The sequence below is a fragment of the Numenius arquata genome, chromosome 1 (genome assembly GCF_964106895.1).
Source record: "Numenius arquata chromosome 1, bNumArq3.hap1.1, whole genome shotgun sequence".
In the NCBI taxonomy this organism is placed as follows: Eukaryota; Metazoa; Chordata; class Aves; order Charadriiformes; family Scolopacidae; genus Numenius; species Numenius arquata.
In genome coordinates, this window is record NC_133576.1 from 44249284 (window position 1) to 44473595 (window position 224312).

The 224312-nt window shown below is 43.9% G+C and overlaps 5 protein-coding genes across 9 annotated transcripts; 3 read left to right on the plus strand and 2 right to left on the minus strand.

Annotated features, from left to right (window-relative positions):
* Positions 1-28261: 28261 nt before the first annotated feature.
* On the minus strand, positions 28262-46581 carry TMPRSS3 (transmembrane serine protease 3). Its single transcript, XM_074152695.1, has 13 exons — positions 46564-46581; positions 45319-45463; positions 43203-43313; positions 42196-42312; positions 40415-40538; positions 39338-39463; positions 38568-38611; positions 37647-37812; positions 35992-36161; positions 34258-34353; positions 32966-33108; positions 31308-31460; positions 28262-28282 (listed from the first exon to the last, which is right to left on the minus strand). The coding sequence occupies exons 1-13, from the start codon at positions 46579-46581 to the stop codon at positions 28262-28264; spliced, it is 1434 nt and encodes a 477-aa protein (XP_074008796.1).
* Positions 46582-48661: 2080 nt separating this feature from the next.
* On the plus strand, positions 48662-72525 carry UBASH3A (ubiquitin associated and SH3 domain containing A). Of its 2 annotated transcripts, none has more exons than XM_074149043.1 (14): positions 48662-48774; positions 52229-52282; positions 54154-54340; positions 56990-57188; positions 57876-58045; positions 58962-59170; positions 60023-60149; positions 62116-62224; positions 63489-63611; positions 64405-64497; positions 65568-65712; positions 69888-69994; positions 70510-70616; positions 71501-72525. In XM_074149043.1, exons 1-14 carry the CDS (start codon positions 48662-48664, stop codon positions 71636-71638), a joined length of 1881 nt encoding a protein of 626 aa, XP_074005144.1. In that variant the 3' UTR covers positions 71639-72525. The 2 variants fall into 2 exon arrangements, with proteins under 2 accessions (XP_074005144.1, XP_074005154.1); XM_074149053.1 differs by having other exon boundaries at positions 62125-62224; positions 69888-70000; positions 71501-71638.
* A 10215-nt stretch (positions 72526-82740) lies between these two features.
* RSPH1 (radial spoke head component 1) lies at positions 82741-90427 on the minus strand. The gene is made up of 9 exons (XM_074155229.1): positions 90353-90427; positions 89672-89785; positions 89446-89551; positions 88174-88264; positions 87803-87938; positions 87425-87496; positions 85428-85638; positions 84743-84886; positions 82741-82912 (listed from the first exon to the last, which is right to left on the minus strand). Exons 1-9 carry the CDS (start codon positions 90407-90409, stop codon positions 82863-82865), a joined length of 981 nt encoding a protein of 326 aa, XP_074011330.1. The 5' UTR covers positions 90410-90427; the 3' UTR covers positions 82741-82862.
* Positions 90428-105622: 15195 nt separating this feature from the next.
* On the plus strand, positions 105623-134906 carry SLC37A1 (solute carrier family 37 member 1). The gene is made up of 19 exons (XM_074168153.1): positions 105623-105678; positions 107356-107437; positions 108250-108376; positions 110253-110331; positions 111219-111354; positions 112862-112938; positions 114731-114897; positions 115636-115673; positions 118946-118984; positions 120995-121078; positions 124127-124258; positions 125855-125945; positions 127447-127509; positions 128034-128119; positions 128761-128809; positions 130237-130310; positions 131803-131881; positions 132448-132545; positions 134850-134906. Exons 1-19 carry the CDS (start codon positions 105623-105625, stop codon positions 134904-134906), a joined length of 1614 nt encoding a protein of 537 aa, XP_074024254.1.
* Positions 134907-155041: 20135 nt separating this feature from the next.
* PDE9A (phosphodiesterase 9A) lies at positions 155042-207869 on the plus strand. 4 transcript variants are annotated; one of them, XM_074161002.1, is made up of 18 exons: positions 155042-155110; positions 167447-167517; positions 171448-171525; positions 171866-171909; positions 179297-179351; positions 180183-180253; positions 185401-185485; positions 190169-190250; positions 192603-192677; positions 195799-195885; positions 199020-199124; positions 200284-200366; positions 201243-201399; positions 202582-202695; positions 203362-203466; positions 204902-205030; positions 205213-205308; positions 206928-207869. In XM_074161002.1, exons 1-18 carry the CDS (start codon positions 155042-155044, stop codon positions 206976-206978), a joined length of 1557 nt encoding a protein of 518 aa, XP_074017103.1. In that variant the 3' UTR covers positions 206979-207869. The 4 variants fall into 4 exon arrangements, with proteins under 4 accessions (XP_074017103.1, XP_074017113.1, XP_074017122.1 ...); XM_074161012.1 differs by lacking the exon at positions 171448-171525; XM_074161021.1 differs by lacking the exons at positions 167447-167517; positions 171448-171525; positions 179297-179351.
* Positions 207870-224312: the final 16443 nt, after the last annotated feature.

The window sequence follows — 224312 nt, forward strand, 5'->3', positions numbered from 1 at the left end:
TAAAGCAAAAAGAAAGGAAGGAAGGAAGGAGGCTGTGTTACTTTATGCTCTGTTTACCTGGCAGCAGAATTCATAAGTAAAAGGCAAACCACCAAAGTGTGGTCTGTAAGCGAACATCACAGCCACGACAACCTTCTCCACACCCATTTCAGGCGACAGGTTCACCCAGATCCTTACTGTGCCTGTTAGGCAAAGCTAAATACCAAGGGGTGAGGAATTGCTGCTGCACCCGGGGGGTCAGAGGGGGCAAAATGTGCCCCTAGAAGTGCCTGACCGACAGCGACCCAGCTTTACTTCTCCTAGATCCAGCAATGGGGTCAAGAGCCAAATGTCTTTCATAATGGTACCACAGACACTGGTCTCGGACCAGGGTGTATTCATGACCTGACCCAATACTAACCCCAGAGCAGCCTGGCTGATGCGGGGAGAGGAAAACCCAGCCTCCTCTGCGTGCCAACTTGAGTTACAGAAAGGAGGTAGAGCATTTCGGAGGAGATCACGGCTCATCCAAGCAATTTAAAGTGAAATCACAGGTAAAGAAATTATACCACCCAGCCTGAATAATTCAGTTTTCCACTCCTGAAACTGTTCTGCTCAGAAAAGCAATTCTATGAAAATGGCATTGTAAGCTGCTGCCATTAGTTTTTCAAGATTTTCATGAAATGCAAACAGTGTTCAATGCAAATTTTTTTTTTCCTCTGGCAATTCTGAGCCCTGTTGACAAATCTTGATTCATATCATATTCTTTTATTGAGTAATGTTGCCTTTGCACCCTCCGTTCCTTTCATTACACCTGCTGAGATTGCCCTGAAGTTCTCCTAAGAAGAAGTTGTACAACCAGCCCAGCAAATGTAGCTTACATTCAGCATTCATGTAAAATATACACCCGGTCCTTGGGAGATCAGCACTTACCCTCTCTGAGAAAACAAAGGCAAAAAATGGCAGCAGGATTTTAGAAGCTTTAGAAGGAAGAACCTAATGGAGAAAAGGACTTCCCCCGGGATATTTTGGTGATTTCATCGAATGAAGACTGGGAGCAAAAATGGTAGAGAAAACAAGAACCTCAAAGTGGAATTATGCTGGGAAAGAGGAAGGATGTAGCAATTATCAAAACAGGCTAGAGAAAGACCAAAAAACCTCGAAGTTACGGCATGCCTGTGGTCTTCTGTACAGACAGCTATACTGTTTGTACAAACAACTACAGAGGCACTCATCTGCTCAGGACTTTGACATGAAGCTCTGAAGTCCTCCTCAGCCACATAGAAAACCCACTTATTTAAGGGCTGAGGATCTCCTGCTCTACTGGTGAACAAGACCACAAATGGTAGTGAAATGTTTTTAAATAATCAACATGGGTTATCTGGTAACTAGAAGCCTGAAGGAAGAGGAATTATATTGTGTGAAGAGCATGAGACAAAAGACCGATGGGTAAGCAAGGTTTTACTTTTCATTTTACTACCAGTGGTATTCCAATAGAGGCTAATGCCCACTTCATTGCCCTAAGAAGAAAAGCAGAGCTACTTCCCGGTTGTATACGTTTCTGCATAATCAAACACTAGGTAGAACGGTGTTTCTGGCAGAGATATTACCTCTCTTTGCTTTAGGAGCAAAGCACCAGGGAACACCGGTGACTGAAGCGTTGAAGCAGCATCCAGCTTTCCTGCAGTCCGCTGGTGAGATTCCCGGGTAGCCGCAGTTCCTCCGCTCCCTGGGGGCCATTTTACACTGGCATCTCGCTGTTCAGGGCAGAAGTAGAAAGTTACCGGCTGTCAGTTCGCACACTTGTTAGCGGAGGTGCATTTATCAGATGTCCCCTGGGAACAAGGATCTTTCCCTAGACTGTCCATCTTTGCAAGTGTACCTTTTCTGTCACTTGCCGAGACCAGAAATTGTGCGGTGTAAAAGTGGCTTTTAAACTCTCACTGATTTCAGTAAAGGTTGGACTCCACCCTTTGAGAATCTGTGGTCTCACTTGCAGCCAAGCCAGCCCAGCACAGTGGGGTCTGCGGACTTCAAAGAGACCACATCAAACGGTAAAAACCCTTAACTTCAAATGTCAGGCTAGTAAAGGGTCATTGCTTTGCCCATCTCATGTGAAGAAAGAAAGAGTTAAGGGTCCAGTGGATATTCAAACTGGTATATATAAAGATATAAGAAGATATATAAAGATATAAAATCTTTTCATTCTCATCAGGTGACTGTAAAAAACATAGGATTACATGTAAATAGTTGCGGCTATACTTTCAAAATTTTAAGTCTACTGCACAGTCATCCGCAACCAAGAAATTCTGGAGATGTCCCTAGATGCCTGTCGTTGATTTGCTTGCTTTCCACTCCCTAAGTTGTCTAAATGACTTGTCTTTCATTAAGGAGGCAGATAGACTCCTTTAAAATTGTATTCATGTGGCAAAGTAGCATAAAATAAATTTCAGAAGACTATTTAGACAAAGCTAGCTCCTGTTCGAGTCCTGGTCCTGTTCCGGTGAGCTCCTGGGCTTCTCTGTCCCTCTGCCTTTGCAGCAGATTCCTGGTAATTCCACCAACACAAGACCTACAGTCCTTTTTTATTTTGCCATAGATTTCTCTGAAAAAAATAAACAGCAGCCTCCAGCTTTGCTAATAGTGCCAGAGTGAGACTTTTGCTCTCTGACAGGTAAACTGGAGACGTGCTCTTGCCACAGTTACAGGCAGTAGGATCAGGCCCACGTACATACCTGTGAAGGCAACAGTACTTACTTGGTAGTGTCTTTCCCTCTGCCACGGTGCTGAGGGCTACGACGAGGATGGCAGAGAGCGCACAGATCACTTTGAGATCCATTGCTCTTGGAAGGTGGGTGGAGGAGGGGTGCCGCTCTCCCTGGGGAGCAGCTCATTTTATACCCTCCTCGTGTTTGCCTGGCAAGTTCTGATAACATTGTTCCATCCGATGCTTCACCCAGAGGTTGGGTTTTCTTTTGTTTAATTAGGAAATGTTGACATGCATATTTTGATATCCCTGAGATAAATTCCTAGGCTCCCGTGAGCTTTTGATCACGTATCTATTACGTACCTATAGATACCTATCTATTACGTGATCCCATAATCTATTAAATGGAGGCTGCTGCATGCCTCTGGCAGCCCCAGCTGATTTCATTGCCATTAGAGTATTCCAGACCTCTGGGCAGCTTTAAATGGTTGCCAGTACTGAAAAATATGTACATATATTTCCTATCCACATGCATCTTTTCTGCCTCAATTTTTCCCCAGCCTTAATGTTTTGGTTATGCTTACTCTAAAACGGGTAAGGCAGGGGCCTGGAGGTGTGACGCCTCCAAGCTCCAGGAGACCACAGTACAAACTGTGCACCTGAAGAAATGCATGAACACAGAAAAGGAAAGGTGTGACAGCGAAATAGCGAGCCCGGCTGAGGCCACTGGTTGTTTCCACACGAGGCAATTTGTACCAGTTTGAAACGGGAAAAGAAGGTAAGATTAGGAAAATAACCCAAAACCCCAAGAGGCACAACGGCATAAAGAGACTCAAGAGAGGAAAGGAGAGTTTATATATGGTCTCAGCCTGACCTACAGGCACTGTACGGGTCCAGGGTTCAGACCCAAGTGGCCCAGCCAATATTTTGGAATTGCTGTCCTGTGCAAGGAGGAAGGTCAGGCATCGGGAGCAGAACCCCTCCCAGCCTGTGGGTCCTGCCCCAGAGTGGCTGTGACAGGGGCTTCCCCCATCCCCTCTGCCTGGTCCCCAGAGCAGCATATTGCTTTGCAACCTGTCCAACACCAAGGACACATAATTTGCCACAACCAAACTTCTGAAGCACCACATTTGACCTCTTAATTTCCTGATGGCTTTTCTCCTGGTTTCAAAGGTGGCCTCTAAGGCAGCCTTTGAGCTGTTTCAGGTTAACAGGCCTTTAGAGTTAGACTGCCTGTTCATGCTTTCATCTCCTTTTTGGACATTTTTCTACCATTTACTTTAATATTTCTTAATGTCTAGCTATTTCCCAATGCTTGAACACAAGCAGAGCAGTGCCAGGGAGTGGGATACAAGCAGTGGGATGGTGGGACCATGTCTGCACCCTCCCCAGAGGAGGCACCCACAGAGTGGGTCCCTGTGGTGCTCTGCCGCATACCTTCTCCCATGGGAAAACCACTAGGGGATTTTTTCCTCTTCATCATCAAAAAAGGGATTCAATGCTTTATCTTTGACAGAATTGTGCCTTCATTCCTTTGATTATTATACAAGTTTGGTTTCTGCCTCTTTCCTTGACAAAGTTCAAAGTGAGACCTGTAAACTTCTATAGCTGTGTTTTGAAGGTAATTTATTTGTTGAAAAGTATTTTGAATCCCGTGGGAGGGATTTTGGTCTACAAGGGAAAAAATAGAGCTCATTTTCCTGCTGTTTAATTTATTTAATACTTTATGTACTTCATTTAAGTCCATCCCTATTTAATATATTGATGGCACTGAAAGTCAAGATTTGTAAACCAGACATTTGGTGTATCCTTCATTTCACAAGATACCAAGCTGCAGGCAGAAGAGGACTGTGTTCCAGCAGTTCATATGACGCCTTTTACATCCATCACTGGAAGAAAAAGTCAAATTTAAAACTTAAAAATCTAGTTTTCTCCTTATGTGCAATGTCAACAGTGTTCCCAAAGGCCCATCTTGATGCCTGGTCCAGCGAAGTAATTTTTCCATCAGTTTTCTTCTCAAGGTGTAGCGGCCAAGGTTGGCTGAAACGTTGCCCGTGCATGAGAGGAAAGCAGTCTTCCCAAGGTGGGGACCACGCTGCTTTCAGACCTCCATGGAGTTCTCAATAGGTTATCGGCCCATCACATGAGTCAGGTGAAACTGCTGATAACGTTCCTTCCTCCTGCTTCTTACTGGACATTAATCAAGTCCTTATCTGTTGGCTGTCACCTCCTGGGTCCAATCCCAACTGCATGCGCAAAGGCAAATCTACCGCTGAGTTTTTGCTGCGGAAAGACCATTCGATTGGCATCTTAAAACAAACACACTGAAAGAAGTAAGCTTCTTGTTTTCTGCCAGCAGATTACTTTAAGATATTTAATATATTTATATAACAAAGCCTTGAAAATTATCTGGGGTTTCCCTGTAAATGTGTTTCTTTCTCTGAGGCTGGCACCTACATGGACCTTTTGGTAGCTCACCATAGGGTGCCCTGGCTCTGTGAGTGCCCCTGGCCAGAAGGGGCTTGGAGGGCTCATCCTCCCTCAAGACCCTCCTCCCATGCTTCGGGGCTTTTAGCTGAACTGCGGTGCTCTCCTTTCCTTTCCAGCAAGGAAATGGAAAAATCACCATGGCTGGTATGGACCTTCTTGCTGCAGGTCAGCAACAGGCTGCGACTTTTTATTCTGATATTGTAGAATTTTTAAAGGATGTGGGTATTTTATTTTATTTTCTTTGCTTAAAACCGAAGAACCAGCAACCAACAGTACAAAAGGTCTTTGTCCTAAAAGGAATTTGTTTTTGTGGTAACTGTTAGTATGAGTGCTGGCCTGAGAAATCTGTCATTGGGCCAACACCACTGCATGTGAGCCCACAAAATAAATCCCAGGGTTTGAATGCACCCTAAAATAAATATAAATTAAAGAGATATTTATTAAAATAAATAAAAATAAAGGAGAAAAAAATCAGAGACAAGGGAGGGGGGAGTCTTCAGCTCCTTCCAGCTGTGTGAGGGGTGGTCAGCAGGAAGAGAGCTCAGGATCAGGCATAGTCTGGCACCACCACTTAGGTGAACCCCACTATCACGCTACTCATTCACTTTAATACTGTTTTTTATTAGAGTTTTCCTAGAAACCATAGTAATGAGTAGCACTCTCTTCCCTTATCATCTGGCTTACTGTTTGCCTTGCTTCATGACAGCCACTGGTGCCATCCTATATCTGCCTTCCTCCATCCCTTTTTGGAGGTACACAGGGGGTGGTTTGGGGAACAGGCAGCACAGGTGCCTGCTCTCCCCCATGGTATGGCCTGTAAGACCACAATTTTTAAAGTGTGTGTTTTTCAGGGTGTACTTCACCGTGGGGCCCACAGGACCGTGTTGTGGAGTTGCTCTACCATGACGAGTTACGTGGGTGGTTTGTGCAGGGTGATGGGGGGGCACCAGCACAAGCCCCCTGTATGTGTGTGTGCGCACACAGGGTACCCACACAGCGGGCAGCTGCTGCATCTGTGGGCAGGGTCTGGTCTCCTGAGGTGGGGACATTCTTCACAGTGTGCACCTCTGGACGAGAGGCTGTTGCTGGAATTAGGGACATGGGTCTCTTCCAGTTACTGTCCTGTGGACTCCTATGTTTTCAATAGATACGTTCCCACGTGGCACTTGTCCTTGCAAGGTACAGCACAGCAATGAATTTCCTTGCTCCTGTTAAAACCTAGAGAAAATTAAACAGAGATAAATAAAGTGGGGGGCTGGGTTTGGAGCTGCAGGTTTCTGCAGGGATCCTGGGCTAACGGCAGAAATCATTCCAGTCCTCCCCAATCCCTGGTGTAAATTAGAATTACCTGGAGGCTGAAAAATTTGTAATAGAATCTTTAAGTGATATTGCAGTCAATTCCTACTGTTCCTTCCTGTTCTGAGCCTGTACTCATTTATTCCTGTGCCGAACACATCTGGGAATGGGAATTTCCAGAGGGCAGCAAACTTGTTGGGATTGTGCAGGAGTGTGTGTTTGAACAGAAGCAAAAATACCATGAAGATGTTCCCAGTAAGATTTGCAGCTTGGCACCCATAACAAGCATCATGGTCTCAGATTTCTATTTGGCTTCCCTAGCAAAGCTTGTTCTCTAGCCCATGCAGGAAATCCCTGTGTTTTTGAAGCTTAAAGGTCAATATTTTGAGAGTGTGTGGGAGGTGTATAACCATGTTGGTTTTAGATATAGGCTTGTTGTAAAACACACTCAAAAATTTTGTTTCCCACAAAGCAGGCAGGAGTTGTGTTGCAGCTTGGAGGTGTCTGTGCAGAGTGATACGACCTGTCACCCTTGTTGGGCACAAACTGGGACTGGCTTTCCCGTTTTCTTTCAGGGTTGTCCCCATTTCAGAAGCAATCTGCCAAGCCGTGCTCCACAAGGAAGCCTAAAAATACCACGTCTGGAGAAACACAGCCGGACATAACTACAGAGCATGAGACTAAAGCTTGAAAGCGTGCATGTTGTTAAACACACCTTGAAATATGGGATAGGTGAGATTTTGGAAAAAAATAAACACTCATTTATAGATGTAAGCCCCGTGGGTACAGCCAAAGGTTTTACAGAAACCTCTTGCATAAAAACATCAGACGTCAGAGCAGGGGCAGACAGGTGTCCCTAGGAAAATCAGGGGAGGCATTTAGAGGATTTAGAGAGGAACTCTGTGACCCTCACCTACCTGCAGCACGCAACATCCCACTGCACTTGTCTCCCCAAGCTGTTAAACTCATCCTCAGTGGGACCAAAATCTGAACAGGTCTGGAGAAGGAACTATAGAAAGAAAAGGAAGCTTTGAGCTGTAAAGAAGAAAAAAACAAACATAAAAAAAAAAAAAAAAGGAAGAAAGTGGTAGGGTGAAGAGGCACTATACAGTCTCTGACTACCTGTTGTGTAAGGTGTGTTGATCCATGAACTGGGAGCAGTGGGAAAAACCCTGGTATTTCTGGTGTAAATGAGGGAGAGGGCTGTTAGCCTCCCTCCTATTTTAACTAGATAAGTTAGCACACAAAAGCCCTCAAATCAGGATGTTATCTGCCTAATAATACTGTGGGCTCAAAAAATAAATAAAGAAAACCATACATGTTCATTCTGAGAATTGACAGTTCAAAGTAACCATTGAGATCCACCACTCTGATAAACATACCTACCTGAGATGCAATAACGCAGGTGTCAAAACCAATTTTAACCTGACATGTACAGACTCCTTCAGGAGAATTTTGTAAAAGAATATGTCATTTCTACAAACCATAGACAGTGCTGGAGGAGGGCTTTTGTCACACTTCTGTGGCCAACATCCTTGCACAAAATGAAATGAAAAAAATAATTACCTGAAGTTAATCAAATACGTAACTCAGCACTGAGTCAGACCTAAAGACTGGAATTTCAGCATCCAATGTACTGCAAAAAGTTTTGGTTGCAACTGCAAAAGTCAGTGCCGATTTAGAAATACAGATCCAAGCCTATTAATTTTTCCTAATGCTTCTGGGTTCTCCAAACAGCATGTGATACCTGTATTGCCAGAATTTGCTTTTTCTTTTATTTTTTTGTGAGCACCAAAGCAACACCAGAAAATGCTTATTGTTCCTGAGATGAGGTGGGGACCAGCCTGTGGAGAAAAGGACACACTGGTTGTTACCTGAAAGGCAGGGAAAGATGCATTTCTTTTCTAGACCTCATCAGTTTTGCAGTGACAGAGAGGGGAAGAAACTCTTAAGCTGGGCCTGGGAAATGTGGAAGATTTAGTTCAAGATGTGGCCATTGAAAGGTCTCTTTATGATAGTGATTGTGCTGCATTCCAGTTTACCATGCCCCTAGCAATAAAAAAAGCCCAAATCCTAATCTATTACCTTCTAAAAAGGGAAACATACAAACCGAGGAGATTTATTAAATGGAACTTAAAGAAAGAGTAAAATGAGTGAAATGTTCACGAACCGCAGGGTGCTATTTAAAGACACAATATAAGAGAGACAGAGCAAATATTTACCATCAAACAAAAAATATGAAAAGGATGTCCTCAGGCACACATGCAGATCCAGAATAATTAAATGGAGGAGCAAAGGAAGCTGCTAGAAGAAAAAAGAATCTTTTTTTCAAAGCCAGAGAAAGAAAAGAGAAAAAAAAAGTTAAAAAAAAAAAGTAAAATCATAAAGAGGTAAACAAGTATCTTCTTTTAAGATAGGAGACAAAGGTCGGCTATCACCAGGGAGAGAAGAAGATTTTTGTTGTTCAACATATTCATAGGTGATCGGGAAAGGTTGGTGAATAATTAGGCGATGAATATGCTGATGATTCAGAATTATTTTTCATATTTTTCAAAAGTGCAGGTAGCTGAGGAGTTGCAGAAATATCTTCCAAGACGAAGTGACTTGGTGATGAATGGCAAATGAAAGGCAGAGTGGGTAAGTGCACAGTAAAGTGCATGGAGGAAGAGTAACCTAATTATATAAACACAAAGATGGGCTGCAAATTAGCTATTGTCACTCAGACATCTTTGCATCTCTGCGGACTGAATATTCAAAGTGTTAAAAAGGCAAATTGAGTTTTAGTAGTTATTAAGGAAGGGACTGAGTACAAAGAGGCAAACATAATTTTGATACCACGGCGAACCCTGCTGCTCCCATGCCTGCATCGCTTTGTGATGTTCTGGTTGCTCCAAGTTAAGAAGGAGAAAGTGTAATTAGAAAAGCCCTCATGGGAGCAATTAGCTATGAAAAAGGATTTTGAAGAGTGTCTTAGAAACTAAGTTGTCACAGGATCAAAGGGGAAATTTTTCTGGGATAAATAATGGGGTAACAAGCAGAGGGTGGGAGCTAGTGGATGGTGTTCACTGTGGGAAGAGGCCACGAGGAGGGTCCTGCAGAAAGCTATGCTGGGACCTTTGCAACTTAACAAACTCAGAAACCATCTGGAAGAGGAGGTGAGAGGGTAAAATTTTTTTGACAACACAATATTTCTGTGGTGGGAAAGATATGAGCCAATTGCTCAGATGGATTGTGCAAAATTGAATGACTGTAGAATAAGATGGCAGGTGATGCTTAATGTCCATAAATATGAAGTGATGCACACCTGGGAAAGGAGCAAAGGAGCATTTTATTTTTCAAATAAAATGATGGGCCCTGAGCTGATTATGACCACTCGGTTAGGTGCAAGTGCAAAGGAAGTATGACGTGAGCATATGGAGGATAGCAGTTTTATGAAAACACCAGCTCAGTGCTTAGCAACCATGAGAAAAGCAAATTTCAGATTAACAATTATTGGAGAAGGGACAGAAAGTCACACAGATTCACACTGTTATGCCATCTTATAAACCTGCAGTACTGCCACCTTTTTCATGCCGTGTTCTCAATCTCCAGCCTGTAAAATGTCCCATGACAGGGATGACAGTGTGGAACAGCATCCACTCTAGGAATGACTATGTAACAAGGTCTACACAGGTCACAGGAGGCAGAGCTCATTGTCTCGTTTAATATAAAAATCTGGCTACCTGAGTGGCAGGTTTGAAGCAGGTGAAGGAAGACGGTTCTTCACCAAGCACATGGGCATGATGCAGTTCATCCTTGGAGCTCCCTTTTGCAGGACATTGTGGATGCTAAAAGTTCACATGGGTCTGAAAAGCAATTAGATGAACTCAGGAGAGAACACATTTGGGTCTATTAAATCCCCAAACTAGACATCTATCTCAAGAAATGTCTAAGCTGCAAAACACTGGAGGCTGGAAGAGTGTTCTGGGAGTGTATCGCTGCCTGTATGACTACTCTTGCTGCTCTTGAGGATGGGACACTGGCTGGCTGGACTTCAGCTAACGTTACTCATCATCTCCCAGAATACAACAACCAGAAGGCATTCAGTGAAATGATGAGGCAGGGATTGTAAATGAGAAGTATATGGGGTTAGACGTGGTGCTTAGGGACATGATTTAGTGGTGGTTTTGGTAGTGCTAGGTTGATGCTTGGACTCGATCTTAAAGGTCCCTTCCAACCTAGATGATTCTATGATTCTATGACTATATTCTCTGTAGTCCTTGAAGTTTTCCTGTAAGCACCTGTCATGCATGGCATGGAGAACTGGGCTAGGTATAGATTTAGTTTAATCTGTCTGTTCCTATGGTTTTATCATTACGTCTTTTGATTTTCATCTTTCTTTTAAGCAGCATCATTTCAAACTCTCCTGAACTGATGAGTTTAATCATGTGGTGAAAGTTTTGAGCTCAAACCCAAGATAGTTTAGTTTCTTTTTAATACTGAATCTGGTAAAAATGTTCCAGTTTGGAGAATGGAAAATGCTGTGATGGGTGGTGTTTCACAGATGCTCTGAAACTCTCCAAAACCCAAAGCAAACCCACTATGGAATGGTTGTGATTACCAAAAGAAAGACCCAAATGTAGCACTGCTCATGAAGATGGGAGGGTTTCTGGGTCGACTCCTTCCCATGGTGACTGGTGGGAGGGAGGGATGCTTGTAGGTGCAGGGAAATGTATTGCCTGTGGTGCAGCCAGCAAGGGGTATGAGCAGGCCAACACCTCTCACCTGTGCCCGGGACAGGGGATGGGGAGGCACTGAGGACCAGCCAGCAGCTCCAAACACTGACGTGCTGAGGACAATGGCATGCAGCAGCTGATAAATATTGCTTGTATTTTATCATTTTAGCATAATTCATTTATTAATGTCAGAGCACTTGGTATCATAAACAGGGGAATACAAGGGTTAGCAGTCATTAATCCCTGCAAGCTGAAGGTAAATGTTCCCCTTTTGTTTTTTTGAAGAGCAGATTGTAAACTCTGGGTTTCACCTTATATGTCAAGGACTGAATATTGTTCAGGACAGATGAGAAAAAAAAATCCATAGTTCTCATTTGCTACTATGAGAATAGCGAGTGGTCAAAACTTTGAAAACCAGGCAATGCAGGCAAAGGGCCGTAAGGTTACTTCTGGCACAAACAGCTAAAGAGATAAATACAAATGATAAATCCTTGAAATAGGAGAAGCCAGAAATCTAGGAAATAATAAGTGATCCTAAGACATCATGTGGGAGGAAAAGGTCATTTCAGAGAAGTTTTGCCCTAGCCATTTCAAAAGCAGGTAGCAAAAAGATACTGTCTAAACTGCTGTCTCCAAATAATGGTGAGGACTGGAGAGCACTGGGAGGGAAGTACAGTGTGGCAGGGTCTGTAAAAAAATTAGAGGGCAGACAGTGACCCGGACTGGCTGAGTTGAGCTGCTAGCAAAAATTACCTACCATTGTGGCAGAGTGGAGTCAAGACAATTGTTGCTTTTAGCAAGTTTCAGTTATTGCATTTTTCATTGATGACTGTGAGCGGAGGAAATACTGGCCAGGAAGTGTTTCTTCTGTGCCAATTAGATGTGGTTAAAAATAGAGGGAGAAATATTAAGCTCTAATGTTAGCAAGAGTATATGAGCATTAATGGGAGAGCTACTTCAGGGGAAAACCATCTCTCTGTATATATAGTTAAATTCTTCAAAGCAGTTAACAAAATAATGAAAGAAAAACGTAGAAAGTAGAAAGAAAAAGGTAGATGTTTCAAAAGAAAAAAGAAGGCTAGCTATAAAATTCCTTCGAAACCTTCCTATTAAGGATTTTTAATAGAATGAGCGTATGAAGTGAACTGTGAAGTTTTGGCAAGAATCAGAAAAGGAAAAAAAATATTTTCCTCTTCTCAAAACTCTAAAATCTCAGTAAGAACATTTTTCTTTACTGTGCTTTTTATAATATGTTACTGCAGGTGAGAGCATTGCAGAAGCTGCAAAGGTCTTTAGCTCAGGTCTAGACAAGCATGTTGGCGGTCTCCAGCTGGGATGAAGGATGCCACGGCAGATGAAAAGACACCTGAGGCTGCCCTTGCTGTGCCCTGCTTACCCAGTGTAACCCAACAAAAGCTGATGCAACATGCTGGACTATAGCTGAGGTGCAAGAACTAGATCAAATGTACTCAGCAGGATTAAAATATTGCTCCCTAGAGTTGGCTGGGATTTTTTTTTTTGACATAAAGTTTTGTCAGGTTGAGTAGATTGAAATAGAAACTTGATGCCTGCAAGGATTGCATTGGCAAAACACCGCTGTGACAGTTCTTCCCGATCTGAAGGTGTTTTGGGATGGAACAGACAGCAAGCAAGCAAGCTCTCTGTCAGCTCATCAAAAAGCCATTTGCAACAGTTTGTGGAAGCAAAAATCCATCCAGGCTTTTAAAAAAGCCAAAAATATTACAGTTGGTTCATGAACTCCTGAGTCTGGAATACCCAGGAACTGGGAGTATACTAGATATGAATGCTTGCCTTCTTGTGTCCATGGCGGCTAGTGTCTAGGGCCAAAGGCTGCACAGCTTTGCTCTTTCACACTTGCCGAGGAGGTGGCACCAGCTCAGTCTATTTCATATAAGGCCCTATCTCAGACCCAAGAGGCAAAGTGAGAGGTAAAGCCAGAAAAAACCCTAAATAGTGATAATAGTGAGAATAGTGAGAACATATGGCCTTTTGGGTGCAATAGAAAAGCAATTAAATTTTGATGATAAAAGATACTGTTCACATTTTATGTGTATGTCACATGGACAATACAGTAGCCCAGGAAGGCTCTCACATTGGATCACTGGATTAAATCTCTCATTTGTAGCACAATAAAGTAAATTGTCAAACACATTTCTGTCCACAGTAACAAGACACCAATTGATTCATGCCCATGAGTACAGGGAGGAAAATGTTAATATTGCAGTAAATCAAGCAGCTTCTATCTCTATCATATTTTTTCAGAAGTGAGACCTGAATTGTCAATGTCTCTCTGCTAATGGAAAAATGCTAAAACCTAATTAAAAAGTCTCTATTCAATGGGCTGGGGAGAATTCATAGCAGTGAAACTGTCTGTGTAAGACAAATATGCTATTGATAGTCCTGTGGGAACTAATGATGAAGGGACTACAAATAAGAATAGAGAGAGAAAAAGGAAATGGGCAGCACACTGGGCGCAGTTTCAGGCAGCTGGATGCTGGTGTGTGGGAAGGCCGAGGAAGGGAGGAGGCTTGGGATATGCTGGTGTCAGCGCTAAAAAATGCCACTGTGGGAGAATTGGTACCACAAAAAAGACATTGAGGTGCTGGAGCGGGTCCAGAGAAGGGCAACGAAGCTGGTGAGGGGTCTGGAGAATAAGTCTTATGAGGAGTGGCTGAGGGAGCTGGGGTTGCTCAGCCTGGAGAAAAGGAGGCTGAGGGGAGACCTTGTCGCTGTCTACAACTACCTGAAAGGAGGGTGTAGAGGGGTGGGAGTTGGTCTCTTCTCCCACAGGTGATAGGACAAGAGGAAATGGCCCCACGTTGCACCAGGGAAGGTTCAGATTGGATATCAGAAAAAATTTTTACACTGAAAGTGTTATTAAGCATTGGAATGGGCTGCCCAGGGAAGTGGTTGAGGCACCATCCCTGGAGGTATTCAAAAGATGGTTGACATAGAGCTTAGTGACATGGTTTTGTGGTGGATTTTTATCAGAGTTAAGTTTATGGTTGGACTAGATGATCTTAAAGGTCCCTTCCAACCTAGACGATTCTATGATTCTATGGCATCCTGTGGGCTTTTACCTGTTCTCAAGGAACAGGCTGCATCTGTGGTTTTGGTTAACCAAAACCACCCCACTGGGCATCACTGTCTGGTAACACCCCAGTTCCCCCCTGAAAGGTGAAGACAAATACTGAAACACAGCACCGGACCATCCTGGACATTCTGCTACCTCCAGTGACATTTGGCCACCCCTGCAGTCACCAACAGGTAGCTGTTTCCTGGTGACTCATCACAGCCTGGCTCAGCTCTAGCTCTGTAGGAAGCTTTTGGGGAGTTCAGGCGCTGCTGCTTCCCTGGGGCTACCTCAGGCTAGAGGGATGCTGGGAGTGACCAGCACCCTGGGTTGAAGGAGGACCTTGTAGGTGGTGTGCACAAGTTCCTGGGGTCAGCTATGTGCACAGCCCTGGCACAGTCCCCCAAGGCTGCAGCACTTTACAGCTGAGGGCATTGCAATGGCAGTAGCCATTGCTGATGGGAGGGTCAGCAAGGTTTAATTACATATAAACTGGAAGAGGTGTTTCTGGTTGCTGGAACCCACTGTTACTCCCTTCTACAAATGCTGTTTCTGGGGTTTACTCTTGGGCTGGTTGGACTTTGTTTGGAGAGGTTCAAAACCTCTTTATTCATATCCTCGATAACAAAAGAGAGCTTTAGAAATGTGGAGAACGTGAGGCCCCTATAAGAAAGGGCATGATTTCTCAACAAGAAGCCAGGCACCCTTACCTTCCTGCCAAATGTTCTTCTTATTAGGCAATAGGATCAGCCACTTTCACCTAATGCGCATTTAATTGTTTGCATTAAGGAGGGCCACCTGCAAGGGGAGAAACTGAGAGGGGAACTATGTGAGTCGGAACGAAGCCTCAGAAGTTGGGAGCCCCTGCCAGGTGCCCTCACCTGAAGTTTTCGGTGTTGGGGTTTTTCCTCTCATTCTCTCCTCCAACCTGGACTGGATGTAAATTCCTGTATCAGTCCCTTTGCCCTTTTAAAATACTTTTCTTTAGTGAAACTACATTAGTAGTAAGAAAAAGCTCTGCCAATAATGTAATTCAAATTATTTTTTGCCACCTATACAGCCCCTAGTATTTGTGTTGGGATCGATTCAGAATAACTGTTATTTAGTAAATGCTTTGTTTGCCATTCCTAACTGTAGCTTTATGCAAACTTTGATTAGATCATTCCCTGCCCAGTTATGGGAGCCAACACGCTGGTCAGAAATTCTCAGTCAGAGGCTTGCTTCCCATGCTGTAACTAAGCTTGGTCATTGTAGCTGCATAATGTAACAAAATTATTGCTACTTTAAAGACTAATATGGTAGTTTCTTTGGTATCACATTAGTCACAGAGATTTTTTTATGTTCAAAACAAGCAATTCCTATTGTTGGCCCTTGGGAAATGCAGATGTGGAGATGGTGTGAAGCAGAGACCCTGATGAGATAAATGTTAAAATGCTCCTGAAAAAATAGCTTCCAAACAGACTTCACGCAGGAGATGCCACCAGGCATCTGGGAGGTCTTGCAGAGGGTAACCTCAGCAAAGAGTCTTGATCCTTTTCTGAAAGAGCCTGTCTGGCCACAGAGGGAGCCGGGAAGGTGAGCTTCACTGGCTTTAGGTGGCCCCAGGGTCAGGGCTTCAGCTCAGCACAAATGTCTGGTTCCCATTCGCGTTAGGTGGGTCATCCTATTGCCAACAGGATTTTCTGCTGTTGGCCTGACCTCATTCAATTCATCTTTTAACAGAAAGAAGGGAAACGTTTACATGTGTTCCTGAAGAGACCAATTCTTGTGCTACGGTTGTAGCAAAATGGGTGGATGAGGACAAACTGCTTTACATGCCCCACCTGCCATCTTTATGTTCCTCTATGGTATAGAAATGTGAGTTATCTATCTATAGGACCGATGGGGAGAAAACAAACCCTTAAATATTGTTTATTTCTCTCTCCTTTGTTTTCTTCCTTTCTCTTCTTAGTTGGTATAATCAAAGCGGCTCTGGGCATATAGAACTCTTCAAACCAGATGTGCTTTAAAGCCTATGCTTTGTTACATTAACATTTGGGCCATTCTGGTCTTGAACTCGTTAATCTTCCATGACACAGTTGGAAGGAGGATAAGATTTAGGAGAAGGAAATAATTTTCTCTTGGTATCCTTTTACCTTTATCAACATTTTAAAATAAAAAATATACATGCCATAGTGAATACTTGTTTTAACAGCTTCCTGGTTGCACTACAGGTTACCCCTCTGACTACATGTCACTTGAAGGTCAGCGTGGCCCAGCAATGGCTTCATAGGGTTTGATGGGACTATGCATTGCCACCAGGGAAAACAGTCCAGCCCAGGCTTATGTTAACGTTGCTGGCTTGTTCCTGCTTGGGCTGGTGGCTTTTAATCTGATGTATCCTGGAACTAGTGTCCAGGGAAACACGTCAGCAGCCCCAGACTGAGATAGCCAGTCACCTTTTCTCCTGCATTCACAAACCAGGAGGAGGTGGGGGAGCGCATCCAGCCAAGCACACCTCTGCCTGAGCTGCCCCACAGCGCTACAGCTTGCTGCAAGAGAAAGAGATCAACTGTTTCTAGTTAGTCCGTGTACTTAATGGCCTCAAGATATAATTATTTCCCTTTGGCTTGGTCCAGTGCATAGATAACCCCCAGTTCCTCCTAGCACTTGTTCTTGGTCTCCAGTTGTGGTTTCTTGGAGGAGGAGATCTCTGTTATCGGCACACAGTGGCGTTTGCCTCCTGGGTATTCCCAAGTGCCTCCTCCCACGCCACAACTGTGGTAGATTAGGTACTGAGGCTGCACCACACCACAGGCTGGACCTGGAGAAGGTTGCAAGTCACAGGGCCCTGGTTTCAGTAGAGGGGAGGGGAAGGAGCAGTCTCTTCTTGGCCCTCCGTTCACATCAGGGCCACACCTGCCCTTACTGTTGTGCACATTGGCAGGTAGCCAGCCATATGTCTATATACCACAAAACTGCTTTCCTTCAGCCTGTGGAGGTGTGCTATCAACCAGAGAACAACAGAGCCGCAGGTGGTGTGATGTTTCATTGTGCCTGGGGCGCATTCTGCAAGGTCCAGCATAGCACAGGTCTGGAAAAAAGCCACGGCCACAAAAGCATCATTATAAACTGAGGAGAACCAGCAGTGCTTCTGGTAGATATTGACTATCTGGAGACAGGTCTGAAGCACCAGGGCAGATGTGAGATGGTTGTGTCAAAGCAGCACATCTGTTGTAAGCATTGCAATGACTCTGTGATGCCTAGAAACCCATGGCTTTCCCTTACTTTTGGGTGCACACCACATCAGTTACAGTATGTCTAAAGCAAAGAATAAGGTAAACAACATGTATATATATCTATACGCCACACAAACATATGCACACGTATATATACATGCATTTATATAAAAATATACAAAAGCATAGAGATGCAAAAATATTTTTTCCTAACTAATCAATGCAGCCACTCCAGCATTTGGTATTTAATCTGCCCAGTGAAATAGCAAACATAACTGTGAACTCAGGGGTGTATTGCCTTCTACTATAAATAGGCCTAACAGGGGTCAATCCTTTAAGCAAAGTGCTACTTAGTGAAGTAGGTCATGGTCTTGGCCTGCTGTCAGAAGCGGAATATGCTAATCTTCACAATTTAATAGTTTCTCTCTCTTCACATTAGTCCCTAGCACCTATCTGTTCATATGGCCCTAACGATGTTGTGCAGACTGATGTGCCTCTAAATGTCGCCCTGAGGAGCCCCCGAGGGGGCGACACTGCTCTGCTGCCCTGTGGAAACAGCCTGCTGACAGCGGTGGCAAGTTGTTAATATCAAGCATTAAAAGCTGGTTAGGTGTAAACATGAAGCAAGGTATGACTTAGCTGTAACGTGAGAGCGATGCCACTGAAAATGTGGGCAATGTGCCAGGCACAGTCTGTGTGAAAAGTGAAGGGGACTCACGTGCACTAGCGACGGATGGGCTTGGTCAATGGGGTGCCTTCAGCCCCCTTGGAGGCAAAGCCAAGCCTTTTCCCCTCCCTCCGCTGGAAGAGCTCTGCAGCAGCCCCCTTGCTGAGGATGCCCCAGGGACCAGAGGTTGAGCTGGAGCCACCTGTGTGGTCCAGACATCTGAGTCATGACAGCTTGTCACACTCTGCCTGGGCACTAACAACATCAGCAGGAATCCTTCTCACAGATTTTGTAGAGTACTGCCCATACACATCGTACTGTAACCACCTGAGACACCCTCTGACTGACTCGATGGCTCTCCTCTGCCAGGGGAGATGAAAACACCTGCATAAAGAACATTTCTGAGCTCTGTACAGCAAGGATTATACAGGATGATGCCATAGAAACTTATTAAATAAATCTTACTTATATTATTAATACTAGATTAACTAAACATTTAGAAAATCTCCTTTACATCTGAATATTGGCTTATTTTTGGAGTTCATTTAACTTGGAGAATGAAAATTGGTTAGACCTTCTGTAAAGTAATCCTGTAGGGATGTTCCCAATGACACTTTATTTTTCCCGGTGTCACATACATAACAGAGTGAGGGACACCCATAGACAATCTGAAAGCAGCTCCACTATCTTCACTCCCCGAGTCTCGGCTAGTAGAATGGGACTTCTCCTTTTGAGCTGCTGAATGGCTTAAACCCAAAATTAAATCTGTTTTTCACCAACTCGAGAAAGAAAAAAAAAAAAGCTGCAGTAATTCCTGATCAGATTCAGAAAAATATTAGTTTTGAGCTGCTGCACTGCTAGGAAAGCAGACCTGCCTGCGACTGTGCTACCATGGCTAAGAGAAACACAAATTACTGGTCTCCTGATCTCTCCTCTCCCCCCTTCTGACAAGAACAACATGGAAAGTGCCTTCGTTCGCTGTGCCTCCCATGTCTTCCATGATCCCATAGGAAATTATGTTTTACCTCTGCACATAGCTTTACAACTTCAAGGATAATATTCACTTAATGCTTAGTATTTCTTGATAATGAAGCAAGCCCTCTATGAAAGATGTTATTTAGCAGCACCCCTAAATAGTGCAGGCTCATTTCAGACTGCTTGATTTTACAACCAAGTGCTGGGTGCTGATCTGCAAACTCCTGCACTTGCTCTCTGGGGTGCTGCTGAGCCCCACAGCCAGCGAGATGCTGAGGAGCCAGAGCAACATCTTCTGCATGGCTGTCCTCCATCTAAAAACTTCAGGCCAGATGTGCGTCTGCAGAAAAAAGTCACTTTTGAGGCTTTTATTTAATATCAGTTGTGTTTGTTGAAACACTCACATTTACGTTTGACTGAGGAGGAGCTTTTTGATTGTTTTATTTTTTTTTTTTAGTCACTCTTGATTGGCAAGAGTCTTTGATGTGGCAAATATGCCACATTGTTGGCATATTTGGTGTCCTATAAACAGGCAGGTGGCTGATCCCAGGTAAAGGTTGGCAAAGATAACGCAGTTCAGTGTCAGGTCTGTGTGGTAGGGAGGTTCGACCATTGAATTGGTCATTCTCACCAGTTCTAGCCGGGCTCTGTTTTATCACTGTGTGTTTGCTCTGCCAGTTGCTGAATAAGTTATCTTCAACACGGTGAATCACCAAGTCAATGCTTTTATGTGTGTGTACAGCAATATTTTTTATTTACTTCTTAAAATATGCAAGTGATGGGGAGCCTTCAAATAATGCTCAGTCCAGGGACAAAATGAGCAGAGGCTGCAAGTGCTGGGAAAAAAAGCAAGAAATGGGGTTTCTTCTTTAGTGAGGCACATAAGCACAGAGCCAAATGTGAACAGATTTGCAGAGGGGCTTGTTATTACCCCTCCTTTCTTTTAACAGTGCCTGGTAGATATGTACTCCCAGATAAATGGCGAGGGAGCAGTCATGCCGCCCCTCCACTCCTGGCTCTTATCACCTAGCTGTATAGCACACATGGGTTGTCGGTAGCACTGTGGAAAATTGGGATTATGGATCAGGTGGAGCTGCATTTCTTTCCTTCACGCTGCAAAAACATCATCAGCAAAATAATCTGGAAGAAGTCAGGTTCCCACATGTGTCTGTAATTTCTGTTGCTTCCCAGGAACTTCAACAGAGCCTGAAGAAAAGGCCTTTAAAATATTATGCTCGCTGCAGTTGCAGGTGTTACCCATAGGGACGGATAACGGCTCAGTGAATATCACAGAGTATGGTCAGTGTGGCAAAAGGGGTGACACTGCTGCTTGCTGCGCAGCAAAGGTTGAGGAGTTATGCCAGGCAGGCACAAGCTGGGTGCAGGCAGCCCTGGGGTACAGGCAGCCCTGGGTGCAGCCAGCCCTGGGGTACAGGCAACCCTGTGTACAGGCAGCTCTGGGGTGTAGGCAGCCCTCAGGTGCAGGCAGCCCTTGGGTACAGACAGTCCTGGGGTGCAGACAGCCCTTGCAGAGCTTCAGGAACCCTTCTAGGGGGGAAACCAACCATGCGGGCTGGGGGTTCTCCCCTGGCTCCGGGTGGGCACTGGCCTTCTCCCAGGACAGCCCCGGGTCTGTCCCTGCTCTGTTGTATTCTCCACTCTTCAGTGTGTGTGTGTGTGATTTATGCAATTTTAGCGGGTGACAGATCCCTCATGACACGCAGGTCTCCCTAAGGATGGGTCTCACCGTGTTGTCCCTGGTGCCTTCCGAAGGGATGCTGGCAGCACTCAGAGGGTGTCTGGGAAGAGCAATTGCCGCTCCCCCCTTCAGCTTACCCACATGTCAGGCAGGGACGAGCATCTTCAAGTCCCATGGGAGTTGGTGGTCAGCATTTGTTAGCCAACCTACTGCCACTTGAAGGGGAATTAATTCATCAACTGGAGCAGCATTCCAGTCCCAGTCTGTTAGAGACCAGTGGGTGATCTGCACAGAAAAAAAATTCTTTATAAATATGAACACATCTCCATGTGTACAGATGAATGATCAGGAAAAGGAAACTAGCATAAATAAAGACGCATCTCTAATTGTAAATAAAAATCTTTTTGGCTGCATGGTGCGAGATTGTCCCTAGTTTTGTTTAAAATGACTCCGCGGCCTTCAGATTCAGAAAGGTGGGAAACGCTGATCCCAGTGTAGCACACGTGCACTGTGTCTGACATGGCTGCCAGAGATAAAGACCTTGTATTTGGCAACATGTAAACTGGGATGCTCCCAGTTTGCTCTTCCTGCTGCTGTCTGAGTCCCTCTGACAGAGGCAGGGGCTCCACCACGGAGGTCTTTGCAGCCGCCCGAGGCAGTGAGATGTGCTCTGCCTCTGCAGCCACTGACCTGGGCTTGATTTTCTCTGTGGAGTCCAATCTCTGCCAAACACACCCTTTGGTGGCTCTCCTGGGCTGCGGAGCTTGGGGGGGGAGCGGCAAGGTCCTGGAGGAATGCTGAAAATGAACCACAACCATAAAGCTCTTTAACTTTTCCAAGGCTTTTTTTCGTTTGTTTGTGTTGTTGGCGTGGTGGCTTATGCTCATTTTCAAGCCTATCTGCCCTTTTGAGGGTTCATTCGTTACTCCTCTTCATCCAAGAAGACAAACACCTTGAAGGCTTGATTCTCTGAGGCTGAAGGACAAGGTGGCCAGCAGGGCTGTGGTTGCCCAAGGAAGGAGTCGTGCATGGTGCCTGGGCATCACGGCCACTGAGGGGGGGATGCATGTGACACCTCTCCCTGCAGCAGAGGACTGGGCACTCCTGTGTGCGGCACCATCAGGAAAAGCAGGAGGATACCCAGGGACTGACTGGGGATGCGGAGGCAGCATGGCCAGATGCCTTGCCCCAGGGGGATGAGGAGTTGAGGAGGAGGAGAGGCTTTTACCTTTGGGAGGGAATGAAGTCTTGAAGCTATCCCATACCTTGGGGATACATGTAGGATTTTGCCCTCTTTTTGCAAGCAGGCGGTACGTCTGCCCTCCTCCTACCTGGCTCCTGAGCCTGCTGGACATATTAAATAAACTTGAGAGCGAAACTGGAGGAGAAACTATTGAAACACTCTTACCAACTTCTGACAAGTTTTGGGCAAATTTGCAGCTGGGAGGAGGAAAGAGATCTGAACCACTGTGCCCACTGAAGGGAAAGCAGGAAGGTTTTGGGCTTTGCTTTGGCATCAGTGGATCAGCTGCTGGGCTGAGCAGCTGCTGGCTGGTGATTGTCCTGCCTCCTGCCCAGGGATGCCATGGGATGGGGACACGTGGGGCAGCCAGTGGCACTAGGGGAGGGAATATAGGTATTTAGGGACATACAGGGGGTAGAGAAAGGAAAAGGCTTGTGAGGCAAGAAAGAGGTCTTGAGAGGTGGAGAGGATCTAGGAGTATTGCAGAGGAGGCACTATAAAAAGCAGGGATTATTGTGGTGTGGGTGGATGTGGGGATGCAGAGCCACTGAGGGGCAGGGACGCAGAGACTGACTGCAGCTCCCGCTGTCACGGCCATGCCTTACTCCTCCCACAGGGAGGAGGAGGTGAAGGAAACCATAAACAGCAGGTCATCTTCCCCTTCACTCTTGCTGCAGCCACAGTGCAATGAAGTGATTTGCTTCTGGAGAAGCTTAGTTTCCATTTTCCTACTGGCTTAAAGGGTTTCTTAAAATTAAGCTATCTAATGGGTATCTGCACATGGCTGTAAGCGTCTAGCACTGGGTACCTGTACAGAAATATTTTTATGTGACAGTTACATTTTTGCCTTGAGGCCTGTAAGTTGTGATACCATTCTAGTCCTAGTAAAAGTGCTAGTAGAAGGGAAGGTTGCTAAATCTCTAAATAAGCTTTTTTCTTTCTACCATTGTAGAGAAAAGGTTCTTTTTCACTCTTATTGCCCAATTATAGCTTCAGCCTCAGACGGGAATAGCCTAGCCAGGTAGTTGGAGATGTGCATAATATACTGATCAACAGAACTCTCTGACTCAAACACAGCTCTGAGGTGACATCTTACTGCTATTCCATTGTAATTCTTTAATATTTTAAAAAAATAAAATATATCACTTTTAAATATATAAAAGCATGAGAAAGCCCAAGGCTGTGATTTCCAGTGCATCCCATAGCATGAGGAGCCAGCAGCACGAACACACAGCACAGCTACACAGCATGGGGAGCTGGGGCCAGCACCCACCAGAGGAGACCTGGGGAGGCTTATGGATGCTCTGACCACGCTCCTGGGTGCCTGAGATTCCCCTTCTCTGCTGGGAGAGCTGCATCTCCTTAGTAAGCTCTCCTCAAATAGGCAAGAGTTCAATGGGGACCCTAACTGTTCGCATTACCCACTTCTGGTGGCTGAGGCATGAACTGTTTGGTACTTATTTATTTTTTTTAAACAGAGGATGTAGGCAAAAATTTGATGTATGCTGCCATCTGCTGTGAGCTTAATATTATCATAAGCATTTGAAATTTGTTCCTGATAGAGGTGATGCTGCTGAGGGTAAGGGTGCCCAAATAAATGATACATGGCAGTTACACTAGTTGTATAAAAAGGATCCACTTGACCTTCTATGCAAAACATACTTCAAAAAGCGGGAAATCTGTAGGAAGGAATTACTGGTAATTTTATTTTTAAATGCAAATTATTTCCCCTCAGTTCTTTGTGCTGCAGTGCTTCAAGACAGTAATTTTTGACTCTTGCCTTCTCATTTTTCACTGCCTCACTGCCCGCCCTCCCTCTCTCACTTGAAAGCTTCAGGTGGATCATATTTATTTTAAGGCCACACCTCAGAGAAGAAAGCCTCATTCCCACTATTGCCACTGGGAGTCACCTATATTTAATTCAGTAAGAATTAAGCAAATCCTTTCTCAGGAAAACCACAGGCAGTCACCAAGCCACTGGTGTCCCACCAGCCTGCCCTGCACCAGGCTCAGCAGGGGACAATCCTTGAAAAATGGGTGCACAGGGTAGCATCCCACTTGCTGCAGCTAATTTCCATTTATTTAGTCCTCTGCTAAAGGATTAAAGCAGTTGCCTTGACCTTGTCTTCTAAGGATGCATTTTTCATCCAAGCTTGTTTTCAGCAGGCGGCCGTACCCAGCCCTGGCTATGGGGACACGTAGATGTGTGCTGGCATCCTCAGAGCAGAGGTCTAACGTGGGTGCCCGAGGCGAGGCTGGGCTACTCCCTCAGCTGCCAGTCGTGTGCCTGCATTTACCTTGCATAAACTCACTCCAGCATCAGGAGACAGGGGATCATTAATTTTTTTCCTCGCCCGTTGCACTTGGCACATTCATATTGCTCAAACTGGCACCTACCAAGGTGCTCTTCGGGAAAACAAATCAGTTACGGAGTCAATTTTCTTTAAATCAGAAAAATTGGTCTGACTGTTTTGTGCCATCCGCAAGGCTGCATTTTTACTTCTCCCCTACTAAATCCTGATGCAAACTGTTCAAAATCCTACCTGTCTAACGGGTGTCAATGCTGGGGACGCAACCTGCTGTCCTCTAGTGGGACAGGAGCTCCACCAGCAAGAAAACGTGTGACAAAAGCAGCAAAACAAACTCGGAAACCTCTGCTCATGTAAAATACATAAAACCAGAGATTAAAGGCAATGATCGAGTGTGCTCTTTCAGTTCAGATAAGAAACACTTCCTTGTACCTTCCCTAAAGTTAAACAGCTGAAGTAAGCTCCTTTCTTACTGTGCTTTATGTAATTGCAGCCTCCTGCTGCTCACAAGTGTGATACTGCTTCTCACAGGGCTATTTGTTGAAGAAAAGAAGTTTGAGCTGCACATCTTAAAATGGTACTACACTCGCAGAGATACCGGAGGTAGGTTTGTTACCACAACAGCAAGATTTACAGTGCAGCACTCAGAATATAAGATTTCAACCTGCTTTGTTTGGATGTTGAAGACTCTAAAAAAATTGGATGAGGCAGATCTATTTCTTTTTAAGTTTAACGTGCAGCTCTTGGATTCACATTTACAGACTTATATGAATTTTGCCAGTGAAAGAGCCGCCATGAGCAGAGCTCTGCAGCATCCCCGCCTCTGCGCAGTGATTGCTTCCTGGTGCAGGATGTGTTAGCATGTCAAAAGCATGTCACCTCTCAGAAAACACCTTGGCTTTCTCAGACACCAAACCTATGCATTTGTTTTTATGCTTATCTCTGTATCTTTACAGAAATTGCTTTTTTATTTATACATCTCAGGTGAAATAAAGTAATTTTGGATTGGCCAAAAGAGAGTTTACATGTGTGATGTTTTTTCTGGGAAAACTGCATATTGAATAAAAGTCACATTTGGTTTGTCCAAACTTGTCAGCTTTGTCTCAGTTTGTGGGTTAAATATCATGATGACAGGAACATGCAAAGGAATGACGAATGGCAAAGGATTTTTTTTTTCATATGCTGGACATTTCTTGTGAAGTTATATATTAGATTCATTTTCTGGGAGTCTATTACATGTTGATGCAAATTTGCTCCATAGGCTGTACATACAAGGAGGTTGTATTTCTAAGGGATACTATGGCTGTAACATAATCCTATGTTAAAGCAACCATTTTAACCAGTGATCTGAGTTCACAAGCTAGAAGCTGTTTCATCAGCCTCTTTAATAATGGAGCAGATATACGCTCCTCTAATATAAAGGTCTTAAATACTTCCAGGATGTTTACCTTGAAACTCCTGATCAGGATTAGTTAAACTGGAGCTGCCTTCAGTCCCACCTGGTTTGGCCTCTGTACATGCACATGCTACATAGCTAATTATTACCTTCATTGAATAGAGAAGAAAATCCAAGGTAAAAGAAAGACTTGGTAACCTGTCATATAACCTCTTTGAAAAGTCACTTTACTGTCTACCAGTTCATTCCAGCTGTAATGATCACTACCAGTAGAGACCAGCTCATCAATCCTACCTCTCTGAATAAAACACAATGCTCATCTCTATACAAAACCCTTCCTGCAGCAAATGTCCTAAAACCTCATGTATCTTCACCTGGGCTAACACAAAGAAATATGCTAATGTTGAGATTATATTTATTTTTAAACCTCTGGCATGCATGTTGATGGCGTAAGTTGGAGGAGGAACATCCAGTTAAGATCTAATGTGGCTCTATTATATTCTGCCTACACCTAAGATACCACAGCAAGGGGCATAACAGAAATCAGAAAACGGATTTGCAGCTCAGTGAGCCCAGGCTACATTTACCCATAAGTGACTGTCATTGATCTGGGGTCAATGTGGCTTTTTGTCAGGAAGAGTTCACTAGCTTTCTACATTTTACATTGGATTTCTCCTTAATATAACGACAGACCACAATGGATACTTATTGTACAGTCTTTTTATGGAAATAGAAGAAGTTCAAAATGAATTTTCATGGGTGCTTTCAGAGATATGAAATAACAACTCTGTGAGCTCAGAGAGCAGTGCCCTCCTCTCCAGACTGATAATACTAAAACACAAGTCATGTTGGGGCTGTGAAAATGTTATGATAACAGTGAACATTGAAACTCTTTTGAAAATGTCTTAGTCACACAAGGTTTCAACAAACTTCTGTCATGGTTCTGTCAAGTTGAAATTTCTCATTTAATTCCAGTTTTTGTGCCAGCTTTGCAATAATACTTCCTTCTTCTTTGTAGCAACATGCTGTTTCTGGAAGTGTTGTTTCCATTGCACTGCAGTTTCTTCAGCCAGGGTGAAAGCTATTGATGCAGTGTCCTCTGAGATGAAAGTTTGTTTCCGTACAACAATGTTGGAGGCTGACGGTTCATGCAGGTTTGCTGTTGTCTCTTGATTATGACCTGACATGTTGCAGTGAGAATGTAGTTCCAATTCCACCGGTGCTTTCTTGCAGTAGTGGTGGATGACAGTGGTGATGCAGGTATTGATTTAGAAGCATAGAGATGCCATCCAAAACCACATTTCAAGTAGATCAGCAGCACTTGATCAGATGATAAGATCAATTTTGGCTGATATTGAAAAGCTCTGGCAATATTATCCGTTATTCAGCCTACCTAGTCACTAGCAATCAATTCTAGAATTGATAGTTTTCATCCCAGGATTTTTACAAAGGGCAAGTGGAAAATGACCAGGCATTTTCCAACCTAAGAACACGAGGCTACTAAATTTAAACAGCTTGTAAGACAGGAAACCACAGCAGCACTTCAGATATTTTGTCCCTTGCCTGGCTGGCATGAGTTCATCCGCACCACTGGTGTAACTAATAGGTACAAAGAGTGCGGGATCTATATTGTCCTGTCCACAGAGAAAGGGAGGGAAAACAGGGAAGGCACCTGAGCGCAAGTGCCTTGGTGAACTGTACTACGTGATGTGAGCTTGGGAGCATTCAATGGCTATTGCGCTGCGTGGTGCATTGTAAATAGAGCAATGGGTTTGGCTCTCCAGCCTATTGAAAGGCAGTGAAGAAGACCCTCTTCCCTTTAAGACTGTTCAGTAATCTCAGAATTTTTCAGTAAAGTTACAATCTGTGTGTTGCTCATTTCAGAGGTATTTGCCACAAGAAAAAAACCCTAAGAATTCCATTTTTAGTGACTTTGCTCACAGCCACTCCAATGAGAGTTGAACTTACTTGCCAAGTGCTTGCCAAAATTGCCAACTGCTTGCTTCCTGCTTGCTTTATGGCTTCAAAGAAAGCTGCTGCCACCTGTGCAACAGAGCATGGACCTTATATATAAATAATTTTGGGAAAAAAAATTTTTGTAGTCTGGTTCTTGGAAGGTAAGTACTAAACTAACAGCTAGCAATCTGAAGTTGCTCTAGTCTTTCACTTTTGGTGCTTGCAAAACTTTATTACGATAGCATCGTGGATTATAAATCTTAGCACTTTTTCTACATGTGAAATTTGTAGCTGATAATTATTATCATATACATGCCTGTCATCCAGCTGCCTCCTCCATCCAAAAGAGGCTGAATGTGCAACAGTTTTCATTAAGTGAAGTTACCGGTACCAAAAAGAAATGGTAAAAAGTAGTCTGTGAAGGTACAAAGCAGATGTCCAGAAGAGTGTGGTGGGTCCTTCTGTGAGGCTGGAGTGTGACGTGGGTTTTTAGAAGCCCAGTGCACTGCCACTTTCCTCAGGTCTGCAATTCTTCTCTCTGTGAAGAAAAACCAGTTATGCATCTATTCAAACACTCATGTTGCCACCTATTGAATTCTGAAAAGGAATGGTATTTTTTTTCCCAGCTGTGCTAGAGTCACCAAAGAAACCGTGAGGCTGTTGGAGCCAGTCCTGCCAGCTGAAGTTCTTCAGAAAAACACACCACCTCAACAAAAGAGGTGGGGTCCAATTCCCATCGTGTGCACTGTGAACCTGAGCAAACACCATAACCTTCTCTCACCACTTTATTTCACTAGTTCTCAGCCTTGCATAAGCTGAGACAGGAACATAAGGCTCATGAAGATATATGCTTACGGGGGATGGAAGAATATATCAGTAACAGTGGTAGATACTGCATGCATGGGACACGTGCATACAGAGAGCTAGGTAGGCTTTGAAGGGGGTTGTTTTGTTTCCTCTTAGTTGTTCCATTTTGGTTTCTTTTTTTTTGGTTTCTTTTTTTTTTTTTGCTGGGGTGAGAACCTTTCATGTCTATTCAGATTTAATAATTGAAGCATAATATTTCTCAGATGGTAATGTATATAGGTCACTGGTACTCCCCATAGTGCTCTAAATTCTTTGCTTCCTTCCTAGTGAGAGAACTGTCCAAAAAGGGGACAGCAGAAATTCTGTTCACAGAGTTGGAGAAACATCTTGCTAAATGACATCAACTACTTTTCACCACTTAGTTCTATAAATAAAAAACTTTTCTTTGCAGTCACAGAACAGAGCCTTTAGCAAAATGTTTGCATCCTCCTGAAAATCTGAGAGACAGGAGTGCTTTATTCAGATTTCAAAACTGGAAATGGAAGATCAAAAAACACAAAAGCCTTCTCTTTGATCATGCTTTGCATTAGATGACTGCCCATGATGGGTGAGCTGTTACAAAGCTAATTTCCAGAAAGCAAGCTTTTAAGAGCATGCTGATAGCCAAATTCCTTATCTTGCAATTTTGCATCTCTTAGATCAAAATGAATCTCTTTCCTAACTCCCTTGCTAAGCCTTAGCTACAAGAGTTAATTTTGTTTGAAAAAAGCAAAGAAACTTCTGGAGAGACCAAATGAACCCCAGTCCACTGTGAGCTACAGCAAGTAAGAGCAGATCAGGACCATTATGCCACAACACAGATCTGACAGGTGCAAGCCATTCCCTTGGTCCCATTTTCAAAGGAACACCAGTTCTACTTTCCTTTGGTTTGTTTCAGAGTCCATTTAAAAAGTGTCCATGTTACCTAAACACGAGGAAGAATTTCTTTACTTTGAGGATGGCAGAGCACTGGAACAGGCTGCCCAGGGAGGTGGTGGATTCTCCTTCTCTGGAGACATTCAAAACCTGCCTGGACATGTTCCTGTGCAACCTGCTCTAGGTGGACCTGCTTTGGCAGGGGGGTTGGACTAGATGATCTCCAAAGGTCCCTTCCAACCCCATGTGATTCTGTGATTCTATATTGCAGTTGAAAATCCTTTCTAAGGGGACAAATTGAAGAATGAATGTTTACATCTGAAGGATACCCCTGTGAAAAATTTAACTATATATTAGCATTTAGCTGTACTTTTTCCTCCTTGATCACTTCTTTATAATGGAGATCTGTGCTTTCAATATATATGAACTCTCATATGAAATGTCCGGGCTTCTATATCTGCAAATGAATCACAATGATATATATATTTGGGGGGAAGAAAAAAAAGTAGTATTAGAGGTCTTAAAGATATAGAACTGGAATCCTGTCTTCTTTAGCTTTGTTGAGTGAGAGACAGGCATATGATAGCATAAAGCTTCCTGTGTAATATACATTGTGTAAACAGCACGTGTCATACAGAATACAGATGGGGGCTGAAGTGAAATTGCACACATAACCTTATTTGGGGCATTTCCTTGTCTGTGCATGCTTGATATTGGCACTTTGGTTTGAGGAGGAAGTCTCACGTATTTCATGAATGAGATGGGGACAGGAGTGGTTTCATCAGGTGCCATCACAGTGGCACAAGCAGCTGTTAGGGCTGGGGCTGTATTGCTGGTGCTGCAATAGCATCATTGCTATTCATTCGTTTGTTCAAGCAAACTGGGTGCTGGAATAACAGCACTGACACCACTGTCTGTGAAGACCTGGCTAGAGCAGGGTGGGACGTACACTTTGGTGCTTAGGGTGCTTCATGCTTTGCCATGAAGCTAAAAAAAATTGCAATTAAGAACCTGTGAGCTATGTGTCTAGGCTCCTATCAGGGCAGTCCAGGATGGCTCACTTGCCTTGCACATGCACCATTTAGTGCCACTTGAGGTGTCTTAATGCACTTTGCCTGACCTCCCCTAGTTGGTCCAGAAGGCCTCAGAACTTCTGTAGATCCTCTATCATATCTACCTGAGCTGTTGTAGGGTACCTGAGACATCCCCATGGGAATGGTGGATACAACCCAGGGCTAGCTGCAGGTTCTTGCCCTTCTGCAGGGACACCTGTGAGCCGGGCAGGACTGCCTGGGGTCTCTAAAATGGCTCTAGATGACCCTGCTTAGGCAACACATCCCTGTCTGGGAGTCCACCTGGAGCACAAGGACTCTCCCTGCTTAGCTGACTGAACCCAGCATCTCTCTGGCAGCGCTGGAGGGGTGCTGATGGCAAAGGACCTGGCCTCCAGAGAGTGGCCCACCCTTGGGGCAGGTGAAGGCAGCTGCAGCATCCCCCCACTTCCTTGCCTCTTCTCTCCTCTCCTTCCTCCCTCCATCCCCAATTTCTTTGTCCTTGCTCAGCTTCCACTCCCTAGGCTTTTTTGTAGCAGCCTCACGGCTTCAGGTAAAGTCCCCTAACATCAATTCCCTTGCCCTCCATCTCCTTACTCAGCCCTCTCATACCTCCCTGCTCCCTGATCTGCACCCCCAGCCCCCCTCCCAGTCACTCCCACGCTCCCCTCCCCTCTCTACCCCTACCATGGCCTTACAACACAGCTGTGACAAATATGAGCTAAACCCTGTGTGACACAGGCAGAGCAAAGTGACAACCGGAGGTGGAGAGACAGGGCAAGACCAGACCTCCATCTGTTCGTGTATCCAGTCCAGGAAGGAGGTGGTTCGGCTGTAGACACCCGGCTTGTTCTTTTCTGCACAGCCCACGCCGAAGCTGGTGGTCCCCACCAACTTCCAGATACTCATATCTTCGCATGCTAAAGGGCCCCCACTATCTCCCTGGAGATCAAAGAATTAAAACAAACATCAGTGCCGCAGAAAAGGAGGGGAACACCTATCTGAAGGGGTTAGGAGGAGAAGCACAGTCCAGTAATTAAGCATCTCCTATTTCTGTCCTATACTGGGTCCTGGGAAAAGCATAAGAAGTCGGAGACTTCTTAGAGACATGTATTAGATCATATTTTTCTTTCCCCAGTTGGGAGTACCATACAACAGAAGCAATATTGAAGCTTGCTGTTAAACAACATTTAGGTGCTGGGAAGCATGCCTATCCTGCAGGCGTCACTAATCTGCAGTCTCCATGCCATGGGCTTGGTCTCTCACAGCTGCTTCTCTCAGAAAGCTTCAGGCTATTGAGCTGAGCTGAGCTCAAGGTTGCAACCACAACCTTGTACCCTACCTCCTTCCCTGCCTGCTCCTGCCTGCAGTCTCACACACTGCTTTTCTGGCCCTTCCCAGACACTTTGCTAAGCTGATTCAACTCATCAGACTCACATCTAAGTATTGAAAAGTTTCAATTTATTTTACTGGGGCAATTTCCTGCCCTATGAGCCTCAAAACCAGCACAATATCAGGAAGAAAAAAAGGGGGGGGGGAATTTGGAATGAGCCTCTCCCTTTGGCAAGTAGGGCTCATTTTGTCACGTGGAGCCACATGCTGAGTGGGATGCCTCTGGGCAGCTCTCCCAGGCACAGTGACGTGTTGGCGCTGGGTACCTTGCTGGGGGGGCTGTGCAAGCAGGTGCTTAAATGAAGATCTCTGCACCAAATGCCTTTGTTTTGTCTTGTCCCCTGTGTAATTGGGACTGAGCAAACCTGGAAACAAGTTCCTCCCCAGCCCTTGCCCTTCATCCACGACTAGCTAGGTGAGTCCCCATTAGTGTGTACGGGGATGAGACGTGGCACAAGGTGGGCACTGTCATGACTGACAATGATTTTGAATCATCACTGCCCTGTGATATGAAGAATCCTCTGACCCATCACTGCTGTGAGCCTCTCGCCCCCAGAGTCATTACCAATCCTCTCAGTTATTCAAACACCTCTCCCTTTCTTCCTTTCCCCTGCCTCACTTGACTTTTTCCAAAATCCAAATCCAAAAGCTTCTGCTTCTCCCTTGATATATGGTTTGGCTGCTTTTCACCATGGGGTTTCTACACCTTGCAGTCTCCGGAGCTGCTCACAGTGCAGTGAAGCTCAGTGTTGGTGCAGAGGCCACAGAGGGGGCCAAGAAAGGATGACACCATGCTGTAGCACATGCAAGAAATTAAAAGAAGTCTTAAGTAAACTTGGCTTCTGAAGTAGGTCCACAGAAGAAATATAAGAAGGGAATTGTAGCACGTGAATGAGCACACACGCAGTGATTGATATTCATGGTAAACAGAGTAAATGGCACAAAACGAGATGTTTGCCCAGGAAAAGCCTGGGAGTGCCTTCTGATAACTTATCGCTCATGTTTTTCCATTGCTGCTGTTAATGAGCACAGTTGCAGTTTGGAAACTTCCATACCTGGCAGGTGTCTACCCCTCCCTTTAGGAACCCGGCACAAAGCATTGAAGGAGTTATGATCCCACCATAGACTTCCCTGTGATTGCAAATTGCATTAGATATCAGAGGAACACCTGCGTAATTCATGGTGTCTGATGTATCACCTGTTAAAAAAAAAAAAAAAAAAAAAGAAAGAAAAACCTCCCTATCCTTGAAACTAATCTGTAATTATAAACAGAAAATATTTTAGTATATGAAGAACTGGCAAACAAGAGTGAAAGGAATATGCTTAAAATGACAACATAGAAGTAAGGCAACTAGATGTCTCATCGCTTAGAGAATCCAGTAACGAACAACTCTATAGAGCTGTGGATTATCACAGTATGTCATATAAAGCTGTACATTATATGTTTCTACTTCAAACTAGACAATCAATGACTAATGAACTTAAGAGCTAGTTGGACACTGTCTTCAATACTAGCACTAAAATTTGTTTCAAATTTATCCCCTGCTCTGTTATTCAACAAATCATCTGCAAATATCTCATTTATTTTATAAATATTTATTTTATTTTGTTCAGAGTCTGAATGAATCATTTCTACAAATGGGAGTATTTTCACACTGACTATTGCCAATTTATAACTGACTTTTTGCGTGGTAAATCTTGCTTTCATTTTTTATTTCTACCTTTCACTATTATCTGTAGGTCAGGTAACATACTGTTCTTGTTCTCTGAACAACGGGAACACGTGAAATGAAACAAATGAATAATGATAAAAAACAATGACCTGAGAATTCAAACATTTTCACATGAAAGTGATTCAGTATGTATTATTGACTAACATGATGTGAGTCATGGTAAAAGAAAGTAATTCCTTTTTCTTTGTGACATTATTCACAGATGCAATTTCTACATCATCCAACCTGCCTGAAAATGCATACATGCTTTCTCTGAAAAAAAAATGAATGGTTGATTCTTGCATTCATGTTGTGTTTTCTATGCTTGAAGTTATAAAGGACACAGCCTATTTGACAGGCTAAGTACAACGCTCTGGATGGTGTTCCTGTCTACATGTAATTTTCAACCTTTTCACAGAGTATAACCATCCATTCTTTGTGATAAGGGGTTGTACAGCCCTTTTGCCTCCTATGACCCCATGCAGTCCAGTGTGAGCAAAAAATTTAGGAATATGTCTTCTTTTTCCAGATATTCCAGAAAATTTAATGACGGACAGTGCTCCAACCAAATTCTGTATTTACTGTATGTGAAATGTATTTATGCAGTGTAATCAATAGCAGACAATTTAAAATACCTCCTTCCACAGTTGCTCCCCATCCCGATACCCAGCACATTTTCCCTTCTGGGAACTGTTCACCAAAATTAGGCAGACAAATTGGCTCTATGTGACCTGTTTAAACAAAAAAAAAAAAAAAAAAAAAAAAGAAGACAGAGAGAGAAAGAAGAGCGAATTCTTTTTAAAATTTAGTAACAATTTGTATGCCTCAATAAAACTTGCAGGAAACTTGTTATGACCACTACCCACTCCCCCCATAAATAGCCAAGCATCTCTGCAGGTCTTTTGTCTTATGGCCAAGGTTTGAATCAGTACCTACACCAGACCTAATTAGTTTCAAGTATGAAGCAACAAAAGGAGGTGTTGGCATGTCAATAAATCGAGGGATGAGCAAACAAGAACCAAACCACGTACGCAGCTGCTGGGCAGATCAGAGACCCCACGGCACCCTGCTCAGACAGAGAAACGGCCTTGGCTAACCGCAGCAGGACTGCATGGTGCCTCCCAACAGGTTCTGTCCAGCAGCACATGCAAAGAGCCATGCATGTACATCTCTGCCCTCTTCTGAAAGGGCAACAAGATGTCTGGGGTGCTCTTCACCCCCCACCCACTGGCTCATAGAGTTTCAGCACCTCTCTGTTCAGGGGCACGGAACGCCGTGCAATATAATCAGTGTTTGATGCTTTTGGGGACAAGCTGCAGCCTGTCAAGATGAGCTGGCACTGAGCAAAGGGAGGGAAAATATGAGGTATTACTGGACAATTCCTAGTGGTTCAGCTCTCCACAGCTCAAAGCATCAGGCCTCCAGAGTGGAGCCTCCAAGATCCCTCAGGCTGCCCCCAGCCCCTCCTCAGGACATAGTGGGTATCTGGTTCAGGTGCAGAGCCATTACTGTTCTTGACAGCCTCTCAAAGTTATTCCTGAGCAAAAGAAAACACCACTAGCTGAGAAATAAAACAGAACAAAATCAAGCTTCATTTTCATTCAAAGTGGAAGTTTAAAGTATTTCAAGAGAATTGATTTAGGAACTGACAATCTAGATGCGTCAGAGAGCACCAACTCCCCTTTGCAGAGAGCTCACAGTGATTAGGAAGTATTGGCAGGTGATCATTTAAATTCATACAATATTATTATACATTATTTCACTTCACTAACTGTGTCAGCTGTAGGTAGCATCCTGCTGGGAAAATAAAAGAAGTTTTAATTTAAAAGCATCATTATATTTGAATTGCCTTTCCTTCTCTTTGAAATTTAAGCTTGATTTTCAGCTTTGGACACTGTTGGATCTCCCTATACTCACAGAAAGGATGTGATAAAAATCTCTGTGACCTCCAAGTAAAATGAGGTGGGGCATTTATTTTAGACAGGAAAAATATTTAGAAAGAATAAAGTTAATGTTTGCCTATTATTAAATGCCTTTGGTAAGCCGATACCAGAATGGAGTGGGAACACTTTGCAGAGCCCTGTGACCCCCTGGATATTGAGTACAGAGGAGTTCCTGATACTGAGGCCGGGGTGGGTTTCTGCCGGTATAGACCGAACAGGGATTGCTGCCTTGCCATGAGAGCAGCAGGCTAGCTACATCTATGCTGCACATCTCTCATCACTTTTAGAGGCAGTGGGGATCCACTGGACTCTCCTGGGCCAGGTGTAGGGCACCAACAGAAATTTCCCTGTCTGTACTAGGAAAGACCCTTCTTGCTTTTTGCTAGAAACGTAGAAAGTCAAGTGAAAGCTAACAGAAAGAATTACCATTGAGAGTAAGCGGTGCTGACAGTTTCATCAATGCTATATCATTTCCCATTGTCTTGGGTTTATAATTTCGATGATATATAATTTTTTCCACTGAATATGGGTGAACCTGGGTGTCTTGCTGAGTCACAAAACCAACCTGCACACTCCATGAGCTTGGCAAGTACAGGCTGAAACAAAGAGGTAGGAGAGAATGAAAAATCTTCAAGAAAACTCTCAGCTTTTCTAATTGTCTCCTGAGCTTACGAACAACCTAAAACCCCACAGGCAAATAGCTGCAGTCTGCTGCACCTGCTTGCCTATCTATTAATATTGGCTATGTTTTGCATCTAATTTCAAAAAAATACAGAAAGGATGACTAATCTTAGCAACACACTGGGTCACTCGCTTATTATCTGTGCAGCTTTCTACAAACATATGAGAACTTTGCACTGGTCTACCTTGAAAAAACTGTCTGTCCTCCTACATGACCTCACAGCAGTCAATGCTGCTGCCTGGCAAGCCTGTGCTCAGCCACTGGGCTACTCAGGCGTTTTCAAGGGAGAGGCTTTCCTTCTGGAAGGTGCTTCTGCCTCCAGTACATGAGCAGCCACATCTTTCAGCCTCCAGCACGTGAGCAACTCCTCTTCTCTTGGCTTCACCCCACCAGGCTAGTGGTGGGTTAGCAGCGGTGCTGGGAAAAGGCTCCAGGGATGTGAGTTGTGTTAACAGCTCGCATCCCCATCAGCCTTTGAACACACCACAACCAGACGGGTTGTGCAGAACTAAAGTCCTAAAACGCTTAATTCCTAACTATTTTTATGGCAACACTGGGCTCTAAATAGGATCTAGGAGGGGGATTTGTCTGTCCAGTGTCTTCTTTCCACTGGGTATAAAAGCATCCCACAGGACTTGTTCAGAAGCAGGCATCCATGCTGTGGGCACCTAAAAGTGGTCAGATAAATCCCATTTTAGCTGTATAAATGTCTCTGTGAGAGAGTAAGAAGAGCTCTCCTGCACTATTGGCAACAAAACAGACTGCAAAACCAGACAACTCATTATAAATGAGAGAAGGCTATGTTTATAGTTACACAAAGAAGGGGAGTTTAAATAACTGTTTAGCATCTATTTACAATCCAAAGGCTACTTGAAACAGCGTAAAAAGGAGCACTGAGTATGTTGTAAAGGGCACTAAGCACAGTACAACTCACTGCCACTGATTCATCCTGTCAACTTGAAAAGGTTGGTGTGATTTATTTTGGAGCTCCAAAGTACCAGAGCAGCTGAGTTCAGATTCCTCCTGAGCTGCTAACCCACATGCAGTGTACATAAATTGCAGATCAGGATACCTAAAATCTAGCACTTAAATGTTGTTTTAAGCTGATTTCCCAGGAAGAGAGGACTGCCCAGGATATCTGAAATCTGGGGCCACTGATTTGGACCACTTCGTGGAGAGACTTTTTTTCAATAAAGACTTACACCGGTGCGAGAAGAGAGAGAGATGGTTTAAATGTTACGGAGCAAGCCAGTGAAATAAGGTTAATCCAATATCTCCCGCAGTTTATTTTTAAGAGATTGCATTAAGAGGTGTATTAGCCCTACCCTGCAGTAACCCTCCCCACACACCTGAATCTGCTGCAAGTGGCATCAGTGAGCGAGACAACGTAGGGACTTACTCGTAGACACAGTGGGCAGCTGTGATGATCCAGCGCGGGGTGATGACAGACCCTCCACACAGGTGGTGCCCATGGAACTGCAGGCTGACCTGCCAGGGCCACTGCCGGGGGGAGGATGCATTGCCCCCGACGATCCGTGGCCCATAGCTGGCCCGGGTCCCGCACACTACCGGAAAGCAAAGATTAAGGTCCCTGGGGGAAACGCAGTCATGTATTTGGTCACCTTCATCCCCTCTGCTCCCAGTCTTCCTGAAGCCAGGTGGTCTCTGCAGAAGGACTGTCCCCATCCCCATGGCCCACATCTCCGGCTGTGGCTGCCACCAGAGGTTTTTCCTCCTCCCTCTCATCCCGGCAGCCGGTATGGGGGCTGTGGGGCTCACATCTCCTCCCCTGAAGTCATAGTGCTCAGCTGAGATGTAAAACCCGCTGCTCTGCCCTCCTAAAATGTACAGGGTCCCAGGGGCTCACACAGGTAGGCTGAAGGATCTCCTCTCCTCTGGTGATTATTTTTCTGTTGCTTTTTGACTTTTCATATCCTGATGTGAAAACTAACTGACATGGAGTAGTGTGGGATGAAAGTTCAAATGTCAAGATAGAATTTCCCTTTCCCCACCGAGATGGCAAAGAGTTGGAATTATAGTATCAGTCCACAGACTCAACTCACAGTCCTTAAATGTCTGCTTCCTCCTGTGATTCTCACCAAAATGCTCCTGCTACCTGATGTTCCCAATCTGCCCTCCCAGCCTACTCTCTCCTCCTGAAATTCTTTTATATTTTATCTAAGAAATACAATCTTTCTTTGGGGTGATAAATTGATGGTATGGTATGCCCTCGAGTACACACAATTCTTCTCAACTCTTGCCCCGCAGCAGCAGACGAAGGACAATTTCTGATTTTATTTTCACTTTTCCTGATTCTTACCCAAACATTTTAAGATGATCACATTGCCAGAAGTGCATTCCTCTCTAAGATAAAAAGACAGTGCAGTATTAGTTCCAATTTAGGAATATTGTGGGGTTTTTTTTCAAAAGCAACTCATATATCGAGACACAAAGTCACGTACTCATCCTGTCTACTTAAGGCATTTAGTGGAAATATCTAAGTTAGGAGCATTTAGCTGAAATACTTAAGTTAATAGCTTAAACAGCATCGGGAGCCTGCAGACCATATGCTACCCCTCTAAAGAGTGATTCGCTCTTCCGGGAGGGGAGGCTCATCAGCAATTTTCAACATGTGATCTATGGTCTCCTTGGATCCATAGCTTGCTTCTCAGTGAAAGGTAACTAAGAAAAACAAGCAATTGTTAGGAGGAAGAAATGGACCATAAAGGGCTCATAAGCCCCACTGGGAAATATCTAGGGATCTGTAAACTGAAATAAACTGCTCAACAACAGGAAAAGATAAGTGCCTAATGTCTATCCATTTGCAAAATAAAAAAGGGATCATGGGACAAATTGGCTTTTCAAATAGCTCATTTTAAAGCCTTTGTAGATTTTAATGGGCCTTGGATCAGGCTCTTCATTCCTATTCCAGCAAGACTGCTACTGAACCTTGGTCTATGATGCATAACAACACCAACCACTTATGAAGCACTACATGCCTGAAAAAAATAGGCAACAATCTCAAGATATTAGTAATTCTCCTTCTATTGATTGCTCTCTTTCTGTCAGGATTAACAAACTGAGGCATACCTGAGGTTTGTTGCATTGTGCAGGGATGTCGCTTGATCCCCTGATAACCAGTGGCTGAGGGATACGAAATGTCTTTGAAACTGTTTTTCGACTGCAGCCACAGGCAGGTAACCTGAACTCACGTAACTGCAAATAAACCATAAACACAGCTTCCTCAGACAGCATTTCAGTAATCCGTTTAAATAATTCAGTGGTTCTTCTAATGAAACCCCAATGTAACAACCACAATAATCAGATTCTGACACTTGATAAAGTAATCCTATCCTCCCCAAAAAACACTTCTTATAACATGTGCATATTTTTACCATAATTGTGTGGAAGTCACACATTTCCTGAAGCACTAACAAGCTCATTGTCTCCTTTTTCTAAAGTTACGTTTAGCAGCAAGGAGGATGAACAATTTTTTCCTGTCTTTTGTGTTGAACAATTAAGACTTATTTTATCCTAAAGGAAACAAGAATTTATTCAAAGAATCTTTATACTGCTAACTATAATATGCAGAAATCAGAATTAATCTATCGTAAGAAATAACAGAGCATCACTGCAAGTCACAGCTTCAAACTCTTTCTCAAGTGTTTGAAAGTTTGTGAAAGCATTGGTGCTTTTCCAGGAATGAGATCAATCCAGTAAGAACCACCTCACCAAGTTCTTCTCTAATTGTGAGGTGGACCTTAATTCCTAACAGTTGTAATGGCCTGAATTGCATATGCAGTTTTCCTACCGAGGAGGTAAAAGAAATGGAAAATACTCGTATGGTTTTAGTGTGTTTCTGACAGGCTGTAAGCTACTAGACACACAAGTAGGATTCAGGCACCTGCATCCCATAAGGAAGATTTAACCAAACCATTGTATTTAACCATCATCCAGGATTTAGAGCAGTAATAAATGGTATTTGCAGTGCACAAGTATTCAGGACTGTTTCCCGCATCACCCCAAACCTCCTCAACCATGTCATTCGATAGTTAAGTCCTTTTTTCTTTTAAAGCACAGATGAATACAAGGTTTCATTAGAATGATTTAAATCTTCACAGTTTGTTCAAAATGCCAAATAAAGTTTCTTCCATCTTGTGTTCATACCTTGAGAAACCCAGGTGTTTGCAGGTAGTATTTCCATACTCTGCTTTCCAGTCATCAGAGCAGACTGTTCGCCAGGATCCAGAAGTGAACACTTGCAGCACTGCTTTCTTGCCACTCAACCTGACTTTGAGAGTCAGAGGAGAAAAAGCCTGAGTGATGTGTGAAGAAGAACCACTGGGTACACAACATGTACACAACTGTGTCTATGCACCACTGTGGCACTCACTTTTCTTGGCTCCCTGAGCTTTTATGTAGAATTTTTCTATGTTTTTTCTTCCCCCCTTAAGGAAGGGAACCAAGGTACGCTGAACTAGAATAGCCAGGAGAAAAAAGCCTATCCTCATGGGAATGGATATGGGATGGTGCTCTAGTGCAGATGGAGAAGGCTGCCTTGCCCTCCAGTGAGCCTCAGCAAGTCTTGCTGATTGCAGTGAGTTGGAGATGAAGATGGTTGGCACTGAGGAAATCTATGATCAAGATAAGTGATGAAAGGTGGTTGGAACTTCCCGCGCTGAGGTGGATGCACTTCCTCCCAGCCACCCCTGGTCTCCCATGGAGTTTCCTGCCCTCTTTTCTCTGCTGACATGGGGCTGGCACGCCTAGGCTGGTGGGTGGGTAAGGGCTGGGGAGAGGAGAGATGCCAGGTTGGGAGCTCGGCTCCCAGGGACTCCCTCCCGATGCCAGCCTGGCTCTGCTCAGCTCAGCCCTTCCCCACAGGCAGCTCTTCATGCCAGCCTGGCTGCAGGGCTGAGCCACCCCGGGGGAGCTAACAGCGCTGCAAGCTGTGCTGAGCTGCCTCTGGCTGAGAGACCAACGGGTAAGTCCTGCAGGAGGCCCAGATACAGAGCCATCACCCACGGTCCCTTCATACTGCATGTCGCCACGTCCTCCTGACCCCTGCACTCTGCACCATGGCCGCTGCCAGGGCACAGAGCCCTGGCTGAACAGAAGGCACCTGGAACTGGGAGAGGGCACATCTACGTGGTCTTCCCAGGGAGAAGGGAGGCCACACACACGGTCACTGCCAGACGGGGGTTTCCCTGGGGAAACACGCCAAAGGTTGAAAGCATTGCACAGGGTTAGCTGGGGTCAAAAGCTCACGGTTCTTTTCACTCTCATTTCACAGGGGGAAAGCTGTGCTGCCTCCTTACCCAGGAGTCAGAATTACAAGCCCACTGATCTAAAAATCAGTTCCTCTCTTTACTAATACTAGAGCCCTTTCCCTCCAGAGGCAGAAAGTACCACAGTCACCTTCCATAGCAGAGGGCAGGGAGGGATGATTTCAAATGGCCCGGTGATGCCTGACACCACTACAGAGAGAGACTCAGATAAGGGGGCATACATTTCACACCTGAAGCAACAAATTCCACAGTACACAATGCACAAACGCCAGAGCTGATCTTCAAAACTGGCACAGTGCAACTGTGTGCCAGCGAATACAGAGAGTTCTGTATGTATATACCATAACACCATGATGGCATACCCTGCAGGCAGAGGAAATGCTACCAGTGAAAAAGATCAAGACTTTTAATGGAGAAACATGCCCAATATGGCAGTAAAAGTACTCAGCAAACATTAGATTTATCTTAGGAGCCATTTGATTTATCACACATTGTAAATCAATACCTCAGAGAGATTGTTGCTCTGAAGTCGTGATTTAGATAATCCATCAGTCTCTATCTTTCTTGTCTCACCCAAACTCTCTACAACATGCATTTCTTGATAATGTGCCAGATGCCACAGGAGGAGGTAGGAGGGATTTATAATCAAATTTAAATTACCACATCCGTACTCATCCTCCCCTTCTTTACAGTTGAAGACACCATTGCACCTGGCTGATTTCTGGATACACTTAAAGGATGATCGGCAGCGAAACTTCCCAATGCAGTTGTATTGAACTAACAAGAATGAAAGAAAACACGGTGATGAAAACACACTTGGATATTAATTTAACACTTCTGACTTCCATTATCTGGCTGGATTTCTGTCTTGCTAAGAAAAAGACAACTCCTGTACTCTAGGAACTTTTGAAACACAACCTGGAAGTTGCTACATGGTGCTGCTAAACTCATCCATTAGTAACGACTTGTAGGATGCGTCGGCCTTGCTCCCTGCACTGGCTCCTTCCCAGCTCCCTCAACCCAGTTTATGTTTCACTCCACAGTGAGTTTCTGCCTGGTTCTTCAGCCCCTCAGCAGCAAGGCAAGGAGATGCTCACGAAATACAGCCAGTGCACTCTCTTCCTGAGGGGATGCCTCAGCCTCCTGCAAGTTTATCTATCTCTGTTGCAGGTGTGAAGGCACTGCTCTAGCACCAATATATTTGGCACCCAGACCTGGGCAGATCACACTTTCCAGTTGCAACTAAACTCATTCTGCATTTTCTCCTCCTTTGTAAAGATTGGTCGTGATAGGGGAAAGTTCTTTGAAAACAGACTTAGAGAAGTGAATTACAGGACAAAAATATGGTGTGTGCTACTTGAAGTCTCCCCCAGCTTCTAAACTCTTAGCTCACCATCCGAGAGGAATCAGGAAAGTTTGATCTGAGAAAGATTTCTTGGTGCTGCAGGTTCCCACTGTTGTAAATATTACACCAATCTTCTCATGAGTGCCAAATCTATTTTATCCTTACATGTAAATAAAATTTAAAGCTATCGCATCAACAAGATTTTTTACTTCAGCAAACAAGCCACAGTAGCAGTTTAATTCCATTCTAAGTAAAAGGCTCATGAAAAATTAAGCATTTGAATGGTTAAGCGAGAACTTAATGAATAACTAATTGTACTCACCACCCAGGCCAATGGCAACTGCTAGGATTACTGCAAGGAATAAACCACAGATATATGGAAAGTATTTTAGGGAGACAAAAGCATGGCACATCGAAGGTGGTTCGATATCTCCTAAAAACAAAACAGAAAGAACAGCTTCTGTGAAGTTAAATCAGCTTGAGTTTGCAATGAAAAAGGTTTATCTATCTTTAAACTAGATGGCAGTAGTAACCCCTGCATACACTTCGTGAGATGACTGGGCTCGAGGGATTCTGTTTCCCCAGCTCAGAGGCTCAGAAGGCTCCAAGCATTTTGGGGATGGCCAGTGCTCTCAGATACTCCTCCAGCATTTGCCTCTCGAGGGGTCTGAATTGTGCCCCTACAGAGCGCCTGTCCTGTCCTCAATGCAATTGATAATATGTGCTCTAAATTTTTATTTTCATGGGCTACATCACACTGAGAGGTTTGGAAGTATATAAGCACCTCTTCTGAAAAGGTGAGACCCCAAAGAAAAATTAAATTCAAATCTGTTTTGTCTGTGTAATCAAATGTGTGTGCAGGGTACAGGCATACTCCCTGAAGACTTCAGAAGGCTGAAGAGGACTAATATATTATTTCAGTAGAAGTAGCAAAGAACGCTCTAGTTTGAGTTTCCTCCTTACAACCGTGCCTGACTGTGTTGCCTCCTGACTCTTGTTGATACCAAGCCCATGGTCCCAGTGCTCCCTCCAGCTGTAGCCCCAGCTGGATGCTGCTCTGAGCACTGTGTCTGGAACAACAGACACAGAAATCCTGGGATGAAGCTGGAGGCCACATAGCTCCGCCTCGTGCACTGGAGAGCTAAATCCCATGCGTGATGCATTCCTATACAGTTGGGGTAACAGAGACATGGAAACAAGTAAGAGGAGCCTAAAGTTTTGAACAGGAGCAGGGATATTGGAATGAAGACAGGACTAGCTAGCAAATAGATGTTCAAGGCAAGAAGGAGGAAAGTTACTGGTCCTTTTGGACTTGGAAGCAAGGTTAACTGAAAATGATAGAAAGCTAAATTTGCAAAACACCCAAGACCCTTGAAGTAGAAGATAGCTTGAAAAATGTGGGAAAAAGGGATCTAGCCAAAGTTTTGCTATAAAGACAAGGACTGAACTGAGCAATGGCTCAAGGCTGAGTTTTGAGTTATCAAAGAAAAAAAAAAAGCATCTAAAGTTAAAATATGCATCAGTAGTAACTGTTGAATACATTTTATGAGCTGGACCTTGTCCTTCTCACCAACAACCTCCATAGCTGACCTCAATCTGGAAGAAAACAATAGATTCCACTGAAAATAATGAATGGTTCACTTGTGTGAAATGTATTCTGGTATACTAAGAGCAAACTATGGGAAAATAGCATACACAGCTCGGTCATGGGTACACACAGGAACTGGCAGAACCTTGTCTTAAATTTTAATTCATGCAGCTCTTCACACCCTCAGTCTTCAAGCTTTGAATTTGAGATTGGCAGGAAGTTACAATCAGCCAAGGATGAGGAGTATCTCCCAGTGCTTATAGACTCATAAGCAAACCCCAGCCTGCACAGATCCTTTCAGCAGCAGCTGAGTAAATGGTTTTGGCAATGGAGTTGGTGTCTGGTATGCTAAAAATCTTACACAGCTCTAGTAGCTAATGGACTAGAAAATTAAATTACTCTAGGTTCATCCTTGCTGCTCAGCTTGTCTCTGTTGAAGTTAATGTGTACTTTTGCCATGAAACTTATGGGAAGTAGCAGACATGCATGCAATTCCTCTAAGGCTGCTGTATTGTATATGCAGTTTTTTAATGGACCAGTTTCCAGGTTGATAAAATTTCAAATAAGCCATTCAAAAATGTGTCTGAAAAGCGTGGGCAAATATATGCTATGTGGCTGAAGTATGTGAATAATCTGGCTGTGAAAAATGCTTTCATACACAAATTGATACAAGATGTCATCACCTGTTAATACGGTGGCAAACCTCATGGCCGGGGGAGTGAGGTTGTGTTTCTTCTTTCTCTAAGAGATTGCTTTCTCTGACTGAGTGGGCAAGCATAGTTTTGCAAGGTTAAAGACCTACATTAGCCATTTAGGTTACAAAGGTCAAAAAGCTGTGCAGTATCCCTACCAGATCCATCTGCACTGGGGTCCACTTTTGCTTGTGGTATAAAGAAAAATCTTTTGAAGGAAAACTGAACTTCTGACACTGGTGGTTCATCTTCTGTAATAGAGATGATTTCAAGACTTCCAGTAGTGGGATTTGTCTCTTGTACCTGGCCCAACAAAGGGGAAAAAAAAGAACATAATGATTAAACAAATTGTTTCTATAAAAAAAGCAACCTGACATCCTTCTCATGACATGAAGAGACATGTAGTTTTGCTTAATACTTCAGGTTTTCTTCCATTTTTTTAAAACTCAATACAGGTACTCTGTGAATCCACAGGGACACTTTCAAGAATGCTGTGTTTACCCAAAAGAGACCACCTTGTAAAATGTTGTCTACTTCACATTTGTGAGATGAGCTCTTATAATTAATTAGCCAGCAAACTACTGAAGTTAAATTTTGTTCAAGTTTGTCTAAGCACCATAGCTACTTTAATGACTCACACTAGACGTGTGAATTCATCCCTGCTCTTTAATTGCAACTGGAAACAAGAGAAAGACATAAAGTAAGAAAGACATAAAGAGAAAGACATAAAAAGTATATGACACCTGCACAGCACCTGACAGGATCCTCGTGCACAGGCCCACTGAATTTTAATCCAGAAAACCTTTGATCAGTTTCTATACAATGAGAAACAAGGAAAATGGGATACACTAGAATTCAGGGTAAAGAATTTTGAAATGCTAATTTCTGAGTCCGGTTCTACACGCTGTCACTGTCAAAAGGAATCAGATTTTTGAACTCACACTGGTGTGAAATAGGTCCAGGTTTGTTAAAGACAGTGGAGCTGGTAAGCTGTAAAAGCAGCGTAGGTGTTTGCAGAGTCAGACCCAGAAAATGCTTACAATGACACATTTTTGGCAAAGAATATGTGTTTTGTCTGCGAAGTTCTACCTTTAAGTCACCTGGAATATATTTTCACCTTTCAGCAAACAACTGCAATAAGGTTCCTATCCTTTCATTTGATAAAATTTCATATACATTTCAATGGACATAAATTAAATTTTATATAGAATCTGCTAGCTTTAAGGCAGAGAAAAGGACAGCTTGCTGTGCCTTATTTTTAAATATTAAACAAAAAGGCTTCTAACTGGTGAGTAAGTTGTCCATCGGAAACAAAACAGCATTGTGAATTATACTACACAAAAGCTAAGCACTGATGCGTCGGTTATTTAGAGGATACCACACGCTCCCAAAGCTTCACTCACCTCTTCCTGAGAAGTCATAGTTAAAAGCAAAACTGTTTTCTTTCTTCATTATCGAAAGAAACCAAAAGGAAATTCTGAGGTTGCTCTGGAAATGTTTCCACTGAGCCGCCCGCGGCTGCCCATTCAGTCATCTGTTGCGTACAGCATTATGGCAGCAGCCTGTGTAATTCAAGCTGGTGAGGGGTATCGGGTAGCCCCGGATGGCATGGCTACAGAAAGGGGAAGATGAAAATTCAGCAGGCTTTTTTTTAATTAGCCTAAGAGAGTCTGGTAATATTGTAGTATTTGCAAACCTTTCTGTAACCCCTCGGCAAAGGAGCACCACGAAGGCCCAGGCTCCCGCTTGCTCATCTTTTACCAGAACTCGTGCAGGGGAGAAGAGGAGTCTGCCTCTCGCTGTAGGCGGCAGAAGGTTGAAGCCCCAGGTGCTTTGTGTCTCTTCGGCTCACAGAGGCTCGCCTTGGTCTTCCTTCGCTTGGTTTACCCTTTGGTGTGTGCTTGCAGGGAAGAGCACACTTAAAGAGGGTTTTTGAAAAAAGACTCATGCTTCAGTTATGGATAACTCTTCTAGTTAAATATTGCACAGTATTTTGGAAGTACTTTGCAAGCAGTATCACGTATTTCTGAAGTACCAACTCATTTGTACTCTGAGATTTAGAAAATGAGAATGTCTGCTCCTCTTCATAAAATGCTCTAGAGTAGCAATAATTTGGTTTGGCTTTTATTACTAAGAAGAAACATGACAGTGGGGAGGGTGGAGGGAAGAAGGAGGAGACATGAAGCAAAAAGCCATGGCAGTGTAAGTGGAACAAGGCTCCTGAGAGGACAGGGGAGAAAAAATTTTGTCCATGACAAAATCTATCTCCCTGGAATGTGGCTGCAATGAGGGAAGCTGTTTAGTCCCATTGCTGTGCACAGTGGAAACTGGCACTTCCAAAGGACAGGATGCCTTGCCACATTCCTGTTAACTGTTCACATCTAGGCCATGGCATCAAGAGTCCTTCCTCATCTCTTATGCCATGTTTTCAGCAACCTTCCTTGGAAATGGGAAATGAAGGACATTAAAAGAAAAAAAAAAAAAAAGAGAAAGTAAATGAGGATGTATAAAGAAATCTGCACTTCTTGAGTTGCTCACAGTGCTCTGATGCTCTCCCCACCAGGCTGCAGCAATAGATGATGGGAGAGGCAGCCAAAACAGGCTAGATGATCAAAGGGTAACTTCAGCCAAGGGGGAGAAAGTGAGGGCTCATCTCAGGACACCAGCAGCTCAGGTGACCCTTTCAGTTGATGGAGTGACACATCCTGTCCTCCCCAGGGAGCTTTGTTACCTTCAATGAGGACAGCCCAGGCCAGGGAAAGCTGATTCCAACCATTTCACCTGCTCTGGCCATGCTGGAAACCCTGGGGACCAGCCAGCGCAGCTCTGTAAAGGCTCCTGTGATGGGACTGACACCACCAGGATAGACAGGCTTCTGTCTGCTGCCACCATGAGCTGCTCCAAACCCATCCTCAGGGCATGATGTCTAGATGGGACATTGAGTTTGACCTTGCACAGCTGGCTGACTCATTGCCTCTGGCTGAGAAGACCAAAGCAGGAGCCGTGTACAATAGGGACTGGAGGACACAAAAATTGAGCCCAAAAGGAAAGAATTCAGCCTACAAACTAACTTCTTACATGCTGCAGGGCCTCACCTCCCCCCGCTGCAGTAGCAACTCAGGTGAATTTCTTGGCTTTCAGAAGACAATTTAAAATGAAGAGCTAAAGTGACCCAGCCTTAGACCCTTCAGCAGGTCCATGCACTATGTGGTGTTTACCTTTGGACTGCTAGTCTTGTTCTGCTGGGGCAGATGGGAAAAGCCTGCAGATAGCTTTTGATTCTTTAGCCACCTAAAACAAAAATTCAGAGATGCAGATGCTAAGAAAACAGGATGTCAGCTTTTGTCAGAAAAGATCGCAAGAGGTTTGAGGTTTTCTTTTTTTTATTTTAGCTGCTTCTTTTTCTCTCTCTCTCATTTTCTTCCTCCCTCCCTCTCACCCTCCTCCCACCTCCCAATTTCTGTCAGCACTCAGTGCACGGCCAGGGGAAAAGCGGAGGAGATGGCGGTGGCTGAGACACAGCTGTACGCAAAGGTGTCCAACAAGCGCAGGAGCAAAAGCACCTCTGCACTCCTCGAGTCTCTCCTCGCCAAAGGATTCCCGGCTCATATCGCGTGAGTAATGTGTTTGGCTGCCTTTGCACAGTAAGAGGTATTTAAGATATAAGAGGTTTTTATCATAAGATCTTGAAAGCAGGTAGCTGGGTTTTTTTTCATCAAGAGAGAGAGTGTGCTGCTTTCTGGGGGGGGATGTTCCTGTGCGGGAATCAGACCTGTCTTGCTTTTAATTTCTTGTAGAACAGTGTGTACTGCTCATATTGCAAAAACAAGTTGCTCTGCATCCATTTTTATAATTACTGTGTATATCTGAAGACACGTGCCCTTCCATGTCTTCAGGTTGAGAGGTTTCACAACAAGTTAAGAAGTTGATGTCCAAAGTTTTCTCTTGGGATATATTCTCTTTCATTTTTTTCTGCGTATCGCTGTTATTATAAGGGAGTTAAATGTGGATGTAAGCTCTATCCTGAGGTTGTTTTGGGGACTGACAAAGATCTCTTACAGGATTTTGTCACTAGAAGCAGTTTTAAAAGAATAAGCTTTCCTTAACAAGATACCACATAAGTCTGTCGCTTTTTCTTCCTGTCTTGAATCAGGATCTTGTTCCAAAAGAATACCCTAGCCTCAAAATATAATAGTGAAGAATCAGACACTATTCTTGGCAACCCCAATGGATGAGAGATTAAGTGGTCGCAGCATTTCCAACCAAGTTAATAAAAAAGAAACATTGGGATCACTCCTCCCCCAAACATTGCCCTAGTCGGACAGGGAAGTTTTGAGGAGGATTTTCCAACTTCTGAACAGCAAGTATGGGCGCCTCAGTTCAAACTGTTCAAAAACTAAATCTTTTTATATAAATGTCAAAGAACTCCTCATTAAAAAAATTTTAAAAGGAGACAATATCTTTCCATTTTGACTCTTCATTGAAAACTAAGCAAGTCAAAAAAGGTTCCACAAGTAAGTGCTGTGTTGCTTTTCTAGGAACACCTGTGTTCAGTGGAACAACTTTCAGACACAATGGGCACAGCTTACAAGGAAACTGTGGATCTCTTGTTCCCAGTTATACCCAGTGGAATTTTAGTAGTGCAGCTGAAAACCTGGCTCATCATTTCTCTAATAATACTCTAAGTTTGGTCACCCCAAAATAATGGCTAGTTTCTGAATTTTTTATCCTGTATGTGATGTTTTTCAAATTGTCTTTGAACCACTTTCTGCTGTTACTGAGATGGTTTTCTCCTTCCCAGGTCAAAATCAAGAAGCAATGGCAGAAGTACTATGTGAATTGACATAAAATGACGAAATATCCAAAAGCACTTTATTTTTTAATTTTTGAATTTTTTTTGCTTGTATTGACTTTAAGACCTTCAAAATTTCAATTGTGCTTTCATAAAACCTTTTGGCTGTGTCTGTAATTCCTGTATTGAACTGTAAATGGAAGTACTGAGAAGTTGTTCTTTTGAGACGTCCTGGCCTGAGAAAAACAAGGCTGGGTGGAAACACTACAAAATCTTTCACAATGTAGAAACAGCACACCAAAACAACATTTCCCCAGACAACAAAAACAAAATATGTGAGGATCAAGCCTAGCATTGATCAACAAAATGGGCCTCCCCTGGTTCTTAGACAGAAGTGAACTATATCAGCAGTTTTCTGCTTTAGCGAAGAGCCAGTTTATTCTCGCTGTAATGACACTATTTTTAATACAGATTTTCAACGGTTTATTCCTACTCTTTATCTCAGAGAATTTGGTATATACAGAATTTATTCCATGTATTATCTTTCAATCTTTACTGTTCATCTTGTAAGCATAGCATGTCTAGTCACAGCCTAATGCTCTCCGGACGCTAAGGGCTCTACGAACCCTGACGGAAAGCATCCCACAGCCAACATATATGCTGAGACAAAAGGTGGGAAGAGGCACAGAGAGGAGCACAAGGGAGCAAGGAGGTAGTACTGAGCAGCATGACAGTCCATGCTCTCAGGTCTTGCTTGTTTTATTACATTTATGGTTATACAGGCCCTATGGTAAAGAAAAGCTGAAGTGAAGCTCCATTTGGCTTCAGGGCTGTTTGCACAGAGCTTCTTTCTGACTGGGAGGAGTAGCAGGGCATGAAGTGGTAAAACACTCACTTGGAGGTGTAACTAGTGGTTGACAAAGTCCAGCATCGTTGGCTGAGCAGTGGCAGGTACTGACATTTCAATAGGATACGGCACAAAGGGTTGCATGGGGAGAATGGCAAAAACACAGGTTGTTCATGCTTCATGTGGCAGAGAAAGGGGAGCCAGCAGAGGGGCAGAAAGAAAATGTGCAGGACTATTCGGTCACAGAGGACACAGGCTAGTTTTAGACCAGCTAGCTCATGGTTTTGCATTGAATTGGCCATGGTAGTTGATTTACTTTATGGACAAGAAAGGTAGAAGATAAAGCTTGAGTGGAAAGACTCACATCAGCTCTCATCCATGTTGAGCCCCTACTAAAGAGCCAGGCATGGTTGCACATACATGTAAGTGCATTTCAATGTTGTTAACAAGGCCATATGTAGGTTTTGCACTAGAGAGAAGACAGAAGGCTAGGAGGAACCACTCAGGATGAGTCTGAGTCCTGCTGCTTAATGCACTCATTGCACTGCTGGTGTCACAGAGATGAATGGAGCATAAAAACGTGAGGAGACTAAACAAATCAATGCCCTAGCAGCCAGAAAGGGTGGCCTCAAGATAGAAGAAAAGGGATGAGCAGATGCCAAGCAATTTAGCATATTTTCCTCCATGTCCACTGTCTCTACCTCCCCTCCATGTCTTTTCTGAGAAGTTTGTGATTTACAGGACTGGAAATGGGGTTCATGGGTGCAGGTGCTACTTCAACACCGGAATCCTTCACCCATCACCTAACATTCAGTCACAAAGACTTGTTCATGTGAAGCACATAGTTGGCATTTTGAAAGCTCTAGTGAGAAAAGCAAATGCACATCAAACCTGATCCTAGCGAATGACACTTGAGAGAAACGTGAGATATTGTCCCTCATCTTGGACTGAAATGGTGGCTTAGATCTGGCTCTCTGCTGGCCTATGGCAGATCTTCAACACAGATTTTCAAACCTCAATATAAGTATGTTTTGCTTTGGTTATATGTATAGACTTGGGCCTGTCATCTTGAACCAGAACATTATCCTATGAACTGAGCAAACCCTCCTCTTTCAGTGTGTGGATGGATGGTTTACCCAACCCTAAGGAAATCCGTATAGTCTGTAAGGCTGCTTAGGAAACACCTCCAGAACACAATGAACGACATCCTGTGGGGAGGACAGGTTACCAGTTTTCAAGGAATTAAAGACTTGCAGTGGAAAAAACTATCAGGAGGGCTTCAAGAATATTAGTATTTGCCAGGAATAACCTAGTTGTTAAAGGTTCTGCCAGTGTTGGAAAATAGACTTGGTGACCACAGCATGTTCATCCTTTACTTTCTAGGAGTTTTCTTTCTGTTACTCTGATGAATTAAAATATTTTTTTCCAGGCAAAAAGCCTTGGCTGCTACTGGACAAAAGACAATAGAAGATGCTGCAAAATGGTAAGTACCTGTGATTCATAGAATCATAGAATTGTCTAGGTTGGAAGGGACCTTTAAGATCATCTAGTCTAACCATCAACCTAACTCTGACAAAAACAAAAAAACCACATCACTAAACCATGTCACTAAGCACTATGTCAACCAGTCTTTTGAACACCTCCAGGGATGGTGCCTCAACCACTTCCCTGGGCAGCCCATTCCAATGCTTAATAACCCTTTCATGTAAAAATTTTTCCTAATATCCAATCTGAACCTCCCCTGAAGCAACTTGAGGCCATTTCCTCTTGTCCTAGGAGTGCTTTCACATTAAAATTGGGTAAAAATCCTTCTTCATGTGCTGATTGTGTCACTGAATTTGAAGTTAGCTGCCATAAAAACCCCTGCACCTGAGGTTTTGGGTTTTTTTTAATTTTAGTTTATGCAGAGAAAGAAATAATTTTATTTGTACTGGTTATTTGCAGTCCAGGTCTAGGGTGAATCAAAAAAGCTGAGGAGGAAAAGGCAGTCTTGGGTAAAAACAGCTGTGTTCACCACAGTGACGTTAGTCAATTCATGGGACAGGCTGCTCTGGGCAGACACTCCTCCTCAGTTTTAAGCCTCCTGCTTATTTATGGCCTTGGCCACTGAAGTCTTCTCACTGCCTCCGCAAGGGGTTCCTGGGATCCAAGCCAGGATTGCAGGCACGCATCAGGGCATGTCCAAGAAGGTGCTCAGAGCCCCCCTTGGGTAAATGTTCCCTGCCATGGCACAGCACTTGCACCTCATGGTGGGCACCCGTGGGCAACAGGGATGGGGCCTGGGGGGGGAACCTGGACTCTCCATCTCTATGGAAAAGAGAAAGGGAACGGGGGAAATATCTGTAAACCTGTGGTTGCACTTACAAATGCATGCAGTAACAACATGGGGTTAAATGGCAATGGCCGAAGGCAAACAGCCTGAGTTCTTACCTTGAGAAAGGGTCATTGTAAAATAAATGAAAGGCTGATGGTCAGAAGGCCGTATCATTAGAGTAAAAATCCCTTGTTAGGCTTGATCCCTACAAAAGTTTTTTCCTCTGTACCAAGACTCCCACAGAGTATTCATATGCTGCTAATTGATTTTTTGCTTTAATTGACTCTCAAATCAAACCCAGTCTTTCCTTGCATTCTCTTTTGCGTTTTGTTGTGCTTTTTGGGGGTTCTTGGTTTGATCAGTTTTCTTTGTTTTTTGGTGTTCCTTTTTTTTTTTTGAAAAACCAGAGGAGGCATTTGAGAATGGCAGATTCTTCTCAATTTTTTGTCAGGGATGCTGCCATGCTTTCCAACAATTATTCCCAATCCAACATCTGTGAAGCCAGACATACAGCATATGCAGAACGGAGTGGAGGATATCATCATGTGGGATATGAGTTTCTGACCTTTGCTTGTGCATTTTCTCATTTTTCTTGTTTGCTTTTACTAGGGCTGAATAAAAATCCTAGCTCTGTTTGATTATTTTTTTAATCTTCCGTTATTTTTCATTTTGGCATTCTTCAACATTTTTTTCCCATTTTCTACTCTGTTTTGAGTCATAAAAAAGAGGTGAAAATAACCTGAAAAACCCTAAAAAAATCTTTTTTGTTTTCTTTCATTTTCAGATATTGAAAGAAGTGAAGGTACATAGTAAAATGTAAAGTACACAAAAAATAAGCAGAAGAAAAACCCATTCTCCATTAGTTAGTATTTCAGAGTGAAAATTTGCAAAGAGTTTTTATTTTAGCTTTTCATTTGTAAGAAAATATCAACCTTGTATTTCCTTTTTCTGATCTCTACTATGGATGTCTTCAACCACAGGAAACAGGAGTAAGTAAGCAGTGCACACACTTAGTCTCTGTGATACACTCTTGATTTCAGGTTGCACTCCCACTGCAATGATCCCTCTCTGGATGACCCAATCCCTCAGGAGTATGCTCTTTACTTGTGTCCCACCGGCCGTTTGCATAACCATCTGCAAGAGTTTTGGAAGGAGAGCAAGCGCCAGTGCGGGAAAAACAGAGCCCACGAGGTTTTTCCACACATCACTCTCTGCGACTTCTTCACAGTAAGGCACAAAAGACTTGGCAAGGGTCGAATACCAACAACTGGTGAAAGTGGACTGCCTACAGTTGTCTTACACCAGAAGTTCTCCTTGGTGATCAAACTAACATGACCTAGGTCCAGGCATGTTTGCTTAATACTTGAATGTTCAGCCCCTACATAGGCACAGGGGACTTTCTTCCCACCACCTCATCATACCTAAAAATCATATGCTGGGGCCAGTGGGATGCTTCAGGGCAGCTGAGTGACACGTGTCTAGCATCCATCTAGAGCAACCCTGTGCAGTCCAGGCTGCACACGGACCTGCCAGTGGGAAGCACTTCTAGCCACCCGCAGCTATTGGTAGGCAAGAGAGACCATGCCCATTGATGCATCGATCTAGGATGTTAAACCTTCCCGCCCAGGGCAGCAGTGGTTGCCTTCAGCCAACTGTGCAGGAGTGACAGTGTTATCATAGGATGTAGACAACTTTGGTACTATGCCTATGGGAATCTCAGGGAAATCCCTGCCTCCCCGAGAGAGCCCCAGACCAAAGGTCACTGCTGTGGTGGCTCATCTCAGGCACGTCTCAGTCTTTACTGTTTCTATTGAAGCTTAGATGTTGTGAAAAAGACAGAAGCAGAATGCACAGGGGTGGAAGGAGCAAGGGGAACTGGGCTGGAGTCCAGCAGTGCAATTGAGTCACTTCGCCAATAATTTAAGATGGAAGTCAGGCTCCTGAACTGGACTCCACGGGCTGTTTTCTGGTTCTGGAGATGCTACTGTCCTCCTACTTAGCCTTTTGAATGATTGATAACCCTCCAGAGAACTTCCCAGCAGAGCTGCTTCTCCTTCATGGGCGAATGTGCCAATATCAGCAAAGACCAACAAAGATCTGGAAAACCTCTGGAGCCAACTGGTATCCAGTTTTTGCGTGGTGGTGGTGCTGCACATGAACATTAGCTGCAGCTAAGTATGCTGAAACAGACACGAGTTAGAGCAGCTGGACAAAATTATCATGTTAATCAATCATACTTTCATGCTAAACCATGCTGCTAAGCACAGACAGTGAAAATAAGAGTATTTTGTTGCAGAATATTGAATAGCAGGATACTCTGTGGCCTTTAATCACAATTATACAGAACAAAAACCATCAATTAATAACGAATGCCATGCTGTTGAAAGGTGTCAAGTTTAAAGGCCTGCCCCTGGAAGACATGACTGAATTGCAACCCTCACCTCATGCCCCTCAGCCCTGTTTCAGGTAGCATATTCCTGGGGATAAATGCACCCTCCGCTGTTGTCCTCTGCTCCTCAGCTGTCAGCAAGAGCTGACCTGGGCACCTCACAGGCAGAAAGCGAGACTCACTGACCTGGCTCCCACCTCCTTCTCCCGACTCAGCCCTCTCCTGTTTCCTGACTCTCCATGTCTTTTGCAGCTCCTGGGCTTGTCAGCCCCAGAGGAGACTGCTGCACGGCACTTGCCCTGGTGCAGGATCCCACTCGCCCCTTTCCCCCCACAGCCCAGTCTGCCCAGTGCCCCTCAGATCATCTCCCCTCCCCATGCCTGAGCCTCATCAGGCAGTGGGTTTGTGGCTTAAGAAATGCTCAAGAGAGAAAGATAGTCTAAGCAGGCCTAGCTCCTTTCTTTTCTTCTGCTATTCCCTTTCAGCAGCTTGACCCAGTGTAAAGGCTAAATGGATGAAATAGCTCTGTGGGGGAGAATAAAGCAGCGTGGAAATGGAGCATCATTAATGTTTCTGACTTTGGCTGGACAGCACAGATTTCGTCTTTGTCTCTTCACTGCTTAAATTGCTTAATTGCCACTTTTTGTTGAAGCATGGCTCTCTAAAATCCTTTTATTTGCTGTGTTTAAGGCATTAAGGATCATAATGGCAAAGACGCCAAAAGATGACTGATTTTGCTAGGTATGTCACTCAGAATCTAAGATCTTGAAGTTTCAGCAGCAGTGATTTCAGCTGTTGGATAACAATAACGCAAATTCTTACTTAGAACTGAAGAGGGAAATCATGATCCCTGCCTCATTTCAGACAGGTTAATGCACACCTGTCAGATCGTAAAATATTTTCATTCTTTCCTACCCAGGCTAGGTACATCTCCTGGTAGAATCATAGAATGGTTAGAGTTGGAAGCGACCATAAAGATCATCTAGTTCCAACCTCCCTGCCATGGGCAGGGACACCTCCCACTAGAGCAGGTTGCTCAAAGCCCCATCCAGCCTGGCCTTGAACACTTCCAGGGACGGGGCATCCACAGCTTCTCTGGGCAACCTGTTCCAGTGCCTCACCACCCTCACAGGAAAGAATTTATTTCAAGTATCTAATCTAAATTTCCCCTCTTTCAATTTAAAACCATTACCCCTCATCCTATCACTACATTCCCTGATAAAGAGTCCCTCCCCATCTCTCCTGTAGGCCCCCTTTAGGTATTGGAAGGAAGACTCAATCTCCTATTATAGCACCAGGATACTGTGATGATTAAACTGCCCAGTATTACGGATTTTAACACCAGGAATTTCAGAAAAGTTCGTAGGTGTGTTGTCATTCTCAGGAAGTCTAATGCCCACTCTGTTTTCTGGTATTACTGTATGACACAGGCTACAATAGTGGGGCTTGAGCCAGTGGGTAAAGCCTGCTCTTCTGTTTTCTTTCAGTGTGAAGACCAGAAAGTTGAATTATTGTATGACACCTTAAAGCGAGTTGGTGACAGCTTTTCACAGAGCTTTCCGACATCCATTTCCCTATCACTACATTCATCCACCAGCTATCTTGGCTTTTTCATTGGTGACAGCCATGCAAATATCCTCAAAGAGTTAGCTCTGGCATTCTCATCAGAGGCTGCAGCCCTGGCAGGTAGGACCAACATCAGAAGGAAAATGGGTGGATCGTCGCACAAATGCTTAGGCATAGTAATTGAAAGCATCTCCTGTGTCTTCGGGGAAGATTATCTGATGTTTTATGCCAGCAAATACCCTTTCTTTCTACAGATTTGAAAATAACATGGCTAGGGGAGCATGTTTTAGACTTTGAAGACACTGTACTTTTGTCTAGAAGCTGAAATGGTTGTCTGTGTAACTTGATAGGCCAAAATTAGGATATCCTGGACCTCCATCTGCATGGTGCTGTGGCCCAGCCTGGTGGCCTGACTGCATCCCTGAGGAATAGATCCTAATTCCCCCTCCAGCGACATCCAAGGCAAACTGCATCACCAGTGGAGACTGAAAGCACATAGCTCCAGAATAGCTTCATCTGGGAGAAATGAGTTCAGTACATGTCAGACTGGGAGAGGAATTCAAACACTGTTCATTTTTTTTTTTCTCCCAGCGGAAGCCAGAGAGCAAATCCAGTCCAGATTTTTGAGTTATTTTGGCATGATTAAAACCATGACATTCTGCAAAACAGCTACTCAGCAAAACTATGCTATGCTCTACTACTAATGACTATGATATTTCCTGTATCATGAAAAGCATATAGGACAAAACAAGAAGAGCTTTAAATGATCTTCACTTCTATGTTGTGACGTGATTGTTTTATTCCTAGATTGCCATGTGAAGCCCTGCCTAAAGCAGCTCCACCTTACCTTGGCTCACAAGTTTTATCCTCACCATCAGAAGACTTTGGAACAATTGGCCAAGTGCATTAACCCAGAAGAGACCTGCCAGTGGGTAGCTGCTCTCTACTCACGGGACATGCGTTTTGTGCATTACCAGGTACTATCATCAGACGCATTTAATTTCCTGACCCCATGGTCAAACTCTTTGCTACAGTCATCTTGCCTTTTTTTTTTCATTAAGAAAATCAGTGCATGCACAGTACACTGTTTCAAAAAGCATGGTTGTTTCAAGTACCTCTTTGGGTTGAAAAACTATACTCGTAAATGAGTAGAAGATACCTTTATGGTAGTCTGCTTGACCTGCATGTCAGCAAGGTCCTAATTCCAAACTCCAGAAAAAAAAAAACAACAAAACAACCCTAATCTTACCAGGACATGAGAAAATAAGAGAGACAGGAAATTATGATGTTTGAATATTTGTTAGGATTTGCCAGAACAAAGCTTTGCAGTAAAATTGCATTCGGCAAAATTAGTTTTCTTTATTGTTTCAGCCATGATGAAAACTGCACAGATTAAATATCAGTGAGCAGAGTACAGTTCTCAGTGATGATTTTCTGTTCAACAAGACTCTTGGTTAAAACCAGCGAGCACTTTTCCAGTTCTCATTTCCAAATTTAAATTATGGAATGATCAACATTTTTTAGTCAGATCAGTATATCGCTTTGTCACAAGTTTCATATTGGATTTTGGTCACACTCAGGAGAGCTGCAAGTAATCACAAAAATAGCTGATAATGCTTTTGTTATGTCTGCTTTCAAGTAAGCCTGTACTAGGTAGAGGAAAAAAAAAGTATTTTTATGAAAACTAAGTGCCTATTTTTACACATACTGCAATTGCAGTAGAGTCTTCCTTTTTCTCTGCCGAAGTGCTGTTAAAGAGCACGCTGCAGAGTGGAAAATAGCACTGGCCACTGTATCCAGTAGAGAGTTGAGCAAGCATCCCCTGAACCACCGCGGCACATGCAGCAGCGGGCTCTGGCCAGCAGCCTGACCCTGCTACGTGTTCCTCCCTAGACGCTGAGGGCCCTCTTCCAGTACAAGCCCCAGAACATCGATGAACTCATGATCAACACTGGGGACTTCATCTACGTTGACCCGAGGCAGCAGTCAGACGTGAGTGAAGGTTGGGTGATCGGAACCTCGCATCGGACCGGCTGCAGGGGTTTTCTTCCCGAAAACTACACCGAGAGGGCCAACGAGTCAGACACATGGGTTAAGCACAGGTAAGTTTGGGTTTTGTGGGTGTTGCTTTATGTCAACTGGTTTTCCTGCTGGGCATCCATGGCAGCGTTCCTCCTCACCATGAGCTGTGGGCTGCCAGGTAGGAGCTGGAGGTGATGTGGGCAGAGGAGAGGGGCTCTGGGTGGGATGCTGAGACTTCTGGAAGAAAAGACATAAATCACACACCCACAGACACCCAGAGTTCATTAGTTCAGCTGCTCAAGGGCTGACCTCTGTTTGCTCTTGAACAACCTGAACGTCCTAATGAATTTTAAAAGACCACGTTCTGCCGGGCAGGCTGAGCCTTCTGCCTGGCTCACTGCTTGCTTCTTTCTTCTTTTTTTCTCATTTCAAGAGCTTGCAAAGTTAACTTGAAATGAAACCACAAAAAGGTTACTCCACCACCTTGAGCCCACCCTCATCTTGTTGATTTACCCTGTATCAGCAGGCATCTGTCTGGCTTCCTGCACTTTGCTCTGCAGCTGACAGCACGGCTGATGCCACTTGTAGATTAGAGCTGATTTTTTCTAAGCAGGGAGGTGTAGGTACACTTCTTGCTGCATCCTCAGAGACAGAGAGGAGGCAACCAGGTAGTATTTCCTGTTTGAAGCTTACACTTTTAGCAAGGTTACACCCAATATATGCCATCAGTTCATATTACTTTAGCCTCATTTTTACTGGGCAAATTCTAAAGCAAGAACAATGTGATGAAGTGGATTGTAAGTGTGCAAAAAATATTGAACGAATCCGGACTTACACATGCCTGTGGACAAAACCGTGACTTAAAAATCCCTTCTATTTGTGTGTGTGGCCCATATGTTTGTGTGTGTGTGTTGCTTCTGCTTTTCCTACAGGGAATATGTTTTTGTGACAGCTTCAAGGTTATTCACACAATCTGAAAATGAACCTAATGTAAAGCTGAATGGAGAAGTCCATAACCCTAATATGTCAAGGAGCGTAACCAATGTCCTTTCTCTTCAGGTAATTGTTTTTTTCCATTTCTTATCTTCACCATGTACTCATGCAGATATGCTATTAATTAAAAGCATTTAAGCAATTTAATGGTATCTTCCTTTTCTGTCCTACACTTTCATATTATGTTGTAATGCACACTCATATGCTCATACTGTATGATATATAATATCTCAAAAATATTTTGTAACCTATATGATGTACATTAATCTTGCCTTCTTTCATAAAAGTCTTTTCCTGTCATACTAGCACAATGTATGAGCACTCTGCTCAGGTTTCTCTGTGCACAGCCTTACTGGGCAAGCTGTGCAGAGGTATGGTGACAAGTCTGACAAGTGAGACGCAGGCGCAACTTTCATATAGGTTCATAGCAGAGTAACTAGAGCAGAATTAGGCTCATTGTTCATTGTTACTTTTATGTCCAGATTCTGTGGATGTCACCTTGGTGGGTTTTGTGGTCCCAGATCTTAGCACAATTAAATGTTTCATCTTCTTTTGTATTTTTATATACATAGCTAATGCAAATAACTGCATAGACCTGCAACAGTAAGAGACTAGCTAGCTGGAAAGGTTAGCAGCATTGATGGGATTACATTTTTGTCCCAGTTTCAAAATCAACAGGTATCAATTTTTTCCCAGGTTTTCCACTGGTCTTCTAGTAGGAAGAGCAAAACAAATAAGGACTCTGTTTTTTTAACTTCAGCACGTTTGGTCCTGCATTGCCTTATTGGCTCTGACTGTCAGGGGTGCCAAGCACCTGGCACACTGACATGCTGCAGAAGGCTCTTTGGGCTTGCTGGCCCCACGGTCTCTCTTCTTGCTGTGCGGGGGAATAACCCCAGGTTCATTTGTGCTAACATCAGAGAAACTTGAGGGCATCTTGAGGGAACTTCCATCCTGGGGCCTCCCAGGACGCTGTGTGCATGCCTGTAAGACAGAAACTTCTGCACAAGTCACACATCCTTCCACTGGCTCTTGATTGCTCTTGGCCTCTTATCTAGCTCAGATCTGTGGCAGAGCCGCTGCTTTGCCTGAGGAACACGTTGTGCAGACGTGCACGTCTCCAGTCTAGGAGTTTCCCTGGCCTCTGGGTTCCTCCTAAGCAGAAGAGCAAGACCACAAAACCGCAGTTTTAACCCCTGATCTTGCGGTGGTTGATTTGTGTTCCATGACAGAAATGCAATCGAGGTTAGCAGAATACATGAATATCAATCTCATGCCACTTCTTAAGAGTTCCTTTCTCTGGTGCTGAAGATACACATCATTAACCTTAGTGCTGCAGCAGTAACGCTGCGGTGGGTTACTGTTGAAAAAGTTTTAAAGCCTTTGACCTGTTCCTCTCATCTTTATTTAACATGCATTGTATACTAACCCCAAACTACTTTGGACTTCTTTGTTATTCCATGCAGTCTGAGTAAAAAAGTAGCCTCAGAGGAGAACTGTGGGCCAGTTGAATATTGTAAAAGTAGTGTTTTCATTAGGAAGAGAAGGACGAGCTTGGTGTTAGTCCTGTTGTAGAAAAGAGCATTACCACTTAAATCTTAGCTAGTTTCCCTCTTTTGTTTATATATATGATATATATTAAAATTTGATATATATATGATATATATTAATATATTATATATATGATATATATATGATATATATTAAAATTTTAATGCCTTTTGGCACTGGAATTGAAAATTCTGTTATCAGCATTACCTTTCACTAGTGTAAACACAGAGTTAAAACCTAACCTGTAGCCCATGAAGGTCAGGAATCTCTTTCATTTGCCTTCAGCAGAGAGCCAGTCAGGCTTACTATTGCCCTAAAGACAGGCACCTATTATAGCAGTTCCTTTCTCCCTTGCTCTGTGCTTGTTATAAATCTCCACAGGACAAGTCTGCTTTCCTTCCTCCACCAGGCAGCATCCAGGAATCCAGACTTTTCATGCAGGTTACCTATAATATTGTAATGAAAAATCCTTTTTACACAGCTGTCTCAGAATGCCACCCTGCGAAGAGGTGTGCTGGTGATGCGCCACGGGGAAAGAGTTGATCAGGTCTTTGGCAAATCTTGGCTTCAACAGTGCTTGACTGCAGATGGTGAGTGAGATAATGGAAGGTCCTTAGCAAATCGGGACTGAAACTAATTAACCCCAGTAATGGGTACAAGAGGTTCAGTCTCCTATGTGTAAATGTAAACACTGGCACAAAAGTGTGAGTAACATTGCAAGTCAGGTACAGCACTGCTTTGACCTGCATGTTACCAGTATTTCTTCATGTCCTAAAGTCCTTCATGTTTGTGTTGGATAATTTGGGACAACAATAGTACATCACTAGTCAAACCTGGGGAAGAAGAGCAAGAACAAACCGTGGTGGAAATGACATGTCAGCACTGTACCTAATTAAAAGCTGAATTTATTGGCCCTCTCTCTCAAAAAAGTATGTTTTGACATGAAGAAAACTGACCCAGAATGGGGAAATACATGTCAGGAGGAAAGAGGGAAACAAGGGGAACAAGAAGGTGGGAGTTCAGAAGGGAGAGATTTATGCTGAAAGTATCCTTTGTTATGCTGGAGATCTCCTATATTAAGTGTGCAAAATTCACACTAGATAGAGGGTGGTACCTTCTGGCTGCATAATCATATCATTGGTTTCATTTTTCTTCAGTAGTAATGCTGGTTTTTGTAGGTTTGGCAATAGTAAAAGAATATCGATATGGAGTGGATTTTTGCTTCATTTGGGCCCCACAAAGCTGAATTCTCACAATTTCCTGTCCTCTCTCTCCTCTCCTGTTTCGCTCCTTCAGAGCTTGCAAAAGAGGTGCTGTTTTGTTAGGACAGGTGTTTTCCCAAGCTGGTGTTGTGACCTTAAAACGTGATCTCTTTAAGGTAATAGCCCTCAGCAGGTTTTTTTCATCAGTGAGACACTATGTCTGTAGTACTAAAATAATCCTGGATGCATCTGAATTCAGGCACTGCCCCATAATCCCACAAACTGCTTAGTTATTCACTGTCTCCTTGGCGTGGTCTTGGCTGATGGCAGCTCCCTCTCACCCCCATAGTTTCCAGGTGAGATTTGGGGAGAGCACAGACAATATTTGGTCCCCGTGGGCAGACGGCGTGAGTATTTGAGGTGGAGGGAAGAGAGACTAGCTCCTTAGGCAGATGCCCTGCTTCACCACTTGCTCTTGTGGCCAGAGAACGGGCCCTCACCTGTTTCATTTGACAATCAAGATCTCACTCTGGGCTGACTCTTCAGTACCAGTCATCCAACCATTCAGAAGAAACGAAGCCACTATAATGAAATGCCACCTATGCATTCAGCCCTCCCTTGTGCTGTGGCAAAATGTCCCGCCTCGTTTCAGGAAAATACTACAGAGCGGATCTGAACTTCCCTTCCACACTGCCAAAGCGGAAAGACAGCGTGAAGCACTTCGAATGCGATCCTCCTTTATCTTGCTGTGGTATTTTCCAGTCAAAGCTTATAGGTAAGCTGGATAATAGCCTACTGCAAATGTAAGGGTTTGGGAAGCAGGCTTTCATCATCTGCAAAAGCTCAAACTGGCTTTGCAGTAGAAAACCCTCCTAGCAGCACTCATTGTGGTAACACTTCTCTATGGGCAACCACTGCAAGACCTTGTTAAATAGTAAAATAGAGAGCAGGGCTGGTTGCCCATCTTTGAAACCCATTGTGCCAGTTCCTGGCAAAGAAAGTTAGAAGAAAGAAGCTGCAACATGACCTGTGCCCTGCTGCTTGTCTGCAAGGGACTAATGTCTTATGCAGAATGTCACTGAATGGCTGGTCAGAAGAAGCAGCTTCATGGTCAGCGGAGTGTGGTCACCTCCATCACATGTACCTGACGGGTGACTGGTATGGGTTAGTCTGAATCAATGCACTCACTAGATGAAGTTGTTTCTGCTCTCTGAAGTTGTTTCTGTACCTGACTGTGACAATGCAAGCCTGGTGCAAATGCTTGTCTCCGGCCATTCAGATACATGGAGAAAACCAAATGCCCATCTGCTGTTTGCAGATTTGGAGTGAACCTTCTCTAATAATCCTTCCAACACTCCTTTAACACCTGCTGTTGCAACTAGAATGAGCTTTTTACTGAGCTCAGTCAGATGATAGTGTGAAAAAATGAATAGAAAAGGACTGTCAATGTACACCATGACAATGAAACTGAAAAGCTCCAAGTTGTTTTTTTGCAGGAAGTATTTTGTAGTTGTTTCTCATCTCTCACGATTTGTAAAAGAGCAACTCACTTTGCTGTTCCCATCCAGGGGAAGCTCTGCTGGACCAGGAGGTGACAGTCAGCTATGTGTACTCGTCACCCTCACTCCGCTGCGTACAGACAGCTCAACACATACTGCAGGGTAAGGCAGCAAAAACAGCCAGGTGCTTTTGCCACAGTGAAAACGTCTTCATCAAACTTCCGTGAAGTCTCTCAGATGAGCAGTTAAGAAGATATGCGACTTTGTGGTTATTTGTTGTTATATTTAAGCAGGGAAGACAAGGTGGTTTTGTCTAGCTGGTAATATAGGCAGTAATGAACCTGCTGCCACATGTATGGTCTGGAGAGTACAATCCCGTTAACTCTAATGCTCACTAGTTAAAATGGAATCTGATGTTACATGAAACAGAGGCGTTTCACATCAGGTTGAATTCTACGTTAGTAGCTGCTCATCAAATTACGACTGCCACCTTATCCAGAAAATATTCTGAGCCAAAAAAGCAAATATTTTCAGTGCTCTGAAGAGTATATATGTGAATCAGGGAAGACAGCTTTCTCTTGAAAGCGTTTGCCTTTGCAAGCCAAACTGGTTTAATTCCTTCATACTGCAGAACTTCTTTCATTCTTCTTGCCCTCCCTCTTCCACTCCTGTTTTTTCCTCTTTTGTCCCCTAGGACAGCCCTGACAGAGGTTCCTGGTTCATTACCATGTTTACATCAGAATTACAATGAGAGTGCATTTCTTCTAGGAAGTAGTGCTACTCAGTAACCTCTCTTGAGAATAATCAACAAAATAATGTGTGTTTTAACAAGAGAATTCAACTTCTAATACTTTAGGACAATTTATTGCCCCACTGGGGACCACTAAGCAAAATACTATATAAAGCTGGTAAAAACATTTTCTGTCTAAAGTTTATTCAGATTGCAACATTACTGAGGATTTTTTATTCTATTCTATCCTGTACCTTACTTAACATCACAAGAGAGCTCCAGAAATAATAACAATAATGTAAGAATTTGTAGTGCCTTAGCATTAGTCAGACAAGAATGCAACGTTGGTTTCGTTTAATCAACACAATCCTCTTTTGTTCGACAACAAAGAATTCTTTTTCATTAATGAAAACATTACAGCAAAAAAAGTAGAATGTATAGCACAAATGTAACACTTTGAGCGTACCTTTCTCTTCTTAATAAACATGTCTTGTTCTTGCAGGGCTTAAATTAGATCAAAAAGTCAGAATCAGGGTGGAACCAGGACTGTTTGAATGGACCAAGTGGGAAGCAAGCAGAGTAATTCCTAACTTCATGACTTTGACAGAACTGGCAGAGGCCTCCTACACAATAGACACAAGTTACAGGTAATTGCTCCATATCTAGCTGTTAAAGCCATTTATTTTTTTCCCCAGAGGTATCTCTTCATCTTCTAACTTGTCATGTACCATTATGAACACTGGAAAAAACGGGTGATTCTGATCAAATTCAACCCTGCGTAATCCGTTCCCAAAATATGATATGCTGTCAGCTGTCTTGTGCCAAGAGTCAATTTGGTTTGCTGCTCTGAAACAGTGACACACATGCATAACTGGGAATGTGCACACACATAACACGCAGGTGTACCTGCACATGCACAAACATCTGATACTTGTGTATGGGACCAGCCCTGCTCTGCTGTTGCCTTCAAATCCTCCGGTGCAGGCCAATGGCTTGTCATGCACCAGGATAGATGCATTATAGGCATTAGTGCCAGGTATCAGTAGTTTAGTTTTTACCTTTGGCTCATGTGAAGCACACTTTAGAATCATAGAATCATCTAGGTTGGAAGGGACCTTTAAGATCATCGAGTCCAACCGTTAACCTAACACTGCCAAATCCACCAGTAAAACATGTACCTCAGTGTCACATGTACATGTCTTTTAAATACCTCCAGGGATGGTGACTCAACCACTTCCCTGGGCAGCCCATTCCAATGCTTGATAACCCTTTCAGTGAAGAAATTTTTCCCAATATCCAACCTAAACCTCCCCTGGCACAACTTGAGGCCATTTTGTCTTGTCCTATCACTTGCTGCTTGGGAAAAGAGACTGACATCAACCTCACTACACCCTCCTTTCAGGTAGTTGTAGAGAGCAATAAGGTCTCCCCTCAGCCTCCTTTTCTCCAGGCTAAACAACCCCGGTTCCCTCAGCTGCTCCTCCTAAGACTTGTGCTCTGGACCTTTCACCAGCTTTGTTGCTCTTCTCTGGACATGCTCCAGCACCTCAATGTCTTTCTTTTCATGAGGGGCCCAAAACTGAACACAGTTTTTGGGGTGCGGCCTCACCAGTGCTGAGTAGAGAGGGACAATCACTTCCCTATTTCTGCTCACCACACTATTTGATAGAGGTCAGGATGCTGTTGGCCTTCTTGGCCCCTGGAAACACTGCTGGCTCATATTCAGCCACCTGTCGACCAACAAACACCCCCACTTCTCTTTCGACCAGGCAGCTCTCCAGCCACTCTTCCCCAAGCTTGTAGCGCTGCATGGGGTTGTTGTGACCCAAGTGCAGGACCCGGCAGTTGGCCTTTTTGAACCTCATACAATTAGAAATTTAGAAATATGAAGAACAACCTTTTGGGTCAATAACATGCTGGTTTTCAGCGACAAAGAAATGTCAGTTTAGAAAAGGTTAGGAAGCCCATTGTTTAGGGCCTGCAGAGCAGCAGCAAGAGGTCTGCCCCACGGCAGAGGGTGAGCTCGGGCTAGGAGGTGGTGGGGAGCACGGCTCCACACCTGAAACATTGCAGGCTGGTATCACTGAAGCAACAGTTAACAAGAGCTGCTGTCCTGGTTTTGGGGGGCAGGCAGAATAGCAGCATTTCACTAGAATTTATGTTTGTGCCAAATTGGGTCAGGTAGGGGGGTTGTTTTTCTTTGAGTTGCTCAAAGATTAGTATTGTGCTCAGCAAGGACATTTTGGGGCCCTCACAACATGATGGGGAGACATGGTGGTGATGGTGATGCCTTTTCTGAGTGCTTGCAAACCACAGCAGGGCAGGAAATTATAAGCCTCCAATTCAATCTAGCTCCTCATCTTGCTCACAAACCAGGCTGCTCTGTGTTTGCAGCGCACAGCCAGATCCAGGAAATTACTCAGCTAATAAATGTGAGTGTCTCTGGGGTTTCCCATATACGCAAGAAAGGGGGAAAGAGAACTTCTCATGTCTTAATGCTTTTCTTACAGCCAAGCAGCAATCTTCATTTTAAGTTGTATGAAGGAGTAAAATCCTTCATTTCCTTGGTTCATAGTGCTTTCTGGTGTGTTTTACCACCAACAGACTGTTTTCCTTAGGGTTTTTTGTTAAAAAATCACTTGTCTTAAACTTCCACATAGAAAAAGGTGCAGATGCAGAGCAGCGGGAAGTTCAGAGGAGAAGCTCCGAAGCAGTGCTAACTACAGGGTTTCAGATCCCTCACAGCTCACTCAGCTCCAGGCAAACGTGGGGTGGATGAGCTATAAACTTGCACTTAATGATGCCAGTTTCTTCCAATCACATGCAGGGTTCAAAATCCTTGGGTCTCAGGAGCTGGTTTTACCATATTCACCCACTGCTAATGACAACCTTCAACTGGGTTAAGTCCCTGATTGTTCCCTGTCAGCAATGGACCCAACCTAAATTCTCCTGTTTCCAGTGCCACTAAAAGGCAACATGAGTGGTGCTGAAACATTTGCTGCTCATGTCTTGTGTGCTGAGATGAAATCACCTTGAGGTTCACTGGACTCAGTTGCAGACATCTAAGAGCTGGGTGCCTAGGCTACGATGGTTACCTAGCAGCCTTCTTGTCAGTGGAAAGAAGGGGCTACAAAGACAGTGATTTTCCATCTTAGCCTATGTCAGACACTTAAGATAGCGTGAATTGCCTTCTGAAGGGGCTTACTTGTCTCCTTTGACCTAGCCAGACAGTTGAGTTGAGGGCACCTAAGCTTGGGTGACAGTAACCCTGCCTCTCTCTCCTCTCATGCTCCGACAGAAGCAGAGGGTTGGTAAGCACTCTCTGTCCCAGACCAGGATAAACTCTGCCTTTGCCATTCCTACTGTTAAAGAATACCAGTCACAGTGTGAGCCACTTATTTCTTTCCTCTTCACCCTTTGAGTGGAGAACAGAGTCTTCCTTTTCACAACAGCCTTTTGCAGACTGTTATCACATCCTTCTTCAGCCTTTCCTCTGGGCTGAACTCTTCCCATCCTCTCTCATAGGCTGTGCTTTCTGGACCCCTGTTCACTGCTCCTCTCTGGATTTTTGCTTGTTGATCCTCATCTCACTTGCCTGTAGCCCTCGCAGCTGGACACAGCACTCCCACCGAGACCTCAGCCTGGGCTTAGCTCTCCTGTTGCTATTTGGCCTGGAAACCACCTGGGCCAGTGCTGGGGATTCTCAGTTCTGCTGCAGGATGGCTGGTTAATAGCAGGGTTAATACTGAAGGGACAGAGGTGTCAACAGGACAGCACACTAAAAACAAAATAAAATGCAGCTCTGCCAAAAGGCAGACTAGTTTTGAGTCTGATATAGACTTGACTGACCTAGCCAGGAATAATATTAACTATGATTAACAATTCACCATAAGCCTTTCACACAGTTTTACCACCTATTTTCTACTTTTGCCGTTTGTCCTGACTTAATATACCGAGGACTCACCTGGGAAAGTACATTGTGGTACCATGCCTTACTACAATATATCAATCTAATTTCACTTCTACCTATTCACTGAATAAGGAGACAATCAAATTGGGGCAAGGGGGGCAGTTATTTGTAGAAAAAAAATTAACACTGTATTGTATCACAACGCATGGCTAATGATATTTGCCAGCCATAGCAGTGAACGCCTCCCATTTTGGAAGAAGATGGATTAAGAGGATGACATGAAAAATAGAAGAAGTGCTCAGATACTTAGGAGTGGTTCATTGTGGTTAATGTCCTTGGAAACATTTATTTTTTTTAACTCTAGGAGTGAAAGTCTTTACTATCCATTTGTCCAACTAGTGCATATATGCCTTGTTGGTTGTTGATTTTGATTTGCTTTCCTTATTAAGGAGACTAACACTGAGGTAATTTTGAAAGCATTCACATCATCAGTGCCTTGCCGTTTGTTTGAACTGGGTCAGGATTGCTAGAGCTGGGCTACTCTGTATGTCTGCAGTCCACACCTGGGCAGTGGTCCTTGCCAACAGAATTGCTCAAAGCACAAGCTTTTCTTAGGCATGAATCCTACTTTAAATAATCTCCACTGTAAACTATAAGTTTTATTAAAGCATGGTTTTCCCTGCATCGGGTGATTTATGAGCTATGAGATTTAGCCATAAGATTTATGAGAAATTACTGTGGGGGAAACTAATGCTCCATGCAAGCTGATGTAGCAGTATGTCAGCCGAGTATGTCAGTAGATAAACCTATATCCTTTTAACCAAGTGCCTCTTCTCTTGTGGAGTCATTCAGTAGTGCTAACAGAGCCCCATATTCATCTACATTAACATATATTTTTGATTTTATTGTCAGGAGTAACTTCCCCCTCTCTTCTCTGGTGCCATCGGAAAGTTATGAAGACTATGTAAGCAGAAGCTCTGTGGTTATAAAACAGATCATCACTGCCTGCCCCAGCAAAGGTAAAGGTTTCAGATCTTTGTATGTTCTGTCAGACACTTCCAGTAACGGGTACAGGCAGAGATTTGCCAAGAGAAGCACATTTAACATGAGTTGTTGATACTGCACAGAGCTTAAAGTAGGCTCTTAGTCCTTGTCCTGGGCTACACTAAATCAAAATACATGCAATTTATTTAGAAATGAGAAAGCAAGACTAAACACAAGACAGTGGAGTACTAAATTGAAAGAGTATACTCTTTGCCTGGTCTTTCTACACTGGTATGTAGCACAATATAAGATAATATACTTTTCTGGAAAGTTTTTTTTAAATCTTTTCTTAGCAAATGCTTTCTCTTACTAGCTGGCATGCCTACAACACACCAGACCTTTTCTGACCAGCACAATACATCCTGCCACATAATCAAAGAGGTCTGCAAAGATGAACACCCCAAAAGAGCCTCATACTCATCTGCTGATGGGTAGCCTGACAGTGCTACAGCTGCCTTACTACTTTGCTTTGCTTTCTCTGGTATATCAGGTGTCATCCTCATTGTGGGCCACGGCTCTTCCTTGGCATCTTTCACCCGACCTCTGATAGGGCTGCCTGCCAGAGACAGCAGCGACTTTGCCCAGGCAGTACGAAAGGTAAGAAGATTTTATTTTTCAGCAGGAAGCTTCCTTTTGGTTTATTATATTTTTAATAAGGAGCTTGCTTACACAGGGAGATGCATGCCAATACCAATGACATTATCTTTCTCATTATAAAAGGAATCTCATAGTTTTAGCAAAACACTGGAGGTCAAGAGAAGGATTTTCTCCTGGTGAACAGTATGTGACTAGCAGCTAAGTCTTTGGAGAAGGTTTCCATCCAACTCACCTGGAAAGTCAATGCCAGGTAACACCTACAGACAAGAGGCACATTGGAAACTTCTCCATCTGGAGTTACCCTCCTTCCTTTAATAAGAGGGCTAAGAGCTTTCCCTCTCCTCCCCATGGTGTTGTGAGCGTAACATGCAGCTACATTCAGTGAGTCACTCTTTAAGAAGCTGTGTGTTTTTCAAGTCACTCTAAGTTCACTTTGGTGCTCAGCTACCAAATGAGGTGGAGAAAGGTTTTCTTGCCAGCTTCACAAGTGGTGCCTGCACTTGAGACTTGGTCGCCAAGGTTCTTCGTTTATTTGCGTATTATCACCAGTGGCAGTTTTCTTCACTCCAGTGTTCCTTACCATTTGCCTTGATGTGACCAACCAGAGAATTCAGTCTTTGCATATATTTTTACTACCACTGTCTGCGTAAGGAGTGAATATATTTTGATCATCAAATCCACGTATGAATGTGGGGTGATGACACAAGTTCAGCTTTTGCCCCGCAGGCCTCCAGTCTATTTTTAGCTCATTTCAGAAGTGGCAAAATGTCCTGGTCTCTCCTCACAGAACATTCTCAGGGTCTGCTCTCTTCTGTAGCAAGCCCTCCTCTTTTATGTCAAAGCAATGACCCTGCTAGTAACTCTGCTGGTAAATTCTTTCCTAGATCCCTTCTCTGGGCATGTGTTTCTGTGAAGAGATTAAAGAGGAAAACAAATGGCAGATGGTCAACCCACCAGTGAAGACATTAACTCATGGAGCAAATGCAGCATTTAACTGGAGAAATGGTATTGTGGAAGATTAGAAGGCCGGCTCTGCCTTTGCAGTTGTCAAAAATGAGCCAAAGACAGATTATGGTTCAGCACAGTCCAGTGATTCATCCAGACAGATTACAGATGGTGGGAAATACCCTCTCTGAGTTGCCAAAGCATAGGAAAACACTTCTGAGTTTGGTGCCTGAATTCGGTTTTCATTTCAGTGGCTGAGAAGAAGCAACCTAGGAACTGGTGCTCAAGTGAGCAATTAACTCTATTGATGGTGAAAAAAGTACCTTTTAACCTTTTCTGAGAGTATCAATGTTTAATAAATACAGAACTATAAATTCAACTGCTAAAGGCACTAAAGTAGACAATGTTGCATTTTCCAGGACCAAAATACGTCCAGGAAGAATTGCTTTTTTTCATGCACTTGGATATTTTCAGACAAGCAGAGAAACTGGGACAGAAAAAAAGTCATGTCCCACCCGGAAACCAGTTCTACCCAAAGCCACTGAGCTTCCTGTTTGCAGTTCTGTAAGAGGAAATACCACACTGGCTATTTATTTGCCTGTTCTACAAAGTGGTCCACTTTTTATCACAACAGCTCCCCATTCAGCAATTCCTGAGTGATCCGTACTGAAAAGGGGACTAAATGGTTCCTTTTTGAAGAAAACTGAAGGGATTGCTTTACAGTTGCTGGGACAAAGAAAGATGTCCTACATTACTGTACTGGTGATGAAACCGTGACATGAGAAACTCTAACTGCTGAACACTTCCTGAGATGGCAATCCCAAGACAACAGCTTTGCTTCCTGCTGTTCCATGCCAAATTGTATAAATGAGGACACACCTACTGGGCAGGTTGCCCAAAAGGTCTCTGTAGCTCTTCTTTTGGTGATTTGTTCAAGGGAATGTAGCCCTAAAATTTTATGCACAAAAAGGAACATGTCTTTCCACAGTTTTTTTTTCCTTTGTAATTTTTCTTTCTAGTTTTCCTCTCAGATGACTACCTCTGGGAAAGCACAAGTGTTTTTCTTTCAATGAGAGGAAAAGTGGAGGGTTCTCTGTCTCTCTTAGCACGACTAGAAACATTTTCATTTTTACTCTTCATCTCCCTGCTCCTTCTTGACATATTCCTACATACATGTCGTGAGCCATCAATCAGGACATCCGGTAGAGCCCATCCAGCATTCAGGCTTTGGGACTGAGGCATCTGACAAGCACCCTTATCTGAGGGTGTGTGTCAAGGTCCATTTGGATCCCGTTTCACCCAGAGTAGTCTATCACATTAATTCACTTGTTCATCATCCAAGTCATAAAATTTCAGAATTTATAACCCATAAATCTTAATATCGTGCACCTATGAGCAAAATAAAATAATTTGTTCCCCAGCTGGTGGTGAGAGTGCACACCCTTCCACCTCCATCACGGTGTGGACGTCCCCTGTATGACGCTGGGAGGTGCAAAATCCTCAGCAGTCCCGCTGCTGTTGGATCCGCTTTGAAAGTTTTTTGGGTAAGCTGATGTTTTATACCCTCCAACTTGGAGGTTTGGTCTATACCGTTTCCATAAGTTAGTGGATTCTGAGGAAACTGCCAGACAAAAGGCAACAGCTGCAGGAGACAGCAATTTGCAGGTGGTCATGGCTGCACAATGGCCCTTTAGCTCTTCCTGGCCTACCTGCCTCTCGACCTGTCTACCTGGTGGTCTTGCTTTGACCTGATGGTGCTGCTCCCAGCGTACATCAGGCCTTAGCACGAGCTGTTAGCCAAAATCTAAGCAGGAGTTGAGTGAACAGTCACAGCGTGGAGATTTTGTATCTCAGTCTTGTGCCCGAAAAGAATCATTTTGACTTTCTGGCTCTGATGAAGTTACTTGAACTCTTCGCATTTTCCAGCAACGCTGTAATTTTAAAATGAAAATCAAATGCTCCAGGTCCAAGACGGGAGCCCTTTAGCTGGCAAGTGATGCAAGGAAGGCTATAGGACTGCCTCGCTGGTTGAAGCCCGAGCACACGAGATGGGTGGCTATGGATGCAGCCCCGGAAAAAGCTAAAAACCCCAAGTGACATCACAACCTCTTCTTGCTCTGGGGAAGCAGGATGCCACTGTGGTGCTGAGGAGACCGTGGCTTGGTTACTTACCCGCATCTCGCCCTGTCACACGCTTGCTGTCAGCTGAGAGGGGCAGGTGTGGTGAGGGATGATGTTGCACTGAGCCCCGAAGGCAGTGGTGTGGCTCCTCTGTGGTCTTTAGGGAGGGCTGTGAATCAGAGGTCTATCTGAGAAAGGGCCATATGATACAAGAAAACCAGCATGTAGGGGAAGAGCCTGCTAATGAGAGAGGGAGGAACATCTCCATGTCGCACTCAGCCATGTTAACAGCAACCAGCAAGGGTCTCCCACCACACCGCTTGCTGCCTCAGGCTGCGTTCAGGTGGTGCAGGGTGTTTGGGTGCCCCATTTCCTCACCAAGGAACCCATCCGAGCGAGAAGGGAGCAGGAAATGTGGACAAGAAATGGAGTGTGCATTTCTGGGTCAAGGTTTTTCTAGGGATACAGCCTCTGGATAAAGACCTGGCTCTGTTTTAACTTGTGGTAGCAGCTGTACTTGTTATGGTGCATGCTAATGTTGTCCTTCACCTCTGAAAAGTTGTCTTTTACCCCCAGAGATACATCTGGAGGACTTTGCAGTCTGTGTTGTACACCTTAGCCTATATTCTTTTGATCTTTTAAGTTGTTCCAGCCTCAGAACTGATCTCTTCTCTGTGAGAAGAAACACAGGCAAGTCATGGGGATTGCCTTTCTTCTCCAGTGGGGCACATATCTATGCAACTGTATTGCATAAGGGGAGGTCTTGTGTTTGGTGGCCCAGACACAGAGGCTGGTTGGGGCAAAACAAAAGCCCAGGTGAGGATAAGCATGGAAGGGAGCAATGGTGGTGTTCCAGGTTCATGCAGAAAGGGAAAATGCCTGCTGCCCAAGTGACACCTCATGAGAGTGGGGCATGATGGCACACTGCTGGGCCAGGAACGGAGCCAGGAGCAGATAAGGACAGGCAGGTGAGACCTGTGGTCTGCTCGTTACATGATGCACCTGCCTGCAGAGTATGGAGTTGGCATCAACTGACAAGACTGACAAGAAAGAGAAAAAGGAAAAAAGTCTGGTCACTTTTAAAGTATTACTGGCATAAAATTTCAAGTGCTTTCATGAGAAACTTTCCCCTACCTTTTTAGAAAGAAGGGGTTTTTTTTCCATTATACTCTTATATTTTAATCCTAGATTGTGCTGCAAATACCAATTTGGGTTAAGAATCTAGGTCTTCTTCTAAAACACCAAAATTAACCACCAAATGACATCTTTCTTGTCACCCGGAATCATTGTCAGGGTGGGTCTGTTGTGAAAAGTAACCTGGAAGAACAGCATCATCTCCTTTCTTTGAACAGCTTTCCTATGCTGCTGCTGCTGTGTGCAACACAGTCATGAAATACTTCTCTCTGCTTTTCACTCCTTTTGGTCTGCAGAAATAATGTTACTAAAAGCCAGTTTATCACACTCTAATCCTGTTACTGTCCATCAAGTTTCTATCCAAAACAAGTGCATGCAGGCTGCCCTAGAGGAAGGTGTTGAGAGGGGAGATGGACACAGCTGGGGAAAGAGCCTCTCTCTCTATTAAGACCTTTCTTACAGGTTGGGGGGGACATGGGGGAAGGATTCAACCAGCTTACCCAGTCTTGGCATGTAATCAAAAGACACACAGAGCATGAACACTATTTGCAAACTGAAAATTCTTAATAGGCAGATTGCTAAGACATTTGAATCAAAATCCCAGTATGCTTTTTTTTTTCGATACAAGTGCACTCCGATTAATTTAACTTCAGTGAATGCAATGAAGTAAACCTTAGAGCACGTGGGAAAGAGGTTTTGGGGGCTTAAATATTTCTCTTGCAGTGATTCTAATTCAGACTGAATTAGACCTGCAGTGCTGAGCAGGTGAGGACAAACGCTTAGTTGCAAAATACTTTTGTTAACTTAAAAATACGTCTCTATTCCTACCATCCAAATCAATTGAACAGAAAGAACAGGCAGCAGAAATAGCAAGGCATTGAAACTGTATCTCAGTCTTAATAATGAAAGGGCAAGGACAAGCTCTTCTACTGACAAGGTCCCTGCTTTTGACTTTCCTGGGGCCCCATGTGAGCACAGGTTCATCTCTAAAGAACACTTTTTAGGATCAGAGCTGAAATTGATGTACTTTTTTAATGTACAAGGGTTCTTAGTTGTAAAATCCAGTGCTTAGGAGAGAGAGAATTCCTGATGTGATGTGTTCATAATATGAAACTAATTGCTGAACACAGGTGAAATGAAGCAAATGTCCTCAGAAGCTTTGAAGTTCTTCTTGTAATAGGCAAAAGAAATAGGAAACTTTTCCAGTTTCGGTATTTCTTATGCAACTTTAAAAAATAGATGTTACTGTACTCCATTGCCATTTTCTTTAATTGGATCTATTTCATTAAATGTTATGTACTTTAACAGATGCTTTTAGTAATGCTTAGAGAATCTGAATGTTTTGTTTATATCTTAAACACTGAAAATATGTATTCTTTTGATAAAGACCTACAGTGAAGTTAATGTATGGTGACACCTTGTGGGAAAACACAACCTCAGATTTACATGACTAAATAAGACCTGGTGTGATTGAGGGATGGGGAAGAGGAGCAGCATTTTTAATTTTTTTTGAACATGAATGCGCCTTCCATACAGTTTGAAAGGACAGTAACAGAAATTTATAATGTTTGCAATTACTTTTAGGCAGAACTGAGTGGAGAGACACTTGAGCCCAGTTCTTCTGAAAAGCAAGATTAAAAAATGCTATGAATGTTTTGTTCCTGATTTTTCCAAAGTTTTTTCCTTGTGCCAGCATTGATACTGGTGCAAGGTGAATGTGCAATTCTGCTGACTCAGAACAGTAGTTATTTCTGTACACTTTGCACAATTTTAAATCATTAGGCTGGGAATAAAGCAGTGAGTAGATTTTTGTTTGTATCCTGAGAGCTTTGTCATTAAAATGCTCTGAAACAATAGGAAATTTTATGAAAAGACCGTATGCAGCTGTTTCTTGGGAGTTCAGAAGAATGTATAGGTCTAATCTTGATCTTTTACTGCTTTCTTTAATGGGTGATTAAAAATTAAAATGTTCATGACTTTGAACTTGAGAACAGCATGAAAGCTTTGAACAGATGAAAAATTGTACTACAGGGACTAGGAAGGATAGTAAATCATTTAATTTTACAGTCCAGTTTTTGTGGAGATCACAAAGGGTCTGGAGAGCACTTCAGGCCTCTTGATTCTAACACCTACTTAGAAGAAAAACTTGGAGGAAAACTGTGCAAAACCTCCAAATGGGATCTCCCTGAGCTTCCTGGGTTCTTGGTGAGGATACCCAGGAGGCAGCATCTCCTACCTCTACGGGTGTAAAGAATAAAAATAAAACAATATGGTTAAAAGTATTTAACCTGATCCACCTGAAAATGCCTTCTCAATGGAACTAGTTGTGTAATTAAGTGTTTGGAAAACCAGGGCCTAAATCTGTAACATTTTGGTATTCAGATACTGCTGGGTTGGGGAGGGGGAAGCAAATATAGATGCTACAAACACACATATGCTTTCTGATTCACAGCAGGAATTTCTGTTGCAAATCTGTTTAAGAAAATTCATTAATCCAGTTTTGACAGAACATATTTAAAATAGAATGGCCTCATTTCTGTCTTTTAAAGCTCAGTTGTCACTGAATTTGTCTGATGCTAAGATGATATCGTTTCCCAATTGTTCTGCCAGATTTCTCTTGCCACCTGTGAGCTGCAAAGTTTAATAAATAATACACAGAATGGAAAGTGTATGGAATATAACCTATTATCTGGTACCAAGTTATTCAAAAGAACCCTGCCAAAGCATCAGTCTTTATGAAAAATAGCAAGCTAGATGTACTTAAGAAATGGGGTTTTGCGATCCCACAGAGCTTGTGTCAGGACATCGTTAATTTATGACAAACTGTGGTGTTCAGTTTAAAATCACGTGGTACATCACTGTATTTGCGTAGGGTTCAGAAACTGCTCCAGCGCATGAGAGTGACTGTGCCATTTAAAAAAAAAACCTCTAAAGAGTCTGTTGTGGAAATAGCTCTGCCGGTGAAAACCTCTGTGACTGCGTGGGTCGGCAAATGAACAATTGCTCGCCTTCACAAGTGGAGCCAAGCTGTGTATTCCAGGCAGAAGAATAAGGAACACGCATGTAAATCTCTTTTACAGCTTTGTTTCCCGCTTTATGTACACAATAAAACTTCAGACTCTGCTGTCATCTGTCCTCTTCTGCAGGGCTGAAATCACAGACACCTGCATCTGCACTGTAGTTTCTCCCTTCAGCTGCCCACACGGCGCAGCAGCGCTTTGTGTAGAGATCTTTGTGTCCGTATCACACCTGGAGAGATGCTCTTGGCACAGAGAAGCAGATTAGAGATAATCTCTTTGCTGGGCCTACAGGCTGAACAAGGGAGTTCACCAAAGACGTGTTCAAAGGATGTCATCTTTTGGGTTACTGTACTGGTTTTGGCTGGGATGGAGTTAATTTTTTTCGTAGTAAGGTGCTGTGTTTTGGATTTGTGACCAGAACAGTTTTGATAACACAGGGATGTTTTAGTTATTGCTGCACAGTGATTAAACAGCATCAAGGTCTTTTCTGCTTCTCATACCACCCCACCAGTGAGTGGGCTGGAGATGCATGAGAAGTTGAGGGGGACACATCTGGGACAGCTGATCTCAACTGACCAAAGGGATATCCCAGCCCATATGATGTTTTCCTCAGCAAAAAAAGCTGGAGGAAGAAGGAGGAAGGGGGGTTTGGAGGGCTGGCGGCGGCATTTGGAGTGATGGCATTTGTCTTCCCAAGCAACCATTACGTATGATGGAGCCCTGCTTTCCTGAAGATGGCTGAACACTTACCCGCAGATGGGAAGCAGTGAATTAATTCCTTGTTTTGCTTTGCTTACTCCCACAGCTTTTGCTTTACTTATTAAACTGTCTTTACCTCAACCTGTGAGTTTTCTCACTTTTATAACTTCCAGTTTTCTCACCCATCCCATTTTGGGAGGGTGAGCTCTAATACTATCTAAAATGGTCTTTCTTCATGACTGAGAAGTGAAGAGGCAGAAGGATGAGAGAGGTTTAGCATACCTTCATGCAACAAGTTTTGGCAGGGGTTCCTCCCTCTCCAAGGCAGGGATGAACAAACTACTACTAACTAGTTTCCAAATTATCCTTAAGGTATTTCTGGAAAATACAGTGAAATGAAATGTCTCCTCCTACAAAAGCACTGGTGGTTTCCAAAAGGAGCAAGCCATCTTCTCAGGAGCACTTTTTAGCACATTAGAGATTTCCAGATGTTCTTGGCTGTTCTTGATTGTATTCCAGACAAGATGCACTTTTTGCAGGTATACCACTGGAGGTCACTCATGTACTAATGTACAGTACAGTACTAGCAGCTGCAGGGGAGAAAGTAATTTCATATATCACCCAAGCGTGAACTCAGCTTGACCTGAAGATTACCTTAAAATCTAAATTACTTGGGAAATATGTTGTGCTGCTATTTCTCAAATTTACGCTAGAATATATTAAAACTAGAAAGTAAACTAAGGATTGTTAGTTTTTCATAAAAAGACAAAAAAATCCCATTGTTAGCAAGGCAAGTGTGCTTTGATCTAGCTACAGTAATAATGGAAATGCAGCACTTTTTGCCAAAGAAAGCAGAAAGAGGAAAAGATAACCACCTCTGAAAGTGCTCACTGAAGTCACAATTGGTGTGACAAGAAATTGCAAACAAAATGACATGTAAGATAGGAAGGGAAAGATTACATGGGAATTTTCTCAATATGACATTTCTGATAGGAGAAAAATTGCAGGAAGAAGCAATAAACTCTATTTATATGACTCATTTTTTTATCTCTGCTTTCTGTTAATCCATTTTTATCACTACCTCTCAAACTACTGAGCATACTTCTGCTGAAATTGTGAGTTGTCAAGAAAAGGAACTTGTTAAAATGTTTTCCCGTTTTCCCCCTAAGCTAAAATTTCAGTATAGATTTCCTGCTCTGAGGTGAAGAATAAAAAAATGCAGGTCTTGTTTCATCAATATCAGTACAACATCTCTTATTCCAGCTGGGCCAAAACCAGTTATTTTATTTCAAAAGCAAACTGCTACTGGCTGGCAACTCTCTTCCTCGGGCTCCAGGCCCATCAACATTCATACCAATATCCTCACAGACTGAGAGAGTCAATTAAAGTCAGACAGATATATATGTTAATAATTAAGGTATTGCTTACATATTATCAGGAAAAAAAATATTTCAGAGCAGCTTTATTCACCTGCAGAAAAGGAGAAAAGATCTGTCCGTGGCATTTAGTGCTTGTACAACACTTTGTGCAGCTCTGCCTTCTTCTGTACTTGTAATTTACTATTTATATAATGTCATTTGATTCTGGTAACTTCTAGGGGCCTTCTACAGCTGCTGTCTCCTGCTGGTTGCCTCCTAATTGACAGGCTCTTGATTTAAAAGGAGCTGCATGTTCAGAAGTTAGCTGCCTGCTGATTAGGGGGTGCTGCACTGGGTTTTTTTGTCTGGTGTGTAGGGGAGCTTATTCAGATAGCAATACAGCAAGCAGAGCTTTTGGTGGTTTGTGTGGGTGGTGGGAAAAGGCAGAAGCTCTCCTGCAAACCATGTGGGACTGTGTGACACCAGTGTTGATGAGCTAGTAGGTCTGATCTCCAACACCAGTGAAGAAAGTGCCCTTGGCATGTCACTGGTGAAGCCTAGACAGGCCTTGGGCAGAGGGATGTTGTGTCCAGATGTCTCACTGGGGCTGTGGGTGATGGGGTCCTCTCCTGTGGGAGGTGTGTAGTGGTCCACGTGCTGTCTATCCAAGGACCTGCAGAAGGAGGAGTGCAGATTGTTCACTATTAAGGAGAGCAAATGGGATATCATCAGGTTGTCCACAGAGGTGAGAGCCTGAGCCTGAGGTGGAGGGATGTCTAGGGGCTGTGCTGGATGGAGTGGTGGATAGGGACTCCCCTGAGCAAGGTTGCTAAAGTTCTCAACTGCTGGCAGCCGGAGAAATGTTCCTCCTCCCTGCTCAGACCTGAATGCAGAGAGTTGGTATTAAGCCCTAATACCCATGGGAGGGGAACAGATGCTGCCAAGGGAGGCTTCAGAGACAGCTGTGCCCAGCTGAGCATCAGCAGCAAGTCTAGCAGTTGGAGACCCCCCTCTGCAGGGAATAAAGGAACCTGTCTGCTGACCAGACATGCTGTCATGGGAGGTTTGCTGTTTGGTAGATGCCCAGATACTGAGTGTTGTAGAAAGATGGCAAAGGCCCATCTGGTCCTCTGATTGTTACCCTTCATTGCTCATTAGTGTGATAATCACCATCAGTCATACTGCTGAGGGACACCTGGAGCAAAACAAGAGTAACTGTAGGATTCTGGGCAGCAGAGGACATGGAAACCCACAGGATGTCCCCTTAGTCCTCCATGGGAAGAGGTCAGGCAGGAGGGGACACAACGCTGAGAGGTAGCAACTGGTCACAGGGCTGTTGTCATAGATAGTGCTTTGGCTTTCATTACCATGGATCTGTCTTGGAGGAACAAGGAGATCTAACAAAGTGGGGTAAGGCTATCTTTGCCAACAGGCTTGTAAATCTGGTGAGGAGAGACTCAAATTCGATACCTTGGAGGATGGTGATAATTGCTTACGCTAAGTGAAAGAACTTAAATGGGACAGGGTGGTGGGAACAAGCTACCCCTCAGGCAAGGTAAAACAAGCCAAAAGGGAACCTACCTTAGGTATATGTATACAAATGGATCCAGTCTGGGAAACAAAAAGGAGGAACTAGAAACTGCTCTGTGTGCAGATGCAGAACTGTTACATTCTTGGAAAAAATGAAAAATGGTGGGACTGCTCACACCACAACTGGAGCTCTCCAGTGAATGAGTGGCTCGTTAGTAAAGACAGAAAGGGAAAATGAGAGGCAGAGTTTTCTTCTATGTGAAGAAGCAGCTTGAATGCATGGAGCCCTTCTATACTATTGGACAACATGCTGTTTGAGAGCCTGTGGATCAGCAAGTTTATTAAACATGACATAGGTGTTGGGAATTTGTTACAGATCAGCTTCCTCACTCTGATGGTTGACAGTCTCCTTTAAGCAGCTTAAGGAAGGCCACAAGGCAAACAAGAAATTTGGGACTGACCTGAACTGGGGTTGTTTAACCTGGAGAAAAGAAGTCTCAGGGGAGACGTTATCGCTCTCTACAACTACCTGAAAGGAGGTTGTAGAGAGGTGGGGTCGATCTCTTCTCCTAAGTAACAGGTGAAAGGACAAGAGGAAATGGCCTCAAGTTGTGCCAGGGGAGGTTTAGTTTGGATACAGGGAAAAATTTCTTCACTGAAAGGGTTATCACGCATTGGAACAGGCTGCCCAGGGAAGTGGTTGAGTCACCATCCCTGGAGGTACTTAAAAGACATGTACATGTGGCACTGAGGTGCATGTTTTACTGGTGGATTTGGCAGTGTTAGGTTAACGGTTGGACTCGATGATCTTAAAGGTCCCTTCCAACCTAGATGATTCTATGAAAATGGAAGAAAAAACAGACTACAAAGAATTTAAATACACTGCACTAGTGTGTTAGGAAAGCAAAATTAAGTTTGACTTCAAACTGGCATGGGGAGATTTAGGGCAACAAGAATAGCTTCTACAGCTACATGAACAATAAAAAAATAACCAAAGAAAACATAGGCCTGTAATCAGTGGTCTAGGGACAGAGGATACAGATAGAGCTGGGAAGACTAATGCTGCCTTTGTCTTTGTCTTCACAAGCAAGACCCCCAGGTCTATGTGCCCAGAGGCAGGGTTCAAGGAAGAGAAGAACTACCAGTAGTGGGAGAAGACAGAGTTTGCTTCTGCAAACTTGTGAAGACACAACATCGTGAATCCAGAATAATCCTGTACTGGTTTCAACAATTTACTACCTGCTACATGGAATAAAGTTGTCACGAGACGGTGTACTCTGAGATCGTAAAAGTTTCAGAGATACATATTCCAGACGGAACAGTGACAGAAATGTTTATTCAAAGCATCTTAACTGAATAAAAATATTGCAGGGTTACCATAATAAATGATTCACTCTGAAATTTCCTTTTTTTGGTTCTTTGTCTTTACTTGTATCCAATTACTCTGCTTCCTTTGATTCATCTTCCTTATCCTCTAAACCAGTAGTTTCTGTGGAGGTGAAGGAAAGACAGGACAGAGAAATGCATTTTATTATAAAATACTGGAAAGTAATACTTGAAACTAAAACATAATTATAGGAGTATGCTGTCTATCTCAGTCATCTTTGCATTGCCTTTCACTGCCAATACTTGAATTTAACTGTTATATGTTGTTTGTCAGCTGCCAGACAGGCTCAGTACACACATATTGACTGCCAGCCAGCCCATATGTAACTCTGGAATAGCCAAAGAATGTCTTCCATTTAGACAAGTATCATAAGAAACATGGAGCAAAAAAGATGGATGGAATTCCTGTGTGGAAAAAAATGATGGTAATGGGACAGAGAATACAAGGCTGCAAGAAACCAGATTTTGTTACATCTGCTCTTCACAGTATGCATATTTTCTTCAAATCATTTCCTCTTACTATAACTTAATCTTGCTAAACATAAAGACAAGGGGAACAATATGTTGCCTAATTAATTATGGATGTAGACCTATACTGAAAAAATGTATAAAATCCAACTCTTTGATTCTAGCAATAAAGAGCTGGAAGGAACTTAGAGAATATCTGTCACATTCCTGTGTTTTCATGCATTGGAATCTGCATCTATACTGTCTCTGACAGATTCTTGGGTCCATTTGTTCTTTAAAAAAACAAAAACCAAAAAACCCACTAAAAACCAATGGGAATACCAGAGCTGCTTCATTGTGGTAGGCCAGAAAATTTGTTAGAATCAAGTTCAGTCAAAAATGGTTATATGAGTCCAAACGACTTTGAGACAAATCAGGCTCAATGAACTTTTGCCAAATCCAAAGCAGAGCTATGCAGGAAACCTGCTTAGATTCCTGGTGGATCTGATCCAAGGCCAGGGTCCCATAAAATGTCAGTCCCACACACCAGAGAGGCTAGCTGGCTAGTCTGCCCTGAAGCAGGAGTGCACCTTCAGAGGTGATGGGTAAAAAATGAGAACAAATAAAACTATGAAAATTTCAAGAGCTGACCTAAATGTTTAGTGCATATCTCCAGGCTTTTTCACATGATTTAATAGTCTTTCTGATCCCTGTAGACAGTGCTTTGCTTTGATTTATTGTAAAATGGATTGATTACAAATGGATAAATTTATCTTATGTTTTCATACATCAGATATGTAAGCTTGTAAATGTCAACACTTAATAAATACAAACAACACAATTGAGTGAAGGTCTATAGGCTAAACATGAGTAATCATAGGTGTATCCTTTTGTTGCTTCTTAGTAATTTTGTATTTAAAACAGGCTTCTGAACTGCCTGGAAGAAAACCTGAGCGTCTGAATTCCAAATCTCTTTGGTTTGTAAACGAAAAAAATCAACCAGAGGCTGTTCAAACCATGACGCATAACAACAACTAAAATTTATTTCTTCAGATTTGTTTTGCCTGCTTAACTTCAACTTCAGTTGAGAGAATAAGAGTACACAGTTCCATTCATGAGAAAAAAGTGGAGTGCTCAAAACCTAAGGTCTGAAATTTTCTCTCTCTTTTTTGTACAACAAAAAAAGTTTGCAAATGTAATCACTGATAAAATCAGCTTTGCAAGTGCTGTCAACTGTACATTCATAGATAACACGACGCTGAAGTGTCACTTCTAATTTGTACTGTTACATTATATGAATTTGACTACTCAAAACCAGTTTACATCTACAGAGGACTGTCCCCCCTTATGAAAGGTAGAGATTCCCATGGTCTCTTCAGCTTGATAACAGACCTCTCAGCAGCAGCATGCCTTCAGCTGATTAACATACATGATTCCAAACCTTGATTGCTAATTGAAGAATGAGCATGGATGCTCCATTCCTCACCTTGATCCTCCTGATCTTGGTTTTCTTCTTCCTCTCTGCTTCCCTCATCTTCCTCTCCTGCATCCTTTGCTGGGGTAAAAACTTCACTGGGTACTTCTTGAGGAGAAGGCTCATCTTCCTCACTGTCAGCAGGCTCATTAGTGACTGAAATATGAGAAATTAGAAATAGCAAACAAAATTTTACAAATTTGTACTCAGCCATTATTTTCATGCAGTCACTAATAACTCTTACTGAAATCTGCAGTCTTTACAGAATCACGGATCACGGAGTCATGGAATTGTCAGAGTTGGAAGGGACCTCTAGAGATCATCTAGTCCAACTCCCCTGCTAAAGCAGGATTGCCCAGAGCACATTACTCAGGACTGTATCAAGGCGGGTCTTGAAAATCTCCAGAGAAAGGGACTCCACGACTTCCTTGGGCAGCCTGTCCCAGTGCTCTGTCACCCTCACTGTAAAGAAGTTTTTTTGTATTAACAGGTGATGATATAGACTAAAATGATTCACAGGCTTCCCAAGACAGTTATACAGCAGTTTACAAACAGGCTTGGAAGCTCCCAACTTTTAATATGTGGTAATGAAACCAAATAAACCCAAACCTCTCACACTACTTGATATAAAACCTGAAAAACACATTTTCAGGGGATAGTCAAAGCATGGAGTTTCCAGCTGTCCAGAAGAACAAACCTGTAATCGATGGCATTTTTTCATCATTTTCAGTTACTCCTGCTGCTGTTCCTTCTTTCACTGCTTCTGCTACCACTTGGGAGGCTTCTCTGGGAGAAGATGGTTTTTCCCCATGAGGAGTCCAGAGTGTTAATTTGGTAATTTCTGATGCTTTCCATTTTGTTACCCCAAGAAATGAGAGTTCCTCCTCTTCTTCTACCTCTCCTTTATCCTAGAAGATAACTCATGAAATCCAGCATCACATCTTACAGGTATTAAGGAAGTAACCAAGATGATGGTTCTTTATCTGGGCTCAAAATGGCAATGACATGGCTTTTTAAAGTATTTACAGGTGGAGGAACTTCAACAGTCACAAATCTTGGAAGACAACTACACTTTGGACTTGATGAAGTCAGTTGACTGTTATTAATGATCAAGGCTTCCTAGCTTGCTTTCTTTAAGGGAAAATTTTGTCTCTCCCTTGAACAGAATGGCTGTGAGGGGCCTGTCAACCATTTCTCCTCTTCTATGCCTGTCTACAGTATAACAGCAGCAAATAAGACCTAATGCTCTGTCCGGTAGCTGTTACACTTTCTCTCTCACACAGCAACAGAATGGCAAAACAGCTTTTTCTGCCTCAATCTTTGCTTAGGTAAGACCTTGGAATGGATCTAGGAAGCAGCAAGGTATTGCACAAAGCTTATGTTTTTGAAATTTGAGGATTTATTATTATTATTATTATTTAAAAAAACATGCTTTTTTTTAATCCAAATATGAGGGAGTCTTAATAATGGAATCATTATCTGTATTGCAAGCTAATTTATTTTATTTTTTTTAAATAGGCCTTGTTCTGCAATTACTTCAACTAAAGCAAAGAGGCAAAATTCAATCTTACTTTAGTGACAGCACTGTCTCCTCCTTTACACAGTCACTACAGCATTCACATAAGAAGAAATTATTCCTGAGTAATGATTTTCAGAAGCTGAGTGCTTAACCTTGGATTCTTAAATTTGTATTTAACCCCCACATCAATGGCCTAATATCCCAAATCAGCTCATCCAATAATTCCCAACTGAACTGAGGATACTGGATACACTTCACTTTGGATACTCATATGAATCTGGTACTTAATTTGAGGATCTCTTGCTTTTAGCCAAAAAAGCAAAACATTCTCCATGTTTTGCAAATCTCTATCACTAAGGATAGGATTTTTTAATTATTATTATTTTTTCCTTGTCTTAAGAAACAATTAGTGCATTGGAGAATTTTCAAAGAGTGTGTAATGGGAACTAACAACCCAGGTAGCAAACTATAAGCTAAAATGTGGCGTATTTTCTTGAAACCAAAACAGTACTATTAAGATATATTTCTCACTTATATAGCTATTTTGCACCATATTAATCAGAAACATTTCAAAACATTCATGCATGAAGGAGAAGGAAAAACAGGCCCTGATCAAAACAGGCTCTGATCCCAGCTGCTCCTTACAGTTATTAGGATATTAAGCTGTGGATATTAAGCTCCTAACAGGACCAGTACAACAATGAGACATATTTCCAGAACATTAATCTGCTGGAAATTACCATTTGTACACATAGCATCAAGCAACTCACAAATAGAAGAGGAAATACTTTTCATTGTTTTCTGATGTTCAGAACAAAGTGGAATACAGGCTTAATGTACAGACAAATACATCTACATTCTTCTGTGGTTTGAAACTTCAAACGTTTTGGGAAGGTCCCGATTCTTCTAAATGTTAAGCAGAAAGGACTCCTGATTGCAAGTGAGTGCAAAAATCAGACCTTGTACCTGTCAAAGCTTACACAGTAGAGAAGCTAAAGAAAAAAGCAAAATGAAACCTCACTCAGTTCTTAAGAATTCATGAGTGTCTACCCTTTTTTGACAGATTAGATCTACTTTAATGTCAGTATCTATAAGATATTTTATAGATTACTCAACAATAGATTTGATTTACTGAGTTCTCTGATATTCAGTATAATTTGCACTATTTCTTTTACCTGCTCCGATTGTATGTATTCACCATGCTGTTCACACCCAATATCAAAGATATATTTGCCATGACCTACAGGCTGCACAAAGATACAAAAAAGTCAGCAAAACTATAAAGTTAGTACATTCTAAGCATATAAATGTAAAATATGCTTTACTACAAAATTCCTGCAATAGTCAATAACACTATAGTTTGAAAGCAAAGTTGCAGAGAAACTTGGCATTCTGTCCTGCAGATTAATTTGGTTTCTTCTGTTACACTGGTGATACCAGAAACATTACAAAAAATCAGGATCCCAGCTTCTTATTTTCAGTGGAAATAGATTATATTAAGGCAATTCCATGCTAACTGTTCAGATGAATAGAGAGCTTTCCAGCATACTTACATTTCCATTCAAAAACTTGCCCCTAAATCTATGGTTTAGGTAGATAAGTTCAGCTTCTCCTTCCTGGTTTCCATTTACCCAGCCACCAATATATATAGCTCCTGTATCTTTATAGATATATGTGCCTTGTCCATGCCTAAGGAGAAAATAAAAATTATGCTTTGTATTACTGAATAGTAAGAATGTAAAATATTGTTATAATTTAGGTATTACAACTGTATTATTTAAGTAGTTGAAATGACTCAAGTTGGCCTACATTGCCAAGGTTACCGTAGCACTTGATTTGCTACAGTCAGCCAAACTTTGAAAATAACCTTTGCATTTTAATGCCATTAGGTGACTTGAAACACCACTGCAAGAATGAAACAAACCTATTGTGATTAAACCATTCTCCAGTATAGGTGTCTCCATTTGCATATGTATACACTCCATGGCCATGTCTCTGGTCATTCACCCAGTCTCCTTTAATGAGAACACAATAAAAATAGAGTGAGATGTGGTATATTTCATTGTGTGATACAGTGGTCAGTTTGGAAAGTTATTATACATTAATTTTTAGAGAAGGAAAAGGAAGGTACAACATCATTGTGGTTCCTTACCCCTTCTTAACGCTGTTCCTTACTCTAAACCCTTGTCTTTTTGTTTCTGTCTGTCCCTCATCATGCTTATTTATGCAGCTGCCTGATCTCCCTTACACTCCAAACACATTTTGTGCATCATGGTCTATCTCCATTATCTTAAGATGAACACAAAAAGCCATGTAACATCCTGCTCCTGTCTTTACATTTGGTAATTTATTACAGTTTCATTAGATAATGTGACATCTCCACTCAAATAACAAGGGGGACTACTTTAGTTTGACTCATTTGCTAAAATTGTCCTGTCAGTAAGGGGTCATATATACTTAAAAGAATGCTAGATTGCGTGTCTTAATTACTCTTCTATTCACACTTAAAAAAATTAAAAAAAAATAATATTACAGGTGGATATGCTCCTGTAAGGCAAGAATTGGGCTGCTCTTTTTGCTCTCTGGTTCTAGCCCTCACAATGTGAATGTTCTGTCTTGCCTAGCCTAACTGATACTCAGAAGGTTTTGAGTACTATCCTGAAAGAAGGGAAACAATGTGAGTTTCAACTTCTTCAAACTTCACAGACACCCCAGTCCCTAAGTCCTCTAATCAGATTTTTTTTTAAGGATGGACCTAATAAAGTTATAAAATGCTTTATTCTGAGCACTCTGTGGTTCTAATCATCATTCAGAAATATGTAATTACACTCTCTTCTATCAAGATTGCACTGATTTGTAAAAGATCTTTAATATTTCTCAGGACTTGGAACACTCCACTTGAAAGGAGGACGTGAGAAGCATAAACTGCTACTAAACACGACACTTCTCACAGTAATTGACATAAACCCACACTTCTTAGAACTTGTAGTCAAAAAGGACTAAAAAGAAAAATTTCATAGAACATGTATCTCCTTAAAATAACTCTTAAAATGTATCTCTTAAAATAACCCTTAAAATGCTCTTCAGTTCACTATCTCCTTGCATTCCAGACATGGGAGAGGGGAGGGAGGGGAAAAGGGGGTAGCTGGGAGAATGTGTCCTTTCAGTTACAGAAATCCTTGCAACTGGGTTTTACCTTCATATTTTGATCCATCTGGATAAAAAAAAATGCCCTGGCCATGCTTTTTGTTTTGAACATATTTTCCAATGTAGCAAGCACCATTTTTAAATCTGTAGGTCCCCTGAAACATATTGGTATAGATAAAATACTTGTCAGTTCTCAATCTTGTTTCAATATAGTGCCCAAAATAACAGAACTGCTGAAACATAAGCACAACCACTGCCTTCTGTCACTGTCTTACCTGTCCATTTCTAAAGCCATATTCATATTCTCCATCGTATGTATCACCATTGGGTAGAAATGCTTTTCCACGTCCATGTCGCTCACCTTCTGGATTGCGTTCACCTTCATACTCCTGATAAAATGTAGGGAAAAAAAAAATTGTTTAAGAGGGCTAGACCTGACTGAATCTAACCTCATTAAACAGAGGAAAACAGGCATTTTCTCAAAGCTACTCCCATTTGGCTTTGAATCAGAGACCGCAGGGACACCTGGCCAACAGATGTGCTGCTTATGCAGACGCTTTCCTCAGGTCCTGGCACCCAGAGGCTTTCCTCCCTTCCTGACACACTTCTGGGAAGTATGGACGACTTCTTTTCACCCAGTGGAGAAAGTCAGGCAGGTCCCAACTGAAGCGGCACAGCCCCACTTCCCAAACCCCCGTCCCCACCGATGAAGCGCCTCGGGAGCTCTCCCAGGCTCGGCACGGCCGGCACACGGTATTTAAGACGCCCTGACCGGTAACATTCACTCTTCCCTTCCCCCCGGCTCTCCCCCACCCCCTGCCCGAGGCGCCCGGGGCCGTCTGCCTCTTCCCTCCCCGGGACGGGACCCCCGCCGCCGCAGGGGCCGGGAGACGGGGCAGAGCTGCCCCCGCCCGTGCTGCTGAGCCGCCAGCGGCACCCCGCTCGCCCCGGCGAACCCCCAAATTGGCCTCGGCCTCTTCGGCCTCTTCCTCCTCCTCGCTCAGATCCGACATGGCCGCAGCGTCGCCGTCGCCCCTGGCAACCAAGGCGCGCGCGCGGGGAGGGGGGCTCGCGCTGCTGCTGTCCCGGGTGCTGAGCCCAACGGCCGGCCCCGCCCCTCACGGCGGCGGCGGCGGCGGGTGGCGCGGGGAGAGGGGCCCTCCTGTCCCGCCGCCCTCTCGCCCCCGAGGAGAAGCCCCGGCGGCCGGCGCTGTGCGACCGAAAGCGGCGAGCCCCGACCGCTCCAGGAGGCCTCCCGGGCTGCCTGCTGGCTCGCGGCGCGGGAGTCCCGGGAGGGGTGCGGCAACGGCCAGAGGACTGCCCTGTTAACAGACCCTCGGGGTGGGGGACACACCCGCCGCCTTCCCCCGGGGCCGGTCTCCCTTCTGCTTCTGGCGCCGGGCTCTTCCCGGCCTCTACCTTCAGTGTCGTGAAACAGGCTGGTGACATTTGAGGTGAGACCCGAGAGGCCTCCATCTTCTGAGAGCTCCCAGTAGTTTGGCCTGTAAACAACTTTTTTTTTTTGTTTGTTTCCCCTGTCAGGTTTAATTATATTCAGAAATTCCAGTCCATGGATCTCATCTTTTCGTTTCGTATCTTAAGTGTTTCAGCCTAATCAGTCTCATTCACCCGCTCAACTGACCAGACATGTTCCCTTCCCCACGCACAGCCTGCTGAATCCCACTGGAAATGCAGTACACTCCTTGAACTGGAGCCAGAAGGCCAATGGCATTCAGCTCCAGTCTCTGAAATCCCACAGGACCCTCACGGCTGGCTTTTCCACCCATTTTCCACCAATGACATGGTGGGAGACAGAGGACCCACATGTATCCTCAAGAGGCATCAGAGAAACATGCCTGGGCTGTCACCAGCACTCCTGGGGCACCGTCCTGCTGTTAGCCGTCAGGCTCTGAAGAAATTCCTCTCTTTTCTATGGAAAACGCAGCAGAACCATCTGGTCCCTCTAATTCGGGGGTCAGGACAGAGGTGGGGAAATGCTTTGGCACTAATCACTTGTGGAGCTTGGGCACTGGAGGTCATCAAACCACCGTGTGATCTGGCCTGGAAAGTCCTGTGTTTCTGAATAATTGGGTGAAGGGGGGATGCAAGTTACCTCTTCTGTTATTTTTTCTGGATTGCAGTGAACTGCTGTGGTGACAGGGGCACTGTGCAGTTCTAACACAGTTACTAGTGAGACAGCAGAACGATGAGTCAGTCAGGTTTTACATAATGTTAAGTATCTTCTGCTTTCACACACACAGTTCCTTTTACTTCTACTAATTTTTTTTTCTTCTCCTTTTAGCAACTACAATTCTCAATGATCTTAATATGCAGGAAATTCTCTGTATTCTGACTTTTCCCCAAACCCCTCTACTCAGTCAGACATAGCAGTGATCTACATAACTCGGATGACAAGTCAAGAGCCTCCCATACAGACACAATTACAGCTAAGTCAATGCGGGGAGGCAAGGGAAGGGCTCTCCTTTCTCAAAAGGCCAAGAAGAATGGAAGGGAGTAAATCATAAGGAAAAGGACAGAGGGTAGTACATCATAGCCACCCTCAGTCCATATTAATCAGTAATAATAGCCCAAACTGAAAAGACCTGCTTTGTATTTTATGTCACAGTTTTTTTGTTTCATATGTGAGCTGCAGTATTCAAAAACAATCACTCTTTAAAAAGATCTTATTTGCCTGAATGCAAAGTAGTGCTTTCTTACTTTTTACAGAGGAAAATGCCCTAAAAATCTACCTTATGGCTCATGCCTGCCTCCTGCAGATGTTGAGGATGGGTTGTCTTGCTGAATGCAAGTGGTACTTCGCTTCTCTGCAAAGCAGCAGCTTCACAGTGCTTGCAGGAGCTTGGCAGGACTCAGGGCCTGCCAGTGACGCAGGAGTCAGGCAAATCACCTCACTGTCACTTTGCACAGTAATTTAATGGCCCAGGTTTCATGAGAGGAGCCACGCGTGGATATGTGTGGTGAAATGCCATTAGCTAACTAAGAGCTGGGCAGAGGAGGTGATGCTTCTGAGGTAGGCAGCAAAAGGAGTGGCAAGTGTTTGGAGATGTGATGGAGGTTACCTTATACCCTAGGTCAAAGCTTTACCACCCAAACCAGAGGAAAAACAGGGTCATCTCTATACAAAGATACACCATATATTTAGGTAATTTTCTTCATTTTCATAGGTAGGTATTATATAAGTAAATGCAGAGTATGCAAACTACTGCTCTGATTGCTTACCTCCTGCAGATCTGGATATGAGTGCATGTTATCTGAAGCATAGTCTGCTCATTTCCTCCTTTCTCACTCTCAATGATGCCTCAGTTTCTTCTTTCACCTAAGGATGGCTAAGTTCTTTTATCTACAATAACGTAATGTCTCTAATTATAAAACTGGTTATTTAGTCTGTGAGTGGCATATTAATTCTAAGCAGACACTGTGGCTCAGATTTGTACGGGAAAATATATTCGGGATACATATAGAGGTGCTCTCTGTTAAATTCAATAACAAAAATAACCGGGTATGTCTTCTAGCTTCAAAGTTCACATAGCCCAGGGTCACAGCTGTGACACAAACAGGACGCAGTGACAAGCTGTCAGATATGCTCCCCCTAATGATCACCAACTGCTCTTGCTCTACGTATTGTTTCTGAGTCCTGAAAGAGGAAAGGGTCTGAAGGAGGAACAGTTCACTTTTCTTGGGAAACAGCCAGGAACTATTTCTTTATAAAATTTAAGCTGCTCTGAACAGCAGATAGCACAAATGCCTGTGTGTCAGGATCACACAGTTTGACCTAAATGAGGAAGGCATAATTTAAAGTTTTCTATACCTAGAAACTGTCTTGTGAGAACACCTACAGCTTATACGGATGCATATAATTAATGACAAGGAGCATGTATTTTGTAGTTTCTGGGCTTCCAGTTGCATTTGGGTGTGTTCCAATGTCAGATTAAAGTCAAGCTTTACGTACGTTACTATCGAAAGAAGGGCTACTATCATCCGTATTTTCTTGCTCTTTTTCCTTTCCCGTCAACATAATGCCATAAGTATTCTTAAGGTCCTGCTGACCTTGTATATAAATTTCATTTGGCAAAAGGCCCGAGAGGGTTAGCAGATGTGCTGATTATCTGCTCTGCTCTTGCTGCTGGCTCAGCTGGCGGCTGCCGGCACCGACTGCCGGTTGCCCTGGCAGGAGAGGGCAGAAGCTGCCAGCGCTGGGAGCTGCCCCGGAGAAGCTCCTGGTTTGCAATTTGAGCAGAAAGTCTAGATGGATAGCGAGCTCCAGAGAAACCTGAAGCCGTTGCTGCCGGAGGTTGCTTACAAATGGGAAAAGACAGTGACACAGCAAAGCCAAAGGCTGGTAGGCACAGGACACGGCAAGGTGCCTCCTGCAGGTCTCCTGCAGGAGAGGGCAGCCCTGGCTGTCCTTTTATCCTGCTTTGCAAGTCCTCGCTTTGAATTTAGCCAGAGAGCTCCTCTGTAGGGAGGAATGGCCAAAAGGCACTTTTACAGCCCGCTATGCTCCCGGCTCTCTTTGGACTTTACCCTGTGTTTTGACGGGGGAGACTTTTGGCAGTGCAGAGGTTTTGCAGGGAAAATGGTGCTGTGCCAGGCCTGGCCTCGGGGGCTCCTTCCAGCACTGACCCAGCTTTGAAAACACATGTTGCACAATGAACATTAGAAATGACAGTACTTATTTGTTCACCTCTATGCTGCAGGCAGAGTCTGGCTTCAAAGGGGTGCTAAAAATACAGTAGGGTGCACACATTACCTCTGATGTGGTAAAGGTGGCATGCTGCTTAATTCACTCTAGGTGCACTTTGGCATTCCTGCCCTCCAGGAGCTCTGTCCTGCCATGTATCCTTCTCCCAGGGGCAATGCCTCGGTCAAACAGCTTTTCTCCACCCGGCCAGCGATGTGGCTCTAGGGAGCCACTTTTTCAAATTCTGCCATCAAAACTATTCAGGAGAGCGGAGGTAATTTGTCTGATTCATGGGTTGGTTTCCTCACTTTACACACTCTTCTGTTGTTTCTGACAGAGCTGGCTACGTCGTGAGGGCCAGTCCTTGGGTACTCAAGTCAGTCTGAGTTTTGCTCTGGGTTAAATTAGAGATGCAAAATGAGCATTTATAGCTTTTGGTAGGGGAGACCTGGGCAAGATTATGTCTTTTGACAGGAATTTAAAGAACAGAAATCTGTTGGGACATATTTTGTTATCTCTCAGAGGACAGTAATTTACATCTCTTTCCTTATAAAAGCTAAACCCACAGTCTAGTGTACTGGTCAGTATCAGATACTAGCAAAGCGTGAACTGGAGTCGTCAGGAAAAACTTAATGAATCAGCTTTCTTCCTCCTGAAACTTAATATAAACCAGGTTGATTTCATCAGCCTTTTGGAGGAAAACTGTGCATTAGGGAATTTGTTGTGGTTTTGGCCGGATTGGTCAATCAGATTGACAGAAGGCCCTTCCCTCCTTTCCTCCCTCCCCCCGAGAGAAGGGAGGAAGAGATAAAGAGATTTATGAGTTTAGAAAAAGAACTAAACTACTTTAATTAAATTATCAACAATGAAATAATAATAATAATAATAACATAATAATAATGATGATGATAAAGTATACAGTATATGCAAAACTGTATCAAGCTCCCAGGATGACAATCACGTCACCAGCAGGCACACGGAAAAGTCCCAGACTGGACTCAGTGATGGACAGGAGCTGGATTCTGGATCTGGAGTCAGGAATGCTCAGATTGGGATCAAAGGCAGATGAACAGACAGGGTCCTCCTCAGACGACGCCATTGAAGAAAGAGAATTGACCCTTTGATCCCTCAGCTTTTATACTGAGTGTGATGCAGATGGGATGGAATACCCTGTTGGTCAGGTTTGGGTCACTTGTCCTGTCCCCTTCTCCCTACAGGTGTGATCCCTCTACGCTTTCCCGCTTTTGACCCTCCAACGGGGCAAATAAAGAAGTTACCTGACCTTGGTTGTTATAGCAATAAGTATAAACAGGAGCCTCTCTGCATACCATTCCTTGGTATAATCAGGTCTTATCACTCTGAGAGTGAACAGTTTCTGAACAACATGCTTTAATTTCAGAATTTAGTTAGTTAGAAGAGGCCCAGCTAAAAAGTAAAATTATTGAACAGAAAATTGGTTCTGTTTTACCTCAAACCAGGACAGAATTAAAATAATATCTAATGGGGAGTTCTTGTAAGGGAATATATATTTCAGGTCTTTTTATTATTCTGCAATGTATACTATCAGACACACAAAGAATTCAAAACATTTTCTTAGATTACGGGAGCAAACAGTGGGCAAAATGGAATTTACTGTCACTAACTTCAATATATTGGGGTTTTTTTCCTCCAATTCAGAACGAAGCCAGATTCTGAAATGTCAAAATCCTTTGCAAAATGGGAACTTCTCTCCTCACAGCTCTTTTTAAAAAGCCCGTTACAGGAAAAATGAAAGCTGCTTAGTACGTTTGTATGCCAAGTAAAGATAGCCTCTTTTTGTGCTCATAACCAAGCCAGAAAAACAAGTGAATGACCTTTCTAGACATTCAGTTTACAACTGCCTCCTCCAAGTACAATTAACATTGGGATATCCTGAAGGTGGGATGATTAGGAAAGAAAAGTTTGTATGAAAACCATTCTTGAAATACCAGTAATACTTTCTTGCATCTTGGCTAAATACAAACTTTCAGTTTCCTCCTGCAAATTATCCAAGGGAAAGCATTCTGCTGTGTTTACATCCTGCCTCCCATTTCTCTGACCTTACTCATTTTGAAGTACAGAGCGCATTCCATTCTTCAGACATATGGGAAAATCATCGAGTTTTTCTTTTATATATGGGGTCTCCCTTTCCACTAAAGTGCAATAGGGATATATGCAGGTCACTTCTATTCCTTTTAGGAAATTGTTGCTAATGTCTTTTCTCAAGACTTTTATGACAGTCAGCGTTACTACTACTGCTATCAAGAAAGCAGTTGGCATTCATGAGACCTTATGGTCAGTATAAGAATAAAGCAGTGATAATATTAGATTTTTCTCTACTTATCTCTGGAAGTGAGTTTTTTTTCATTAAATAAACAAACTCCCAAACCTAAGCTTCTTTATTTAGGCCTAGCTTGTAATGACATAATGCTAAAGCAGCCCAACACTTTTGTCCATACAATTTGAAGTCCTAACCTGGTAGCTCAGAGTGAATTCAATAGAGAATAATGAAACGATTGAGGTAGATGGCACTAATTTGCTGCCTCCTCATTCCTGTCAGCTTGAATACCTTTGTGCTTCATCTTCTCATACATGACTTGCAAGGCAATTGCTTTAGTGTAACCTCTCTGTTCTGGTCTGCATTCTATTTTACCGTGGTATTTGTAACTATTCTGGTATTTGATTTCTACTAAAATATGCCTCAGTCCTCCCTTCTCATATAACTATCTTCCAGTGATCAAGTCTGAAAGCATGAAGAAATGAAATCTATCAGTAGTCTACCTGCCTATTTCAATCTGTTCACTCCTCAGCAATTGTTTCTGCAGCCATTTCTTGCACTTCCACTCAGCTCTCCGGGCAATCTAAGAAGAGTAGAAATACAGGCAAAATAACAAGAGAAACTCTTCCATTTCCTGCTGGAAGCAGAATTAAATTCTTCAAGGTAAGTTCCTCAAAATAAATGTTCTTCTTTTGTAATGAAAGATGGTCTAGATGTTGTTTTGCAGATCCCTTTTATAATAATACAGCTTGGTTGGGGTTCTTTGATTTATTGGTTGTTGTTTTTTTTAGTTCTGCATTCTCAGTACATTCTTCATCATTTTTCCGTGAGCAGGTGGCTGAAGGTATGAGAGCTTATCTGGGTCTGTAACCAGGGAACCTCCATTCTAGCTGCAGGGGGCACCGATCCGATCCCTGTAGAAACGAGTCACATGAAGCCGCGCTGCCCAGGACTCCCTCCAGTAGATTCTACCCCAGTAGACACCACTGTTGCCATAACTGCTTTTTTTCCTCAGATGGCAGGAGGTGATTTAACAGTCCCACTGTCCACACCTCCTGAAAGCCTTGGGGAGAGTTAGAGTAGCACACTGTCATCACCACTGATCTCAGTTTTCTGAATGGAACCAGAGACTGATAGGCAACTCACAGGGTTCAAATAAATGCCATTATTCCTAAATGTCTCCTATCTATTTTTATGTAGGAGGCCTGGAGGCAGTTTTACTGCCCCTCCCTCTCCATGTTGCACATTCTATAGGTTTTTTTCTTCATAAGTAGTCCTTAGTGCTCAGGTACTGTCCTGCTCTGGCTGGGGAAAAGGCTGTGCTGGCACAGGGGTCTTGTGCTGGTCTCTTTTCCTAAAGCTACTGACTGGTGATTCTCACTAGCTTTCCGGCAAGCTAGATGCGATGAAAGTACCAGTCTGGAAACTATGTAGTCGTATTAGCGTGGCACCGTGCCGTCACTAAAATTTCTCAACAACAGGCAGGACATACTGTGCTAACTCAGCTAGATAGCTTCCAGACCACAGCTGGCTTCCCTCCAGCCCTTCCCAATTATGGACACAGCAGGGCTGTACCTGTCTCCTCCCACACATACAGGCATAGCCTTCGCAGCCTCCTTCTTTTTTTGGCTCTTTTGGATTTTGTGTTTTTTTGTCTGCCAAAGCTCGATGGCAGGTTATGTTTGGATTGCACCCAGTGTTGATGTGAATTGCTTATACCATATCCCAGCTGCTCTGTTGGGAAAAAAAAGCATGCAAAATTAATAAAGGCAACTAAAAGCCGTGATTTTATCAGTCCCGAGAATCCTACTGCTTGTGTGAAATAAAGTCTAAGTAAGTACCGATTTTTATATAGTAAAATACTATTTAACAACCCATTATTATGTAAAGAAGTTATGAACTTTTCTGATCCCTTAAGACAGATCACTCAGTGGCTAGACATTAGCTTTGTCCATCTGTGCAATTATGGATTGTAAAATACACTTGTGCAGTTTACTGGAAAGAAGATAAATACATTAATCAGCTAAAGGATGCAACAGTCTGCATTCAGACCTCTGTTCAACCAGCATCACCTCTTCAGTAAAGGAAAGACTATGCTGACATCCACTGACTGCGAAGTGTTTTGCTAAGTCAGGACTTGAGGAGTTAAAAGCACCACTCTCATTCCCTGGACGAGAAATTTAACTGTCAGCCAGGAAATTAGATTATCTTTTCTGAGAGAAGGGCCAGCGGACGCATGCGTAAGCATCTGTCAACTCATACATCTTTACTTCTGTTTGGTTTTGCAGACAAGAACACACCCTTTTCTATTTCCTCAAGTATCAACATTGCCAGAGGCTTAGAAAGCTGAGCTGCTGCCACCCTTGCTACCCAATACAACCATTTACTGGACTGTATCCTTCATTTGTATTTCCTTTTAGAAAGGAACTGGCAAAATGTCTCCTTTCATGTGTTATTTTAAATAATGTGGGGTTTTTGTGTTCTGTTTTTAAACCATTTACTCCTGTCTGTAGACCCCATTTTATCTCCAAGGGACCTCTGGCCCTCCTTTGATAACTCCACCAGCGGGCTGTTGTGCAACCAGCAGCACAAGGTCGTGCTGCTCCTTCTCTCTGCGTCCTTACTGATTTAAGGGCTTCTGGCAACTGCAGCTGCTGGGGACCAGCCCTGGCATAGCAGAGAGAGCAGCTGTGCCAAGCGTGGCAGCCAGCAGGTTTCAGTCATCTTAGAGAAACGGATTAGGAGGGACCTTTATTTTAACGGGAGATGCAGCTTCTGCTTTAAGTAGGAAAAATATAAGGGGGTTTTGTGGCTGTTTGGCTTGTTTGCAAGTTGCTTGTAACTGAAGACAGAAAGGTACTCAAGCAAGGTTAAATTCTTTAAGAAACTTAAAAACGGCTAAGCCAAGATCAGTTTAAAAAATATGAGGATCCTGCATGATATTGATAGTTGTTGTAATAACTTGGGATGGCTAATCGTGTATACACACAAATGCACTGTGATGTGTCTGACCTTTTCTGCTGTAAAGAAACAAATCTTCACTTTTTTTTTGTGTGTGTGTGTGTGCCAATCAGAATAGATGGTGCCTGGGTGCTTTCCTGTGCTGGCACAAAAGTGCAGCCACATGATTCATGCAGATCCCTTTTCCTAGAGGAGCATCCCTTGCCTGGTTTTGTCTCTGCTAAATGGTTGATACAGCAGAAATGACAAACATCACCATACATAGATGCTCAGCTCTGGCTGTAAGTACTTCATCTATACCCGATGTTAATCGTGTGCTTTTCCACCCCCGGGAACAAACGGCCTCTCAGTAAGACAATGGCATTTCCATGATACGCGTGCTCAGAAGAATAATGAGGCTTGAAGTATTTCCTTGTTTGCTCCACACACCATCACACAGGGGACGGTAAATGTGGTGAGCTAAAGGGGCTGTGAGTCATGCCTGTTTATGCTCCACCTCCAGTCACCAAACTTAGCCCTTCTGCCCAGGGCATCAGCCACTTCAGCTGAGCTGGTGAGGGTTTGGGGGAGATGATTTTTCCTTTGGATTTGCAAGGGACATGGAACAGTGTTGTGAAAAAGCAACTGCGCGCTGTCCTTTCTTCAAGCCACTGGATGAAGCTGTGGTTTGTCTTACACTGCAGGATGGTTCTGTAAAAGCTGTGCGAATGCGAGACCTTTTGATGCTCAGTAGTGGCTTTTGCTTTTATCTGTGAACCAAAATCATCTCCTTTAAAAGATAAGATTGATACTAATCAAGAGCAGGGCATTAGCTTTTCAAGTAGGAACTTCGTAGCATTTGGGGAGACAGTGAAGACACTTTTTAAACCTCTGATTCACTACTTAACAGATCTCAGCTAGAAGGATGTGAGCCTGAGCAGGAGACAACATCTGCCAGCGACAAGCTTAACAGCAGCAGGTTGTGCAACACCCATCTGCACTGCAACGGGCTGGTGCAACTCCCAGACCCCTGTTCTGCAAGCGTTATTGTGAGGGAGAAGGGATTGCTTATTGACTGAGAGAAAGCGAAGGAAAGATGCCACCGGTGTCCTGGAGCAACGCCAAGCAGGTGTCTTCAGTGTTTGAAATGTGGGGCCTGAGTAATATCACACTGGGAGTCAAAGAGTTACTTTTATTAGTATTAGCAGCACAGAATCATAGAATCATCTAGGTTGGAAGGGACCTTTAAGATCATCGAGTCCAACCATCAACCTAGTACTGCCAAAACCACCACTAAACTGTGTCCTTAAGCACCACATTTACCTGTCTTTTAAACACCTCCAGGGACAGGCAGTGCAAGAGGAGAGGGAAGAGACAAAATAAAGCTGAACAGTTCACTGAGTGCCTTAAGTGGATTGCTTGTGCCAGGCAGGTGACATCCTACAAGGGAGAAAATCCACTTGCACAAAGTAAATGTTAGCAGCTGCTCAGTTTGGGATGAAATATACAGCGCAGGGTTACCCGCACAGGTGAGGTGGTCACGAGAAAGAAAGAAACCCGCAGGTCTAAGTACTCATTTATATAAATGACCAAGCTTTGGAATATATATGGTTGCTGAAAATGAAAACGCACTGCAGAGTCAGGAAACTAGAAGGCAAATGAAAATAAATGTTATTACTTCTTTTTTCAAGAAGCTACACGGAATTTTCCCATCAGTTTTCAGGTGCCCTGGCGGTGTGATTTCTTGACGGTTGCCGCCTGGCACCAGAAATACCTCGGCGTCTTTCGGGCGGGCAGCCCGCAGCGCCGCAGGGAAGCACCCCCACCCGGGATGGCCCTGGCGATGCCGGGACACTCAGAGGGCCTCGGGCCGCCGCTCCGGAGCGGAAGAGGCCACCGGGGCGACAGGTGGGTCGGAGGGGAGGGCGGGCAGCACCGGCTCAACGAGTGGCTCTTCTCGGCCCCGCCGCGAAGCTGCCGCCGCCCCCTCAGCCCCGCGGCGGCGAGGCCCGGGGAGCCGCGGACGGCGGGGGAGGCCGGGCCGGGGGCAGCGGCTCCCCCTCGCAGGCTTCGGCGGCCCTTACAGAGGCGGCTCGGAGCCTCCGCGGGGCGCCCTCTTCCTCCTCCTCCTCCTCCTCCGCGGCGGGGAGGGGCCCGGGCAGACCGGTCCCGCCGCGCAGCTCCCGCGGCCGGCCGGCGATCCGCAGCCGCGCCCGGCCGCTGGGCTCGGCGCAGGCCAGGCAGGAAGCAGGAAGCTACCGGCGGTGGGGAGGGCGAGAGCGGCGGCCCCGAGTAGGGTAGGGTAGGGTAGGGTAGGGTAGGGTAGGCTCGGGGCGGGGGGGCGGCCATGCACCTGCCGTGCCGGCGGCGGGGGCGGAGCGGGGGCGGCGACGCCGCTTCCCGCCTTGTGCGGCGACAGCGGTGGCCCCTTCCCCCGCGGGGCTGCCCGGGGGTGGCGGCCCCGGCGCTCGGGAAGGCGGCTGTAAGGCTGCTGGGTCTCAGGCGTTCGCCGCCTCCGCCCCCGGCTCTCCGCTTTCTCTCCTTCATCTTTTGTTTCGCTTTCCCCCGTTTATTCCTCTGAGGTTGGTGAGACCCCCCCCCCTTCCGCCGCCCCGGCCGGCGGGGTCAGGCCCCGGACCCGGGGAGGAGTGTTTTGGGGGCACGCCTGGGTTTTGTTGGTAGCGGAGGGGAGTAATTGTGTGCTTTGTGTGTGAAAGGGCAGGTTAACGCGGCCCGCTAAGGTCCGCAGTCGGTGGGTTTGGCGGTGTGGCTCAGGTGCAGCGCTGCGGGGCGTTGGGCACAAGGTGCCGTTTGAGCTGCGTGTGTGTCTAAAGGCCCTTCGGAGCCCTTGAGGGACACCCCGATGAGGACTGGCCGCTGCCCGCCGTCTCTGCGGACACAGAATTAATGTCAGCCCTCCAGGGTAGGGGCCAGAGTTCGCAGTACCTGCGGTGGTAAAGGCCGGTGACAAATGACTCTTTTATTTCCCTGAAACAGGGAGGGAGCTGCGTTTCAGCCAGGGCAGCGGGAAGCCTGAGGAAGCAATGCGAAGTTTGGAAGGTAAATATGGCTTCAAAGTCAGTTACCGGAATACCGCTGTACACGTTGCAGGGTGGCAAGGAGGAAGCGAAAGTTATTTGTTGGCATTGTTTCAGGTAAAGTAGTTGCTGAAAATGAAAGAACGTGGAATCGGTTCGAGTGATTGGAGTTTGTCCTTGGGCTTCGTTAGTGAAACGGAAATGTTAAGGTTGTATTGGTAAACTACCAGATATGTGTTGTATCCTGTTAATGTCATTTGTGAGGAATAGCTTGGTTTTAAAATCTGGTTTAATCTACACCAGGATGTGATCTTTATAACCTGTTACCACAAGTTTTATTGCCACAAGTTTCTTTGCTTTTGTGGAGGAAGTTTTATTTGTTTATTAAAAGCACGTGAATGTCAGAGGAACTTATGGATATATGGGGACAGAGATAAGCTGTTGACGAGTAAATGAGAACTTGGGTCTCTCTGCCTGCAGGAGGGGAAATGAAATCAGCCCCTATGAAATAGAGTTAGGGTGCAGTTCTCTAAATGCTGCTTATAGTCCAGTCGTCTTCGGTAGGGCCTTGTGACTCGGGATTTAGGGCCAGGATACGCTGTTAGGAGGTGGTGTGAGTATGGTCTGTGCAGCAGGTACACAGATGTGCAGCCTTGTGTGACCGCTTAGTATGGAAACCACCTTTTTGTAAGATGTGTGAAGTCTTTTTCCACTTACAGTAACGCTGTTAAATAGTAACCTGCTAAGCAATTACTTTTCTGTGATGACAATTGCCTTGTCCCATTATATTTCAAGGGAACTGTTTAAAGAGGTTTATTACGTCAGATTTTTGTTCTTTGCTGGCCTCTCATTTTTTTTCCCAGTAGATAGTTCTGTCACATCACCTAAAGTGTGGTCAGTTAAATCATAGTTTCAGTGTTTGAGATAACTGTGAGAGAGGGGAAACAGGGTTTGAGATCACCCTGGAACAGATCTGTTACTGCTGGAAGAAGAATTCACCTCCACTCTGAGCTGCTTGTGCCCACCTCTTTTTCCTCTTGCCTCTCTTATCCCACTGGAGCTTTCCACAGCTCGTTTCAGCCCAACACGAAATTACTGATGGGCAGTTGCTGGTTTGAAATTAAGGGTTCAGCTGACCTAACTAGCTAGCTGGGGCTGTAAGGAGCGGTCCCACCTTTAGTCCCTACTGCTTCGGATTCATCCTACATAGCAGCTTGGTGGCCCCGGAGCAAGTTAATATTCTCTGTTGGATGTTCTCTGTTTTTCAGGGCAGGTTTTCTGAGGGATCAGCCACCCAAACCATGGCTGTATGACTACAAGGTCTGACACAGAGGGAGGCAGGGACCTGCAGCTGGGAGGAGGGATGAGGATGTAGGGTTGCACTTTCCCTAACCTCTGCAGCCGCAGAGAGGAGGTACCTTGGGTGGGAATGATTATGGGGTTTGCTGATTAATTACACAAGCAGTTATCTGATTCAGGGCCCCGGGGAAGGAGGTGGAACATGCCAAACGAGATTAGCAAGTCAATTCACTTTGGGGGAGGGCGGGGGGGAGGTGTCAAGCTGAACCAGGCCACTGTGCAAAAATTAAAGGTATGACAAAAATGTGTTAGCATAAGGGAGCAGACCCTTGATCTTTTGGTGGGATACTCTGTTACATGAAGAGGTGGCAGTTTCCATCATTCTTGGGGGAAAAGCCTATGTAGATAGTGAAGCTTTCAGGTTGCCAGCAGATACTGTTTGGTGGTGTCATTCAGCCAGCTTGAGGAGGAGTAGTTTCGCTTTCTGTAGTAAAATGGGGGAATAAAGATGAGAGGAGAGAGAGGCTCACACCTCTGCCTGCCCGCTGGCAGCCTCTAAAACTCCCAGGTTAAGACAAGCCCTTGGTCTTGGCAGGTGTGTCTTCTCAAAGGAGATTTTGCTTTAGCTCACCTCCCCAGGGTTTACTGGGCGGTCTAGTCCTGTATCCTACCACCTTCCCATCCAGGAGCGTGGCAGTGGCTGGTACTGGCGTTAAGCCCTCTAGCTGGGCTACTGGGAGGGCAGGGGTTATGTTGCAGACCCTGGTGTGTTATTTGACATCCTGCTGCGGTGGCTCTGCTGTTAGCACACAGGGAGGCTTGGCTTGCACACCTGAGTTGCAGTCACACCTTTTGCCTACAGTGCCTGTTGTCACCATACTCAACAGCTGGCTCAGACTTGCTTGCGAAGTAACAGTGCAGCTAGTCCCTCTCGCAGTGCCTGTAATAAAGGGTACTGTGCATCTTTTTCTGTCGAGGGGCTTTGGCCTGAATTTCAAGAAACAGGAGGAACTGTACAAGATTTTAAACCAAACTGAATTGATGATGCGACCAGGCTCGCTTTTCCTTGCGTGTCACGTGCGTGCGTGAGCCTGCCTTCTCCTGCCTTGTGCTGCATCAGCTGCTGTAGGGAGCTCAAGTGGTGAAAAAACTTTTTTTTTTTCCTTTTCTTTTCCGGATTTTCTAACGCTGTGGTGCTTTGTGGAGCACTGGTACTAGGACAGGGAAATGAGGCTGGAAGCGGGAGTGCTGGTCAAGCCCTGCTGGCAGCAGCATTCAGCTGCACCCACTCTCAAACTGAAGTCTCCATTCTGGGCTGAAAACACTACAGTCATTTTTGAACAAATTTCAACCTCATTAATGTTTCTGATGTGTAAAATTAGATCTTTGTATGGTGGGGAATTGCCTATTTGTAGTCTTTCAGAACAAAAGCAGAGTGTTTTGATGTCAGCTGGTTTTGGATCATGTTCTAAGTGCATCTTTTCCTTGTGTCCGTGCCTGCTTTATACTGTCCTGACTTCTCAAAATAGATTATACGTGATAAAATTCAAAAAAAGCTGCAATTTACATTGGCTTAAAGTTCTCCATTACCTTTTTGATGTCTAGAAGGGTAGTTACGGTAATTACTTGTTTCTGAAATAGATAATTGCCGATTCAAGTGTTATGATTAGGGAATGTTATAATAACTCGATAAGAATATTTACTTATCAGCTTCTCTTATTTGAAGATCAGCAATTAACAAAAGCAGAGTGAAGAATTTGCCACGTTGTGACTGAAGGTATATGAAGACAACCTACAGGGAGATCAACTCAGCAGCATATCTTCCACGTTTGTTAGCAGCCTACCATCACACTGCTTTGGGAGGATCTTTATTGTGCATCCTGAAGAACAGATAACGTTGTCACAAGTACATAATTGTGTCACCTAAAACTTCATACCAGCTGTAGAGTAGATGGCTCAGCTTCCTCCTGGGATTCGCTTCATCACATCATTTTCACGAGATCAGTGGTAAGTCTTGGTATGTTGCTGATCTTTGCTTGGGACAATGTGAGTTTGTATCTGGGGAAGATGATAGTGTTGCCTTGTTCTATTTTTGCTTTTTCACTGCTTAATGTATACAGCAAGAAAATATAGGCAGTAGTACAAAATAATAAATATTACTGACATTAGGGAAACCCAGACAGACCCTTATTAGTCAAGCGTTATAGAGAATAGAGCCTTTTCTTTACAAGGTGTATATTTGAAGTGTTAAATTTCATCTTTTTATTTTCAAACTCTTTGGTGGGAGGAGCGCTCAAGGTTACCTTTCTTTTCTTAACCAGAAGTGTATTTTCTCCCTCATAATTTGATGTGTAATATAGACTTGTAGAATTATAGTTTTAATTCTTGCTACTGCAATATTAAAACAAAGAAACAAACAAAAAAAAACCCCGAAACCTTTTTCCTTTTGGAAAACTAATCCTGGAAGTCGGATGGTATCAGTTCTTGTGCTTTCTGAGATAGAATACTGAGTCAATTGTGTGTAAGTAGCAAAAAAATAAATGAAGGACCAAACACTTCCATGTGAGCAATTTTATCACATTCTTTCTCTAGTATAGCAGCAAGGACAAAGTCGTTTCAGTTTTATTATTTTTGAGGATGCCTTTGGTTATGGGGGTGAATAACTCCACTCATGGTTTAACTTGCTGTTTTTTTAATGTTTCTGTGAATATGCCAGAACTATAAACCAAGACCTTGTTATGTAAAGGTTTGTAAGGCAGCAAATGATTGAAAAAGGTTAATTAAAAATTAGGGACAATAGTAGGCTGTGTGATATCAGACCTTTGTATGTATATAAGTACTTTTATTTGGAGATGTTAATTTTAAGATCAAGGCTAGAAGGAGCCAGTAGATACTCTCTGATCTTTGTGTGTTGTTAAAGCCACAAATCCACAAAACACACTCCTTCTGAAACATGTGCTACAGGTAGACAATAGAATAGATCAGATTATCTTTGTTTAACCCTTGCAATGACAGGAAGTTTGAGTTGCCCTTCTAATTAAGATGAACTGCAGAGAAAGACCCAAGGATTCCGGTGAGGTACAAATGAAAATTTCTTCCCAATCCCAAAGCTGGTTAATTATGTTCATGTGCTCCAGCTGACAGTACACACAGTCAGTGTCAGTCTCCCAGTCCATCTCCAGCAGTGGCTGATTTCCTTTGTTACAGAGGAAGGCAAAAATAAAGCAAAATCCTAAAAGCAGTAAGGAAAGAAAGAAGTAATAACCCACAGCAGTCAAACTGACAATTCACAGAGCCATCATTTACATCCTATTCGTACCAGAAAACCGGATGAGACAATGAAATGTGAAATCTGATTATCAGTATGTTTAATGTTGAACTGCCTTTTAATAGCCCCCAAGGGAAGGTTGTAAACAAGACAGATCAGCTCTGTGGACTCCACAGCAGTGCCATGTGGTCCTGCCCGTACCTGTGTGCTACCAGGATCCCTCCCAAAGCTAGAGCAGAGCAGATGTTGTAAAGCTGCGTAACTGCTAGGGTGGTTCTTCAGGCTGTTAGAGAATGGGGATAAAAGTTGTCTTCCACTATTCCAAGATTAACAATGGTTTGTGTAATGTTTTTATGTAACTTAGTGCTAAAAGTAAATCTGAATAAAACAAATTTCAAAAACTCTTTATATTGTAGGTATAGAGCCTTCATTTTCTCTCTCACTTTCCTGCTGTATGCCAGCTTCCATTTGTCAAGGAAACCTATTAGTATAGTTAAGGTAAGCAAGGTTGCGTCCTTGGTTAAACATCCTTCTACTCCTGTCAAACACGGAAGTAGTTGTCTTTTTCAGTATTTCCTTTTGTGAAAGGCGGTGTTAAACTTTAACTTGGAATGGTTTAAAAGATGAGAAACTGATAAAGCTAGTACGCAGTGACATTTACTTGATAAACTTCAGTGAGACCACACCTAGAATATTGCATATACATCTACTTTGGGCTTAAGACTTGAAACAGCTATGCCTACACTTAATTCACGTGAATTAATCTAATTATAGATATTTAAGAGTTTACAGGTTTGCATTCATATGTTTGAGAAAAGTTGCTCATACCTGATGAGTCAAAGACTGTTCCAAGTGCTGTTAAGCACCGTAGTCGTAGTTGTCTATACACTTGGGACTCTCTTCCCAGTGAAGCTGGTGGCAAAATATTATCTAATTCTAGTTTGTTAGTTTATAATCTTCAACTTGTATAACTTGCCAAACACAAATCAAATCCCCCAGGGCTGTATTGTATGTAACGGATGAGTAACAATGAGCAAAATAGGTTGATGTTAGTGAAGAATTTTGAAGTTCTGCATTATCAGAAACATGTTTTCGCTGTAATATATTGTTTCTAACCACATAATTACTCTTTCATGTGATGGTGGCCTCACCCAGCAAAATACCAAGTGGTTAATAACAGCTAACAACTTTACTGATTTCAGTGGGTTTGACAGGGGTTAAGATAGAGCTGGAATTCTTAAGTTTGTTGCTGTATGGGGATTAACAGTCACAAGTGTATTTCCCATTTTCAAATTTCCATTCTGTGTCAGGGAGAGCTGCATAAGCATTGTGCTGCTTCACATGAAGTTGAACTCAACTCCTTCAAAGAATATGCTGCCCAGATTCAGCCTGTCAAAAAAACATCTAATGTATCTCAGTGCGGTTGGGAACCATTTGGTAAGGGTTGTTTTCTTGGGTTTGTTTTTTTCTTTCATAATAATGAGCAATATTCATAATTAGGTTGTTTGCCTCTCTTGCTCTTTCTTTTTCGTGTGTGGAGGGATTCAGGAGATGCGTATGGGAAGGGTGTTTTGTTTCCATGTTTTTGTTGATTTTTTCCAAAGAAAGTCAAGTTGTGACTTACCTTATGGTATCTTTTCTACTTGAAGTCACTTAAACAACTGACATTATTTTACCTGTTTATAACTATGAGATGGTTAGATCAGTTTTCAGTCAGAAAATGGGATTTGTCTTTAGAATGTCTATTAAGGAAAAGAAGGGTGAAGAATAAAATAAATCATTATAATTTTCTGCTGTTTTAATTCAAGGTCCAGCAATCATTTAAATGAAATTACTCGGTGTTTATCTAAATTGGAATTTTTCAGAGTCGTTATCTGCCAGAAAGAATATTTTTCTTTCCATTTCAGTGTAGAAAAATGAGGGACTTTATTGCAGAACAGAGTTTACAGCTTACTGAATAGCTTATGAACCTGGCCTTTCACTTCAGTATTTGCCTACTTGCAATTAAACTTGAATTTAATTGTATTTGAATTTAATAGAGATCTTGAATGATTCCTTGACACTTTTATCACCACCAAGAACATCAGTGAAGTAGAATAGTCCATTCTGTCAATATGCCAGTCCACACCAGTCTATCTAGCCATCGGTTCTAATTCTTCTTTAATTAGCAATTAAAAAAAGTCCTACTCTGTTCAAAGATAATTAAAGATCTGAGCTCTGGATTTTCTGTGGACAAAATTCTGTGTGTTAACTGCCTCGTGCAAGATAAATCAGTCTATTGAAATTACTTAGTCCCATGGATTTCCAAATGTGTTGGGATACAGTTAAACTTGGTTGTTGTGTCTTGTCCCTGTACAAGGGGAGGCTGAGGTTCCTTGTCTGAAATACTAGTTAGCTTTCTTAATGAAGGCTTTCGAGCTCCAATGTCCTCCTTTTTCCATGAACACACAGGTTATTGCAAAGCTACCCATTTGGGATGGCACTCCAGGCTTGTTCTTTCAGCTCTGTTTTTCAGGCAGCGTAGCTGGCAGGCTGGGAGTAACACTGAAAGGAGGAATGCTTTAAGAACTGTGACTTTATTCCCAAAGTCAATGGGAATTGTGACGCCTTGCAAATACACAAACTCTCTGTCTTGGAATGAGCTCAGGTCTCTTGGTGTTTCTGTCTGGGTGGAGTCCCTCCTGCTCCCTCCATCCTGCCGACACGTCCCATTTAGTTGCGATTCTGCTCATTTGCTGTACAGAGCAGAACCCTGTGTTGTTTTTTTTTATAAACAGGATTTCTATCTCTGTGCCTTATGAGTAGTAGGAAAATGAAATGCAAAAGCCTTTAACCATTTAAAAATATGTATATTAAGCTGATTCCTTAAAAGCTTGTATGATGATGGATTATTTTAGCCATTTTGGCGTTAAAAGCTCACTCATTTGCAACACATCTTTCCACTTTTAATAAAGTCCGTAAAAGTTTGGGTTTTCTTTTTGTCAAAGGACCTATAAGAAAAGGGCACCTTGTTAATAGCTAATGTTTCTTCCCTTCCAAAATGCTTTTTTGAATAAGGTGGAATTAAGAATGGGCCTACCAGTATTTTCCTAATATACTACAGACGAAACACATCTCTACAACTGATTGTTGGTGTTAGTTTTCTTTTGTTAAATAAAATGTGTTTTGCGAAATGGATACTTAAGTCTAAAAGCGCCCTTTGAAAATTAAAAGTCAGTGTACATCCACTACCATTTTTCTCGAAACTTGTAAAAATGGTTGGGAAATTACTGGTACATTTAAACTGATAATTTGTTTTGATAATTATTTTTAGATAAGAACAACTATAAACAGTTACTGGGAGCATTGGATTACTCATTTCTGTGTGCGTATGCAATTGGAATGTATTTAAGGTAAATATCGCTCTCTTGGAAACCTGCTTCATCCTTTACTGTTAATATATGAGGCTGTACTATTTCTGAGATATTGTCCTTTCCTGTCCTAAAGTTTCTGCAGAAGAGTGCGAGAGCTTGGATGTAATTATCCTGCCTCTTTACTAGTTGCTGTGGAAGAAAATGCCTCATCCCGAGTTCCCAGGGGTATCATAGCTGTTGGTACACAGGAAGCTTCTCTGCCCCTCCCTGTCCTGACTGCCTCGTGCAGGAATGCCTTCCAGCTCACAGTCTAGCCTGTTGTTCTTTCATGTGCAATATGAAGGAATAGATGCTGGAATATATATCGTCAAACCTTATCTGTCTCCAGCTTGCACATGTAGACTAAGCTGATTGTCCTGGCTTTCTCTGTACTTGAAGGACAGAAGCAGGCACCTCCTAAAAATAATACTGAACACATCTTAAGAGGAGCGGTATTAGCTGCTGTTTGGAGATGCATCTTTTTATTGACTGAAAATAGAACCTTCGTAACTAGAACCGTCAACAAGGGAGACAAGTCTCCCTTTAAATGGCTGGAGACATGTCCCATCTTACAGGTCACTTGGAAAGTGATGATGTAAGTAAATCATTTCAAGTAAATCCCCTGTGCTTCAGGGGAGCATCTCCCCAGAAGATGGTTGTGCAGATGTCAGCTCTTGGCAATTAGTGAACATGAAATGTTTGTTGTTTTTTCCCGTCAAGTGCTAAAAATTGCTCATGTGCTGCTCTGAAGAAAAACAGCAGTTACCAGTAAAGTTTCTCCTCAACCAGAATTAAACAACACAAAAATGTTCTTTATTTGTGAAGGCTTGGGGTATGATCTGATTTTTAATTATCACCTTTCTTTTTATTTCCTTCCATATTCCAAGTGGAATAATAGGAGAACGGCTGCCTATCCGGTACTATCTGACAGTCGGGATGCTTGCTAGTGGACTCTTCACTGCAATGTTTGGATTGGGTTATTTCTATAATATACATAATCTGTGGTTTTACATAATGGCCCAGGTAGGCACGATGTTATTTGGATACTCTTGAGTTTCCATGGTGCTGTTTAGTGTTGTATTGGGGTTTTTTTTCAGTTGCAAACAGTGATTAGTGGTTGGATGGGAGGATGTAAATGCTGGCATATGTTGTCATTGGTGACAGGCAGAAATGAAAGAGTGGATAGCCCCAGGTTTTATTTTTGAAAAACGGTGGTTTTTTTTTTTTAGTGGAAGAAATCTTTGAAAACAAATTAAAGTGTTTCAGTCTGTGTCAAATCAGTGATCGAATCTTTGCAAGCCTAAATGTGGGCGAGTTTTAAAACAAACGTATTTACTTTTGTCAGTCTGCCAAGACCTGAGTGACGCATCCTGGCTTTCTCTGCAGGAAAATTACATTTATGCTGCTAATGATGGACAGTCTCCCACATTGGTGTGGCTGAGAACAGGCAGCTTCTGTAACGAGATTCATCGTGTGGGATTTTTCAGAGCAATTGTAGATCTAATAAGGCGTCACAAGAATTTTTACCATTGACCTGACAGGGAATTTAGGTCAGGACCAGGATATGGTTAGCACTTCCGAGTCATTTTTGGACACATCTGCGCCTTGCACTGCTGCTGTCTTTGTGTTGTTGCAGTAGCACTTTCACCGCTGGCACCTTTGCATGGCATTGTGCAACACGGCATGCAGCGATACTAACTCGGGTACTGCAAGCTCTTATAACCGTTTCACCAAGTCATCCCTTTAACCATGTCACTGCTCCAGCCCTCTTGGCTCATGTGGTTTCCAAGACAGGAGCTGGCTCCTTTAGGGTTAAGCTGACTGTCTCTACCCGGTGTGGTCTTGCACCACCAGCCTAATTGGGTTTTGTTGGGTAGAGTGAGGTTGTTTCGTTGCATGTTCAAATGCTCATTGTACGTGTGAGTTATTGTACTATGATCTTTGTGTTAATGTGTAATTCTAGATGGGGAGGTTTTTAGGAGGTGAGACAAGTTAGGGTTATGATCTGTGCAACATGGAGGCTGAAATAATTCTTACTTCAGCCTGAATGTAGTAAGTTAAGTTTCTTCTCTCAGTTTATTTATAAGTGTCTGTAAAGCATTTTAAAGTTAATGTTCAAAGTTATCCAGTCTCCCCTGAAGTTTTCTTCTTTTCCACTTATATTGCAAACACGCTTTGCTTTATGTTCAATTTGAGATAAGTAGCAGTATGTTGTTGTTTGAGTGTGGGGAATTTATTTCTCTGTTCAGTTCAGTGCGATGTGACTTTTGGTAAGCCTGTGATTGAATTACAATTCTTATGTGGTTTAAATCATAAAATAATTGGAGAGGTGTAGGTAGAGGGAAGAATCTCTGGAAAGCATTGTAACTTATTGTAGGAAAAGAATGCTTTCAAAACCCCCCACTAAATTTCTAAATTCAAAGCATTTGTCTAGGCTTCCTTTTCCCAATGCAGCACTCGGCAGGAATTGTGTAGGAACCTGACTTATTATAGGGTATGTTTATTTATTATTATTTTTATATACTTTCAGATAGCTAATGGGTTGGTGCAAACTACTGGCTGGCCGAGTGTCGTTACATGTATTGGCAACTGGTTTGGAAAAGGAAGGTAAATAATACATAATCCAAAGTTTTGGAAGTACAAATCAGTACATTCTGGGCTGTCGTATTATAGTCAATTTAAATACCTTTCTTACGTTTTGGGTGTTTTTTGGGGATGAAACAAGCAGTTAGGTAGATCCTTGACAGGAATTTTCTTACAGTGATTAGTTTGAAATAAATATCTGTTTGAAATACTCTCTCTCATGTCAAAACAGTGTTCTGTGATAGCTCTTTAGTCTGATGTTTAATTTTTCAGATTAAATATTTCAGAATTGAATTAAGAATAATTCCTGCAAATGCTAACAGTCTAAACCCACTTCTAATAAAGGCTGTTCTGACATTTTAATGTGGAATTTCCCATGTTTTCATTTGTTTCAAAACAGGTCAGGATATAACTCTAAAAGTATCTTTTTCTCCAATGGCTTTTTTTCTAACACACTTACAGAAACTTGAAAATTTATTTGAAAAAAGAAAATGTGCATGGCAACTGATTTAACCTTTCTTTTTGTCACTTTCTTTAAATCATTGTTTTGTTTTTTTTCCTTAATCCTGCATAGAGATCACTCACTATGTCTATTGTCATACCATACAGGAGTTTTCCATAAATTTTGCATGCTAAATCCATTGGCTCTGGTAATGGTCGATACCGGTACTATTGTAGATACACACCATTGAATGAACATTATTGTCAATCGGTTCAAGAGAAGGACATACAAAAATAAAGTATATGCTTTCCATATAAAATCACGGGCTAGTTAAGAACATGTAGGCTCACAGTAGTTTTTTGTAGTCCCTGCGACCTTTTTGGTGAATGTTACAAAATGTAGAGAATTAGAACTGTCAGTCATACAGTACTGGATAAAACCGGTGAGCCTGTGCAAAACAAATATGTCTATTCAGATTTTGCTTTGTGCTAAAGCAACAGCCTTTACTTTTAGGAGGCTGCATAGTGGACTGGCGGATAAAGCTCTGGTTTGAATGTCAGTGATCTGGTTCTTTTTTTCATTTTGGTACAAATTCCATGAAATGTGAGCAGACCTCTTAGATCTTGTCTTCGACCAAAAGAAAAGATTTGGTTTAGTTCAAATTAGGTTGCTCCAGGTAAACTCCTGCTGAGAGCGAGGCAGTTTTCCCATGGCTTACGAGGGGAAGAAAACACCCGCTAAGTGTCATGAATTCAGTAGGATTTTTGTGGTTTATGTTAGCTCAGATGGAGCCTATTCTACAGCAGCTCTAATCTGGATTTCCAGGCAGACAGCAGTTTGATGTGTCTGTTAGCCAAGCTTGCGCAGGTGTTATCTTCTACTATTGCCTAGCAAGTCCAGAATCTGATCAGAAAATACTGAATTTGCTCTACCTATCCTGTACAGATTGTTTTCTTCTGCATGATAAGTGTAACATATCCTGAAAACATCAGATTATCGGTGCAATGTGTTTCCAGGAGGACTTCCATTCCCGGAAGCATCAAATTTAGTGTGCATATGCTACGCAACGTCTACATACTTGTTTTTATCAAAGAAACGCTATCCAGAAATACACAAGCCCTAGTGGTGCCTCTAAATGCCATTAAATGCAGGGCAAGTTCTGTCATGCACAGGGGAGTATTTAGAACACTTCTATTAATATTTAGGTGCCTTGAAATTGCCAGATGAAAGACTGTAGCATAAGAACAATAAGATTGCAAATATTTAACTGACACCACAGATGAACAGTCATTTTTGATACACTTTTCTCAAGATAGTAATGCTTATTTTTGGAATAATAATAAATGTTTGTGGTGTTTTTTTTTTTAAATGCAGGAGGGGTTTGATCATGGGAATCTGGAATTCGCACACTTCAGTGGGAAATATCTTGGGATCCTTAATTGCTGCTTATTGGGTGTCTACATGTTGGGGTCTCTCCTTCGTGATGCCTGGTGTTATCATTGCTGTGATGGGAATTGTTTGTTTCCTGTTTCTTATTGAACGTAAGTGTTTTAATGGGATAAAACTGTGGAGGGTTCATTATGGGTAAAGAACACCAGGTGTTTAAGCTAAATGACCCAGTGCAAAGTATATTCTTCAGGCTAGGCCAATACTTAAAGAACTTCTAGGAAGTTCTAGAACACTTGATGGAGAAGAACCTGTGTACTTCTAAAGAGTTTATGTGCTCTTACTCTGGCATACCTGAGAGAGTAAGACTTCAGAATTCAGTCCACTGCCCTGTCATTACTGCCATGTCTTTATAAATTGTTCAAGTGTATCTTAGCAGAGTGTCCCACCTGGCTGCAATGTATATCCTGTGCTACCATTCAATCCATGCCATCCATATTCTGTGCTATGAAACAGAGCAAGTTTTATCACTTTTAGTTAGAAATTAAAAAGAAATGCCCCGTCTTATTCCTATGTAGACGCAGAGATATTAGTATGAATACTTACTTTCCTGTAACTGTCCTATCTCAGGAAGTAAAAAGTTCTGCAGATATAACTAGAATGCTGTAGTGAGCTGGACTGCCAAAATAGCACTTAATGTGGTTGTAGGATGGGAAGGGTACCATGGAGCACCCTTTTCTTTTTCCCTAAAGCTACAGCTACACATTTTTACCAGAACTACTTCTGTGTTATCCGTACTGTTGTTTATTGTCCGTAAATTACACTACTGGTGTTTTAAGAGCTATTCATTATGCTTGTTTTCACTAGTAACTATATGTGGTATTGTATTTCAGATCCTAAAGATATAAGTTGCTCCTGCACACCATCCAGTGTAAGTGAAAGCTTTTTCTATTTTGATTTTTGCCTCCTAATATACATTTATTATGATAGTTCTGGAAATCAGATAAACTGCATGGCTCTTTTGTGCCGAGCTGTTATAACTGACCCTATACTTGAGGGAATGATTTGGCTTCTGGGTTTCACTGGTAAACCAGTAACTTACTTTCTGTCAAAGCAATGTGAATCAAGAGGTGAATGCGTTTGTTTTAACTTAAGTTTTGGGATTGATGAGCTTACTACAGTAAAGCAAACAAAAACTGCTCATCTTTTTTTTTTTTTTTTTGAGTTCTCTTACTTCCCTCCAGTCTTCCCAGCCATCTTCAGAGCATTTTGACCTATTCTACTGTTCTTGCCTTCATTGCTTAGATGTGACATAATGAGATAGTTGCCAACCATATCCTGTGAAGGGTCTCGCTGTGTGAAAACCCTGTATTAGGCATTGCAGAAAGTAAAGAGCAAACAGCCTTTTTGCTGACATAGCATCAATGAACCATGCATCTGTGGGCTTGGGGATGGAAGGTGGGATGTTCCCTTGGAGAGAGGGAAGGACAGTAGGAGCATGTCGTGCGGGAAAAGAGGAAGCAAGGAATGAATATGAAGCTGAGGTGAAGAAATTGGAGCAGTTAGTCTGTGACAGTGAGTGTAGTCGTGATATAATAAGGCCTTTATTTAACAAAAACTGGCATTAATGAAGGTATGTGAAAAGGAGAGAAGTAATCTGTTCTTAGTGGTATGGGTCACGTGACAAATCAATGCTTTAGTTTTTGTAGCATAACAGGATAATTTGGGTTGGAAGGGATCAGGCCTCTGGACATTGTATGGCCCTACACTCTGCTCATATAGGTCTAAATTTGACATAGGATCAAATTGCTGCTGTCATATTTTGAAATCCTCAAGCTCTGGTACCAAGACATTTGCCCAGTGCTTTTGAACCAAAAGTCCATAAGACATCTTATGTACTCAAAATTAAGTAATGTAGAAAGCCATGTCAATGGCAAAAAAATGTGCCTTAGAAAGGTTTAGCTACTAGTGAGGAGGCGATTCCTTCCTTTCTTGCCTGGTGTAGCTCTTACCCAAGAGGAGGGAGGCAGTCTGAACAAAACGAGAGAAAAGTAACTAACAAGGAAAGGGGAAAAAGAAAGTGAGCATTAGGAAGACCAGCTGTGTATAACTTCTTGTAATAGACTGTCATTTGTAGCCCAGTTTTGTTCAGGGGTGTGTTTGCAAGTTCATCTCTGTTTCATGTTCCTTAAGACTCTGGTATGTGTTTGTCTCTAACAAAAACCTAGAGCAGCGTGTTGCTCCAGGCTCTTTCTCCTTTGGCTCCCAGGAACCTGTGGGCAACCACGTTTTCAACTAGTAGGGGGGAGACTGGCAAAGAAGGTCTTAAGGTTTCCCATGTGTGAGGGCAAATCAAGGCTGTTAGGGAAGGCATTGGAGGGAAGGTCCCAAGGGAATCCCACGTTTTCCACTGCTAGGGGATTGCACCTGGAGATTGTCTGCACACGTAGGTATATGTGAACTATACCTTTCAGTTGCAAGTCTCACAGATAGATTGTGCAGGGATCACGGATTGTCATGGAGTTGTCAGAGTTGGAAGTGACCTTTAGAGATCATCTAGTCCAACTCCCCTGCTAAAGAGCAGGGGATGATTGCTGGTTTTTTACCACCCTCCTCAGTAGTTTCAGGTAGATGGCTCTTACATTTTAAATGCTCTCTTCTTGAGTAATAACTGAAAGCAACTTTTCTAGCCTGTGTTATCTCCTCTTTACCAGTTAATGGGCTTTTTCTCCTCAGGTGAAGTACTGTTGATAAAGCTTCTGAACACTTGTAATGGTCTATGGAACCATTTAGTTCCATAGTTTAGTTTGTTATTGTGAGGTAAGGTGTGCTCACAATGCACCTTATTTTTCATTTAATTCTTTTTCATTTCTTAAAGATAAAATATTCTCATACTTGACGAAAGTTAAGTGATTCTTAGAGACTTCTAACAGGAGGCATTTTTTTTCTTTAGCTTTTGTGTAGTGCAGAAATGCTCTCATGAACGCTTCAACTGCTGTTTGTAATACCTAGAGCATAATGTTTACAGAATTTGCTGTTAAGCTTTATGGAAGTAAATGTTTGGTATTTTTTTTAAATACACTTCCACTGGAAAGCATAACTAAAGACTTCTGCACAGTATATTGCTTGTATGTCTCAAGGAGGTAGTATGGAAAAATCTCACATGCAATATCCACTTGCCGTGATGTTTTTAACAAAAAATTAGTGTTTTAGGAGCTTTCCCCCGCCTTCCATTCACCATCCTTTCACCCAGTCCCGGAAAGGGGCTAGCATTTGACCTAATCTCTAGGGCCACCAGCAAGATCACTGCGCCAGGTGCAGTGTCATTGTGTAGGGATGCATTTGACCTCTGTTTCCCTGGAAACCTTGCTTTCCAGAGCAAAGGGCATCACTCCTTCCTTCGCTGTTCCATATATTCAGATCTGCAGATCTTGTAGGAGGTTTATAAAAGTGCTTCCCCGCCTGCCTTGGACCCTTCTCAGCTTAAGATTTGTCATTGTCTTGGGAAGCTGTATGTCACTTGAATTGCTCAAATACCTCTCTTCAGATCTGTGTGGTCTGCAAAGTACAATGGATTCTAAATCCTTAGTGAATAGGGCTCAGAGCTTCTGTTCGCTGTGGGTAGGGTGGTTTTAGAAGTAAGGAAATTAGTAAGGTAAGAGCAGAAGTTTAAGGAGATCTACAAATGCAGATGTGGCAGTGACCATGTCCGATTGTAAAGAGAACAATGATTGCTAATTGAAGGAAGGCTCATCTAATAAAATAAGACTGTGTTATTACTGGGAACAAAAAAATTCAGACGTGTTGTAAAAGGTGTAGAATTTGCTGGCAGGCATAAAATGCTAGCTGTCCTTTTTTAATCGGTTGTTTCAGTGACAACCTGAACAACTTGTGTGCTTTTGCAGGTAGTTAGAAATGTTTTTCTAAGAAATTAAAGAACCATACACACTTGCTTTCCTCATAAAGCTGTAGTAGGTCACTTTGGACAGCTGTCTTGGTTAGGTGCAGGCAGCTCTGCCACCTGGTGCCAAAAGCCAAACCTCATTGTGGAAAAATGAGGCCGGTTAAATTTAAGCACAACTAAAATAAATGTTCAACGTGAGGGAAGGACTTAGGATAGATTTATATTAAGATTTATGGATCAGATTCATCTCTGTGTGGTATCGCTATTTTGGAATAATTTGGTCTACTGTTTATTTGCAGCATGATTGTGAGCCAAATATTTCTACACAGTTTGTAGTGGTGAGTAATCAGATTTCACTGAGTTGTCCAGAAGCACAGGCGGCGAGCCAGGCCCAGAGCCTTGGATGCATGGTTCTTGTTCTTCATTCACCGATTTCTTGGGCTGTGTTTCATTTGCTTGTATTCATCTTGGCTCTGATTTATAAATCTGAAATTTGTTTCAAAACAAATATTTGAGTACAGTAAAATGCTTTTAAGTGCTAGCATTGGAGGCTTAATCTATGACTTTCCAAAAGGCTATACCTGCGACAAATGCAAGCGAGAAGTCAGTGCGCTTTATTAAGTACTGGTATACTTTCATAATGAAAGTTAAAGAGTAGATTTACAGGCATTTGAGAAATATAATGATTTATAACTGGTTTTATTACTTCTCATCTTTTCTCCCTGTACCCTTTTTTTTTTTCCCCTGGTAAGCATGTTAGTTGCATCATGTTCATACAGAGCTGTCTTTATGTTCTAGGAACTTTCTTTAACCTGACTTTGCATTTCCAGGAAACTTAGTTCTCTTAAGCTCCTATGGCAAAGTGCTTCTGCATTTAAAAGATACCAGACTGCAATTTTTATCTTCTGAAAAGGAGAAAGAAGTCTAAGTATTAAATGTGCAGCCTCTCAGTCTAGTCCTTTTCCCCAGACATTTCCTCCTTACCACAGTAAATCTTATTTTTGACAGTCAAATGAAAAAATCTCATTTTTTTTCTGCTGAGCTGCTGAATAAAGATGTAGATGACTTGTCTCTAGATAATGGATTTTCTTCCCCACAGATTATTGTAAATCGCTTTTTTGACAAGAGCCTAATTTTCTGTAAGATAAAATTTAAAAATCTGCTTCATCAGACACTGTGGTTTTGTGTGTTGTTTGTTTATTTTGGGAAATACATGCCCAAGACATGCCTGAGGCCTGCATTGAACAGCAGAATACTTTAGTTTATCCTTAAAATTTTTTTGCCTTTTTAGAAGGATTTTGTTGATGAATGGCAGTTTGTCTAAAGAATACTGCAATACATATCCTTGCATTTTTGTTGGGGAAGAATTGCCTATTGATTAATTTTGAATTAAAATGTTCAGTGTTTTATTATTTGTGGTGGTGGGTTTTGGGTTTTTATTTGGGGCAGAGTTCGGGGGCTTTGTTTTCTTTTGCTTTTTTAATGTGGCATCCAGAAAGTGATTAGACACTTAAACAAACATCTCATCCCTGAGGAATGCATAGTGCCTCTTGTGGTCTTAGCAATAAGTTCTCTGTACCTGACTGCAAACCTACATTGAAGCTGTGTATGTAATTTGGTGGACAAACCTTAATGTCCTTGGCAAATCTTTTTAGACCAAGGATCTCAGAATTATGTTTTCCAATGAATACAGTTGTTGTGAACTGGTACACTAATGCACTTGTTAATAAGTAAGTATAAAAAGCAAGCCCATCTGGGGCTCAAAGTATAGCTTGTTGCCTCGATTTCTGTACTGAGCATGCTGGAGGTGCTCAGACTCTTCATTATCCTTCCTGCCTGCAAAAGCACAGTCCATTTCTGGGTTAGAAGAATGGAGTGAGCATGAGTTAAAGGGATAAACTTTTATTTTAAAGGGACAGGGAAATGAAGAATCAAGGTTTTCCTGAAACAAATCAACTTCTCTGTTGCTACTAGGATCATCTTCTTATAAGAAAAAATTAAGTTTGCAATGTCAGTGAAAGTTCAGTAGAGGAAAAAACAATAAAGATGTTAAGAATAGTGCAACTGTGCTCTGAATTCAGTACGCTGCTTCTGTATAAAAACAGAATGAAGTTAGCCTTCAAATAAATTTGTGATTGCATTTTATGTACATTGCCATAGGTCTGCAAAAGAACTTTAAAAACCCAAAATACAGAGTCATTAAATGAAAGATGCTTCATTTTGGGTTATGTTTATGTTACAATGCACAGAGGCTTTTGTTGCAGAGAAATGATTAGCTCTAATGTAGCCCTTTAAAAATCAAGCAACAAAAGTATGGTTTTTTTTGTTTTTTGTTCTTTTTTTTTCAGAGTTCTAAAAACATCTTGAATGGTGCATGTCGATTCAGAGTCCAGATGCCAACCTTAAACGCTAAGGAAACCAGCAGACCTCAGGTAAAATCTAACATATTGTTGTAAAATAGTACAGAAGACTTCCCAAAGCTCACATAAATATTCCCAGTAGATTTATTATTGGTAAAGATTGCTCTTCGTTTTATTATACTGACATCTACTTCCATCTTCATATAAAAATGTAACTCCATACAAGGGAACTAAGCGTTATCTAACATAAATACTGCAAACTAAGCTGAGTAAGACAGCATGCTTACTCAGTTGGTCTTAACTTGTGCTCTTCATATAATTCCAGCAAAAGTACTGCACTGCAAAATATTTGAAAGATAGCCATTTGAAATCTTTAAAGTACTTTCACCATGTTTGTCCCCTCCTTGCAGTCTCACTTCTCTCCCTTTGTCATGTAACAGAAGTATGTACTTACCATTACACCTAGAGACAGAGTTCTGAACATGAGCAATTAAAACTTGTAACTGTAAGTGCTGGTAATTCTCACTGGAAACTGAATTCTGATTTGCCTATTTGTCAGCAAAAAAAAAAAAGACATTTTATCTTGTGATGGACATTAACTGAAAATTTCCTTTTGAAATTTTGTATTTGTATTCAGTACACTTGGCACATTATATCCTGAGAGGGTGACTTTTTTTTTAACTTCTTTCAGACTTTTACAGGAAAACAGAAACTTCCTGTTCTTTTCATCCTTTGCCCACAAAATAATAATCAGCATTCACAGGGTGTAATAATCAGTGTTGATGGAAAGGTTTTGAAATTTTTGTTAAGGAAACACTTTACTCAGAATTTCGATCAGTCCAGCTTAAACCCCCTTTGTACTGAGTTTATTCACGTTCATTTTGAGCTGCCCAAGAACAGTCTCCAGCCTGGAAACCATTTATCAATATTATTTCACAACCAGCTGGAAGATAAGGGGAGAAGATCTAACAACATCAGTAGATGTCTTTAGACGAGTCATGGAGACAATTAAAATATAGTCAGGAAATCAGTAGACAAAGATTTCTCTTCTAACTCTGTTAGTACTTCTATTTGGCACCCTCGCTATCAGCCTGCACAGAGAGTCTGCATAGCAAGTGGGCACAAAAGACACATCCCCCCCTCCTCTCACACTGACTACTGCTCCCTTGTGAGCAGGACAGAGAGACAACACGGACAACAGAGCATGAGGGCACTTGCTGGCAATCCTGTTAATATTCCTTTTCTTTTTTTTTTTTTTTTTCTTCCTGCCAGCTGGGCCTTATCTTTATAATATGGAGTACTAACAAATCTTTAATAAAAAAATGAAAAATCCTTGTTTGTCACTGTTTGGGACCCCTGATTTTCTGCCAGTGACAAAAGGTAATCTTACTCTTGTCAAAGTGGAGTTGAACGTCTTTCCTTTCTACAGTGGTTGTGCTACACTTATGCTGAGCTGATTATTGCAGTCAGCTTTTGTGCCTGCACAAACAACAGATGTTTTGGATTTACGAGCTGGTCTCCTCCAAGCTCACTGGAATGGCAGCTTTTACTGATTTTTTTCATTGACCTCTTCAATTACTGTAAAAAGAAAGCAAATATTCAGGATATGCAGTGATTGAAAGCAGAATGTGTTTTTGGCTGCGTGACCTGAATACCTCTGTGTGTTCATTACTGCTTATATGAGGTTGGACTCTTAAAAATTGCAGAAAATCGAAGGATAATGAATCCTTCCCCAGAGATCAAGAGTCTGCCATATGCCTAATCACACTCTATGACTTGCTGACAAGGCTGCACAATGTTATCTTTGCCAAGCATAAACTGCTTGCTTCATTTATCATTTGGCTATGTGCAGTATAAAAATCCCATATTGTAGATAAAAGCTTCCAGCATGAGTTGCTAAATAAGTTATTCCAACTTTGGTCACTTCCACTTCAATATTTAACCCTCTCTTCTTAAGTAGGCTTAGAGCTACCTGTCTGAGAAATGAGCACCATTACCTTGGACAATCCTGATTAGGTTTGCTGTGCAAATTGTGCAAGAGATATTCCCTTAAGAAACTGTCTAGACCTGTCTTCCGTTGAACCAAGTGGGGAGCTTGACTGCATAAACATCCCTTTTTTTTTTTTTCCCCCCCTTTTTTCCTCCATGTTTTTTATTGTTAGTAGCTGATACGGTTTGAATTGCTACTGTTAAAATAGTTCAAGCTTTGAAGTTGTTTCAGTAATGCAGAAGATAAGTACTGATGATGATGCAGTGGCTCATGTGCCATAGCGTAGGTTTACAGTGCCGTTTTAGAGGTCTCTAGATGTTTTTCCTGTCTTCTAGTTCCTGCTTCACCAGAGTGAACAGTCTCCCGTAAATGTTGCATCCAATCTACCAACTCTGTACAGATGTTATGGATGCTGTATGATAGCTTCTAAAATTATACTGAGTGCCTGGGCTCAGGTGCCCAGATGGATCCCTAGTGTTTTCTCCTAAATGGAGTTCTTTAAAAACAGAATTTACTTAGAATCACCGAAGGTTAAGTAGCAGGATTGAATTTGAATTTTTCCAGCACTTAATATTTTTTTTTCTTTCTTCCTCCGTCATCTTGCCAAATATTAATCTGAAAGCCTTCATCTTCGTAATAACTATGGGAAATAGAATGATGTGCTGTTTGATCTTTATCAACCTGTAGCCAAATATATGTTTGAGGCTTAATTCTTTATTAAGGCTTTATTCAAATGCACAAGAACTGGAAGAAAGAAACAGTATGTAGAGTATGTCCATAGCTAGTAAGAGTACACATCTAGGTAAGCTTCTCAGTGAGCAGGTGAAATTGAAGGTAGCTATTGGTAAAATCTAGGCTTTTATAATTTGTGGATTGTAATGCTCAACAAATGAAACAGACATGGAAAGATAAGTGATTGCTTAACTTAAAGCACTTGGTATCCATAATTCGATTGGAAAGATGACCTGTATTTAAATCGGTGAATAAGATGATGTTACAGAGTCTGAAAAATGGGCTTAATATTTGTACAGGAGGAAGATAATAGCATGCTTTTGTATGGAAATGCGTTGTAGTACTCAGTACTCATTGTTCCTTTCTTTTTCATATGGTGTTGCTGGGGGAAATTGCAGGATCCAGAGATGCAGCACTTGCTTATTGACAGTGAAAATTGCAGTGTGTCACTGAACTCCAGCCCTGTGGCCACTGGGGAAGGTAGACACGGGACATCAGCTATCAGCTTCCTTGGGGCCTTGCGAATACCTGTGAGTACATGTGCTGTTCTTACCGGTTCTTGTAAGAATTAGGTTTTACCTCAGAATCCATATTACTGAGAAGTTCTAGATGGAGTGCTAGGTGACATTAACTTTGCATCACAAGCTTTCATTGTCTGGTGTATACAGGGCTAAAGCAGATCCTGGTACACAGGACAAGGTGTGCCCTTCCCAAAGGAGGAGTGAAGAATCAGTATAAGAGTACTCTTTTCCCCAGTAAGCAGATGGCATAAGCTCATTGGTAGCATCTTAGAAACTACAAGTATCTAGGCTTCAGCATCTGTGTGAATGGCTTGCTTTTTTTTTTTTCCCTCCTCATTATAAGTAATACTAGAGCAGCCTGTAATGTAATAGTTTGCTGGTCTTAGTTAATGACACATGGATATTAAGAATGGAATAGCAAGCTGAGTTTGGAAGCACTTCTCTGTGTCAGAGCTTCCTTCCGTGGCTTCCCTTTTACACACTTGAAAATTGTTTTCAAAAGCTTTAATTTTAAAATCATTTGTATAGTTTATATTGAGAAGTTTCAGATGGCCCAAATATTTGGAGTGCTTGTAAAAGCAAAGAAAGGAAGTTTCTTTTAGGTCAGGGACAATCGGCCTTGATTGTCCTCTCAGCTTGAAGTCTAGCAGCTTTAATGGGATGCACAAGTAGCATTATCTACAAATTGATTTGGACCAGGTATAAAGGTAAGGAAGGAAATGCCCAGCACTGTATTCCTGCATCCTGTTGTTCTGTTCAGTCTGATCCTCTGTCTCAAGTTTTTTCCTGTGGCAAAGTGGAAATAATGGGTAGAAAAATTTCTGCTGTTGTGATCTCTGTAACTGCAGTATTTTTCCTGCCTGTTGTTGGGAAGGGTCACAGCTGTACGTGAAGTAGAGCCAGCTGTGTATGTGTGTTGTCTGTGCAGATAACTGCAGTACTCCATACCAGGGACTTAAGAAGTCCTGTGTCAAACAAAAAGCTATCAGATGGTGAGGGAAATGAAGGTAGGTTAATACGGCAGTGTGGTTGCAGCTCTGTGCAGTAAGCATACTTTTCATATACCCAGCAGGAAAGAGGATGGAGCAAATTAGTATTTTAAATAGGTGTATGCCCTGTCTGTAATCTACTTTTACCACATATCAATTTGAACTGTGTCGTGCTGGTTAACTGGCTGTATGTAAAGAGTTAAACAATAAGGGAGAGATTGTAAACCCAACTGAAGGATTGATCTAAAGAACACAAAAATATGCCCATTTCTCTGGAATACACTCCAAACCTGCTATAGTGCTATATAAAAAAACCTCTTTACATGAGGAAAATAAGTGATGCGGATGTCCCAAACAGTATCAGATTCTCCCTGTTGATTTTAGTGTTCCCTCTCGGTCAATTCAGTACAATTACGAGAAGAGAAAACATAAGTAAACTACCACAGTCTGCTCTGATTGTCAGCTTTGTGCTGTTAGGGAAAGAATGCTTCTTGGGAATTCTTAAGAGAAAAAGAAAGGCCTAAATGCTTCTTAGAAGCCATTTTCATAATGGTCTTTGAAAGCAAATAGCAGCCTCTGTGAAGATACTAACTTCCTATTTCCTTTGTTTTCTTAGGGAGTCATAGAGTTCTCCCTTTGTCTTCTGTTTGCGAAACTGGTGAGCTATACTTTCCTCTTCTGGCTTCCGCTCTATATCACAAATGTAGGTAAGTATCACAATAAGGGGATACAGAATTATGACTACAAAGTGTCTGGAAGTAAGAGTTTGAAAATAAATAAGAGAATAAACATTGCTACTTCTGAAATATGGTATCTTTGCTATAGCAGCAGGAGAGTTTTAAGTCACCAACTGACATATTTCTCAGTTTTATGAATTCTGTATTATGTGAGGGCATTTTCAAAGCAAATGAAGAAAAAGAATCTGGCTTATCTTCAATAATTCAAAGCATCAGTGCTGTGGCTTTGGCTCTTGCAAACCAATCAAAAAAAAGTTTACTTTCTAATAATGTTTCCAAATGATCCAAGTCCCCTATTAAAATATATACCAAAAATCTAAACAAGCTTCTTTATCTGTTCAGTACTGCTGGGGTTTTTTGTGCTGTAGAGTACGAGGAAGGAGTTCTCCTTAGCCAGAGAAATTCATGTTCTTGTGAGTGTGACCCTTAAACCCCCAGTTAACAAAGAAGTTGTCCTGGCCAAGTATGGTGCTAACAACCAGCAGGTAACAACCAGTTCAGACACGCTGAACACCCTATGAAAACACCTGAAGCTGCAAATCCTGTAGCTAAATGCTGTTGTGTGTGGACTCTACCTGACCAGTGCTCCTGCAGAACTGAGTACCTTAAAAGCAGTGGGCTTTTATTAAAAAGGCTAGTGATATTTACCATAGTATTGCCACCTGTGTTGTGGCAGATACTGGTGAGGTTATGGTAGTGCCACAGCCACCGCTGTTTTAGCACATGCTGCTCTTTCAAATGTATTTCAGAAGCTTAAAAAAAGATACCAAAGGATTTAGAAATTCATCTGGTTTTGAAACTTCACACTGAACACAATGGGACTTGGATGCCAAACTTCCTGATGTACTTTTGGAAGTATTACCCCATAGCGTATCAGTGACTACATTAGACTAAATACACGTATGTGCAAACAGCGGTCTGCACCACCCATGGCAAACAGGGGAGTTGAGGAAATCACTTTCTCTTCATAGTCTCCATAAACTGCATGTTGCGTGTTGTGCCAAGCAGGGTGGCCAGACATAATTTGATGATGAGTATTACTGGTCGTGCGCTAGAGGTCTCAAGGATGAGGCTCTGTAAGTGATCCAAAGGTAGGCTAATCATGCTTTTAGAGCAAAGAGCCTCACTTAGGAGCATTGGTTAACTGCTTATGATTCTGTGGCTATGCACAAATGGGAATATTGTTATTCTGAGCTTCAACAATCAACAGCTCTATTGCTTGGACTGTATCTATAGTTAAAGTGGTGTAGTGTCCTGCCATGGGTGTAATTGCATTCAAAAGACTGTATCCTTGAATAGCCAGTTCTAATACATTCTTATTTGTCAAATACAATGACACCTTATGGGAACTTATTACTGTGGACAAACAATGCTTCTGTAAGATACCTTTACCGTAGCGTGACAAGACTGTGTTGAGCATACTACATTTTATAGTCTGGAAATGAGATGAATGTTCTACTTCTGTCACTAGAGCATCTTGATGCCAAAAGAGCTGGGGACCTTTCTACGCTGTTTGATGTGGGTGGAATCTTTGGTAAGTTCTAATGTTAATATTTCATCCTTAACCAGGATCTAGATTAGCTCATTTCCCCTGGTTGCAGTGCAACACAGAGCACTTGAGAGCTAAGTTTATTGTTGCGTGTGAGGAGCTGAGACCAGTGAGAAGCTGGGCACAGCTGGATTCTAGGGTGCCAGCAGTGGGGCCACGTGACACCTAGTGAAAAGGCTTTATGAGTTCAAAAGCAGCAGAACAATGATTTCTAAATATTTCTTCCACCTCTGTTCCACCCCCACCCCTGTCATCTCGGATGTTCAGTTAGAAGGAACAGTGAGGAAGAACAACTGTCTGCTTCTGTTGTCTTCCAAGTCAAAAACCAGTTGGGTTAATAAGTATATTGCTAAGTGCAAATTATGTTGTCAGTCACATGTTGTGTGTAACTGTACGTTAAAAGTTATATTGTGTTGTTTTAAACTGGGTTGGGTTTCATTAAGTATAACTGATGTCTTCTCTGTAAAACATGGACAATGCTTTCTTCACATACCTCTTTCTTCTTTCAGGTGGAATTTTGGCAGGCCTGATTTCAGACAGGCTGGAGAAGAGGGCATCAACCTGCGGAATGATGTTATTGCTTGCAGCACCCACAGTAAGAGTTTGCCGCTCTCCTTCAGCTGTGGCTGAGACTTTGACAGCATTCCTTGGGAAGTCTTGCAGACAGCATTTTCTACTTGGATATAAAGAGTTCAGGCCAAGTTAAAAGCTGGCACGAAAAGTTGAGCGTGGGAGGAAGTATAGACACCGGGGCTGCCTTTACTAAACAAGCAAACAAGTCTAATGTATTGTTTGTTGTAGCATTTACATAGAAACTTTAACACTCTTTTGTAAAATTTGATGTTCAGTTCTTAGCCAGAACTTCAGCTGCTCGAAAACTAAAAATTCTGTGTTATAACTGTTGGAAAACTGGCAGTTAGACAGGAAAGGTGCATTTTTCTTTGATTCTTTTGTGAACAGTATTCTGTGCTGTGTTGAAGCTGGTCATTTGAGAGTTTAAAATTGTCCATAACACAGCCCTTTCTTCGAAAAGACATATTGGCCAATATCCCTTGTCTCCCTCTTCTGTCCAATCAAAGAACCATCCTGCTGTGATCTAAAACAGTTTAGTAAAACCTAGAACTAGCTTTCACATAATACCAACTAAGATATTTTGTAGTTAATATGGGGAAAACAGAGAACCTAGAATTAGTCCCTGTGTTGGTATTCAGTGAGTTTGTTTTCTTGTCTTTACAGTTGTACATGTTCTCTGCAGTCAGTAAAATGGGCCTTGAGGCTACTGTAGGTGAGTATTTTTAAAGTATTTTCTGCTTGGCTTTCTGTGAAGTGAAGTGATCCAGAGAAGTGATTCTGCCACTTTACACTGCTCTGGTGAGACCTCACCTGGAGTACTGTGTGCAGGTCTGGAGCCCTCAATATAAGAAGGACATGGACCTGATAGAGAGGGTCCAGAGGAGGGCCACCAAAATGATCAGGGGGTTGGAGCACCTCTGGTACGAGGACAGGCTGAGGGAGCTGGGGTTGTTCAGCCTGGAGAAGAGGAGGCTCCGGGGAGACCTTATAGCAACCTTCCAGTACCTGAGGGGGGCCTACAGGAAGGCTGGAGACAGTCTGTTTACAAAGGCCTGCAGTGACAGAACAAGGGGTAATGGCTTTAAACTGGAAAAAAGCAGATTTAGATTAGACATTAGGAATAAGTTCTTTACCATGAGGGGGATGGAGCACTGGAATAGGTTGCCAAGGGAGGTGGTTGAGGCCCCTTCCCTGGAGACATTCAAGGTGAGGCTCGACGAGGCCCTGGGCAACCTGGTCTAGTTGGGGGTGTCCCCGCTGACTGCAGGGGGTGTCGGACTAGATGACCTTTGGAGGTCCCTTCTGGCCCAGATGATTCTATGATTCTATGAACTTTTCAGTTGTGATCCGTTGGTGCTCTTTCCTTTTTTCTGTTGTGTTTTTTTTTTTTTTCTTTTATCTTTTCACTGAGAGGAGGAAGTCTGGAATCAAATGCCCTAGACTCTGCCTTGCACACTTTTTACAGGGTAAGGAAAGAGGCTAGGAAATAAGTAAGGGGTGGCATGAGAGCAGTAATTCACTTAACATCATTAGTCATCTTTCTGGAGCTTGTTGTGCCAGCACAGGCTTTATTATATTCCAAATGCCCAATGTCAGAGGTGTTTAAAGGTTACTTGTAGTACTTTTGACAGTAATATTAACTTTACTGATATAGGCTGAATTCACTTTCTAGTGAATTTCTAGCTGTCACCTCAAAACAGAAGTTAAAACACAAGTGCTGACATAGTGTCTCACCTACATAAAGGCCTTGTTAAGTTTTAGGGCCCTCTGGTTTTTGGTGCTGTACAAGCAGAGAAGAGGCTTATGGGTGGCTCTCTGTGAGAGTCCTCTGCTCTTATAGACAGTTTGATCAGACTTTCCCCTTTCTCTGGCCTGCCAGGATCAGTAAAGGCCCTGGGAGGTGCCTTTTGACTCAGGTCTGTCTCCTGTTATATTTGAGAATTCACACCATTGGAGTAAGCATTGCAAGGAGATACAAATGTATGTTGCTTTTCCTCCTTTCCCAATTCTGTAATGGGGTGAGGGGAGCCAAGGAAGGATTAAACCATTTGAGAACCACAGGCTATGATGTCTCCTGTTGTTATGGTTAACAGTCTTTCAGGCAACTCACATTTCCTGTTTTTGTCCAACTTTGAACAGTGATGCTGCTTATCAGTGGTGCCCTGGTGAATGGCCCTTACGCGCTGATCACCACTGCTGTCTCTGCTGACTTGGTAAGTTTGGCTTCCCCTCTGCTTCCAGCGTAGCAGCTTTGGCCTCCAGAGAGAGCCCTTTGGCTTCTGCAAGGTTGTCAGTGAACGGGCTGTGTTGTCCCAAAGCAAAGGGATAAGGAGCTGGATGGGCACTGCTGAACTCGGCCATTGAGATTGTTTTAGAGATCGTGCATTATTAGTACAAATGAGTGTCATGCTTGTGAGAGGCTTCTGAATTATTCTTGCCTACTCAAAAGACAGTCCAAATCTTGTAGGTGGCAGCCCAAAATGAACGTGAAGGTTGCATGCAAGGCCAAGTCTCTGTACAGGTGCCTTCTCCCCTTTTACACTCTGCATCTTTAAATCGGGGGGGGGACGACCTGTGTCTGTTTGAGAGATGAGCTGGAGACTGAATTCCTATCAGCATGGAAAGCTATACCTGACACATACCCTTACTTTTGTCTATGTTACCCTTTCCCCTTTCTTGTACTGTTACTCTGGTTGCCAGCACTTATGGCTGGATCAGGTCAGTCAGTCATAAATGCTGTGTGAAAACATTGACCTTGGCACCTTTCATTAGCTAGGCTTTGAAAGGTTGCTTTCAGAGGTGCTGGTTCCTTAAGGCAAAAATCCTCTAACAAAAACCACTCTAAATATAGGAAAAGGAGAGGGGTAGAAATCTCCATACTTCCTCTGGAGCCCTGTCCTTGGCCTTGGAGATCTTTGCAAGACAAAGGCGGCCACTATGCATTGCCTGTTTTAGCCTTAGCTTTGTTGAAGAGGCTTCTAGCTAGAAAGTGAGGCCTGACATCGCAAGATCCCCACCTAGTCCTTAGGAAGAGAGTTGAAACTGCCAGCCAGTTCCTTAGATGTCAGCAGTCAAACATCTGACATGAGCAAATATAAATCACTGATTACCTGACTGTATTCTCCTCAGTGTACTGGAGATAAAGGATTGTCTCTTATTAGCAGTTCTCCGAACTATTCACTTTTTCTGGCTTTCTACTAAGTCACTCCCTTTGTCAGTTGTTCTGTTCTGAAGACCTGGCTTCTAAAATTGGCTGAACAGCTTCTCTTGGCTCAAGAATTCTCTGAATTGGCATTTCAGTATATATCCATAATTCTGGTATTCTAGTATTCCTGTCACAACAGTGATCTTTGTTGTTGTTCTGCAGAGCTTTGCTGATATTAGCAGGGGAAAAGATGGCTGTGGAAACAACCTTGCAGCATGTTTCACTTGCAGCTCAAGTGCTGTCCTTGTTGCTTGAATCCACAGAGCAGAAGGCTTCTTGGTTCCTGTTGTTTAAGTAACATGACTTAGTAAAGGAGAATGCTGTAGGCAACAGGTTGATGGGGTAGAAGGCTTTTTTAAGTAGTGATAAAAGGGTTTGAGCTAGAACATTTAAGACAACTTCACAATGTACATTTAATGTGGAGGGGTGTGAACTAGATGCCATCATAGGGACTTCTGAGTTCGGCTCAGAATGGTTCTAAGCAGCCTTTGTCACTTCAGGGTACCCATAAAAGCCTGAAAGGAAATGCAAGAGCCTTGTCCACAGTGACAGCGATCATCGATGGAACAGGATCTGTAGGTAAGCCAGATCTGTAAGGTAACCTACCTTAGTTGTGGTTGGTTAAAACAAAGGATCTTTGAGAAACTAGGCTCTCTCCAGTTCACATTTTGCTAGGACTCGGTACAGCTTCAGGAATGGGGAGTAGAACAAACAGCCTTAAACCTCTCTAGTGGTCACACACCTGAGGGAGGGAGGAAGGAAGCGAGTGGTAGACTGGTACTGGGCACAGACAGCAAAAATAGATGCCATTGGGCTTTTACTGAGATCAGGGATATTTTATTCATGCCCTCCGCACTGCTATGTGGAAGGGAAAATTGAGTAGGATTCAGCTTAATACTGGGTGGGCATTTTGTTGAGCCAAAGGCAGACATTTCTCAAACTTCTAGCCTTCCAGCTTCCCCTGTGTTAGGTTTCCCATTGGCTTGTGGCTGTACCAGTAATGTTTTGCACTTTCTGGGACCTTTTCCTACATAAGGTAATACTGAATTAACTTGGTGGAGAAATTCATGTTCTAACTCAGAATAACTATCAGCATAGTAAGTCTTACATTGCATCATTCTGACAATATCAATATTATATTTTAGGTGCAGCTTTGGGGCCTCTCTTAGCTGGTCTTATTTCCCCATCTGGTTGGAACAACGTGTTTTACATGCTCATGGTGGCAGATGCATGTGCCTTGCTAGTAAGTTTCCATGTATTTCCTTTATGCTAAAGTATCTTAAAATGCAAATTTTCCATTTGCAGTTTCAATACTCCATCTTCATAAGAAACTTCCAATTGTGTAGGAAATTCTCAATTAAAGAGCAGATTTGCTCATTTTGTGCAGATAAGTTCTGATGCGTTTCAATTCCTGAACAAACGCACATCTGTTAATTGCTGGCTGAGTAGATTACAGCAGGCATAATTGTAAGTAAACCTTCAGATGTAGACCTAGAAGATGCCTCAGATTCCACTCACGGAAGAATTACTTCTGTTTTCTTTAAAGCCAGTTTAGCAAAGCGGTAACAAATGTTTTTTTTTACACTGCTGTGTTACAAAATCACCGCGATAATGAAGCTGTTGAAAGTTAATACATCACATTCTCCAGATGGGCCCTAAAACTGCTGTACTAGGTTAGATGAAGAATTGGCATCCTAACTTTTGACAGTAACCAGGAGCATATGTTTAGGGGAAAGGAGTGCAACACACATGTGGTGGCTTGGTACAAAGCACAGCCATTTTCCTTTTTTCTCCTGTTTGAGATCCTTTCTAGGAAGATCTGAAAAGGGTTTTGGAGTGGTTTTTTCCACTTCTGACTTGCCCTGCTTTGCTTTTAAAGACCAAAGAAGACATGAGATGAGGCAAGGCGAGTCTTGCTGTACCTTTGAAGTCAGTCTTGCTGCACCCACCTGTAGGTTAGCCTGTAGGTTATGTTTTTGTGTTTGCCACAGGTTTCCCTGGCAGGCATCTGTACCAGCCTTGTTCTCCAGCAGAACAGAATGCTGCTATGACTACTTCAGAGGTGTCCTGAATGTCACCTGTTTATCCTCTCCTTTTGAAGTCCTGGGTAGGAGTGCTCATGAAAGGGCAGGGTGACTGTGAAACACTTCAGAAACGCTCCTTCCTCTGTACTAGCTGTGCTCAGACAAAACCCTGTGCCTGCACGGTATTGCTCTGAGCTCTGTGCTTCTGCAGAGGAGCTAATGCTGAGTGTGTCAGACCACTTCTTCCTGACAGAAGAAAAGCAGAAAGTCTTGCTTTGAGTTACGATTGAGACTTTTTTTCTAAATTGAAGTTAAATCCAAAATTTTAAAGTAAATTTTTCTACATTTAAGATCTGAAATTCCTGGAAATTAAGTGAATAAACTGAGTAAGTTAATAGTTGAAATTTGTTCCCACTGGTAGTCAGCAGGTCTATGAATCCTTATTTGTGCTGTTTTCAGTATGATGTCTTCCATACTGCAGGGTATGGTTTGGGAGATTTGTTGTAGTTTTCCCATGTAGACTTAAATCTCTGTTGGTTTTTTTTTTTTTCATTTATAGTTATTTATTAAAACCAAATGAAAAAATCCCGTGTTTCTTTGCAGCAGCAGTTAAACTGCCTTTGTAAAGCTCTGCTTTTGAGAGAATTGACTGTGTGCTGTTAAATCCTGGGTTTGTAATTCTTGTTCTGCTTTTCCTGTTCTTTGCAGTACAGCTATATGCCTGTATTTAACTGTTATTTCTTCAAAGATATCTGGAGGGGCTTTAGCCTCCTGTGTGGTATTCAATTCTGTCATGCTTGGCCACTTGCATACCTTTGAAATGTTAGACTGAACTTCTACAAACACCAATACTTGTAATGGTGAAGAAGCTTCCATTTATAACAGTGAGACTCTGAGGATAAGGAAACGTGTAACAGTGAGGAACCCTGGAGGTTCTAATTCTGTCTTTAATGTATGTGGGAATCACCGAATTTTATTTGTAAAGTCGCTTTCTTGGGTACTATCCTAGTACACCTTTAAAAGCACACTTGAAATTCCTGATCCTGCACACACAAGTAAACATGACTGACTTCATTCATCTTGACTAATTGTGCAATTAAAGCTTTTCACACACTCACACAGCTGTTTTTCAGAGTAGCACCTAAAATACTTTTGTGCTCCAAAATTTCTATCTGCCATGTCTTCTTGAAGTCTTGGGTTCCCTCTGCTGGTTTCTTTACACATCTGCTGGTAAACTACCTTCAGAAAGCCATTCTGGTTTTTACAAACAAATTGATCTCTCAGTTGCGAAAAGAAGTTTTCTTCTTGCCTAGTTATTGTGAAAACTCCTCTTCCAAACACTGACTGAGAATCTGTAAATCTTTCTTTTATTTTTTTTTTATTTTTTTTAACCGAATTCAGCATTACAGGGTGATGTTTCAAATGAGGAGCTCTTTAAAGAACAGTTTACATCTTGTCCTGAAAATGAGTTTATTTGTATATCTGTGTAGATATTAACACAGATTCTGTGACTGTTTTTACAGTTCTTACTCCGTCTTATTCAGAAGGAACTTCCGTGTAATGCGCATCATACCTTGTAAGTGTTATACATGGCTATTGCTCTTTAATAACAGTTTAAAAACATGTTGCCAAGCTTTTGCCCTGTAATACCTCGATGTAGACTGAATGTGTTAACGTTTCTGGGTGTCCATTTCTGTCTGTTTTAATTTTGCTTCAAAAGAGTAATCTTGTTTTGCTTTTCACATCATGAATACTATTTATTTTTTTTTAGAATATCTTATTTTGAAAAGCATCTGCAAACAGGTTTCTCTGTTATGATCGCTTAGTTATTGTTTTTCCCAAGTATGTAATCTTTGTGGTTTTTCATTGTAGAGCATCCACATGGGGATAAGAAGCTTGTTCTGTATTTGTTTAATAGCTTCAAATGTAACTTTTTCCAAAAGGTTCTCTAAAAGGAAAGGATGACTCTGACTTCACAGTGTTTTGAATTGAGAAAAAATAATACCCTAAATTAATGGAGTTACAGTTGCATAATCAAAATCTAAATTGGGACCCTCGTCTGTAGTTTTGGAGAAGTAAAATGGACAGAGAATAGAAAATGCATAGCAAGGGATGGATCCTGCATTTTTGAGTTACTGACTGTAGTGCCTCGCACCTCAACTTCTCCTGCCTGATTGCTGTTCTTTCCCAGGTTTAAAGAACACTGAGCTAAGAGACCGGATTTGGAATAACGACTGCATAACTGATCAGAGCTCTTCCCTGAAAAAAAACGTCATGGAATGCATTACTCTATATTTAAGAGATTCTGTTTGGTGAAGAACTTTGCACGTTTACTGGAAGCAATGTGAGAAACGCAACTGGTAAATCCCTGAAGCTCTTATTTTTGCACATGAATAAGTACCTCAGGATGGCAACCATTCATCAGATGAAGAGACAGGAACTGTGGGAAGGTTTTAGCAGCACGCCTCAACTGAGCCAAAGAGAAATACCAAGTGCCTTTTTATTTCTTTTGATAGGATGTTTTTAATTAAAATGCCGAACTCTGTGTTTTCCAAAACCAAGTCAAAACTAGAGCAGAAGGAAGTTGAAATAATAAGAGACAGTTTAGCAGTGAAATGTCCCAGTGTCAGTGAGCACAGTATGTATCCCTCATGTCATCTTGCGCACATCGAGGGCATCGCTTTATAGAGGACAAAACCAGCTGTTTATTAAGATGCACTGCTATTAGGATTTGGAAGCTGCTCAGACAATAATAACCTCACCATATTATTAGTTTTTAACTACCGCACTACTTCTAGTCCCAAGGACAACATCCAGCCTTTTGGTAGGTAATGAAATGGAATTTACTGTTGTGGGGTACTGTAGTTAGCAGTTTTCACAGACTCTCTGGATGAATGTTAGTCCTCAATTAGGATTGTGCAAAAAAGAGTGTCCTAGGCAACAAAAAGTAGATTGAGTCAGAATTTCCAGTGGGGTGGCTCAAATGATTTTCAGGGCATTAAAACTGGTTGTGCAAACATCATGTTATTGTTGTGCTGCTCCTCTAGGCTGGGTTGAAAGGAGAGGTTGTTCCTTTGGGGCTGGTAGAGAACTGTGAGCTGTCATACTTGAGCACTACAGGATTGAACAGACGAGCTGCTTTAGTGCCTGCTGCCACAGTTGTCTCTCTTGGATGCACACTGGTTTCAGTGCTGGTGTGTGCACATGGAAGTCATGGTCAGATCAGGGCCTTAATAGCCAGAAGTCTTTCAAGTGGCTAATTCAATTGGCACTGAATTTCAGATTCAGAGCCAAAATATGTTTATATCAGAAAAGAAAAATGATCTAGGTGGTAGGTTGTAAGAGAACATTTCAGTAACTAGTGTTACCCAGCAAATGGATGGTTTAATGTCTTCAAAACATATCGTTTCTTTGTACAGCTGTCTCCTTTGCAAAACAGATGTTTCTGTGATACCTTTTTTTTAAAGATGTACTAAGTAAAAAGGAAATTTTTTTGTATGAGGTGTTTATACTTAGATCATAAAGGCTAGATAATTTAAACTGTGTATTATTCTTAACTGTATTTATTAAAGCTCTAGGCATATGTCTTGTTCTGAACTGTTCTCCCAAGTTTTGTGAAACAATGCAGTAGTCTTTACACTTGATTAACAAAACAGCACTCTTTTAAAATAGTCCTGCAAAACATGGAGAAATGTTCTCCCTCAGCTGCTGGTGTTGTCCATGTGCTGGCACAACACTTCATTTCTGGGACTGTTTTGTAATTCTTCAGTCTTTGGTCAGTTATTTTACTGGTTTGATTCAGCACATGCTTTATGCTTGACTTGAACAGCAGAAGAATGTGTTCATTTTAACTGTTTTGCTGAACAGAGATACAGGGAAGACCTCGGTCCCACAAAGACATAAGGAGGGTACCAAAGTCCTTGCAAGTGAATGCTCCATGTAGACCCTGACCCTGCAGCTACCCAGATGAATGGTTACCTTCACATATTTTGAGTAAACCTGTTGAGACCAGTGAGGATACTCAACGTGTGCATTTGTAAATCTGTGCTGTGTTTGGACTTTAGGCTGTAGTTAAATGTGACAGAATTCTGCAGCAATGTTACTTGAAAGGACTTCCATCCTGGTGGCAGAGCACACTGCCCCTCGCTCGGCCAGGCTGACGCTGGGGAACAGCTCTCCAGACCCGGGGAACTGATCTAGCCTCTGGTGGGGGAAAAATAACATTACAACCCCGAAACAGCCATGCTGGCACAACTTCAATGGCTGTGTGAGGAGGGAGGGATGGAGGACTTCTTTAGCTGAAGATGTCAGTCCCTTCCCTGCAAAAAGGTATGTAGAGCTACATACTGGTTTACTGAAAAAAATTAAACTCTCAAACTTTGCTGCACACAGATTTTGAGAGGCTGTTCCCTGTGGGCTGAAGTCTTAGGTTAAAATGCTTTCAGCTGTATTTTACAGTTACAGATTGTAAAGATATTTAACTGTGTTTTGGATTTGGCATGTTTTACTTGTTGGGACTGCTGCTGTTATTTATTTATTTATTTGAATAGCTTTTGCACTGCAGTGACTCGAGCGTGGGATGACGACAATGTTGGAAGTGCTGGGCTGAGTCCTTCTTTCCATCTATTGCAGGAGGGAGGTAGGACTCATAGTGTGTGTCGATGTCTCCTTCCTTGCTAATGTGCAGCATTTCAGTTCCTCCAACTATGAATTTGTTGGACAAAAAGATAGAGGTTTGCTTTTCTTTCTGAACAACCCTAAACATCTCCTAAGTTGCAAATAAACTCTGTGTTTTGTTATTATTGGGTGTCAATATCTATTAATCTGGAAATTAGCAAGACTTGATAAAATTTTGTATGTAGAAATGTGAGCGGCCAGTAGGTAGAGCCAAATTTAAATATGACTGCAGGGTTGGTTTGTTGTTTTTAATGCTGGTTATTGTGAATTTTATTAGTTTACCATCCTGTGTTGAATAAAAATAGATTCTTCTTTAAAACGAGAAATGTTGATTACTTCATCTTTTACATCTCCGTGAAGAAATGGTCCTTTTATTGGTTGGAAGGATAGACATCCCTGCTGGGGCAGCGTTCCTGCCTCTTGTGAGGGCAATGAAAACAGTTCATTAGGAGAACAAATTAGAACCTTTATTTTTAAAACAGTGCCCTTCTCAAATTGAACATGTAATTTTTTTTCATTTTGGGGGATTGCAGGTTGTAAAACATGGGTATTTCTAGTCATCTGCATCAGGTGGGTATATGCAGCCTCCTTATTTCGGTGTAGTAGAAAGGAGGGCACTCACCTGAGCCAGGGACTGAGTCCAGCTCCAGCAGCATAGTTTTAAGGTGACCTTTTTTATCTACTTCACTTGCCCCTCAATTTATATGAAATTGAAATTGGAAAGCTTCCTCTCTTCTCTCTGCCTGTCATCATCTTTTAACATTTATAGTTTTGATTCTGTTACGATGTTTGATGGGATTTGTGTGCCTCTACCAGAGATGCAACGCTCAAAATGACAGATGTGCTGGGGAAAAACTGCTTGGAAAGGTAAACAATTTCAGGTTAGAAAAAGAAGGTGTCTGAGGGTCTTGGGCAGAATTTCTCATCAAAATGTGCTCTGAAGTGCCTCCCAGGAATAGGCAAATAGTAGCTGGAGCATCTTATAAAGAAGGGAGACTCAGATCCAAGTTTCTGTTTTGCCTGATGCAGAGCAGGAACCCTCGGGGGAGTAGTTGCACGCTCCTGAGCGCCCTAGCTGTTGCTGGACACACTACAGTGGAGGTTTGTTTCTGTTGTGTGTAGGGTTTACAGGGTGGGGAAAAGATGCATAGGTAGCAGGGAAGGTGGTGGTGTACTCACAGGTCACTTCGAGACTTCTTATGCCTCTAAGTTGAACCACTAATGTGCTCCGTGCACTGATACACCTATTCCTATATGTTTTGCCAGTTAGGAAATTCCAGAAGGAGTTCTGCCATATGCTTCAGGAAGTTATTCCATGTGTTTCTGGCATAATATCCGTAGAATAACAATGGGAATCGTCCATGTGTGTTTGTGGCAATGTCACACTGCCTCACATTTTGGCTGAATTCATCATGTTTACCTTTGGGAATCTGTTCGGTTGCTGCTGGTGGGTTTCTCCAGTGACTCATGTGTGGGGTTGTTTATATGAGAAGTGCTGCTCAAAATTAGGGAGACAGAAGATGGCATAAATGAAATCAGAGGATATTTAGAGCTGTTTGAGGCAACTGTTCTTCATATGGAATTAATTTGAGGAAGGTTGTTTACAATCCCACCAAATGCTGAGGGCCCAGCATTGGTATCGGTAGTGTTCTCTGGTCTGAATGAAATTTTATTGCCTGCATACTATATAGGAGGTTAAATTAGATTGCTTCGTGATTTGTCCCAACATCAGAGTTTATCTGATACGATGTTCTGATTGCTGAACTATGTCACTTTCACCTTACAGTAAGTCTGTTTTGATTTTTGTCCTGCTCTCTGCTAAACTAGCGACGCAATGGTATGGACTCTTTTCTCCAGCCCTCTGCTCGCAGGCTGCCGTGCCTGTGGAGGGACCATAGATGGTTCACTGGGAGGTCTGCATCTGCGTGCTCTGGGGCTTTGGTAACCTTGAACTGCATTTTCTGCCATGCTGAGTTGAAAATCTGACTGTCATCCTGAAAGCTGAGGCAGGAGAAGGAGATACTGGTATGCTTCAGCCTCATGTCCAGTGACCTTAACATTGTGTTACATGTCACGCTGCCTCAAAGTTTATTAAGCTCGATTGCTATAAAATTTTGGTTTTTCCCCTTTTTTGTTTCCCTCCTTTTGGTTGGTTTCCAGTTTGGAACAAGGAGAGAATTAGTTAACATCACCAGCTAATGCTTGGGGTTTATTTTTATTTTTTCCTCTGTATTTCTCTCTTGGCCTAGTATGCCAGTTATCCTTTGCTGCAGAGAAATTTTCACAGCTCTTTAAATTGTGACCACAAGATCCAAACTTTTTTTAGGTGTATTTCAGGGAACCTGCTCGTCTCCTGCTTCAGGAGATCAAGCTGTCAAAAATGTGTTGAAATTATCTTTTGATGCTGTGCTTAACCAGAGGGTTCTAAGGATGTTTTCTTCACCTTGTGATGATACTGGGCGTAGGGTTTCTCTCCTTCGTTTGCCTATAAAAGCACTTGACAAATATTTAGCCACGTTTTCACAATGCTCCCTCTGGTCCAGTTCTTTTTTTTTTTTTTTTTTTTTTTTACAGGCAGAGGAGGACACTAAACTGACTTCAGTTGTACTGCCCTGTAAGTAGAAACATTGAAACGCTGTTAAAAGGCTGATGCACCGAGTAATGTGTCTCACTTAGATGGGATTGCAAAAACATTTCCTTCCTGGTGGTTGAGTACATTCTTCACACCAAGCTTTTCCAGCCATTCAGGAATGGAAGACATTTAAGCACTCTTTTCATGAATGATTTACACTGCAACTTCACGTTGTAAGGGACTGTCTTTCCGATTTAGAGTTGATAGGTGTATTCTGTGCCGTGCAATAAAGGTACGTACACGCACACTCACAGAATCTCCTTGCTCGTGGCTGTTAAATAACTATCCAGATGTAAATAAATACAAATGAGTTTGAAGGTTGGGGTTTTTTTGTGTTTGTGTGTGTGTCTTTCATGTCTGTCTGCATGTTAGTGAGGTTTTAAAAGAAGGAAAAAAAAAAAAAAAAAAAAAAAAGGCAAAGGGAAGGAAAGTACCCGTTAGCATAAGTCAGCAAGAAGGCTGCAGTCAAGAGCTTAAACAGATTTCATCTGAAAAAGAGCAAGGGCCTTTTTGTATGAAAAATTGACTACAGATAAAGAAAGGAAGTACAAAGACAAAAAGGTGGTTCAATTTTGGAAACTAGAAGAAAGGCGAGTACATCAAGTGATGACACATAATTAAAACGTAGGGTGTAATTGGGATGCTATAGAAATGCAAATGTGGGATAGGGTAATGGTAAAAACGCAAAGACAGCAAAGCGCAAAAGGCTGAGTTGACTGGGAAACTACAGAGAAGGGTGAAAATCTGGTGTTGGAATTAAAAAAAAAAAAAAAAAAGGGCGGGGGTGGGGGCTGATAAGAGCCACCTCACCCCAAAAATCAAAGATCCTGTGTGCTGAGCAGTGTTTTTGGAGTGAGGGAGCTGCTCGCCCCTTCCACCTCTGGTGGGCACCGGGCTTGGCCTCAGGAGGGCGAGGGGGCTCCGAGGGACGTATCCAAGGGGAGAGGACTGCTGTGGCTGGATGTAGAGCTGGTCAGCTGCTGGGTCCTTTCTTCAGTAAGATATATAGATGCTTTGGCCTGAACAACCTTACAATTTTTCAGTTGCCTGAGGGTTCGTTTGAAGTTGGCGGTTGTGTGCCCACATCTGTTACTTTTTTTTACTTTTTTTTTCCTTTCTTTTTCTCTTCAGGAACTAACTGGTGCCTGTGCTTGTAAGAAACACCTGGGAGGGCTGGTCCTGTCTCAGCACTGTGGCAACCAAGGGTTTGTGCAGGTCCCTGTGGAGCTGTCAAAGGGCTTGGATCCAGTAGTGTTCAGTTGATTTTTCACTTTCTGGCATCAGCAAGTTCCTTTGCCCATGCCAAGGCAGGTTGGACACAGAGTTAGATGAGCAACTAGTGGAAAACCTGAGGGGGGCTGAAATTTTGGATATCCCTTCCAGGCAAGGTGCAGGCCTGTCCCTGAGGAGCCCAGTTTGAATTACTGCCATCGTCTTCAGGTTACTGCAGTTACTTGAATCTGAGCTTGGGGCTGGAGGGAGTGCTTCAGAAATAAACATCTTAAAACCTGAATTACTCTGATATTTGCATTTATTTACTACTGTACTAATCGATTTTCCTTCTCTAATCACATTTATAGTGTGTTTTTAAAAATACAACAGAAAAAATTGAACTGAAACTTATTTCTCATGTTTTCTCACCCGTAGAGGTCACTTTCTTACATAAACCTGGCCCTGAGCTTGTAAGGTTTCTCCCAATATTGCAGGATGTGGATTTCATATTTGTTTGAAAATTAGCTTTTTGTGGCCTGCCCCTCTGTGACTGTTATTTTTTGTTAGTTTCATGTAAAGATTCACAGAAGGCAAAACCTTGGCGAGGTGGTATTGGATAGATGGACTGCAGCAGAGCGGGGTGAGGTAAGTTGTTTAACATTTCCCAACTGTGAGTACTTTGGCAATTGTACGCCCAGGCTGCAGCGAAGGTGTAATCCCTTCCAGCCTTTACTCCTAGGAACCAATTGCCCTTTCGCTTGCGTAGCTCAGGAGAAGCATGTGGAGAATCCGAAAACGTCAAGTCCTTGCCATCTTGGGCACTGTAGTTTTTTCAGTTTGTCTGATACCCAAATCCTTAACAGGTGGCCTGAGCTACTTAGGTTATTCAGAAACCAGCAGCAGCTCCTCTTATTGAGGTCAGAACTCAAAGCAGCAGCCTGAGTTCATATGCTAAATCAAGAGGGATGCAGATGCGTGTGTGTGTGTGTATGTATATATATATACACACACACATATATACACGAGTTGCATCGTGAAATGGGAATAAGCTGAAACGGCTGGATTTTACCACCCAATGGGTACAGGGAGTCTAGCTCAAAAGACAAGTGACAAAATGTTTGGTAACTCCTGAATTCTCCCCTTCTCATTTTTGTGATACGAAGGGTAGTTGGTATAGGCAGCCCATCGTTGCTGAGTGACGTACAGGCAAAACTTGTGGAAGGAGTGGGTTTCTTCTGACTCCTCTGCCAAACACGGTGTTGTTATTTCTGCAGCAGAGGATGGAGTATTGTATGTGAGTCTGAGTCATCCTATTTCGCCGCAGGCCATGTGAGACTTCAGCTTAATAAGTACAGCTGGTTCTGAATCTATTCTTAAATTGCTCTGATCATCTGGTAGGAAACAGCTGAACGTTGCATTGTTCTGTGGCAGAATTTGCAGGTTCTGTTTCATACCGATAGGTGTAACCACAAGATTCAATTTAGCCATCCCTGTTAGAAGTCTTTATAAAGCTTCCTCCCCCGTTTTCCTTTGATTGCAGCTTTCCAGTTACGTGAAAGGAAGAAAGCATGTTAATGAAAGAATAGAAGAGGCCACAAAAAATTACTAAGAGCACATTCTCTCTCCCAAATAGAAGAAAGAGCTGAAATGACGTGCAAGGTCACCTGTGCTGGGGTCACCATCACTCCACCGAAGCGTGCATGTGTTCAGCTTGGTGCCAGCTCTTCTCTTTCCTCTTGGCTGGGTTAAGGGTTTAGAAGTAATTAAGTTTGCTCCCCTGCTTGGAGCTGAGGGGAATCTACTACCACAGCTGGTCTGCCTGTCCGCTTGCAAAATGGTGCGGTTGCTGGAAGTGGAGAGAAATAGTGAGAAACCTTCTGGTTTCCTTGCTGTGATTTTTAGTGGCAGTTCTCACAATAGGGGTCACCAGACCTAAAAGGCAGAACTGAGCTGTCTGACAAATCCGGGGTGCAGAAAGAAAAGCCTGAGAATGTGTGGTTTAGGACTGATATTTTTATTGGAGCTACATTAGATAAAGTTCCCATACACGTTGCTGTCAGGCAAATCACAAGACTCTAAACTTACCCCAGATTTCAGCAAATGATTTTTTGAGGAGGATGAAATCCCTCTCCAGCAAAGCACCTAGAAACGGTGAGTGGATAAAATCCCCTGAGCGTCTGAAGTAGAACACTGCTAGTTCTCAGAACAGTTTTTGCTGTCATTTGAAGTGAGACCTCTTGGTAGAAAGGTTACATCATCTGTAGATGATGTAAGTCATACAGTAACAGGGAAAACAAAGCTCCTGTATTTGCCTGCTTGAATTCCTCTAATAAAATAATGCATCTGTTGAAGTAGCATCTAAATGTCATTTCTGTGTGTCATCAGAAAGGAATTGTTATTCCTAAGTGCAGGCTGTTTCCCTATACGTAATTTTTTCAGCCTTCCCAGACCCATAAAAGCAGTCAAAATGGATGATTAGCAGCTCTGGTACATTCACCTTATGTGTCCCTGTAAACCTCAGGAACTGCCTTCTACGTTGGTTTTGCTGTCTCTGCTTTTCAAGCACAGGTGATGTTGTCCATGTAGGTGGGTTCTGCTGAGAACAACAACAACAAAAAAAAAAAAACGAACATGATCAACTCTCTTGCTAGTCTTATTTTTTTAGGCCAAAAAATTGATCTAGGAAGCAGTCGGGTGCTGCGTGACTTTCCAGCAAGTTTAGTATTCTGTGGGACGAGTCTATTTTCAGGCAAGTCTGTCCAAGCAATTACTTCGTGAATTATAGTTCGATTCATCCAGAATCAAATCCTGGATTGTTTCGGAGCCTGCAGCCTTTGCTGGGCTCTGCCTGTACAGGTATCCGGGCTGTCTGCAGCCCCTTGTGCTCCCTGGGGGAATGCGCTGGCTGACGGAGGCTGGGCCAGGATGCCAAGGGCAGGATGCTTCCACAAAGCGGACCTGTGATGATGGATTTTCTGTCTCGGGGGGGATTCGACCGAGCTTAAACCGTCTCACCTTTATAATATGAAGCACAGCCGGTTGTTGAAGCTGGCGGGCTCTCAAAGCGATCGTGTCAGAAGGAACACGGAGCGGATGCACCCAGAGAGCAGCAGCAGCAGCACTGGGGAGAAACGGGGCTCCAAAGGTGTGAGAAGAGCGTGCGGCTCCTCTCAGGTAGTGGTGGCAGTATGTGTTAATCTTGTAGAAGGTTCAGATATCCTCATGGAGGACTCCGTGGGAATTCCTACAAGTAGTATTCAGCAACACAGAAACAGCTTGTAATGGTGACATTTTGCATGTTGTAATATGGCGCTGTAGCTCTCTAGCAATATTTAATTCATGGTAGCCATCACAAGTCTCGAGGAGGGGTGGTGTTGGGGAGGGCATCTTCATAATGCATGCTATAACTTAAAGGTTTACAGACCCACACAGGAACCAGGCACATCTCTGAACAGTAGCTCTTCAGCAACAGGCGCCGTTCTTCAAATAAAACTCCTGTCTCAGTTCTTAGAATCATAGAATGGTTAGAGTTGGAAGGGACCTTAAAGATCATCGAGTTCCAACCCCCCTGCCATGGGCAGGGACACCTCCCACTGGAGCAGGTTGCTCAAAGCCCCATCCAGCCCGGTCTTGAACACTTCCAGGGATGGGGCATCCACAACTTCCCTGGGCAACCTGTTCCTGTGCTTCACTACCCTCACAGTAAAGAATTTCCTCCTAATATCTAATCTAAATCTCCCCTCTTCCAATTTAAAACCATTACCCCTTGTTCTGTCACTACACTTCCTGACAAAGAGTGTCTCTCCGGCTCTCCTGTAGGCTCCCTGCAGATATTGGAAGGCTGCTGTGAGGTCTCCCCGGAGCCTTCTCTTCTCCAGGCTGAACAACCCCAGCTCTCTCAGCCTGTCTTCATAGGAGAGGTGCTCCATCCCTCTGATCATCTTCGTGGCCCTCCGCTGGACCCGTTCCAACAGGTCCATGCTCACTTGGAACATGGTGTGATTGGGCTGGAGGAGGGGAGAGGGATGTGTAGAAGACAAATAGACTAAAAGCACCGTTTCATGAAGAGAAAAAAAGTGATGTGTTGCCTTCGGTCTTCTCCCTAGCAAGCATGAGGGTCAAGCGCTCATATGCTCCAAAGCAAGCAGAGCTTGGCATCTCTGCAGGAATCCTGTTTTGTTGGTGAGTGATTCTGGCTCTGTGGCTTTTCTGCTACTCGTGGGCACCATTTTTTGGGGGCAGAGGGATGATGCAGAGGTGGTTGCACAGCTGGCAGGAGAGCCAGATGGCAAATTGCAGGGAGACTGTGCCCCTTGGGTGAAATGGGGCAGGGGACACCCAGCCATGGAGGGTAACGACACTGGGGCAGATAGTGGGGAGAAGAGCACTGGTCAGAGGGAATGGTGATGGAAGAGCAGCAGGAGGAACCAAAAAAAAAAGAAGAATAAAAGTGCAAGGAAAAGGTGTGCGGCTGGAGAGAAGAGCTGGGGTCAACATCATGCCCTTTTTAGTGGAGGGCTGCTGGGTTTTCTCTTTATTTCTGTGTGTGTACTTTTGTATTTCTGTTTGTTCTTCATCTTTTCAGGTTTTTTTGTCCAAAACATGCTGCCTATGGGAAGCTTTTAGACAGTGGCGAAATGCCAACAGTGCATTTTCATCAAACATTTGGGCAGAGGTCCAGGAGGGGAGAACCTTCCCACCCAGTGTCCAGGTTGTGTGAAAGCAGCTGAAGGTGGGAGGATAAGGATTTTAAAAAAGAATCCAGGTGAACTCGGTGAAACCCTTTCAAAGAAGAAGGAAAAAAGGAGGAAGAGGAGGATGAAAGACTTGGAAGGAGACATGGCTTTGCCTATGTGGGAGAGAATCCACCCACTAACAAAGTCCCTCTGGGAAAAACTTCCCACTAAAAGCCAACAGCAGTCACAGTGGGAGCCCCCAGGGACAGTTGCAAGGCTTGACCCTGGTGATGGTCCCTGAGCTGCTCTCCTCAATTTTGAGGCTAAATACATGCTACAGAGCTAGCCTCAACATGGTGATGTTGGGTCCTTCCCTGTGCAGGAGCTAGGAAGGGAAACACTAGCACGAGCTTGTTTTCTTTTGCAGTATCTTAGACTCAAATGTTCACATCTCGAAATCAATGTTACTGTCTTGGGATTCGCCTGGGGCCACCTCTAAGAAAGGGAGGGTGCAGGAGGGGAGGTATGGGCTGAGACCCAGCACCATGGTGGAAACTTGGGCTGCACAGAGCAAAATCCAATGGAGGATGTAGGAAGGGTAGTGAAAAATATTTAAAAAAAATATATAATTCAGTTTTTGTGTGAGGCACTCCATCCCCCTGTAAACTACTTCCATTTCATTTTCTGTAATACTTCAGCGCTGCCCTTCCTTCCTGACCATACCATTAATTTATGATATTTACTGTTTTCCTCAGGAAATGGAGTCTTATTATTGCATGAAAATCTCAGCTCAATTTTGTTCCTTGGTGAAAGTTTCTGGCTTTCAAGGTTATAGAGGAAAGCTCACATACGTGACCTGGATGAACAGTCAAGTCCAGAAGATAGGAAACAAGTAAAAAGAAAAAGTACAAATGTGTTATTTGAAAGTAGACACTAATGATTTCTCATCCAATCTTTTGAGTTTCTTTGGTCATGACCTATGATTTTTAGAAAAGGTGACAATGTTAATAGAGAGACATGTGATGGGTGATTGTCTAGGTGACGCTCCTGGGGAAGAGCATCACTGAACTCATCGTAATATTGGAAACCGCAAGAATAGTTAAAAGCTTCCCCATTTCGTGCAGCCTTCAGTATTCTGGTGGAGCGGATCAGACACTGTCAGTGGTACCTGAGGCTTTTGTCATCCCTTTCACGCAGTATCTGTGACTCTGTTCTGGCCTCCCAGCCTAAAAGATGTGACTCTTTAATCTCTTTATTGAGAAAATGCGCTTCTGCCCATTATAATGGAAATGGGACTGAATCATCTGTGCCAACAGAACAAATATGAGAAAATATGTACGTTATAGAAAAATGTTATATATTTGAGGTATTATCTAGCTATCTATGAAGGTCTGTATTTTTAAAATCACATTAAAATAGTGTAACTTTTTATGTACTGCAAAGAACTATGCAAAGTCCCTTTATGCTGGACTCCCAGGCATTCATGTGGCTAGCCCTGATTATTATGGGACACAGGTGTGATGCAGTTGAGGTACAATCTCCCACCCAGTGTCCAAACTTTGCCAACGCACCTATCTTGCTGAAAAGCCAGAATTGAAACATTTTGTAGCTCTTCCTGCTGATGTGACTGTGGGTCAGTGTTGTAAAGAAGGGGTGAGCAGCAGCGTGCAGACAAGGAGGCACCCAGGGATGAGTCATGGGTGCAGCAATGATTGCCTCCTGCTCTGCCCATGTCAGGTCTTTAGCCCAGACACAAATTCCCCAGACCCCACATCTCGTGAACGTGTGAAATACGTTACGCCAGGCTGGCACCAGTATTATCAACCCCATGTTAAGCTTCAGGTTGCCAAGAGTTTAGGATGTCTGAGGTCTGCTTGTCAGAAAGATGGAAATAGCTGATTTACAGTGAGTCACTGAACAGCTCTGAGCTGCTCAGATGGCAGTCTCCCAAAACAGGCATCTGAAGTAACTTCACTTTCCTGCACTACATAAAATGCCAGGCAGTTTTCTTCAAGGCGAGCCATTTGTTGCTTCCCTCCCATTTGGGAGCCTGGGCTGTGGCCCCCACTCAGGCTTCCCTGCCAAGAGCATGAGCCAACCTTGTCCAGTAGAGGGAATTGACTTTTCCACTTCTTGGCTATCACCCCTCTGAGTGATCTAGCGGGTGACTCCAGACACAGTTAATTTCTTTTTTTTTTTTTTTTTTCTCATCAGCTCTTGAAAGTTCCAGTTGGGTCTGCTAATTTCTTCCATAACCTTATGAAAAACACAGCTTTTATAGCTGGGCTTTCCCAGAAGCTCTATACCAGGGATCCGTCAGGCTGACTTTTGTGTGTCGTTAGCAGCTAGTAAGGGTCCGTGCGTGTATATGTATGTACTGCATGCTTCATATTGTATACAGCAGTGCCTAGGGCAAGATTGCAAGGCACTCAAGTACTCTTGGCTCCACTTTGATACTCTAAATGAAGGTCTAGGAACAGATAGCTGGATTGCAGAGGCAGGAGGGGAGTGGGAAATGAAGGGAAGAGGTGGTAAATGGAAAGCAGAGAGGGAAGGGAGCCTGAAAATCAAGCAGAGAGGTTGCAGGGAAAGAGAGTGCAGCCAAGGCTCTCCATAGGCAGCTGGCAGCACACCGCACCGGGGCATGGGGCATGGTGATGCCCCAGGTCCTGCTCGCTCCTGGCAGGGAGGAGTCGCCTGGGGAGGTGATGTAAAGTGCTTTTAGCAAAATCAGGATGTAGGGCTGTCTATGCCGCTGTGTTGCAAGGCCTGTGCTAAGGACCTGATGCTGGCTTTGCAATTAAAAGAACGCCTTGTGAAGGCTGAGCTTCCTCTACACCCAGAAGGGAGCAGGGGAAGGCAATGGATTTGCACCGCTGGGAAACCTTCAGGAAATCAACTTGGGGGGCTGCCAGGTATTACAAGTGCTTTAGAAAACAGCTTACAAAAAAAAAAAATTGCTAATGTAGAGCTGGAGAAAGAAGGCTTTTACTTCAGTAGACAAAAGAGGAAAGTCAAGAAATGCCAGATGTTGTAATGGACACATACTTTCATAAAGTGGAAGCATTGCCTGTGGCTTGAGATTGCTCTCCTTCTCCAAGTCAGTACTGCACACATGGACAAGTATGTGTGAGTTAACAGGGCTTTCTGTTTTTACTTTCCCAAGATTTGAGCCTATTAACTGGTGTGTGTGAGTGTTGAGACACAAGCAAGAACTACTGGAATTTTAACAGCAATTGTAAACAGAATAAAGGCAGTATTATCTACTGGGGTGGCCAGCATTGTTAGATTAAAGGACAAGACTGGTTCCCGAGTGAGTAATACTATGTCTCCAGCTCACGGGGCTCTATATCTGCATTCAGGTGCCCCAGACCAGCTATGTCAGGAGACGCTGCACTCCCTTCCAGCTCACCTACCTGGAGGTTTGTCATGGAAACCAGGATGCAGGTGATTATGGCTGCACTGCATGGGGTTGGGGCTGGGGTGAGCAATGGACTCAGAAATGGGGCTGGAGCCAGGAGAGAGCCAGGAGAGAGCCAGGGAGCTGTGCCGTTGTGTGGTGAAGGGACAAATGCAGGCTTTCTGGGCCCATATAGACAAATCATATAAAGGTCTCAGTATTAATAATCAGTCATTCCGTAATTAGTATTAACTATGATCATTTACAGGACCGGTCCTGTGGAGACCTGGCAATGTGTAAAAGAAATGTGCAAAGAAATGAGCTAAAATTTCCATATACATCAAGCCATACATTTTCCATAGGCTTTTGGACAGGAGTGAGAGCTGGACTGAGAAGGACAGCCATGCTTGGGCACGATGGCAGAGCTTACGCTGACATAGCCATTGGTTTAGCTGTTAACAGCATAACCGCCATGAAAAGTTAGTTCCTGCGTAGATTCAACCCTGAATTACATGTTTGTGGGGGAGAAAGATCTAGAAGCAAGAGTGATGAAACACCAAAGACGGTGAAAGGAGGGAGAGAAGACTGAGTGAATTAGGGAGAGGAAGAAGAGCTGGAGGAGTGAAGGGGAAACCCTCCCAGCTCCAGGGGTGATCTAGTATTTTGGTAGATTTGAGGGGAACAGCGTGGAAAGGTAAAGCAGTAAGTCAAGGCCCTGGGGGAATGAGAGAACAAGACACGTGTGAGAGACCTTCAGCTGAAGGAGGGGACCTGCAAAAGAAAGAATCAGTGGGCAGAGGAAGCAGGCTTAGATATGGAGTTGGTAAGGAAAAAGTTGGTTTATTTAAATTATTATTCTCTACTTTTTCTTCTAGGCAAACTTTGTTCAAAATACATCACCTTCCTTAAAATACTTGGCTTGACTCATGCTCTGGCTGCCCATCCTTTCAAAGGCCAGGCTGTACCTTCCCAGTCCCAGTGGCCCAGGAAGCATTTCCAAATGCAACCTTACACCCTTCATAGGCACTGGGGAACTTCCTGTGCTTTGCACAAAACCTAGGGTTTTCCCTCCCCAGCCTCCACTACAGGCACCTCTCCCTGCCCTTCAAGTGGGGCGAGCTATTTGGTGTTGAGTCCAGCCCCACACAGCCTCCCATGGGAGCGCAGGGCAGGGACAGGCACTGCAGGCAGGGTACCAAGGGTCTCGCTCCATCACGGAGGGCAAGGAGAGCTGAAGTGCGACAGAGAGCGAAGAAACAGGGTTCAGTGATGACTTGTGGAAATGAGTTTCTCTGAAGAAAAGTGAATGGGAGATTATTCACTGAAAAGTTTAATTTATCTGGGGTTTTTTTCCCATCTAAATCCCTTTGAAGGCTACCTCCCTGCACTACCCCAGTTTGGATGTGCGTGTGCAAGGGGCACTTGATTTCTTGAGTGCTACAGGAAAAGTAGTTTTTAGAGAGGCTGGGGGTCATGGTCTGCAGTGGGTGCCACCATGTGAGCACAGTGACTTCAGGACTGGAGAAGCCAGCCCTGGAAACCACATCCCATGGCTGTAAAGAGGTGACTGTGGTTGATGGGGATGCTTCGAAGAAAGGACGGATTTTGGGAGGCTATTCCAAAAGGGTGTTGCCACCCTTTGATGTGTCTGAGAGGGGCAGCTCCTCAGGGGGTCCACACAGGCTGGCAGTCCATGGGAAAGGTGAGTGGAAGCAGTGGCAGTGCTGTCCCTGACAGCTCGCTGCCTTGGTCCCTTCTGCGTAGTTGCAGCCATGGGCAGAGGGACAGAGTGGACAGGGATGGTGCCATGCCACCCCATGCCAGCCCTGCATGGAGAGTGGCTGGGGCAGCCCTCTTCATCCCTAAAGCTTTACACTCTCCCTTTAAGCAGGGTTTGCAGTGGGGGGGGGGGGATCTCAACCCGTGTAAAAGCAGGGTGGATGTTTTGTGCCTTTTCAGCAGTGAGTCCAAGTGCAAAAACTGTGTGTGATCTGAATATCCTACAGTTACGCTTTGGAAACCCTAATAAAGCTGCCTCTGAACCGCATACGTGGAGCAGACGCCGGGACCGGGAGACAGAGGCACCTTTTTTACTCCTTGGGAGCACCCGCCGGGGTAAGTGACATCTGGCTGGGGCACCGCCAGATCGTCGGGCCAAAGGCTCAAGCCCCGCAGCCCTCTGAAAGCTACATCTAGCTTTAAGTGTTGTGTGTACAAAGTGGTGTGTGTTGGCCTCGGTAAGTAACTTAGCAGACAAGGCAAAGCAGAGCCGTGCAACACTTGATGTGCCGCCTGCAGTCTGGGGGATAATAGCTTAGTGCTGCCTGTAGCTGGTCAAAATGCTCCTTTAAGGCAAATGATGGAGAAACGTCATCTGGCACCGTATTGTCGGGATTTGGCCCAGCTGATGAACTGTTGAAGGATTGAATAAGATAGAGTTATTCTTCCAAGTAATTTTTGTCCCATGTTGCACGGTGTATAATGAAATAAAGAGATTCAGGAGGGTTAAACCAGCTAAAGGAAGGCAGCCATTTCATGGAGCTGCATACCCTCTTTGATGAACACCATTTTTTGTCTCCTTTCAGGCGTGGGCCTGGGCTGTGTCTTAGACTGTATCAGGCTTTTACCATAATTTCTGAGAGCTCAGCTTTTGTAGATTCAATTCCACATGAAAAGTTCTTGAAGAGTGCAGTAGTCAGCAATTTTACAGCAAAGAAATTTTTTCAACTAGTGTTAATGTAATGAGGAGGGAGTGGGATGTGTGCTGGAGCTTAAGAAACAGATTTTAAATACGCAGGGATGATAGATATGGCAAGGAGGATGGAGAGGCAGGAACAGGATCATCACCTGGATTTATGAGCCTGTCTCTTTGCTGGCTGGAGAAGCTGGTCATTTTTTTTAATAGAAATCAAAAGGTGGATGCTCACCGGTGTGAGTTTCTGATCATTAGATGTCACAATGATGTGCGACTAAATCCTGCAGTGCACCAGTGACCTCGTCCTACCACTCTTGGAGTGGGTCATCACAGGGGAGATCTCAGCCTCCTCCTCCTCTACAAGACCAAATGCTCCATGTGCATCTCCCAGTGTAAGCGCTCTTGCTGCCTCTTTCCAAATGGCTTGTTGTCATGGCCATCTTCCTCAGGTACCTGCTGCTTGTCAAGGTCGATCAAGCCACTCGGGAGTGAACCATGGTAAAACAGGGTTAAGACAATGGTCAGCAGAAGGGGGTATGAAATGATGGGTCACAGAAGTCCTGACTGATGTTCAGAAGCAGTGGGCAATGGGTGTTGTGGCAGATGTGGAAAGGCTGTGGCAGTGAGGGAGGCTGTGGCCATCTCAGAATACCTGTGGGTATAACCTAGGTGTTGCCTAGGGGATTAGCCTCCAGGATGGCTTACAGGATAGCCTATAGGATAGACTGGAAAATAGCCCAGAGGGCAGCCTAGGGGATAGCCTTCGGGACAGCTTACAGGACACTCTGTAACATAGCCTAGTGGATAGCCTACAGGATATGCCCACGGGATAGATAGCCCCACAGTGGCAAGGGCGCTCTCCTGGAAGACTTCTAGTGCCTGCTCCAAGCTGGCAGAGAAAGGATGTGAAGCAAAGGTTTGCACCTCCCAAAAGAGTCACCTTGCTGGTCGCTGGCTCAGAGGGCATTAGGAGTACCGCTGGCTTCGGTCTGAAAGGCCAGCCTGGCTCTGGCTCCTGGACTGGCTCCGGGATCCCCTCAGCCCCATCAGCTCTTACGAATCCCCTTTGCATGGTGAGCGAGCCCTGCCTGCCTGTTGCAGGGGGCATCCGAGGCTGCACACCGTGCCATGCCATAGCCCATAGGGCCACGCTGGCCTCCACTGCAGGTCAGTTGTGCAGCGAGGGCCTGGGGCGGGCAGGGAAGGCAGCACCAACCCCGCTGCCATGAGCCCAACTCTCCCAGCCTGCAGAACGCTGAAGAGGCCGGAAGATGTTTTTGCAGCTCCTCCATCAGAAGCCTCAGAAAACACCTGGAACTAACACTCACAGGAAGAGCTGTTTCCAGCCGCTGTGCGTGCTTGCAGCCCATCAGACAGCCTCTCCCCGGCGAGGGTGGAAGAGACTCTGCCTCCAAAGCTCTGTCCCCTCCGTGACCAAGAGTCACCCACCGCCGCCGCTGCTTCAGCTCCCCACAGGCGCAGGCACTGCAGCACGGCACAGACATGCAGCAGATGGCATGTGGCATCTGCTCAGAGAATCGACCGTTGGATACTTTGCTCTCCCTCCTGGTTTTCAGCTGTGCCTTCCCATGGGAGATGCCTTTGCCAGGATACTTCACTTAAATAACAAATTCCATCACTCTGGGGGTGGCACGGAGGGTGTTGGGCGAGAGCATGGGCTTTACGTGTTCTCCATGCTTCTGGAGCTTACAGAGGAAAAAAAAAGGCTGCTGGTTTTTCTTTCTGTCCTTCTAATGATAACAGGAGGGATGTGGAAATTAAGCTGCCGAGTTTGGGCTGAGAGGGTCTGAGCCCCAGCTGCGGTGGGTGTCTGAAAGGACGGTCCCAGCGCAGGGCACAGCCGGGGGCCTGTCACGCTGCCTGCAGGGTATGGGCAGCTCACCAGAAGGGTTGCCACTAATTAATAATTACGGTCCTATTTCACCACAGTATCAAATGACGTCTCTCACCTCCCCGACAAAGGAGGTTTCCCCTCCCCTCCCCAGCCCACCCGGGGATAAGTACCACTTGGTCTTGTGTCTGACAAGGAGCTGGTCAGCCCCAGGGTCAGAGCCACAAAGCGGATGCCCAGCAGCTCTCAGCCCTAAAGCCGAGAGGGGTTGTTGCTATGGGAATCGAGAGGGCACTTGCAGACAGCATCTGGAGCCTGTGTCACTCCCTGTCCGAGGCAGCTGGATGTGGAGGGAAGCAAAACTAAAAGGAGGTGGCAGAGAGAGACAGAGGCACGGCAAAATGCATGCATGTTAGAGGAGGGACCTTCCCAGAATGAGAGTACAGTGGGATACAGAAGAGCGGGGACACCAAACTGTCAGGCAGTGGTGGCTCGGCTTGGTAGGATAAACCTTATTTTCTGCTGTGTTTCACACTGGAAAAAGGTCCAGTGAAAGCCCAACTGTAACAAGATGGGATCTGCCTCCTCAACTTATCGGCCCAAGTGTATTTATTTGGATGTTGATGGAAGAATTCAAAAGGTACTTTTGCTGTTTTTCACAAAGTAGTGTCTCCGGAGGCAGCAGCGGCTGGGGGCTGTGTTTGCTGCAGGACCTATTTCTGTAACGCGAGTTAGATGTGTGTTTGCATTCAGCGCCGTGGCGGGCTTCACATCTCTTTTTAAGGCGGGGGGGGGGGGATCTTGCGTGGCTTCTGCTTTGTACACGGATGTTTATTTAAAGGGGAAGGGGAGGCTGGCGGCAGGGGAGGGCTGGGCACTGCCAGCTTTCGCTGTTGGTGTGGGGATCCTTGGTTTAGCAGCCATGTAGGCTTCCTCGCCTGGAGTAGAGTGGCGACGTGTTTACAAAGTTTTGCCTGAGGAGAGGTTTTCACCCAAGCATTGGGAGCTGGAAAGCACGGCGTGCCGAGTAATTTGGAGGGTGTGTGTGTGTGTGTGTGTGTGTGTATGTGTTTAGTGATGTGCATTTTCCTAACGCCAAGCTGACTGGCAGGCAGGTGCCCGGCTGTTGTGCGATGGGGTATGCCGCTGCATCGCCGGGGGGGATTGGGGCTGTGGGGGTCCCCGCCACCTTTGCCAAGTTGTTGGTAAACGATGATAAACATTAATTAAAACTTTCGCTTCCATTAGCCTGCCTTGTTTGCTTAACCACGGTTCACAGCACAGGGGAAACTGTGGGAGAAATGTGTTCTGGCTAAAAGGGAGAGCTTGCACGCTGTCGAGCTGACAGCCCACTGCTCTTAAACAGAAACGATGCCCCCACATTTTTTTAAGTCGTCTTTTTTCTTCTTTTTGTCAGCAATTCTTTGGCCACAAACCAAGTGCCTTTTTTGTAATAGAAAGCCGCTGTGAGGCTGAAGAGCAAGTAAACTCTGACTTGCAAAATTCAAGTCTCTCTCTGTCATCCTCCTGCTCTAAATTTCCATTTCACCCAGCCTCGCCTTTTGTTTCTGCTTTAAAAAGAAACAGCAAAGATACCCTTTGCTTTCCCTTCCCTTTGCTGTAAGAGTGACTGCAGAAAAGGGAGAGCTGATACTTACAGTTCCATCCCACCATGCGTGTCTCCGTTGCCTGCAGTCCCCTCTGCCCGCTGCCCTGGAGACCCACCGCAACTGCCAGAGTCCTGTCCTCAGGAACAAGACCTTGAAGAATCCAAATCAGCACCTGGTCCCCCACAGCAGGCTGCTCCTCTTCATCCATCTTGGGGCTTAGACGTGACGTGATGGTGGTCCCTCTGCCACCATGGGCTCCTCCGTTCTGGTGGGCAGAAGCTGACGCCTCTTCTCTTTTGGTGGGGCTTAATGAATTGGTCGCCTGGCAGCCCCCAAAAGCACAGCTTGTACGGAGCTCCCTGGCACCTTTACCGTTTGGTACGAAAATGTTTTGGTATTCTGAAAGGGTGGCAAATGTTTCCATAGTTGTTGGTAAAGCACATCATCTATCATCTGCTTTGCTTTTTAAAAAAGTAGCATTTTGCAGAACCAGTCTCTGGAGAGTAATTTTGACACTGAAAACGCAGAAGAGGCACAAATACATGAGCAAGCAAATGCAAATTCAGGCGGCAGTAAGGGGTTTTTTTGCTAGATAAATGTTATCTGTTTCTTTTGTCAGATGTGAAATTCCATCTGTGCAATGTTTGGAAGGATTCCTGCAGTAAAAATGCCGTGTAAGTGGGGTTCACCCAGGGGTAAGCAGGGCATATCTCAGATTCTCATGCTTCCTCAGTAACAACATCATTAGAAAGAAAAGAAAAAAAAAAAAAAAGCAACCCTTAATCTTCCAAGGAATGCAGTATTGAAGGCTTCTAAAGGGAGCTCATTAAATCAATGCTAAGCTACTCGTCAACCCAGTAATGAGGTATGAGCTTCATTATAACATCACTTGTTGAGTTTGAAAGGGCTCAGCTCCAACCTGCAACTGGCTTGCTGGACACTGCAGAGTCATGAAATAGAACTGGGCATTCTCCCATAGTGCTAGCTGTGATGGCAATTATTCACGGGAAACTCTGTGTTTCCGTGGCATCCTTCTGAATTTCCACTGGTGTGGCTGCAGGGTGTGCTACTGACTTTGGGAGGAGTTGTTTTGCCTTGGCACTGGGGTAAACGAAGGGATGCACCAGGCTCAGAGAGCTGCATGCCGCCTGCCCCTGGAACCTGTGCGTTGCAGATGAGCACTCGGAAGTGCTCTGCAACAGGAGCATTGAATTAAGCTAAGTAGGTTTGTGTGTCAGCAGATCCAGAGGGGCACAGCGGGGAGGGCAAAGGAGCAAGGCAATTGCTGGAGGAGAGTTTGCTGGCTTTGAAACCCTCAGTAATTGTTGAAATAAAGGAGGCACCATCAGCAGGGGTTGAACCCAGGACCGTGCCCGAGGCCAGCACATCCCAGAGGAAGTGCTGAGATCCATACCTGCAAGGCCAGTGCCATGAACACCCAGGAGTCCAGTAGCCTCCTGTGGGAGGCCGGTGGGAAGCTCGGAGCAGAGGAGAGGCCGGCCCAGTGCTGCTGTGCATCACTCCTACCTCACGCTGGGGAAGCCTAGCCCTTGCCTCGGTAACTTCCTCGGCTCCTGCCCTTTCCCCTTGGCCCCCATCTCACCTGCACCCGCAAAGGCTCCCAGTCATCTGTCACAGTTTGATAAACTGACCTTTCAGGGCCACGGGCAGGCACAAAATGGTCTTCACCAAACCTGACCACAGGGAAGGGCTCTCCTCCAGTGGGCAGAGTTGACTGAGCATCTACCCACACCGGGGCAGCAAGGGCTGTGCTTTGGGAGGGACATGACATGACCCACCCTGGCCCAGCAGCCACCAACTGTGGAACCCCCCACAGGCACCTGAGTTCAAGATCCCCAAAGGGGTGGCTTTTGTGTCCACCAAGGGAAAAATTCAAGCTGCTGGTAGCTGATTCCTGGCTAAGGGGCAGGGGATGGGGGTCTCCTGTGGAGCAGCCACCTGCTGAGCTGGTGGAGGTAGAGCCAAACACGAGGCAGGAGGTGGAGGGGACAGCCATGCTGGGGCTGCTGGAGAAGAAAGATCGAAGGCTTTGCAGCGTTACAGCTGTGCGCTGAACCAGGGCTCTGTGCAAACCGACTTCAAAGAGGTCACTTGTTCTTGGAGCTGGTTAAAAAATGAAGTTACAGCATTATGTGCTTCCTATCCAGCAGGTCCGTAAAGGGGATGCATGCCCTGGAGGAAACAAACGCTGCTTGGTTTATTTATTTTTAAAGGATCCTCTCACCCAGAGACAACCAGCAGCTCATTACCCGCTTGCCTGGACACACACCTCCCTCTGCGCTTCGCACACGTGCCGGGGGCTTAGCACGCCCGTGAAACTCATCCATGTCCCACCCCTGCCACAGCCTGGTCTGCTGCCAGGCAAAGGAGAAGACGGCGGGACGGGGGAAGCCGTGAACATGTTTCGTATAGGATAAGGTGATTTTGCAGTACCATCATGGACAGGGATTTCTCATTGTTCCTGGAGTGCCACTAGATGGGGTCAAGCACCCAAACCCCCAACCTACCACGGAGAAGTGAGGTTTGCTCCGCCAAACTTAAGCTGGAGTTGGAGTCTTATTTTCCTTCATAACGTTATTAACCCTATGGCTGCATTTTTAAGAAAAATTCCTATTGAATCTGTTTCAAATTAAAAATCCACCAGCAAGAAAATGTTCCCCAGCCCATGCCCAAATCTTTTCCATGAAGAAACTACCGGGGAACATTTTCTTTTGACCTTTGAGATTCAAATGGTAGCAGAGCCAAACCAGCCAGTGGCCATATTCCCAGATGGGCGGCTTCATGGCTCTCATTTTCAAATGTCACAGGTAGTGGCTTTGCTCACAGAGCTGTAAGGAGTTCCCCTGAGAAAAACGCTAAATTCAAGAGGATTTCTGTTTCCAATGTCTTACTCAGCATCACATCCGTAAAAAGGATGGAAAGTCAGAGGGGTACAGAGCCTGAGCTAATTGGAAAAAAGAAAAGGACTGCTGCCTTTGTCAAGGATTCAAAGAAACCACTCAGGGTGGTATTTTCTTCCTCTTCAGAAAGCAAGTAAAGAATTTTGGAGCCATTTTGCTGGCTGACTGAGTCATTTTGGATGCCAAGCAGAGAAATTAACTTTTTTTTTTTTTCTTTCTCAAAGAAATGTATTGATTTCAACTATCTGGATGTCTACTGTACTGACCTGTGGAGCAGGACACTGATCCATCCACCTCCATTGTTCTTCTTGGCCTAAGGTCCACGATGAACAGAGCAAAGCCAAGACTGAATTTTGGTGCTGTGGTTATTGCATTGAAACGTCAGCACATAGAAATCGTTTCTGTCATGTGAGCTTTTCTTTTTAATTAGAGCAGCAGCAACTGTGGTATAAATGCAAACCCAACAGATTTTTCCAAAGCTCTCCATGCTATTTTTAACACGCCAAACTAGATTCAGATTAAAAACAAAACACAGCAGAAAAATAATGGCATGATGATCTGTTCAAGGCGATTAAATATTTTTGCATCCCCATGACTCTCTTGGCTCAGCAGGACAAGCATGCTCTGTGGTGCCCACGGACCCAATTCCCTGCCTGTTCGGACCAGGGATTTAGGGCAATATCCTTTCAGCTGCCAACTGTCGGAGGGGTGCATAGAGGGGAGGTTCACAGGCAGTCAGGACATGGACTCCTCTGGGGGCCACTTTGCCCGGCCAGTGTTCTCAGGTTCCTCCCACACATGGACAAGCTGCTGCCAAAACCCTCTTTAGCGTAGTGAGGCGTAAGTTTGTTTTTGTGGGATCAAGGCCATTTTCTTAGTGCTGGCAGATCTCTGTGGGTGAGGAAAGGTGCAAGATAGCACAGCCTGAGCCTGGCCGGTGCTCTCAGCTCACCTTGGGTCTCTGATTTTAGCTGGCCCTGGTGAATTCAAGGCGGCTGCTACATGTTCTTGTCGTAAAGTAGCAAGAAATGAACAGCGAGTTCTTAAAACTCCATCATATTACAGCACGTAAACATTTTAAAGAGTAAAAATGGCTTAAAACCAGACTTTTAAAAAAGTGACAGAAAATGTCTTATTTGAGGCCTCTCTCTCTCCTACTCCCCTTTCTCTTTCCCCCCCAGCAAGGGCTCCGCAGAGCATTTATAAAGCCAAACCATAATGCTAGCACGGTTCCGTAATTCCAGCGTAGCTCCATAATTCTTCTGTAGCTATCACCCAAAAAGGCTTGTTTACTGCTGTTTATCTTTCTGAAGTCACATGCAGTCTATATAGTTATTAGAGTTTGTGCTCATGTTAGCCAAGGCAAAGTGTAGGTCAAACACTCTCCTGCTAGTCTTACCTATGGATTCAGACAAGCCAACCGTAGCAATTTATGCTAATCACATACAAACTGTTTTGGCTTAATACAAACGAGAGAAAACCGTTTTGTTTCTATCACCTTTCTAGTGAACTGCGAATTGGCCTTTCGTTGCCCTCTCGCCATACCTGCTTTTCCTTACTCCATTAACTAACATTACTCTTCTGACAGTCTTATATTATCAAGGGTGTGGTAATATTAGACATTAATTGTGTGAGTGGTTTTGAAACAAGCAGCCCAGCTTCACTCACATTTAGTGAGGACATTTGGTGCTAAAGCATCCTTATTATCCAGTTTACAAAACATTTCAAGCTTAATGCATTTATGTGCTACAGGGTTAATTGCACTTACTACTCCATTAGCAGCAATTGTGTGCCCTTTTTATGTTAAGTAAATCCAGAGTATAGACATTTCTATTATTTGTCAAAGGTTGAAGCACTTTTATGTCTGCTGCAGAAAATAAGAAACTTCCAGCTCAGCCTCTCACAACCAGCCTTGCTGGGTCCTGGTTACATTCTGCCTTTAATCAGTAGTACTAAAAGACTGAATAGCCGCAATATGTCCCTTAGTATAGTCAGCAGGCTGCACAAGGCTCTCTTTAATGTAACCTGGATTCCTCTACGAGACCCAGTGACTCTAAAAAGTAATGAGATCCTTCCTTGCTCACAGTGACAGAGACAACCCCTGCCATGCTGTCCATCTCAATGGACATCCAAGATTGCCCTGGGGGTCACACATATGAGTGTACCGTAGACATTTTCACTTTCCTGAAAAGAGAAAAATCTCTTTTCCCATAGTGCTCTGTTCAAGGATGTTATAAGGATGGTAATTGTGACTTACCATATAACTATGCCTTGGTATCCTGATACGTCAGCTCTGTCTGGCGGCTCCTGTTTCTCATTTTAGGGTAATGTATATAATTAGGAAACTAACGGGATTCACCCCACTTAACCATTAACTGTAGCCATCTAAAAGTTAGTGATGACTGCTTCAAGCTAGTCACACAGCTTCCCCATAGTCACTGGGGAGGCGGGTGGTACCTCCAGAGGATGATTCATCCTATCTTAAACTGGGTTTTGGAGACGTGTGGGCTGACTTACCCTTTGGAAGTTGTCCTCTTTCTCTACTGGCAAGAGAGGGAGTCTAGCAGAGCAACATGCATGAGATGCCAAACTTGTAGAAGTTTGAAGTTACGTCAGCTGAATCCCACCCGTACATTTCACTTAGGTGTCGTGTTGAAATGAATGTTGTCAAGCTGTGCATCACTGCCCAAATGTAAGTGTGAATCAGCAGGACCACAGAGCTCCGGTTGTTGGAAGTAAAACACCTACCATGCCCTTCATCCTCTAACAGAAGCAGTGTTTGAAGAGCTCAGGGGAGCCTTCATTTTTGCTCCGACTCTCAGCTGAGGGCTCTCCTGCTTTCTTCCCCACACGTGCACTTATTCTCTGTTCCCCTCTTAGAGAAACTCCTACTGCAACAAACAGATGGCAAATCTGGCACACTATTTTTAATACTGCTTAACATTTGAAGCTCAGATAAATGGAGTGGTTTTCCAAATATGAACTGTTAATTAGCAGAAGAAATAAAAAATAGGTACTATGGATATAACTGGGCTCATGCTATGCCTATATCTGAATTCAAAGAATGAGAAACCTGGGGGATGTTTGGATGTGGGGTTTTAGGTAGGACTTCTGTTGGGAACTGTGGCTGATAAGGTCACTTATCACCCTTTTTTGAGGAAGACCTATTTGCTTACACGTTTAGAAACATGAATTCCTTCCAGTGATTTCTACAAAGTGTTATCTAACAGTTCTAGATCCTGCTTCATTTTGATATGGACAACAAAGACCGCTGGAGAGACAGGGAAAATCACAATGAAAAATTTCACATCAGCCTTAGCACACATTCAGCCTTCACACATTCTGCCTTAGCAATTCAGAAATCCTCAGTCAAAACTGCTATTAGAGAATCATAGAATGGTTTAAGTTAGAAGGGACCTTAAAGATCACCTAATTGCAAATGTTCACAATCCCTGCAAGATACATAACTGAGTTTTACCAGACTCTTTTCTGAAACACTCTCCTCCAATCTCATTAGTGAAGATAAATTATCATTTTAGATTGTTTCAACTCTGCACTTCCAGCCCCGACTCTGAACATTGCTCACTGAGCTGAATGAAAGACATCGCCAAGTGCTAAAAAGTCTGGAACACAGCAGGTTGAGACCAGCAAAAGGAGGTAGGACAGGAAACTGAGGATAGGCTGGCTTTGAAAATATGTCTGCATTATTTATTTAGGAATTCTACTAGGGTAAAAAAAACCCCAAGCGCGAGTTAAATTCTTGGAAGAAAACCCAATTACCAACAACAGATCAGAACAGGATAACATTCTGGATGGGGTTTACAGTTTACAGAGAGGATTAGCTGTTCTGAGGATCAAATATAGAACAGAAATTGGACTTGTAGGCTGTGTTTTTACCCATCCTATCTGAAAGCAAAATATAATGTGATTAGTTGTAAGCTGGTAGGTTGCAGAGTATATGCACTATGGTCCCTTAGTAATATCTCCATCACAATCCTTAATATTGAACTGCTCCTCTGGGTGGGAAAGCCAGCCAGAGTAGCAGGGTTCTTAATCCCTACTCTTTCTGAGAGGGCTTTTAAAATCCTTGTCCTCAACCAGAGGTGGATAGTATAGATTAAGAGACAATGACCTCTTATTTCAGAGGAAGATGTTTCCAAAAAAAATGCAGAACTGTCTCCAGGAAAGAAACCAGTCCCACAGAAGTGAGCTCTGGGCCAGGAAACAGACATCCCCATTGAGTCACCCTGTCCTACTTGCAGTTACTGCATGCTTCATCATGATATTATTTCCACTCCAAAAAGCCTCAGTTATAATTCATCCTGCCTTTCCCTCCTTTGCTTCACACTACTTTCCAAGGCAGGCAGACAACATTCCCCACTTAAATCAAATGGCTACTTCTTGGTCTTAATTGAGAATTACTGAAGTGATCAAGCTGAGCACTCAGGGAAGACGATTTCCTGTCATTTTTTTCTACACATGGTAGAAGTTTTGCTAACAGTAACAAGGACAGAAATATGAAATAATGTTAACTCTAAAATGGGGGAAACAAATTGTTTGCAGATGCTGCATCGTTTTTGAGGAGTACATTCTTTTTCCTCCTGGCACAAATCCAAGGGAGATGCAATTAACAGGGTTTATATGCGGCTGATTTTCTTTGTGGCATTTAGTCATCAATCTGCAGGCTGAAGCAGAAGCTTCTGTTTCCCTTTCCCATGAGGTGTATCACCTCTGTGACTCTACTTACATGATTTTGGCTCTGCCTTTGCTTTCAGAAATGACACTGGCAAATAAGCGTCTTCTGCTGTCCAGTCTTGCAGGAGACTCTCAATACCATCAGGCAATATTGGAGTCCCCGCGTCCACTCTTTCTCATAGGAGGTGTGTCAGGAGCTGCATCTCAGGATTTTTTGGGCTGTTCTGACCTGCGTGACTATGCACTCTTTTGGCGCGTATTATGGGCAAACCTGTGCGTGCCCTATACATGCATGATCTTAGCCCGGTACCACAGCTGTAGAAACTGCTGTGGTCTCCTGCCTTTGGCCTCTGTTATGCTCCATAGCAAGGTCTCTGTCCTGTCCTAAGCAGTGATTTCTTCCATTGGTGGGCATTAATGCAGAGAGCGAGGTGCTGTGAGACATGTCACAGCAGTGGCTTGCCACCCAGGAATAGGAACAGGGACCTAAGCAAGGTGACTATGAGTCAGATACAGTTGAGACAGGTCTGAAGGGAGATGAAGTCCCTCACTGCTGACTGTGGGTATGGACCAGACCCACAAATAGTGCTAGAAAAGTGTCATAATGGAGACCCGGGCTGAAGAGCAATGGCTTCAGGACATCTGCCCAAGTAAGGACATCTTCACAGGACTGGGTAAGATGCTTGCTTCTCCACCTGGTGCGAACAGCGCTGCCTATCCTCAAAGCTGCAGGTCAGCCATCTTCCCTGGTCACGGGAGAAATCATGTGTCCTATCTGGCTGAAGTATGGGTGCAAGCCAAATGTCACTGTATTGCCTTCATGTTGCTAATGTCCCTGCAATGATAATGGACTTGAGGCAAATAGGATTCCTATACTGTTCCAGAGCCATCAATAGTACACATTACTGTCCTCTTGTCTCTCCAAAATACATTCCAATCATATTCCATCAGCACAACTGAGATCGACTTTATTGGGAACATAAACCTGCAGGCAATAACAGGAACAATTGCACATTGCTGGGAAATGCCTGAGGCTGACTGTTTTCTTTTAGAACAGAAGGAAGTTGGTCAGAAAAGCTCAGCAGGTTGCAACAGAAGAAAACTTTAGTAACATATGCTCTTTGGTTAAAAAAAACTCAACCAGCTGAGGACAACCATCCTGAGATGAGTACCAAAGTGCAGTGGGTGATTCACAAATCCAGTTTTAGCAAACTTAAGTAAAAATACCAAGTATGGAAAGCTAAAAAGCATGTATGGAGACAGCTCATAATCTAGAAAATAGTATCTACAGTCTTTGTTTTGCTTCCCACTCTTTCACTATTACATGGAGTAAAGGAAGCATTAAAATTCATCCTCAATGCATGGAAAGCTCCTGCTTCTTTCTATGAGTCAGGCTGGCTTTCTTACCTTTAATGTTTTTTAATTTTTTTTTTTTATCTTTTCCTCTCTTATCTGTCCTGGTCAATAATAATTGATTTCCAGAATAAGAAACCTCAATACCTGAAATAGCACTCTCGGCACATCACAGGCCTTTACCTTCTGTTCAGACGCAATTAACATCATCTTCTCAGTTACTGCATGTACCAGTTGTTGTACTCTCCAATACTCTGTCAGCCAATTTTAGCAGCTGTCACTCCAGTAGGATGCTGTGTTCTGCTAGGAGTGGGGTTTCAGCCCTCTCTGAACTCAATTGGCTATGTTTTATTGCTTTGATTGCTGCTGTATTTTAATAACCAAGGGTCAATCACTGGGCAAAGCAGACTTTTAAAACACACCCGGGCATGAATCCCACCCATTGCCCTGGTAGCATTTACTAACTACCTCAGCAATCAAGTGCCTTGATGTTTCATAAAGTAAAGATATTGCCTGGTGTAATCTCAACTGGGTCAGAAAACGGGGAAGGTGGGTGTGCATGCACATCTAAGCCACAGCCACCTCTTCAGGTGACCAATATCACTCTCTTCTCTACCACAAACCCCCTGATGCTTCCCTCAAGAGTAAGAAGGCTCCTCACCACCAGTGAAAACGGAGGTATGAAGCCTTGCTTCAGCATCAGCTCGAGTGTCGGTGTGTCACAGCCCAGGCACAACAGGACTCAGCCGGGCTGGCCAGATCTTGCCGTTTTGTCCTGACTCTCCTGATACTTCAGGCTCACGATGTTCTGAGCTGAGAGCAGGTGTGAGCAGCTCCTCGCTGGCAGAACGTCCTGTGGGCTCTCCCATGGCTTCATCAGAGGTCTGGGTCAGCATCACAAGACACCTCTCAGTGAGATATTTCCCCTGGGGTCTGAAAGGCACCTTAGAAAATGCACATGGGAATTGTGTCATTGCAATGCTATTATGATTTAGGAATGGCCAAGACTGCTGGAGTGAAGCTGCAGGCTTAATTAACTCCTGGCACCTACGCCTTTCAGAAGAGTGTTTAATCGGATGATGATATGTTATTTCTCCAGCTTGGCCCTCATCTTGCAGAACACACGGGGCCTGCTTGACCGGCCAGATCCGGGGAGGGTGGCCGCAGCCCCTGCTGCCTGCAGCCCCCATTGCCTGCGGCCCTCCCGCTGCCCACAGCCCCTGTCCCAGTGAAAACAAACAGTTGGAAGGACATCCTGGGTGACATGTTCCTCATTTTCTGGGTCACCAGCCTCAAGGATGATCTGTGGGCATGCACTCCCCTATGCTGGCCATAGACGGCAATGGAAACTGTGCCTGAGAATATGGGATGTTACGGGTGGTTGTGAAGGGTGGAAAACAATGTTCCCAGCAAGGCACCCACAAGGGAGGAGACTTTTGACCTTGACCTCCTGTGCCTCAGACCTCATCTGTAAAATACCACTTTCTTGCTCCCCCTGAGTTTTGTCATTAGGTCTCCACAAGTCCCCTTGAGCTGGTCATCCTGAACCCAGAGGCTCTGTGGCTATTTCTCCTTTGGGGGTGTGAGGGAGCTGAGCTTCAGGCCTGGCCAGGAAAGCTGCCCAGCTCCACACCACCTCGTCCCCCTGCCTGCATCCGCTCACTGTTGTTCCTGGCTTTGAGAAGATGAGCCAGGCCCAACGAGACATTTTATTTCCATGGTGGTTTCAAAGCATCCACTATAGGCAATCAAAGGCACACAGGTAGGCTTTCTGCCCCCTACCCTGGTTGCAGAAGAGCTTCTCAACCAGGGGATGAAGAGGTGTCTGGGGGTGTGGGAAGGTAACAGTGGCAAATTTTTTAATTCAAGGTCCAAGCTCTGACCTGACAGCAGGAATGATACTGCCTGATAGACTGGAGGAAATCTGGCACAAAGGGGCGGGAAAAAAACTCTTTTCTGTTTAAAGTTAGCTTAAACTGATGTTGTCCAAAATGCAGTGCCTTTTTATACCATCCAAGGACCTCTCCAGATCTGGTCTGTTTTCTTTGTGGATCTAGGCTCTTGCATCCTTAAATTTGCAGCTGTTATCATCCAGCAGCAATAGTGCACTATGAGATACCTTTTGCTCTCAGTTTGCATATATTGTCGCTCTACTTCTGAACAAAGCAATTAGGTCTCCAGAGCTCACTTGCTTTATCAAAAAAAGCACCAGGTATTATACAGGAGCAGAGAAATATTCCAGCTCACAAGTCAAATCAGATAATTGAAGTGGTAGGGTAAACCTTAAAATTAGCCCAGTTCATGCCTGAATAGAGTTCATATCTCACTGGGAGCTAACCGTCCTTTCTCTTGTCTTCTTTTTTTTTTTTTTTCCCCTGCTGCTGTTTGGTTTGGAAGGTGATCTTCAGTAAATACTGCAACTCCAAAGATATCATGGACCTCTTTTGCATTGCAACAGGTCTACCAAGGTAGGTGTCTCTTTTTATTTGTGACATTCATTTCACTTTTGTGGTTTTACTCCTGGGGACAATTTAAAGACAGGCCCCAAATGGTGCATTTACCTGCTATCCAGGCTTCTTTCTCATTCTAGTCTACTGGAAGAAGAAATCGGGGCAACCCAGAGAACACCAGCTAGAAAAGTGCACAAAGCCCAGGCGGGTGTTGAGCCACTTCAGCACTGGCTGCGTCTGAGGAACAGAGGGGAGTAGAGTAGAACAGAAGAGATATAGTCCAAAAAAATAAAAAGCAAGTGCATAAGCCTAGCACTACATTTTTGCCCATATCGAGTGAAATGCAACCATATGTTTAGAACCTGTGTATTAGGGAAAAACTTGGGGCCAATGAGAAGCATTGGTGATAAGCTTTATATTTAGACACAGTGCAATCTAATCCCAGGTATGGGATATTCAAACACAAAGTATCCCAGCAGAATCATTTTGTAGAACATAAATATCCCTAAATCCATTGCCCAGGCCAAGCATTTTCCAATTTATGTTGTCCAGCAAAGTCCATGCATCTCTCCTGCTGTAATTTCCTGTAGGGCTTGTTGCTCTTACCCTCAACCTGGACAACAGCATCCAACTTAAATCTACGTTGTGAGGGATCCAGGGTTGGGTGTTGGTGTGTGTTGAGGTGGGAGAGGCCGGCGTGTGGTGGAGGGTGGCATGGTGTAGCGCCCAGCCGCTTCTGCACCGCCTGTCTGGGGCGGTGGTGCCGGGGGAGGGAAGCTCCTTGGTCATATCTAGAAGGGGGCATCTGCTGTCTCCATACAGGCCTTGAGCAGCATGGGCCAGATGCACAGCAGCATGTATTAAGCCATAGTCTTTACTTTTGTACATACAGGTTTACAATGCAGAAAAACCACAGGAAAAAGTAAGCCAATCCTTTAATCATGGGCTGATTGCATGACTCCAGCTCTGGGGATTGAAATATAAAATCGTCTATATTGACTCAGAATTTGCATAAACTGTGGACAGAATTAATGTCCTTTGCTGTTTATCCTGGCTATTTCCTTCAGTATGACATTATAGAGGTTAATAACTCTCATTTGCATATGATGTCAAATACTTCCACTCCACCACCCAGGAAACTTTGTTTAGCAGTTTTAGTCATTCATAAACAGGGTGTTCACTGCGTATTTGTAATTTTATTTTCATCAGAAGACTTCTACAGAACTGTTCATTTCAACCAGGCTCCTGGAGCCCCAGTAAACCTCCAAGGTTTACATTGGAGCCTATGAGATCACACCTAGCACAGTATAAAAAAAAAAAAAAAAAGGCCCTATATTCAGCAAGAAATTTGTTTTGTTTGTTTTGGTAAAGGAATAACTAGAGACATTCATAATACCAGTAGTCATTTGTATAGTGTGAGTCAATATGCTTTTATGCAACACACATAGCATGCCTCTATGCAATCACACAATAGCATAAACATGAGGAATCAGAGGAATCACACTCCTGCAGGGCTATGATCTCATTGGCATTACAGAGATGTGGTGGGATGGCTTCTATGATTGGAGTGTTGGAATGGAAGGATACAGGGTCTTTAGGAAGGACAGGCAGGGGAGAGGAGGAGGGGGTGTCACTCTCTGTGTCGATTACCGGCTGGAGTGTATGGAGCTCTACCTGGGGATGGATGAGGAGCCGACTGAGAGCTTATGGGTCAGTGTTAAAGTGAGGGCAGGGACAGGTGACGTTACAGTGGGGGTCTACTACAGGCCACCTGACCAGGAAGACCGAGCAGATGAGGCCCTCTATAGACAGACAGGAGTAGCCTCACGTTCACAAGCCCTGGTCCTCATGGGGGGACTTCAACCACCTCGAGATCTGTTGGAGGGACAATACAGCAGGTCATAAGCAATCCAAGAGGTTCCTGGAATGCATTGATGATAACTTCATTCTCCAAGTGATAGAGGAGCCTACGAGGAGTGGTGCTATGCTGAACCTTGTTCTCACCACCAACTGGTGGGGAATGTGAAGCTTAAGGGCAGCTTTGGCTGCACTGACCATGAAATGGTGAAGTTCAAGATCCTTAGGGTGGCAAGGAGGGCGCATAGTAAGCTCCCTACCCTGGACTTCAGGAGAGCAGACTTTGGCCTCTTCAGGGATCTGGTTGGCAGAATACTGTGGGATAAAGTCCTGGAGGGAAGAGGGGCCCAAGAAAGCTGAGGTACTCAATGACTTTTTTGACTCAGTCTTCACCAGCAAGTGCTCTAGCCACACCACCCACATTGCAGAAGGCAAAGGCAGGGACTGGGACAATGAAGAATCACCCACTGTAGGAGAAGATCTGGTTCAAGACCATCTAAGGACCCTGAAGGTGCACAAGTCCATGGGCCCCAGTGAGATGCATCCACAAGTCTTGAGGGAACTGCCAGATGAAGTTGCTAAGCCACTAACCATCATATTTGAGAAGTCACGGCAGTCCAGTGAAGTTCCCACTGACTGGAAAAGGGGAACCATAACTTCCATTTTCAAAAAGGAAAAAAAGGAAAACCCAGGGAACCAGAAGCCGGTCAGTCTCACCTCTGTGCCCGGCAAGATCATGGAGCAGATCCTTCTGGAAACTATGCTAAGGCACATGGAAATATATGGAGGTGATTGGTGACAGCCAGCATGGCTGTACTAAAGGCAGATCATGCCTGACAAAGTTGGTAGCCTTCTACATGGTTGAAGCGTCTACAATGTTAAAACACTGGTGGATAAGGGAAGAGCAATTGATGCCATCTACCTGGACTCGTGCAAAGTATTTGACACTGTCCAGCATGGCATCCTTGTTTCTAAATCGGAGAGTGTCATGGTTTAACCCCATCTGGCAGCCAGAACCACGCAGCTGTTTGGTCACTCCCCACCCCTCGCAGTGGAATGGTGGAGAGAATCAGAAGAGTGAAAGTGAGGAAAAACTTCTGGGTTGAGAGAAAAATAGTTTAATAGGTAGAGCAAATGCCATGCAGGCAAGCAAAGGAAAACAAGAAATTCATTCACTGCTTCCCATTGGCAGGAAAGCAGGGCTCCATCACACATAACGGTTGCTTGGGAAGACAAACGCCATCGCTTCAAACCTCCCCCCCTTCTTTCTTCTTCCCCCAGCTTTATATAGAGTATGACATCATACGGCATGGAATATTCCTTTGGTTAGATGGGGTCAGCTGTGCCCCTCCCAACTTCTCATGCACCCCCAGCCTACTCGCTGGGGGGCCTTGAGAAGAAAAGGCCTTGACTGCCTAGCAACAACCAAAAACACCAGTGTGCCTTCATCACTGTTTTTCATCCCAAATCCAAAACATAGCGCTACGCTAGCTGCTAGCAAGAAAGTTAACTCCACACCAGCTAGAACCATGTCAGAGAGACATGGATTTGATGGACAGATCACTCGGTGGATAAGAAATTGGCTGGATGGTCGCACTCAAAGAGATGCGGTCAATGGCTTGATGTCCAAGTGGACACCAGTGATGAGTGGCATTCCTCAGGGGTTGCTGTCAAGTCCGACCTAATTGAGGCTGTTTAACATCTTTGTCAGTGACATGAACAGAGGGATTGAGTGCACCCTCAGCTGCTGAGTCAATGTATCACAAAACGTAGCTTTTTAATAGAAATTATTAGTTGATGAGTCAACAGAATACATGAGTTAGCAGGGAGAAAAATCCGTTCTGAGATCAAAAATGATCACACTTAACATTTTGCCAGAAACGTCTCTGGTAATTGAAACAGGGGAAGCATCAAGCCTACCCTCTTCTGTGCTTTGACCCTTTCTGCACTGAGGTAAAATGGGCCCAAGATAGTGTCAGGCCAGGCCAGGAGTGCTGCAGCAGAGAAGATGGCTATGCAGCATGTGCAGCACCACAGAATTTCAGGCAGCATTTCTAGGTCAAATAAATCTTTTTGAAACATGCTTTTCAGGAACACAACAATCTCCCTTTTGACGGCAGACAATTGTATGGTATCCATTGATCCGACGATGCCTGCAAACTCAGAAAGGTAAGCCTTGCTGCAACCTGCTCTTCAAAAATGGGGTCAAGCCCAAGGGAAGGGGTGGTGGTTGCCTGCAGATGCCTTTTGTGTGCAGTGGGAGGTAAGCAACTCCCTGGAGGGAGGGAGACGACAGCAAGAATTGCTTGCTGGCCTATAACACTGATGTCTGCTGGTTTTGAAAATTTTTGCTTGTTATTAAAGTAGGAGCAATTGTGTGAGGAAAAAATACTGCTTTTAAGTGTTTAATGTAGAACATCTGTTCTCATCCCACCCTGTTTGTTATCAAAGGTGAAATACAAATTGTTTTCTGAGTGTTGCTAACATCAACCCTCTCTGACTCTTCCAGGTCTCCATACAAAGTGATACCTGTTGCCACTGGGCAGCTCTCAGGTAAAACGGCCCTTTTGAACTGAATTTACTAAAGCTGAATCTGCTAACATTTGCACATGGAAATTACATGGCTATAATGCACGAAAGAAAGATGATGGTGTCGTGGTTGTAGCTGTGGCAGAATAAGCAGTGTCTGATTACAGTGTTCTGGAGGAAAGCTAAAAAAAAACAACAACTCCCCAGATTTCAAAGTATTTGAGGATGGGCTGGAATGGCTGGGGTCCGGGGGACTTTCATAGTCCTTAGCTCTGGTCTGACTCAGGACCACTGATGCCCTGGGGAAAGTCTTGCATGGAGCAGTGGTTTTTTTTCAGGCAACACAGAAAGCCTGTCCTGCAGTGTTTTGTTAAACTTGCTCATCTCTCAGCAAAGCTCTGCTGGAAAGTCGAGCACAACATTTGAACCCCGTGTTATTTCCAAATGGCTGAGGAGAGAGCATAATTTCTGTTGTGGGCATGGTAGCTCTAAGTGTAATAAATATTTAAATACACCTGACAAGATTAAAGAAGGCCTCAATGAAAGAACACGTCTGGAACACATTCCCCAGCGTACAGCACCGTTGTACTCCACAGGCAGGACTGAAGTGGCACTTCTACCATTTCTCTTTGCCTGCCAGTGTCATGCTCAGGCCAGTAGCACTCACACACTGGAGCAGAGCATTTGTTTGGGGCAATTCCTGTAGAGTATCTGGCTCACGGTTTCTCTCATCTGTGCAATTCCAGTATCTCCTGCCACTCACTCCAAGGCAGCCTGAGCAAGAGCCCTAGCCTGTACACTGTGGAGCTTCAGGGAGAGGCTGGCTGCTGAGGCAGGGACTGCAGGAGGGTAGAAGCTGGGGACACAGCTTGGAGCAGTAAAATGAGAAGATAGGAGAGACAAGGGGCAAGAGGTTAAGATTATCTTGGAAATGTACACTGCACAGAAAGAACAGGAGGGAGCCAGAATGTCTCGGGCTGGAAAAAGTAGTTTGCAGGAATGGGTGAGGCTTTTAGATTTGGGGCAAGGCAGTTTTGCTGGTCCCAACTCCTCTTCTCGCTAATGCTAGTTGCAGGTCCCACCTCTTCTTCTTGCTTAGGCTCCTGTGTTACTCAAGAAAGCAGTGTCTCACAGCACTGCCTTCTTTTTAGATGGGGAGGCGGAGGGAACCAAAGCCACTCTCTGAGGTACACGTCTGCTGCAGCAGAAACATCTGTAGGAAAAGGTCACAGCAAGGCAGTGTAGGAGGATGTGCGGAGGGGGCAGAGAGACAACAGCAGGGAGCTTGTGCATGCAGAGAGCAGAGACGAACCGAGAGCAAAAAGAACGAAGAAGCTAGGAAACGAGGAAGAACTTTATCACAGTAAGATTTGTTACAAGTCCATAAACAGGTCCCATGACAATGACTGCCGCTGTTGCCAGAAGGAGGGGGTCAAAGCCGAGGGACGCACATGACTGCTAAGGAAAAAGAGTCTGTCTCCTAAACCATTTCCTTATTGTAACAAACTCTGCTGGAACATCACTCTTCCGGTCCAGGAGTACACTATTTGCATTATCAGATCAGAAAAGGTGGGTTCTTAGCTGCAGCCTGTGTCTCTAGCAGCCAGCGTGAGTAACCAGTAGTCATTTGCCCTAAGATGGAGAATCACTAGTGAATGGAGCCAGTGGGGCTCCACCGGGGAATGCCACTCTGTTTTACCAGCTGGGAAGCTGGTCAAAGGGCTTCCTAGAAAATCTGCCTTTTTTTTTTTCCTAACATGAAGCTAACTGTATATTTTTATAAGACCATGTAAGACTTTTCACACTCTCCCAGGGCCCTCATTTTTCACCCCAGTTGACAGCACATGGCTCTGCATTGTGCAGAGTGCAGCTCACTGTGTCAGCAAGGTCTCTCTTCCCTCCCTGCTTTTTATAAAGAAAAGGATTTCCAAAGATCTAAGCTGAAAAGGGCAAAAAAAATTCTGGCCGTAGCTTGCCAAAGCATAAGACAGAGTCTGCTATGGAAAGAGGAGGAGAATTGAACTGAGTGTGATGGAACTAATGTTCCTCAGTATCTGTTTCTCTTTCACATGGATTGTCATTAATCTTAAGCATTCCTGACATTTTGCTGAGAGTAGGAAGAATAAACAGAGTGGGAAATTGTTCCTCTTCATTAAAAGAAAAAAAACCAGCTCTGTTCGAGTCTTCACTTCTTAAACAACTCTGCCTGCGTGATTCTGCTTCCCAAAGCAACTCATCCAAATACATGCCAAAAAAGGGGTCACCCCAATTTTCACAGCAGTGGGAGGTAATGCACCTCTTTTCAGCAGTATCCCAGGCAGCTGGAAAAGAGTGATGCACACTCCAGTGGAACAAAGGCTGTAAAAGGTGGGACTGGAAAATGGAATCCTTTGGGAGGAAAATATAAGCAATGGCTTTTATCCAGCAGAGGAGATATCCACTGGAGTCCTGCTAAGAAACCGTTCTTCATTTCCTGGCCATAGTCATGGGAGAGGGTTGGAATTAAAAAAAAAATTATTATTCCAGTGAGCGTCCGTTGGAGGCAGCGGCGATCGCCATATCACCACGGGGTCAGCTGTCTGTGAGGCAAAGGCAGGGGCCCAGCTGGCCGGCTCTGAGCCTGTGGGGCCATTGCATCATGTGCTGTCCCTCCTCCTGCAGCCCCAGACCAGAAGGCGTGCGGCTATCCGAGCAGAGCATCGAACCCCCTGTGCCAAACCCTTCCTTGTCTCTGGGGTGTTTAAACTCCCAAGCCCATTGAACGGGCATCTTCTGTCTCCTGACAGGGGAAATGCTCTGGTCTGTGTCCTCGCAGTGGAACAGGCTCAAAACTCACAAACTGATGGCTATGTTGTGGCTCTAATTACTAGGGTTCAGGCACTCTGCTATATTGCTGGAGATGCCAATTAAATGAAAAAATCCTACTAGCAGCACACTCTTGAGAAATAAAATTGAAGTCTGTTACATTTCTGATAGTGCAGAGAAAGGAGCTATTGTGGAGCTCAAGTGAGCCTGATCCACCGTAGTCCTAAAGCGGGGGCAAACAGCAAACATGCACAGGGGCTTTTCTACTGCTCCAAAGTTAGGGCAGCAAAGCACACAGGCAGCTGAATGAGCCCTCAAAGATCTCACCGGGGATGTTACCTGAAAGAGCATGACATGTGCCAAGCTCAGACCCAGACCTCTCTGCACCTCTGTCTCCAACTTATTCTGGTGGGTCCATCAATGCAAGCATCCCCTCATCCCTGGTGAAACGGGTGAGGAAACCCAAAGAGTGTGGTGCCTGATCAGGACGGAGGCCAGCACACAGGGACAGCTCGCCACCTGCCACTCCTTCCTCAGCAGCTTCAGCGCCGGGGAAGCCAGCCAGCGTGAGAGCCACTTGGCCAGGCTGAGGCTGTAGGCAGCGACTTCGCCTCCCAATTCACCTGCCGTTCAGTTTTTTGCCTCTTCAACTAACAAGCTATCTATCTAGCACAGAATAAAACCCACGGGTCTACCCAAGGATATTGGTTTGTAGCAGGAGAGCTAGCTCGACCAAGACCTGTGACCTGTGCGGCTGCCTGCTAGAAGGCCCACATCTCAGTGGGTGCTAGCCCTGCCCTGCCCACCGCTGAGCCCACTAGAGATGTGTACAGCTGCACCAGAGGTCTCCGGGAACTGCTTTTTCCCCCTGAATGATAAAACACACAAGATCTTGTGCAGATTGCTATTGGTAAAGTGACAGAAGCTTGTCACTGTGTCTAAATCTTCTTATTTGGGGATCTCTCTCTTCTCCTTGTGGAGGCATATTCACGCACGCAGCTCAGGCAAGAGGGAAAAGGCAGAAACCGTGAGAGAAAAAAAACCCTCTTGCCTGCTGCTCCTTACATGCTTCCCACATGGATGTGTGCCTCGGGATGGGGGGCAACTGCTCAACTGCTTCAGGATTACTCACATAAGCAGGGACTTGCATGCGGCAGCCCAATTTAACCTGAGCTGCCAAGTGAATTTGGCGCTCGGTATGACGTGATTCACAGACGTAGGCTTGGACTTGAAGCACCCCCCCTTCCCGAGGCTTTTGTCCACCTGGCTGTTTGGTGTTTTTTGGTTGTTTTTTTTAAATTCCTCTGACTGCCCAGATCCAAACAAACCGCAGAAAAGGAAATGCAGAGGGGAGCCTGAGCCAGAGGTACAGGCACACGTGAGAAAGAGACCGTGTGGCAGGAATTCACCAGCCTGATGCTGGCAAGGAAAGGCAGACGCCCACGTCCTCGCAGCCTTGCTTGGCCACAGCAGAAAAGATGTGGGGGAGGAAACCAACCTGTCCCCACAATCCCATGCACTCCCCGCTTGCACATCGTTGAGGCTAGCAGGATGGCAAGGGGAACCAGGGAGGATGGGAGGATGGAGGGGGCTTCCTGGCTGTGATCCCGGTGTGTAAGATGGGAAAGGAAGAGTCACCGCCAAGCAGGGCAGTGTGAAGCAGAGGGTGCACACCAGTGGGTTATCAGCCATCTGTGTCCATGCATGCATAACCTGAGCTGCCCCAGCATGTACCTAGTCCCCGTCTGGCAAGGGGAGGTGTGTGGTCCCTGCCAGCTCTCCAGTCTTGCTGCAGTGGGAGCCACAGGAAAAAAATGCTGCCCTATTCCCCCACACCTGCTTTCTGCCCAGACCTGCTGGAGACAGGGCTGCAGGGAGGGAGAGCAAAATGGCTTCTGGCTCTGTGATTCCCTGGCCAAGCTCCTTGTTGAGCTTGGCAGGGGCCAGCAGGCAAGGAGCCGAAGTCCCTGTGCCCGCAGCGAGCGCGGGAATGAGCTGTGGGAAGCCCGGGAATGCCTGAGCTGGCCTGTCCCCTGCCCGGCATTAGAGTATTGCAGCATCTTCTGGAGGGGATTTTTCTAATTTTCATCTGTCAGCTCTAAACCACTCTGTGTACTGTTCAAAATCTGACTTGCTGAACACCTGTATTTGCAAACATTGCACATTCACGGTGCCGATGGGGGATGAGCTGTGAAGAGGGTTGCTTTCGGCTTTTGCCTTACTGCAGCCAGGAGCTGGTGACCCTCAGCAAGGTGCGCAGATTTCCTTTGCCCATGTTACGTGCAGTAGGATTTCCTTTTCCCAGAGGGAATCCTAACAAAACAAATGAAGCAACTGAAGGAAAAGGTAGCTGCGTGCACCTGGGGGATCAGCCCTGCCCAGAGGTATAAAAAAACTGAAGACACAGGGTAATGAAGGGAATGAAAGGACACCTACCCTTTCTGTTTTTCAGAGGAGTGGGAAAGAGAGACTAAATGATGTTGGCGTGATCTCTCCTTTTCTTCAGAATCAGGGGTTAGAAGAGGTCTTCTCCTCAGAAAAGAACAGGGCAAAGAAATGGATCTTTGTCTCTTTAAGATGAGACGAACTGCCACTCTTAGTCATATATCTTTACTGCACCCTAGGGTTATAAAAACATACATCTTCGTTTTGAAAGTCTTTTATTACATCCATAAACATCAGATTGCAGCTGACTGTTCCCTGGATGAGAATGTCCTAGTACTCCAAGTGAGTTTTGACAGGGGGAGGGAGTGAAAGTAAGATTGTTTTTTTTTTTTTTTACTGGAACGGTGTTTATAGGGAACTTGTCAGTCTCTGGCATGCTACAGCCACTGTCAGAGAGCTGAGCGGCACCGAAGTGAGAGGACACGGGTTTCTCTGCTTATTCTCACTGTTGGACTCGGGTACCATCCCAGGTGCTGCATACGGTAAGCTTTCCTCCTGTCTTAAATAGGACACAGCGTTTGCTTTGCTTCAGCGCTTGGGTTTTCAGATGGGTTTTGTCAGAAACCTGAAAAATGGATCTCTGTGAAAAGAACTAATCTCTTCATTTGCTCTACTAGCTGCTCCACTGGGAGTCGGAGTGCAGAAAAAAAAAAAAAGAAAAAAAAAGAAAAAAAGAGAGGGAATTAGATGTGAGACTTTCAGAGCACAGAGTGCTTGCTCCAGTTTAGAGACACAGGGGTAACAGCCAAATTGTTTTGACCAGAAAGGTGAATGCTCTTGACAAGTATTTCTGACGTCTCTAATACCTGAGGAATTGCAAATCCTTTCAACAGGTACAAGAGCTATTATTTAGCAATACAGTGTAAATGCTGAGCTGTATTTCTGTGTAATGTGTTTTGCCTGGGTGATTGCACTCATGAGGCGTCGTGTTCCCTCAGGCAAGTGCAAGAAGTAGCTTCAGAGATGCCACTGGGGTATTTCTGTATAGCGTATAAATGGGTGTCTGTAATCTGCAGCGTGTATATGACAGCATGCAATGTTCCTGTTCCTTGAGCATGAGAGACCAAGAGTACATCCACATTGCAGGCATGAGAACGACTGCAGCACAGTGCAGTTTAAATTAGCTGGTGGGGGAAAGTGGGAGCAATCCCGAAACAGCAGCTCACAGCTCAGCAAAGGGTGATTTATGCTTCCCCTGTCTGTGTGAATACAGTATGGATAGACTGAAAGATGGGAAAAGACTGCTATTGTACTTCTTCTTTCCTAAAGCATTTCCTTCCTTGAAATCTGGGGTCTTGTTTTAAGGACTCGTTTGCTTTTCCCTGCATTAGTGATTGCAATCCTGTGACAGTCTTGGGAAGGGGCTGGGGCTTCACCCATGAAAGGCTGACTTTCCCATGCAGGCTGAAGCACCCGAGCACTGGAGTTGGCAGTGGGAGGTGAGGAGCTACTAGCATGAATGCTCCCACTGCTGCAGCAGATCAGGCAGCAATGGGATCCCCGTGGGATCCCCACAGTGGCTCTGTCCAAGTTATGTTCTCAAGGAAAAAAGGGTTGGGAAACTTGTGCCCTGCTGTGTCCATCCCACGAACCAGGAAGGGCGGACCTCATTCTGCAAGGACAGTGATTTTGGCATCTCCCATTTGCCTGAAGCTTGTGCATAGCAGAACAATCCTTATGAATTTGCACCAAAAAATTGGTCTCCAGGATAAAGTCCCAGTGTAAATCTGAAAGGCAAGTTGGGTTTTCTTGTGTTCACGTTGTTCATGGGCACTCTGGCACAGTGTGCTGATGGTGTAGAGGTGGTCCTTGTGAGCCAGACCTTTCAAAAGCAGGGGGCGATTCTGGATATCCCACCCAAGAAACACGAAAGGGGTCTCCTTTCAAGGGAGTGCTTCCTTAAAACAAGCACCTCTCAGAGATGCAGCACGCCCCAGAAAAACCTTCTGAGAAACCTTGACTGTAATCTGCAGGCAGAGGAAGGCAGGTGAGACAAGGAGTAATTTGCAAACACTGTTACTGTTCAAAGGGCAAGAACAACTTTTTGGATAAATGCCTCACCCTCAGACCTGGAAGTCTGAGGATGCCACTTTGCAGGGGCGTTGAGGGTGTCTTCTTTCCTCTGCCATTTTCTGTTATGTCTCCCTTCTATTTCTTTCAGAGAAGGAAGAATTGTTCCAGAATTTATTAGGACAGATTGCTGAGCAGTTCTCAAGGTAAGAAGCTGAACATAATTATTAATTTAAAATGCTATTTCTTTTATCAGCCTGAAGTGAAATTTTCACAAGAGGCAGAGAGGCATTTAAGATCTCTTTCAAATCCCGCTCTTCCTGCCAAATTTAGGGCTGGTACACACATTATTTCCTGCTGCCGGCAATATGGTAGCTTAAGCCAAAAGTGATTTTGGCAATTATCTTTGATCTAAAAAGGAGATCAAGTAGTAAATATAAATTCTCTTATTGTGCTCCTGCCCTCTTTGGAAGCAAAAGAAATGTTTCTTCATTGAACAGTCAAATCATCTGATTTGTTTCATTTTTCCCTTTATCACCCAAACATATATCTCCTCCAAGAAGATTTCTCAACATCTGTACAGCTGCTTAGTTTATTCTAGCTGGTTTCAATAAGACAGATAATTCCACCACAGCTCAGAAAATCACCAGCATAACTTGAAATAAGGAGGGCTTCAGAGCGTGCAGACACCAAGATGCTGCTGTTAGGCAAAGCATTATCAATTTAACTTTGAATCCCTGGGGGGTACAATAACAAGTCACTGCCGAGCAAGGGGTTGATGAAGTGTTGCAGACCCACAGTACATTCCCAGGACCCTAACAAAATCATTTGTTGTTAATTTTTCTGAAAACTAAACCCAGGTGTATTTTCTGCCCAAATTTTAGCATTTTCATGGAAAATTTTCTTTTCCTTACGGCAACCGTGTTGGACAGATCAGTTCTCTGAAAAATATAGACATTTCTAGCAAAAGTCCTTTGTACCTAGGGTAGGTACGGCACTAAATGTATAACATTAATACATGAGGGTTTTCTTTTCAGGGTTTTTAAAATCAATGAACTGAAAACGGAAGTAGCTAATCACTTGGCAATGCTGGAGAAAAAGGTTGAATGTGAGTGTCCCTTTCTTCATATCGCAGTGGGAACCGGTGTCTCAGACCCCCCTCCCCGCCGCCTCGCTGCCCTCCTTGTACCCGCCACCTCTCCTGCTTCTTACACCCCCTCTGCTTTCTCCAATAGCTCATAATTTGGCTGGCCTGGAGCCCAAAAGTCCGTCGGCCAACCCAGGGTGAGGCGTGGGGACAGACGGCAGGAGCCCATGGTGGCACCCACCAGTGGGGTGAAGCCAAGGAGGGACCGTGTTGCAGGCATCCGCGCACCTCCTGGCCTCCCCTTTGAGGGGCCATTGAGCCCCTCCACTGAGCTTTGGGCCCGGGGGCCATGTCCTCCTGCTACCGTGTCCCTGCAGCAGAGGGTCTCCACCGCCCACCTCCCTATCCCCTACCTCCAAGCCCCCTCACACCCCACCATGCCCCAGCCCCATCTTCCCTGAACCCAGCAAGGGGGGGAACCCCATGCCTCTGCACAGGCGCTCCCCTCACACACCAGGGCCCTCACCACCATTCCCCACTCATGCCCCCAGGCCCTAGGACTGGCTCCTGCACCCTGTAATTAGTTACAGGAGGGTAACGCAGCTGCCTGCCTTCTGCTTTGAGTCGCATGTTTGAACAGGTCCGTCAAACGCGTTGGCTTGCAGAGAGACTTTTCTCCCTTCGGACTTTTATGAAAACAGTCGGGTCAGTCCTTTGCTGCTGACCGAGGCCCGGTGCCAGCGCTGAGACCCCACCGTGTTTCTGCTCGGCGCCATGTCGTACCGCCTCCCTCTGCCGGGAAAGGGCCCGCCATGGGGCGAGGCCGCTCCCCGCCGCACAAACAGCAGCACCAACGCCCAGGCCTTCATGGACAGGCGGCACCTGAAACAACACCTGAAGAAATACAGCCACAGGGCCAAGCAGCGGCTCCTGGGCTGCAAAGACGGGGGGTTCACCCCGTGCTGGCCATACTGGACTTTATTCCTGTATCAGGAATAGCGTGGCCAGCAGGAGTAGGGAAGAGATGGTGCCTCTGTACTCGGCCCTGGTGAGGCCTCACCTCAAGTACTGTGTTCAGTTCTGGGCCTCCCACTACAGGAAGGACATTGAGCTGCTGGAGCGTGTCCAGAGGAGAGCCACCAAGCTGGTGAGGGGTCTAGAGAACAAGTCATATGAGGAGAGGCTGAGGGAACTGGGCTTGTTTAGTTTGGAGAAGAGGAGGCTGAGGGGGGACCTCATTGCCCTCTACAACTACCTGAAAGGAGGTTGTAGAGAGGTGGGTGTTGGCCTCTTCTCCCAAGTGAATAATGGCAGGACCAGAGGAAATGGTGTAAAGTTGCGGCAGGGGAGGATTAGATTAGATATTAGGAAGAATTACTTTACTGAGAGAGTGATCAGGCACTGGAACAGCCTGCCCAGGGAGGTGGTGGAGTCGCCATCCCTGGAGGTATTTAAGAAGCGTGTAGACATGGCACTTCAGGGCATGCTCTACTGCTCGAGATTGTTGGTTTGTGTCTGTTTGTGGGTGGGTGTGGTGTGGGGTTGTGGATGTTTGTTTTGTGGGGGTTTTTGGTTTTGTTTTGGTGTTGGCTTTTTTTTTTTTTTGTGGTTGGACTCTATGATCTCAAAGGTCCCTTCCAACCAAGAAGGTTCTGTGATTCTGTGACTGCTAGGCGGCATCAATTTCCTCTCTTGTTCCTCATTTTGACACCAAAGGCTACAATCCTCGCTGATACGCAGCATTCCAGTCAGGGGCAGGCAGGGTCTTCCCCAGCACTACAGCTGCAGCAAGAACTTTCTCATCAGAGCTGGCTGGGGAAAAAAAAAAAAAAAAGTTTCTGGTTCATGGAAGAAGTTGTTTTCTTGAAATCCCCTGACCAGAAGCTACCTTGACCCTGCAGCTGCTCAGTGAGACTGATGCCTTTGTCAGCAGGGAGAGGAAAAAATGTCCTTATTCAAAGAGCAGCTGCAGGGGAACCCCCCCCAGGGGCCACTTCAGCCGCAGGCTCCTGGTGTGGTGGGAGCTCTCTGGCAATCTCCGCGGAGGGGGAACCCTATGGCATGCCTACCCCCAGTGCAGACCTCTGCACAGAGCCCGGGTAGAAATCCTTCCTAGTCTGCTTGGCTGCAGTTTACCCAAGGCTCTGCTAATTTATTCTTTTGTTCAAAAGAAGAAAAACAAAAAAAAAAAAAGAAAGAAAAAGAAGGGGAAAAGAAATAAAATTAACTCAGTCACTCTGCATTTTCTGTGAAACTTGTGACCAACTCCAGTCCTCAGGGCTAAATGCCATGGACCGAGGAAAGCATTCCTGTGGGTCTTCCTATCCCCTTGGCAGCCCAGGCAAGCAACTAATCCCAGCCAGCTAGGGGCTGCTGTCGGATCTCCCCGATGACTGCCTGGAATTCCTGGCCGCATCCTGCACACATGCTGCCTTTCAGCACTGGCATAGTGGAGGGAGATAACGAAGATTTGGAGATAACGAAGATTTGGAGATAACGAAGATTTGCATGCTGCTGCCAGTGGGGAAGAGTTGTGCGCTTGCACTCTCCGGCGCTTTGTTGCTGGTTTAGGGAAGACAGCTGTCGTGCCGTGCAGGTGAACTGAATTCACTGGTCCCCAGACAAGGCTTCTTTCTGTAAGTGGGTCTCACGGCTGATGGAAATAGCAGGCGATGTAGCAATATGCTGCCATTCTGCCTGAGCGCTCACGATCCTTTCTCCAGCAGCCTCAGCCTGTGGGAAGGAGCTCCCTGAGTTGCCTGTCTACAAGTGCGCCCATCTGCTTGAAATTGGAATTCCAGAATTTGCAACAGAGCCAAATCTGAAACATTTTGAAATAATCTTGGGCTTTCATGTTTAAGAAGCAAAACTGTGAGACAAAGGGAGTGTCCAGCCTCTGTACTGAAGCTGGGCTCCCAGAGGTTGCTTTAAGAGCTGTGCTTCAGTGCTGGATTCAGCCCAAGGATTTCTTTAGACAGGACAGGGTCTTTTCAGAAGGTATTTCTTACTGCAGAATAATGTAACGGGCCCTTAATCAGTGCACATGACAAGGCCATTTATCATTTACGAGCCAAATGTGAAAAGAATTGTGTTTTTTATTTTCTCCTACCTCCTTCAGAGATCACTTTTCTACCACTTTCACATGTGACCTCCAGGATTTCTTCCCCAGAGGGGATGTGTGCGTGGGGATAAGTGCTCATGACAGCGCTACATCTGCACCTCACATAAAATGTTCTCAGCTTCCTTCCCGTTACTGTCTAGAGACCGCCTTACAGAGATGTGTTTTCAAGGAGCCAAATCTTTTAACTGATTTTTAAATCCCATCTAAAGCTTGTGACTTCCCCTTAGAAAATGGGAATGCTTGGTCCCATGGCTTGACTTACTCTGCTTCAGTATTCGCACAGCAGCCCACAAAGCCCACACACAAATAAGGGAAGCTGGCAAAAACCCTTCACAATTTGTAAGCAACTCACATCTACCTTAAGAAAATAATTATGTAGATTCTCTGCTCCCCTGGAGATGTTTTGGAAGAAAACTAAAGAGATGCAATACAAAAAATTGCTCAGGGCTGCCATTTTGCACTATAACTCCTCTTCTCTCTGCAGTTGCCTGCCCCACTATTCTGTTGGTCTGATAATTCTACTTTGCTCCCACTGACTCAAATAGGCACCAGTCACCATTTAGACATTTTGGCAAATGGGCTACCCACAAACTTCTCCCGGATGAATGCACTGGGGTGGTACATAGCAGCGCAGGGCCTGCAGGTCAGCTGCAGCTGATCATCTGCAGTTGAACGAGTGCCCAAAAAAGTGCAGCCAGATATCCAGAAGGAAGATATAGAATAAGCAGGACAGCATCTGGCCTATATCATGACATTGTGATTACCCAAAGAAATTGCTTGCAATTATGCTAGACAAAAAAAAAATTAATCTGGAAATGGGATTCTTAAGTGAGGGGTATCGTTGTAATTAAGTATAAATCAAAACCCTTTCCTCTCCTAATATGTGGCATTTTGGATTCGGTTCATAATACCTCTCTGTTTTTCCCCTTTCCCAGTTCCAACAGCAATCTTTGTTGTTACTAGCATAAAGAAAACACAACTGAGGTCTCTGCTTATCTACAGAGTTGTGCCCTTCCAAGGCAATTTTTTATCACTTACATGCTACCCTCCAGATAAGTGTGATTTTGACTATTATTTTCTAAGAAAGTCACTGAATACTGATTGTATGATTACACATTCCGAGTTCCTTGAACCACAGCTTGTCTGTGCAAACAATGAGTTCAGTAAACAAATGAGCTGTGAAATGATTGCATGTGAATGACATGTACTTAATAAATGGTGCTGTATTATGTCCTTGAGCACGCTGATAGTTCAACAAGAGGGAAAGAAAAGGGAGAATATTCTCATACTTGCACTGCGTTAGGTTCTCACGGCTGTGTGGAATGAAGTGCATTGCTGCATAAACAGGCAATCAAACTTTTTGCCTCATGGCCCTCATAATTACATACAGAAGGGGAATATAGGATTTTTTGTGCCGTATGCAGAGATAACCTTTGATTACAAAATTGACTGGCAAAAAGAAGTGACAGATTTTCAATAGCTAAAAAAAAGAAATCAATCATTAGAGCAAAACTTTTCAACATTTCTCTCTCTCCTGCATTTTCACTTTGATTTCTCTGTATCTAGCAACGCCACTCAGAGCTCCTTAACACTCTGCATGAACTTTCAAATTAAAACATTTTATCTTAATGGGAATTCTAATCATATTGGGATGTGTTTGCTGAGCTGCGCTTATCATCCCATCACGGGAGGGTTTTTTTTTTTTGCTCAGGATTTCCTTTGATTCGTGTTCTACAGCAGAGAAGTGAAGGCACTAGAACCATTGACTGCTGCTAACAATTGTGGAAAAGCTGAGACGTTATAGCCGTTCTGTGAATTAAAATACTGTAGCTATTATCTAAAATTGGCAGCAGAGAATTCCTATGGGTTTTCAAGATATATCGCTTTGGCAGCACCTGCATATGTGAGAACTGGGGCAGACCGTAAGAGCTTGCTGGCTCACTGGATAACCCCACTGTTAAAGCCCTTTGAAATTTTGCACAATTGTGAAACGAGATCCTTCGACTTTCGCCATGGTAACACCCCTGTTGTTTTCCTTTGTTGACAGTGGAAGGCCTGAAAGTAGTGGAGATTGAGAAATGCAAGAGCGACATTAAAAAGATGAGGGAGGAAATGGCAGCAAGAAACAGCAGGTAAGTTCTGCTTTGGACCTAACCAAAGAAATAAGCATCTGGTTACAAACCCTAATGCAACATTTCTGTAGAATTGAGTTACCTTCTGGGCTTAGAGGTAGAGGAACAAGGAAACCAATAACCATTACGGACAGTGGTTTTAATTTAACATTTGAAGATCTATAGCCATTCATCTGTTAAAATAGCTTGGGCGGCAGGAAAAGAGAAAAAGGTCTTGCAACAGAGAGTTATTTTGCACCATATAGAATGGGAATTCTTCATCCAGATTTACTAGGAGAGAGGGAAAGGGAAAGGAACTTCTGCAAAGTGTGGTGTTTGGTTGGGAACAAGCTAACGCTTAAATCAGGTCCAATATATTCTGGGAAAATATCAAATAAATATGTAGCAGCTCTTCTAATTATGATCTCATGCTATTATAAAATATCCATTTCAATTTCAACAAGAAACTGGGAATTTACTGTGTAATTCAAGGGCTCACTATGATTGTGAAGCTTGGTTTCACTGTAATTAAAACAACAGCAGAAAAAATTGCATTTTGTACAGTATGTGGTCTCGGCTGGAAAGTCTGCCCCCTGTGTCACTGAAATACCCCATTAGGACAAACAAATAATCACTGTGAGATTATTAATACTTCTGGGAAGGTTGCTGAAAAGGGATATACTGCGGTGCTCAAAGTGTGGGTGAAGGGGATTTTTCTCAGCAAACGTAACTATGCTATCTTGACAGCCTCTCTCTTTTTCTTCATTTGGGGTCAAATTCTCTGACCTTTAATCAAAGTTATTTCCTATTAAGGGCAATGGGAGATTTGCTAAAAGAATTAAGCTTTATAATCACTCACTTTTATAAATTTTGCTATCCAGATATGTCAGGAGGCACAGTGTTAATACATCCCTAAGGCCAAATTCAGCTGTCATACTAGCATAAATGCAGAGTAACATTATTAACCTCAAATCTGCTCCAGATTTATACCAGTAGGACATATTGTGGTTTGCCCTGTGACTTGCATCATTTCTTGTTCAGGTGGGGGAGGAAAACTCATTAGAAAAATCAGAGCTCAGACTGGCAGCAAATGCAAAAACATGTATGCTGATTTGTTCTGGGTGTGATGTGAATAACGTGTGTGCCCGAGCATGAGTATTCACTTTTCCTCAACTGTTGTAGGGAGCTGGGAGAGCTGCATTTACGAGCATGGTGACGCACAGGCAGATAAGGAATTAAAAAAAAAAAGTAGTTGTGGCAACTTCATGTTTGCCCAGTTGCTGCCACACACATCAGGAAGTATGAGACTGTCCCAGCAGCAGCCATGACTCATTCCCGTTCCAGATCTTGTCACCTTACAATCTATATTTTGTAGTATAAACAGCAATCTGTTAACAAGAAAAACAGGAATGGGGAGTGCTATGTCTGCCCAGTGCAGCCAGCTCCAGCTGAGGTGTAGTCTTCCCTGAGGGCTTGTAGTGAGATATGACAGCCACCAAAAGCCAGAGACCAGCATGGAGCATGATGCTGGAAAGCTGTGGTCAAGACTGGTGCAGTTCTCAGCAGCAGGTAATGCTGGGCACCAAAGCCCAAGCTAGCTTGCTCTGAGCTCACACTGTGTAGCTGCTTTTGCTGAAGCAGGAGCCTAACTTGCTCTGCTCAGCATCACTGTGCCCTATCAATGTGGCAGCTACCCGTCACAGCTCTTCTTGGTTGTCTTGAGCTAGGTCTTCCTCTTTCTCAGCTGCACAAAAGCTCCTCCTCCTCACACAAAAGTCTGCCCACAATTATCTGTACCCTAAGGGCTTGGGTCTCAAAGCAGCAGCTAGATGTGGCTAGGTTCAGTGTGTAACTAGGGGTAGCTACGAGCACCTCTTTTTGCTATAAGAGAATCATAGAATCATAGAATCATAGAATCATAGAATGGCTAGAGTTGGAAAGGACCTTAAAGATCATCTAGTTCCAACCCCCCTGCCATGGGCAGGGACACCTCTCACTAGAGCAGGTTGCTCAAAGCCCCATCCAGCCTGGCCTTGAACACTTCCAGGGATGGGGCATCCACAACTTCCCTGGGCAACCTGTTCCAGTGCCTCACCACCCTCACTGTAAAGAATTTCTTCCTTATATCTAATCTAAATCTCTTCTCTTCCAATTTAAAACCATTGCCCCTTGTCCTGTCACCACTCTTCCTGACAAAGAGTCCCTCTTCAGCTCTTCTGTAGGCTCCCTTCAGGTATTGATAGGCTGTTATAAGGTCTCCCCGGAGCCTTCTCTTCTCCAGACTGAACAACCCCAGCTCTCTCAGTCTGTCTTCATAGGAGAGGTGCTCCATCCCTCTGATCATCCTCGTGGCCCTCCGCTGGACCCGTTCCAACAGGTCCATGTCCTTTCTGTGTTGAGGACTCCAAAGCTGGACACAGTACTCCAGGAGGGGTCTCACGAGCGCAGAGTAGAGGGGCAGAATCACCTCGCGAGACCTGCTGGCCACACTTCTCCTGATGCAGCCCAGGAGAGGATGGGCTGCATCAGGAGCCCATCAGGGCTGCAAGAGGAGAGGATGCTCCTTGGTGGCTGGACATTAAGATGGACCCCATTGGGAGCTGCTGAGGAATGAGCTGTGGCTCCCTGTTTCTGAGTGACCACAGATCCACAGGAGCCATGCCGCTAGCCCCCAGTGGCCCCAGCCTACAGGTGCTTCACCCCAGAGCGGCTGAGCAAGCTCTCCCCTATTGGCACAACATATGTGCATGCTGTGGGGGGAACAGAGGCATCCCAGGGCAAGTGGAAATGGTTTTGCTTCTATTTAGACTTGTCATCCCTTGTGTCATGTCATTTGCTAGGTAATGCGTTACAGTTGCAATTAGGGATCACGTCTAAATTTAATTAATGAACATAAGTATGTGTGAGTCCATTTATTCCTTCAATAATATCACAGTGTACACAGCTGTATTCTTGTATGTTTACATATTCTTACATTTGCTGCTGCATTACCAAACAGAATAAGGATGAACAGCTAGGTTTATAAAAGTCATCATGCGCTATGAATTGTGCATGTCCTTTTCAGAAGAGCAAAGCAGCCCCACCTGCATCCCCTCAAACTGCTTTTTTGCTAGTCTGCTTTTTGTGTTCACCAGTGGCAGATGCTAATAGCATTATAGTGTCATTTAAAACCATGATCATTTACGAATACAGTTTTACATTTGTAAAGTCTGATGCATCCTGGCTCTGCTGTGTTCCCCAGTGTGGTAGCATGAAGGCTTCAATGTCTTACTACAGCTGGGAATTAGAGACAGTTGGCTGACCCTCAGCTAACCCTGGCAACCGGCTCCAATTAGGGCAAGGAATGCCCCAATCTCACTATTTTTATCCTACTAATGCCCCTCACAGTGGAGTTTTGAGGAAACAGCTTTAGAAAAGATTAAGACAGCTTCTCACCAACTGAGAATCTCTTTAAACAGGGCAGGAAAAAGCAGCTGGTGGAAGCCAGCTGACCACCATGAACTGTAAGATGACATAACTTTTGTAGGATTCAGACAACACCATCAGAAATTATGGCAGACATCAATGTTAAGAGGAGAAAAGAAAAGAGAACCAGACCAATTCACAGCAGAGAAGAGAAGCACTAAAAAGAGGTGCAATACAGAATATGCAAAATAATTTAAAAAGAGACAAATACAGTTAATGCAATACTTTGGTTCACTTCTTTTGGGGGTTTTCTTTTAGCTTCATTTGGCAGGAGGCTTGAAAAATGAGAAAGGATAATCCAAATGTTAGGGATAAATGCAAAATGCAATCTGATCAATCTCACATGAGTTAAAGTCCATGTGACCAACTACCTGGGAAACACATGCTGAGTTAAAGTGTTACGATTGCCACTGGTGATACCACAGAGCTCTTAGTTTTATTGTGCCCTCTGCGGCTATAAGGCAAGAAACTGCTCTCACACTGCAATGCAGCAACCTAGATATTCTGCAAAGGTTATAAGGCTGGTATGCACCTCCCGCCATCACGGTCCTCTTCTCAGATGGGATAGCATCAGCTTGGCTCTTCCACATGCAGAGGAAGGAAGAGTAGAGAAGTGGCAGTGGGTGCTGGTTTTGATAACCAGGTGAGGGTTAATTACCTGTAATTGCTGTCAGCAGCTTCCTTCCTCCAGGACCAGGGAGCCAAGCAGACTGTGTCTGCCAAGCCTGTGCCTCACTGCTGTTGTCCCACCTGAAGGGGAGCAGATCTTACCCAAGCTTTTACAAGGCCTGGAGCTGGGTTGCAATAAGCCATGGGCTCAGTGGGTGCCTACACTAGTAAATAAGTACAGGCATGCCAGTGTCCATACTCAGCATGGTCCCAGGAAGGGTTCTGCCATCCTCAGACCACTATGCCTGCCACAGACACCAAGGAAAGGAAAGTTACTTGGTTTAAATAGAAGTGATTTGGTATCCATGGATACATACCTGAAGACAAATGCTCCTTGCTTGAATTCAAATAGATGGAGAAGGGGCGACAAGGGTGTTGCACGAGGGGAGAAAATCCTAAAAATGATCACACTTTTAAAGCATTTGAGCAACACCACATTGGAAAGGGAGAGGTTGAGGAGTGGGGTAATTCTCCAAACAATGTCTACTGAGAGACCAGAGTACTTCTGGCATTTTTCGAGGCACTGTGATTCTGTTCTTACAATGTTAAGAGCTGAATATTTTGTTTCAGGACTAACTGTCCCTGCAAGTACAGCTTTTTGGATGAAAACAAGAGGCTGACTCCCCGGCGGGATGTACCATCCTACCCAAAGGTACCACTCAATGCTTGCTCCTCCCAGAATCCTACCACGCATTTGCCATCCTGACAAGTGCTAGTTTACAATTCATGACTTCCTAGCCATCAACCTCCTAGTTATTCTAAATCCACATCCTGATCCAAAATCCCTTGAAGCCAAGGGGAAAAGCTGTCCTTGCCTGCAGTGACTTAGAGTTGGATCCTCAGTAGTCTTTAATACTTGAAATCTCATTAGTGTTTGAAATGTTAATGAACATTTTGCATTCATCAACATTTAGCACTCTTTTGTCTAGTTATATTTGTTTATTCTCCATGCTCACAGCGAATAATCAAAAATAACCTATAATGTTGTACTATAATTGAAAATAGTGCAGCTGCCTGTTTTCTCCTAATGGATTATTTTTTAATTTAAAAAGTAATTTATGGGGATGCTTCACCTAGGGAAACAAAGAGAAAATGCGACATTGGATTCTCTCCAGAATGATTCATTGTCCCTGTGAAAATGAGTTAAGTGTATTTTCTAGAGAAAACAGTAATGCTTAAAGAAAAATGTCTACTGGACAAGTACAAGCACAAATCCACAGTGATGAATGAGGCTGAAATCATGAAGCACACAGGATCTTTGGTCCTAGCACCAGCAGTCTTTGCCCACAGGAATTTTTCAAAGCCACCAGGTTATGTCTGCTCACTGCCCAGCTCACACCTTGACGAAACACCAGCTCACACATGTGTAAATCATAGTTTAACCATAGGCATTTGCTTGCACACGTTGAAGCTGGCTCAGCCACTCTGAAGTTCACGTGGTCCCGTGTGATGCAGGTGTATGATATGGACACATATCTTTGCATATTTGTCTTCAGAGCCATATAGAGCAACAAATTATAAGTTCTGCCATTTATTCTGCTCTGCCTATCAAAAGTGACCTCTAGGTCTCTGAAGCAGACATCATGAGACTTACATTTCTTTTAATTAACTTTTGCCCAAGAGGTTTGTGCTCCTAATGCTAACACATGTTTTCACAAAACATATTATTTCTAAGCCAGATTTTTTCCCTTAATAAGTATATATGTCAGATCAAACTTTGATGTACTGCTATGATATTAGGATCTTGAATTAACAAGTGCTACAAAGAGTTGTACTGGCTGACTGCAGAGTAAACTGGTAATCTGTATTACTATATTATCCCTAGACCAAATCTTATAGGACTTTTCGTTTTAGGAGTTTAGGTTCTGTTTGACAGATTTGCAAAATTTGTTATCAGTTGTCAGGTGCTGGATTTGTCCAATGTCAGTGAGGCTAGGAAGTGATGAGTACACTGAAAGAAGATGTCATTACAACACTTATCAAATAAATCTGTACTGCTAAATCAGTTTTCTCGCAGAACATCATATTAAATGTATATCATATATGCAAATGCAAAAATCATTGCCTTCTCAAGATGGAAAATTAATCTTCAGTGTTATCCTTCCTTGGATTAAGTATCAACAATTTGATGGCTCAGAAAATTTAATTCACCTGTTCAGTACAGTAAGCCCAAACTAATTAGAGATAGCCATGGTAAATGGGCCAATCAAAGCTACAAGGTTTTTGTGTCCCACAAAGACAACAATCAATAGAGTCTTGAAAAGATGAATTGTTAGAGTCCAGTTTTCCCTTGGTCTTTTAACCCTCCACATTCCCTTTTTTCATTTTGTATACAAATTGTAACTGGCTGATGAGCTTGATTTTGTTTTAAGCCTCTGAGCGTAATGATAAAAAATCACTTGAATCTTCCAGGCTGACAACCAATTTGAAAATGTAGGCGTTCTTGAAAAATACTCAAGATGAGAGCGTAAATCATCCAAAAGTAAATATATCATACCCACCAGCTAATTTAACACTGTAAGCATAGACACTTGACACCATCCAGCCGTGACTGGCTGCATCAAATGTTGCTGATGCTCTGCAGGCAGCAGAACCAGTGCAGATGGGGACAGATATGTGACCTGTGCCCTTTAAATCCCCATGCTGGATTTGCCCACAACCCCATCCATAACACCTCTGCTCTCCTCCCTTTTCTCCCAAATCCTCCACCTCCCTGCCCCGCAAGGATCTCCAGCTGCCTGCCAGCTGGTACCATGTCAGGCAGCGAGCTGCCTGGGGGCTTGCTGCCTACCAGGCTTGGGCACTCTGCCATGTCCATGAGCAGCCCGGTGGGGAGGGTGAGGAGGGCTGGGCAGGCAGAAGGAGAGATCAGTTGCTCTCTCCTTGGGAAATGTGGCTGAACCCCATGTGAATGGAACCCCAGGAGTGCCAAGGACATGCCAATAGCAGGTCCCAAGCCAGGTTGGGGGACCTTTACTTATGTTGACTGCCTCTTTGTCTGCAGTACATGCTGTCCCAGGAGACCATTGAAGCACTACGAAAACCAACCTTTGACGTCTGGCTGTGGGAGCCCAATGAGGTAAGGATGCCACGTTGGCTGGGTTAGTACTCTTTCTGAGAGCCAGCAAGGCCAGAAGGGCCCTTTAAGATGATCTGCAGGGTTTTCCCCCTTTTCTTCCCCTTATTCTCTATGCTTTTTTTTATTTTCATATCACACCAGAATACAGTACTTTTTCCTAACAAATGCCAGGTAGATTATGCTGATTATCCTATCCTGACTCCTCTATAGTTTTTCTTTAATCTCTTCTTAGTAATGTCCCGCAACAACTGGTGTGCTATCATTGCTGCCACATGACTTCTCTCATGTTGTTTTACCTGAACAAATCGATCCCTAGCAAAGTGTATGCTTAAGCGTATCATCAATAACCTGGCTTAAATCAATAAACAGCATGCTGCTGTGTGAAGCCAGGCAGAGGTGCAAGCATTGATTCACACCCTTTTAGGCAAGGGTTTTTCTGCAGTGTGTTCTGAAGAGGTTGCAAAGCTTCATGTAGAGCCTGTTAGTACTTTCTTACTTTTCTTATTGCTATTGCTATTTTTCTTATTGTTATTAGTATTATTCATTGTTCATCACTTGTATTGCAGAAGGTTCTGGAAAGTCCTTGTGTAAACCTCTGTAGAAACATGAAGGAGAAGGATGTTTCTATAATGGCCAGCTTATACTGCAAAACTAGATTCAGCAAATATGAGCAAATCTCACCTAGGAAAAACGTAAGGGAGAACAGGACTAAACCAGGATTTTGGCTTTGGATTTTTCCCAAGGGAAAGATTGTGTCATTCTAGCAGCACTCCCAGCAATCACCTTAATTACCTTATCAATCAGATCTTGTGCATACAAGTAATTCTGGCTCAGCGCCTGGAGATCAACATGACAAGGAAAAATATCCCAAACCCACCCACCGTAACAGCATATTTCCTTCAGGATATTTCATCTCGCTGGTAGAGTAACAGAAGGACTCTCTGGTGGCTTTAGCTCCATCTCTCATTCACACAGGCTGGTAGAGCTTCCCCTGTGTGGTCTGTGCCAAGCTGAGGCTGGTGCTCTGCAGTTACTGCTCCCTCTCCAGCCCTTTTTCTCTCTATCATGGCCATACAACTGCTCAGGCAAAATTACTCTCTCATAGCTCTTGAATGCCTGTCAAGTCTTTACAGCAAGAGAGAATTATGACCTGCCAGGTGGACCATAACACTGTTGGGTCATTGTTGTTGTGACTATTAAGAAAGAATAGGGAGACACAAAAACCATTATCCATGGATTCTTGTGTGCTGAGGCATAATATTTTAGCACAGTAACTCATTTAGAGTACTAGGAAACACTATATGGTGGCATGAACAAGGGTAACAACAGGGTGCGGAGATTAGACATGCCCTGCAAGGAGAAGTGCTGCTCAGAAATAAGATACTGCACAAATTCTGGTGAGCCAAGTGCCGTATGGGTTTATGTCACCCTTTTAGCTCTCGTTTATGTTTACAGAGAATATTTCAATTCCATCAATGCTTGTTTAGCAATGAGCATTTGCCCATGTGCCCAATGCAGGGCAGGCAGGCTGTAAACCATAGTCTTCTGTAAGCAAATTAATAACGTTGTGCTCTGCAGCATCTCAGCAAGCAGAGCTACGCAGCAAGCTTGTGTTCTTTCCAAACGCCCACTCACTTTCAAGCCTCAGAAAAGCCCAATATTCAAGCTTTTGCTGTTAACCAAGAAAGCTAAAAATGAAAACTGAGATTCTCATGTGTTCAGGGGCAGGAGCTTTGGGACCCAGAGTCACCCTGCCACTCACCCAAAGCTCTCTTGACAACAGCTGGAGGGAAACAGGCATTTCTGAGGGTAATTCAGCCCTTCTGGATAAAGTTTATTGCCTAGGAAAGCCTTTTCTGAAACTATTGCAAAATGTATTTTCTTCCTCAGGGACTAGGAGCAAGACACGGTGGCCTACAGCAAAATGCTGGCCTTGTGATCTGAGCACAATTCAGCTCATGACATTGTCCCTCAAGCCTTGCAGGAAAGTCTCTTTCTTCCTGTTCGGATGACTCAAAACCAGCCCCCTTCTTACTGCATGAACTATGTATATTCCCGGGATAAATATAAAGTTTCATCCGACGAAATAATTTTTCTGGAGAGTTTTTAAGAGCCTAAATAACAGAAACCTAACTAAAAATGTCTCCAAGGCCATATCTGTGACATTACACTCAGCACATTAGAACTCATGGATCAGTCTAAGGTCTAAGAACTGCATCTGCTAATATAATGGCTACATTTCATCCCCTGCGGATTTTGCCTTCAGAAATGGGAATGCAGATACATAAGCTCCTGAAGTCCTGGAAGTCTGTTCATTTCTGACCAGCTGTTAAGTGCCCAGACACATCCGATTGTCAATACCTTTCTCTTGCAATATTTTCAAACCCAGAAGATTAAGCAGGAGTGGTAGTGCTAAACTACCTGCACCCCACTTCCTACCACAGAGCAAAGGTTGTCTCAAAAAAGCAGCCCGCCCTTGCATTTCAGCTATTGGGATTCATCGTTATAATTTATGGGAGTGGATGGTCACAAACCTGCTGCGGTTCTGGAGTGTTATAACAAGAGATCTTTTGTTAATCAAGAAATTTCAGTTAAGATAGTGGATTTAGGAACTCCCAAAAAGTCATAAAGAAAGAAGATACTGACACATATCTGGAATAAACATTTCATTAAGGATCTTTTATTTTCTGCTGACATTTTCTATGCAGCTAGGGCCTGACCCATTTCTGTACAGCTAGAGTCTTTGGAGTCAGAGATAAAACTCCCTCTGACTTCATTGAACATATCCCAGCTGAATTAGAAAATGGCAATACTTTTTTGTGAGAAGGAATTGCTATGATACACATGGATCACAGTTACTAAAGAGAGCTGGTGCAATTCAAAGCCCTGAACAAAACCTATGAAGTCAACAGCAATCTGCCTACTTCAAAAAGCTTTCAGAACCATTCTGTCTCCCCTTTTGCACTGTCTTTAATCATGTAATCTTTGAACATCTTTCTTTCATCTTAACAAGAGGGCTCTGCATTTATTAGATGCTTGCAAGGAGGAAATTCACTCTCCAATGTATGGTAAAGTGAAGTGATATTTACCAAGCCAATAATCTATCTGTTCATGGCTGCAGATGCTGAGTTGTTTGGAACACATGTACCATGATCTTGGGTTGGTAAAAGACTTCAACATCAATCCTATCACGTTAAAGAGGTGGTTGGTAAGTATTTCAAATTACTGATATTTGCAATTTTTCGAATTAAAAAATCAATAAACAACCATCTAGTCATGGAATTAACATGACTCACATGAGTAATCCCATTGAAATCAGTCAATCTATACAAATTCTTAAAATGTAAGTACTTCAGCAATAGTTTGCATTCTTGTGGTAACATGACATTTTTTTAACTGTTTTACTTTTGTTTGCTGAGCTTTCTATTACTGAAAGCAGTTCGTTTCTGATGAATGCTCTTGGTACCTGACGTAAATGGAGATGAGTGTTTTCAGATATGGCCAAAAAAAGACAGTATGTGCAGTAATCATTAGGTGTGCTAAATCACAAGGAGTAAAAGAGCAAGGCAGGAAGGAAAAGGAATTGCTGAGAAGTTAAATAACTTCCTTTGCCTTGTTTTTTAACGTTGATCGAGTTCCAGAAATGCAAGACATGATAAAGATGAGATCATACCAAAATTACGATGCCCAAAGAAGAAACACTAGAGTATTTAAAAATCAATAAGCTATCAGGTCCGAGGAAGAGCAAAAGAAAGAATTTGCTAAAAAGCTGAAGAATATATTGGCATTCTCAGAAAAACCCATCATGTTCCTAGAGAACTGTAGAACTGTAAATATTTTACCCATTGTTTAAAAAGGATCTAGGGATTGCCTGAAGAATTGTAGTTAGTAAAACTTGCTTCTCTGTCGGACAAACTGATTGAAACAATAATTAAAAACATCATGATGTGAAGTTCCTTATACAGATGTTTCCTAGGATTCTTGTAGCGAAGAATTGTATCTCACTAATCTCTTCTAATTACCTGAGGAGTATGGACAGAATAGAGGGAACTGTTTTACATGATTGATGTAGACTCCCAAAAAGGCCTGAACAAATTCCCCATATTCAGAAGGTGGCTAGAAAACACAAAGCAAAACACTGGATTCATCATATCACGAAGTACAGCAAAAGCAAAAAGCACCTGGGCAGCAGCGTACGCAGGGCAGTGACGGTCGCTGCTTGTTGTGCTGCTGCCGGCTGAGGGTAACAAGGCATTAGACTGATCAGAGACTGGAATAAGGGATAAAATGGACCAACATTACCATGTCTCCATAGAAGGCATAAGGCTTACCTGGAATTTATGCTAGTTAAGGACTGGTTAAGTCTTTTTAGAAAAATGGTATGACTACATTAAAGGAGATATAAAAAAGGATTGAGACCTAGGAAATCTCTCCCCGAAGAAGGCAGATGAAAAGCTCAGTACTGCTGACCCTAGAAAGCAGCTGAACACAAGAGTTGGGATGAAACCCAATACAATCAAGGCTAGCACAGAGTAGATAAAACAGAAAATTTCTTCCTCCTGTCTCACAGCCTCAAAACATGGGAAGCAAGGTGGTATGTCAACACACATCAACATGCCACCCACATACATTACTGCAGGCAGCTTCCTGTTAGCTTGTAATTTGTTACTGCTAGCATTTAAGACAGCCTCATTCTGAACAACAAGGTGAGTTTGTTATGTATTTTCTACAAAGGTAAGACAGGGTGAGATTTCCTTTCTGAAACATTAGCTTCACAGAAAGATGATTAAAAAAAGGCCCAAGGACTCTGCTTCAAACTATGATACTTCCCCAGGCACAGTATGGGCACCAGTTTGAACTTAAGTGGGTGAGAAAAAGCCACCTCATGCGTATGCTTACTTTCTTGCTCCCACATCCACTGGCTACAGAAATGTTCCAGAAAGGGGAGGAAAAGATGACTAATACAACCCAGTCACTCCAGTCTTTCAGTGCTCTGAGTCAGGAGTCCCCTGGGATGCTCTGGGCTCCCCTGCTGGATGTATACACTACATCTATGCAGTGTTGTACAGTGCCTGGGCATGACCACGGTGTCCAAGGGGAACCTGTGAGATACTACCCACCACCTGGGAGCCTGGCTGTCAACCATATTGTGCCATTAGTTATTAATTTTAAAATAATGTAATATATTTCTAAAGTCCTTGCTGCAGAACAAGCTGAACAGCTTTTGCAATGAAGACCCCAAATATTGAAAAAGCATTGAAAACCCATAGCTCTTTTGACCTCATCCAGAACTTTGAGGCTTCCTAGAAGTCAGGCCCCAGACTGAAGGGTTTGATCCTGATGGGGCTTGAGGACTTTTGAAGTAAATTCACTATTTACCTGGAGAAGGGCACACTAATTCCATCCATGTCATTCATTCAGGCTCAGTAATTGAAGCATGTGCATAAGGGCTCTCTCAGGTCCAGGCTATGGAGGATTCAGTAGAAGGGGTCCAGCAGTGCTGTTGATGCTTGACTGGTTTCTGCAGGACAGGATACCAAAGGCTGTCCAGTGTGTTGGAAGAATGACTGTGGCATGTGTTAATCCAGCTGTGCCAGCTTCACACAGCTAGCCCAGCTGACAGTAGCGAGGACACATGGAAAGACAAGCTTTTGTAATGAGGGCACATAGCAGGGATCTGTAGAAAGTTAAAACACACAAAAATCACTCCCATGTGCCCATATGGCTAAATCTCTCTGTGCTAACTGGCATAGGAAATCCACACAGGTGTGCTAGTGCGTGTGCATTCATATCTTCACTTTGCCAAGCAACACATCCCAAAGTGCCACCTCTTATCATCTGCAAATGAAATAACAGCTGCATTTCAGCCTTGAAGATTTCAAAGCTGCAATTTGCATTCAGTGAGAGAGGAGAACGGGGAGGCATTTTATATCTTTAGTAACATGGAGTCTTTACACAACTCAAAGTCACCATTTAACTACCACACGGTTTGAAATACAAATTCAGGATGAAAGCACAGAATTGTATCTCAAGACTGAGAGGCACTTGCATCTGTGCTGAGATGTTTTCCCATTGCTAGCTGGTATGAGAGAGAAGTTGCTATGAGCTTTACCTGCTGACAAATTCTTAAAAGGCAGTAATCTCTCACCCTCCCCCAGGAAGGCAGAGAGTGTCAGAGGGCCTTATGCTGCCACTTTGTCCTAGCAGAAAATAATACTGGGCTCCATAGGACTCCTGTAGGGATTCCTGCAGTGCTTCCAGGGAGACTGGGAAGCGTATGTAATCATGTTTTTCTAAAAAGAGCTCTTCTGTCTCTGACTGTTTCATTCCCTCTCTCTGCAGCTGTGTATTCATGACAATTACAGAAACAACCCCTTTCATAACTTCCGGCACTGCTTCTGTGTGACCCAGATGATGTACAGCATGATCTCACTTTGCAGCCTTCAGGTATGTCCTCATCTCAATAGTGTCACTCCATTTCCATCATGGGGCACATGTTCATCCACTGGGCACCATGATACCTGTGCCACATTTCTTGCAAAACAGGCCACCAGCTTTGTGGCAAGTGATGAATTTTGCAGTGGCTGCATGTGTTCAGTGCCTGGGGAGAGCAGGTGAGGTGTTGCATTTCCACCTCTGTCTGCCTGCTCAGGCATCCCATCCCAGACCCCAAGCACCTTCCCAGCTTTCTGAGGCTGCTGAGAAGCTACCTTCACCTCCTGGATATCCCAAATTTGTGCACCAGAGATCTTTTGGCACTCCGATAGCATGAAACATCTATGAATCAGACTCAAAAGCCTTCTGAATTGGTCTGTGGATATGGTCCTCATCTGTGACACAGTATGTTCCCCTAAGAGGTTTTCTCCAAACGTGTTCTTGCACCCGGGTCAACTGCTGCAAATAACGCCTTGCATGTACCGTACACGAGATTCACATTTGACCTGTACTTTGTCCAAAACTATAGGCATCATCTGTTTTCATTGACTGGATAACCTGTGTTTATACATTAATTTAATTTCTGTACAAACCAGACTTTATTCAGTTAAAAAAATGCTTTCTTCTCCATAGTTGAACATCTCAGTTACCATGTCAATTTTCTTGCCAATAAGACTATGAAGAAAAACTTGCTTTAATGGAAGTTTATCCTATTCAGAAGCTGTGGGAACATAAAACTTAATTTTTCTCATTCTTTTCATAACTTTAGTTAATGCAGACTACAATGGCAACTAAGCTATCTTTCAACCCTCCCTTAACTAATCAGGATGCTCAAATGACTTGTAAGAGACTGTACTAATATCTCAGTGCTTTTATGTGATCTCTGCAATAATAGCAAGTTTCAAGCAAATTGCCCCCTCTGAGCTGCTGTTATTTAGTACAACAAAGGCAAATCTGAGTCATTTTTACTGGAAGGGAAGGCAGAATTCTCTGTCTTGACTGAAGTAAATTGATCTATGAAAAAATACTTAATTTTGCTCAGATTTGCATTCTCTAAAAAGTAAATGTGGGTGGGTTTTTTACCTCTTTTCATTTACGGGGATAGAGGAAGTAGAAATTGTAATACTACATTGTAATACTACAAAAAAATACAATGTTTTGTATTTTATAGGAGAAATTTTCCCAAATTGACATCTTGATTCTTATGACTGCAGCAGTATGCCATGACTTGGACCATCCGGGCTATAACAATACGTAAGCCTGTCTCTTGCTTTCCCTTCCTTTAAAATATATTAGGAAGTTAATACCAGCTGGCATTTTTTGGTAGATCAGGTTCTCCTTATCACAGCTTGAGCTGGCCATGACCTTCCCCAAGGCCCTGCTGTTCACTCACACGTGGGCCAAGGCAGAGCTTCATGCAGAAAACTCAGGTCTGGGTTGGGGTTGCCAGCTGTCCTTGTCTCTGTAAGGAAAATGCTTTTTCATATTTCTATTGCAACATTTCCCCCCGCTCCTGAGAAAACAAGGTAAAATGTTTTACAGCTGAGAGGGCATAAATGATTACAGTTCCATTGACTGAAACAGAATAATTACACTAAAATGCAGAGTGGTTTAACTTGTACATTACTTTGTGATTATAAATCATGAAGTGCATATTATTCTATTTATTATCATGTGAGTAAATTAGAATTGTTGACCCAGGGACACTTCTCTGTGCATGTATGTGTGAGTGAAAAAGAGAGAGAACCTAATTTATTTGTAGCCATTCACTAAATAAGGGCAGAACCAAATTCTGACTGGGATCACTGAAAATCTCTCTGGTGACATGTTGACATTAGGGGGGGCTGAATGAAGCCCAGACAGTTCCTTCTGTGTTTGTTCTATGTCATTTTAAGCTATAGAGACTTTTTAATTATTTTTTTAAAAAGAATACCTACAAGAGAATAGTGCCTGAGATGATATTAAAGTAATAGCTATCTTCTCTAAAAATCTGATTTAACATTAACGATCAAAAACCAAACTGCAGCTAATTGAATAAATATTGAAAAGAATGTAAATAAAAGTAAGCAGAATGGTTTAGAGCAGCTGGTGTGTGTCTGCAGGAGTTCTCATTGTTTTTCTTCACATCAGCTATCAGATAAATGCACGAACTGAGCTTGCGGTACGCTACAATGACATCTCCCCACTGGAGAACCACCACTGTGCTGTGGCTTTCCAGATCATTTCCCAGCCAGAATACAACATTTTCTCCAATGTCAACCAGGACCAATTCAAACAGATAAGACAGGTATGAATGCTGCTCCCATCTGTGTCGTACAAACTGTTCCTGAAGATGTAAGCACGCACAGACTTCCCTGCTGTACGATGCAAGTGAATCATTCTCCCTAGAGGGTAGGACTGAAAAAGCCCCTCACACTGGAAGGATCCAAGAGGGATTCTTGGAAAATTTCCACCGCAGCACTCCCTGGAATGTCTTGCTGAGAAATAATGAGTACATCCTGACTATTAAAGCCTATGACATTTTTGGGGTTGATATTTATATTATTGAAGGAACCAATTAGCTCTGACTGGGAAAGGATTAAGCTCTCATGGCAGAAGTTTATGCTTTAAGAGAACATTGTATTAATTTTAAGAGGGGCTTCAAAATGGGAGAAGATTTACAACAGCAGAGCACTGTACTTTTGGAAGAGGCTCTGGTGGACTGGGAGTCATCACAGTTATCTCTGAGACAGTGAATAATGCTACAACTCCTACTAGAGCACTAACGGCCAAAATTCAGTCTTAGTTCCACATTACGCCTTCCTTACACACCAAATGAAAAAGCAGACCAATGTAAGGGCTCAGATACCGGTCTGGCTGGAGTTACCGATTCTGCCAGTGCATGGGAAGGTGGCATGGACCCAAAATGGACAGATCTGTATGAAAACCCACAACTTTAATTTAACCACGTTTTCCCATCATAAACTCTGCCTAGCAGGAGAATACAGAGCCCCTAACACATTGGCTGCATCTGGGTATTTCAAAGCCCTTAATCCAAGGAGGATAAGTACAGAGGATATGCATATCTACTGATGTTTGTCTCTTCTTAGGGCCACTAAGTCAGTAGCAAAATCTATAGTGCTTTCCAAGGAGCCAAAAGTGGATCTTGGCAAATAGAGCGTAGCTTTTAACATCCTGTTGTACAGTTTGTTTTTCCACAATTAGTCAATCAGAAAGGAAAAACCTCAGTGCCTCTGGAATATCACACCAGTTTTACAGATCAATCCAACCATGCTTTTCATATACCGTGAACTCTTTATAAGCCTCTTTCAGTTTGCTTGGCAGTTTCAAGTCAGAAACTTCCCCTTTCAGTGTTAACAATGTAATGCATCTGAGGCTTTTTGTATGTAAGAAAGACCCTACTTTGCTCTGCAATAGTAGACTTTGTAAAGAATGTCAAGTTAATATGTGAACATGTTTTCCTTGCTAGGGAATAATTACGCTAATCCTGGCTACAGACATGGCGAGACACGCAGAAATACTGGACTCTTTCAAGGAAAAAATGGAAAATTTTGATTACTCAAATGAAGAACACATGACTTGTGTAAGGAGGATTTGTAGATTATTATTTTTCTGTGCATAGTGGGAAAGCTTGTAGATTAACATTTATTTGCTTAAAAAACAAGATTCAATATACATTATCAAAAATTAATCCTTCCTATATCCTCTGCCCCACCAAAAAGAATTAAAACTCCTCTATATAAAGGAGGTTATTCCAGTTTTAGAAATCCTGGAGTCCCATTGAGAAAAAAAATAAATTTACTCTGTCAGGATACAAATTCTTATTGTCCATTACTATGGGGCAAAAGGTATCCACAAGAGTACAACCCATAGTCTCCTCTGCTTCCTAATCTAGTCATCTTTGACATCTAGGGAAGCCTCTCTCCATCTGCCCCTGAGTGCTCCACAAACAACTTCATGGTCATTTGTGGCTGAATCTCTTCATGCAGCAGATAAGCGTGCGTCCCACTGTGACACATCCCAGTGCTACAGACAGGGAAACTGAGGCAGAGAGGGGTTAAGTCATTTACACAGAGTAACTGAGAGAGTGGAAAAGAATCCAGATCATGTAAGACCTCTGATTTAATCCTAAAACTGTCCTTTCTGTTTGAAAACATTGCCTCCCGTTGAATTTTAAAGACACAGGTTCTGGATAGGGGAAAAAGGGCTGGTGATAAGACTGCAGTATTAAAGTATTTTTCTCTTTCAGCTAAAGATGGTACTGATAAAATGCTGCGATATCTCCAATGAAGTCCGCCCAATGGAAGTAGCGGAGCCCTGGGTAGATTGCTTACTAGAGGAATATTTTATGCAGGTAAGAATGAGGGAGAAATGCAGTTGCACAAATTGCTGCTCTTCCTGAATCCTACCTCAGCTGCAGGTGCTCTGCTGCCTTCACAGCCCAGTCTAGCTCTAGGTTGGAAAGGCTTCTTTTACTGAAAGCAGGAAAAACTCTTCAGAAAGCAAGTGAATGCAATTGACTGCAATTTGCAGATGAAAGACAATAGCAACCTAGAAATCCTCATGCTAGCAGACTGAAGCTTGTTCTCTGTAAAGAGGCTGCTTTGCAAGTTCCTTTGATATATAAATGATTTTTGAGCCAGAAGGGCAAGAACAGTGGCAAGAGAAAGTTGTCAAGTAAATGATCTCAATTATCACACAGAAACTAGTTAAGATAATTTTCACTGTGTGTGAACATTTGCCTAAAGAGAAAGCAGATGACTTGCTGAGGTGTGCAAAGTCAGACTTTAAGCTCCCCAGAGCATTGCTTCTCACTGGATTCCCAGCTGGACACAGTTTCTGATTGCTTAAAAAAGGATGTCTGGAAGAGCAGCCCTCAGTGGCCTCCGGCACATGGGCTCCTGAGCAATGTGTATGTGCTGCACCAGTGGGATCTCAAGAGACTCACACCTGCAGTGCTCTGAGGAGGAGATGCCGGAGCTTTCTTGTGTGTTCTGTCTATACGTTGATAGGGTGCATGCTGAGGAAGGCTTCTCACAAGAGACAGACATCTCAGATGATCTGTCAGAAACACTCCTCTCTCACTACATCTGCAGCTTTTTACTCAAAATTACCATATCTGTGTGCCTTACTGTTTTGGCCACCCAACAAAAGCACTATGTGCCGAAAGACCCAATAATTGAGAGAGTCCGCTACAGGATATCTTTTTTGCACCCACAGTCTGTGACCTCCTTGCACGTGAACCCACATAGAAACAGTGAGTCAACTAGGTACCTTGGTAAACTCATTGCAGTCAATGGGATTGACCTAGCCAGCCAGAACTAGTTTTAATCATTACTAAAGAAGGATATGTAATTTCTAGTTCAGTAACTGAAAATAATCACTCTCTGGAGAGTGATGAGGGAATCAAAGACCTATTCCTTCTCTTCCAGAGCGGCATAAGCCATTGCCACCTTTCTGAATGCTCAGAAATATTTTACCTCACAAGTCCCATGGGTTTGCAAAGGGAACCAGGTGGCCTCATTGTCCTGTGAAGCCTGGAGATTAATGTTTTCATGCCAGTACTGTGCAGATGTAACAGAACAGAGTTCTCTTTATTCAGATGCTTGCTCTCAACAAAACAGGATACATTGGCCCGAGGGGAGCATATTGCTATTCTGTGCTGTCTTCAGACACCGAGATCTGCGTCTGAAGGCTACTGCTCTTTAGCTAGTGATCTACTTGGTACATGACTCTCCTCACAGGCTTCTAGCTGAGATTAATATTTATTAACTCTGGATTTGTTCCAGAGCGACCGAGAAAAATCTGAGGGGCTTCCAGTGGCACCATTTATGGACCGCGATAAAGTGACCAAACCGACAGCACAGATCGGCTTCCTGAAGTTCGTTCTCATTCCCATGTTTGAAACAGTAACAAAGGTAAGCCACGCAAGGCCAGAAGCAGAAGTGGAGACATGCTGAGCTTCAATGTTTGCTCTGACAGGTGTTAGCCAGGGAAATGGGGATATACAGTTCACATCCTGTCTTTGTCCCCTTTTCTAGTATGTACAAGTTAATGAATACAAAAGGAAACATTGCTACTCTCTCTTTTTTTCACCTAGCTATTCCCAGAAGTGGAGGAGGTGATGCTCCAGCCCCTTTGGGAATCCAGGGACCGCTATGAGGAATTAAAGCAGATAGATGATGCTATGAAAGAGGTAAGCTCTAAATCTCTCTTTGATAAAGCAAACATTATGATTGAATAAGTCAAACATAATAATTTAATAACAGCTTAATTCTGAAACAGTAGGAATGCTTATGGCATAATCATAATCATGAGAAAAACATTCATTACACCTGGTTGGAGAAAGTAAGTCTGCAAAAGACCATGCTCTTGGAGAGTCAACCAGGCACCACACAAGTACGGCTTTTAAGAGAGGGACCTCAAGGTAAACCCTGGAGATAACCACCCGAGGAGAGTGTGTTAGCAAATAACTTCTTCCCGGAGGGAGCTGCCTTCCCTTGGGATGGAGTTAGCCTGGGCTAGACTGGAGCGAAGTGTCCTGGGGTTGGGCAGTTCAAGGCACTGCACCACCAATGTGTAAGTTTGTTTTCTGGGAAGAAACTCCCACTCAACGTGCCTATCATCAAGGATGTGCTTGAAATTTTATGAGGAATCACCCCCTAACACACAATATCCAGTAGGATTAAACACATGACCAACAAAGTCATTTTCTGGCCCAGGCTGAGTGGGCACCTCCATTTACAGAGTGTCGCTCATTTTGACACGTGAGGCTTAGGGGAGGTACGATATGTGTAATGTAATCATGTTTACTCTCTCTCTCTGGCCATGTCTGTGTTGCCTGACAGGGCAGAGACCGAGGCCAGGCCCTGGGCGCAGGTGCCCCACACCCACAGTGCAGCAGCCAGAGTGCCAACCTGGCTGCCGCAGTGCCCTGCAGCCTGTGACACTGGGCCTGCACGCCTCCCTTGCAGGCCTCTTCGAGTGCTCCTTTTCCCTGCCAAGGCAGATGACAAAAACCTACCCAAATGGCATCACAGTGTAGGGGTTTTCTGACATGGACGAATTTATCACGGAGACTGGATACTATCAGTCACTCTGTCATTAAAATAAATTGGGAAGTGCCCTGGAGCACCGGTTGTGCTGATGTTGTTTGATAGGTGGGAAACGCAGGTTCATTCACTTGATCATCCCTGGCTGGATGCTCCCACCTCCTCCCAAGTGCTTTGGAGGAAAAGTCCCTCAGCAGCACAAATACTAAGGCTGGTTAATCAAAAAGCACATGCTTTGAGGGCACTAAGTTATAAAGGAGAAGAAAGTCTTTTAGGCATTCTTCAGTTTAGAGTGGAGCATTTCTCAAAGGATGGAAGAAGAACTCAAATATGACTGCCAGACTTTCTGAGTCCTATTCATCTTTCAATTTGAGCTGAGATTTTACTTCTGGTTTACAGAAGCTGTCAAAACAGAAATTTTATCCAAACTGATGGAGCTTTAATTATGCTATATTGGCATAAAAGTTCTTCGGAAAATAGGAGATGCCTGAATTCATAAATATCCTGAAACAGCAGGAGTTAGTTAATGATCTGAGAACCTAGAATGGCAGATGATGAGAAAGACTGAGTGCTGTTTACTCAGGACATACATCCAGAGCTGTTTAGATGAAAAGGTGCCTGTGATATACCAAGCTGCTGCCTGTTATTTCCCAGGAAAAGTTGCACAAGCTGCGTGCAGAGATGAGCGTTCCACTCACAGCAGCAGTGGAAAGCAGCTCAGTGGGAGTCCGGGGTATTAATCCTGCTTTGCTCTTCATTTCAGTTGCAGAAAAAGAAAAGTGAAAGTCTGACCACCAGCAGTACCGAAAAGTGAGACGAAAACATCTTGGAGCAAAACATAAGCCCTAAGGTTATTCTGGTTTGAGAAATGCTGTATTTGCCAAACAGACGTGGTGGCTCCGTCACAATCCAACTGGGACGATGTATGTGGCGAGGTGGCAGGCACGGATGCCCTGCCTGCCTGCCTGCCCGGGCGCCTTGTCTACAGCCTGCGACCTGCTCACACAGGCACTGCCCACCGCCATTGGGCACCGAGGACTCCCCTCACTCTGTCATGCCCATTGAAGCCCCCTCCCTGGCAGGACTTAACCCTGTGGACATTGCACAGGTTGCAGCACGGCTCAAATCTTCAGCAGATTTGCCTTTTTGGTGACCACACTGACCACGGTCTGTAGAGACAAAGTGGAGTTTAGCTAAGGAGCCTTTTCTAGGAATTGATCCACTGGCATCCAAAAACAAAAGAAAAAGTTGTTTTAGCCAAGATACTATATATATGTGTACAGCAGTATGCTAATTACAGCATAGCTTAACAGATGCTTATATCCTGACCAGGGTCCTGGCATATGTTTTTGTTTGCCTAGTAGGCCCTAGTGACACATTTCTCTGTATTATCCTCTGAATTTTATAGTCTTCACAGTACAGGCAGAAGCCAAGCATAGTGGATGCAATTTTTTTTTGTTTTTTTACACTAGAGGAAATCAGAAGAAACCTTGGTGAGTTTGCAGGTTTGCTTTGTGGCCTGGTGCAGCTAGATGTCACAGGATCTTTCAGCACGAGCAAAGAAGGGATCGCAAAGCCTAAACCACTGTGCAAGCATATTTTTATCCTCATGGATGCAAAAAACAACAAGAAAAGCCTTCAAAGATGTACAGAATTTTTTTTTTTACTTCTAAACTGATCTGCTAAATAATATATTCTTCTACAGAAATGGGTGTTGTACTTGTTTTCTTTTGCGTATGCGTTCACGTGAGAACTGTCTCTGTTCCTAACGACAAATGCTTTCATAATGAATGCAAGGTAAGGGGCTGCAAAGGAAAGGGGAGGGTCAGTTCTGCTTAAGAGGAGAAGCTTTAGAAACACTTTTTATGGTGTACTTGCATCATAAGCTCAATACTGAAAGAGCTTTGCTTCCCTTGATGACTTTGCAAAGGCTGGGAGCCAAGCTCTGCCCAGAGTTGCAGTCGTGCAAGCAGACAGCAGGCAATACTGTGATCGACTCCTGCGCACCTCCTCGCCAGAGGGGAGGCCGGGAGAAATCCCCCCTAGGCATGCAACCAGCGGAGCATTGTGCATGCTGCTCCAGTCCTCCTTGGCTCAGTTGCCGAGGCTGCCACGTTTGCTTTGCTCGGTGTGTCAGCAATAAGGGTAACACTAGTGCTGTGCCTCTACAGAGGCCAAAGCTGCGTGGGTTGCTTTAGCTTGTTTTTCAAAAAGAGATGAGCAGGCGGGGGCCAATCTTTCCCCCCGTGACCCAGGAGACACCTTAGGAAGCTCAGCCTCTCTGGCAGGTGTCTAGTACCAAGCTCACCTCTGAACAACAAACCCTGCCTCCAGCTCTGGAAATTCAGATTTATTCTCCTGTTGTTTCTGCACATTAATTCTGATCTTAACTCTTGTTTCTCCCCCAGTGATCCCCAGAGCTTACCAGACTTCCCTGTTCGCTCTCTCCTTTGCACAAAACTGTATTACTTCAGCTGCTCTCCAGTCTCTCAGGGAGATCAATACTACCTTGAAACATTCATCCCTCTGCCCTATTTCTCCTTGCATGTTTTCAGAGACCCAGGACAGACCCACAGCTAGTTCTCTCTGCCGGTGTCTCCTTCTGCCCAAGCTGCCTTCTCCTTTAAACAGCTTTTTGTGTGTGTGGTTTGGGGCTTTTTCCTGCAAACTGGGAAGGGGTCTGATCCCATCCCTGGATTTGAACAGTTCTGGAAGACTCCAAGAAAGATGGGAAAATCCAACCAAGCACAGAGTCAGCTCCAAGCTGCACAGACATCTTCATGAATGGATGAACTAAACTCTAGTTTTGATTCAAAAAAAAACCTCAAACTTTTTATGCTTGAAAGTTGGATCTGAATTATGTGGTTTGGGCCTTTTTTCTGTACTAAATCTTATAATCTAAAGTACACGGTGACCCAGATTGTTCTGCTGTGGAATTCTTCACTTCTTTTTCACAAGTAAATCAAATTTACCATCTCCATTCAAGCGGATTTCCGTCACAAATCAGCTCCCAGAGCAGAGGAGCTGTGCAGGAGCTATGAACAATTGCTTAAGATATGCCAAGTCCTGCATTGAGCTAGTTACAGTAGATGAGAAAACCTGCTGTCGGAGCTTGACTGCACCCTCCTCCCGCTAAAACTGTTTGAGTTAGATCCTGATAGGAAGTTTTGTTTCAGTTGGAAGGATTTTCTCAAACCATAAACCCTAATCCAACAAGTATTTATGCATGTGCTTAACTCCCACAAGCCTAGCCGTGGACCCTGGCGTACAGTAGCTAATTGCATAGCGCAGGCTCTTTAGCTTTCTCTAATTGAAGTGCATGGGAGTTTGAGAATTGATGGCCCTTGGTGCTTGTTTTCGCTCCATCATTTTTAAGAGCAACCTGAAAACTGTTTATTGGAGAGAGATGATCAGAAGACATTGGTGAAATCCCACTGACTTTATTGGAGCTGCATCAGAAAGGTGGAGAAGGGAAGGCAAGCCATCCTCAGGGCTGCAGGAGTGAGCGCCGTGACACTGCAACGTGCTGTGCAGTTTATTGAAAGAATAGGCAACTTCCAGGCTGCTGTTCAGAGACAGCTGTAAAAAAGAGCACATGCAATCACAACCAGCTATTGGTATAAATGGGAATACCACGGCAATTTTTAAATCTCATTTGCATTTGTAATATTAGATTTCTAAGAGACAGTCCTCCCAACATATGTTTAACTAAGGGGAATGCAAGGCATTCTCTCATAATTCTAGTTTCTTATACTTTTCCCATAATATTTGATGCTGTGATTCATACGCAAATTAACAGATTTGAGAATCTTGGCAATCAGCCCATTAAAATGTCACACATTTTCAGGATGACATTTTAAAACTACACTTAGCATGAAAATAAAGTTTTTTGAGGCAGCCAGACAGATGTGATTTAATCTTTTCTCTCCCTAATTCAATGAATAAGAGTGAATATTATATCTCAGTGTTGTTGTTTCAGCTAACAATAAGTGCCTTACAAAGAACTTTCTATGATCTACTGCACATGCATCCCCAGCCTTACATTACGCTCTTTAAGCTCAACATGAGCCGGCAGTGTGCACTGGCAGCCCAGAAAGCCAACCGCATCCTGGGCTGCATCAAGAGAAGTGTGGCCAGCAGGTCGCAGGAGGTGATTCTACCCCTCTACTCTGCGCTCGTGAGACCCCACCTGGAATACTGTGTCCAGCTTTGGAGTCCCCTACACAGGAAGGACATGGATCTGTTGGAACGGGTCCAGCGGAGGGCCACGAAGATGATAGAGGGATGGAGCACCTCCCCTATGAAGAGAGGCTGAGAGAGCTGGGGTTGTTCGGCCTGGAGAAGAGAAGGCTCCGGGGAGACCTTATAGCAGCCTTCCAATATCTGAAGGGAGCCTACAGGAAAGCCGGAGAGGAACTCTTTGTCAGGAGATGTAGTGACAGGACAAGGGGTAATGGTTTTAAATTGGAAGAGGGGAGATTTAGATCAGATATTAGGAGGAAGTTCTTTACTGTGAGAGTGGTGAAGCACTGGAACAGGTTGCCCAGAGAAGCTGTGGATGCCCCATCCCTGGAAGTGTTTAAGGCCAGGCTGGATGGGGCTTTGAGCAACCTGCTCTAGTGGGAGGTGTCCCTGCCCATGGCAGGGGGGTTGGAACTGGATGATCTTTAAGGTCCCTTCCAACTCTAACCATTCTATGATTCTATGATTAGACATGTGATCAAAGATGAACATGGAACAGGTTATAACTATTCCATGCCATTTAGCTTAGAAAACTAATGATGACCCCTGGGATTTTACTTCTTGTTTTTTTTAAAACGATGAGATCCCACAGCCCCATACTCACTTCATTTTTTAGTATGGCTTTCATAATCGGATCAAACTAAGGCTGTAGTATAACTGCTTGTCTTGGGAAGGAAACAGCTTTTAAAAATGTGAATACCCCCCCAGCATCCAATTTGCAATGAAAATTTAGTGTGTGTTAAATACAGGGTTTATGTAATGCCAAAGAAGTATCTGTACATGGAAATTGTTAATCTCAGTGCTGCCTCTGAGCAGCAATAATAACAGCATCTGTTCCGTATGGGAGCGAAGCAGAGCGCTGGTGTGGAGTATGATCCCATCAGGAGAAGCACTGTCAAGCAGTATCCAATTCTCCTGTTTAAACAGTGGGCTTTTACTGCAAACTGCCCCTTCTGTCTGGAAACACCTGAAGAACAAGTCTTATCTTCCTGTCTGGTTTGCGGTATTAAAAGCGTGCACACACACACACTTCATTTTATCCTTCTAGCATATTGTTCTGTTTTGTTGCGGAGGTTTCTGTGAGAGAGTAGACACAGTGGGGCAAATCAACTGCCCTACTAATGCAAAATCTCCCCGTATTTACCTCTTTCCCACACCATCATCTCCTTGATTTCTCTGTGGCAAGGTGGGGTATAAAACACAGCTACACACCTGTAGGTGACAAGGAGCACAGCCCCAGCCTGCAGGAAGGGTGTATGTGAAAGGACAGCTCTGAAGTGGGGCCATCCACCTGCTGCTCTGACTCCCAAGGTAAAAAAATTTCTTTCCAAGGGGTTGCTCTGGAATCAGGCACGTCCCAGCTCCAGGCTGTGGTCCAGAGGACACCGGCCAGGTCCCACCCTCCTGAGCCGCCCCTCTGAATGCACAACCCTCTGCCACATGCAGCACCCTTGCGATTGAGGCTGTTCAGCGCCAGCAAAGTGAAACAAAGATTTTCTAAAGTGTGTTTAAAACTGCTTGGATGCTGCTCTTCTAGGCAACATGATGGTTCAGCAGGCGATCTCTCCTTCCTCTCAGCTCTCCAGGGGAGTGCCTAGGCAGAGGCAAAGTCTGTACCCTGAAAAACTGGTGCAGACTTTGTACAGGCATTGGAGCCCTGGTCTGTGTGTGGGTGCTATGATGGCACAAGAAACCACTAAGTCTTAATAACAAACCTAGCTCTGCCACTGGCTTCAAATACCACCTGGGGTGAGTCACCAAGCCAGGGCTTCCCTCTCCTTCCAAACACAGACCCACCTCTGTAAAGCACCTTGTGGTATACGGATGTAAAACGCTCCTCACTGTAACAACTAAGTGTTACTATTTTCAGAAAATATTACATCATAGAAACTTCTAGCCAAAAAAACTTGTTAGGTGTTCTCATAAATGAAGAAGCTGGGACTGACAAGTCAAAAATCTCTTTCTTTGTGATCATGCTGTAGTAGATATGGCTCTTTGCTACGGCTTCTCATTATCTCACACACAAAAAAAAAAAAGCTTTCTGACTCTTTTGGCATGTAATCAGGAATTACAGGTGTACTCAGGCACATGCACACACACAAAATGGTAATCTGTAGACTTTTTTATAATACCGCTCTTGGCTCTGTTGCAAGACAAACTTTGACCCAGGAGGGTTTGGAAAGTGTAAACTAGTCTTGTCACAGCCAACGTTTGCTATAATGTCTCTGAGGAAAAAAAATCTCTGTTTTCCAAACTGTGTGGAAGCACGCTGACTGCCTGGCTGACAGACCCGGCAGATCCTCTGCCCTAAAGGAAGCTCCAAGGTGACAGGGACTTCGAGAAGCTCTATTTCTTTCTAGACAAAAATAGTTTGCTCTCAGCCCGCTGATGGTGTTCCGGGCTCAGGACAGCTGGGGCGTGCCCCGGGCTGAAAAATGCAAGAAGAAAATCAACACAAAAAATGTACAAATCCTTCTCAAATCTGTGTGCCCAAGCCATGCCTTCTAGCGTGCTGAGTTAACAGCTCTCCTGGTTAACCCCTGAAAGCCAGATGCCTCTCCAGCTCATCCCACACCCCTCGTGCCACCGGAGAGCTGCCAGGCTCTGCGGCCACCCCAGAGCATAAAATGCTGTTCTAAAGCACCCGTAACTAATGGGTTTGTGTATGGACAACTGAGCTACTTGCTACTCATGCATCTCAGTGGAAAGGCAGACCCAGACCTGTTCCTGGCCTGGCCTAAACCAGGAGAGGACGCTGAGTCAAGAGGGATAGGCAGCCAGGTCACCGCGTGGTATGGCAACATAGCATCCCCTTCTAGTTTTTCAGCATCAGATATTATGGTTGGTTTTTTTTTTTTTTTCAGGCTTTCCCAAGCTAGGTTTAGTGTTTAGCTCCTGGCATGGTGTCTCTGGCTGATCGTCTGCTGCCTGGTGTCCCCTCTTCTCCACATCTGAGAGGTGAAAAATCTCACCCCGCAAAGGACTGTTGGTGACGGACATATTTGGTTCTGACCGCTGCGGCTCTTGTGCACATCCACAACCGCCCTCAGCGGCCGGCATTGCAAGGGCTTAAATGTAAATGCCAATGACTGGCAAAGCGAAGGCCAAGCGAACGGGACGTTGGCTCTGAGGCCGTTCTGCTCCTTCCAGCTTCATATCAGGAAAGCTGGTTGAGATGGCTTTTTGAAGGGGAGCTTCTTTTTTGGGCTGGATGATGGGGGGGAGTTTCAAGCGCTTTTCCACCTGGCCCTGCAAGCGCTTGGTCTGCTTTTCAAATCAACGTGCTGGAACCGCGGCGGCCATGTTTGCGTGCCGCTGCAGTCAGTGCCGGGGGACCAGCCAGCCCTTCTGTCACACAAAAGCTTGTCAGGCCTTTACATCTGGGGCCACGCGAAATGGCATCGGAGGCTGAAATCCCCTCTTGTAGTCTAATTATAAACGTAGCCTACAAGTGGGCCTGTGGCTCTGGAAAGCGTGTGGTGAGGCAGAGCCAGTGCCCACGCCATGTAGCAGCCCGGACAGGGTGGTGGCAGTGGCAGCATAGCTCTCGCCACAGGCACCAAGCTCCCCGGGGAACAACAGGGAGCAAAGTGCCTCTAGGCCACCATGGGAGCTTCTCAGCTGCTGCCCCAGCCTTCCCCCTCAGACACGTCTGCCCCTGCAGCCACCCGGGTTTGCAACTGAAGGGAAGGAGGGGAGCGGGGGGGAGAAACCCTCTGCTGGCCTCCTCCCGGCTTCGGGAAATGTGGGAAAGGGAAAGGGAAAGGGAAAGGGAAAGGGAAAGGGAAAGGGAAAGGGAAAGGGACCTGTAATGATCATCTCGTCCAACTGCCTGACCAGGGCTACCTGAAGTTAAAGCGTGTTATTAAGGGTATTGTCCAAATGCCTCTTAAACACTGACAGACATGGGCACCGACTACCTCTCTAGGAAGGTGGAAAGATTTTCTGTTTTGATGAGCAAATTTCACCCTCCCCAAAAAAATTTCTTTACTAGCTTTAAAGCTTGAAATTTCATTTTCTTTACTAAAAAAATCTTCCGCTAAATTAACATTCAGAGCAATGCTTATGTGTTGCTTCATTTTTGAGCTATTGATTCCCTTCCAAAAAATATTATTAGTTTCAGGTGAAGTTGTCCTTGAAACAAACCAACCCACAACCTCCCTATTAGAAATGTTTTCCACCACGTTTACTCGCCCTGCTTTGAAACAACCTGCCCAATTTGACTTCAGCCTGCAGGTGACACCATGGTGGCTCTCAGCGGTGGCTGGGATCCCTCCTCCGTCACCCTCGGACCCTGCAGAGCGGGGAGCAGAGGATGGGGTTCAGGCCATAGGAGCTGTGAGGGCGGCGGGTAAGCACCTTGCACATGAGGGGAGGCGGGGAAGAGCCTGGGACAGGCACCAGTGGGCCCAAACCCCACTCGCAGCAGGAGCTTGGTGCTTCCTTCCTCACCAGCAGCTGCCCCCCCCCACTGCTTCCCTGCACCTTCCACAGCACCCAGACTCGCACGGTGTTCGGCTGTAGGGAGATAGCTGCTTATCTTGGGGAAGAGCCAGACAAATATGTTCCCAAAGGTTACAGGATAACAAGTCTAAAACACCGTGTACTTCAGAAAGTTCACCAGGGCGATGTGCGTGTCATAAATGACAATTTCATTTCTTCCAGGCTGTATTTTTTTTTCTCCTCACTCAAGACTTTGATCCTCCTCGTCATGCTGGCTACTGTGTGTATTGCCAAGGGCAGATCTCCAGCGGCAGTGACTCGTCATAGCTCCTTTGCTTGCAGAGGACACGCCACTCATTTTAGGGAAGGTGAGCCAAGGCTGTGTTATCCAGAGCTGCCAGAGTCTGGCCACACTCTGCCAGAGAAGAGTGGCGTGTTTCGTCTCCATCTGGGAGGCAGCCTGCATCTAGGGGGATCCTGGTTTGTAGGACTTCTGTGGACAAAAAGTACAGGAATCTCCCCTTTATTTATAGTGTTTCATTTTATCCTACCAGCTGAATCATTTTTTCATCCTGTATGGTAATTTATTCATTGACCTGTGCTTCACAATTCCATTTCCACCCATGCAGAAAGCATCAGCTGCTGCCTGATCTCTGCACAGTCCTAAGCACCTTCATGAGAGACTGGGCTATGACAGGTCATCCTGCTTCATCTGCTGGCAATTACATTTAAAAAGCAGCAAAACCCGCATTTCTATGCATACACTTTATTTTATTTTATTTATGCATTTATGTAACTGTTTTGACTAAGGGGAAAATTGTGAACACAGATAGTGGCACCCACAGTATTGAACTGCACTGAATTATAGGTATTCATATAGCTTCATTTAGGTGTTGTACAGAATCAAGGCTAAACATGTATCTTTTGCATGAAAAGACATAAAACTAAATTGAAAATGTTACAAGCCAATTAATATAAAATGTTTGCACCAATCAGTATGATAGAGCTCTTTCTTTCAAACATCAACTATGCAGGCTATCTCAGGAGGCTTATGTTTTTCAAAACTGAGATTAAATCCATTATTTCCAGTGTAATAACCTTATAACACCTCCCAATTTATCTCTAGGACAAAGGTCTTTTCTCATCTCCGCTGTTAAAATTTAACTAGGGAGACAATAGTCATCTTGAAAAACACATTGCACACGGAGGAGGATTCGGTAGCGTGACTTACAAGAGAAACTCAAAGTTTGCACAGTAGGAATGGTGTTTGCAGACTGTAAAAGAGAATAACAACCCCTGGGTCAGTCTTTCAAAAAAGAGGTGAATCCTGCACTGCGTTGCACGGGAGGATTTGCTCTCCCTACAGTGGGGTCAAAATCAAAGCCTGTTTGCCAGATAGGGTTTGCTCGATTTTTTTAAATTTCTTTTTTTTGACACCTGCCTTGTTTAGAGCTCAGTAAGAAGTTAATTTCATCACTGTAAGTTATATCAGAATTCGCCGTCTCAGCGTGCATTTAGACAGTGCAGTCTTTCTGAAGCTGCGGGCAGGTGCCTCCAACTAGTCACCTGGAAAAACAGCTTCTCTGTAAACATCCAGATAGTGAAGAGCAGATAAAAGTGCCTGATTAGCCCTGGGCATATGTACACCTGCTGCCCTTACTCTTCTATCCCAGCTGTTGCTGTATGTTTACCACCAGGTGACTGGCAGCATAGCCACGGATGCTCTGTGCTGTGGGGCTCCCCATTCCTTCCTTGCCCAGCAGAGGAGGAGAAGGCATCACAGCAGGCATTAGAGGGTGGTCAGCAGACAAGCCCTTTTACCGTTTTTCCTCAATGCGTAGCAAGAGCATTTTGGTCTGCAAGGGAGCTTGTGCTCCAATCTGCACTCCCAGCAAGGCCAGCCCCCTGAAAGCACCACAGTTGCACAACTCACCTTTTTTGGGGTGATAGACACGGCAATGACCAAGGTATGATACTGCTAGGGACGGCAGCATGGCTGTGACCTTGCTGTCAACATGAACCCATAGGGAAGCTGGCAGCTGCCAGGGCAGGGTTAGCCCCTGCAGCAGGGATGCGGCTAGAGCCATAGAAAGAGCAATCCCGGCACCTCCAAAATCCCCGTCTCATGGCCCCAGCTCCACCCCCAGCCTTCCTAGAGGGGGAAGGGGTCCCAGGTTTGAGGCTTCACGCCTCTGCTCTGCCAGTGCTGCTAAGACCAGGAGGTGTCAGGCTCAGGAAGGGCAGTGGAGTCCCTGCTGAGGACCTCCTGTTACATGGGGTCCATGCAACATAAAACTCCCATGACAGTGGAGGTAAGAGCTGGCACTGCAAAGCCAGAGGGAGATGGGGCATTGGCACCCCTTACCTGGGCTTCATGTTTAAAGGATAGACCTGTGGACTGTTCTGGCCTTAGCTAAGAAACAATGTGTTGGACGCTGCTGCCAAGTAACCAACACAGAAAATAAGAAGCACAGGTCACTCAGACACAAGAGTTGAATGCCTTCATGATGTGATGTTGGCATTTTTTTCTAAGTTGCAATACAGCATTTAACAAAGTAGGTTTGGCAGTTAGATTTGCATACAAATTTGCATACTGGCCTCATTAGACTAAATTCCAATTAAGCCTTCAATGCATGCAAGAATGGCAGATGTGCAGGCCTAACAGGTGTACCGTTTTATGCTACGTGATGGCTGTGGTGTTTACATCAGACATGATTATGCCCTCTTCTACCCCAAACCGGATTCATTAACTTGCATCAGGTCCATCCATTTCCCACATTGTCCAAACATGAAACCTTTTATCTTCTCCAGTTTCTCATTTTTTCAGGCTTGTATTATTATCTACTCTACTCCATTAAGAACCTCTTTTTAGCCCATCTAAATGTATTCTCATTTATGTAAAAGCACCATAATAACAAGGAAACACATAGGAGCCTGACATTTCTTTTCATGCTGTTACTTATAGTTCAAAATGTCCAAGAAGAATATTAATGATGTCTGTCTTTTCACATGTGAAGGGGACTAACCATTTGAAAGGACTGTCCATCTTTGGAAGATGCTGCACCAAGCAGGCCGTTTCATTATCCTTTTGCAAAACACATTGAAATCCCTTGGATGATACCCACATCAGTCTCTTCACTCCCAACTGCAAAACCACTGTGTTAAAGGGAAGATTGGAGAAGAAAATTATGCAAAATTTTTACATTTTCTGATTCTTAGGGAGTTAGCAGTTAGCTACTATTCTCAGTGATTACCTGGTGCTGGCAATAAGCAACTTTCATTACTATCATGTGTCTGTAAAAGCCACTGATCACTTTAAACATCTCTGCCAGGAATGCAATTCCGTAAGTTAGGTACATCAGCCATCCATAGGCTCCAGCTCTTAGTGGTCCCCTCAGGTGCAGCTCCCCAGAAGGACAAGCAAGCTGCATGGCCACTAAAGCCGCAACAACTAAAGGTGGAGCCAACGCTTATCCTCTCAACACTGAGACCACCAGTATTTTCTCACTCTAGATCCAGTTGGGTTTAACCAATTGGCAATTTTACAGCAAACAGAGATCCTAGTGAGGGTCTCCGATGTGAATCATCCCAAACAGGTTTGGCTCAGTTGCAACCCTGACCTCAAATCTTAGACTACTTCTTCAGTCTAGCTCTAGTAAGGACTCTACTGCAGTGGTTACCCACACAGGTTGCTGTACCCATGTAACATACCATGTTAGCCATGGTAACATTTCACTGGAAGCCTCTCAGTTTAAAATTCATCCAGCTTTCTCCATGGACAACCACGTTCCACCAGGAAACAGACATCTGTAAGCATAAAAGGAAAACAGGCATCTCCCCTTCCTAGGAGGAGTTAGAGTAGATGTCATTAATTCTCTTTTTACTTCTCATCCACATATTACTCTCTGCTGGAAGAAGACTCCATACTGTGGTAACCCCAAATTGCTGGGCAGTCTGCAAATGTTAAGAGAAGCATGGTTTCTACCTCAAGGAGTTAACCTAATAATGCAAAATGGGACATAAATGGTAAGAGGAAGGAGCAAAGCTTTTTGCAATACACACCCTAAGGTGAGTGAGCAGATGACAGCACTCTGATGATGCTGCATGTTCTGCAGGGACAGCAGACAGCTCCTCCCGTCCTCATTCCTCACATAGGTCCTACGCGTTAACCTCTGTGTGAACACAGCACTGGTGCCATCTTTGGTCACCAAAAGATCAGAGAGAGAAGTCAGGAAAGTCAAAGGGATGCAGAACCCAATCAGTGAAACACTAATTACATTTCTCCAAAATGATGTTGCCAGTGCAAACCTATTTGCATTTTCTTCAGCTGAAGTTTCTTGCTTGGACTCGTGGCAGTGATGGTCACAGCATGTTTCTTCTGCTGTAGCTCAGCAAAGATCTGCTGATTGCACCAATTCGACCCATGACAGCTCACGCGAAGGGCTGATGCAGCTCCTTTACACGTGGACAGGAGCCAGCTAGATAACTCTGCAGAGGTGATCACTTCTCAGAGGCGCTTGGCTGAAAGCTCAGATGCAGAAAAACTTTCCCTTCCTCCCCTAGATCTTGCTGGGCCTCATGTTACTCCTGCCTGTTCAGCTTATCTGTTGATTTTAAATCAGGATAATTTAGATAAGCTTTCCTCCTGAATGACATAATTTTATTGTAAGTGGATGAGCTGAGTTGGGAACACTGTGCTCATCTCAACTAAGTGCAAAGAGCCCATTAAACTCACAGGGGCAAAGCAAAGCACACTGGGGCAAAAAACAGCCTGCCTTTACCCTCCCCAGGAAGGACTTTACCTGTAAATGGGGCTGTACTTGACTAACCATGGGTAGGTGAGCTGGAAACCAGCGACTACTGCCCAGGAAGCAGGGCAGAAATGTTATTGCAGGGTCACGCTCACACGCTTTACCACCTCCTGGGTGAGTAAGGGCTCATTAAAGTACCACCTGCTGCAGGGGTGACACAGCGGCGTCTCTTCCAAAAAGGAGCAGCCTTTCCTCCTGCCAGGGCTAAAAACAAGTGGCCGGCGCTCACTGGGACTGAAGTCCCTCTGGTTTGAGGCCCTGAGGGACCTCATTCAGCCAAAGCAGACTGGGCTGTGTCTACCTGATACGTTGCAGGCAGATAGGAGCTTGCTCTGTCCAGATAGGGTGCCTGCCCAACGTAAGCTGGGTATGGGCAGTGGCCTGTGGAGGTTTAGACAGCACGCTGCTGAGAACTGGGTGGACCAGCTCGGAAGCAGCACTACCAGTAAAGCCTCAGGGCAGATGCGCTTTTCTGGCATCTGCTTCCACAGAAGTCCTCCACAGCTTAGAGGCGGCCAGAGTGGGATCAGCTCTTAGCCTCGGTGACACTATCTGCCCACCTGCCTCACCTGCCCACAGCTCAGGAGCAAGGAAAAGATGGCAAAAAACAAGCTAGAAACACAGTCACAAGATTTCCTTCTCTCTGTATCCTCGTGACGGCCAGCAGCAGCCAGCTCCCTCAGCTTGTTGGCATGTCTCAGTGTGTTTGCCTTTGCCAGGCTTGCTACCGCGGGCCTGCTGTGATGAAGGGGAGCTGATCAGCAAGGGCAGCGGGGAGCCCTCTCACCACCACCTCACTGCCTGGGGCAGCAGAATGGACATAGCATCTGAATGGTGAAATAGCCTCTCACCCCTAACATCTCCCACTTGGGAATAAAGCGGCAGCCACACTTGCAATGCCGCTCATTTCTTACCAGGGAGCACCATTTCCTGACCCTTTCTTCATCTCTTGCAACTTTGATGTGATTTATTTTAAAAAATAGTTTCTTTTATTAAAAAAAAAAAAAAAATCACAATTTTTAAATAGGTTGACCAATAGGATTTACGCATATTCATTGGTCTCAGGGAACTGAATTTGCAATGACAATTACGGGAAGAGCTGAGATGCACTCAAGATATACAAGCCTGACTATGCCTGCAGAAGAAAAACATGGCATCACTCACCGAGCAATGAAAGATGACCATGGAAATTGGAAGGCAACGGTACTTCCCAGAGAGCCCTAACAGAAGAGCAAATTCTCTGTCTCTCATTGATGAACGGTTTGGTGTGCAACGGCACACCTTGCTCAGCGAGAGGTATTATGCCAGTAGCATCTGGGTCTGTTCAGCCTGGAAAAGAGAAGACTGAGAAGGGAGCTCATCAATGCTTATAAATATCTAAAGAGCGAGTATCAAGAGGATGGGGCCAGATTCTTTTTAGTGGTGCCCAGCGACAGGACAAGAGGCAACGGGCACAAACTGGAACACAAGAAATTCCATCTCAACTTGAAGAAAAACTTCTTTACTTTGAGGGTGACAGAGCACTGGAACAGGCTGTTCAGAGAGATGGTGGAGTTTCCTGCTCTGGAGATACTCAAAACCCACCTGGATGTGTTCCTGTCCAGCCTGCTCTAGGTGAACCTGCTCTGGCAGGGGGGTTGGACTAGATGATCTCCAGAGGTCCCTTCCAACCCCATATCATTCTGTGATTCTGTGATCTGCACAGAGAGCTTGATACCCGCCACTTCTGTTAGTGTGGTACAAGGTGTCAGAACCCAGACTGGAGTGCTGCACCAAAGGACAAGCAGCATGCACAAAGGGGAACTGAGCAGAGAAGAAGACACATCAGGCCGAAGGAAGAGCTGGAAATAGGGGTCTGAGAGCTCTTGCGCTCCTGCCTCCCCCAGCAGGCACATGAGCATCCTTCCCCTGCCCCACGGGAAAGAAGCAGCTCTTGCTGTGCCACATATTCCCAGAAGGGGATGCAGCGGGAGACCCAGCCACCAGCTAGGTCCCCCAACTTTGCCATCTCTGTACCAGCATGGGGAAAGACGGGTGCCAGGGCAGGGTGACACAGGGCAGGCAAGGAGTGAGACAGGGCATTCCCTACGCAGTGCCAGCAAAGCCCCACGTGAGGCCACAGGGCAGTAAGTGAACTGGGAACCTCCTAAGAATTTCAGTTATTAATGTTATTAATTCACGCATGGATTTCACAGAATCACAGAATATTTTTGGTTGGATGGGACCTTTGAGATCATTGAGTCCAACCAACAAAAAAAAAAAAAACAAAAAACAAAAAACAAAACCCACAAAAAACCACCAAAACCAAATGCTATCTATATAATGCTGAAGTCTGTTGGGCTTCCCAGCAAGCAGTGGAAAAACAAAACAAAACAAAACAAAACAACAACAAAAAAAAAAACCACAACAAAAAAAACCAAACCACAGATAGGGCGAAAAAGCCTCTTGCTTTTTTAGTTATTTTAAACACAGTTTTGGTGCCTTCCTAGATATACCCATTGCTCATTAACAGGAAGCAAAATGCAGCAGCAGCTTTTCCATACCGGTACCCGACACTTCCAAAGGGAGCTGCTATACCCACCTGTTTGTTGCCCAAGCTGCTGCATCTGACCAATGAGTGCTTTGAGTTTTAAACCATCAACCTTTTATGCAGTTATAGAGACCTCTGCAAAGATGAAATAGTCAGAAGAATTGTTTGTGGTTTTTTTTTTTACCGTAGATGCTACCTGTGCTGGGTTACAAAACCAAAACAAAGAGTGGCTGAAACTTCCTTCTGGCTGTAACATGCAGTGTAGAAAAGGGACAGAGCCTGATTTGATATGACTATTTTTGACAAGTAATTTAAAAATCTCATATAGCTGGCTTTACACTGAGAAGTGGCAGATCCCTGGGGTCTTCTGTCCTAATTTGACTGTGGGATTTTTATTTGGTAGGTTTTGGAGAATTTTTTTTTTTACTGAAGGCAGTGGAAAGAGTGGGAAAAAGCTGAAACTCAGACTTATGGCATAATGGCAGAAGTTCCTATGTCTTTGTATTAAAACAAGTAGGTAGGAACTACTCTTCTCTCTAAATAAGGTCTCTTAAGAAATTTCAGGAAAACTGCAAACTACTGCTTGATTTTTTTTATTCTTCCTAGAAGTTGCCTGACACAAAACATTTCTGCCTTGTTTCAAAAACAGAATTTCCTGGTAGTTTTCCTGGAATTCCAGAAGCGCAGTACATGCAAATCCTAAGACAGTGACTAATTATTACAATTATTATTTCCTTGAAGATAAGCAGCCTTCAATTTCTAATGGCTGGTTTATTTGCTGAATAGTGTTAGCCTTAGATATGATGAAGAATTATTATTTCAGGTACATTTAAATGGTATACAGATAATATGAATTCTTGCATAGACCAGAAAATAGGGAAAAAAAAAAAAATCAGATCAATGGGGTTTTTTATTTAAATAGCTGGTGGGTCTCATCCTACCTTTCTTGAGCTTTGGAATATTAGAGAGCAAAGGAAGCACTGCAATGTGATATACTGCAATTATAAAGGGGAAATGTCAACAGAGAAATCCGAAACTGCCAGCACTGCAGAAAACTAACTAGAATTTACATCGGACGCTGCCATCTTGACAACATGCTGATGAGAAAATACAGTAACAGTTCTTATTTAAAAGCACAAAACCCAGGTGGGTTACAACACAGCTGTAAAGGTAGTTAATCAAGCTACGCTCCTAAAAACCTGCAGAGATGGAATGCTGAAATGGATGTTTTAATTGGTGATTTTCACATTGAATACCATGTTTCATAACTGCCTTCCCCTCGTAGCCACTTCAGAAAGGATTAACAGCTACTTGCTTACACCATACTCTTTAACATAAGGCATAGGAAACTCAATGGTACCAGCATATACTGCTCCCTGGTCATCGTGCAGGACTTAGGCTGTCCCCTTCTCCTCCCACTGCAATCGAGAGGGGCGAGGGCCAAAAGATGTTTAACGGGTTTTGTTCTCTTCCCCACGTACAAGTGAAGTTTCAGCCAAAGGATGACAGCAAGATACAATACAAGGTGAGGGTTTCCTTTGTGTTAGAAAGCACTTTGGGTCTCCTACTAATGGTTAGGGTTCTTTGTTTGTTGGTATATAGATATATATATATGTATGACTAGGTCTGATGGTCCAAAATTATAATTTCCATTCCAGATGAGACTATTAAATTATTCTTTGTATCCCTATGGAGAGCATGCAGAAGTTCTGTATCGTGCCTGCAGATGTAAATCTGATCTATCTCAGACAAGTGAGCGAGCATACAAAGCTTCTCCATTGAGAGCTCGAGCATTGCTGTTAACACGAGCAGGGGGGCTCCATGACTGCATTGATGTCCTATTTGCTTCTCCCCACATTTGCTTCACACTGATTCTCCGGAGTTAGTACTTCCACCTACCTATCATGTACTGTTTGAATTAAAAATGGAATTAAACAACCATCAGTACCTAACTTCCATATCCAAGGAACACCAATCCCATGGACTTTAATGTTCTTACCAGAAGTCATTGAGACTGGAAACTCGCTAGAAAATGGAGGGCAGCTCCTCCCCGATGTTCCAGTTCTGCACTCAGGAACAGCCACCTTACGCATATGCAAACGCATCCATTATCCCCATTAAC

Excerpts from the sequence above, each read along its gene's own strand:
- RSPH1 (XM_074155229.1), bottom strand. The coding sequence starts at position 90,409 with ATGTCGGATCTGAGCGAGGAGGAGGAAGAGGCCGAAGAGGCCGAGGCC. Across the intron at positions 87,939-88,173 it reads GAATGGTTTAATCACAATAG|GCATGGACAAGGCACATATA; the intron begins GTTTGTTTCATT and ends TTTTCTCCTTAG. Across the intron at positions 87,497-87,802 it reads GCAAGTTTTTGAATGGAAAT|CCTGTAGGTCATGGCAAATA; the intron begins GTAAGTATGCTG and ends ATCTTTGTGCAG.
- TMPRSS3 (XM_074152695.1), bottom strand. Across the intron at positions 40,539-42,195 it reads GGAGGATGAGTACGGATGTG|TCAGGTTGAGTGGCAAGAAA; the intron begins GTAATTTAAATT and ends TGACTCTCAAAG. Across the intron at positions 31,461-32,965 it reads GAGGGGTAGACACCTGCCAG|GGAGATAGTGGGGGCCCTTT; the intron begins GTATGGAAGTTT and ends TTTGATCTCCAG.
- PDE9A (XM_074161002.1), top strand. The coding sequence starts at position 155,042 with ATGGGATCTGCCTCCTCAACTTATCGGCCCAAGTGTATTTATTTGGAT. Across the intron at positions 180,254-185,400 it reads GCTGGAGAAAAAGGTTGAAT|TGGAAGGCCTGAAAGTAGTG; the intron begins GTGAGTGTCCCT and ends CTTTGTTGACAG. Across the intron at positions 192,678-195,798 it reads GGCTGTGGGAGCCCAATGAG|ATGCTGAGTTGTTTGGAACA; the intron begins GTAAGGATGCCA and ends TCATGGCTGCAG.
- UBASH3A (XM_074149043.1), top strand. The coding sequence starts at position 48,662 with ATGGCGGTGGCTGAGACACAGCTGTACGCAAAGGTGTCCAACAAGCGC. Across the intron at positions 48,775-52,228 it reads GGATTCCCGGCTCATATCGC|GCAAAAAGCCTTGGCTGCTA; the intron begins GTGAGTAATGTG and ends ATTTTTTTCCAG. Across the intron at positions 52,283-54,153 it reads ATAGAAGATGCTGCAAAATG|GTTGCACTCCCACTGCAATG; the intron begins GTAAGTACCTGT and ends TCTTGATTTCAG.
- SLC37A1 (XM_074168153.1), top strand. The coding sequence starts at position 105,623 with ATGGCTCAGCTTCCTCCTGGGATTCGCTTCATCACATCATTTTCACGA. Across the intron at positions 125,946-127,446 it reads GCTCTATATCACAAATGTAG|AGCATCTTGATGCCAAAAGA; the intron begins GTAAGTATCACA and ends TTCTGTCACTAG. Across the intron at positions 130,311-131,802 it reads CTGCTGTCTCTGCTGACTTG|GGTACCCATAAAAGCCTGAA; the intron begins GTAAGTTTGGCT and ends TTGTCACTTCAG.